We start from the raw sequence: 217,168 nt of genomic DNA, 5'->3' as shown, positions 1-217,168 counted from the left end.
TCCCTCTGCTCCCCCTTCCCTTCCCCTCAGCTAAGCCCCCTTTCCCTCTGCTCCTCCCCCTCCCCTCAGCACTGTGCTCATCAATCTATACTTTTATGACCCTATTTATTTTGCTCACGCGGTGTCCATCCCCTTGATTCTATTTATCGTGATGATGTGGTCTCGTTTTTGCCCGTCTGTCTCCCCCGATTAGACTGTGAGCCCGTCAGTGGGCAGGGAGGGGCCCTATCTGTTGCCGAATGGTATATTCCAAGCGCTTAGTCCAGTGCTCTGCACAGAGTAAGCGCTCAATAAATACTATTGAATAGGAATATGAATATAGAGCGCTCTTCCAAGCGCTTGGAAGGTACAATTCGGAAACGGATCGAGACAATCCCTACCCAACAACGGGCTCGAAGTCTAGAAGGGGGGCTGTGGTCCGTTGGATATGACGGGGGGAGAGAGTTCCAGGGCAGAGGCGGGGGATGGGCCGGAGGAGATAATAATAATAATAATGATGTCGGTATTGGTTAAGCGTTTACTATGTGCTAAGCACTGTTCTAAGGGGAATCAGGGTAGATATAGGGTAATCAGGTTGTCCCACATGAGGCTCACCGTCTTAATCCCCATTTTACAGATGAGGGAACTGAGGCCCAGAGAAGAAGAATAATGATGGCATTGGTTAAGCGCTTACTATGTGCAAAGCACTGTTCTAAGCGCTGGGGAAGATACAAGGTGATCAGGTTGTCCCACGAGGGGCTCACAGTCTTAATCCCCATTTCACAGTTGAGGGAACTGAGACCCAGAGAAGTGAAGTGACTTGCCCACAGTCACACAGCTGACAAGTGGCAGAGCCGGGATTCAAACCCTTGACTTCTGGCTCCCGAGCCCGTGCCCTTTCCACTGAGCCACGCTGCTTCTCTTATGGGCAGCATGAGATGGGCCGGGGGAGATAATAATAATCATAATGGTGGTATTTGTTAAACACTTACTATGTGCTAAGCACTGTTCTAAGCGCTGGGGTGGATACAGGGTAATCAGGTTGTCCCACATGGGGCTCACATTCTTAACCCCCATTTTACAGATGAGGGAACGGAGGCACAGAGAAGTTAAGGGACTTACCCAAGGTCACCCGGCAGACAAGTCGCAGAGGAGGGATTAGAGGATCAGCAATGAGAGAGGAGACATCGAGGTCCAGTGAGTAGGTTGGCGTTAGAGAAGGAAAATGAGCAAGCTCGGTCGCAGTAGGAAATCCATGAGGTAAGATATGAGGGGGCCAGGTGATTGCATGCTTCCAACCAACGGTAAGGACATTCTGCCAGACTGGGAGCCCCTTGTGGGCAGGAATAGTCCCTATTTGTTGCTCATCATACTTCCCAAGCGCTTAGTACAGTGCTCTACACACAGTAAATGCTTAATAAATACGACTGAATGAACTCTGATGCAGAGGTGGAAGGGCAACCACTAGAGGTTCTTGAGGAGTGGGAAATAGTGGACTGAATGTTCTTTTAGAAAAATCAATTTAATTGACGGAGCACTTCTACTCAGTAAAGAAGTAGAAGTATGCTACTTTTTTGCCCTAACTGAGAATTATTCTTCTCCCAGTTGGGCTTCTGACCCAAGCTCTCCATGCCTGGTTCTTGACTCTCCCGTCTGTAACCCCTTGCTCACGTCCTTGCTCCTCTTTAGAACTCCCTTTCTCTTCAAAAGCCCCAGACCCCAGATCTCCCCATTTTCAAAGCCCTCCTGAAATCCCACCGTCAGGTTAAAAGGTCATATCAATCCACAACCACCTTCAGAACTTATTTTAATCATGGAGTCTTATTAGCCGTGTGGATATTTCAATTTACATTGATTCATTCCTATCTATTCTCCCTTACTCCTATCAGTAATTGTAACAGTTTTTCTCTTCTCCTGCTATTCATTAATAACTGGTGCCTACTGGCCTTCTCCACTAAGGTGTAAGCTCTTTTAGGGCAGGAACCATGACTAGCTTTTTTGGACTCTCCCAAGCATTTAGAACAGTACCCTGCATCCAGGAAGCGCTCGGCCAACATGATTGATTGGCTGACCGATTGCCAGGCTGGAAAAGTGGTTTTCTCTGGAACTGATTTGGTTCTTCCATGCAAAAACATTTTCAAATTTAACACTTGATGGCAGAAATAGTTACATGGAAGGAGAGAGAAAGATGCACCTTCAGTCACATTTTTTCAAAGACCATTCATCCTCTCTTCTTTCTTGGTATTTTCCATGTACTTTTCATTTTTAATCAAACCATCTCAGTCGGATAAATGATAAAGAGAGGGCTTTCTGGTCCCTTCCTGGATCTGGAGAAAGAGGAGGAGTAAAAGATGGAGAAGGCTTCCAGTCTTCTCAGGACCAAACACCAGTGTATTTTTAATGTTAAAAAAAAACTGACAATAACTGCTCTCCAAACAGGTGTACAGCAAGTTTTATAAATATCTGTATTTTTCAGTTCATGTTTCTTTTAAACATTAGAAAAATGCTACATCGTCCACTGCTAAGTAGCTTGTGAAAAAAGAAGAAAAAACTAAGATTACTACTGATGAAATTATCTTAAAAATTATCTTCCTAAAGCATTACACTGACTGTAAGACCCTTGATTAGACTGTAAGCCCATCAAAGGGCAGGGACTGTCTCTATCTGTTACCGATTTGTACATCCAAGAGCTTAGTACAGTGCTCTGCACATAGTAAGCGCTCAAATACTATTGAATGAATCTTGAGTAACACTTTGTAGCCTAAAAATAATTATTAATTATCGATAGACATTTAAAAATTTTGGGAAGCAAGATGACCATTCAGTGGTCTTCAAAGTAATGTCCCTTTAAAGCATTCTTTGCCAGTACCCAGATTTTTGAGGTTTGCCTCAAAGAGTTTGGGTCCACATTGACATCAACTTTGGAAGTATGTTGTTTATAAAAAAAAATCAATTAAATTTTAAAAAACACTTACTGAAGTCTTTTTAATACTTACTGAAAACCTTTGAAAAACTGTAACTTATTTTAGTAGAACAATGAGTTTCGTCTTTATTTGTCATGGGTTACTTTATTGTTATTTTTCCTAATAATATTGTAATGGGTAATTTATTGTTATTTTTCATAATAATATGGTAATATAATAAAAAATTTTGTGGTTTCAGGACCTCCTGAAATAACAGATTCCATTTCCCTCCTTCCTCCATCTGTTCTCTGGTAAAGAGGCTGTTTGTAACAATAGGTTTCACACACTTGTTCTGATGAATTATTCAGCAAACACATGTGAAGATAGGGTCTACTATTATTTTGATCCTAGTTTTTAAGCTTCCGCAAACTTGACTGACATTTTTTCTTCACTTTTCTCACTCTGGCTAGTTGTTCTTTTGAGCCATCCTACTATCATAATTCTATTTGTTTGGAATTTTTACCCAGAGGAAATGCAATGATTTGCCTCCTCTTTTCTAGTCAGTTTTCTTATAATTACTCTCTAGTCTCTCCCAAAATCCCACCAAACATCTCATTCCTGCCTTTCTAACAGGGATTGGAGTTCAGAGTGCTCTCTATTCCTTTGGTTTGCTTTCCTCTACCACATTTCACAGACCCCAACTAAACCAATTTTCGTAAGCATCCCACTTCATCCATTTTAGCTTTCGAGTCAATCGATGGTTTTTATTAAGTGCTTATCATGTACGGGGCAATGCACTAAGCACTTGGGAGCATACAATGTGAAACAGTTGGTAGACATGTTCCCTGCCCACCAGGAGCTTCCAGTCCTGAAGGGGAGAATGTGGGGCAGAGGGTGGGGTAAATATCCATAATCTCAGGTTCATAATCTTAAAATTATGAAAATTCTCAGCTTTCTCAGTATTCTCTGTGGACAAAGTTCACCCATGTGTCCTGCAGCAAACACACTCTCATCCAAGCACTCACGCATACAGGACATGCATCGGTCTCAAGGCTCTTCTCACTGTCTTGCATGGCCTCCCGGCCCTGAGCCCACAATCTACCTCATCCACAAGGAGCTAGGGGCAAGAGGAGTAGCCCAGCCTTGCCAAACCTTGAATATTGCACCCAACCTGAGTGTCTTAATTCATTTACATTCAACCTGACTAATCTGGGCCCCAAAAATCCAAAATCTGTGATGTCAGACCAATTCTTACTCCCTGATTCCTCCCAAGAAAGGGCAGATTTAGATCAGGAGGAAGAAGCCTTAATCTGTTTACATGGTGGAGAAAGAGGTCACGGCTTGTAGAAAGGGAGTGAGTGGAAGGTCAGGACATTGACCCAAAATGCTGTCCAAGCCTCCAGTTGCCCGAGGCAGGCTGGATAGATTTTACCAGACAGGCCAGTGCCCTTACCAGCAATCTAAGTCTGAATGTAGTACAGACACACATAGCCATAAAGGGAGACTTCAGTGCTCAGTGTTTTGAAAAGTACTTCTGCAATGGAAATTTTTCACCAATTCAGACTGTACTCTGCACTCTTCCCCCTTTATTCCAAAATAAAATATTGGGGTTGGCAAGAATGGTTTAATTCTAGCAGGTCAGTTGCTGAAGAGGAATCCGCTTTTCTCAGTCCAAACTGAACCACATCTGCCCAAAATATGTGGTTCTTTAAAAATCCATTAAAATTCCTATGGTGTCGATTTGGGTTGACGAAACATGGGGTGGTGGGAGGAGCAGGGAGAAAAGCAAGGATCCTTATGAAAATCAACAGTTTTATTTTCAGGAAGGGCTGCTATGGAAAAAAAATCAAATCATGTGGTTTCAGTAATACCAACCTATTTTAAACTTCCAAATGCTAGAAGTCCAGTGTATGCTTACTGCCACAAGTTTGGTGGGCAGTTGTTTTCAGCATGGCATGGAGAATTTTAAATTAAATGCTCAGCAATATTCATACAAATGAAGATGCCCCAGCTCCATCCAATGACACAACTAGGACAATCTAATTGAATAACTCTCTAAATAAATAAATAAATGTCCATATAGCCCTCTAGTTATTTGAAAGATGCTTGATACTATGCTCATTGTTACTACATTTATGTGATACTGCGATTGAATCTGCCCTTGGAAACAATTCACAGAATCTAAAGCTCAATTATTCCAGCACTCCTATCAAGTTAAAAATCATACAAGCTCTGTTATTTTTCCCTTATATTAAAATATTGGATGGTTTAAAAAAGCCAGTGTGCCTTTCCCCACTTATCCCATTACCCTGGCTTCCCTTTGGCGTTTCCCTGGGTTTAGGAAGATTGGTCTTGGACTTCTTCCCAGCTCTCCAGCATAGAAGCACCTGGCGCCCCACCCTGTCGGGCTGAAGATGAGGGGACGAGGCCCTCGGCTCATCACCTGGACTTGGAAGGCTCCCTATTTCAGCTAGCCGGAACCATGAGGGAGGTGGTTCTGGGAAGGCAGTTTCACATCTGGTGGGAAAAGGTGGGACAGTGCCTCAAGTCCAGACCTCAAGAGAGCACTCTCAGATGCCTTCATATTGTGCAACCAAGCCAACATCAGAAAAATGAGGGAGGGCACTGACCTAACGGGAGGCCTTCAAACTCAGAAAAGTTCATCAGTATTCAGCGAGGCTGGCATGGGTCGGAGCTGAGGGTGCCCTTATCTGAGACATTCACCAAAGTCAATGGAGTAAATAAAGCAGGGCAGGGATGCATGCATAGTGGTCCTGGACCTGTTTGAAGGTTTCTATGCAGCCAAGCTGGAGGATGCAACAAGAGACTGTGATCTGGGGGTTAAAATAGGCTTTGGCACCTCCGGGAAACTATTCCAATGTAACAGACTTTGACACCTCATCCAAAGTCCTAGTAATGGTCATTCAAGAATTACTGCACGCAGATGACAGTGCCTTAGAGGTCCATACCCAAGAAAACAGGCAAACAGTTGTAAACCGCTTCAATGAATCAGCCAGGTGCTATGGGCTGATGGCAAATAAATCTAAAGACAACTGAGGTAATGTACAGCCTGCATGAGAGAAACCATCCACACAACCATAATTTCACATTGGTAACCCAGACTAAAAGCTGAACAACTCCAAAATGATAGACAAGGAAGTAGAAAATGGAATCACAAAGGCCAGCACACTCTCTGGGAGATTGCTAAACAGAGTGTGGTGGCAGCGGGGTATCAGGTTCCAGACCTAGCCCGAAGTCTGCAGAGCTGCAGTGTTGTCCAGCCACCTCTACAGCCGGGAGACCCAGAATCTGACCCCACAGAGGTGACCCATCCAGCTCCTTGAGCATTCCATCAGTAGCTTCTGTGCGGCGTATTCCGTATCGAATGGCAAGACGATATCATGACCTGGTAACTTCTGTAATGCAGTCAGTCCCATGGCATTGAAGCCAGGCTCACCTGAACAGGAGCTAACATGACACCAGCTGTGGAGCCTCCAGACCATCACCAGCCTAGGCCACTATGAGGGCTTTTGGCTAGAGGAGAGAGGAGTGGGGGCGGGCGGGGGGGGACACAAGACAGGACCCAGAAGCCTCTGATTTCACAACCTCTCTGCTTCCAGAGCAATCTGGGGGAGAGAGGGGGTGCATGTGGAGCTGGGGCAGGGGCAACCTAGGGCTGGCAGCAGGGTGAGGATCGGGTGCATTTCCAGGCCCTGGGCCTGGAGCTGTGGCACAAGCCCAGAATGAGAAGGGAGAAGGAAAGGCAATTCCAACTGAGACTTTTTCAGCAGCATCTGGAGCAGCTGCCCCTACTGTTAAACCCTTGTCCCCACTACTGTTGCTAAGTGAAATAAGAAGACTGATCTGTGCTCTGCCCCTACCCCAGGAATTCACACAGGGGCCCTGGCAGCAGGCCCAGACCCTGCCTCTTTCCTCTCCGGCTCTGGATAAACAGGGACTTGGGAAACAGGGCAGAGGGCTGACCTCTCAGGGAGGCAACAGGAAGGATGGAGCAGCCAACAGGCAAGCAGGCAGCAGGGGAGGAGGGGGAGGGGGGGAGGATAGGGGAGGGAAAGAGAGAGGAACAGAGAAAGAAAGGGAGTGAGGGAGAAAGGGCCTAGATAGGCCACAGAATGCTTGGCTGGGAAGAAGGAAGTATTTTTTTAAATCTGAGAGATTACTACAAATTCTTTATCTATATACACCAATCACAAGCACAGGAAAAGGAGAACACTATCTGGGGAGCCTTCCATCTTTTGAAATTAATCTCCAGGAAGAGAAAGGGAGAGGTTTCAAGGAGGAGGGAACCAGTTTGATTTTTGTTAAGATATCATGGGGAAAATGAAGGCCAAATTCAGCCAAGTGACAAAGAGATACCATGATTTTCAAAGCAAGCGGGGGACCGGCCCAGTTGGAATGCAGCCTCAGGACCCGCCCCCAATTCCAGTGTGGTGAGGCCTTGGCTAGTTGTTGGCTGGATGCTACCTCCCCTTCCCAGTAGTCCTCAGTAATTATGAAGCAATTACAGCTTGGAAGTACGAGACCAGGCTGTGACTAATTCCATCATCTTGAAGACTGGGAAAAAAAACACCAGCATTTGGTTAAACCATCATCAAATTTCCTTCTCCTTTCTCTTCTGTTAGTCACTAAATAAATGGTGCTCAGTCCTTAAGAACAGAGCTGTCAAATTGATATGCCAATGGCTGAAATGGGAAATATGCAGCGATACCTGAAGCACTTGCTAATCACAGAAGAGGGACTTTCCACAGACACTTAGAACACACAAAACACTCTTGAAACTGGACAAGACCTATTGTCTCTGTCTAGAGCATTTTAAGTGTTTAGACTCATTTTCAAAGGAGTAGAAATGAGCCCCCATTCTGACCAGCAGCTGAATGACACCACAATCTCAAAAAGAGTCACATTTAGACAAAATGAAGTACTGTTGTTTGGAGAAGGAAACTTTTTAATCTTCTTCATGTGTTAGCAATGCAGGGAGGGTGGAAGTCTTCTCTTATCTGTGTACAACTAAAGTAACTTGACACAACTGTTTCAAAAAACAGTAGAGCATTTCGATTTCCTCTCAGAGCCTTTGGAAATGACTACTGACCCTGTAGCAGAAGCTTCTGCTTTCAACATCCCATTCCCCTGACTCCTCGACTTTCTGCTCTTTGTGCTCTTGGTACTTACCAGTAATCATTATTAGGCACTTCATTTCCCCATCCTCCCCTTTTCTGCTTCTTTCTCCTCTTTTGTCATTCTCCCTCTCCATTCCTTTCCTGCTGGACCCCTCTCCTACCACCCGCCCCCCCCCAATGTGTTTCTGAATTAGCTGAATCAACCAATGATATTTATAAAGTGACTTTTTTGCCCATCTTTTCCTAATATGATTTCACTTAGTTCTTTGATTTTTTCTATCTTGTTCTTTCAGCATTAGTTCTTTGGTCATTTTCCTTTCATTCTGCTCTGCTATACCCCCAAACTTCTCCTTTAGGGTCCCTATATCATGAGCATCTTGAAGGCAAGGACAGTGTTCACCTACTCTACTGTACTCTGCCAAACACTTGGTACAGTACTCTGCCCAGAGTAAGCAATAAATACCACTGACTGATTCTTTTTGTCCTTTCTTCCATCACTGCCCTTTCCTCTGTCCACTCCCATCTCTCTCCCATGGCTCCGGTTTCTTTGGTGCTACGATCGCCTCTGTCTTCATGCTCCATCTCCAGCTGTTACTCTCCCTAGCTTTTCTTGACAGGGATGGAGAGAGAAAGGACAGAGAAGGAAGGGAGAGAGGGAGGGGGGGAAAGAGAGAGAGACCCAGCTAGAAACAAGTGTTAGACTCCTTTTCAAAGCCGATGGACAGACAGTATTTAGCCCAATTTTCCTGTAAAATCTTAATTTTGAGTAACCCAGAGTAGCTTGGTGCTTCAAGTGAATTATCAGGCCTCTGTTCTTTAGAAATATTTCATTTTAAAATAAAAAAATTTCTCACAAGGCAAGAAAGTGTGATGCTTGCAATTTCCTGATATCCTTTTCCTATTCCTTCCTCCTTCTGCCCTCCTCCCTCTTCTCCCCCACCCCCCACCGCCACTCCCCACCACCCCCTACCACCTCCCACCTTTGCCCCATTTTCCTTCCCAGGCAGAAGGGGGCAGCACTGAAGTGGCAATATTTTGGATGCGGGCTCGGCCTCCTGTCAGACTGAATGCAATGCACCGGACCGTAGATAATTTAACCTGACAGAACTTGCCTTTCTTCTTCCCTCATTACTAACCTTTTTTTTTCCCCTCTCCTACTTCGTTAGGACAGCTCTCCATGCTTACATCATCTACTTGGATTTAAATAGCTCTCCTGACCGAATTTGTCCTAGATACAGCCCCCCGGATTGGCCATCTCACCAGCCGACTTCTACCTACCAAAGGGAAGAAGTCGGTCCCTCCACCCAATGCCTGCACAGCCCTTCCTGTTGCTAGAGTCCGCAAGCTCCTTCCTCTGTCACCGCGGGAGGGGGAGATCCCGAAGAGCCGAGAGGTCTGTCCTGCGCCTGGCACTGCTCGCCAGCTGAGGCCCTGAGTTCCTATTGAAGTTAATCTCCTTCTGCCGGAAACGCAAACAGAAAAGCGAGTGGAAAATCTTCACGTTCTGTAGCTCACCATCGTGTCCATTAGCAAACCGAACTCGGGAGCTAATTGATGGAGGGATGCCCACTCCCAGGGAAAGGGGAACACTGCCGGTCATGGACAATGGATAGTTGATGTACGAGCTTGGGCTCGGTGCGAAAATGGGAGATTGGTGGGGCATCATAGCTTTTCTCCCTCATTTTCTGGATGCAGGAGACACGTTCCTGGGGCGGGGAAAGGTAGCGCAAATACCAAGATGAGCATCCTTTCGCAAGAGGGCTTCTTTGTTTTTTAATTTTTACCAATGAATTGGCGGCTACCAGTTAGCTGAGGTGGAATCACTTTAGAAAGACAGCAAATCTCAAATAAAGCCAACAGCCCCCCGACAGTAACACACCTATGTTCTTACCCACCAACCACAGTGTTCCAGATTTTCCAGAATAAATGTAAGAGCCACAGGAATCCAGGTTGGACCAGCCAAAGCTGACTGAACAACCCTAGTCATGCCATCACAGGATATAGGGAAATCGTAACTAGAAACACCGCCTGCAAGTGGTCAGTGTATATCACGATCAGGCAGGAAAAAAAGCACCTATTGATTTTCCTGTTCAGAAAAATGAGGACCCCCAAACCTCAGGCTTTACTTTTGAGATCAATCAACCAAACCAGCAATTGTATTTCAATCCATCGGTGGTATTTATTGAGCATGTGCTGTGTGCAGAGCCCTATAATAAGCATAGAGGAGAGTATAACAGAGTTGGTAGATATGTTCCCTGCCCACAATGAGCAAAACAGTCTAGAGAGATCTGTGGAGGACACCGAATGAAACCACCAGAATCCATAAAAACTGCTCTCCAAAGACACGTGTACAAATGTATCTCCAGAAAGCTAAGTGAAATTGAAGTAACTAAGAACAGAAAACACGAAGAAAGGAACTGATGACATCACGGGCCAGCACTCAGTGCAAGGCAAAGACAGCTTGTGAATGTGTCTGTCTCTGGTTTTGCCCCGCAGCCGAGCACATTCAGAGATGCAGAGATGGTGGCCCGCACTGGGGGCCTGTGACAAGGAGCAAGTGACTGTAGGGACTCAGAAAAAAAATCGGGGCAGCCCGACCAAGGACCAGGCCTCAGCTCCACTTGAGCTGTGGCCAAACCAACTCTGAATGCCTCTTTCCATTTGTTACTAGATAAAACCCAGGGACATACCACTGAAGCTTTTCCTCATCCATATGCTCATTTTTCCTTTCTCTTCTTTCCATCAACTATTTCAGTGTCTGTCTTCCCCACCAGACTGTAACTTCCTTGAAGTCAGGAATGGCATCTACTCCCTCCATTGTACTTCCCCAAGAGCTCAGTTTACTGCTCTGCACACACACAGATGCTCAATACATAATGTCGATTGGCTGATAGAGATTTAAAACCTGAACATGCTGCCATTCCATTTTTTATCTTGAACTTTGAATGTTTCCTAAATGGAATGAATTTTCCAGGTATTTCCATGCAAACTAGAGCTTTTATTTTGAATGTTTCCCTGACTCATGATCCTACTTTCTGTCTTTAAAAGGGCATCCACTCAGACATTTAAGAATATACAAGAATGGTCTGCAAAATACTGTGCCTGTCTGGTATTATTTCCCTTCTGGGAACTTGGAAAAATTGCAGTTGATCACAAAAAAGTAGAAGTTTTTGGTATCACCTTGATTGAAATTACTTTTTTGGCCCACATACCCCCAAATTCCCACACCATGCCCCCTACCCACACCCCCACCCCAGATTGGGGTTCAGAGGTACTTCCAGTAGAGACTGGAAAGGCTGAAAAAAAACCACCAGTTTGTGGATTGCATATGGAAACCTTGATATCGCGCTCTCAGCTGGATTGAAGTCTTCATTCTCTTTCAAGCTTTTAAGAAAAACAGGGTGAGATCAAGTACACATTAACCAAATTCATGGGCAGCAATGTGATCTAGAGGAAAAAGCACGGGCGTAGGAGTCAGGGACCCTGAGTACTACTACCTGCTTTGCCGGTTGCTTGCTGTGTGTTCTTAAGCAAGTCACTTATCTTTTCTGTTCCTCATCTATAAAATGAGAATGTTTCCATTCTTCCTCCTACTTATTCTGTACTCTGTACTCCTGTACTCCCTCCTATTTATTCTGAAAGTCCCATGTGGAAGAGAGACTGTGTCCAGCTGTTCTGTGTCTATGCTTGACACATAGTAAGTGCTTAACAAATACCATAAGGATAACAATTACCATAATAAAATGGTAATAATAATAACAATAATAAAAAGCAATGAGGAGAAATAGGGCCAGGAGGAGCAGGGCATGTAGGATCCCACAGTTGAATTCTTGTGTGAGATGAGAGCATAAAAATGTCTGATGCCAGGGTAAATAATGCCCTAGGGGCAAAAACCAGCAGCCCAGAGACAGGACTGGGAAAGCAGACTGGTGCCTGGGTGGCAGGAAAATACCCCGAAGCCAGAACATTTCCATAGGTAAATCTGAGATGACAATTTCATAAAGACCAGTACAGTTCGTGGTACTGATCTCTTTAAGTGCCCATATTTTACTAGCACCTGGGTCAACAGCCTCTTTCCCCAAACCATCCCCATAATCTATGATTAAAATGCACTACAATGAAAACTTTCTAAGTGAGCCTGGGTCCATGTAATGAAGCCGTTGCACCAGACCTCGAGCCTCCCTAGAGACTTAGAGTGACTGCTCCAGTTCTCCCCCCGGGGCCAAAAATAAAAGAGAGATTTGAGTGCTGGCCCAGTTAATGTTTTTAACGCACTATAAATCTGAGGCCAGGATGAACTGCTAGAATCATTCCTTGATTTAAATTCATCAACACGATTTAATCCAAATCGTAGAATCCTGTCCCAACAGCAGAGTTTCAAGTGACATTTCACTTTCTCCAATCCCTTTGGCCATTCTGAGCTTCGTTAAGCCACAATCAAGCCTTAAACTTTTGCATCTGCTCTTCTAGCTCCTGTCAGGGTGGCTTCAAGTCAGAAAACATTCCCAGAGACTTCCAGTGATTCAGATTATAAGGGGTGGCCCTAACTCGATGCAGGGGAATTAACTAGATGCCCTCTCGGCCCCGTGGGTGGATGACAATCCCCCTGTGAGTACCTGAAAAGCGCTCAATAAATACTATTGAGAGAAGGAAAGCGGAAAAGGTACTGTCAGCTCCTTTGCAAACTGTTATTACACGTTCTCACCCCTAGGCGGCGGACTTCCTTCACAATCAGCGGCTCGTTAAATAAACTGTGAGGCCTCACCCTGCAAGGAATTTGATGATCCGCTTAGATTTTCTTTCTCCTGTGGATGAGCACGTGATATACACAAATGTGGCAAGAGACCGAATAACCAGAGGAAACCATGTCCACTGAACTCTCCCTCAGGGTTTGCCTTCTCTCCGTTCCGACAGATGAGGAGAGGAAAAGGGCCAAATTAATGCCAGGGAAAATGATGCAAGGGTTTCAGAGGCGGGAGTAGCAAGGGTTAATAACGCAAGGGTCTCAGAGGCATAGTTATAGTTTCCATGGCAGGGAACACCTGTCTGACAACGCAACCCTTCCTGGATACACTACAGCTTAGGGATGGAAGAAACGGCCTGTCAACCAGTGGTGTTTAGTGAGTGTCTCCTGTGTGCACAGCACTATGCTAAACTTGTGCTTAGCACACATATAGGCATTTATGTGCATGCGTGCAGCTTTGAAATGGATGACTACCACAATGTGGGTTTTCCCTAATGAGGGTTTTGCAAGAACAATCAAAAGTAGTTATTGAGCGTTTTCTGTGTGCAGAGCACTGTACTATGTGGTTGGGAGAGTATGACGTATCAGGGTATAGGGGGAATACAGACATTAATATCAATAAATAAATTACGGATATGTACAAAAATGCTGTGGGGCTGTGGAAGGGGTGAATAAAGGGTGCCAATCCAAGTGTGAAGGCGACACAGAAGGGAGTGGGGAAGAGGAAATGAGAAGCAGTGGGAATCAGTGGAAAGAGCCCGGGCTTGGGAGTCAAAGGTCATGGGTTCTAATGCCGGCTCCGCCACTTGTCTGCTGTGTGACTTTGGGCCAGTCACTTAACTTCTCTGGGCCTCAGTTATCTCATCTGTAAAATGGGGATTGAGACTGTGAGCCCCACATGGGACAGGAACTGTGTCCAACCCGATCTGCTGGTGTCCACCTCAGCGCTTAGTACAGTGCTTGGCACATAGTTAAGCACTTAACAAATAAATTTTTTTTAAAATGAGGGCTTAGAGGGGAAAGGCCTCTGAACACAACTCCTAGTTTGTGCTGGGGCGGGGAGAGGCTGAATACAGGGAGGCCAGTGAGAAGGCTGACACAGTAGTCTAGCCGGGAGAAGAGTGGGGGTTTGAGCCAGGGTGGAAGAGGAGGTGAATCAGTCAAAAAAAGGTTTGACTTCTAACATGGGATGGCCAGGTGACCATCTATTTGGCAAGGTTCCTTGCCCCATTTCCCCCAAAAGCCCATCAAGGCAGGACACATCATTGCCCTGGATCTAAGGATTACAAACTCTTTCCCCTTCTAAAGCAGGGGCAGGTGAGGCCGTCGTGCCATGCTTTGCTCAAAACAGGAATCCGGAAACCCTCCGCCAGGTGGAGCCGCTCATTAGCACAGCCAAGGCCAAAGCGAACCAAGATCAAGTTTTTCCAGGGACAACCCAGAGCAGGCCGCTGTTAGTCAATTCTGCTACTTGGACAGAGTCAAACAGGAAAAAAACAATGCACTGTCTGACGTCACAATGATGGGTGCAGAAGTTTCGAAGAAAGGATCACAAGGTCCTTTGGGAGACTGCTGGAGTGTGGTGACAAAGGGGCAACTATCTTCATACCCAACAGAAGATGTACAAAGCCGAAAATGTGTCCGCTCTTCATTGTTCTGGGTCCCCTTCTATTTTCCATTGACTCCCATTCCCTTGGAGAACTCATTAGTTCCCATGGCTTCAAGTACCATATCTATATGGATGATTCCAAAATCTACATCTCTAGCCCTGATCTCTCTCCCTCTCTGCAGTCTCGCATTTCCTCCTGCCTTCAAAACATCTCTACTTGTATTTCCAGCCATCACCTCAAACTTAAGAAGTCCAAAACAGAACTTCTCTTCTTCTCACCAAAACCCTGTCCTCCCCATGACTGTTGATAGCAATTGGGCCCTTTAAGAGAACAGGGGGAGGAGAGCAAAGAACAGCAGAGAAAAACAGTTGGGCATAGAGGAGGAATAAGCCCAGGAATCTCAATGTGGGAGTAACCCACCTCCCTCCAATCCTGGCAGGCCAGAGTCTGGCTTGGCCAAAAGGAAAAGAGAAAGGATGTTGGGCCCCACACATGTGGGCCACCCAGACCACTGGACTGGGCTGCTTCCAGATTTCCACCCACGCAGAAGCCAGGTCTCAATCCAAAAGGGTCAGTTAATAACCACCTTGGGGTCAGTCTCCCAGGCCAAGTGGAGGCCCTCTGGCCCATTCTTGAGCTCCTAACCAGCCCCAAGCCTGGGCCTTTGGGGACAAGGTGACCACCAACCTCCAGAGGCAAGAGCTCCACTTTCAGAAAACTGTTCCAATTCCACTCTGCACCTGCCCAGGACCGGCAGGCACAGCAGGGGCTCAAAGCGACACTGGGGCCCCACACTCCTGGGCATCTGGAGGTCCAGTGGGACTGTCCCTCAGGCAGGTCTGGTTACCTCAGACTGGCTCCACCTCATGCAATCTCATGGAGGGTTAACCCAAAGGCTCTGGCATGACCAATGGGCACCTCTATCACATGGGATGAACAGCTGTGGAGGTCTCAGAAGTGAGTGAATCTTAAGCAAAGCTCATGGAGCCTCACCTGGTCTTGGAATTTTTGAAAAAAAAATTGACTCTTCTGAACTTTAAGAATGCCTGAAGCATGGAACTGCCATCTGAATTCCTCAGATCGCTTGTCAGTGACAGTTTAGGACCCATAGTACAGGACCTTGTACAGAACCTGCACTTACTCAACTGATAACCCTGAGCTAGCAGTGACCCTGGCACCAGTCCAGGGCCAATATTTACAAAAGGATGAACTATTCTTGCACAATGTCTCCAACGTGCAAGGAACAAACAGGCTTTTCTTCAACTCCAGGCTTGCATGTCTTCTTTTTCCAGCTCTGCTCTCCTGTACAAAAGTGCCCGCGATGGGCAGGGGCTCCTTCCATTTATTGCCGAGCTTCCCTTTGTCCATATGACAGTGTCTCGGAGCAGTGATGCAGTCACTGTATTGGCCCAAGTCCTGCCTGCTTTTGCTAATCTCATTTTTAAAAGTCTGGGACAGAATAATGGAGGGTATTTATTGGCCCTCTGCACCATTAATCCGGGCTTTTAGGCGCTCGCCGATTTATTTTCCTCCTGCTAGTTAAAGAAGAGCTCAAACCTGTCTCTTTCCTCCCCACCCCCCACCCCTGGTTCCAGGCTTCTTCTTCTCAAGGCCCCTGACAGTAGAGGATATGGTGCCAGGAGCCTTTGAGGCAGTGTAAAAGGAAGCACCTGGACTCTGGGAATGAATAGGCTGTGTGAAGGCAACTCTCCCACGCTGACGCATGAAACCGTCCTGTTCATGCCCAAGCCCCACCAATAAAGGCCACCTCTTTATTGACTTGGACCAGTTCCCCGGTGTGATCCAGAATCGGATGAATGGAAGGGTTTGAGGGAAGCCCCCTTGCCCAAAAACTCACTGGGACCAGCAAAGACTATTCTATATCACTCCAAGAGAGAGGGGCAGGCGAGGCAGACCCCCCGGACAAAGCCAGTTGCTGACCGATGCCGACCAGTGGCCACCGGCCCATTCATCCACAGCGTTCCCAAGCTCTCCTTCCCTCTGAGGTCTCTGAGGAGACCAAAGCCACTCTTGGATCAGATCCCGTTGTCTCAAAACACCCGGGTATCCTTTCTCCTAGTCTCAGCAGTGCTGGATTTTCAGCCTCTGCAAGCACCAGTTGTTTCCCTTGTTTAGCAGTGAGCAAGCCCTGGCGGGAAATTCCATTCCCAATCCGCTGGCCCGAGTGGCCATGTCTGTTGCCCGGCAGAACGCAACCAATTTAGGGCCAGTTTAGACTGCGTGAGCCTTTCCTTTCAGGCCAGGCAGGCCTCAAAAAAGAAAGTGTCATGCTCTCTCTCTCTCTCTCTCTCTCACACACACACACACACACACACACACACACACACACACACACACACACACACGGCCCCATGAGCAGGAGTCGGTGGCTGTTTGAAGTCTGTGGGCGTTTGAAAGCTGAGCCCCAAGCAGCCCCAACAGCTTGAGGCCAGGTAAAGGAGAAAGGTGTAGTCTTCTGGCAACCAAATGGGCAGGACCCTTATGTGACCTCACTTCATGGGCACTTTGTGGAATGGTCTACAGAAGTGAAACATGTACTTCCGTAAAATCTTTATATGGAATACTGGCAGGCACTTCTTTGGGTGCTTTGCCTATCAGCAGAAGCCTGCCTGTTGCTGGGGCCTGCAGAGCCTCTGTGTTCGACTGATCTCAGGCCCAGGGGCCTGAGTCTGCCTCATTGACAGGCCTGCTCCAGGGAGTCCTTCTGGTCTTGGGGAGGGGAAAAAGAAAGGGGCTACAAACCTCTGGGAGGAGGGGAGAATATCCAACTCTTTTCTTTCAGGCCCAATCTCTCGGGTGCTCGAGGTCTCTGAGTGCTCGAGCACTTACTCTGTGCAGGGCAGCATACTGAGTTCTTGGAAGAGTCCAGTTGAATAAGCAGAGACAATCCTTTCCCTCCAGGAGCTTACATTCTAGTAGGGGAGATGGAGACTAAAATAGTTACAGGACTAAGGAAGCAACAGAGTTGAGTTTCAAAATAAGCATATTAGGGAGTTGGGGGGAGGAAGTAGCTGGTGGGGGGTGGAGGGGAGGTGGGGGAGCAATATGAAGCCTTGTAGCATCTTTCCAAGCACTTATGTACATATTTAGCTACTCTATTGCTTCCTCCTAACTGTAATTTTAGTGTCTGTCTCTCCCACTCCACTTGAGGGCAGGGATCGTGTCCTGTAATTCCACATATCCTCTCATGTGCTGAATACATAGTAGGCATTCAATCAACACTAGTGATTGATAGAAGAAACATCCTCCCTGACCTCCGGGAACTTGCAATTTAATGGGCACAAAAGAAAAGCAAAAGTTGCTTACAGATAGTGAAAGCAGGAGGACAAACAAGGATAAAGCAGGAAGTAGGGCAGATCAATGATCACCACTGCCAGTCTAACGGGCTAGAGCTAGAGTATCTACCAACTCTGTTATATTGTACTCTCCCAAGCAGTCAGTACAGTGCTCTGCCCACAGCAAGCACTCAATAAATAGGATTGATTGATTGAGTGATTGAATAGGAGTGGGTCTGGGCACAGATTTTGAAAAGACTAAGGGGAAAGGTAAGATTACAGGCCAGCAATAAATCTGGTTTCAGCAACCACTTTCTCCCTGCTGAAAATCCATCTTGAACCCAGAGGAGAACTGGCAACAATAAGCTCTGCGTGGCTTGGCGGGGTTGGGATTTTATTACTGCTGCAGAATAGTGCAAAGTGAAGTCAGAGAGCAACCAACTACAGTAGGTGGGGAGAGAAATGGGAAATTGGAGACGGAATGCTAGCAACTTCAGACAAAGGGAAAAGAACGCAACTAAGTGATAAAACCATAAAGTAGAAACATTTGAGCCCTCAGTTTAAACGGCAAAATAAAATTTTTAAGAGTCCAAACAGCAGCCCGGCCGACCAGATGTCAGAGACGGGTAACACTTTCCTTTGGCTCCAGAGCTTGACTCAGCAGTCAGCCAGCCAGCCAGGCTCCAACTGCCACGAGGGCCGCAGCTCCAGCTTCTCTGGCTGCTGCTGGGCAGAGGCAGGAGAGCCGCTCACACGGTGCACTTCACTTAAAAAGTTAAATTTAGAAACACCAAATAAACCTCGATTTCACTCCGAGACCATTTTTCCTGAAGACCTGAAAGCGCTCAGCTCTGCTGCTCCTCGGGGAAGAGGGAGCCCCGCCCACTCCCCCCCCCCCCGCTGCCCAGCCTGCTGAAACGGGGCCACTTTGGCAGCTGTTGAACTTCAATCAATATTACTTGCTGAAGGCTCACTGTGTATTAAGCACCTGCGAAGAGGGGGAAGGAAGGAGGTGGGACAAGAGAGAGGTGTGAGACGAGTCAAAGGACAGAGAGGAACTTATTTGGGAAGTGGCATCAGAGGTCCCTTCCCATCCTCTTTCACCTTTCCTGTCCAGGATGATGATGTGCTTGTTGAACAGGAGCCATGTCCAAAGGTGAACCTGTGCTTGGAAAGAGTGAAGAGGACGGCAGGAGAAGGAGCAGGGTTGGGGGGAGGGGGGCGCGAGGTGGGGGGCAGGAGAGGAGGGTGAAGCAGGTCAGCTGTCAGACCACAGAAATTAGCTTGTTTGGGAAGCAGCATCAGAGGTCCCTTCCCACCCCTGGATCCATGGCAGGATGTGGCCGTTCCCTGGGTGAGGAGGTGAGGGTGCCGCTCCCTTGGCGGGTCTTGCGGGCACTAGGGCCTATGGGCAGCTCAGGCTGCACCCCTGCTCTCACGAGGTTCTTCTCCTGCAGCCAGGATGCATCCATCCCTCTTCTGGAGTGCGTACACATTTCGAAAATCAGGCTAAGAATGGCGGTAGGGCTCATGTGGAGGAAATTTGAGCAAAGATCCAAACAAGCCCACAGAAAAAGACAGTGAACACTAGCCCCAACACTTGAATACTTGGTTACTGCTTCAAAGCAATCCGATCCATCAGGAGGCTGCACCTGAGACCGGAGAGTTTATCCCTTGGAATCCCAGGCCCCTGCTGGACTGCAGCGGTGGGCCCTGTTGGGGCTGATAGTGAGGCTGAAGCTCCTACGTGAGAAGCAAGCTCTGGGATTCAGTGCCATTGGATTTGGACAATCAACAGCCAAGACACCTTCCTGGTTAGGGATGGTAGTCATTCAGCATTAACTGTGCTAAAAATCCTGGGGCAGATACAAGAGAATCAGATCAGACCCGATCTCTACCCCACATGGGACTCGCTGCCCAAGAGGGAGGAAGAGCAGGTGTCTTATCCTCATTTTACAGATGAGGAAAGAGACACCCAGAGAGGCTGACTTGCCCAAGGTCCCATGGCAGGCCAGTGGAAGAGCTGGGACTAGAATTTAGTTTTCCTGGGTCCCAGTCCCATGCTCTTTCCCCTAGCCCATGCTTTTGTACCAATAACTGGTTTTTGAGAGGCTGAAGGACAAGGGGGAAGAAGGAACAATGGAAGCAAAGACAATCCACGGCTAGCAAAATGATTCTCCTTCACTCCCGAGTGAGGGCATGTGGCTGCTGGGGCCACATTCCCACACTTAAGATGGAAGGTGATGGGTGGGAAATAGCAAGGACTGAAGTTACTCTCACCCTTTGGTTCCCATTAAAACTTTTGGCAACATCTGGACTATGCCACTGGACCCTAAAAAGCAGACAGCACCTTCATTTCTGAATAATCACATTTATAAGGTAAGCAAGGGCTAAGCATTGCATCAGCAAGATGAGGTTAGAAAGGAAGAGTTAAAAAATACATAATTGGCATCAACAAAAGATCCACCAATGCTTTTCCTTAATTAAGATCAAAACTGTTCCTCTCTGATGTAGGTTTAAATATGGGAAGAAAAACTATGCCCAGACCCACGCCAAACTGTTTATGAAATAGCCAGACCTGCTGGCTTGGCTCTATTTTAAATAGCAGATGGACAGGTGGGAGGGGCAGTGGAAACCAACAGGACTAAAAATCTGCACCCAAGGAGGAGAATGCCACTGGCCACAGTCTCTTGAAATGTCCAGCTATTGCTCTGTTTGTAAGGCTCAAAGAAGGTCCCCAATCGGCAAGTCTTACTGAGCTCCAGCACCTGTCCCACCCGTGATGGAGTGTGTGTATGTGTCACTCCCTTGCACGCTGGTAAAACTAAGTAAAAAACTTTCCATGGTAACCTTGGTGATCAGAGGTGGGGTCTGAACTCTACTATATGTCACTGAGGCTCTAGTCCAGAAAGGTCCTGGTTAAGAGGGCTCGCAACACACAAATCTCCATCCCCCATGCAACCAATCCTCCAGGGGCCACTCTAGGCCGGGATGAGTGGGGGATGGCTGGGAGGGCAGCAAACAGCACTATGGGGGCCCTGAGGCAGCGGGCCACAGCAATGGCCAACAGGGATGTAGGTAGGCACCTAAGGCTGCCCTCGCCCACCACCTTCCCAGGCCCCTCCGCCACTGCCACACTCACCGGCGCAGCAGCCTCACAGCCCCACAGGTGCCAGATAACTCCAGGGGCAGCCAACCTCAGTGGCGGCAGCCCAGATGAGCATGATGATGGCAGCATCAGTCGCCTCCCCTATTTCCTCATTCATTCATTCGTATTTATTGAGCACTTACTGTGTGTAGAGCATTGTACTAAGTCTTTGGGAAAGTACAATACAACAATAAACAGTGATATTCCCTTCCCACAACAATCCACCACTGCTGTGGTTGGCCATCCCCTGCCAGAGACGTCAGGGTCTTGACCTCTTCCCTTTGTACCGGTGGCTCAGGTTTTTCTGTCAGCCTCTCCTTTTCCTGCTGCTTGGCACCTGTTCTTGGACCTTTGCTCTTGGTCCTGCCCCACAGGGGCCCTGCTGAAGCCTTAGAAAGGTGGTCACTTTCATCAGCTCATCAAACCTAATAATAATCATCATCATCATAATACTTAATGTTGGTATTTGTTAAGCGCTTACTATGTGCCGAGCACTGTTCTAAGCGCTGGGGTAGACATAGGGGAATCAGGTTGTCCCACGTGGGGCTCACAGTCTTAATCCCCATTTTACAGATGAGGGAACTGAGGCACAGAGAAGTTAAGTGACTTGCCCACAGTCACACAGCCGACAAGTGGCAGAGCTGGGATTCGAACTCATGAGCCCTGACTCCAAAGCCCATGCTCTTTCCACAGAGCCACGCTGCTTCTCTACTTGTTCTATTTGTTAAGTGCTTACTATGTGCCAAGCACTGTTCTAAGCACTGAATTATATACAAGGTAATCAGGTTGGACACAGTCCCTGTCCCACATGGGGCTCACAGTCTCGAGCCCCATTTTACCAGTGAGGTAACTGAGAAACAGATGTGTTAAGTGATTTGCTCAAAGTCACACAGTGGACATGTGTCAGGGTGGGGATTAGAAACTAAATCCTACCTCTGACCTGGAATGCCCTCCCTACTCACCTCCGCCAAACTAACTCCCTTCCCCTCTTCAAAGCCCTACTGAGAGCTCACCTCCTCCAGGAGGCCTTCCCAGACTGAGCCCTCCCTTTCCCCCTGCTCCTCCTCCCCTCCCCATTGCCCCTACTCCCTCCCCCTGCTCTACCCCCTTCCCCTCCCCATATTTGTACATATTTATTGCTCTATTTATTTTATTGATGATGCGCATTTATCTATGGTCCTATTTATCTATTTTGATGGTATTGAAGCCTATCTACTTGTTTTATCTATCTCCCATTTCTAGACTGTGAGCCCCTTGTTGGTTAGGGATTGTCTCTGTTGCCGAATTGTACCTTCCAAGCGCTTAGTGCAGTGCTCTGCACACAGTAAGCCCTCAATAAATACGATTGATTGAATGAATGAATGAATCCTCCGACTTCCAGGCCTGTGCTCTTTCCATTAGGCCACACTGCGTTCCAACCTACCAAATGTGACGGTAACAGCTGGGAAAACAAACCTGGGATCTTGGCAAGATGCAATCCTGTAACCCTTCTGGGCCCACTCCCCACTCTCGGCTGCCTAACCCCGTCACACCCGTCCAGTCTTTTCGAGAGGAGTCCTATCCCAACCCGGATTTCAGTCTTCGTGTTTTCCCCTCCATTGGATCGTGCCACAGGTAGGCGACAAGCCACTAGGGGTCGCACCTCACTAGAAGTGTCTTAGTTTCTGACTGCCAGGCAGAATTTAAGACAGAAAAACACCAAATTCAAAAGAAGTTTGCCAGTCCCTGGGCTTTCCTTTCTCTCCCGTGTCTCCCCTAGTTCAGGGGCTACAATATTTTAATAAGCCAGACGCAATGCTAGGTTCCACAGCAGCCCGGCACAATTCACTTTCTGATGGGGTGATTTGTGCTCAGTTGCTGCCTTGGCAGATAATAATGTTGGTATTTGTTAAGCGCTTACTATGTGCAGAACACTGTTCTAAGCGCTGGGGTGGACATAGGGGAATCAGTCTTAATCCCCATTTTACAGATGAGGTAACTGAGGCCCAGAGAAGTTAAGTGACTTGCCCACAGTCACACAGCTGACAAGTGGCAGAGCTGGGATCGAACTCATGACCTCTGACTCCAAAGCCCATGCTCTTTCCACTGAGCCACGCTGCTTCTCTGAATCTTTCTGTCAATCTTCACTGCCCTATCCCTATCTCTGCTTGCCTCCTCCTTGCCCCACCTGACTCTGAACCACTGGTGCAGCTTTCCTCACCCTTCCTGCCCCCACGAACTCACCCCCACCCCCACGGTACCTTATATCCTCACCAGACTGGTCCAGCACCCATATCCACCCTACCTTTTCTTTTTAATGCAGTGGTCACTACTCCCTTTCCCCTTCCCTGAGACTGAAAGCCACATGTAGGTCACTGTCCAATCTCATCATTATCTTGTATCTATCCCAGTACTAAGCACATAGCATTTAAATATCCTAATTATTATCATTCCCCCCTCTCCCTTGTGTGGAACATCCCTTCCCCTCCTCTCCTCTGTCAGGACACAGTGGAATGGGAGATGCCAGGCAGAAGATCAGTTGCAAGACTGAGCTATATATTTCCAATTGGGTTTACTAAATCCTTTGAGTATCAATCCATTCCTTACACTGCCCCAGAAGTGACCTTCCGCCGGCTAGGGGGTAGAAATTTGGAGGGGGGCCCGGCCTGGACCATGGATCTGGGCATGAGAACATGTTGTGAATGGGGTCCACTGCTCCTCTTACCATTGGCCAGTGTGGGGCAAGGAATAGATTTCTCTGCAGCAGCTTAGGTCAACACCAACCTCATGCCTCCTCATCGATAGACAACAGTGGAAAAGAGATTAGCAACAATACCGGATCTGGAGACTGCATTTATGCCCAAGAGATAGAATCACCTTCACATCTGTTATCTTATTTGTCTGCTCACCCTCCTTGCGAGGCGGGGGGAGACTGTGATCTCACCATGTCCTTTGTCTAGATGGGCTGAAGAAGCACAGTACGGAGGCGGGATTCAGTGCCAGGGATTAGAACCCAGAGTTCCTGGCTCCTGCCTCATAGACCAGGGTACTGTCAACCTAACCAAATGCCTTGAAACTTAGCCACTACTCTCTGAGCCTGGCAGCCCAAGTTCCTCTGGAGAGCCACAGGTCTCCCAGGGCTGCTGAGGAAGAGGAACTCTGTGCGGGGGGAGGAGGCCTGTGGCCCAGGTCACCTACTCCCCTTAGGCCGGCCATATGGGCATTCTCTGGAAACTTCTTTGCCTGGCCAGGCAATGCTGGTACATGTGCCGGGGGAGGAGGGGTGCTAGGTCAGCCCAGAGGCCACGCCAGCTTTACCCTGGGGCTCGCCCATGGCTGATCCCCTGGCAGTTCTACCACACACACCCCCTTCCGGGCATCATCCTGCTCTACCCTGACCTGGAGCATGATTCTGGCGCTGCCCCATCTCATGTCAGCTGGCAGGGGCACAGGGGAAACAACTGGGACAGCAGCACAGGCCTTCAGTGGAGAACTTAGAAGATCGAGCCCTGGAATCCAAGGCTCTTTCCTGCCCCCATGGCCCTCCCCCTCAGCAAAGCGATGTAGGACCACGATTGGCCAATGGTCCACTCAGCTCAGCACCCGGCAGCCTCACTTCAGAGGGTAAGACTCTCTGCGGGGGCCAGACGGCCCTGGCCGGACAGTCCTGCGAACCCCAACCGGGTGCACAGTGAGGGTGGTGACAGCCCAGGGAGCTGCTTCGACTCGACTCGGACCCGCTTGGACAGGGCCTTACGGGGTCATGCTGAGCAGTGCCAGGTTACTCCTGGAGGATACTCCTGCATCATATGGTGCCAGCCATCACTCACTGGATCCTGCTTCTCTCCAGCCCACACTTCATTCTGCTGCCAGATCATTTTTCTGAAAAAACAGTTTAGGCCACATTTCCCAATTCCTCAAAAATCTCCAATGGTTTCCTCCCTATCCACCTCCATTTCAAACAGAAACTCCTCACCATAGGCTTATAGGCACTCAATCAGTTCTCTCCTTGCTCCCTCACCTCACTGATTTCCTACTACAACCCAGCCCGCACACTCCCCTCCTCTAACACCAACCTGCTCTCTGTACCTCTGACTCTTCTCTCCTGCAGCCGACCCCTTGCCCAGATTCTACTTTAAACCTGGAACTCCCTCTCATTTCATATCCAACAGTCCACTACTCACCCCATCTTCAAAACCCTCCTAAAATCACATCTCCTCCAAGAGGCCTTCCCAGGCATACTCTTTAAGCACTTGAATACTCACCCTTCCCCCACAATACTAATGTAAATATTTTTATATTCTACTATTTCCCCTATCTCTAATCTATTCTATTGTCTGTCTCCCCCTATATACTGTGAAGCTCCTCTTGGGCAGGGATCATATCTACCAGCTCTATTTTATCGTATTTTCCCAAGCACTCAGTACAGTGCTCTGCACACAGTAAATGCTCGATAAATACCACTGATTGATTGGTGCTAGAATTACTATTTCGTCCTCCAAAGTACCAGCTGGGAAGCCAATCGCCAGTGCCCTTGCCTTCATGCTTGGGGGACATGGAGGCCGGGCAAGCTTCTGTTTCTATTGGCAACATCTACTCCATTACTTCTCTCTGGGAAAGCTTCTCAGCATAGAGATATAAAACTCCTGGAAACTGGCACATCCAGAACCTAATTTCCCACACCAGCCTAGATGACGGAGAGTCTTTTGAGGTCTTGCTCAGGTTGTTGCAGGAGATGCCAAAGATCATCTTTTCCCTGTTCAACTGGCTTCCTCCCCTAGCACCATCCCAGGCTGGTGGCTGAAGGTGACAGGAGCTGCATATTGAGTTAGAGTTTCTGCTTCTTTAAAAGTAAAACTAGGGGGAGGCCCTCAGCCCACTCAGAATTGGGAAAATAGCAAAGAAAACGCTAAATACCACCAAAAGCCAAAGAATGCAACAGAGGCAAAGACTTCTCAAATTCAAATACTTTCCGCAGGAAACTACTGCAGCCTTGAAAAATAAAAACTTTTCGGGATACCCTGGATTTTCTGAATGGCAGAGTTGTTTCCAAAAGCCCGGATACATCCCAAGGAAAAGTGAGAATGAAGTCCAAGCTGGTTTGTAACTAACAAAGAGTCCAGGAGTAAAGTGAGCAGGAGAGTCAAAAATTTTCTAAGATGTGTGGGCTCCAGATGCTTAATTGAACAATGGTAACTTTTGCCAGAAGAGAAACAAAAATGAATCTCTATGTATCAATACTGTATCTATATGTAATGAGAGTGAGAGAGAGAGAGAATGAGTGAGAGGAGCAGTGGGCCTAGTAGAAAGAGAGAGCATAGGCCTGAGTGTCAGTAGAGCTGGGTTCTAATCCTAATATCATTGCTTGCCTGTTGTGTGACCTTGGGCAAGTCACTTAGCTTCTCTGTGTTTCAATCAATCAATAATATTTATTGAGCACTTACTGTGTGCAGAGCACTCTGTAAGTGCTTGGGAGAGTATACCACAACAGAGTTGGTAGACATATTCCCTGCCCACAAGAAACTTGCAGTATCAGTTTTCTTTTCTGTAAAATAGGGGCTAAATATCTGTTCTCCCTCTTCCTCAGACTATAAGCCCCACATGGGACAGGTACTGTGTCCAATCTGATTGTCTTGTATCTACCCGAGTGCTTAATACAGTGTTGACACGTAGTAAGCACTTAAATGCCACAATTATTATTCTGTTAAGCAAATAAAACATGAGCACATAAAGTCACGATATATTAAATTCCAGGGAAACTCAAGCAGACACTTCTAACCGCCAGTTCCATTGGTGGCTATAAGAAACAACAAAGTTCTTTGCTGGCCCAGTCCCAAGATCCAGAGCCAGGGATGGTGGGCAATCAGAAGGCACAGAACTAACCCAAAGCTCAGCAGTCACCACCACAGTCAAAATGTGGCTTAATGCCACTATTATTATTCTTATTATCATTATTATCATCTGAGAAGTGCTTTATTTTCCTCCAGCCCATGCCTGTTCAGGGCAGGTCCATCAATGGATCAATAATATTCTAGATCGCCCTCGTGTCCCTGGGTCCAGAGGCTGCCACCCTTTCCAGGGCAGCAGACTCTTGGTTTCCTGCCTGGTTTCAGGCCTGCACTCCCACTCCTGCCTGCCTGGCTGCATTTCTTCCTTCATACCCATCATTCTTCACAACCATTCTCCCGGGAGGGGGCTTCACTCTCCACCAGTCCAGCTCAACCTGGGATTATGCAACAGAGCTTCCCTACTCAATGTCCACTTCTTCCCTCTGGCTTCCCCACCTCACACTCCTGCAGGACGACAGGGGCTGGGTGTGGGGTGGGGAGGGAGTACGGGGGTCATTCTGGAGTACGGGGGTCATTCTGCCCAGTGACCACCGGCAGCACAGCTCAGCCACTGGTGCCACCCAGGAGGTGGGCAGGCGCTTTCCTGGTGAGTGAGCAGAGCCAAGAGGAAAGCTGCCCAGCCCCTGGTGCTGGCCCAGCTGGCCTGGCAAATGCAGTCATTGTTTTAAAGAAACCACTGCACTCACGGGAGGGTAATTCCCCAAACCTTAGCCATGTGGCCAGTTGAGACACCATCGATTAGGCTCCAGACCTCCAAAATCTCTTGAAAAGTGCCATTCGCTTATGCTGACTGCCCCAAGGGAAGCTTAGATTCTGGGGAAGGGAAGGAAGGGAGGGAAGACAGGAAACGGAAGGAAGGAAAGCAAAGGAAGGAATGAAAGGGGAGGAAGAGAAGCAAGGAAAGAAAGGAAGGGAAGGAAAGGAAGGAAGATTGCTGCTCCTAGGGGAAAAGCTGGGAGCCAGAAGGCCATTCACAGGTTAGGCAGAATCATGGGGACAATTTTCATTTTGATGCAGTCCGGGTCTACTTGGTAGGGAGGATTTTAAGGGAGCAGGAGGGAAGAAAGAAGAGGAAAGGGAGCGGGAAAAGGGAGCAAGAAGAGGGTGGGGAAATGGGAGGAAACCGGAGAGTGGAAGAGAAGGAGAAGGATGAGGAAGAAGGCGGCATCATCTCCTCTGGTGCCTTCAGAGGCCCCCGACCCCAGACCTCCAACCCTGCCCCAATCCCAGGCAGGTTGGGCTCTGGGCCAGGAGAATAAGAACCCTCACGTATCTGTGGATGGCCAGGAAAGTGGAGGCAAAGGCATCCTCCTCTTCCTCCTCCTCATCTTCCAACTCTACCCTCCTGCTGGCAGCTTCTAAGCTCCAAAGGGTGAGAAGGGTGGGTGGGGCAGGCAGGGTCTGCTGGCTAAAGCTACCAATCCTGCCTCAAGAGCTCTGGGGGCACGGCTAATGACTCCAGTCCCTGAGGGCCTATTCTATGGCGGGGAAGAGGGGCAACAACCTTCCCCCACCTCCAGGAGTGGGCATCGACCAGCAGAGTGCTTTTAGGGGTGGTGCAGGGGGCATGGTGGTCTTGCAGGAGCCTTGGGCTAGAGTACCTGTCTGGGAGGGGCGGGGAGGGAGGAAGCTGAATGGCCCATCCCTCTAGGGAAGGACAAACAGAAGGTAAGCAGGAAGAGACCAAAAAAGTCCAGAGATGGATGGATTTGATCTGTCTAATCCTGGCTGGGTCTATCGGCTGCACGGAAACCAGGGTCAAGGAGGTAATTAGCAGTGAGGCCGGAGATATCGGGGGGAAGAGTTCTGCCAGACCATAATTGTCGAGTGTGGTGGAACTGGTCATGCCCCGATTGTATCTCTGGCTGCTCTAAGAGCCTTTGACCAGCCACCACACCTGAGGTGGGTCATGTGGGCTTGGAATGTGTTTCCTGGATGAGTCAGAACTTTGGGGCGGAGAAGGGCTTGAGCCTCTGTGGAGCCTCTCGGAAGAGGAGACCCATGGGTGCAGGTCAGATTCCAGAGTGCTCAGCCAGGATACACCCTGGGGCTGCCTTGGTCATCGGCAGAGCGCAACTCCACACCCTCCCCGGGCCACAGTGCATCACACCAGTTGCGTGACACTACCCTGTGTCTCCGCCCTACACAACTGAAAGTCCGTGGGTGGAACCACTGGCCGGGGCAAAGGGGCAGGATTGGGTTGCCCCCTGCCCCCAAGCCCATCCCTTGGCCTTGACCTTAGCCACTCTGTCCGTCTGCCAGAACCTGGCCCCTACCTCCGCGTCCCATCCCTCTGGGGCCTGGGCAGCTCAAAGCGGGTCCTTAGAAAGTGGGAGGATGAAGAAGAGCTAGGAGTTGGGGTGACAGGGCTCTCCAGGGGTGGCAGGTTGGAGGCAGAAGGGGCTTTCTGGGTTCCGGCTCTTCAAACTTTTGTTTCTCTGATCCCCAGCTCCAGTGCTAAAAATTCCTCTCCATACTGGAGGAAGGTGAAAAAGAAACACCAAAGTAACTTTCTTCCTCTCATACACCAACTAAGCTCCTCCACCAGAGTAGGAGTTCCTTGAGGGCAGGGATCGGGTCACCTAACTACCCTACTCTCCCAAGCACTTAGTACAGCATTCTGCACAGAGCAGGCTCTCGGTAAATTCCACTGATCGGCTGACTCCAGGCATGAGATGGGGCAGCCTTGAGGAGGAGCCCAGCAGCCAGCGGAGGAGCGGGGTTGAGCAGCAGCAGCAGAAAGCTGGTAGCATACAGGAGCAGGACCACTCTACCCACCCTACCCCAGCTCACAATCTTTGCTTCTCTCAGGCCAACCTACTCACTGTTCCTCGTTCTTGCCTCTCCCATGGCCAACCTGCTGCACATGCCCTTCCCCTTTCCCCTCTGACAGACCCAGCTCTCCTATCTTCAAAAGCCTTCTGAAATCACACCTGGTCCATTTTCAGTTCCCCATTCTAGATCCTCCTCCCATCTTCCACGTCAGCACTTCTGTGCCACCTACATGCTTGCATACTCACAACCTCCCATAACAGTTCTGTAAATGCAGGAGAAGCCTTTGAAGAGTTTCCCTCTGAGTTTCATGGGGGAGAAAAACAAGATGACTTAGGCTGAGGAATATTATTATCATTGCTATTACTGATAGTAATAATTCATTCATTCATTCAATCTTATTTATTGAGTGCTTACTATGTGCAGAACACTGTACTAAGCTAGAGATAGAGATGATCCCTGCCCAATGACGGGCTCACAGTCTATAATAAACGTGGTATCTGCTAAGTGCTTACCAAGTGCCAAGCATGGTACTAAGCACTGATGCGGATACCTGACAGGTTGGGCACAGTCCTTGCCTCCCATGGACCTCACAATCGAAAGGGGAGGAAGGACAGGCGTCCAGAACCCACTTTATGGCTGAGGAAACCGAGGCACAGAGCAATAAAGTGAATTGACCAATGCTACATTACAGGCAAGTGCAGAACTAGGATTAGAACCCAGGTCCCTTGGCTCCCAGCATCATTGCCCGCTGAGCCTGACTCCGATTCTGAGCGTCAGAATACAGATTAACAACCAGTCCCACTGAGGAATTTAAAACTGTGCAAGGGAATTGATGAATTTAGCTGGGGGAGTCGATAACATTTGTCACAGCCAGCTAGTGACAGGGCTGAATTCAAACTCACAACTACAAGCATTCTTATCACTGAACCTGTCTGAATTCTCAGCAGCAGTCTGATTTCAAAGGAATTTTGCTTACAGGGCCTTTTTTCTGAATGGAACTGGAAAGTGTTGGGCACAGTGAAAAACATTCATTCTGGATTAAGATTTTTATCCAATCCCTGGGTGTGCCTACACTAATGATGATGATAATAATTATCAATGGCACCTGGCCCTTTGTTAAGGCAGTTGAAGAAAGGGGTAGATGAGCCCTGGGCACCTTGGAAAGCTGTACTGCAATTAACCGGCAAAAACAAACCACAGAGATGCCAGCACCCCTGAGTCTCCCTACTCCAGTCCATACTTCCATTCATTCAATAGTATTTATTGAGCACTTACTATGTGCAGAGCACTGTACTAAGCACTTGGAATGTACAAATCGGTAACAGAGACGGATCCCGCCCTTTGACGGGCTTACAAACTTCACCCTGCTCCCTGGATCGCTTTCCTAAAAAACCTTCTAGGCCACATCTCCCCACTCCTCAAGAACCTCCAGTGGTGGCCCGCCAATCTCCACAGCAATCAGAAACTCCTTATCATCAGCTTTAAAGCACCCAATCAATTTGCCCCCTCCTCCCTGGCTTCAATAATTACCTACTGCAACCCAGTCTGCACACTTTGTTCCTCTAATGCCAACTTATTCACTGTACCTCCATCTCATCTCCTCTCCACTGACCCCTTGCCCATGTCCTCCCTCTGGCCTGGTACTCCCTCCCCCTTCACCACTCTCCCCACCTTTAAAGCCTTATTAAAATCACATTACTTCCAAAAGACCATCCCAGATTAGGCCACCTTTCCCCACTACTTCCTCTCCCATCTACATGACCTGTGCACTTGGATCTAGCCCTTTTAAGCACTCAGCCTCACTTCCAAAGCACCTATGTACATATCCACAGTTTCTTTTTTTTAATGTCTGTCTCCCACTCTAGACTGAGAGCTCCCCGTGGACAGAGAATGTGTTCACCAACTCTATCATTTTGTCTCCCAATACTTAGTACAATGCTCTCCCCACCACAAGCACACAGTAAATACCACTGAATAATTAGCATTTATGCACAATCACAAACTAAAGCCTGTGTGTGATTCTAGTCCCTCAGACTGAAAGCTCCTAAATAACTAGAACAGCACTCTGGGAGTAAACGCTCAAGAAACACTACTGAGAGATTGACGGTTAAAAGAGATCCAGTGACAAAATGATCCCCCATTCAAGTACCATTTTAGAAAGAAGGTTCATGTCATATTTCACCAGGCCTTTCATGTATGCCAGTATATCCCAATCACTGAGTGACTAGACTCGTTCTCCAAGCCTGGAACACCAGGCTCTGTTCCCAAACTGGTCACTGTCACCTCATTTCTGCTCTCTGCTAAACTGGGCGAACATCACCTGGAGGCGAGGGGAGATGGGACCGGGACCTTCGCCCAGCCCTTGTAAGTCTCTTGGATGGGCAGTGGAAATGTCCGAGGTCATCACAACCACAATGGGCACACGTATATAACCCCACTGAAATGGCAGTGCATCAGGGTCAAACCCCACAAAAGGCCAGGTGTGCAGGCTCCCTGGAACAACACTTGGGCCAGGTGCAGCTGACTCACACCTATTAAATGCCAATCTCCCTCGCTCCACCACACTCCACCTCACTAGGGGGAGCGGGAGAGGAATTAATGAGTAAACTTGGAGAGGACTTTGAGCAGCTTGGACAAAGGGGCTTTGTTTTCTGGGGAGACCAAATATTTTCAGATGGCTAATGCGCCCAAGCAACTGTAACTGATTGGCCCATGTCTGTGAAGAGTTGAAATGGAAAACTGAAAAAAGCCAAAGAGAAAGGGAAAACCAGGGGGATATGAACTGGTGAGGAGAGAAAAACCAAAATCGGAGGAATCCATTTACGAGGAGGGGGCTTCTCAATTCTACTGGGAAACAAGCTACAGGAGGAGAGGAGAGATGGGACAGTTTCTCCATTGATCCTAGAATAATATAACCAAGAAAGGCAGAATTGGTGTTGCCCAAAATATTGAAAATTTGACTTCAGTGTAACTGGAGGTAGACCTCATTTGCTCCACCAGTATTAGACCTTCAGACACTGCATGATCAATTCACAATTTCCAAATTTGGTCCTTTAAAGACTCAGAGCTGTGATGCAGATGCAGAAAACTCGGTTTGGCAATTTCTAGGAAACCAGGGAAGGTTAGAGGGATGCAGATGCAGGCTTCTCAAGTCATTCAGCAGGCCTATAGATTGCCAAAGGGAAGCGGTATAGCCAACGATAAAAATCAAACTATTTCCAGGGGGGTGGGATAACTCAAAGACAAAAACTGCCACCCAGTTATGAACCAACTCAAAATTCCATTCTTTTAGATGGGAGCCACAGGATAAAATTCAAACCCTGAAAACAAAACATTCCAGTTTAGACAGTTTCCTAGCTTTTCAGATGGTCGATTTAAAACAATGTAAAAAATGAATTCTGAGACTAAGTTAAATAATTTTTCCACCTAATCTTCTGCTGCATTAAATACTGGCTGCACCAGGTAACCTCTCTCCCCATAGGCAGCAAAACCTCTATAGGGATGGCAGAGAGTGGGAAGGTAGAAGGGAAGAGGGATGGAAAGATGCGGGGAAGGATGGAGGAGAGGGGAAAGAAAAGTAGGAGGGAGAAGAAGAGTGGGACGGCCCACCACGGACAGAGACTGCAACGAGGCACTAAGCAGGCCATTGGGAGTCCTGTTCAGGTGCAGACTTTATGAGAGGGTTTAAGCCAAACACAAAAAGCCAGATGAGAAGACCCACTGCAACACTCGCCTTCCAAAGCTTTTGAAATTGGCTAAAGATACAAGTTCAATGAACGAGAAGACCCTTTACCGTGGAGAGATCTACCCTTGCCCTCTCCAAGCCCCTGGTTTGAGCTTATAAAACTTGGGCATCTATCAGCCAGTGAAGGATGTCATCATAATAAAACGCCTACACATCTGTCAAGCTGCCCAACCCTCGGAACTTCAAGGGGTCGAGGCCCCTTGTGACAACAAGGGGGGAGGAGGCAATACCCTGAAGCCGGGGAACCACTGTTCTCTGGTCACATAGAGAAGAAGCACATTGAGAAGCAGCGTGGCTCAGTGGAAAGAGCCTGGGCTTCGGAGTCAGAGGTCATGAGTTCGACTCCCGGCTCTGCCACTTGTCAGCTGTGTGACTGTGGGCGAGTCACTTAACTTCTCTGTGCCTCAGTTACCTCATCTGTAAAATGGGGATTAAGACTGTGAGCCCCACGTGGGACAACCTGATTCCCCTGTGTCTACCCCAGCGCTTAGAACAGTGCTCGGCACATAGTAAGCGCTTAACAAATACCAACATTATTACATACTGGGCCTGCCTCCGAATGAAGACATCACCCATTACACAGTCCATGAAGCATCTTCCCTCACCAGGGACTGCCTCTGAGCCAAACCATTACATATTCTACATGTCATCTTCATACAGAACCTGCCTCTGAACTACCACATGACATGTAAAACAGTACGTGTCACCTTCACACAAACACTGTTTCATTACACACAACACAGTCACTCGGTGGGAATTGCCTCTGAAGCACCAGCAGCAGTAGTTATGTGCTGGCACTGAACAGGACTAAGCACTTGGGAGGAAGAGCTGTGGATTTTTGCTAATCTACTGGGTGAACCAGGAAGCCGAGGAGTGTCTTGCAAATGTTGAGCTGAAACAGCTTCGGCTCTGGAAGAGAACGTATTGAAAGATAAAGACAGGTGGTGGCAGACAGAGAAAAATGAACGAACAATCAGTGGCATTTATGAGTGCTTACTTTGTGCAGAGCATTATAGTAAGCACTTGGGAATGTACTAGCTTTTATCATAGAAAATGCTTAATGGACCAATTCTTGTGCTTTATCAGTGAATGGGAAAAGCCCCAAGAGAAGGGAGCCCTCTCAGTCAGTCTGCGGTATTTATTGAGTGCTTACTGCAAGACAACTGAATTCAGCGTTTGGGAGAGTACAATAAGGCAGAGTTGGTAGACACATTCCCTGGCCACAAGCCGAGGCAGCATGGCCTAATGGATAGAGCACGGGCCTGGGAGTCAGAAGGACCTGGGTTCTAATATCGGCTCTGTCACTTGCCTGCTGTGTGACCCTGGGCAAGTCATTTAACATCTCTGTGCCTCAGTTACCTCATCTGTAAGATGGGGATTAAGAGTGTGAGCCCTATGTGGGACAGGGACTGTGTCGAACCCGATTAATTTATACCTACCCCAGGGCTTAGTACAGGGACTGGCATATAGTAAGAGCTTAACAGAGACCGTAAAAAAACCCCAAACCAAACCAAACAAGGCGCTTAGGGTCTAGTGAAGCCCACTCGTGCCAACCGCGGCGGCCACAACGCGGGGGTCCGTTCCCGCTGCCGGGACAACTGCGGAAACTGGGGATCGGGATCGGGATCGGGAACGGGACCGGGAACGGGACGGTGCGACGCTGCCACGGGCCGCAAGGGGCGCTAGGGGGCTGGAGCGGGGCACTCGGGACCGGCCGGGAGAGGAGGGCTCCCCCTGGAGGCCATAGAGAGAATACACCTCCCCCGCCCCGCACATCAACCGCCACCAGCCCCACAGGGTAAGGGCCGGGGTCAGGGCTCAGGGCTGGGGTCAGGGTTCAGGGCCGGGGTCAGGGCTCAGGGCCGGGGTCAGGGTTCAGGGCCGGGGTCAGGGCTCAGGGCCGGGGTCAGGGCTCAGGGCCGGGGTCAGGGCTCAGGGCCGGGGGGGACCTTCCGATGGAGAAACGGGTTCCTGGTGGCGGGGAGAGAGAGCGAGAGAGAGCAAGGAGAGAGCAAGGAGCAGAGGTGTGCCCATGTTTGTGCATCGGTGTGCACCCAGGCACTTGTTCTCTTGCTGATGCCCCTCAGCCCCTTGGGCTTGCGGGGCATGAGCCCAGCGCTCCCTTCCCCGCACACCCAGGAGACCCTGGCCCATCACTGACCACGGCCTGTGGGGGTAATTTCCAAGGTGAGGCCCCCCGGGATCCCGACGGCGGCAGTTCTGGTTACAGGCTTGTGGGACGGGGAGAAGAGTGTTGTTCTCTAGGGATGGAAGAGTCAGGAGAGTGCACGGTTTGGCTGGGATTGATGAGGAGTTCTGTTTCAGACCTGTTAAATTGGAGTTGTCAGCGGGGCGTCCAAGTCGCGATGCCCGACAGCAGGAGGAAATGCGACACTGCAGAGAAGGTGAGAAGTCAGGGCTGGAGAGGGGATTTGGGTACCCTGGCTAATCCCGGCTCCGCCATATATCTGCTATTGTGACCTTGGGCAAGGCGCTTCACTTCTCTGGGCCTCGGTTCCCTCGTCTGTAAACTGGGGATTAAGATGTGAGCCCCATGTGCATCAGAGACTGTGTCCAACCCAGTTATCTTGTATCTACCCCAGTGTTTAGCACATAGTGTGTTCTTAAATACCGCAATTATTATTAATTATTACCTTTCTTGAAGTTCATGAACGTTTCTTGGTTGGAAGGCCATTCAAGAATGGGGGATGGGTGTGAGCACTTCCCCCAGGAACTCACTCTTGGTTCCACCCCTCCTCCCCTACTCGTAGCTTTCATTAATTCATTCAATCGTATTTATTGAGCGCTTATTGTGTGCAGAGCACTGTATTAAGCACTCCGGAGAGTACAATACAATAAACACATTCCTTGCCCATAATGAGTTTACAGACTGACAACTGTCATAACCTCATAGTCTACTTGCTAAACTGGTCTGAGTCCAAGTCCCCATGACCTCCTTCTTGCCAAATCCAAAAACCTCTACTCCATTTTAATCCTCCTCAGTCTCTCAATCTCTCCCCTGCCTCAGATACAGTGGAACACCCCCTTCTCCTGGAAGCGTATCTAACCTTGGCTCACTGACACCATCCTCCTCCGGTTCTCTTCCTCTGCGGGAGTTCCACCATAGTGGATAGAGCCCAGGCCTGGGAGTCCGAAGGTCATGGATTCTAATCCCAGCTCTGCCACTTGTTTGCTGTGTGGCCTTGGGCAAGTCATTCTATTTCTCTGTGCCTTAGGTCCCTCATCTGTAAAATGGGGATTAAGACAGTGAGCCCCAGGTGAGACAGGGACTCTGTCTAACCCGATTTGCTTGCCTCAACCCCAGTGGCTGGCACATAAATGCTTACAAATACCCACCTCTCCCCCCAAAGGGAGCGGGGGACTCAGAAGTGCCCCAGAGCACTTATGCCCATATCCATAATTTATTTTAATGTCTGTCTCTCCATCTAGGCTGTAAGCCCCTTGGGCAGGGAAAGTCTACCAACTCTCCCAAGCTCTTAGAGTGCTCTGCTCACAGCACTTAATAAATATCATTGATGGACCAAAGTAGGAGCCCACCACCTGACACAGCCCCGGGCACCTCCAGACCAAGTGTTCACAATCACTTCTTCTGAAAGCTCAGTCAGTCAGGAGGTCTGTCGTATTTATTGAGCTCTTACTGTGTGCAGTAATAAGCACTTGGGAGAGTACAGTATAATAATATAACAGACATTCCTGCCCACAGTGAGCTTACGGTCAAGAGGGGGAGATGGGCATTAATATAAATAAAATTACAGATATATACATTGAGAAGCAGAGTGGTTTAGTCAACAGGCCACCAGCCTGGGAGTCAGAAGGGCATGGGTTCTAATACCAGTTCTGCCACTTGTCTCCTGTGTGACCTTGGGCAAGTCACTTCACTTCTCCATACCTCAGTTTCCTCCTCAGTAGAATAGTGCGAGCCCTATGTAGGACAGGGACTGTGTCCAACCTGATTAATTTGTACCTACCTCGATGCTTAAAACAGTACTTGGCACATAGTAAGTGCTTAACAAGTACCTTATTATTATTATAAGTGCTATGGGGCTGTGAGGGGCCATGGATAAAGGGAGTAAGTCAGGGCAACGCAGTAGGGAGTAGAAGAAAAGGAAAAGAGTGCTTAGTAAGAGAAGTCCTCTTGGAGGAGATGTACTTTCAGTAACGCTTTGAAGGCAGGGAAGAGTAATTGTCTGTCAGATACGAAGAAGGAAGGTATTCCAGGCCAGAGACAGGTGTGGGCGAGAGGTCAGCGGTGAGATAGATGAGATTGAGATAAAGTGAGAAGATTAGCAATAGAGGAGCAAAAGATATGGGCCAGGTTGTAGCCGGAGAGTAGCATGGTGAGGTAAGAGGGGCAAGGTGATTGAGCGCTTTAGAGTCGAAGGTAAGGAGGTTCTGTTTGATGTGGAGGTGGATGGGCAACCACTGGGGTTTCTTGAGGAGTGGGGAAACATGGCCTGAATGTTTGGGCAGAAAAATGATCTGGGCAACACAGGGAAATATGGACTGGAGTGGGGAGGGACAGGAGGCAGGGAGGTCACTAAGGAGGCTGATACAGTAATCAAGGCAGGATAGGATAAGTGCTTAGATTAACATGGTAGCAGTTTGGATGGAGAGGAAAGGGCAGATTTTAGTAATGTTGTGAAGGTTGAACCGGCAGGATATAGTGATGGATTGAATATGTGGGTTGAGTGAGAGAGAGGAGTCAAGGATAATGCCAAGGATATGGGCCTGTGAGACAAGAAGGATAGGGGTGCCATCTACAATGTTGGAAAAATCAGGGGAAGGACAGGATTTGAGTGGGAGGAAAAGGAGTTCTGTTTTAATAATAATAATAATGTTGGTACTTGTTAAGCGCTTACTATGTGCAGAGCACTGTTCTAAGCACTGGGGTAAACACAGGGGAATCAGGTCATCCCACATGGGGCTCACAGTCTTAATCCCCATTTTACAGATGAGGGAACTGAGGCACAGAGAAGTTAAGTGACTCGCCCACAGTCACACAGCTGACAAGTGGCAGAGCTGGGATTCGAACTCATGAGCCCTGACTCCAAAGCCCGTGCTCTTTCCACTGCGCCACGTAGACATGTTAAGTTTAAGGTGATAGCAGGACATCCAAGTTCTGGGTATCTCTCCTTCACCATTGATACCTCCTCCATCTTAGCTATGGATGGCATCTATTCCCCTCCATCTTGGAAAATCCTGATTCCTGTCCAGCTAGAACCTGTCCCTGGAAGGCTGCTCTCCCTTTCCTCCCCACCCCCAACCACCACTCCAAGGCAGGCAGGCATCACCAATGGCAGGACTGCAAAAATAAATTCAAACATAACAACTCCCCTCTGGACCATGAAACCAAGTTCAAAAGTAAGAAAAACAAAGTTCCTTACCAAGTTTCTTTCAGTCGGACAGCTTACCCAGCCCCACCTCACAGCTGCCAGTGGCTGCTACCTCCTCCTCAGTGGGATCCTGGTTCCTTCCTAATGATCTCCAGCTGTGCCAGCTCCCTGGGCCAGGGACCTTTAACCCCCCAACTGCCAAATCCACTTGTGGGAAGAGGGGATGGGAAAGCAAGAGGGGGAAGGAAGAGAAAGGAGAGGAAAGGAAAACAGGGGAAAAGGAAAGAGAAGGAAAGAGGGGGAGAGGAGGAAGGGAAATTCCTTGAGAGCAGGGATCAAGTCTTTCACTTTTTTTATGGGTCCCAGGTGCCTGTTCTGAATAAATTATTTGAATATTGCTGCAAATCCCCTCTACTTTTCTCCACCCGGCTCACTGTTCTCATTGGTGGTCTAGGGATAAGCCAGGGTAAAACTCGGCCAGTGGCCTGAATTTTGCTCCTTTTCTCCCCACCCACCAGGGACTTTGGGATCTTCTCTAGAGTCTCGGAGGTTACACCTTCTCTATGGTACCATGTCCTGGCTCTGTGCCAAGCGGAGGGTACCAGTGGGCAGAAATGGGGCAGGGGTGTGACAGGGCACGATTGCAACCCAGCCAAGTCGGAGTTGTAACCCCGAGGTCCCCACGCAGGTGAGGCTCTACTGTTGGGGAACTAAGTCAGCCTAGCCACCAGTGTCATCACGACAGATTCTTTGTAGCTCCGCCTCCAGCTGCTTTTAGTCCCCTCCAGGGTGGACAGTGATGTGTCTTTAAACTTCTCCGTGCCTCCGTTTCCTAATCTGTAAAATGGACAGTCAATACCTGTTCTCCCACCTGTGAGCTCGTGTGGGGCAGAGACTGTGTAGGATCTGAAGGTCTGGTATCCACCCCAGCACTTAGTACTGTGCTTGGCACATAGTAGTACTCAACAAATACTATTGCTATTATCACTATTATTACTATTCGCTTGCTTGCTTTCTGCCTGTTTCCCTCTTTCTGCCTCTGCCTCCTTCTCTCAGTCTCTCTCTCATTCATCCCTGACGACTTTTCCCCTATCCCTTTTGCTGAGAAAGAGGAGGTGGCTACAGACAGCCTTGCCAGGAGAGCAGGGGAGGGACAGCAGGGTTAAAGCACACAGATGGGTTCAAGACTGGGCTTGCCCCGTTGCCTGAATAGATGAGACATGTAATCTCTCCCTGCTTTGGCTTCTCCATCTGTAAAATGGGTGCAACAACATTTACTACCTTCCTAGCATACAGAGATGGTGTGAGGAGGGGTAAAGCCATGTCGGTAATGCACCTCAGAATCAATCAAAAGCATTTTCTAAGCACCTACTTTGTTCAGAGGACTATACTAAGAGCATGGGAAAGTACGATAGAGAGATCTGGGGGAAGTAGCACCCAGAAACCCACAATGATAGATAGCCTCATCAGGTGAGTTCTCTCATGTCACTGGTAGTTAAAAATGGGGATTTTGTGTGTATTGGCCCCTGACGTGCAGCTTGTGGGCGTTATCTGCACTTCTCCATGCTCCTCCAACCCCAGCGGACCCAGCCATTCCTGGAAACATTATTTCCTCTCAGCCAGGCTTGAGCGACTCCTTGCCACAGGAATATCTCAGTGCCAAGGGTGTGTGGACATTCTTCTGCAGTCTTTCCTGATTTGTGTGGACAGTGACCTGAAAGGCAAAGTCCCTCTTGCCTCCTCAGTAGAGAGATGAACCCTAGACCTTTGTGCTGAGAAGGGGTGAGGCTTGCAGGGCAGGCCAGGCTGGAAGCTAAGAAATGCCCATTTCAGTGGCACTGATGTGCATGCCACTATGCCACCAGTGTCCCACAGCCACCCCTGGACCTTCCCTTCACCCGCAATCTGGCATCAACAAGCTGGAGGGCCTGGAAGAGGGAACTGCATGGGTGGGGGGCAGTGACCGGCAGGAATCAGTAACTAAATCCAGGACCCAGGACTGACAGAGTTTGCCTGGCCTGAAGAGTTCACCTTGGAATGGCCAGGTTTCTGCCCAGCCTGAGAAGAGGCTGCTGTGATCTGGCCTTCCACTAAAGACCCTCACACGGATCACGAGACCTGAACCTGCTGCATTGCTTAGTGATCGTTTGTTTGTTCTGTCAGTGCTCTTTGCATAGTAAATGCTCAATAAATACCACTGACTGACTGACCAATCCACAGGGACTGAAGTCAGTTTGCCTCGATGGACACAGCAGAAGCTGCTCGGGGCTCGGAGTGCCCTGGGTTTGGGCAGTCCCATCCTATGAAGGTTCCACGAGTTGAAATAATTTTCAATGAATCTGCCTGTTCAGGTTTCTAAAAATAGTTTTACAACAGGGTGGAGCTGAGCCACAGGGTTAGCGTAGCTCTAAATAGACACAGGGGAAATATTTACGCCATCACCCCATAACCTGTGGTTTTGTGTTTGAGCTAAAATATGCCCAAGTTCATAGTTCACAGCTAGCGTGAGCTCTTGTTCCAGGGCAGAGGACTGACTGTAAGTAAACTCCTCCAAGGCCAGAACTGTGCCTTTTACTTCTAGTCTGTGTTCCCCAAACACGTAGTACAGTGTTCTTTCTGCCCAGAGCAGACACTCGGTAAATGATGTCAATGACTTCCCTACTTCAACGTTTGCAACCCCAGTCTTGGGGCAGTGACAGCTCACCATCATTCAAACGCACAGTGACTTTCAGCACAGGGTATCCTCCCCTTCTACTCCCTTCAACGTGGTCTCCTTCAGTTGTGTGTCTTTGTGATGGCCAAATCCAGCCCTGCGAGAAAGCTGGCTGCCTCCTTTGGGGTCTGGGCACAAGGCTGCACCCAGTGGGTTACAGCTAACTGTATGGCCAGGGGGTGGGAGGGGCAGGGAAATACTAGCCCTGGCATCACTCCAATTAAGTGTCAGGCCTAACCCTCAGGTGCCCCCCAAACAAGACTTCCTTTTGCAAAGTAGAGATCCATTATGCTTTATTTACATGCGTCACCATCTCGTTTACAAACTAGATTACAATTGAAAATGGAATACACGGGGTGGGGGTGGGGGTAGGGGAAGGGGGCAGTATCTACAAACACGAGGGCAGTCAGCCCTGTGACTCTACTTCATCTGGAGAGGGACGAGTCCCAAAAATCAAACTGGTTTCCAACCCTGTGAAGAAAGGTCATATATGGATCCATGGCAGCGACTGGTGGGGCAAGAGCCTGAGGAAGAATGCTATAAGATGACAATGACAGCTCGACGGAAAGAGGGTTTATAAACTTCCCCCAAAAGTGGGCCAACCTGGGCGCTCAGACTGGCCCAAGGTCACCCTGAGCGGCGGCCTGGCCGGGCCTGTGATCGGGTCTCCGTGTCCTCTCACAGCTGCTGGTCAGATTTCCTTGGAGGCCAAGCGGTCACCCGAGGCCTCCCAACCCCCCAACCTCCCCAGCGGCCAGCCTCCGGAGAAAGGGCCAGACAGCACCAAGGCAAGGCAGAAACTGCTCAGCTCTTGGGAGGGCAAGAATGGCTGCCAAAAACCAAGGCTGAGGATTTCAGATCCTTTAAATTTTTAGGAGTTGTTAGCAAGAAACTGAAAGAGATAAGACAGTTTTACAGATACTGTATACATAGCTTTTCCATTCATGCAACTTTTTTTAAAAAAAGTTTAACATGTGAAGCCAAAATGCACAATACATTTTTTTAATATTAACTAATTTATCTGGTCCTCCTTCACATCTGTTAACATTTCCAATGTACATAATGTACTAAGATGATTATGAGGAGACTGACTGCCAAGCAATGACATCATTTTAGAGAAATAAATGTCCTAACATACAGCTTTTTAAAGCAGTGGTACAAATATTTCTGGAGTTAGGCAAGGGCCTAAAAACCAATCGTTCATAAAAGCAAATAAACCACAAAATTAAATAAGAGGAAAAATATACAATCATTCAAACAGCATACATGTTATCCATTTTTATAAGTTTAAATTTTGTTTTTTTGAAATAGAACACTACACTCTTTCCTGTGTGCCTGCACTTCAATTTCACTGGATGACTTGATTTCAGAAACTCTTCATCTCTGCTCAGTTTTTCAGTTCTGGAGACGTTGTTTAGGACCTCCCTGCCATTGGTTGTTTCTGAGAATCAATTCCTTTGTTGTTTGTAAACACTCCTGTTCAGGCATATAGTGTTCCACAGCTATCCTCAGAGAAATTACAATTTAGAATTGTGATGAAAAAGAAAGGCTTTTGGGTAGGAGAGATCATGTCACATTCTGTTGTCTCCCTCTTCACATGCCCAAGAAGTTCCTGCCTATAGCAGTGGCTTGGTTATTCTATTACCATAGGATCTTAGCTCCAAGCAACCCCTGTGATTAAGATCACGCTCGGTAGAGGGTAGATGTGTTCCTACTCATGATCAATATGAAATCACTCCCTCCACCCATCCCCCATGAGTGGGACTATCAGCTTCTAGGAACAAGCCAGGACCAATCCTCTCCCTGAGGGCAGAGAGGGACAGCTGATACACACACACACACACACACACACACACACACACACACACACACACACTCTCTCTCTCTCTCTCTCTCTCTCTCTCTCTCTCTCTGCTTTTAACCGCCCCCCAACAAGCACAAAGCCAGCTCTGTACTGTATGTGGGCATTATTTTCCCCATTAGTAGGAGGAAGAGACTTTCAAAGTGGAAAAAAGGGTATTCGGCAAGGAAAAGGGACGTGGCATCAGAACCACGTCCAGCTGAGGATGGAACCCGCCCAGCTACGGAGCCTCGGCGCCATGCTAGGGACAGCAAAACACTCACATTAAAGCTCTTGTCTAACTTTGGTAAAAGGTAGGTGTCTGCATCTGGAGTCAAGTAGCTGGGGGGAGCTGTTTCCCAAAGAGTGCAATCAATCACCTAATTCCCCTGTTACACACCAGCCTCTGGTGGGGGCGGGGTGGGGGTAGGGGTGAGGAAGATTGGAAAGGAGGGGAGAATAGAGGGAAGGAAAGAGGAAGGTAGGGAGAGAAGATGGAGGATAAGGAGGAGGAAGGGAGGGAACGAAGTGGTGAGGAAGACCCCAAATCTGCTTTGGGTGGTTGTGATTGGAATTCAAAAATTACAGGTTAGGCCAGCTCGACTGAAGCACTGGGCTCTGGACACCAGCCTTAACAGCCACATGAGACTCATCCCGGCTGCACTCTACTTCCAAGCCTGAAGAAAGGTGACTGGGACCCTCTCTGGTGGTGGGGGTCTGTCCACCTGAGTGACCGATGAAAGGCACAGGATTCCCCCCACCTGGGGCCCGTGCAGCCTCCTCAGGTGCCTCTCCTCCCTCTGTCACCCTCACTAGCATGGCCCGGAGCCTGCGGTGGGCACCAAGGATCCAGGAGGCACTGATGACTCCCGAAGGATTCGGACCCCAGCCCCAAATCTCTGGCCCAGGGGGTCACCAAGGCCCCGGGAAGCCTGTTCTATGCCCGTTCTGAAGACCTTGCTTCAGGTGGTGTTACTGAGTGTTCTCTCCTCTCCTACACTGCAGCCCAGGCTCCATGTCCTCCCTCAGCCCTGGAGATTGAAAGCTCCTGGAAGGCAGGGGTGGGTCTACTTATTCTATTGTTCTTTCGAGTGCTTAATATAGTTTTATCCGCACATTAAGCCCTCAGTAAGTACCAATGATTGACTAACTGATTGGAGCATCCATGCTAGCCTGGGCTCAGGGCACAAGGAGCATAATGGATGGGGAAGGTTCTGTTCAGTGGGATTCCCAGGGCCGCCTTTTCCCCTTTCAAGCCTGAAGCCCCTCTCTCAGGAGAGGTTTCCTTCATCCAGGGGCAGTTTCTGGCCCAGCCGCACAGGTGAAAAAAGTGCAACTTTGTATCTTTGATTCAGGAGAGGGAATTTGAAATGTGAGCCTTTCCATTGGCCACTGGTCCTCCTCTGGAGACGGCCACCTCCACCCCTTCCCCCACCTGGCTGTCTCCTCCCACTCCAAGGCGCCCCACTTTTTCTGCTCTAACCTTCCCTGCCACCACCCAGGCCGCCTCCGCCACATGTGTTCCCTCTAGGCCCCGAGGCTCAGCGTTAGCTTCTTTCATCTAGGCAAGGGCTCTGGGGGAGGAGAGGGCCAGAGGGAGGAGGAGGAAGGCCAGAGGAAGGAGGAGGAAGGGGATAAAGGGAGGGGGCCAGAACAGGAAAAGTAAGGGAAGAAGGAAGCTGAGGGAAGTTCTCTTCTACTGATACCAGATCTTGCAGTGATTATATTTACCCAGGTGGCTAGCAAGAAATTGGATTTGGACTAGCACCTACTCTCTGGGCCAGGATCATGACAAAATAAGGTACACAAAGCAGATCGCTGCCATTGAGATGCCATTTGAATACTTTAAAAATGATTTACACACACACGCACACATACACACACACACACCTCATCCTTTCAGTGAAAGTGAGAAACTCTTAGCTGTTCAGGGAGTTGACATGCTACAATGCTACATGACCACAACTGCACAAGTTTGCAGATTCAGGAAAACGCACAATGCAGTGAACTGGGCCATCACTGAGATCGGGTAGCTGCTAACATCACAGATAGAATTTCTCCTACCCCGGGCCCACTCTCCCAATCTGTGGGGCCCTGGGGGGCTGGCAAGCCGGAAATGCCACGTCCTGACCACTGATGGCAGGTGCAGGGCGAGAGTGTATTTCCGCTGGTGGGGAGGGGAGAAGGAATCTCCCACAAACACACACACACATACACACACACACACACACAAACACACCCACCCTTCCCCTCCCCCAATGCCTCTTCCCCTCCCCCCACATAGGGTGAGCAGAGCATCAGTGAGGAGGGCATCCCCCCAACAATGACGCTTGGAGTTGATGGGAGTCTGTATTCCTAGAGTCCATGCATAATGATCCGTTCTGAGCTGTACATCATCAAAGCTATTTATATATTTATATGCAGAATGTTTTATGCAAAGAAAAAAGGGCTTCCCATAGCTCTGGAGAAGTGTGCAAACTCTGCGCGCGTCATTCCAAACTCTCATGTACCATTGTGGTTTCCTTTCACCTCCCCGCCGTGGCAAATCTAGTGGAATAGTCACACATTCCAGGTGGTACAGAAAAGCACCGAATCAGCACCATCATTTTTTTTTTATAGAACCAAATAAAATCCTTAAAGTCAGGCAAAACAAAATGGAAAACCCTAAACTACTGCACCTTGCACTTCCACGGTGTCGTTCTTCCAGTTAAGATCCAAGCTTATCCCCAGGTCACTTGGTTCTGCATATGCCCTTGTTCACTCCCGCTGGGAGGCTAGATTACTGCCATGAATTGGGACAAGAACCACTGGAAGCTGTTGAGAAAACTCAGAAGGAAGGACCGCCTCTGCAGTGACTGGGGTTTGCCCTCCTACCTTCCCTGATTGTTTGATTGCTAGTTGTGCTTTCAGCTCATCTACATCATGCACAGAGATGAACCTTCTTCCTCCTTCAGAACACAACTCCTCTGGACTCCTGGCTAGGAGTGGACAGTTTGGCTTGCATCTCTCCTTGAAACGAGGTAGTCTCCTCGTTTCCACTGAACAGACCAGCACTGTTCACCACACCGACTAGGGATACCGACCAGAGGCCCCGGCCGGGCCGACCTGAGCATCGGCCGGCCGAACCCCCGCACGGACCGACCTGAGCGTCGGCCGGCCGGGCCGACCTGAGCGTCGGCCAGTCTCCGGGCAGGTAGACCTTCCTCCAAAGAGCAGGCCCTCCCACAGAACCAGCGAATCAGCATACTTGGACGGCGGCAGCTTCATCTGTTTCTCCTGTGAGTAATGATGTGTCCAGTCGTGAACCGGTGCTTACCGAAAACATCTGTGCCACTGTTCAAGCTTCAGAAAAGGAATTTTCTAAAAGAAAGAAATGAAACTAGACATACAATTCTCCTTCGTCTATGCCCTTGGTTAGTCCTCGGAGTATGGCAGGCTCCAATGCTTGTGACGTCGGTAGTGGGAATGGCAACTGGCAGAAACTCCCCTCCGGGGACAGGAGAGTGAAAATATCAAACAGAAAAATACTGCACATGGGTGAGTGAGAGAAACCCAGAAAATCAAAACCAAAAAACTTAAAACATCCCATAAACCACTGATATATTAAAACACCACATACTCTTCAACAAACAACTACAGTTAGAGGCTACACAGTGTGTTCTCGAAAGGATGGCATTGAGTGCTGTCTTCATGCCCTGCCCTGGGGAGGGCAGGCGGGCGGGTGGGCGGGCAGATGTCGGGGGGGAGAGGGCACAAGGCCTTCCCGCAGGAGATGTTGCATACTTCAGAGTCCAGGTCCAAGGGGCACAGTTGTATCACTGTTTGGCTGGGGAGGGGAGGCCATGACCAGTCTCTGCTTGTTAGGGAAACGATGCGGGATTCACAAAGGTCGTTAAGCTGTAAACAGTCGCACTGTCCACTCGCTGAAAGCAGATTTGGCAAAGGGTTTTCTCTTGTCAGTTTCGGGGTCTGGGGAGAGAAGGAAGAAAAGCAAGAACTTTAGGACACTTTCAGGCTCTACGGGACTTCACCCTAAACCAATTTCTGGTGTTCCTCCCTGCATTGGGATTGATCAGTCCTCCCTCCAGGGAGGAGACCCTGGTCCACTGAACCTGTCTTAGAGGAGGAGCCCAACTTCATCCCATCCTCCCTTCTCCTTCCACCGGGGAGGAGTGGCCGGCCACCACCCATTCCCAAGGGGCTGGTGACAGCCTATTCTAGTGCCATCAAAAGGGGGTAGTCAGGCCCAAGGGCCCACTGGAAGTATGAGATCAGCAACCAGTCTACTCCTAGGAGGAGGGGAGGAAGGACACATCGGGGTAGTGTGGTCAGGGGAAGGGATCTTAAGGAAAGGCTGGGATTTTTCTGGAAAGGAGTTTCTTCTCGAGACCGGATTCCACTGTCCCTGTCCCCCATGATACGACCTTTTGACCTGTGCCTGAAATGGTCTCGTTTGGGGGCTAGGAAAAAGGTTTGCAGGCCTTTCCACATGGCCATATTGGTCACTGCTGAAAATGTGGGTCCTGAAAAGAAAAGGCCAAAGGCAGATGAAGACCTGCTTTAGTGGACACTCCTCCACCCATCCTGGAGTGCCGATGTGGGAACGGAGCAGGTACGTTCATTGAGCATTCATTCATCTTACCAACAGCCCACGAAACTCATGTAAATATTTTTATACTCTCTGTTTCCCCAGTCTTTAATCTATTTTAATATCTGTCTCCCCTTGTAGACTGTAAGATCCTTGTGGGCAGGATCACATCTACCAACTCTGTTGTATTGCATTTTCCCAAGTGCTTAGTACAGTGCTCTGCACATAGTAAACAGTCAAGAAATACCATTTATGTGTAGCAAGGGATGTCCTGCCTGGATGTGAGTGGACTGTTCCAGGATTGGATGAGTTGTGTGACATGCTGTGCGAAGAAGGTAAATGTGGTGATCAGCCAGGTGGTGACAGTGCTTAGCCCACTCCCCAAGTCTCTGGGTTAGGTCTACTAAGTCGATTTTCCCCCAAGCACTGAGTGCAGAGCTCTGCACAAAATATTCAGTAACTATTACTGATTGATTGACTGACTGATCAAAATGAAAGAGAGGAAAGAAAAATGGCTCCAGGCTCCACCCAGTTGTCTTCCCTTCCTCTCACCCTCTTAAGGATAGCTCCTGGCAGGAATCCTATGGCCAGGCCTCTGGTCAAACGGCAGGGACTGTCTCTATCTGTTGCCGACTTGTTCATCCCAAGCGCTTAGTACAGTGCTCTGCACATAGTAAGCGCTCAATAAATACTATTGAATGAATAGGACCCCTCATTGTCACACCAACCTGGGCCCCCCGCCCCTGGTCCTAGGATGAACAGTATCTGGGGGTCCTGAAGGTCTGGGTAAAAAAGAGGAGTGGCTTTTGATCTGAGCTCCACCCAGGGCTTTCAGGAAGCAGGCCACCAAAAACTTTCCATGAGCCCTCAAGGCAGGAGGCTTGATTAGCATCAGGATCAGTTGGGGAGATGAGGTCATCGATAGACCAGTGGGATTTCCTGAGTACTGACTGGGCAAGGCACTGTACTAAGAGCTAGGGAGAGCCATATAACAGAGTCAGTAGACGCATTCCCTGCCCACAAGGAATTTACAGTCTACAGGGTCTCCAGGTCCCTGAGAGGAAAGGAGTCTGTGACTGCGGCTCTCGGCACCACTACCTGCTGGGCTGGGCTGGCCACAACTCTGAGGTTCCCTGCTCCATCCTACCAACTACGGAACTTTCTGCAATTCCATCTGACCATCCGGTGGCAGGGACCTCAATTCTTGCAGGTCTTCCTCCAGGGAAGGTCAGTTGCTTTCTGGGTTGATTCCATCAGCTGCTTGCCCTGGGAGCCCCGCCCCCAACACCAAAAGAGCAGGCGGAGCTGCAAGCTTCCTGCAGGTCCTGCCCTGAAATTCTGCTTGGTCTGGCTCCCATCAGCAGACAGACAGTATTCTCCCCTTCTTTTAACTCCCTCAGTGCCAACTGTTTGGGAACTCACCATCCTCAAGGGCCAATCTTGTTGCACCAGTAGATTCTACTGGGGAATCTTAGCTCCCTGAACCATGGGGTTAATGAGCAGGAAAATAGTTATTTTTAGGAATTTGATTTTCCAAAAGATAACTATCACATATAAAGCAAGGCAGCCACTCAACATAAAAGAGTACATGCCAAGAGTGAATGTTTCGGGCTTTCACCCTTTCTCAGTGGGCATCAGTGAGAGCCAGTTCATCGGAGCTACTCAGTTTCAGCCTCAGCATATCAAGGTGGGGAAGGGAGGCACATCGGGAGAGGGGAGGGGTGTGGGTTATGCCTGGGACTAGGGAGACAGACCCAGTGCACTCATTTTAACAACAGCTTACAAACTCTACAGTCCTCCCAACAAAAGTTTTGGAGGACAAGAACACTGTAAAGGAAATGGGAGAGAAACTCCACTAACAACTCTTTTCCCTAGTCTATAGGAGGAAGGCGATTCAGTGCAGTCACACAAACAGTACAGATACTACAGATAAGACCCCAAGGAGGTTACAGATGCAACCTGAGTACACCTGGAATTGTCACAAAATACATCTCTCCATAGATCTATAGATAGATAGAGATATAAGTATATATAGAGAGAGACAGAGACCCACCAATTCACACCCATTCACTCTTAGTGGCCTTAACATTCAGCTTTAAAAACTGCAAACTTCAAGAAAAATTTTTGCCTCATTAAAATACCAAATCTCAGCACAACTCCAAGTATTGTGAAATTCCCAGGTCACCAAAATTGAATATTCATCCTTTTTTCGGTCCTTCCAGCCCCAGCCTGAGTCAAAAAAACATGTCTAAGTGTGAGCATGAACCCCACCAGACAGAGATTAGAACTCTTGGTGTAGACTGGCAAAGAGTTCACTCCTCTATATATATATAAATAATATCTAATAGATTCATCCCATGACATTATTGTTAAAGGAATAGAAGTTGATTGCTGAAAAACAATTCCATGCCAATAAGCCATCTCAGAATGAACACCAACCCTGCTCCAGTCCATTCACAAGGAAAACCTCACACGTGTTCCAGGCACACATTCTTTCCACCAAAATTAGACAAATGTTGTCACAAAAACACAACAATGGGGAGACCAAATGATCCCACCTGTTCGCGAAATATCATTCTGAGCTGTCACTGGGGAAAGCCTGCCCTCCCAAAACCCCGATGGCCCATTACTACTCCAGAATCTCGTGACGAACCTCAGCGGAAAACCCTGAACAAATTACCGAAACCCTAAACCAACCACTTGACCTGAAGAGCACCAGACTATTAATGTTCTAATGAGGAAGGTGTGCATTTTTATGGGTTTTTTTGTGGCAAGAGGAAAAGAGGCAACAGTGGCCAAGGCCTTAAGCAGGTGCGAAAATTGCCAAAAACCAATGGTAATAGTCAATAGTCAAAAATCAATAGTTCTGACCAGAATAAGACTCTGCCAGGATATAAGAGGGCAGTCCATGAGTGTTTACTCCCATCCAGAGACCAACAGTGACCCCAGCTCCCATGAGAAAAACAGCTGGTCTCCATAGAATTTCATGCCAGCAGCAGCTGCTTCCAAATGGTTGAGTGGGGGAAGTCAAGGAGGGAAGGCAGAGGAAGGATCTTATAACGAGAGGCATTTAATAAGGGGACAGAGAGCTGAAGAATGTTTCCTTCCTCTGTGCACCCACACCCTGACTTCACCTCCTGCTCCCAATGGGGACAGCTTCCTCCAGGCTGGCCCAGCAAGCCATGAGGCAGGGATGGCTCTCCCAGGCTCTGGGGGACTCTCTTGGGAGTGGCGGAAACACATGGCCTCTCTCCCAGGCCGGGCTCCGCTCCCTGAGCTGTGATCTCCCCATCACTTGGGGGGGAGTAGTGGGGAGGGAGCACAGAGGCGGGCAATCCTGACCCAGAGAAGCCTCCGGTTCAGGCAGGCTGCAGGCAATTGGGAGCAGCTGCTGCTGAAGAAATTGGGAAGTCGAGGAGGCTCACAGAAGATCATAAACCCAAGAGGCAAAACTGAAAAATGAGTCGAGCCTTTGGATGCCACAGGTTGACCCCGAAGGCTCTCAGTGATGGATAATTTGGCGGCCCCATATCAGTCTGGTTGGACACTCAGACAGATAGACACGCATGTCCACACACATAACACACCTCCCATCTGAAGTGTAATTTCTTGGTCCCAACGGCCCCAATGAAGTGTGAAGAATTGGCATTTTCTTGAATTTCTGTCCTTGCCAGGTCCATGGAAAACAATTTTTGACCAAATGAAAAGGCAATTTTTGGAAGAATGGAACACATTTGGGGATTCTTGCTCTTAATGAGAGTCTACTGGGATGGAAACAAACTCAACCACCCAACTAACTGTTTTGTTTTGAGTCCTTAAGAGACAACCCTAATGCTTTCTCATCATTTCTATTCTTTTCCCCATCTATTTGTACAAAAGGCTAAGCCTAGAGGGCCCCATACCTTCTCTTATTAAAGTAAACAATCGATCAATCAGTCATATTTATTGAGCGCTTACTATGTGCAGAGCATGGAACAAAGTGCTTGGGAGAGTAGAATATAACAGCGTTGGTAGACACGGGCCCAACAGAATGCCAAAGCATTCCATAAAGCTTGTCCTGAAATATTAGGATGCTGTATTCCCTGGGTGGCACCTCGAACAAGACCTCATATAAGCACATCTTGAGATAAATTCCCTCCCTGCACCCCGCATTTAGCGAAGTTGCAGCTTCAGGATGGAGAGGTCGGGGAATGAAGCCAGAAGGAGAGGCTAGGAGTAACCTGTCTTGTGGGCTGGGGCTGGGCCTCTTGATCACCCGGCTCCAGGAAAATGATCTTTGTCAAGGGGTCTGGGATACACATTATGTTTACACATGCTGGAGCTCAAAAAGGAGGGGAGTAGGGAGTAGACCAAAGGACTGTTAACCAATGGCCAGCCAGGGGTAGAGTATGGCCTGTGAATAAGGACTTTTCAATTTCAACTTTTTCCTAGGATTACAAACTCCTAGTGAGAAGCTCTTCTGATAGCTTCCAAACAGTGGATCCACATTTGCTGTGGGTATTTTCCCCATTCATTTGCTGCATGTGTGTGGCATGCCCTGACCCAACAAGTCTCTCACCGGCAAGGAAGAGGAAGGGAGGCACCGACAATCTCAGATCAAACCAATCCTAAACCAAATGCAGGATGACAACCGCTGGCCACATGCCTTGTGCACAAGCCTCTGGCCCCAGGCCCCCTGGGATTGGCTTGCATGGCGCCACTCTGGTCAAGAAAGAATGAGCTCTCTGAGGACTCCAACCTCAACTTGCTAATTTTGTAATCCTTTAAGATCTCCAACCCACCCTCACATCATTGGACAGTCTTGGCTGAACCTGAATCCAACTAATACACAGCTTCTCAGAGACTCCAGAATAAATTCCCGACACACAGAGCTACTCAGTTTCCAGGATTGCCTAGTTGGGGATGGAAGACAGTGACCCTCCCTTCCTCCTTTCCTCTCCCATCTCTCCCTCCCTTTGTTCCTCCTTTCCTCTCCCATCTCCCCCTCCCATCTCTCACTTCCTCTTCCACCTCTCCCTCCCTCTCCCCCTTCTCCTTCCCATCTCTCTGTCCCACCTTCCCTCCCTTCCTTTCTTCATTTGACTTTATCCTCCTGTAGCTCTGGGGCACTGACCTGCTCGCCCATTCTCCCTTTCCTCCAAGAGCCTTCAGCCCGGCACCCAGCTCTGGGAGGAGGCCTGCGCAGCACCAGTGAAGTTTCCCACATTCAGACTGACAACGTTCTGAGCGGAGATGAGGGAGTCAAAGTTAAAATCCAAGCCGTCTGCATCCATGAGTTCGCTGCGGATGATGGACTCCATGTCACACTCCAAGCTCCCATTGAAAATATCCAGGTCCAAATCGCTGGGGAATTTCTCGTGGCCCAGGACGGGGAGGGACACGCTAGAAGAATACAAAGAGGAGCCTGAGAGGGAGTCGGAAAGGGTTTGCATAGATTGGCTGACGGGGGACTGCGGCGGCTGCGGCGGCTGCTGCTGCTGTTGCGGCGGCTGCGTCTGCTGCTGCTGCTGCTGGTGCTTGCCCGACCCCAGGCCGCCGGCGCCACTGGCCAGTGCCCGGCCACCGCCCAGGGAGCCCTGGGCCGGGTGCTGGTGGTGGAGCAGGTTCTGGTGGACCAGGCCGCCCTGGCCGGGCGGGGCGGCGAAGGACATCATCGGGTCGCTCCGGAGCATGACGCTCCGGCGGGGGTTCTGGGCGGACACGGCCGTGCTGGCTTGTGACATCAACGGGTCCGACTGTGTCATCATGACGTCGCTGTGGCTCAGCGAGTCGGACGCCAGCAGGTCCTGCAGCGTCTGGGTGCCGTAATGAGACAGGGACGAGAAGGTGGCCGGCTTGTTCTCCTGGATGGTCTGCATGGGGGACTGGCGGAGGGAGTTGAGCGGGGAGGGACCGAAGGCCGCAGGGCCGAAGCCACCCGGCGGGGAGCCAAGCCCCGAGCCCTTGGGGCCATAGGGGAAGGTGGCGCTCCGCTGCAGGAGCCCCGCCGAGGGGGATGGCTGGGTGGAGGGCAGGGAGATGTCGTCCAGGAGGTCGTCCATGAGGTCGTCCGCCGCCAGCCCGTCATTCAGGTTCATGGTCCCCGCCATGTCAGTCAGCCGGGGCAGCTCCACCATGCACGGGGCACCCCCGGCCGGGGACATGGTTGGGGGGCTGCCGTACAGCATGGGTGAGGGAGGGCCGGCGTCATCCTGGGCCTCGTCCAGCTCCGCGCTCGCCAGGATGGGCGACAGGCGCCCGCTCACCGTGCTGGCGTTGGAGTTGGTCCGCGAGCGGAAGTCTGTCCACGCATCCAGCTCGTCGCTGCTGCGGGAGGTGGGGCTGCCTGGCCACTTGGCCAGCTGCGACCCCGGGCTGTCTTCCGCCCCCTCCTGGGCGGCCTGCAGGGTGGCCTTCTTCTTGGCCGCTCGCCCGCGGCTCTTGCTGTACTTGTTGCTGTTGTCCATCGAGACAGCCCGGCGCCTGGGGGCCTTCCCGCCCTTGCCACCGTCCGGGTCGATCATCCACCAGGAGCTTTTCCCGGTCCCCTCGTTCTGGACCCTGATGAACCGATTGTGCAGGGACAGGTTGTGCCGAATTGAGTTCTGGAGGAAGGGAAAAGAAACACACACTTTCAGATGAGAGTGCTCTCTGCAGCCCCATCTCCTCCACTACCCCCTTCCTGCTCCCCCCACGGGGTACCCCGGCATCACACAGGCAGTGGAACCCGACCGGCCTTGGGAGCTTGGGTTGTGCTCATTGTGGGCAGGTAATGTGTCTGTTAGATCGTTGCGTTGTACTCTCTCAAGCGCTTAGTAGAGTACTCTGCATACAGTAAATGCTCAATAAATACAGTTGACCGAGTAACTGATTGCTCCCAACCTCGGCGCTCAACCCCTCTGGCTCCCAAACCGACGGGAGGTCATTCCCCTGCTGCCTCCCCCCGCCCCCCGTCTGGCCTCACCCTCCCCGTCCCGGGAGAACCAAGCACGTGCATCCTTGGAGGACCCTGGGGCCCACTCACAGGACAGACTCCCATCGGCCCAACCACAGTCTCCTGCACAAACAGCTCCACACAGAGGGGATGAACTGGGCTGACTGGTATTACGGTTGTTACTCTAAAGCACCACATATGCCGGGGAGAAGCTTCTACTCAAACTGGAGGGTGTGAAAAAGATCGCAGAGTCTTTCCTGGAATCAGGAGGATGGAGGTGTTCGCCATACTGGCCCAGCCCTTAACAGTCTGAATTAAAAGGAGCAGCCTAACAGTAGTAATACTATTATGGCTACGACTACTACCACCACTGCTATTAATAGTAATAATATTTGTCAAGCACTTACTATGTGCCAAATGCCATATTTATTTAATAGTACTTATTCATGAATTCTAAAGTATTTATTGAGCGCTCACTATGTGCAGAGCACTGTACTACGACCTTGGAATGGACAGATAGATAGGGCAACAGATAGAGACAATCCCTGCCCAATGACAGGCTCACAGCCTAAACAGGGGAGACGGACAGCAAAGCAAAACAGAACAAAACAAAAACAAGACATCATCATCGAGATAAATAGACTCAAGGAGATACACACCGTATTAACAAAATAAATAGGGTAATAAATAATATATACAAATGAGCACAGTGCTGAGGGGAGGGGAAGGGGGAAAAGCAGAGGGTGGGGGAAGGAGAGGTGGGGGAGCAGAGGGAAAGGAGGGGCTCAGTCTGGGAAGGCCTCCTGGAGGAGGTGAGCTCTCAAGCACTGGGGTAGATACAAGATAGTTCGGTTGGACACAGTTCCTTTCCCACATGTGGCTCCTAGTTTAGCCTGTATAAACTCGTTGGGGGCAGGAAATGCGTGTCTCTTTATTGTTATATTATGCTCTCCCAAGCGCTTAGTACAGCGATCTGCACAGAGTGAACGCTCAATAAATATGATGGAATGAATATGAGGAAGGGAGAACAGGCACTGAGTCCCCCTTTTAGAGATGAGGAAACTGAGGCCCAGAGAAGTAAAGTGACCTACCCAGGGTCACACAGCAGGCAAGTGGCAGAGCTGGTATAATAATAATAATAATAATGTTGGTATTTGTTTAGCGCTTACTATGTGCAGAGCACTGTTCTAAGCGCTGGGGTAGATACAGGGGAATCAGGTTGTCCCACATGAGGCTCACAGTCTTAATCCCCATTTTACAGATGAGGTAACTGAGGCACCGAGAAATTAAGTGACTTGCCCAAAGTCACACAGCTGACAAGTGGCAAAGCCAGGATTTGAACCCATGACCTCTGACTCCCAAGCCTGGGCTCTTTCCACTGAGCCATGCTGCTTCAAGCATGTTTCAAGCGGTATGAAAACCCAGATCCTCTGACTTCCAAGCCCATGCTCTTTCCACTAGGCCATGTCGTTCCCCAATGTGCATGTGCCTAACGTGCGCGGGAAAGGGACAGGACATTGGCAGCAGCGACAGGCAGGGTTGGAGGTTCCCTCCCTCTCAGGCCTGCACCATGTTGGCTCTGGCTGACCAGCTGCCAGGCCTCTGTTGCTCCGAGTGCAAAATCACACCTCCTCATTTTCTCTATTTGTCTAGGCACTTGGATCTGTATCCCTTAAGCACTTGATATTCAATCTTCCGGATCAATCAATGGTAACTGAGGACTTACTGTACACAGAGCACTGAACTGAGCACTCAGAATACAACAGAGTTGGTTGGCTTGTAGGCGCTTAACAATCTAGAGGGATATGCATCTCACCCCCAGCCCCACAACACTTGTACATATCCATTTCCCCTCTCTGTAATTGATTTGAATGTCCCCCTCCCTCCACCTCTAGACTTGTAAGGTCCTTGAAGGCAGGGTTCACATCTACCAACTCTGTTGTATAGGATTCTCCCAAGCACCTGGTACAGTGATTGGCACACAGTAACCACTCAATAAATTGACTGGTATTAAATACAGACTCAAAGTTACCCAATTGTTTTGAAAATTGGCAACCGTCAACTCTCTATTTACAAAGACAAAACAAATACACGCGTTTCACCGGAATGTCTTGAGAAAATAGGAGTTAACAAGAGTCTACGGTAACAAACAACCCCGAACAAGTGCTCTCCCGTTGGAATGCACTGAAGAAGGGATTTTTGTTCTCGCTGAACAAAGAGCAGAAACACGTAGATCCTGGGGCACTTACACAACTACAGTAAGGAGGAGGGGCATTTATGGGGTGGAGGGGAGGGTATGAGAGCTCAGGGAAGGTTGGCTTCCCAAAAGTCCTACCCATTTCACTTTGATGAGCGGTCCCATTCCTGGTTAAGGTTCTGAAATTGCAATGAATCCGGGAAAGCTAAAGTGAAGAGGCCAAAACCGATCGCACGCTAGAACAGCTTCCCATTGCTGATGTCCCTACCCTGTCCTGCTCCCCACCACCTCTCCAGCTTCCTTCCAACCACAGTGTCCTGACTCTGCCCTGCCGGGGAAACTGGGTCGGCCGGAGAGGGCAGGCCGGGCTCTGGGCCTTTGATGGATCGAGAGGGCCTCAAGTCACATCAGAACAGACCTGAGCAATGGAAGGTTGGAATTCTGATGAACCTGGAGCCCGCTGGAGCCCATAGATCAAGACCTGCTTCTAAGTTCCCGCCAGAAAGGACACCCTCCAACCCCAGGGATCTAATGTTGACAGAGGAGGTCACAGAGGCTAAAGGCCATTCATTTCCTCTCCAAGAGCTCCCACACCAAATGCCCGAAGGGGCGGGCCTCTCTTTGCCCTGCAGGGTGCCGGCCAATCAGAAATCTTCACCCAGAAGAACAGAAAAGATCCCAGACACAATGTGATTTCAGTTTTGCAAAGTTCAAGCCATGGTACTGAGCTCCAAGGGCCCCTTTCTGAGTTTTCTGTTGTAGAGCAGGCTGGCACAGAGCCCTGGTGGGAAAGCCACCTCTGGTGGAAAGAACACACTATAGTGGGAGCTCTTTGTGGGCTGGAACTGAGGGTGGGGCTTCTGTTGGACTTTTCCAAACACTCAGGCTGGGGCACTGCAACTGATGGGAGCTCAGGAAAATATAGTTACTTCCTAAAAGGTGAGAACATTGTTTTCTGGCGACAGGGAGGGAGTCTGGCTCAGGGGCTGGAACTAGGAGGGAAGTTGGCTGGCTCTCTCCTAGCTCCATCCCTTGATTTAGTCTAGTCTAGGGCAAAAGGTCCACCATGGAACTTTTCAACCTCAATTTTCCATCACTCTCAAGGCCTCCATTCCAGGAAACACAGGCCACGGCCCTGCCAGGGGTTAGATACTCCAGCTCTTTTGTGGGTGTGTTTGGGGGGCGGCGCAGAGGAAGAAGCAGTGGGGAAGGAGGCAGAAGTTACCTGACTTCAGGAAAACCAGCTTCACATGTGCTGGTTCAGAGCTCAGACTTGAACAGGCAATCAGTCAATCAGTGGTATTTACTGAGCACTTACTGTGTGCAGAGGCCTGTATTGATGCTTGGTTAGGTACAAGAGAGTTGGTAGATCTGAGCCCTGTCCATAAGGAGCTTACAGTCTACATGGGCAGACAGTCAAGCTGGGGCAGCTTGGCTCTGGACGCTTCCACCAGAGACCAGGGAAGAGGCTGTGCTGCACCCAGCAACCATGACTTCCTGGAACCGATTCTGAAATAAAATCCACTGGAACTCTAGTGACATGGAAGAGGATTGATTTCCGCGTTCTTTTGTGGGGTTGCTGGGGACACAGTAAGTTTCCTTAGGCTTGTCACTAAGTGTGTTGAATCAAGCCACAGACAGGTTTTTCCAGTTTCTTTAACAAAATAGAAAACGCAACCAGGAGCCCCACATCTGCACAGCTCTCCCCCAGCAATGACCTCCTGTGTAGGTAGCCGATTAACTGTTTGTCCAGGTACCTGCGAAGCCCTAAGTGGTGGGTGCCTGCAATTGACAATGGGGAGAGGCAATCTTCACGGTGGGTACAGGGGAGCTGGCACCCCACTGAGCACAGGAATCCCAGGGCAGGGCCACAAGTCCATGGACAGAGGCACAGCAAGCAGGCACAGCCAGTGGGTTCAGAGTGTCCACCATTGTCCATGCCCGCAAAATGTCCCCACAGCTGTCCCATCTGGGAAAAGTTCTCAAACTTGAGTACCTTCCGGGTAGCCCTCCACCGGGCAGGAGTGAGAGAGGGCAACCCCACGACTTCCTCTTTGGAAGGAAGCCCAGGGGGACCCCTGCTTACTCTGCACCCCTTCCAGCCCCTTCAACACTCCGGCTACCTTCCGGGGCCGACCCTTCCCCCAGACACCAGCTGCATGGGCTTCCACGGCCTCACAGAGACGTTTTTGTCTGGAAGCAACATGTGGTATCAATTTATCATTCTCAACAACGCAACAAGGAATCCACTCTCTTTAAAAATAAAAAGGGAGTTGTGTAACTGAGCGCATAAAAGCCCCTGTTTAAAAAAGGGAGAGGGTGGAGGCGTGGTGGTGGGGGGGGAAGGGGTGGAGAGAAGAGAAGCAGTCTGAAGATTAGCAGGATGAGACACAGCTGCAAACTCCAGTCTGCACCACCCGCTGGTCTGACTGAGATCCATCCATCCGTCTGTCTGTCCATGTCAGGCCACTGGGGAATGGAGTTTCCACATGTCCCCATGCGTGCAGTGAGTATGTGCTTCCAGGTGTGGCACAGGGCTGGGTCAGATTCCCGGCAAATCAGACCCCAGCGCTGTATTGCCTGGCAACACCAATAGAATCGAGCGAGGCAGCAAAGTGCCACCCGCTAGCTGCAGACAGACAGACAGATGCTTGGAGAGCAGGGGTAAGGACCCCAGCCACAAGACTCCTTGCCGAGAGACTTCTGCTTTGTGCCACCCCCCCCCCCCCCCCGGCTATGTTCTGCCTTTGGCACTGAGGTTTGACCTGAGCACACCGCCAGCTGAAACTATTTCAGAAAAGTGATTCCCTTGCTCTGAAGCCAGCTGAGGCTCTGGACAGGTAAAGTACCAATCAGCCAATGAATCTATCAATCAATTAATTAATCAATCCATGGTATTTGTGAGCATTTACGGTGTGCACAGCCCTGTACTAAGTGTTTGAGAGAGTGAGACAGATTCAGTAGGCCTGATCCTCACCCTCAAGGAGCTTATGATCTAGTCGGGGAGACGGACATTATAATAAACTACAGCTAGGGGCCAGGGAGACTGACCAAGACATAGGAGGTCCCAGACAAAATTTTCACATTTAGCTTAGCAGTAGTAGTAATAGTATTTATTAAGTGTTTACTGTGCACAGAGCACTGTACTAAGCACTGGGAAAGAGAATTCATGTGGGAAGGAGGCCAGGGAGATGTTAAGAGGGGGAAGGAGAGTGAGAGAGGAAAGCCAAGTGAGAAGGGTTAGGCCCTGCATCAGGGCCTAAGGCCCAGGTTTCCACCATGCCTTCTCCCCACGACAGGTTAAAGTGTTGGCATGAATGTCGGGAGGGGTTGGAGTGCATGAGAAAGATAAACAGAGAAAACAACTCAGCCCTCACACACGGGGCAGCACAAAAACAGTTCTCCAAGCAGCCTGGCTCCCTGTATTGCCCAAAGCACTGGAAGGTCACAGAGCGCCACATCACAAGGAAAGTGACGCTCTGAAAGCCAATACTGTCGGGGTTTGGCTGGGGGCATCATATTTCCAGGCAGAAGCAAGATTTCCAGTTAATTTGCAGACAACAATCCCAGCCCACAAAAGCTCCTTTAATAACTAACATTTGTTTTATTTCTGTCTGTGGGGCCAGGCAAGTGGCAGTTTCTGTTCCTCCATAAGTAAATGAATCCTGGCAACTAGAATAATGAAATGGTTCTCACCAAAGAACAACAGGATCAGTGGACGCTTTGGAGGGAGGTTAAGGAAGGTGAGAAGGGTAGTCAAAAACACCCACAAAGGAAAGATTCTCTTCCAAGTTGAAGGGGGGGAGGAAGGGGGAGGGAAGGTAGGAGGAAGAGGGATAGGAGGAGGAGGAGGAGAAGAAGGAGGAGGAGGAGGAGAAGAAGGAGGAGGAGGAGGAGTAAGCAGGAGTGGTGGAGGAGGAGGGAGGGGAACAGGAAGTGGGGGGAGGGGACAAGGGGAGTGAAAAGAGAATAATAATAATAATGTTGGTATTTGTTAAGCACTTACTATGTGCAGAGCACTGTTCTAAGCACTGGGGTATACAAGGTAATCAGGTTGTCCCACATGAGGCTCACAATCTTCATCCCCATTTTACAGATGAGGTAACTGAGGCACAGAGAAGTGAAGTGATTTGCCCACAGCCACACAGCTGACAAGTGGCAGAGCTGGGATTCAAACCCATGACCTCTGGCTCCCAAGCCCATGCTCTTTCCACTGAGCCACACTGCTTCTCTGTGTGAAGCAGAGAAGAGTAAGGAGGGGAGGGAAAAGAAGAGGAGCGGGGAGAAAGCCCTCTGAAACACGATGAGAATAGTTATGACCACGACTGTTTGCAGTTCAGTTTTTCCTCATTTTTCTAATTTAGTAATTTCCCAACCTTTCCTCCAGCTGTTTCTGCTCTTGTGGGGAAGAGAGAACATTCCAGTTCCTCCCAGCCAAACCTGCACTTCCAACTTCCAACAGCCACAAGACACTGGAGGAGCAACAGTGCTCAACAGTTCATTTCTCCTATTTGCCCTCCCTTCTGCATCACCTATGTATTTGAGTCTGTATCCCTTAAGGACTTGCTATTCACCCCCCTCCACTCCCACAACACTTACATACATACCCTTAAGCTCGGTCATTCCCTGCTCTGTAATTTGTTTTTGTCTGTTCCCATCTAGACTAGAGGCTCCTTGTGGGCAGGGGTCATGTCTACTTTATTGTTTTGTATTTTCCTAAGCACTTAGAACTGTCTTTGGCACACAAAAGGCACTTGATAATATAACTGATTGATTGATTGCTCAGCCCCTGGCCTTATCCACCACCTCATGCATCCATCCATCTCTCCCTGCTTGTGCAAGCTGGGTACCGTTGGGTTTCTGCCTACACCAAGTGGCCTCATGACCCTGTGGAACAGGCCACTTTCACTGGGTCTGTTCTAGATGGTTTTCCTGCTCCCCCGTCCCAGTCCCTCTGGCTTCTGCTCCTTGCTCCCCTGCCCGCCACCCTCCAAACCTTGAGGCTCCACATCCCCATATACTCTTTATCCCCCACCCCTCCCAATCCCCCAACCCAACCTCCAACCCAGCCCCAGCCCCCCTCACCAAGTCATTTCAGGAAACCCTTGAGCTACACTCGAGCCCACACAATGCCCATTACAGTTCTCATCCCTGTCCTATCGCGAATCATTCTGTGGCCCAGAGCCTCACGGTGGGGTCCACAAAGGCTCATTCCTCAGAGACACAAAGCTCAGAGCTCAGGGCCTCTGACCCCGATTCTTCTGGAATGCTCTCTCCTCACCACCACAGTTGGGGATTCCCAACTGACTTGCTTTAAGCCAGGGTATCCGGAGGCCAAAGTTAATTACCAACAGATCCACCTGCCATCTTTAAAAGAAATCACTGAGGCCAGAGTTTTCCTCATTCATAGTCTCATCTGGGGTATGGGATTTTTTTTTTGTATGGGGGAAGAGGGGAGTAGAGTGAGTAGAGTGTCATCTACACACCAGGACCTGTCTGCTCACAGAGGACCGTCATGTGGAATGCTACAACATTTTCCTAGGACTTAATCTGGGCTCTGATACCCAACCTTAGGAGCAGCTCTGGGGGCTGTGAATCCAAAACCACCTTGGGGCAGGCCTGGCCAGTCCCAAACTGGGAGCCTATGGTGCAGCCAAAGCAGCACTGGGCCCTGCAAACGGAACCATCTCACCCACCCCCTATCAGCAGCCAAATCGGGTTGTCCACCTGACACACTGCACTCCCCAGTCAGTTCAGCCTCTCCATCTTGCCCATTGGAGTGGATGAAATGGAGCTGAGGAAGAGGAGGACTGGGGGAAGAGGAAACCCAGTACCTTGGTGCTTTGAGGTGTGTTTGGCCTCACTCTAGGATACTAGACTAGGCTTCAGTTCTATACGCATCATTTTCAAAACCTCAGCTAGCTTGAAAAATGGTTAAATTGGCTAAGAATGTGTACTAATGCTAAATTAGTGCCAGGGGCTTGGAGTAAAGCAAATTCAGAATCCATACCAGGTTGGTTATTTTCTCCAGCAAGACCAGCATTCTGTGCACAGTCGGTGCCCAGTCTAACACTCTGTCGATGATGAGGAGAATCAAGGGAAGGATGAGGTTGAGGAGGAAGAGAAGCACGAGGAGGAGGGGAGGGAGTAAAAGAGGGAGGAGGTGGATCAGGAGGAGGATGAGGACAAGAAGGAGGAAGAGAAAAAGAGGGGGAGGATAAAGAGAAAGAAGGGGTGAAGCAGGAGGAGGGTGAGAATGAGAACTAGATCAAGATGAAGACGAGAAAGGAAGTGGAGCAGGAAGATTTCAGAGGGAGATTGCTGACTGGCCATGAGTATAAGGTAGATGGGTGGGCTCCAGTCTGAGCTAGGGAGATGCCGGGCTGCATCCAAGAATGAGGCTATAGGCAAAGGCATACACCCAGGAAACACCCAGGTGCTCTAGAGACACCATCCTTGGGATCCTTCTGAGAAGATTATATTGCTTTATCCCTCTGCCCTCCCCTTCCTGCTCCGCCACTTCCTGGGGCTTTCCGCTGTCTCTTGTGGCCAAGGACAGGAATAGGCCTGGTGGGGAACAGTCCGACAGCCCCAGGCTCGATGGCCAGCTGGCCAGCCTGCCCACACCACGTGGGGCATCTAACGTCTAAACATTGACCATTGCGTCTTCCAAGGACAGTCCCCACGACTGTTCCCTCCCACCTGCCGTTGGACTGCAGAGTGTCAGTGGCCCACAGAGGCACTTCCACCATGGAGGGATGGTTTCTGTGCTATTTAAAACCCTAATTGGCTCATTCTAGCATCACGGGAACCTAGCTGACGTTCACGGGATGGGTGGGGAACTAGGCACTGAAGCACCCTCATGCTGACTCCCGATAAGCAGTGCTAGGCAGCGGATTTCACACCGACGGCAGTGAGAGACCTTTCAGTGGGGAGCAGGGCAGGGAGCGGAGGGTGGCAGCCCATGGGAACAGAATGGGTTGGTTCTCGAGGTTAGAAAGAGAGCGAGCGAGTGAGCTCAGGACATGGCCACAGAGGGCCTGAGAGGGTGGATTCAGCATCTTGAAAATCCAATGGCCGCAAAACCAGGGATGTCAATGACTCTGCTTTGCAGGGTCCCTGTCCATGCCACACTCTCTAGCTCAAACACTACCCACAGTCACGACCAACCTTTCCAACTCTCAAGCAAAGCAGCCTTCCTCCTCCCTTGAAGAAAAAAGCTGCTCTCAGCTCTTGGTAGGTCGGGACCCCCTCGCTGCCAGGGGCCAACTATCTGTTCTCTGGTGCCCCCCACCCCACCCTGGCCCCCACTACCATGGGCAAAGTCAGGCAGACATGTGTATGCTAACAGAGCTGGAAAGGGTAAAAACACCTTTTTTTTTTTTGGTTAAAGGGGAAGTTTGGAGAAAGACAGTGTCAATATTTACCAAAGGCATATGTAAACCGATTCAGAAGCAGTCCACCCCTCACACTTCCGATTCGGTTCATTTAATAATCTACTTAATGATACAGAAGGAAATGGAGAGGAAGAGAAGGAGGAAGGGAGGGGAAGAAAAAGGGGAGAAAAGGATGATGGGAGGGGATAAAGGGGGCCCAAGCCCCTGATGCCGACCCTTTGCTCTGAAGACCAGGAGTCACCCGGCAGGAGGGTTTCAGGCTCCAGGATTTATCCTAGAGAGTTGGAAGCAAAGGAGCCCTTAGCACTTGCCCGCATGTGGTATCAGAGACAACGGGCAGCAGGGTCCACTGGACTGCAACAAGACCTCCTCCGAGCCCTGGGCTGGTGTCTAAACCCCAGAAGAGGCCCAGGCCAGAGCAGCAGAACTCATTCCGACAAGTCAGATATCTGCCACCTGCACCGACGCCATCCCTGTGTCAGAGCCTGGGCGGCACAGCCGGGAGGCAGAGCCAGGAGTTGGGCTGGGCCATTTCGACTGGCTGCCATCCCTTGGGTCTCCAGTCCAGGCCAGCAAAACACAGGGCAAGAGAAAGAACACGAGTACTCCCTGCCGTCTGACCAACCGATCGACCGAACCTCTGGATGTTCAATCCAATCCCCAGAGATAACAAAGGAACAGGAATGTGCTGAGCAGCTGGCAGGCAGGCCCGTACGCCCACCACTCTTCTGGGGAGTCCGCCCAGGGTGTGGCAGGGGTTAGAAGATGGGAATCCCTCAGTGAAGACTGTTCTTTCCGAGTCCCTTGGCCAAGTGGGGCGGGGCCTTCTCACTGCTGAAGATACTCTGTTCACTCTGGTCTCCTTTGGCTCCCTCTCTGCCAAGTCGGAGCCTCCATTAAGGGCCTCTCTGAGCCAGGATGACCTATAAAAGCTAAGGGCCATTACTACTGCAAAAAAACCCAAAACAGCAAACGAACTGGGCCCAGGGTCCAGGGCGATGGAGGAAGTCGCAGGGGCAGAGGGGAGAGAGAGCCTTCATTTTCAGGATCGAGGGGAGTTTCTAGGATTAGGGGGCCAAAGCCCCGCAGCCTCAGGGATGGTGAAAATACAGCATGCGCAGCCTGTCTCCATTAAAACAAGCCAACAGGCTTCTCCCAGTCCCTGACACCACCCCATAGGCCTTTGCGGGAGGCAAGGCCGTTGAGTCACTAATGCTAAGTTAGGGACCAGAAGTGACGAAACATCGTTCGAGGAACCGGAGACGGTCTTTAATGCCACATTCTTACAAGGTTAACGAGTCAGCTGCTTCAATTTATAAACTGCTGCCACCATCATAACTCCCAACTCAACGACTCTGGGTGGTTCATCCATAATCGACTCTTCTTGTTCCTGTGACACATGAACAGAGAGGAAGGGGGAGAGAGGGAAGGAGGAAGACAGGGAGGGAGGAAGAAGAGAGCGGGAGATCCCAAAAGAGAGAAAGGGAGGGCAAGAAAAGGAATGGGACCCAGCTGGGCATTTGGGATCATCTGAACATTATCCCGCCATCTCTGGCAAAAGCTACATTAGGTTGCTGTCAACACCCAGCACTGCTGCTGTCAACAAAGAGGGGAAGAGAGAACATTCAGGCAGGCACTCTTCCTGGCTCCACATCTCTAGCCACTGCCACCTTTCCCCGTTGCCCTTCACAGGGCATATGAGAGAGCGGGTCTGGGCCTGGCTATGCCACCGGGAAGTGGTGCCTCTTCTTCCTCACCTCCCTCAACTATCTGTGGCAAAAGCTGCTTCTACCGACAGGGTTCCTACCCACAACCCACTCCCTAGCTCCGATGAAAAGTGGGTGACCAGATCTCAGAGCACCGCTGGGAGGAATTAATATTCATTACATGATAACAGGCCGTCTAGCCAAAGAGGAGGCTTGGGGGTTCTGAGGGAGGCAAATTTCTTCTCTCTCTTCACTCCACCGGCCTGTGTGCTGTCCTTAATTCTACCTTGGTCAGCCTGCTGTGAGAGCTTTCTCCTTACAGTCCAATTGTGCTGCTCTTTAGGTTAAAGCAAAGACAGAACTGTATGCAATTCTCTCCCTCCCCCTCCTCCTCCTCCTCCTCCTCCTCCTCCTCCTCCAACTCTTGTAATCGAGTAGGGACACAATGTTCCTTTCATTACTTGGAGTCTGGAACAGACCTGTGACAAGAAAAACAAAATGTGCAAATTCCATGCACACATGGAGAAATGCAGGGAGACACACACACGTAGATATGTGCGCACACACACAAAAACACATCCACCGCCCCCAAAAGATTTAAAACCCAAAATCCCTTTGCCAAATTATCTCCCACCCACCCCCAACCCCCAACAGGGGACTATCACTAGAAATCGGAATCCACTACTTTTAACCATTAATGTGGGCTAAACGGGTCCAGGACAATGACTCGGGCATCGGGTCCCATTCGAGGTCCTGCCAAAGGCACCCTTATACCAACTACTCTCAGGTAACCCCACATCCGGGCTTCTGGAACGGTTCTAGAATGTTGGCCTGGGCTGAGGAGAGCTGAACAGCCCAGCAGATCTTCCTCAAGGAGATCAGCAGTTCAGCAGGGTTCACCTTCGGGGAACTCAGCCCAGACCACACAACAGGCTAGACTAGGTGCTGGAACATTCACTGTACGTGGTGTTCTTTATGGTGACACGTTGTGGTCACATGTGCAAAAGCAGGTTGGGGGTGGGAAAACTGGCGAGTCAGCCCTGGGGTGACCCGGACCCCAAAACCACCCAGCAGGACATCCTGCCTGTGCTGCCTGGCTGCAGGCACCAGGAGCCAGGTCAAATCTGGCCCACAGCAGTAAGTTCTGGGCCATCATTTTGGAGAGTTACCGCATGGAGCGTGTGTGGGAAAAGTCAGGACTCTGAGCAACAGAGAGCCCGCTTTTTGTATTGCTATTTGAAGGCTGAGCACCACCAAAAGGGTGATAGTTGTTTCCTTTCAGAACTATTTAAAATGAAAAGGGCGTCACAGTCCACCTGCCAGAGCGTGAAGTTTCACAGTGCGCCGTGGTTACAACCTGCGGCTCCACTGCCACCAGGGCAAGGGGCCACGGGAGCACGGGGGCACGTTCTCCCGACAGTGTTTGTCCAATGGGTCCTGGCGCGGCCCACTATCAGGAGAAGCGGTCGTGCAAAAGTGTGCGGTGGCGATCATGGCCCACCTCTTTCAGTGCAAGTTTTCTTTTGTGAGGAGTTCACCGAGAATGGGACCCCCGCATCACCAGAGATCGGAGGGTCTCTGCCCATCTCCCAGGGCTGGTTCTTGGTGGAGGGTTCTACAAGCCATGACCCTCACTGGCTTTTCCGATTCATTCATTTAATAGTATTTATTGAGCGCTTACTATGTGCCAAGCACTGTACTAAGCACTTGGAATGTACAAATTGGTAACAGGAAGAGACAGTCCCTGCCCTTTGACGGGCTTACAGTCTAATCGGGGGAGACAGACAGACAAAAACAATAGCAATAAATAGATTCAAGGGGATGAACATCTCATTAAAACAATAGCAAATAAATAGAATCAAGATGCTGGCAGACACTGGCTTCCTTCCATTCTCTCTCCCTCAGTTCTAGCCAAAGGAGATGTGGTCCATAGGGATGGGTGAGGAGAAGCCTTGAGGGCAGGTCCCTCCTTCTTTCCCGCCTGCGGAGGGCAACATCAACACCATTGAGCCCACTTACTCTACCACCACACAGGGATGGTGACAGAGCAGAGAAACTCTAGGCTGGGCAGAAAAATGTCTGATCAGCAGCAGCTTGAAGTGATCCCACAGGCACCAAGCCAGGTCCAGGCAATCTTGGGATGGACCTGTGGGAATTTGGGGACCGGGGGACAGGGGGAACATGCTAAGTCTGACCAATCTCAGGGTACAGCTGTGGGAGCCGAGAGGGCTGGGGGAGCTGGTAGTTCCTGGAGGAAAGCCAGGTCTGGGCAATGTTGGGATGGATCCGCAGGGGGTCGTAAGAGCCTGGAGGGGGGCACTGGGGAGAGAGCCAGTCCTGGCCAATGCTGGGCTGGAGCTGCAGGAGGCCTTGGGAGGATTTGGGAGGTTGGAGTACTTGGGGGAGAGGCGGGTACAAACCAACCTCAGGCCCAGGGTGGGGAGGTGGGCTCTTCTCACCAACTCTCTCACCTCCTCTTCTACCAACTTCTCCATCCTCACCGCAGCAGACAGACCTCTCTGGCCCTGGCCTGCTGGCACCTACAGGGCACTTTCCACCCCTTTTTTAAATGGTATTTGTTAAGCACTTACTACACGCCAGGTACTGTGCTAAGCACTGGGATAGCTACAAGTTAATGAGATTGGACACGGTCCCTGTCCCACATAGGGCTCACAGTCTTAATCCCCATTTTATAGATGAGGAAACTGAGGCACAGAGAAGTGAAGTGACTTGCCCAAGATCACACAGTAGACAAGTAGCAGAGCAGAGATTAGAACCCACAGAGATTAGAACCCCCAGGCCCATGCTCTATTCACCGGGCCAAGCTGCTTCTCAGCCCCTCTCACCTCTCTGGGGCTGAGGGGTGGGAAGAGTGGAGGCAGGAGAGGAATGGGGGAGAGAGGACCCGCTGTTTTCAGCATGTTGGCTTCCAACTTCGGTTAGCAGAGCGGTCCCAATCCAAATGTGGTGGCGAGCAGGGATCTAAAGGCAGAAAAGTCACCCAGCAATTGCCTGGAAAGGTGCTTGAGTCTCGGGAGGGAATTTTCTTTTGTTATTGGCATAGTGGTGACAGAAATAAATGATCATGTGCCAAACAACTGAAGGTGCAAGGCATTGCCACTGCAATTCTGTGACTGTGTAACACTAAAAGTCTTCAGGTTATTGAGTTTTATGGTTTCTTGGTCATTCAAGTTCTGATCTTGATTCCCTGGGACTCTGCTAGCCAAGGAATGAAAACACTAAGATCTATTTTAGTCATTATAATTAAAATAATTGGACTATGGTTCTTAAAAATGATTTTCCCCAAACTACAGAGAGACTGTGGGTGTCTTCTGTTCCAATGTGAAATTAAAATGACTAATCCATCTGAAGGGAGCAGGTTGGCAGTCAGGGTGCATGTGCATATGTGTGTGCATGGACTGACAATGTGTGTGTGTGTGAGTGTGTGTGTGTGCCTGTGTGTGCAGGCTAACAGTCCATGAGTATGTGTATGTGTGTGAGTGGTTGACAGGGGTGTGTGGGTGGATTGACAGTGTGTGTGTGTGTGTGTGTGCGCGCGCGCGCCTGTGCGTGAAAGAGAGCAGGCTGACAGGGTGCTTGTGTGGGAGCAGAGACTTTCATGACGTTGTTCACACTGTTCGGAAGACAATCCTGTCCATCATAGCTCCAGAATTCATCACTACACCAAATTGCTTGGCTAATCTGAGCAATTCCTTTCTTTTTAGTTAAGATGCTTTATGGCACCCACACTGAATAGTCTTTTAGGGGCAGACATAAAAGCAACAGCAGGAGAAAAGAAACCCTTTTTCCAAGAAACTGAAGAAAAAAAGTGAAAAATAAAATTAAGACCAAACCCAACAAATCTGGTACAGAGCAGCAGCCACAGCAGCATCTCAAACATCTTATGTGACAACAACACTCCAGTTGAAAAGAAAACTCCTGGCTAGGGGTTGGGGGGTTGGGTGTGCTGCTGGAGGGGAGCAGAGGGGGCAAGCTAGCGAGCTTTGTAACGAGATCAAAGCTATTCCATGGTCAAATTCCAAGGAAGGCTGGGGTTTGGGAAATTGTGACACTGTGACATCTCAGGGTTTCCCACCTCCCTAACTCAACTCCTGAACATCCCCAGGCAGGACAAAGCAGGAGTAGGCCTGCATTGGCCTCAAGCTGCTTCTCCAAACTGGCAGTGTGGCCTAGTTGAAAGCACACAGGCCTGGGAGTCAGAGTACCTGAGTTCTAATATCACTCTACCACTTGCCTGCTGTGTGTCCTTGAGCAGGCCACTTCACTTCACCTCAATTTCCTTATCTGAGAAATGGGAATTCAATACCTTTTCTCTATCTCTCCCTTAGATCGTGAGCCCAATGTAGAACAGGGACAGTTTCCAACTTGACTATCTGGTATTTACACTAATAATAATAATAATGTTGGTATTTGTTAAGCGCTTACTATGTGCCGAGCACTGTTCTAAGCGCTGGGGTAGACACAGGGGAATCAGGTTGTCCCACGTGGGGCTCAGTCTTAATCCCCATTTTACAGATGAGGTAACTGAGGCACCGAGAAATTAAGTGACTTGCCCAAAGTTACACAGCTGACAAGTGGCCGAGCCGGGATTCGAAAGCACGACCTCTGACTCCAAAGCCTGTGCTCTTTCCACTGAGCCACGCTGCTTCTCTACTGTTTAGCACAGTGCTTGGCTCAGACTACACACTTAAATACTGTTAGTATTATTAATATTACTAGGATTATTATGCTACCAGTCAAGAGGCATATACCAATGAATCAGTCAATGGTATTTATTAAGTGCTTACTTTGTGCCAAGCACTGTACTAAGCACTTAGGGGAGTAAGATGCAACAGAGTTGGCAGATATCTTCCCTGCCCACAATGAGCTTACAGGCTAGAGGAAGCACTGAGGAAGGGGAATGCTGGGAGTTGAGTTTTGCTCCATCCTCCACCCGGAGCACTTATGTACATAGCCATAATTAATTTTATATTCATGTCTGTCTCCCCCTCTACAGTGTAAGCTCATTGCGGGCAGGGAACGTGTCTACCAACTGTACTCTACCAAGTGCTTAGTACAGTGCTCTGACACTCAATAAAACGTTCGATAAATACCACTGACTGACTGATTGATTCACTGACCTCAATCCTTCCTGAATCCAGAAGCCCAAAGTGCTGGGAAATCCCAGCTGAATGGTGAGGAAGAACGTTAAGCAGATGATGTGGGGCTGTTTCCTGAAGCTGGCTCTGAGTTAGACAGTATTGATCTGTAGAATGTCACCTACATGAGGGAGAAGAACCACTCCACCCTTCCTCCCCACAGGACATCTTTATTCAAGGAATTCACATGATCCTTGTGAGATAGACATGGGACACACCCGCTATAGAGAAGGGTAAAGTAATTGCAGCTCAAAAATAGAAAGGAGGAGGGGCTTTCCAAGGGAGGCCAATGGTTTAAGTAGGGGCATAAAGGGGAAGGTGGGGGGGGGGATAAAGAAAATGATAAGAAAGACTGAGCCAGAAGGTGACAGACACTGAGAGATGGACAGAGCAGCAGAATGAAAAATAAAGGGGGGCGGGGAGAGGGAGTGTGGGAGCAGGGGATGAAGAAAGGAAGAGAGACAGACATGCATAGACATGCAAGCTTGCAACTGTGTGCACGTGCACACATGCGCGCACCCACACCCACATTCACGCAGACACAACCTTAACATCAGCAGGGGGAGAAAGAAACAGCAGCTGCAGCAGGCATCAGCTGCCCAGAACATGGGCATTTCCACTCAGGGCCAAGCACTCAGCACCCAGCTCTGGGACCAGAGGTTCTCAGGTCGGGAGGCTCGATCTGCTGCCGTTCTGCTGCTCCACTCAAACCTGCCTGTCTCTCTGCTGCCTCCCCAACCAAAGGGGAGGCTTTGAAGGGCTTGATGACCTTCCTTTGAAGGGCAGAACCAAGGGGCAAACTGTAGCATACCTGATGCCTAACCCCTTTAGTTTGGAGGGCAAATACATCCATGTGTCAGAACCTGACTGACCACACCACAGCTGGACAAAGAAGGCACAAAAGCTAACCTCGGTGAGTTGCCAGCCACCACAGCCATGCAAGGCACCAAAATAAATGTGGACTCTCCCCGAATTCTATTTATGTCGATGTCAGGACCAGCAGCACAGGGTTGTTTCTGGCCCATCATTCCTGAATTCTGAACTCCTTCAGACCTGACCTGTACCTGTGGGACTGGATCCTCTCTCTCTACTCCACACTGCCACTAAGGATAAGAAAAACAAGTCCACCAAACTCTCAAAGAGGGCTGTTTCCATGTAGTAATAATAAAAAGAATACTAATAACAAAAATATGTGCATTTGTTAAGCTCTCACTACATGCCACTGTTTTTCAGTGGAAAGAGCACGGGTTTAAGAGTCAGAGGTCATGGGTTCTAATCCCGACTCCGCCACCTGTCAGCTGTGTGACTTTGGGCAAGTCACTTAACTTCTCGGTGCTTCAGTTGCCTCATCTGTAAAATGGGGATAAAGACTGTGAGCCTCACGTGGGACAACCTGATTACCCTGTATCTACTCCAGCGCTTAGAACAGTGCTCGGCACATAGTAAGAGCTGAACAAATACCAACATTATTATTATTATTACTAAGCACTAGGGTAGATACAAGGTAAGCAGAACAGACATAGTCCCTGTCCCCTCATGGAGCTCACAGTCAAGGAAAACTGGCATCTAATCCCCATTGTATATATAAGGAAATTGGGGAAAAAGAGAAGTTAAATGACTTGCCCAAAGTCACACATCAAACAAGCAGCAGAGGCAGGACTAGAACCCAAGCCCAGACCAGGCCCCTCCCCCTAGGCCACGCGGCACTAAACAACCAAGACCCTGAGGTGGGGGACTCAAAGTTCCCCACCCAAAAGCAAGAACCAGGGGCTGGATGGGAAGGCTGGAGCAGTCAGTACAGCGGCATCAGCCTCTTACTCAACTAGCACTTTCCATCGGTTTCTAGAAATGATATCGGTGGTGAGGCTCAAACCAGTGCTGGCTGAGCTCTCAGACTGAGGGACCCTCACACCTCCTGCTCCGGGTGACTGTTAGGGGCAGTCTAAGAGGGAAACCCTGAAGCACTTACTTATAGCAGCCAATATATCCTAGGCAGCTTCCTGATGGTCAAGACCTTGCTACCCATCGGCTGGAAAGGGAAACATCACTGCGAACTGGAAAAATACCCCACCTTTGGGGAAGGAACTATTTTACAGTTTTACAGTTTGGACTGGCCAGCACTTAACAAACTATGTGTTTGGCACATAGTAAGCACTTAACAAACACCACCACTATTACTACTATTATGAACTAACCTGACACTCAAGAGGAATCGAGAAGTTTGGGGCAACCGAGGAGACCAATCGATGTCCAGTCGATTTGATGTGACGCATGAGGATTGGATCAATCAGTGGTATTTGTTGAGCCCTGACTGTGTGCAGAGTACGAGGCTGGACTCTTGGGAAAGTACAAAAGAACAGAGTTGGAAGACCATTCCCTGTCCCTGTCCACTAGCATACAGACTTACTTAGTGTCTAAGGTATGGGGCTCTGCTTTCTGGGTAAGAGCGGTAGGCGCTGTCCGCACCGACAAACACAATCTTTCCATCAGGTGGACCCAAGGCCAGCCATTCCAGCCCAAGCAGCTCAGAAAAGGGAGTAGAAGGGGAGAAGGAGCAAGAGGGGCTGGGTAGCAAATGGGGGTGTAAGATATGCCTGCTATCAGCCCAGGCAATCTCAGGCAGGCCAGGGTGCGGGGACCAATTTCCTCCCCTGGTCCCAGCCCCATGGTTTGATGGTCCCAGGAGCTGGGAGTGGGGGGCCACAGGAGGGGCAGGACCCTGTGGGGCCCAGGGCAGGGGACGGGGTGCTGGCCTGCTCACCAGCCATCAGGGTGGTGTCAGGGAGAGCCACCCAAAAGCCACATCTGCCAGCCTGCCGCATTCCCAGCTAGACTCTAAGGTTTTTGAGGATGGGGAGTGAATCTTCTAAATTTTTTGTATTCTGCCAAGTGCTTAGATCAGGGGATCAGTCAGTGCTACTGATTGATTAATAGGTACCCACATGAGGCTACAAACCAAGCAAATGATCTAGAGAGGTGGTTGTTGCTTGTTAAGCACTTACTATGTGCCAAGTACTGTACCAAGCACTGGGGGGATACAAACAAATCGGGTTGGATACAGCTCTTGTCTCACATCGAGCTCCCAGTCTTAATCCCCATTTTACAGATGAGGGAATTGAGGCCGAGAGAAGTGAAGTGAGTTGCCCAGGGTCACACAGCAGACAGGTGGCAGAGCTGGGATTAGAACGCAGGTCCTAAGCACTAGGGTAGATTCAAGTTAATCAGGTTGGACGCGGTCCCTGTCCGACATGGGGCTCTTAATCCCCATCGTACAGATGAGATAACTGAAGCACGGAGAAGTGAAGCGACTTGCCCAAGGTCACAGAGCAGACCTGCGGTGGAGCCAAGATTAGAACCCATGCCCTTTTGACTCCCAGGCCCATGCTCTATTCACTAAGCCAGGCTGCTTCTCAAGCTTCTTCCAGGGACAGGCAGGCCATGAACACTGCAATCCTGGCAGGTGGCCCCAAAGCAATGTTCACCCCAAAACAGCTCTCTGAGGGGCAGGTGAGACACCCACTGCCAAAAAAGCACAGCTTAGGAGTGGGGGCAGCAGGAGGAGTCCAAGCAGGTTGGTAGGAGATCAGCTCCAGGGCCCTTGCAGCCCACCCTCAGATGATCCAGTTCCACCAGGCTCTGCCACTTGCCTGCTGCGTGACCTGGGGCAAGTTACTGAACTTTTCTAGGCTTCAGTTTCCTCATCTGTAAAACAGGGGTTCAACACTGGTTCTCCCTCCCCGTTATACTCTGAGTCCCATGTGGGACAGGGATGGTGTCCAACCTAATTATCTTGTATCTACTACAGTTCTTTGTACAGTGCTTGACACATAGTAAGCGCTTAAGAAAACACAATGAAGTTACTGTTGGGAAACCAGGACCTGGCTGGAGGTTAAAATGAAGTTTTGAATAAGAATTAGTTTGGGGACTCAGTTATCCTTGCTACTGGACTCAAGAGAACCTCTATAGGGTGGGGCAGTCCGCTTGAACCTAAGGCAAGATAGCCACGATGACCACCAGGTCAACCTCTCACTGAGCTGGGCACCGTGGAAAGCCCTTGGGTTATTTCTAAGATGTTTGAAAGTTCCCGAAAAGCAGGGCTAAGTACCCCGCCCCGCCCCAACCAGTGTGTGTGCCTACAGAAACAGAATCATGTTTGGTTTTCTTTTTGAACCTCTTTCCCAACCCAGTTTAATTTACAGTAAGTTTGAAAAGGTCAAACTTGTCACCGGTAATGGACTTACTTGAGCAATGTTTACAGAGAAGAACAACCAACAGGAATGCAAAACCCAATAATCCACAGTAGAATGCCACCCCGGGAAAATCTGAGTGCAGTCAAGCTTCCTACCCAGAGATAGGGTTGGTGCATCGAGTCCAGTTGGAAACAGGCCGAGCGCCTGTCCAGGAAGGAGCCCCTCTTGGGGCACAAGTACCGTGAGGGCCCAGAACAGAGTGGGGAGAGAGGTAAACTGGACGACTCAAACATCAAAGATTCCACTTCTCATGTTTTCACGGTTCTAAACAGCAAACAAGTCATACTTTGGCAGGGCTGAAGCTCACACAGGCATAAGGAAATCCAATGACCCCCTCGGCATCAAAGTAACCCCATATCCACCAGGCATTAGTGAGAAGCAGCGTGGCCTAGTGGATACAGCACCGGCTTAGGAGTCAGAAGGGCATGGGTTCTAATCCTGGCTCCGCCACTTGTCTGCTGGGAGTCAGAAGGGCATGGGTTCTAATCCCGGCTCCACCACTTGTCTGCTGTGTGACCTTGGGCAAGTCGCTTCACTTCTCTGGGCCTCAGTTCCCTCATCTGTAAAACAGGGATTAAGACTGGAAGCCAGATATGAGACAAGGGCTGTCTCCAACCATATGTGTCTCCAACCATATCCCCCCGTGCTTAGTAGAGTGCCTGGCTTATAGTAAGCGCTTAACAAATACCACAATTATTATCATTATCATCATCATTATCATCAATGGCACACAGGGATCAGCTCTTTTAGAACTGAGGAAACTGCAAACAGAACAAAAGGCATTCAGCAACTGCACTGTGGCAGCTCCTCAGAGTTGGCTTTTATGAGTTTCGCACAAAAGATTGCAACCTCCCACCAGTGAGAAGACTAGAATAAAGGCTGGTCTCTTGGAATACCTCTGGGGCTTCGGAGGAGACACCAAAATAGTAAGGGCCCAATAATGGCCCAGTTTCTGTGTTCCAAAATGTGTGCGCCCCAAACTCTCCTGCACCCAAGAGGCCTCCGAGATTCCTCAGGGAGATAAGGGTGGGGAATGAACATTTAATAGTTACTTCTCCATCACCCGGTACGGTGTCTTTCCAGAACCTAGTTGGCTTCAGAGGATTGTGCATTGAAGGAACTTTGCTAAAGTTGGCCTGCTTTAACAGTTTCTAGAAGAATTTTAACAGTTTTCAGAATGGCCACTTGGTACAAGGGAAATGTTTTCTGGCTGCCTCTGCCGTGAAAGGATGGCTCTTTGTGGGCTCCTACATCTCTCCCTTTTTGAACGGTCTGTGGTGGAGCTATCCCCACACCTTGGAAGGCTGGCCCAGGTGAGCCACCGTCCTCCTCTGTGGGACAGGTCTCAGGGGGACCCACTCCTCGGCTTCCCCCCGCCCCCGCCTGGCACCTAGTTCCCCACCCCGGGCCAGGGCTAGAAACACACTTTAAAATTGGATGCATCAGGCTGGCCAGAGAAGGAACAGGAAACCCAGTCTGTCCCTCCACCATCAGCCCCTGTCACTTCCCCCATGGAGTCTAAATGGGTGGCACTGCACTGGACCAGAGCCTGCAGAGCCAGAGGGAAGCCTCCAAAGCATGAGGACTCGGACCTCTTGGAGTGCAAAAGACAAGTCCCAGGGAATCAGATAGATAGATAGATAGCATTTACCTGCAGGAGACAGGAAAGCAAAGTTTATAAAAATTAGCCCAGAATCATTGCCATGCTGTCCTTGATTCTTCTCATGGCTGGTAATTTAATGTCAAATCTCAGGGTGGATGTTTTGTGGGGAGGTTTTTGCTTGCTTGATTCTTATGGTATTTGTTAAGTACTTACTCTGTGTCACACACCATTCTAAGTGCTGGGGAAGATACGAGTTAACCGGGCCAGATAGTCTCTGTCCCACAGTGGGCTCACATTCTAAGTAGGTGGGAGAACAGGTATTGAACCCCCATTTTGCATTTGAGGAAACTGAGGCACAGAAATCAAGTGACTTGTCCAAGGCCACATAGGAGGCAGGTGACAGAGCCGGGATTAGCATCCAGGACCTCTAGCTCCCAGGCCTGTGCTTTATCCATTAGCATGTTTCTCATGTTAGCATTAACATTGTTTCTCAGGGTTTGAAGAATACCCTGAAGTAGCAAGGAAGTGCCCAAGTGAATGGAGAATAATGGACTTGACCAGCAGGAGGAAACGATGAGAAAATAGACCCTAGGCCCACCTCCCGCCTCCCCTCCGAGAGGGTGCAGGAAGTAACGCTGCCTGGGCTCAGGGAGGCAGTGTGAGGTAGTGGAGGAACTGCAGCATTGGAAATTAGAGACCCAAGCTCTACTTCAGGCTCCCCCACTTGTCTACTGTGGGACCTTGGACAAGTCACTTCACCTCCCCATCTGTAAAATGGGGATCATAACACCTGACCCTGCCTCACACGGGCACTGTTGTGAGGGCTAAATTGAAATAAGTACTGTGAAGTGCTTTGGTAATAAAAGCACTAAATAGGCCCAGCATGGAGACCAAATATCAGCACAGGCACTGATTGGGAGACCTGGTCTTTTGTTTCAAACATGGACACCAAAGCTGGAGCTGGCCTGCAGCGACATGTCGGCCATAGACAAGATGAGCCTAGAAATGGAGGCAAGAGGGGGGCAGAGGGGGAAGGGAGGGAGAGCTACCTGAATGCCGGCTTCTGCCTGCTGTTCCAAGTGTTGGTTTTTTATCCCTGGAGTAACCGACACCAAACATGGGTGGAGAGGACTTTGCACACCCAACCTCAAATGGTCTTCTTGTGGATTCTAGTGGAGATCTTAGCATTCCTAGCTCAGGTACAGTAAAATCTTCCGTATCCCTCATTTGGCTAAAAGAAAAACTGTTTTAGGTTTTCCGACTGGTGACAGGATGGAGGTGCTCAGTGATGGAAAAAACAGCAGTAAGGACCAATGATTCTCGGGAGGAGAAAATGAAGGTGGGAGAGGGACAGAGGAAAAGAGGGATGGAACCTTGAACTACTGCAGCCAAATGGATTGATTTTATCTTTACCCCCTACTTCCAGACTCTGGACATTCAAACTTTTGGTCCTCTGGCCATTACTGATTTACAAGCAACATCAGATCAGTGAATTCCAATAGATGCTGTCCCAAAGACATCTGGGCAGGCTGGATTTGCATGATAGCATTTTCTTTAAAAAAGAAAAAATGTTACTTGTTAGGCACTCACTATGTGTCAGGCACGGTACTAAGTGCTGGGGTAGATTCAAGCTAATCAGGTTGGCACAGTCCATGACCCCAATGGGGCTCACAGTCTTAATCCCAATTTTATGGATGATGTAACTGAGGCACAGAGAAGTTAAGTGACTTGTCCAACATCCCACAGCAGACAGGTGGTGGAGCTGGGAGTAGGACCTAGGTCCTTCTGACTCCCAGGCCCCAACTCTACACTAGGCCACCCAGCTCCTCTGCTAATTGGGCCTCTTTTCCATTTTTTTCAAGATACTTTTGAGAGGATTTACTGTGGCCTAACCTCAAAAAAGAAGACAAGGATGCTGCATTTGCAGAGAATTTTTCCACTTGCGAATTGGACCAGCCCTTAAAGTGAATGGGTAAAGGGAAGACAGAGGATCAATCTCCTCATGGCTCAATCATGAATGACCTATGTAGCCACACACAGAGACATTCTCAGCAAGGATGAACAGTGATTTAATCCACAATCTGGAAGACCTGGGTTTTTACTAATGATGATGAAGTGTAAGGCTTTTTTTAAGAAATGCAAAATACTTCCAATAAATCTGTAGTTGATGTATAGTATCTGTAAGGGGATCCAGAACTGAGCCTTAATGGACTCCCACAGTCAGGGGGTTGGAGGACAGAGGAGGAGCCTTCAAAATCGACTGAAAATGAGAGGCTAGAGAGATAGGAGAAGACCCAGGAGAGGACCATGTCAGGAAAGTCAATGCTAGACAGTGTTTCCAGGAGAATGGGGAGACCCACGGGGTTGAAGGCAGGTGAGAGGTCATGGAGGATCAGGATGGAGTAGAGGCTGTCGGATTTGGCAAGAAAGGGATCCTTGGTGACCTATGAGAGGGCAGTTTCAGTGGAGTGAAGGGTGCAGAAGCTAGATTCAGGCGGGGGGGGGGGGTCAAACAGGGAATTGGAGGTGAAGAAGTAGAGACAACAGGGGTAGACCACTTGCACTTGGAGAGGACTGGTCTGAGGAAGACTGCTCAATAACTAAAGGAAGCCAGGTATTATACTGCGGTATTGTACCCCCCCAAGCGCTTAGTACAGTGCTCTGCACACAGTAGGCACTCAATAAATACAACTGATTGATAGATTCCAAGCTACTCCTATGTACTGATTAAAACACAGCTTCAATTGTTAGTGCTCAATTATTTCATAAACGTGAAAGACAAGTTTCAGCCTCCCCTCAGATGAACACAGGGCTGCCTGGGCCCCCGCGACTCTTGAGTTTCTTTAAAGTCTTTATGTGGGCTCCTCCCTACTGCGGTGTTCCCCTTGCAATGTTTTATCAGGTGAGCACCTTGTTACCACAGCCTGGCCCCTCCACCTTTCCAGATAAAAATAGAAAACTTAATCCCCACTCAGCCTGCCTTGGAGCTATGCCAGAACATCAGTATCTTTCCAGGGCAGAAACCCAGCCAGGCATCTTGCTTACTGTAGTTGGCACGAAAAAAAATCTTGCAAGAGAATGGAGAGAAGAAACTCCTCTCATATTCCTTGAGGGGACAAGGGGTCTTCTGCTTGGGAGCATTTTAAGAAAGGCCAAGCAATGAAAGCAGAGCTTGTGAGTGGTGAAATCCTTCCCCGCCCACCCCACCCCCAGCCTCCACCCCCCAATCTCTCCAGGATCCCCCCCCACCACCTTCTCAGGGTGACACCCTCCCTCTCTCCCCAATCCCTCCCCCTCACCCCCCAAACGAAACTGAAGATGAATAACTCTCATTCCTAATCCCACACTGCTCCCACTTTGCTTCCTGGTTCCCATGTGCACTGAAGTTGAAGTTTCTCCCCCGATTTGCTCGGAACCCAACTCCAGTTCAGGTTTTTGTTTGTTTGTTTTTATGGTATTTTTAAGCGCTTACTATGTCCCAGGCACTATACTAAGCACTGGGGCAGATACAAGCTAATCAGTTTAGACAAGTCTATGTCCCACACCAGGCTCACAATCCCCATTTTACAGACAAGGTAACTGAGGCCCAGAAGTTCATTCGGTCATATTTATTAAGCACTTACTGTGTGCAAAGCACCCTACTAAGTGCTTGGAATGTACAATTCAGCAACAGATAGAGACAATCCCTGCCCAACAACGGGGCTTACAGTCTAAAAGGGGGAGACAGCAAAACAAAACAAGTAGTCAGGCATCAATACCATCAAAATAGATAAATAGAATCATAAATATAATTAATTAAACAAATATAAGTGAAGTGACTTGCCCAAGGTCACACAACAGACAAGTGGTGGAGCTGGACTGAGAGCCCAGGTCCTTCTGACTCCCAGGCCCGCACTCTACCCACTACATTTCCATGAAAACTTTGCTGCTTGCCCCTACCTCCTGCCAAACTGTAGCAAACACTCATCAGGAGGCCAGTTCCCAGAGCAAACTCTTAGATTACCTGTTTGGGAGAGGGAAATGCTAACGTGGTTTTGTTCTCCAGGAGGAGAAACTCAGTCCTCCTTAGCTCTCCTTCCCCTCCCCCATGGCTATTGACCTGAATTTCCTTCCTTCCCACTCCTCCAGTCTATAGTGGAGATTACTCACTCCTAATGACACCACCACCTGCCAGACGGCGGGGACAGGCGGGGGATTAATTACACTAACGAGATACCCGGGGCAAACCAACGCCACTTTCCTGCTCCAGCTGCCAGTTGTCTCCCGGGCTCTGAATCCTGCAGGAACTACGACACAGGCGGGACACACTGCTCCACCTGGACAGCAAGGGAGTTATTCTGCCTTTCTGGGGAGAGGAGAGACACCCAGAGATGGGTAGTAGCAAGGGTAAGAGCTAGAGCGGAAAATGTCCCAGCAGGACTCCACCGGGAGAAATGCCCCCTGGCACTCGGCTGAGACCCAGATTTGGTGGCCTGTGTGGTCCAGCCTCCTTCAGGTGGGGAATCAGAAGCCATCCAGTGGGAGACAGGGAGCAGTAGCCCTTTTCTGCCTCCATCCTTCTGAGAAGAGAGAAACTACTGGTTCCTGAGGGACAGAAATAGAGAGGGAGAGGGAAAGGGAGACAGAAGGAGCAGTAGAGCCATGCTTGTGGCCAGTGGGCTCATTAAGGACCACCTGCCCTCAGTTGCTAATATCTACCCTAGTCAGCTGGATTCCCAATGAGGCCTGCCACATTTTCCATGATCACGGGTCAGAAAAGGAGCCTGCGTGGCGTGGCCTGGCCAGGCGGTGGCCTCAGCACCTTGGGCAGCCTCTAGGACCAGCTTCCTAGGGGTCAGTTTAGCATCCGGCACCAAGACAGCCAACTGGTTGACTCAGTCTGTTTCCGGCCCCTCAGCCCCACCACAGTGAACAGGAACAGGCTTTCCCCCTTCCCCTCGCGCACACACATGCACCTCAGAGGGACCACCCACCCCAAGCTAGCCTGCTGTGAGGGGACAGGGAGTAGGAGGGGAAGGGGGTGAGACCAAAGGGTTCTGCAGATTTCCTCCACAAAAGGCTCCGGGTGATGTCAACAGATTATGCCACAGAACCCAATTCATACTTAATGCTTCTTGCACCGGTGCCTTCCGGGTCAGCAACCGCACTGCCGGCAATGCCCCGCCAACCCCGGCGTTGGGCCTTGGTTTTCGGTCTGTCCGAGGCTCCGCTGTGGATGGCGGAGATGCGCTCTGGGGTACAGACGCAAGCACACAGGAGTGCCGGGTGGGCCAATTCCACCTCCTCAGGCCCACCCCTACGGATTCACCCCTATCTCATCTTCCCCAGTGCCATGTGCCACCTGGGCCAGCCCTGCCCAGAACCCGCCCTCGCCCCACCTGACCCTGGGTCCCCCCCGCATCCTCCCTCCCTCAGAAACGCTCGCCAGGGTTCTGCGGGCCCACCAGGAAGGACAACCAGCCTGGGACCAAGGGAGATCGAGCACTTCTCTGGGCCTGGGGCAAAGATTCAATCCATCAGTCCCCCCAGAGCGGGCCCTTCTCCAGGTGGCTGCAGGAGCGCCACCAAGAGTCCCGTCCAACCCTGGGCCTCGTTCTCTTGTTCTTGGCTTCCCATTGGCACGTTCCCCGGACATCAGGGAGCCTCCTGCTGTGGCTCCTGGAGGGCGGAGCTGCGCCCCAACCAGCTGGACCGGCTGCTCTGGCCAGGCCCCAGGCTGGCAGTGGCTGTCCGGTCCAGTCCGGTCGGGCAGGCTGGGTGTGCTCAGCCCGCGCGTGGAGTGGCGGTGCAGGATGACACACGGGGCAGGGGCGCGGTGCATCGCGGGCCAGGCAGGCACAGACACCAGGCCCAGATGGCCGCTCACCTCCCTGCTCGGGTGACTCACAGACTAACACAGGATGTGCCCAATTACCAGCCGCATTTTCCCCAAGGTGCTGCGTGAGGCCTAAACTGCAATTGCACAGAGAGACTGTCCTTCATCAAAGCCAATGCACCTAAGGGCCGCCACTCCAACAATGAAAATGCCAATGGTTTGTGTCAATATTTTGGGTTTGTGCTATTGTGACAACAGAATCTTCTACTGAGGGCTAGTGATATAGAGTTACCCTATCGAGTAACCAGTTTGGACTCGGATACCAAGTTACCTTACTGATGATACAAAGAAAAATATCTGAACATGATTTCTACTCCCTCACCCTTCCCCCTCCCAGATTGTGTGGTGGTGGCGGCGGCAGCAGCTGCTGTGTGCTTGGGGAAAAATGCAATCCAGAATTGTTATTACTCAAAACACAGGATTATTTCTTTCCAAGATAAATAATTGCTCAGTGCTCTTATAATCAGCCTCAGAAGTGTGGCTCCTGACATGAATTGTTTTGGCAACAGTAGCAAGATAAAAAGGAAGAGAAGGGCTCTGAGTTTCAGGGAGATATCTTTGGGTGAGCAAACAGGTAGGTTTCTCCTTCTGCCGTTTCTTTCCAAACTCTAAACCGTCTTGGGAAATGTGGGAAGCGGCATGGCCTATTGGACAAAGCGGGGGTCTGGGAATCAGAAGGACCTGGGTTCTAATACCGACGCTGTCACTTGCTTGCTGTGTGACCTTGGGCAAGTCACTTCACTTCTCTGTGCTTCAGTTACCTCATCTGTCAAAGGGGAATTAAGACTGACTAAAGTGATTAGCTTATATCTACTCCAGCACTTAGTAGAGTGCCTTGACAAATACCATTAATAATAATTACTGTATTTGTTGAGCACTTACTATGTGCTAGGCACTCTAGCTTGATGTGTGTGTGGTTTGTGTGGTAAGTGCATGCACGTGCACATGAGCCGGGTCCTCAAAGGTACACTACACAGCCACCCAACGAGTAACACAGTGTGGACTTTGGAACACCAGCCACTGGAGAGAGGACCAGGAAATAATTCACGGGACCTTTCTTCACACTCAGCCCTGCCAGTGACCATGGGATTTCCAGGCCCCAAACTCTCAGTGTCTGGACTGTGGGCTCACTGTGGGCAGGGAATGTGTCAACCAACTCTGTTATTGTGTACTTTCCCGAACGCTTAGTACAGTGCTCTGCACATAGTAAGCATTCAATAAATACCACTGATGATATATACCGAAGCCAATTCTTTCATGGCTGTCAGGTGTCTCTCCTGATAAGAAGTCCCCTGTCAGGTGGGGCCACTTGATCCAAGGGTCCAAGGTCACACAGCAGACCATGGGTCTGGAGTCGAAAGACAACACCCACCGCCCGCTCCAGATGGCAGAAATGCCCCACACCTGGGTTGGGGACAGTTAGCGCCAGGATCCCATTGATGGCTTTCTGCTGAGTTTCTCACACATAAATTAGCCAGGGTTGCAACTGCTGAGCCCTTGAAGAGAAAGGTCCACCCCCCAATCCCCACCTCAACGCCTCCCCAAAACGTATTTTGTGTTTTCCTGGGCATCAGTGAAACTCCAGATCTCCTGACTGATCAAGGTGGCGGCAGGTCGGACTGGAGGTCAACATGGTGACCCCGGGGTTCTCTGTGGCTCTCACAGGGTTAATTCTACTCACCCCAGCCACTTAACGAACTAACCTATAAGATAACTGTCCAGAGTAGAAATGGCCCCACGGTCAAGGTGAGGTTGGGACTGATTTGGTCAATAAAGCTTACCTTTGGATGCCACTGGTGCTTAAGTCCACGGAGCTCCCCACCCCACCCGCCGGTTTGATGGGGGACACTGAGGCAAGCCTGAGGCATGGCTCTGAAGCGCTGAGGTGAGCATGGACCCAACTGGCCTGGATCAGCCTGCGGGGCTTCATCTGCTAGAGGCCAGAGGGTCACTCATTATGACCCTGTCTCCCTTGTTTTGTTATCTGTCTCCCCTTTCTAGAGTATGAGCTCGTTGTTCGGTAGGGACTGTCTCTATCTGTTGCCGAACTGTACTTTACACGTGCTTAGTACATTGCTCTGCACACAGTAAGTGCTCAATAAATACGAATGAATGAATGAATGACCCAACCAGTGTTATTAACTAGTGCACGCTCATTCATTCATTCAAACGTATTTATTTAGCCTTTACTGTGGGCAGAGCACTGTACTAAGAGCTTGGAAAGTACAATTTGGCAACAAATAGGGACTCATGATATGCTGGGTGAGGCCACAGTAGCACGTGGTCATGTTAGCCTCTCTGGCCTCCAGCAGGCCTCTCTAGGACCAGGCTAGCGCTTGCTGCCAACCCTGGGAGGCATTGACGGACCTTAGGGTGGTTACTGCAGTGAGACCCTATTGACTCTATTGACTCTTGACTCTATTTATTGCCATTGTCCTTGTCTGTCTCCCCCGATTAGACTGTAAGCCCATCAAATGGCAGGGACTGTCTCTATCTGTTGCCAACTTGTTCATTCCAAGCGCTTAGTACAGTGCTCTGCACATAGTAAGCGCTCAATAAATACTATTGAATGAAAGACCCAAAAGGGCCGACCAATGGAGAGAAAGAGACCGGGCCATCGCCTCAATGGAGTCAAATTAACTTCATAACGGAGAAGGAAAAGACCTTTGAAGGGGTACTGGTCCAGGCATCTAAGGATAGGCTGGGGCAGGCAACTGGGACGGAAGGCTTTACAGGCAGGATGGTAGCCAGAAAGGTAGCTAGGCACACAATTGGGTCAGGTGAGTTTCAGCTGTCCCCTAAAGACTTTACTCTTTGTCCCTTGGTGGTTTCCCCAAGACTGAGCTTGTGTCCCTGGTGCCCACCCAGTTCCACTGTCCCGGGGGGGGGGGGGGGGGAATCCTCCTGATCTGCTGGGAGGACAGGAGGCAATTGTTTTCCTGGGTCACACCTTCTGACCGGCTTTCCCTCAATCTCCTCCACCCACCTTCTGCTTCCTCTCTCATTTCCGCCCCCCAGGCCTCCAGGCCCGCCCACTCCGGGTCCCACCACCCCAGGGCCACCACCCATCCTCCCTCACACTGGGGCCAGCAAGGCGGTTCTGAGCTTCCCTGATCAGAGCTCCTAAACCGGGGGAGGGCCCCAAGGGAGATGTGGGGGTTTTAGAGGGCTCCCCGTTCTACAGAGCTGGGCTCCGGGGCCTCCCGCCTTTCCCTACTCCCCTGTGTTGGGGCAGACCTTACCCCAGAGGAGAGCAGATGGAGTCTGTTTTTTAGTGTCAAGCACCGAGTAGAGTTCAGCTGGGGCTGAAGTTGGAAAATTACTGGACATTCACCTGTTTGGCGTCACCTGCCTAACACAGCCCATGCTCCAGTGGGCGGCCAGTGTTAATTGACTGACTGGCAAGAGGGGTGGGAAGGACCAATTACTCAAATGACAGCTTAAACAAAGGAGGCTCCCTTGAAAGATGGAAAGGCTCTGAGTCAGAGAAAAACTTGCCCTGGGAGGATACCAAGCGCCACCCTCCACTCTTTCCCAACACACCCACATTACCATTCACACTCTTCAAAAGGACCGGACACCCCAACCCTCTGTGCAAAGTCTCCCCTGGGAGTCATAGCACCCCATCCAGCGTGCTACAAATGTGAGTACAAAACCAAAAATGCAACTTGGGAACAATGAATGTTCCAGCACCATTTCGTTATTCACCCCAGAGCCTCCTGAGAGAGGGAAACTGTGGGAAGAACACCCTCTCCTCGGAGCCTAACGATGGACCGGGGTGGAGTGGGAGTTCAATAGGTCTAATGACAGATGGACAGTGTGTGTGCGCACACGTGCATGTTTTCACGCATGCACACACGCTTTTGTGTTTGTCTGGGGAGGGGGCCTTACTCACTCTTCCCTCCATTTTACCCCCACTTGCATATATGCAAGCACCTAATCATCTCCAAGCTATTATTTCAGCCACCATCCCTTCCTCGGCATTACACACCAAACCTGCTCATGAAGGGTGGGTGCCCACGCCCACCCTATGACTCATGTGCAAAATCTTAGAACCAATCCATCAATGGAATTTATTGGGCACCTTCTGGGTGTGTGGGAAAGGGAGACCAAGTAATAATGGTAATTACGATTTATCATGTGCAGGGCACTGGGCTAAGCACTAAGAAATGGATAGAGCACAGGCCTGGGAGTCAGGAGGTCATGCATTCTAATCCCAGCTCCACCACTTGTCTGCTGTGTGACCTTGAGCAAGTCACTTCACTTCTCCGGGCCTCAGTTACCTCATCTGTAAAATGGGGATTAAGACTGTGAGCCCCATGTGGGACAGGGACTGTGTCCAACCTGATTATCTTGCATCTACCCCAGTACTTAGAACAGTGCTTGACACATAGTAACCACTTAACAAAATCAATCAATATTATTATAATTATAAGGGTTCAATCAATCAATCAACTAAATGTATTTGAGTCCTTACTATGTGCAGAGCACTGTACTGAGCACTTGGGAGAGCACGATACATCAGAATTAGCAGCCAGGTTCCCTGCCCATGACGAGCTTACTGCCTAGAGCAAGAGACAGACATTAATATGAATAAACACCATTGATTAATTACCCAGAAACTCAAACAGCCCAGATTAACTTTAACTCAAAAAGAGTTGGCATTTGCAAGTCGTGCTATTTAAGGGTCAGCCAATTCTTTCTAGAAAGCATTAACAAGTCTCTAAAGGAAGAAGTGGCCTTCTCAATCTGAATTTAGGGCATCCCCCAAGGTGGCCTTGCTCAGTCTCAAATCAAGGTAACCCCCAACTTCCCTTCTCCTGGCCCCCATCCCCGCTCTCACCCTCATCCCCACCCAGCCAGGCAAAACTGCCTCTGTGATTTAGGAAGGCCAGGAGAGGAAGGGGTGGGCTCCTGGAGGAAGTCGTTTATCTGGAACATCTCCAGTTTTCAGGCAGAGATAGGAGGAGGGGAGATGTTGTTCGGGGGCTCCTCCTTTCCTGAATTGCAGTCAAATGTGAGCAGTCCTCTCCAAGCCATCTATAACCGCTCCTTGAGTTTACACGTGGTTTCTTCCAGAGATGGCCCCAGGACGGCTCCAGGGCAGCTCCAGGGTGGCCCCGGTGGGCTTGAGAGTGAGACTTCGGTGAAACCCCAGGGTGGCTCCAAGAGTGGCTCCAGGTGGCCCTGGTTTGTCTCCAGGGTGGTTCTGGGTATGCACCAGAGCAGCCCCAGCACCGTACGGGACAATGTAACAGTACTAACAAGAACAATAATTGTGGCATGTGTTGGGGGCTTATTTTATGCCCAGTGTTGTACAAGACACAAGATAATCATGGCTCTCCATGTGAGGGAAAAGCTCTCACAAGACATGACTCTTCGGCTCCCAATCCTTTTGCAGCCCTTCCCCACAACAGCAGGTCTTAGGGGTAATCCAGTCACGCAGCTTCCCGATTAGGCTCCGTCTGCTGAACCTGAGCCACTGACCTGTGCTGACCTCCGCCAGCACAGGTTCTCTGGTCCCCGTTGGATGAGCCGGGGATCCCAGCAAAGGCCAAGGACATGGCTGCCTTCACTGCCACCCGCTCCACTGCCCCCAGACACCCCTCAGGCTTAGTGACAAACCAAAATCAACTTTTTCCCTACCGACCTTTAACTCCTTCCCAATCACCCTCGGTCTGAAAAACCATTGGTTCCAGGATTCAGGGTGCTGAAAAAAAGTCCCAGAATGGTGACCCTGGGCATGACCGTCCTGAGACTGCTGCTCCCTCTTAACTTCTCCTCTGGACCAGGCCCCCTTCCCCACAGGTTGGTCCCTCACCATTGAAGGCGGCCCAGGGCTTTCCCTACCGCCCCGCTGGTGGCCAACAGCATCGACTACCGGCCACTGGCCTCAGGATCTCAACCCTCAGGATCCTCACTGGCAGCCGGAAGCTGGAGCCGATGCCATCCCATCACACTGCCCACTCCCATCACTGGGCACCGCTGTCTGGCTCTCACTGCTCTCACTCACTATGTGGTTTCCAACTGGGGGCATGTTATCTCAATCAATGGTATTTACTGATTACCCTATTTATTACCCTATTTATTACCAAAAATTACCCTATTTATTTTGTTAATGAATTGTACATCGCTTTGATTCTATTTAGTTGCCATTGTTTTTACGAGATGTTCTTCCCCTTGACTCTATTTATTGCCATTGTTCTTGTCTGTCCGTCTCCCCCGATTAGACTGTAAGCCCGTCAAACGGCAGGGACTGTCTCTATCTGTTGCCGACTTATTCATCCCAAGCGCTTAGTACAGTGCTCTGCACATAGTAAGCACTCAATAAATACTATTGAATGAATGAATGAATACTGAGTGCTTACTATGTGCAGAGCACTGTACTAAGCGTTTGGGAGAGTACAATATAACTGGATTAGCAGACACATTCCCTGCCTGTAACAGGCTTACAGTCTAGAGTCTCGCCCTTAGAAACCCCAGGAGACTTAAACAAAAAAAAGAGGCTGCCAACCGTAATCCCAGAGATATGCCATGGGCTCTGAAGACACCCCCTCGCCCCCGACAATGGATGATCCAGCCCAAATGGTACAGCCTCTGTGGGTTCACCACAGTTTCCACACCGGTGCCATCTTCTGACACCACCGCTGCCTCCCTGAACAAGGCGAGCTCCATCTAGGTTTGATTCCGCTGACAGAGAGCCTCCCCAACCTGCTGCAGAATGCCGAATTAAGATGCAACAGCAAGTCTCGGGGCAGCTAGCTGCACAGAAGGAAGCGCAGAGCTCAATGCTTTACTCCAGAAGACAGACGCCTGGCAGCGAAGAGACAGTGCTATACTCAGAAAAGAAAAACAGACTTTCCACTTTTGGGTGGGAGGGTAAAGTTTTCATTTCTCCCATTTCTCCAAAATCACAACCAGCACTCACAAGATATCTGAAGAATTCAGAATAAGAGAGGGAGAGGAAGGGAAAAGGAGAATTTCACCTAACTTTCCTCCTTCCCACCTGCAGTTTCCTCCAAAAAGCATTTTAGCTCTCCACACTTAGCAACAAAGATATTAAAAGCCTAGAGTATTCATGAGAAAAATGAAGTTGCTTATGAATATGTAACTCTCCAGGGCTCTGCACATTTGAAAGGGATTTCATCGCAGAATCCTGCTAGCAAGGGTCTAGTTGGGGTCGGAGTGGCACATCAGAACCCTCAGTCCCAGGACACAGGCACAGAGAAGTCGACCGCCCTTGTCCACTGCTCTCCAGCCAGACAAGGCCATTGCGCTCCAAAGTTTGTTCCAGGAGGCACTTGGAGCCCACCGAGCACTCAGAACACAGGAAGTCCCTGGAGAGCACCCCACTCTCTTCTCTCCCTCTGGTCCTTGACCTTGTAGTCTCAGGCTGATGGGGGAGGGGGCAGCAGCAGTCCTCAGAGGATACCTCCATGGGGTACCCTCCCCCACCCTGATTTTCACCTCCTGGGAGGTTTGCCAGGATCTGGTGTCCAGCCACTTTCCGAGCAGGAGCCCGGAGCCAGGGAGGGTTCCCCTCTCTGAGAGAGAGCTCCAGCAAGCAAGGGGCAAAGGAGCAGCGGCTGAGGGCAGCAGGGAAGACCCTGGCCTGAGATGAGGATCTCCAAGAGTTGGGGAGCAGGAGGGCATGTGGGAGCTCGGCTCGCTGCTTTTCCTTCAGCAAGCCAGACTTTCAGAAATGTGATTCCTGAAGATTAAACAATGGGGAGCGGGGGTGTGGAACAGGGAAAAGTCTAGTCTATTCTGCTGCTTGGTAGCAGCCACAGTGGAATGTGGGGGACGGGCTGAGATTATGGACTGAGATTATGGGCTGAAATGAGGATTTGGGATTAGGTGTTGATTTTAATTATCCAGGATCTCTACCCAACCTTCCCAACCTCCCTCCCCCAGTTTGCGTTACAAGTTGACTGTTCTCAGAAAGACCGCTCCCCACAAGCTCACAGAGTGTCTGTGAGGGGGCCGGACTGGCTGCTGGAGAGCGGACAGAGGAGGAGTCGGCCCTAGAAACACCCTATAGGCCACTGAAGAACAGAGAGATTGGGGCAACTCCCACCGCAGCCCTCCCCATTGGGAGCGACTCTGCGGGCAATGAGCGTTTCCCCAGAAAAGTCGCTCATCCTTCACAAACCTCCCAGTTTTCCTCCCATCAGTCTCTCAAGGGCCTTCTTGGGGCCCACCCACCCAGCCGACATTTTGCCGCCATGTCACACCTCCATCCCTGGGAAAGGCTACTTAATCTCCAATGTCCAGCAAGGCTCCAGTTACCTGGTTGCCCTCCACTCCGTCACATGGTCTCCCACCCCAGCAGCATGGTCTCCCAACCCAGCAGTGCTGTAATACCCCATCAGATCGATTTGGGTGGTCGAGCAGAGTTACTGGACCAGACAGAGTGTTTAATGGCAGCACAAGAACAGCATGGTGCTTTATGCTTTCTCTCCCTGGAAATGAATACAAATCGCTACCCTAATGACCAGGGCAATTCAGGTAAGGATAATAATAATAATTGTGGTATTTGTTAAGCGCTTACCATGTGCCAGGTACTGTAGTAAGTAAATCAGGTTGGACACAGTCCCTGTCCCACATCAAGCTCACAGTCTCAAGCTCCATTTTACAGTTGAGGTAACTGAAGCCCAGATAATTGAAGTGACTTGCCCAAGGTCACACAGCAGACATGTGGTAGATCCAGGATTAGAATCCATAACCTTCTGACTCCCAGGTCCATGCTCTATCCACTCTGCCATGCTGCTATTCTGTATGGTGGGCCACCCTGGAAGGGCACAGGTGAAGGGCCCTTCATCTTCACCCCAGGTCTACCATATATGAACCCCTGACCAACAATCACCACCCCAGATGCCCCAAAAAGCCCTTATGATGGATTCTTAAAATTGGGAACTGTACATACGGAAAAGCAATACATGAATGTGGAAATGTGTCAGACTGCACATTTGTCATGAATGCCATCCCACTGCCAGCTGAAGAATCCACAAGGAAACAAATCAAAATTCGATCGAGCAGAATGTAAAAGGAGGGAGTTTAAAGGGAATTATTTTAATTCATTCCAAACCTGACAAAAGTTTTCCACAGGAGGATACATCAATCAATCAATCAATCAATGATATTTATTGAGCACTGTGCTAAGCTCTTGGAAGACTACAATACAACTAGGTTGGTAGACACATTCCCTGCCCATAAAGAGCTTATAATCTAGAGGAGGAGACATGCATTGAAATAAATTGCAGACTAATATGCACATAAATGCTGTGCAGCTGAGAGTGGGGTGAATATCAAGCGCTCAGAGGGTATAGATCCAGGGTACATTTGAGTGGGGAAGGTGAACCTTCCTAGAGATTACCTCTTTAGGTCTTTCCAAAACCCTATCAAACTGATTCGTTCACGTGCTGCCACCTCTGAAATGTCGAGCTCTGCTGGCTAGGCAGCTATGCCTTCTCCCCTACTCAGCAGTAGCAGTGGTGGCAGTAGTAGTAGTACTGTGCTAAGCACTGGGGTAGAGAACAGATACCTGCTAATGCTTTGGATGAACCACAGGTCCCGGCTCCCGGCAGGCAATCTGCTGCCTGACCCTGGTCAGGCTGTTGGCCGTGCAGGTGGCACAGCAGGTTTCCTGAAGGCTTTGGGTTTCTCACCTACCAATCCATCATATTTACTTTGTGCAGAGCACTGTACTAAGCGCTTGGGAGAGTGCTATATAATAGAGTTGGTAGACATGTTCCCTGCCCACAACGAGTTTACAAACTAGAGGGAGGGACAAACGTAATATAAATTATGGATATGTACACAAGTATTGTGGGACTGAAGGAGGGGTGAATAAAGGGTACACATCCCAGTGCGAGGGCAGCACAGAAAGGAGTGGAAGAAGAGGAAATGAGGGCTTAGTCAGAGAAGGTCGCTTGGAGGAAATGGACCTTCAGTGAGGCTTTGAAGGTGGAGAAAGTCAAAAGAAGCAGCATGGCGTAGTAGATAGAGCATGGGCCTGGGAGTCAGAAGGCCGTGAGTTTTAATCCCCGCTTCAACACTTGTCTGCTGTGTGACCTCGGACAAGTCACTCACTTCCTTTTGCCTGCATTATCTCATCTGTAAAAGGGGGACTAAGACTGTAAACCCCATGTGGGACAGGGACTGTGCCCAATCTGATTAGCTTGTATGGATCCCAGCCCTTATTACAGTACCTGGCAGAGAGAAGCAGCGTGGCTTAGTGGAAAGAGCAAGGGCTTGGGAGTCAGAGGACATGGGTTCTAATCTCGGCTCTGCCACTTGTCTGTTGTGTGACTTTGGGCAGGCCACTTCACTTCTCTGTGCCTCAGTTACCTCCTCTGTAAAATGGGGATTAGGACTTCGAGCCCCACGTGGGACAACCTGATTACCTGTATCTATCCAAGTGCTTAGAACAGTACTTGGCACATAGTAAGCACCTAACAAGCGCTCACTAAGCCAATGGTGAGGAGTTTCTGTTTGATGAGGAGGTGGACGGCAAGCACTGGAGGTTCTTTGAGAAGTGGGGAAACATGGACTTGAACATTTTTGTAGAAAAGCAATCCGCGCAGTAGAGTGAAGCATGGACAGAAGTGGGGACAATATGCAACAGTCTACTTCTCACTTGGGTAGCCCAGTGGGAAGAACACAAGCGTGGGAGTTGGAAGACCTGGGTTCGAGTCCCAGCTCTGCCACTGGCCTGATGTGTGATCTTTGGGCAAGGTGCTAAACCTCCCTGGACCTCAGTTTCCTCATCTGTAAAATGGGGATAAGGTAGACTGTGAGTCCCACGTGGGACAGGGACTGAGTCCAATTTCATAACCTCGTATATATTCCAGTGCTGAGCACACAGTTAACTGTGCTCGATAAATACCATATTTATTAACTAGTGGGACAGCTCAGAGAAGGGGCCAAACTCTTGGCCGCTAACAGGGAAGGTGACTCGGGGCCAAGATCCCAAGGCCTCCAGGACTCTTTCTGGGGTTCCAGGACCTGGATCACTAAGACGGGCAAGGCTGACAGAAAGGCAGGCAGACCCCAGGACATATTGATTCTGTTGGCTGAGGGGCTCCTGGATGAATGTCAGGTTAGACTTTGTGGGAAGTCTTTGTGGGAAGGCCAGGGGGTAGAGAGTGAAGGAAGGAAAAGGGGAATCCATGGGTCAACTTTTTGATTCATTTTTTACTGGAAAAAGGAGATAGCTACCATCTTTCTGGGCTTTCACTCTTAAATTGTCTTCAACCCTCAATTTTTGTCCATTGTTTCTGGGCTAACAAAACTACTCACAGTTATGAGAGAGAGAGAGAGGAGAGAGAGAGCATGCATGTGTGTTTGTGTGTGTGTGTGTGTGTGTGTGTGTGTGAGAGAGAGAGAGAGAGAGAGAGAGAAACTGCAGGAATTTGAGTCAATTCCCTGTGGCGTTTTATTAGTGTGTATATTTTAACCCCACTCCTGATTGCTTGCCAACACGCACGGACTCAGAATGCCAGGACCCACCGTTTGCTGCTTCATTTTCACTGGAAAAAACCAGAGCTGCTGGAAAGAGGCTTCAAGAAATCATTAAAATGAAGGATTGGCCTATTGGAAAACTCAGGAAACAATTTTCACTTATTCACAAGACGGCACCTCTCTCTTCCTTAAAAAGGAAAGTCCGTGTGCACAGGCACCTAGAGACAAGCGCACAAGCCCAGGCATACGCACACACATACATACATGAGAACTCGTCTAGTCACTCAGTCACATAATCACTGGCCATCTACTAATCTAGATGGGTTTCCCAAAGGAAGGAAGACGGCCCTGGCCCATCCGAACTCTGCCGCTCCCTCTGCCGACTTCAAGCGGCTCCTCCCAGGCAGGCCCCACGCCGGCTTCTCTTGTTCAGCAAAGCCCACATTCAGGTGCGCCCACACAATCTATTTCTGTCCATGTTTATACTTCAGCCATTTCAGTAACCACTGTGTCTACATTTCTGAAATGCCTGTTTCTGCCCTGGTGAATGTCCACATGAAGCTACGGCAGAGTGTAGATTTAAAACTTCAGTTTCGCTTCTAGTGAAAAACCAGGCTTGCAGAAGGGCTTGCATGATTTCCTGAATGCTTCAAGGAAAACAACCCTTTGGCATTTAAGCAACTCCAGCTGACACGACAACTGAAACTCTGTAGCATTTTGCTAGTGTCCCTGTCTAGACCATAAACTCGGTGTGGTCAGGGAAAGGGAATGCCAACTGTTGTACGGTACCCTCCCAAGTGCCTGGTACAGTGCTCTGCACATAGTAAGTACTCAATAAATACCACTGTTTATTTGATGAAAGAGCGAGAGAGAGAAACTAAAAACAGAAAACCAAAAATGAGAAGCAGGAACAGAATTTCCACTTTGAAATAAAGTACTGTAGTGTGAACCGACGAGAGCAAAAGGAAGATCCTGGTAACTTTTTGAAATCCACTTTACTGGTAAGAATGAGAAGCAAAGCAAAACAAAACTAATGTCTATCGGCCTTTAACACTATGGAATCTTTATCAAGGGAGAATGGCTTCAGCATAACTTGTTAAGAGTTCAGAACAGCCTGAACTTAATCTCACTCATGAGACTCGAGTTTGAGTAGAATCTATCTTGACCTCTTTTGCATGGCTGCAGATTTTCCAGTGGCTTACTTGTTTATTAGGGAAAAAGGAAAAGGAAAACTGTGCGGGGAAGCCCTGGGGAGAGTCAAAGAGGGTGTCTCTTCACTCCTCCCAAGCCATCCTCTAGTTCTACCTCACTCTCGACTCTCCTGCCTCTATCGCCTTGCTGACATTGTTCTTCCAGACTCCCTTCCTCCCCCACACACCAGGCAGATCATAGGTCTCCCCACATTCAAAGCCCTCCTGAAATACCTCCTCCTCCAAAAAGCCTTCCTTTATTCATCTCTCAGCACCCTGAGCCATATTAACCCATCAGCCAATTCTAGCATTTATAAGCTTAACTGTACCCTTCCTCGGCCTTCATATGTGTATGCTTATTCAACTATTTCTTTTCACCACTCTAGCTGTACATATTTTTGTATGTGTCTCCACACATTTTTGTAAGCTCCCTGTGGGCAGGGAATGTGTCACCTCTTTATTCTGTACTTCCTGAATACCTAGTACAGTGCTCTGCACCAAGTGGGCACGCAATAAATAGTACCTCCACCACCACCACTTCTACTACTGCTTCTATTACTGGCACTAACATTCCCCTCATTGGTATACATGGCTCTCTCACTAGCATGAGGTGCTCTCGTTTCATTTTCATGTTTTAAGTCACTTGACCTCTCTGGGCCTCAGTTTTCTCATCTGTAAATGATTAAAAAATAATAACTGTGGTATTTGTTAAATGTTTATTACGTGTCAGGCACTGTACTTAAGCACAGGGGTAGAAATGAGATAATCAGGTCCCTCGTGGGGCTCACGGTCTAAACAGGAGGAAGAACAAGTACTGAAACCCCATTTGGCACATAAGGGGACTGAGGCACAGAAGTTAAGTGATTTTCCTAAGGTCACACAGCAGGTATATGGTGGAACTGGAAGCCAGATCTTCAGACTCCCAGGCTTGTGCTTTTTCCACTAGACCATGCTGCATCTCGACAGATAGGGATACAATACCTGCTCTCCCCACCTCTTGGACTGTGAATCCCATGTGGGACAGGGACTGGGTCTGATCTGATTATCTTCTATCCAACCCAGTACTTAGTACAATGCTTGGCACATAGTAAGCACTTAATAAGTACCATTCCCATTGTTATTACTATCATCACGGGAAGCTGCTGAGCTTCAGTCTTTTTTTTTTTTGCAGAGTCTGCTGCTGCCTGGCTTCAAAGCTTTATAATTCTGGCATCGCACTGCAGTCATACAAGGGAGAGGTGTAATTTTATAATAATAATAATGTTGGTATTTGTTAAGCGCTTACTATGTGCCTAGTACTGTTCTAAGCGCTGGGGCAGACACAGGGGAATCAGGTTGTCCCACGTGGGGCTCACAGTCTTAATCCTTGTTTTACAGATGAGGTAACTGAGGCACTGAGAAGTTAAGCGACTTGCCCAAAGTCACACAGCTGACAAATGGCCGAGCTGGAGCTCGAACCCATGACCTCTGACTCCAAAGCCCGTGCTCTTTCCACTGAGCCACACTGCTTCTGATCATTTTATGCAGATGAACATAGACACACACACACACACACAGAGGTACACATCATAAAACCCTAAGTGTGGATGCACACAGGGATGGGTCTCTGTCAGAAGGGATTCTCCCTGCAAACAAGAACTAAGGGTGAGAGGAGGTGGAAGGAGCCTGGGGACGAGGTCGTGAGCCGGCCGGACTGGCCAGATAGAGTAGGAATGAGAGCAGGGGAGAAAAAGAGCCAGGATGGATGGGGTCAGCAAGCCTGAATGCGGGTGAAGGCCGGGGGCAGGGAACTCTGGGGCCTGGAGAGGTCGGGGATGGTGCACGGTGGCAGACACACACCGTGCACCCCTCTGCTTCTACGTCAGTCAAGTCAGCCACCTGGGCGAGTTCGGGGACCCACACTTCCGAATGGGCCCCAGTGTCCACCCTCAAAATGGGCAGGGGAACACCCCCACCCGATCCGGTCCCACAGGGCCCTGCCTGCACCAGAGCTAGGCTGCTTAAAGACGGTGGGTTCCCTCAGGTGTACTCAGTTGCGCATGTGGCTGCAGCTGTGTGTGCATGTCACTGGGTGTGGATCCGGTCTGGGAGAGTGAGTATAGAAGAGTCATCAATCTCTCCCTCCCCCTCCTCCCCCGCTCCTGCAATCTGAGAGTCTCTGGTCTCTGAGGGTGACCAGAGTGTGAGGGCCAGTGAGGATGATGGGGCTCGCCAAAGGGGAAGGGAAGAGGGAGGTTAGAGAAAGGGATGGAATGGAGAGCAGAGCAAAGAAAACACGGAGAAGTTCCAAGACAGCATGGAGGAAGAAGTAAGGGAGAACCACAGAGAAAGGAGAATATAGAAAATATTCTTTTCATTCTGGGTTGGGGATGAGCCCAGGGTGAGTTGTGGAGGGTGGTGCCCAAATGATGGAGCAGTCATAATATTATTTATGGCTTTTATTGGGCGCTTACAGCATGCCAGGGGCACCCCGGGAGTTACAGCCTACACCCGGTCGCCTCCTACCCCGGAGGGCAGAGAGGGGCAGAGGGCAGGGCAGAGCTCAGGCCAGGGCTGAAACTCTGCTGGAGCCACCCTACTGGGAAACCCATCAGGCCCCCTGGGAATGCATGGGGGAGGAGGGGGGGTTGGGGCAAAGGAGGGGGTTTCTTTGGTGGCAAATCCAGGCCTTGCTCTTGCACCCTGCTCTCTGGGGGGTAAATTCCACCATCTACCCGTCAAGGAACTGCACCCATAATGGAAAAGATGGAAAAATCCACCTTTGGCCTTCACATGGTTTGCACCTGGCTAAGTGCCAATCCCTGTGGCCTATCTGATTTCCAACGTCCCCCTGCATTCTGGTTTTCCTAGGTCATCACTCTGTCCCACTGACCTCTGCTCCCACACCTCCCAGCTCCTTCGATGTCACGATGGCAGAGCCCTGGAAAATGAGGGGCCATTTCTTTCTCCTCTCTCAGGTCCCCAAGATGTCACAGTGCAACCGGCGGTGGAGCAGGGGATGCCCCAGTGAGATTGGGCGAAGCCCAGTTCAGTCCCGTGTGTGGTCGGGGGGGGCCCTGGGATGGCCCAGCCCTCACTCTTAGGTTCCCTTGGAATCCTAGGAGCTCACCCTGGGTGTGTGAGTGATTTCTATTAGGTGGATGGGAAGCAGCGTGGCCTAATCAAAAGAGCATGGGTCTGGGAGTCAGAGAACCTGGGTTTTAATTGTAGTTCTGCCACTGCCTCCTGTGAGGCCTTGGGCAAGTCACTTGATCTCTCTGTGCCTCAGTTTCTTCATCTGCAAAATGGGGATGAAATACCTGTTCTCCCTCCTATTTAGACTGTGAGCCCCAGCTGGGACAGGGACTGTGTCTGACCTGATTAACTGGTATCTACCCCAGCATTTAGAACGGTGCTTGACGCCATAGTGAGCGCTTGAAAAATACCGTAAACACAAAAGTGACGTCTCATCCCGGCAGCCACAACTCCGCTAAACTCCCAGGCGACTGCCACTCCACTGCGAGCCCACTACCTTCCCCTTACCGTTCACCTGTGGCTCACGGGTCATGCTCCACTAACCCTCCTGGAAGCCGGCAGGTGTGGCTGTCTTTCTATTTCTCCTTCAGGTTTAGACTCTTCCTCTTCACCTTTCAGCTTCCTTTAACTGCCCCTACCTACTCCTCCCTCCTCACTGCTCCTTTGTTTTGCTTCCCCTCCCCCCTTACCCACCACCTCCTCTCACCAACCCCTTTGTTCACCTGAACCAGACTGGCCTCGGCGACTTCCCTTCACCGCTTGCTGAAAGAGCGGAGAAGCTTCTCACTGCCCTCAGACACAAAGTTTCAAAGGCCTCGGCCACCCAGTTCTCCTCCTGGCAGGCTGGTCCCGAGAGCTACGTGCCAGTGATCTCACACCGTGCACTCTCACCTGAACTTTTTTATTGTTGGGTTTGCTCCTCTGAAAGTTTAGCTTCATTAACTCAGAAATTCAATCTCTGTATAAGCAGAAAATCCAAGCCTGCATCAACGTTCTCCCATGGCAACACAACACAGTTCATATTTCTTTAACTCCTAAAATGAGCTAGCAGTGTTCAGGGGTGTCTCTCTCTCTCTCTCTGACCACACAGGAGGAAATCCAGGAAGTCCCAGCCCCGGGGAATCCTGCTGGAAGGGCAGACGGGAGCCACCAGAGTCAAATCACTAATCCCAACCATTATGGCTGCAATTGATGGCATTCACTGAGCACGCACAAAGCTCCAAGCACTGTACTAGGTGCTGGGATAGCATCAAGAGAACCAATTTGGCCTAGTGATTGGTAAGGGAAATCCAGTCTGTTGCTTTTTATAATGATATGAATTATGTGCTTAATTTAATTATGTGTTCAAGCCCTATGCTAAGCACTAGGGTAGATATAAGGTAATCAATCAATCGTATTTACTGAGTGCTTACTGTGTCTCGAGCGCCATACTAAGCACTTAAGTAATCAGATAATTTAGATAATCAGATTGGAAAGAGTCCCTTTCTCATAGCGGGTACAAATCTAAGAGGTGGGGAGAGCAGATGACTTATCCCCATTGTGCTGATAAAATTGAGGAACAGAGAGGTTAAGAGACTTGCCCACGGTCCCACAGCTAAACAGTGGCCTCCCAATTCCCAGACCCATATTCTTCTCACTGGACCACAAGGCCTCCATCACTTAACAGGGCTGAGCAGTAATGCCAACCCACTCCCAAGTTCCCCCATTTCCAGTGACAGGCCCATGGGGCGCCAGAAGGACTGGGCCTGGGCTTAGGCGTGCAGCAGCAGCTGGCGTGGGCGGCGAGGGATGGGACTTAAATAGCAGCCGCGTTACCCCAGATGCAGGGCTGTTTCCAAAGCTCTGGTAGTAGACCAGGCGACCCAACCTCCTAAACTTTCCTAGCTCAAGAGCCTTCCCCACAACAAAGAACCGTTCCCTTTATTTGCTAAAAACTGAGGCTTTCCAGAGCAGCTAGAAAGAATTATTCCCGGCAGGGGTCTAACCGAGAGGGTTACGTGAAATGAACAAATCGCCTCTGAAAAGGGCTTAATTTTGAAAACAATCACTGGGTCATTTGGAAGTAAAAGTTCTCCGAACACCTTTCTTTGGTTCTAAAGGCACGAGCTTTCAGTTTGCGGCTTCACTGCACTGTCTGTTTTCTGCCACACGGATTATGCTGGGTAAACTTGCAGTTTTCACAGGGTATTTGATCCACTTAGATTCCCGGCAAAATAAACCAAGATCAGCTTTATGAAAACTCTCCTCTTCCTGGCATACTCCTGTTACTTGGATTTGCACTTCACACTAGTGCCTACAAACGTACTGCGGGATGCGTGCCGTGGGATGCGTGCTGCATGCTGCGTGTGGGGCGGTGTGTTTGTTGCAGGCGGCGGGAACTTAAAAACTAAGAAAGCCAGCAAGGCAAACAGACCTAGTTCCCGGCTCAGACATCAATGTCGGATTTGTGAAGGAAGGGAAGGGGGGGGAAGGAAGGGGTCACAGGGGCTGGGAATTTAATAGAGAAGCAGTGTGGCTTAGTGGAAAGAGCACAGGCTTGGGAGTCAGGGGACGTGGGTTCTAATCCCTCTTCCGCCACTTGTCTGCTGTGTGATTTTGGGCAAGTCATTTAAGTTCTCTGTGTTTCAGTTACCTCAACTGTAAAATGGGCATTCAAAGTGTGAGCCCCACGTGGGGCAACCTGATTACTCTGTATCCACCCTAGTGCTTAGAAGAGTGCTTGGCACACAGTAAGCGTTTAACAAATACCATACTAATTACTACTGTCATTTGCACAGGGCAGAGCGGGTGGAGAGGGACTCGCGGGCCCCGGCGGTCCCCCCCCCCCCGGCTCCGGACAAAGCCTTCCTCCTCGGCACCCGCTGGCTTTTGGGGGGTTGGCGTTTTGTCTCCTTCAAAGAACAAGGCGGCGGGGGAGAGAAGGGGGCGGGAGGAGGGCGAAAAACAACCCCTCCTCCCATTGTAGTCGGGCGCGCCCCACCCCTTCCCCAGTCCTGAGCCCGAGCGGATCAGGGGGACGGGGGGTCCTCTCGACTCGTGGTGGGCAGAGAATGCGTCTGCTACGCGGGTCTAGCGACCTCTGCCAAGCGCTCTGCACACCGTAGGCGCTCAATAAATCCGATTGATCGATTGCCGGGGCGGGGGCGGGGTGCTGCCGGGAAAGCGCTGGCGGCGGATGGGGTGTGGAGTGGGAGCGGCCGGTCCCCGCAGAGCGCTGCACTGAGCTGGACGGGCTGGCGAGCAGCGGAGGCCGGCCAGGACGGGCGGCCAATGGCGCCACGGGGCGGGGCCGGGGCCGGGGCCGGGGCCGGCGCCAGCCTAGGGAAAGACGGACGCACGGACAGGACAGGACAGGACAGGACAGGACAGGACACGACACCGGGGGCCCGCCCCGGCAGCCTTGCCCTGGGGAGGAAGGCGGCAGGACAAAAACCACGAGCACCGAGCAGCTGGAGGGGTGGAGCTAGGCCCGGACCTGGACCTGAGGGTTGGGGTCAGCGAGCGGGTGACCCGGCCTAGCCGCAGCCCCCCTCTCCGTTTGCAGACCCGAGGCTGCACAGCGCGGGGTCCCGCGCCTTTCGTTCTCTTTAAGACATGACGTCTGGAGAACCCAAGTCAAAGACAAGATCTTCAAGTTCGGGGTTGGTGTCCTTTTGTTTGTTTCTTCTGGGGTCTCATGATTAACACACGTAGCACTCAATAAATAATATTAATAATGTTGGCATTTGTTAAGCGCTTACTATGTGCAAAGCACTGTTCTACGCGCGGGGGGGGGGGTACAGGGTGATCAGGTTGTCCCACATGGGGCCCACAGTCTTAATCCCCATTTTGCAGATGAGGTAACTGAGGCACAGAGAAGTTGAGTGACTTGCCCAAAGTCACACAGCTGATAGGTGGTGGAACCGGGATTTGAACCCATGATCCCTGACTCCCTAGCCCGTGCTCTTTCCACGCCGCTGAATGAATGAATGAACAAAACGACTTGCCTTCGACTCCTTCCCTTTCTTCTCCCACATCCCAAAAGAAAGAAAACCCGGTGTTGTCTTTTAAACTTTTCCTCGGTCCCACCCTCTTACTAATTTTTCTATTCCCAATGCTACCTGCCGATTCTACTTCTGGCTGGCTGTTCAAGATAAGGTAGGAGTTAGGACGTGGCGATTAAGCAAAAAACACGCACCGAAAGGCAGAACGACAATTTCCTAAAACATTCTAAAAACATTTTAATTTTCGAAAGAATCATTTCAATGGCCCACACAGGCCTTCTCTGACCGGACCCTTAACGATCAATCATTGGTAATTACGGAGTGCACAGCAGAGAACGAAGCACTTAGCAAAGAAAGACGAGGAGGGTAAACACGATCTCTGCCTCGAAGGGCCTCACGATCTTGTGCGGGAGGCAGATATTAAAATAAATGGCAGGTAAGGTAAGGATAAATACAAAACTGCTGGAGGAGTGGGGTGAGCATCAAAGTGCTCAGGGGATGTTGTGGATGAACTTCAGTGCCTCTTTGAGAGGTGTGGGGGGGGACTTTGAAGGGGGGGAGATTATGGTATTTAAGTGCTTACTCTGTGCTGAGCACTGTGCAACATTCTGAAGAAGAGGATAATCACACTAGACACAGTGAAATGATTCTCAAGCCCTAATTATATATGCAATATTCCTTTTTTGATCAATTGGGGAAGGAAAGGGAAAAGTCTGCAGAAGGAAAAATGCATCCTCCCTTCCAATAGTTACTTAATGGGCAGCAAAGCTTGGAGTGACACAGAATTTATCAACTGGGTTAAGAAGGGTGCTCTTTCTAAACAAGACACCATTCAATCCTATTTTTTGAATACTTACTCCGTGCAGTGCATTGTTCTAAGCATTTGGGAGAGTACAATAATGAGTAATTATTACAATAGTACAATTAAATACAATATTACAATACTACAATAATAATGCCTATAATAGCATTTGGGAAGCAGCGTGGCTCAGTGGAAAGAGCCTGGGCTTTGGAGTCAGAGGTCATGGGTTCGATTCCCAGCTCTGCCACTTGTCAGCTGTGTGACTGTGGGCAAGTGACTTAACTTCTCTGTGCCTCAGTTACCTCATCTGTAAAATGGGGATTAACTATGAGCCTCACGTGGGACAACCTGATTACCCTGTATCTATCCCAGTGCTTAGAACAGTGCTCGGCACATAGTAAGCGCTTAATAAATACCAACGTTATTATTATTACAATAAGAGTTTGGCACAATCCCTACCCTGAGACATGTCCAGCAGCACCAAAATGTGGTCAGTCAGTCAATCCTATCTACTGACTGCTTATTGTGTGTAGACCACTGTGCTAAGTACTTGGGAGAGTACAATACAACTGTATAACACACATTTCCTGCCCACAATGCACTCATGGTCTAGAGGGCAAGAGAAACATCAATATAAATTAATAAATTTACAAATATGTACATAAGTACTATGGGGCCTGGTGGGGTTTTGGGGAGGGTGAGTAAAGGGAGCAAGTCAGAGCAACGCAGAAGGGAGTAGGAGATGAGGAAACGGGTGCTTAATCAGGGAAGACCTCTTGTAGGAGATGTGCCTTCATTAAGGCTTTGAAGGTGGGGAGAGTCATTGTTCGTCAGACATAAGGAGGGAGGGTGGGGCGTTCCAAGCCAGAGGCAGGACAGAGGTGAGAGGTCGGAAGCAAGATAGACCAAATCGAGGTACACTGAAAAGGTTAGCTTTAGAGGAGCAAAATTGTGAGGGCTGGGTTGTAGTAGGAGAGTGGTGAGGTGAGGTAGGAGGGAGCAAGGTGACTGAATGCTAAAAGCAAGGCCCAAAGACCTAGCTGTTTAATTACATTGAATTTTCTCTTCCTCATCACAGGAAGCAGTTGTAGGAAAATACGCTTCCCCCAGTCCTGAGGATCTTGAGATTAGGCATCATAAAGGGCAGCCATAGTTTGTCCATTTTTATCCTCCTCCAGTTCCTGTCCATTATTCATTCAATCATTATTTCCTTCCATCATATTTACTGAGCTCTTACTGTGTGCAGAGCACTATACTAAGGGCTTGAGAAAGTACAATGCAACAATTAACAGTCACATTATCGTCCCACAACAAGTTTACAGATGGGGTGGGGTGCGGAGGAGAGGTGGGGGAACCAGATACCAAAACAAATAAATAAAATTACAGATTGGTACTTAAGTGCTATGGGGCTGGGAGGAGGGAAGAGCTTCCTTAAGCAAGTCAAGGTGATGCAAAAGTAAGTGGGAAATGAGGAAAAGTGGGGTTTAGTGTGGGAAGGCCTCCTGGAAGAGGTGTGCCTTCAATAAGGCTTCGAAACGGAGAGAGCAATTATTGACGTGTTTCCTTCGCAGAAACTGACCAGTTCAGAAGGCCTCAAATCTACAACAAATGGTAAATTCTACTAAGAGGTTCAGCTACAGCGGACAAGCGTCATTACCAAAATCCTGGACCCACCTTTTTTGGTGGAAACACATAAACTCTAATGGGTGTGAGGAGCTGAAGCAAAATTTCTAGAAGGAGAGGTATCTGAGGGTGATCCTCCCATTGAATATTTTCCTCCCCACCCCAATCCCGCCACACCCCACCCCACCTGGCACATATCTTTGCACTCTACTACTTCCTCTTATCTGTAATTTAATTTAGTATCTGTCTCCCCGGCTTCATTGTAAATTCCTCAAGTTTAGGGATTGGTCCACTAATTCTATTATATTCCCCCAAGTGTTTAGCACAGTTCTCTGCAGGCGACTCAGTGGAAAGAGCCTGGGCTTGGGTGTCAGAGGTCATGGGTTCTAATTCCAACCACCACTTATCAGCTGTGTGACTTTGGGCAAGTCACTTCACTTCTCTGTGCCTCAGTTCCCTCATCTGTAAAATGGGGATTAAGACTCTGAGCCTCATGTGGGACAACCTGATTACCTAGTATCTACCCCAGTGCTTAGAACAGTGCTTGGCACACAGTAAGCGCTTAACAAATACCATCATCCTCATCATCAACTGCATACTGGAATGGCTCGATAAATACTACTGATTGATTATCCTGTAAAGTCCTGTAATGGCTCGTAAGTGGGGATCACGTCCACCAACTCCATTGTAATGTACTTTCCCTAGTGCTTAGTACAGTGCTCTGCACAGAGTAAGCACTCAATAAAGACGACTGAATGAATTACTCCTGAATTTAACAAATACAGTCGGTCCCGCCAGCCCACCAATTTGCACTGCACGTATTGGTTAAGGGGCTGGTAGGGAATTGGGGAACGTTTAAACCAACAACAACACATCTGTTTGGCCTCAGCCTGCCCGGCAGGGTTCAAAACACTGCCTTGTGCACATGCACGCAGTGTCGGAAGGGGTGAGAACTTCACAGTACAATTCTTTCCCTCAGCACAAGGTTTCGCAAGAATGCAGGTCCTGCCCTCTAGGAGAAGTGGGGAAATTGTATGCTTCGATGGCTGTTTTGAGTGTCTCCGGGGAGGGCAGTGTAAGTTTCCATCCCTCTGGGGCAGTGACTTCTTCATCAAGAAGATGTGGCAAAAAGGGGTGGCTGGGAAGGGTTAGGATGACTGTCAGTTACACGCACTGAGACGGCAACTGGGAAACATTAAACGCAAAGAGGCCGGGTGATGAGGACAGGAGTTAAAAGCCAACACCACTGCCAATTGACCCAGCCATTTTCAAAAACATCTTTATTCCCACAATAATTTCCTTTGTAGAAGTATGTTTACTGAGACCCTCCAAGATGCAGTTTTTAATTTCACGAGCGAGATCTTCTGCCTACAAGTCACATCACATGCCTCACTAACCCCTTGGCTCTGAATCCACAATTCACCTATTGCTTCATCTTGTTCCTCGTTCTATTTCCAGACTATTTTGTTATTCTCCTTTTACAACAACTGTTAGGACTTTAATTAGATGGAAAGAAAGAACAGAACCTGAGTTTTTGTTTCCTGCCCGAGCCCATATTTTACTTCAAGCAGCCAGAGGAGTTGGCTCTGAGGAAACACCAAGGCAAAGATTTCATGAGCTGCTTCCTGAATTCTTGACCGACCATGAACTTGAGGCCTCAGTTTAGCCCGGGTTCTGATTCTTTGGCCTTCTTGCAATGAGCAAGACTATTATTATTATTAATATGGATATCTATTAACTGCTTACTATGTGCCAAGCACTGTTCTAAGTACTAGGGTAGAAACAGGATAAATTAGACAGTGTGCTTGCCCCACATGGGGCTCCCAGTCTCAGAGAAAGGGAGAGAACAAGTAGCATATATCCCCATTTTATAGATGGGAAAACCGAGGCCCAGAAAGCTTGAGTGACTTGCCCAAGGACAGACAGCATGGCAGTGGTGGAACTGGGACTAGAACTAGAGAAGCATTTTGGCCTAGTGGAAAGATCACAGGCTTGGGAGTCAGAGGACCTGGGTTCATTCATTCAATTGTATTTCTAATCCCAGCTCTGCCACTTGTCTGCTGTGTGACCTTGGACAAATCACTTCACTTCTCTGTGCTTCAGTTCCCTCACCTGCAAAATGGGGATTAAGTCTGTGAGCCCTATGTGGGTCAGGGACTGCGTCCAACCTGATTACCTTGGATCTACCCCGGCTGTTAGTACAGTGCCTGGCATATACTAAGCACTTAGCAAATACCATTTAAGTTAAAAAAACAACAACAACAACGAAAAACCGAACTACAAACAAACCAGTGTCTTCTGACTGCTGCTGTTCAGGACTGCTGTTCCCCCCTGAAATGTATTAACTGGATAAACAGGGGAATAGCTTTCGGAAATCGAAACTCTCCCGGCCACTCATCGAGGGGCGCTGTGTGTACTGCAACCACTGTCGACTCCTTCTCTCCCGTCTTGGAAAGTTTTTGTGCCTTCGGCCCGGTTCGGGAGAAGGGTGGGGGTGGGGAATGACAGGGAAGAAGGGCTGGGGAGCCCAAGGCAGGGAAGGGGAGGGGACAGTGCACATTCCCCACGTGGGAGCCCAGCGCTGACCCTGAGGGAGAGGTCCTATTTCCAGAACGCAGTGTTCCGACTTGCTTGTAAACTGAATACTTTTCTGGCTTGAGCAGGGAGATTAAGCAGCATACATTGGCCCCTTTTCAAATGTATTTTCAGATTAGAATTCCAGGGCCTGGAGGAAAATTCACCCTGGAATATGCCTGACTCTGCCATCAAATAGTCCAGTCCAGCTATTCCTCCAACTTCCTTTCGGCCACTTGCACCAATTTTCCTTAGCCAGAACCTCCAGCTCCCGCCCCTCCCCCCACCTCTTCCCTAACTAAGAGAATGGATGGATTGGTAACTATGGCTTGTTTTCCCTTCCAGGTCACCGCCTCTCTGGAGAGAGGGCGAGGCAAGCAGGCTGCCTGATCTAAAAGTTAACCCTATTCCCTGTACAGAATCTACCTCTTTTTAGCTGGACATTTGGACCTTCGGAAAACATGACACATTTCTACAATGGATTTTAACTAAAGCTTAAACCACAACCAACTCTCTGGGGCTGAGTTACCTCATCTGTAAAAGGGGGATTGAGACTGTGAGCCCCATGTGGGACAGGGAGTGTGTCCAACCTTATTACCTTGTATCTACCCCAGCACTTAGAAGGGTGCCTGGCACATAGTAAGTACTTAAATAGCATTAAAAAAAAAAACCTCTTGACAGTCAGGAGGTGCCCAAATCTGCCCAGTTTTCCATCTTCCTGATCACTCATATTGTAACGCCTGACAGGCGGGGGGGGGGGGGGGGGGACAGGAATGAGTTTTGACTGTTTGTGCAGCTGATCAAGGATACCCACCCACTCTTGGTAGCGATGGACACACAAAGAAAAGAGGCTCCTATGGGCTCCCGCTTCTCCCGAATTGGTGAAAACCAGAAAAAGCTGACTCCAAGTAACTTTGAACCTCGAATTTACTTCACGGTTGCAGAACAGCTACTGCACAGACCCAAATAAGGTAGTAACACTAGTTTCAACAGTCTCGGGCAAGCTTAGGGAAGGAGTGAGGAAGACAGGGAAACAGTAAGCTTTCCCTTCCCCCTCATTCATTAATTCAATCGTATTTATTAAATGCTTACTGTGTGCAGAGCACTATATTAAGTGCTTAGCACTGTATTAAGTGCTTCCCCCCCCTTCGCCAAACTATGTCCCTTCTTTTCATCACAAAAGCCACCTCCTCCAGGAGGCACTCCATGATTGAAACACAAAGCCCTTCCAGGGCCCCCTGCCAATGAGTAGCCCTCAGACCACAGCACATATCACTAAGCAGAACCCATGCCCCTTGCTAGAGGCCAGCCAACCAGTCCCTAGGGAAAACAAGAGCAGAAAAGAAAGGTCCTGATTCCACTCTCAGACTCTCTGTCTCGGTCAAAAGCTTTGAGGAAACAGCTTTGAGGAAACAGGACCTCGTCCTTTGGTTCCCTGTTCTGTGCAAAGCAGCAACTGCCCAAATTATAGCCTGAGTTGAAAAAAGCTGTCAATTTTCTGCTCTTTATGGAAATTTTAGGTCCTCTAAACTGTAAACTCACTATGGTCAGGGAACATACCTACCACCCTGTTTTAGTATACCCTTCCAAGTGCTTAGTTAGCCCAGTGCTCTGCACACAGTAAGCACTCAACAAATACCACTGATTGATTCGTTCATTTATTTCACAAATCAAAACTCTGGCCCTAGTAGTAGTAGCAGGTCTATACCCCTTAAGCACTTGATAGTCACCCCACCCCAACCCTCACCCCATCTCCTCCAAGAGCCCGTCCTCGTTTTCCCTACTCCTCCTGGGTGCTTAACCTTGGCACTTGGATTTGTCCCCTTTATTCACTCCACCCTCAGACCTTCAGGACATATACATAAGCACTTGTCCAGATTTTAATGTCTGTCTCCCCTCTAGACTGTGAGCTCCTTAAGGGCAGGGAATGTGTCTATCAACTCTGTTTTACTATACTCTCCCAAGTGTTTAGTACAATGCTCTGCAAACGGTAAGGACTCAGCAACTACCACTGATTTACTGATTGATTAGGTATCTGTTCTTATACTGTCCCAATTCCCTCTCTGTAAATTCATTTTAATGTCTGTTTCCCCCTTTATACTGTAAGCTCCTTGTAGGCCAGGTTCATGTCTACTAACTCTGTGGCATTGTATTCTCCCAAGAGCTTACTCTGCTTTCTGTCTGCATGGATTGATAGTAGTATCATTTATAATTGCTACTACCCACCCCTCCCTCACCACCAAAGCCATATATTCATATCTTTAGTCTGTTGCTTTCCTCTGCTTGTAATTCATTTTAGTATGTCTCCCCCACTGTGCTCACTGAGGGCAGGGATGGTATCTAACTCCAGTGTATTCTCCTAGATACTTAGTACAGTGTTCTGCACAAAGTAAGCAGTCAATTAATACTATTGAGTGCCCACTGTACAAAGCACATGGGATGTCCACAATAAAGAAGTGACAAGTTCCCTGCCCGTAAAAAGCTTACACTCTGCTGCTGCTACTACTACTACTACTACTACTACTAATAATAATAATAGCACTTCATAAATGCTTACTACCTGCCAAGCACCACACTGAGCACTGGGTTAAGTACAAGTTAAACAGGTCAGACACAGTCCCTGTTCCCACATGAGGCTCATGGTCTAGAGAAGAGGGAGAACAATTATTGTTGAATCCCCACTTTACAGGTTAGGCACAGAGAAGTTAAATGATTTTCCCAAGCAGAAAAATCATTTTGCACAGCAGGCAAGTGGCAGAACTGGGATTAGAACCCAGGTCCTCTGACTCCCAGGCCCATGCTCTTTCCATTAGGCCACAATGCTTCACAACAGGGGAGATGAACCAAATTATTTACAACTAGAGTAGTCGACATTAAAAAAAATTAAGCGCATAGCGCACAGAACTGGAAATCAGGAGACCCGGGTTTCAGTCCCAGTTCCTCCACTGGCTGCCGTGGGACCTCGGGCAAGTCACTTTGAACCTTTCCGAGCCTCGGCTTCTCCTTCTGTAAAATGGGGGTGAGATAGAATTGAGCCCCGTATGTGGCAGGGATGCAGTCTGAGTTCATAACTTGGTGTCTGCCCCAGTGTTTAGCACACAGTACTGCTTAGAAATAAATTCCGTATACATATAAACATGAGATCTCAGAGAGAAGGTTTCAATAAATTGGAGGTCAATGTCCTTTCTTCCTGCTTTCAGCTCTTCTGGGGACTCACTGGCTAGGCTCTGCCTTGATGTTTTGGCCACTTAGTTTCAACAAATAACCCCTTTCCCTCTCCTAGCCACAATCTCCTCCTTCCTTCTATCCACTTTGGGAATGAGCACAACAAAACTTAATATAAAGTCAGGAGCTCAAAGTTAAAAGTCTTCAACCAGGTGCAATATTTACATCTCTAACTTTGCCTGAATTTGCATTTCAGATTTTATCTTAACATTGATGTTGTCTAAATGAAGTTTTACTAGGATTAAGTGCTGTAGTGAATATAATGCCCTTCCTAGCTCTCTTTCCCTGTCTTTCCCCTCCTCTAAGTCAGGCCTCAGTATGCTCTGGGCAACCTGGAGAGTGAAGTTCTGTTCACACAGGACAAATGTTAGGGCAGGGGTGCATCCACATCCTGGGAAGGCTTTGGCAGGGGTGCATCTGCACCCTGAGAATAGGCTTGGGCATGGGTGCTTCCAGGTGTATCCTGGGAACACGAGGGCAAGAGGTCACGGCTGGAGTCGGGAGCCCCAGGTTCTAGGCCCATTTCTGCCACTGGTCTGCTGTGCAACCTGGCCTCACTCTGGGCCTCAGTTTCCTCATGTGTAAAATGGGAATAAGGAATCTGTGCTTGCTCTCTCCCTATCTCTCCCCACCTCAGACTGAGGCCTTGGGGAACTCTGGGGGGGACTGTGTCCATTCTCATTATTCTATTATTGTGCCCAGTGCTTAAGCACAGAGCTTGGCACCTGGTACACGCTTAGTATATAAAATGATTCATTGTGGTTTGGTTTTGATTTTTTACGCTCCTGCATAGATCCTCAATTTATGCCAAATCTAGAGTAAACAACCCTGACATGCTTTTATGAATGAGAACTTTTCCATTTAAAAGAAAAGGGACAACATCAACAGTATTGTGCAGCTCCAGAGCCCTATCCCTGCTACCACACACAGTGGGCAAAGGGGGCAGCCCAAAAGCCAAACTTGGCTCCAGGGGGACCCTCCCTCAGGCTCCTCCCCCTCCTTCGCTTTCTCCAACAGCGAGCTACATAGAATACCACAGCCCACGTCGGCCTGGGGAAACGGCATGGAAATGAGTCTGCAAGTCTGTACTAGACTCCAGTAAAACTACACCCGATTGCAGAATAAAACACTGCACTCGAAGAACAAAGTGTGTGTCGCAGATTAATCACTTTCCAAGACTGGAGAGAAAAGATAGGATTGACAGATAAATCTTCTGGCAGCGTTGGTGCATGTACATCACCCGTCTTAGGACTGAATGTCCCAGCATTTTCAGAGGAAGTAAACAATGTGTGTGTGTGTGTGTGTGTGTGTGTGTGTGTGTGTGTGTGTGTGTGCATGCGCACACGCGCTGGGTCCCAGGCAGGCTGTGATAGCTGAAAGAGAATTCCAGACTTTCAGTTATGAAACTGTGCGTCAGAGGGTTCCCAAATGCAGGCTGCAGCCTCGAGCCCAGGCAAACTCAACAAAGGCCACCAGCTCGGCCCCGGCCCCACTCTTCTCTCCGCTCCCCTGGAGCCATCTGCACTTCTCTTCTTAACCCAAGGGGGAAACCGGAGGGAGGGGCAGAGCAGAGGAGCTGACACACTTCTGATCAGAGAGTTGAACTTCCTGCTCCAGAAGGTTTTTACTCTCACCCAAAACTACAGCACAATCACCCCACCGCTAGGAGGAGAAAATAGGTTTTGTCAGCTTCTTGGGCAAACCAGCCATGGGACTAGGCTGGGCCCACAGCTGCCAGATGAACACCCACGCTTACACTTTGGGAGATGGGGGCGGGAGGAGGGAAACATAGACACTAGAGATAAACACACACACACACACACACACACACACACACACACCCCCCACCCCCCTCCTCCCCAGACTTTGCTCTTTGCCTGGGCTCCCATCCCACCTCAGAACTCTGGTCCTCTGGAGGATCTGCTGGTCTCAGCCCCCAATCTGGCCCAGAGCCAGTGAGCAGGCAGCAGTGACCAGAGGCCCCGGGAAGTGGGGGCTCCCCAGCCTGGAGGCTCAGAGGACGGGGTCCATTAAGGAGGGAGGGGATGACCTATGGGAATCAGTAAGGCCATGAACTGGGCATTTTTAAATTCGGTTCAGACCTTGAAACGTTATGGGGCAACATAATAAACATTTCACTGGCAGCAACATTTCTTACTGAAAGTTGGATGTGATCTGCAAGACTTTCCCTGGTTTACCAGAACAAAATATTTCAGTCTTTTTCCTTCATTCCACCAGCTGCCTCCTCCTGCCTGCTGCTGAACCTCAGCCTCTTCCTCCTACATTTTATCTCCTTGCTTCTCTTGTGAACATAGGAATTACTTTGTTTCTGCTAGCTGAAAATAAGTTCTGGCTAAATCTTTTTTATTTTGATTATAAGTCTCAGAAAAGTGGGGACGTTTCTCATTTGTGATGCGGATGAGAAATACCCATCCGACTATGTTTCTCGTAACTACACCCCTGCACAGTTAGTTTCTTATTAAACGTTGACTGTGACAAAATAATTAATGAACTTGGGTGAAGTTTCCTATTTCTTCACTCTTCCTCTCTTACCCCAAACTGATGGGATCTCTGATTGTTACATTAAAACTGCAACTAAGCTCCAAATGCAGCAGGAAGGAAACCATTAATAACTCTGAACTCTGGAAGAAAAAGAGTTCTTTGCAAGAAAGGCACTATCAAAAAACAAAGCATTATTACTAATTCTCTCACTCTCTCAGGTCACAACTGCAAGTTGGCAATTTACCATGTTTTCTTCTGGCTCTAAGAGGAACAGGAGATCAAACTCAGAATTTCTTCCTTTCCAGATTTCACCTTCTTCTCATCCTTGGGGAGCGGGAGATGAGAAGGGAAGAGAGTGGGATTTCACTGTCCCTTCTGGGGGTACAGCCCTGTCTTTGCCAACTTCCTGATTAAGTTGTCTTGTTTTTCTCCATGTGTCTCCCCCGCTTAGACTTTAAGCCCGTCAATGGGCAGGATTGTCTCTGTTGCCGAATTGTACATTCCAAGTGCTTAGTACAGTGCTCTGCACATAGTAAGCACTCAATAAATACTATTGAATGAATGAATGAACTTCTGCCCTTCCTCCAGGAGTTTATGCAAGAGAGAGGAACATTGCTTTGCACTCAGTAGGCGCTCAATAAACACTACTGAAGGATGGGAGCAATGATGGAAAGAAGAGCTCACCTACAACCCAGCCATGCTGGTTGGTTCTGGACTCTGTGGCAACCCTCGCCTGCCACCTGGAAGTTCAACTCTAACATGGTGGGCAGGCACAGCTGGTTGCAGGGTTTGCAGGACAATCCCCCTGCCCACACACTGCAGTGAAACAACTGCCCACGGGTATCTTCTAGCTGCAGGTCACCCCTCTGCACGTCACCAGAGCCTCAAGAAACTGACTTCCTGTTCAGAGTCAGCCACAGGTGGGCCCCACTGGAGTCATCACAAGGCGAAAGGGCAGCAGACAAGTGACTGGGTGTGGAGGGGATGGGGGGAAGCGGGAGAGGAGATAGTTCCACCCACAGTTCTCCAGTCTGGCTCACAGTCAATCTATCAGTGGTATTTATTGAGTGCTTATTGGGTACCATACAATAGTCTAAGTAAAAACAATCCCTACCCACAAGAAGTTTATAATCTAACAGGCATTAACACAGATAAATATCCCCTTTTCCTTCTTCCTCCTAACTGGAAGTTTCTGTCTTCCCCACCAGAGTGCATGCTCTATAAGGGCAGGATCACATCTACTAATGCTACTGTACTCTCCCAAGAGCTCTGTACGGTGCTCTGATTGACTGCCCCTGTTCCTGTGCCCGCCCCATTCTGTCCACTCACCCCACCCTGCCACCCTGGCACGCAGACCCAATTTCAGAATGCTACGGGTGGGGACAGATCATGAAGCACCTGCTGAGAAGGCCTGAAATGACCTAGTGTTGACGGCCAACATGGTGTTCCTCGGACTATTTATATTCCCCAGCCACCAGTCACGTTTGGTAAGGCAGAGCACAAGGTTCTCTGTACTGGACCACAGGTTCATCAATAACAACAGGCAATAAGACTGGCTCTGAGATCTGAAACTGGTCCAAGATTTGGTCCAAGAGGGCATTTCCCCTGGGCCCACCCACCAGTCTGGGTCCAGTCCTAACTCTGCCTTGAGCTTTGGGGGCTTCTTGATCCTGTCATTCCCCACAACCACTTTGGATCGCTTATTCTTCTCTCACATGCTCCACATACCTCCAGGCTGACTCCAAGCAACTCCTGGTTCAAACCACAACCAGTATAGAAAAGGAGACAGAGAGAATGGGGGTGAGGGGGAGAGAGAGAGAGAGAGAGAACGAGAGAGTGAGAGAGGAAAAGACAGAGAGCTTAAAAAGACAAAGAAACAGACAGAAAGAGACAGTGTCTGGTGCTCCCTAATAAAAGCCAGCCCCACATCCCAGTGCCCAAGGTCCCCGCAGCTCTTCTGGGGCGAGCTCGACGGGCCATCTGCCCGTTCCACTCTCCCCCGGCCCCGTGGCCAACAGCCTGTCAAAGCTGTGGTTCCTCTGCTTGTGAACATTTCCAAGTCTGCCTCCTCCATTAGAGGCAGGGAAAGAGCCCTGCTTGCCTGTTGTACTTTCCCAAGCGCTGGGTACAGGGCATCACACTCGCCAGGCGCTCGGTAAGGCCGTTACCACCTTTCGGAGCAGAGAGTCCACTGCAACTCTGGGACCTTTCAGTTCATCGCTGCAGCTCAGGCGTCCATGCCTGTGAGGTCAAGGGTGAAGGAGGCCACATAGTTAGGGCTTGGGCCCCTGGGTTGAGATGGAGGAAACTGGGCATGCCCATGGCTGGTTTGGAAGCCCAGAGGACAGTGAAACCTCTAAACTAGCAGATTGAGTGGCACAAAAGAGGAATGGGAAGTTCACAGATCTCAGTTTACATGTCTTGTGTGATGATTTGAAACAGCCACATCTCTTCCTGTGAATTCCTGGAAACTTCAACATAAGTTAATTGGGACCAGCACAGAGCAGCGGAGCAAGTGGCGATAATCGGAAAGCGCTGCCCTCACCCAATGCCTCTTCTAGACAGCAGTCCACTTTACAAGAAGAATATTAGAAATGAGAGATAAAGATGCCCCTCCCCACTCCTGGCTGATTAAAGTTCTGAGCAGATGTCTGTGGCATGGCTGGGGGGTGGTTATGGGGTGATGGTGGGTGGTCGTGGGTCCAGGAATCAGGATGGCCATGCTGCATCTCTCTGGAGCAGGTGTGGCTGGTCAGGGAAACTAGGGCAGTTGGCCCAGGCTCAACCGTGGCCTGCCTGCCTGCCCCCAACCCAGCCAAGGGCCCGAGACTCTTTCCAGGCTACATTTTCTGCTCCATCCCTGCCCCCACACCATCGGTACCCAAGCTGGGGGGTGGGGGAGCATGCACCGGGGAGGACAGCTACAGCTCTCCCCATCTCCAGAGTTGTCTACTATCCTACCTCCTCCAGGAAGCCTTCCTTGATTAAATCACCACACCCTGGTCACATCAGTCCACAACACACCCTCAGTTAGCCCTTGTGTACCTAACTCCAGGCCTCTGCACTAGTGAACATATGGATATTTTTCTTTAAATTTCATCTCTACATTCAGTTACTTGTTGGTGCTTCGTCCTGACGTAGTGGAACTGCTTCCTGCTTTATCCTAGTTCTCACCTCCCCCCCACCCTCCACCCCCGCTTCACTATTTGCAAATATGCCTTGCCTCTTCTCCCCATTACACTATATGCCCTAGAGGTGGGGAACATCTTGCTCTTGCTGTAACATCCCAAGTGCTTAACATAATACTGAGCACTGAGGAGTTACTCAGTAAATACCAGTAATTGATGGCCTGACTTCCTCTTTCCTAATTTTAGGCCTTGGGCCCATGGATGAGTTCGGCATAGCCTAGCGGGAAGAACTCAGAACTAGAAGTCAGAGTCCTGGGTTCTAGTCTCAGCTCTGTCACTTGCCAGCTTCGCTACCTTGGACAAACCACTTAACATCTCTGGGCCTCAAGTTCCTCATCTGTAAAATAGGGATAAAAATACCAGTTCTTCCTCTTAGGCTGAGCCTCACGTGGGACAAGGGCTGTATTCAATCTGATTATTTTGGCACATAGTAAGCGCTTCACAGATACCATAATAACAATTATTACTGTTCTCATTTCCGGGGTCAACTAAACTCCGAAGTATGAACGCAAGTTCTCCCTGAGAGGCCAACTGTGGGTAATGTCCGCCCCCACCCCACCCCTCTTCTGCCACCAGGCAAACACCTGATTTCCCTGCTGGACAGATGCAGCCAGACTCCCTCAAATCTCCGTCAGGGCGAGCTCAGCCGGCTGGCCCGACTTGATAAAACGAAGCACAGTCATCGGAGCCGAGCAACGCCGCTCCCGGGATGGAGTGAGTTGGGCTGGTTTCAAGGCAGAATCAAGGAAAGCTGCTTGGTCTGGGAGAGCTGCTCGACCAGGATTTGGTTCGCTCTCACACTTACAAGCTTAGGGGAGCCTGGAATTAAGTACGCTGAAATGAAGGTCTGATAGAATCACAGCAGTGCCTGGTCTAAAGTACACCCACCCCATTTCTTCTGAAGGCTTGTTCACATGACTCCCACAGAGAAACGGGTTCCAAGAGGACACTGGAAAACCCTCCCTAGGGGAGCCAGACACCACTCCCTTGGGGGTGCGGAGCTGAGGGACGCCTCAGAAGGAAGAAAGAATAGACAGAGAAGATATCTGATAAGCAGCAGCACCGAGTAAACACTGGAATGGGAGTAAGAAGGACCGGGTTCTAATCCCAGCTCAGTCATTTCAATCAGTCAACTAACCAATCCTATTTATTGCACGCTTCATGTGTGCAGAGCACTGTTCTAAGTGCTTGGAAGACTACACTCTAACAGACTTGGCAGATACATTTCCTACCCACACCTGCTGGGTGACTGGGGACAAGTCGCTAACTTCTTTATGCCTCAGTTTCCTCAGCTGAAAAATGGACATAAGATACCCATTCTCCCTCCTCCTTAGACTGTGAGTCCTATGTGGGGTAATAATAATAATAATAACGTTGGTATTTGTTAAGTGCTTACTATGTGCAGAGCACTGTTCTAAGCGCTGGGGTAAACACAGGGGAATCAGGTTGTCCCACGTAGGGCTCACAGTCTTAATCCCCATTTTACAGATGAGGGAACTGAGGCACAGAGAAGTTAAGTGACTTGCCCACAGTCACACAGCTGACAAGTGGCAGAGCTGGGATTCGAACTCATGAGCCCTGACTCCAAAGCCCGTGCTCTTTCCACTGCGCCACGCTGCTTCATTGGGTAGTGACCGAGCCTACCCCAGTGCTTAGCACAGTGCTTGGCCCACTGTCTTTAAAAAATACTATGATTAGTCCTGTTTCAATATTTGTTTTTGAACAGGATCACAGGCTGCACATGTAAAGAGCAATGGAGAACTGAAACGACTACCCGGAGAATTCAAGATAGTGGGCAGGAAAACCCACTTCAGGTCCCAAACACCTGTAAGCGTCCTGCAACGCATTTTGGGGGCCAAATTCTCTGGCCCGTTGATCGCAGCCTCCCAATTCTTCCTTTTCCCTGGCAGGGTCCTGGACTCACAGGTTAAAAAGGGGTCGCAGTATCCCATTGCCAGGCTGATGCCCCAGTCTCCCAAACCGAGAACCGCCCCAAGGACCCGAGCGGCCGCCCCTCTCTCCAGCTTCCCCGGCCGGAACAGGAGGGCGTTATCGGGTGGCACCAGCCCGGTTCCTCCAAGGTTATCATCATCAGGGCATTCACGCTGCCGTCTGGCCCGGGACACTGCCAGGCTCCCACCCTTTCTCCAGAAAGGTCACGAGCTTGTCTGCGGATGACAGATAGGTCCAGGATTGCTCAGCGATCAAGGGTCAGTCCGCCCTATGGGGCAAGGCTTGTTTCCGGCCAACAGGGCTGGTTTCGGCCAGAAAGCAACTGTTCTGCTCCAAAAGCCTCCCGAAGGCCTGAAGTCGCCCAGGGCCATCGGCCTCTCGAGATCGGGGAGAACCCATGCAGCAACACATGGTGGGCAAAGGGGGCAGGTGGCAGGAAAAAGGCTCCTACTGCCATCTTCCCAGCTCGTGCAACTGAAGCTGTGGCCCACGGTGGCCCGACTAGCAACGGGAGGCACGGGCATGCCTCTAGGGAGGCGGCAGGGCCCCTGGTAGAGAACCAGAGTGGAGCCGGAACCAAAGACCCGCCTTCTAGTCCCAGCTCCCTGCCACTGGCCTGCCAAGTCACAATTCCCTTGAGCCTCAGGCTTCCTCCTCTGTAAAATGGGAATAAGATCCCTGCTCTCCCTCCCTCTGTGTCCGTGATCCCATGCGGGGCAGACACTGTGTCTCATCCAACGATCTTGTATCTCTACTAATACTACTACTAATAATAATTATGGCACTCATTAAGCACTATGTGCCAAGCACTGTTCTAAGCACTAGGGTAGATACAAGTTAATCAGGTTGGACAGGTTGGGGCTCCCGTTCTTAATCCCCATTTTACAGATGAGGTAACTGAGACCCAGAGAAGTAAAGTGATTTGCCCAAGGTCTCACAGCAGACACGTGGTGGAGGCGGGATTAGTAACCCAGGTCCTTCCAACTCCCAGGCCGGTGTTCCATCCACTGAGCCACGCTGCTTCTACTCCAGCACTTAGCTCGGTGCTTGGCACAGACAGCGCCTCCTACACCCTATGATTACATTACCTAATACAGCCCTGAATACCGAGTACCGAAGATCGAATACTGAGTCCCGACCCACATTGAGGGCCTTCCGTACCCCGGGTCTGGAGCCAGCCTTGGGGGTGGGCACAGGCAGGCAGACGGTGGCTCACCTCCCTGTGTCGACCACTCTGGCCCCCCTGAGGGAGGGATCTTTGTTGCCTTGGGAATCAGCCAGCTTAGAAGCTCAGCCTGCACGACCCCTCCCCCAGGGGCCTGCCCCACTGACCTAGATTTCAAGTTCTTCTCTTGACTTCTCAGCCCTTGGATCTGGGAGGACCAGGGAAGGGTCCATCGGTGCCGAAAAGAATCCACAAAATTGGCACACAACGCACCTGTGCCAGCGAGTATGGTCCAACCCGCTCCTGCGGCTGAAAAAACCCAGAGATGCCGGCCTGCCCGCTGCTCTGGAAGACCAGCTTCCTGAAACCCGGGTTACCTCAAGGGCTTCCTCCCGCGCCAAGGGTTAAGACAGGGATCGCACAATTCTTGGACCTCAAATCTGGTATCTGTCCACCATCCTCCCCCCGGACACGCCTGTGCTCTCCACAAGCAGGTGGGGAGGGGCAGGGAAGATCCCTCCGGACCTGCCCCCTGACATAGAGCCCCACAGGAAGGTGGCCGGCCAACGCTGGTATCGATGCTCTGGGTGCGACTCCAAGTCAAGGAGAGTGAGTCACCTCTGCAGTGTCATCAAAGGAATTTCCACACCCAGGGCTAGAAGCTGCGTCCACCTCTTTCTCCCTCAGGCAGCCCTGGCTGCCAGGCCTGTCCAGGGGGCCTCCGCACTACTGCCAGCTCAAGGGGCTCTCCAAATTCCCTGACATTCACCTTCCTGGGTCCTGTGTTGAGGGACCCACAGGTGGAGGAAGTCTGGGCCCGAGGCTGGTGAGAACAGGCTACTTGCTTACTCATCCCAGGGCACTGTTGCTATGCGGCGCGACACACCAGAAAAGGCTCATCTCGACCCACCCAAGTCATTTGTGTTTGAACCCTTACTCTCCAAATGGGGTATCGCTTCCCTCGAACCCCATACCGTCGGCCCACATGCGTGTCTCTATCGCTTGGCCCCGAAGCCCATCAACACATCCATCAGCCAGTCCAATGTGCTCTTCCTCCTCTTCACACAAACCCAGCATGATTAGCCTTTCCAGCTCACTCCTCTTCCCCACACAGATCCTGGATGGTCAGCCCGACCAGCTCATTCCTCCTCCTCCTCCTCCTCCTCCTTCTCCTCCTCACACAGACCTAGAACTGTCAACCTGTCTGGCAGACTACTCTTCCCACTCCTCATGCATACCCTAATTGGCGGGGCACTAAGTAATACTGAACTTTGAAAGAGGGGCCTCGGCCCTTACAACTAATGTATATGGGAACATTCACCCATAGTGAACTCTAGGCCCCAGAAGCCCAAAGGGAAAAGCATTAACCAAATTTTCCCCTCAAAGAGGGCTCAGATGCAAAAGACGGCCCCTGGGGTACTGTTCAGGCACTGGGGGAAAGACGTGGTTCATCTGAGCCAAACCCCTGCAGCACGGAGGCGAATCATTGGTCATCTGTGTGGCTAAGACAAGAGCAGGCTCGAGGCCTGAACCGGCCAGATAATCGCTATCTCAGTCGGCGGCTTTGCCAGCGACACCTGACCCTAACTCCCATAAAAGGAAGCAGCTGCACACGGTTTATAGAGTATCACCCTCGCTCTCAGAGGATGGGGAACGTGCCCATCTGGGGAACCTGATCTGAGAGAAATGATCAATCCTGCCCTTTTGCCTCAGACCCCAGAAGCATCTCTCCTATCCAAGCTCTGCAAACATATCTGACCTACTGTGGCCTGGCCACGCGGGCAGCTTGGGGCGGGTCCTCCACATCCGTGGCTGCCTCCTCCCTGGTGCTCCCGAATCCTCGGGCATCCTCCTCTCCTGATCACTTCCGCCGGGAGGGGTTCTGGCTGCATGCACGTGCTGTGCTGGGCTGTCGTTGAGGGAATGTAAACCCGGAAATGCACTCACACTTAGGCCTTTGCCAATACGGCCCCTGGGCTAATGCTAAGCCGTCTTTCTTTTCCTCACCCTCCCCACTCATTTTTCCCCACTCCCTTGGCCATTCGGGGTGGTAATGGAGCCCCACTCAGAAATAGCCACAGGCTCTAAGCCATAGAGCATCTGAAGAGGTTGGGCCTGTCAGCTTCTCTCCTGAGCAACGGGCCGGCACACCAGAGGCAAGGCAATGGAAAGGCTGGTTGGAAAAGGGACAAAAGTAGAGCTAGAGCTTCTCCCGGCCACACATCACACTTCACACTTTGCATGCTGTTTTCGATACTGCCAGCAGGGGGCAAAATAGACAGCTTTAAACCCAGCTGGGGTGGGGGGAGGGGGGCGCGGGGGCCTTCGGTGGGGCCGGACGCCATCACCTGCTCCTTCACTAGCACCAGCTCTGGTCACTTGACTCTACCGTCTTGGTGGTCCCCAGCCCAACCCCTTGCCTTCCATGGCCAATCTCTAGATGGCAGTTGAGCCTCCACTCATCACCTCCAGAACTTCACCTCCTGTTTCTTGGCCCTGTTCCCTGGGGTCCTTGGGCGTGGAGCCCTGGGGTGCCCTCATCCCCATTACCCAGCAGGGAAAGAAAAACACCTGGAGCTCCATGGAGCTACGGAGCCCCGGGTTCAATGCAGGAACGGCGGGCCGGGGCTACACCAGTAGCAGTAGCAGCAGCAGCAGCAGCAGCAGCAGCAGCAGCAAGGGTACTGACTGGGCACTATGTACGACATTAAGCACTTGGGAACATGCTGAAAGCAAGACCCATGCACCCTGTTCCCAAGCGGCTTAGGCTCTAGTGGGGGAGTCAAGTGGAAAGAGAAGTGGTGCGGCCTAGTGAAAAGAGCACAGGCCTGGCAGGCAGGGGACCCGGCTTTCAATCTTGGTTCCACCACTTGCCTACCGTGTGACCTTGGCCCTGTGCCTCAGTTTCCTCATCAGTCAAATGGGAATAAAACACCTGTTCTCCCCCACTTAGACTGAGAGCCCCATGTGAGAATGGGACTGTGTCCAACCTGATGATCTTGTATTTGCCCCAGCACTTAGTATGGTACGTACTGTAGGTGCCTAACAAAATACCACTATTACTAGTATGATGATAATTATTACCATTTTCAAACCGTGGGGGCAGGAGGAAGAGCGCCGGCCAGAGACGCCAGGAGCTACCCGGCTGCCCCTCAGGGCAGGGATCAGAGTAACTGAAGGAGCACAGTCCCAATGATGGGAGTCCACATACACTCTCAGTTACACACCCATTCACTCGCACACAACTCCTGCTGGGGGGAATTTCAGAATTTCCTGCCGCTGCTTCTGAAAGAGGAGAAGGGAGACTTTGACATGGGCAAGGGCAAGTGCGCTGGGATGTACTTTTGCCCAGGAAGACTGGGATTGATGGAGGGAAGAGGTGACGAAGACGATGAAAGGAGCGGGCGGCCTGCTCACCGACCAATCTGCTCTCCAGGCTGGTGTCGGGCTGGACCAGCCACCGAGGAGGCGGAGGAGTGAGGAGGCTAAGGACGCGGCCTTCTGAACAGGAGGAGAACCACACCTTGATTCCTCGTGTGAACGCCCTCAACCTCATCCTTTGAGTTTCTAGACACCCCCGACAAATCAAACCTGCTTTCGTATTTCAAAATCCAATGAGCATTATAGGGGATCTCTCCTAGATTTTCACCTTGACTGTTTTATTGGGCTAGGAAAATGAGGAGAAATCTCATGCGGGCTTGTCAACTCCCTATGCCGGCTGTGCTTTCGGGCCACCGGAAAGCTCCGACAAGGATCGGCCGGCTCCCCCCGGGGGCTGGGCCGGCCCCTGCTGGGGATAGCTGAAGACACCTGGGCCTAAGGCACGCCCAGAGAGAACAGTCAGGTGACGGAGTCTTCCTGGTTACCTTCACCCACAAGAGAGGCAAAGAGTGCCTCGGAGACCGGACCCTGTGAGAGCAAACAGTCCTGAAGACTGAAACCAAACTGAGCCGTTGGGAGCTCTACGCTCTGCTCTATGCTCCACGGCATTCAGCTGCAGTTGGAATGGTCTTTATGGACTCCTGCCTGGGCCACTGCACAGGCAAGCGCCAACAAGAAGTGATGATATCACTGCCTTACTGATGCTGGACGTCGCTCGCGGCACCAATGGCCAACAGCAAGAACCTAGAACAAAGTGCTGCCCAGGACCAGGCACCAGGTGTAAGGGACGTCACAGCACCATGTTCCCCTGGGAGCGTGGAGGTGGGGGCAGCTCCTAGGAGGCTCCCAGCCCATTCAAGCCGCCCGAGCCCAATCACAGACCAGTCCGGCTCCTCTACAAGTCAAGGACTCAGACCCTTGGCCACACCTGGCTGGGCCCCTCTCCTGGGGTCAAGCTGGGCTCCTCTCTCCCTCTGCCCCAGGAGCAGGTAGGTGTGGAGGAGATCCCCTGAGTTTGCCTTGGTACTTCCAATCCCGGCTGGACCTACGCCTAAGGCACCCATTGGCCCGACCCCTGTGGAACGGTCGGCTCAGGTGGCCGCCGGAGACTACTGGATTGGAAGCTGGTGTAGAGTCCAACCCCTTGCTCCCTCGTGGGACCAATCCCAGGCTGTGATGATCCAGAGGTGTCAGCCACTAGACAGAGCGCATGCCCACACTGTACAAGAAAGGCAACCGGCTTTCAGGTTCAGGGCTTGCAAAATGTCCCTGTGGCTCACCACATTTTGAAATTTTCAAGTGACTTATCACTGTGGGCCATTGCACTAGGCCACGGTCAAGGGGGCACTAAAGAGAGCGACGGAGAAGAGCCATGAGCAGACAACCCCTCAGGGCCCAGCCCCCTCCTGGTTCCCCAGAATAACCCTGGAGCAGAGGAATCCCCGATCGAGGCCCCCAGTGTAATGGACGGCCCACCGGAGGAACTGGGAGCTGAAGGCCGAATCCACTACGGGCTTTTTCCCGGCTCCTCAGATGGGACATTTTTCAAGACCTTCGAGGGAAGAGCTCGCCTCTGGAACACACGTCCACATTTCCCAAGTGGAAACAGCTTTAGCTTTCAAGTGGGAATTACAAAGAGTATAAAAGGTTCAGTTACATAATGTTCTTTCAGGGTGTCACTTTCCTAAAATAGAACCTTCCTAAAAATCTCCTAAAAATAATTCTACTGAGGCGGCACTTTAACTTCCACCAAGGAGACAGATGCGACAAAGAGGTGACAGGAGGCGCCCACTTGGTCGTCCTTTGGAAAGCGCCACGTGTCGGCTCATAGTGGGCAGGTGCGAGCGTCAAAGCTCCAGCATGTCCCTTTTTCGGGCCCAGGCCACGCTTGAGAAAGAGGAAAAGCGAGGATGGCATTGGGCTGGGGAGAAGGGGAAGGACGTGAGTTGAGAATCACTGACGGGTACTTCTGGAGGAAGTTACAAAACAAGCATTTTAGCAAGAGGGGTCAGGGCCCGAGACAATCTTCAGATGGCCTGGGCGGCCTCTCTCTGCTTGAGCTACCACTTGAGAGCAGAGGGAGAACAAGAGCTGGCACAACCTTGCCAGGGTGAGTGCAAACCGCGGCCGGCCTGGGATGACGATGATCTCACCCCATTTCTCTGGGGCAGCCGTGCAGCTGGGGAAGATGCAGACACCAAAGACGACCCGAACGACAGGCACGAGAGGGTGGGTTGGGGGGCTCCCATTCTGGGTCAGGACGGAACTGGCACGGTTTAAAACGGTCCGAAGGGTGCCTAGCAGATCGAGGGCAAGTGCCTTCGGCAAACCCACCTCGACTCACATCGGCCCCTCCTGGGAGCCCACCGCCAGAGAGGAAACCCCTCTGACCAGGCAGCGAGGAATGGGATCCAGCGGGAGCTGTCCGGAACAGGCGCACCGGAGCGTCTGGCGTGCCATCGATCCGTTCACGGAGGGAACACCTGCGCTGGGCCCAGCGGGGTCACCGACTGTGAGCAGCACGGCTGATGTGTAACCCCCTCCAGTGACTGACAGAAATACTATTACTCCTCTTCCAGGGCTTCTTACCCATCAAATGCAGGAGAGACTTGGCCACCAGAAGTGGGTCACAAAGCTCTCAACCTCCCCGCTCCTGGCCTCCCTGGCCTCCTCCCCTGTGGGTCCCAACAAGCCATGCAAGGCTGTTAGTCACAGGAATGCTAAAGACCCTGCCCCCCACTTTCAAAGGGCTCGCCTACCCATCAAAGGTAACAAGTTTGGTAGTTCTTGCACGTCCGCATCTTTTGATGACGGTCCCTCTCAGAGAAACTTTTGAACTAAATTATATCCCCAGAACCTCCAAGGATCAAAGTTTTCATGTGGTACATTAGCCTTGGTTTCCAGTTAGCGAAGCAGAGAAATGCAGTCAACAGAAGACTACAAATATAAATGGTCAGCAATCTGCCTCTCTATATTAGGCATACTTAACCCTCTGCCGCTTCAGCCTAGAGGATGTTTCATAACTCTTCAGAGAGATACATGAGCTAGCAGGAAGGAAAACTGAAACCAGAAGACAAAAGATTGGCCGTGGCAATTACTGTCACTCTAAACTGTGAAAATCCGGGGCTCGGCCAGGATCAATTTGGGAACATCACCTTCATCGATACAAGTCTGGTGTAAATCGAGGATACTATTGTGCGACTGACGACTGCACGCTCACTAGCCTGTACGGTGGAAGTTCCCAATGACTTCAAGCTACCCTTTTTACAAATCTCGACAAACACAACTCGACACTCTTTCCCCTAACTCTGCATTTGGAAGGAGAAAAAAAAATCCCTCATTAGTAGTAATGTTTCAAATAACAGAGATCAAGTCCAGAGCCGAAACGCACGCAAAAGGGTTTCTTATTTGAGAAGGCTCCTTGCTTATCGAACTCCCAGCTCATCTGTTTCTTACATGACCTAAGCTCTTTTCTCCACACCAAATATAAGGAGGCCGGGGACGGCAGACCTTCTGCAGTTCTTTTAACGACTAATACCAGTCCCTCAGAAACTGAGGGCCCATCCCACTCCAGCCTCCCCTCCTCTGCAACTGGCACTAACAGCCGGCAACTCGAAGCGTTTTGCGAAGATGTCAGACTTTATCCCATTCAAAATGTGTAGTGCCAACGTTAGCAGATGGCGAAGGAGTAGAGAGGCGGGCCGACTGGGGTCGCGGGAGCCCCCCCCCCCGTCCCCCGGGCCCCGGTCCGGCCCGACGGGGATCCTCGGCGGAGCCCCGACCGACAGCGGCCGCCGCGTCACCGGTGACGTCACCGGACCCGCCCCTCCCCCACCATGTGCCCCAAGCCCGGGGGGTGGGGGGATGGGGGAGTGGGGGGGGCGGGGCCCGGGTTTGGCTGGCCCCGCCCCCCGCTCCCGGCCCCTCCCGCACTAATAAGCATAATAATGTTGGTACTCGTTAAGCGCTAACTATGGGCCAAGCACTGTTCAAAGCGCTGGGGTAAATACAAGGTAATCAGGTTGTCCCACGGGGGGGCTCACAGTCTTCATCCCCATTTGACGGAGGAGGTAACTGAGGCACAGAGAATAAGAATAATAATAATGTTGGTATTTGTTAAGCGCTTACTATGTGCCAAGCGCTGGGGTAGATACAACGTCATCAGGTTGTCCCACGTAGGGCTCACAGTCTTTTTACACATGAGGTATAGGAGGCCCAGAGAAGTTAAGTGACTTGCCCAAAGTCACCCAGCTGACCGGCGGCGGGGTCGGAATTCGAACCCAAGACCTCTGACTCCCAAGCCCAGGTTCTCGCCCCTAAGCCACGCTGCTGCCCTAGCCATCCGGCGGCGGGCGGCTGCAGGGGCTGCAGGCCCCGGGGTGGGGGGTGGAGGGGCCGGGAAGGGCCGGGAGGAAGGGTGACTATGGGTCGGCCCGGCCGGGCCCGGCCCAGGGCGGCGCCGCACGGTAATTGGCACCGCGGAGCAGGAGTCCGCGGGAGGGGCCGTTCCCGGCTGGACTTGGGCCCTGTGCGCCCGGGCCCCAACCCCACTGCCCGCCCCCGACGTAAACCGGGGTCCGGCCGGACCAGCGGTTCCCCCGACCGGCGCCGCTGCCCGGACCCAGCACAACGCCCTAGACGGGGCACCGACCCAACACCGCCTCCTCCTCCTCCTCCTCCTCCACCCGCCCTGCCGCCCCGCACCTCCCCTCGGCTCGGACAGGGAGCCGAGCCCCCGCCCCCCCGGCCCGGCCCGGCCCGGCCCGGCCCGTCCCGGCCCGTCCCGTCCCGTCCCAGACACCGCGCGCCCGGGAGAGGCTGGCAAGGCCCCGCACGCCCCCCGGGCGCCCCCCGCGCGCCCCCCGGGCCGCACCTTCCAGCCTGCGGAGCTGTTGCTGTCGCCTTTATCCTTGAAGTAAGGCACGCTGCGCACCATCCAGTCGTAGATCTGGGAGAGGGTGAGGCGCTTGTCCGGGGAGCTCTCTATAGCGCGGGTGATGAGGTCGGCGTAGGACAGGTTCCCCCAGGCGTTCCTGCGGGACGAGCACTTCCTCGGCTGCCCGGACGCCCCCGTCCCGGTCCCGGTCCCGGTCCCCGCCGGCGGCTGCGGCGGCGGCGGCGGCTGTTGCTGCAACTGCTGGAGCGGCGCCGGCGTCTGCCCCGGGCCCAGCCCGGCCGTTGGGGGCGGCGGGGGCGGCCCGGGCCCGTCCTGCGCCCCGGAGGCCGCCAGCCGGGCCGCCCCGTCGGGGAGCAGCGCCAGGCCGCCGCCCGCGCCCCCGGAGCCCCCGCAGCCCCCGGGCCCGCCGGCCTCGTCGTCGTCGTCGTCCTCCTCCTCGGGGATCATGGAGCCGGCGGCGGCGGCGGCCTCCCCGGAGGGCTTGGCCGGGCTGGCCTGCAGCTCGGGCCTCTGCAGCGGCCACGTACACGAGCGCGGCCGGCTCTGGGGCTCGAAGTCCGGGTCCAGCTCCACGTCCAGCGGGGACGGCGGGGCCGGGGGGGACGGAGCCGCCGCCATCCTGCCCGCCGGCCCCAAGGGCTGCGGCGGTGGGGGACGGGACGCGGAGGGGGACGGAGGGACGCTCGGCCCCCACCGGATCGACAGGTCCCGGACGCCGCCGCCGCCGCTCTCCTCTCCCGTCCCGTCCGGTCCTCCTCCGCTTGGCTCCGACTAGCCCCTTAGCAAGCCCGGGGCGCGGGCATCCTCGGCCCAGTCCGAGCGTCCCGATTCCTCAGCGGCGGGGGCGGCGGCGAGGGGCAGGATGAGGTCCGGAGGGGGCAGCCCCTCCCCCAGCTGGGCCAGATGTGCAGGCTCTCCGGGGCCTCGCCGGGCCAAGGTGGGAGGGGGCACAGCGGGGGCGGGGCCGGGCGGGGCGGAGCACGGCCCCGGGGCGGGGGGAGGGGGGAGGGGGAAGGCGAGCGGAGGAGGAGGAGGAGGAGGAGGAGGAGGCGGCGGCGGGGGTGGGATGGCCCTTTAAAGTCGGGAGGGGTGCAGCTCCTCGCCCGTTCGCCCGCTCGCCCGTCCTGTGGGTCTGCCTGCCCGTGTGTCTCTGGGCTTCTGCCTGCGTGCGCGTTTGTTTATCTTTCGCTCCGCGCGGCCGCCAAAGCGCTCCGGTGGCAGGAGGAAAAGTCGGGGGCGTCCTCCGCTCTTCCTCCTCCCCCCGGGCCCGGGCCCCCGCCCCCCCACCGGCAGAGATCACGCCGGATCCGTCGGGTCGCCAGTCACCCGACCCTCGGCGCTTCTGCAGGTCGACGTCGGGCTCCGGAATTGGCTGGAGGACTTTTTATCTCCCCCCCCCCCGCCCTTTTCCGCGCCGGAGCCGAGGGAGGGTTAACGTGCATCCGATTTCATTCCAGCCCTCGTCGCTGCCGGGGCGAAGGGCGACGAGAGGGAGGGAGCGGAGAAGGAGGAGGAGGAGGAGGAGGGAATGGAGGAGGAGAAGGTGGTGGTGGTGGCGGCGACGACGGAGACGGCGTTTCGCAGCGCGCCGAGCGGCGCTAAGGAATCCACCCTGAGCTTGTGTCGGGAGGTTTTCGTGCCGTCCCCGCTGGTCCCCCGGGAAGGGAGCTCCAAGCCCCGGCTCCCACAGGCCGGGCACCTCCAAACTCTCCCCGAGGTCGCGAGGGGATCCAGGATCGACACGTTCATAACCTCCTGGCCGCCGCCGCCTCCGACGCTGCTCCTACTGCTGCCATCTTGACAGCCGTTTCCCTTCGCTCAGATCCTCCGGGAACCCTGGCAAAAGACGCGGAGAAAGAGACCGTCAAGGGGAGCGGAGGAGGGGGGGCGGGGGACGGAGGAGAGGGGGGAGAGGAGGACCGGCCGCCAGTGAGGCAGAGGCGGGCGGGCCGGGGCCGGGGCCGGGGCGGGGGCGGGGGGCGAGGGCCGGGGCGGCTGCACGCCTCCCGCGCCTCCTACCTCAGCGGCTTCCCTCCCGGGGGGCGGCGGAGAAGGCGAAGACCCGCAGGTCCTGCGAGCCGGGCGCGCCAGGGGTCGGCCTACCGAGGGCCGCCGGCTGCCGGCCGCTCCCCGCCCGCTCCCCGCCCGCCCAACTGCCCGCCGGCTGCCACCCTCCCCGACAACGCCGACAACGCCGCCTTCTTCTTCCACATTCCTCTTCCTACCAACCAGCGGCCGCGGCGGCAGCAACACAAAGTTATAGACACACGCAGGGGGGCCTCAACCTAAGCTGACAGCGGCCCGGCCCCGCCCCGGGGAGGGACCCGCCGACCGACAGACAGACCGACGGGGACGGGGACGGGGACGGGGGGAGGAGGGGAGAAGAGGGCGGGGCCGGCTCCTCCTCCCCGACCCCCTCCTCCCCCCGCCCCCACCCGCCCAATAACTTCAGGAAAGGCGCGGCCTTAGAAGGCTGAAGTCGGTCCTCGCCCCCGAGGAAGTCCAAATTTGCGGTCGGGTGGGTGGGTGGATGGATGAGGGGGGGGTAGGGGAGGCTCTGCGGAGGCCGGGCCCGCTCCGCCCCGACCCGTCCCCCCCGTCCCCCGCAGGTAGGCCCCGGGCCCGGACGCTGCGGGAAAGAAGCCTCTCCAGCCCCAAACTGGGCTCTGAGACCCACCGACGGCTCTCAGGTCACCAGGACGGGGAGGTGACCACGTCCCCGGGACCCCCTCCGAGCCCCCCGCCCGGCGAACGGAGTGCCGGCCCGCTACTTCAGCAGACTTGTGAGCCGGGACTCCCCGAGCCTGCCTAAAAAGCAAGGCCCGTCCACCCAAACCCTCACTAAACACAATGCTTCCCTCGGAGAAGTATCGTTTTTAAAAAAAAAAAAAAACCAACTAATTCAGGAGGAAATCATTTCTCAATCTTAAATGGACCTTAAGCTGATAATCAGCGGTGGTTGGATAATGGTTCTCTTTTAGTGAATGCACCTTAACTGGGCATTTGAACTATTTCAAAATAGCTGTTCGCCCAAAGGAATCTTTTACCGTTCATTACGTTATGAGACCGAAATTAGATGATAGTTCGGCATGCATCATCTACATGATACATGCGTGTTTTTTTTTAAAAAAAAGGGGGTTGCAGAATAGTTCATTCTTCATTTTCTTTAGCCTGGACAGGAAGTGGTTATGGACTTGGATCCCAGGGAAAGATTTGAGTTCCAGATGCCAGCCCATAGAGGGCTTTGGCCCCAGAGCTCTCTCTCAGTTGGACTACCATCCTCACTGACCGCAGCTCTGACCAGATTTGAGAGTTGGTAATCGGGACTGGAACGGCCCAGAACAGTGGCTTTCGGACCTCTTTTCTCTTTTCCCTCCCCCCACCCCCCGAAGCGTGTCCCCCTCTTCGACAATACTTGTTCCCCTTTTGCCCCCACACTCACCAGGAAAGGCTGGCACCTCTGATAGGGAGCATTTTCTGATAAGGCCCAGAATGCAATAACAGCAGAGGTTTGGCATCTCCTGTGCCCATTTTTAAGGAAGTTCACCACTCCTTTCTAGCAGGCAAACAGCCTCTTATAGAGGTTTTCCAGTCCTAACCAGGCTCTTCAGCAGCATGGCATAATGGATAGAACACAGGCCTGGGAGTCAAGAGGTCATGAGTTCTAATTCCCACTCTGCCACTTGTCTCTGTGTGACTGTGAGCAAGTCGCTTCACTTCTCTGTGCCTCAGTTACCTCATCTGTAAAAAATTGGGATTGAGAGTATGAGCCCGATATGGGACAGGGACTGTGTCCAACTCGATTTGCTTGTAATCACCCCAGTGCTTAGCACAGTGCTTGGCACATAGTAAGTGCTTAATACAACCATCAATTCTTATTATTTTTTTCAGTCGTCATGCCCATGATAGGCACTAACCATCCCCCACCGTTTCTGCTTCTCACCCCCTTCCTCCCTTCCCCCTAAAACACAGAAATGCTCCCACTGCAAATCACTGTTCTCAAAAGGGTGAAATGCAAACTGAAGAATGAGAGGCTGGAAGGAGGCTGATGGGCCCGGGGTGGGGGGAGGGAGGCAGGCACGGGAGAGAAGGAGTTGTTCTTTCTGAATGCCAATTCTGGTAGCTAGATTTGCTCAGTTCTAGAAGTTTGTCTAGTGGATTCTTTGCCTGAGAGTCAGAAGGTCTTGGGTTCCAATCCCATCTCTGCCCACTTGTCTGCTGGGTGACCTTGGGCAAGTCACCTCCCTTCTCTGGGCCTCAGTTACCTGATCTGTAAAATGGGGATTAAGACTGTGAGCCCCATGTGGGACAGGGACTGTCCCCAACCTGATTACCTTCTATCTGCCCCAGTGATTGGAACTGTGCTTGGCACATAGTAAGTGCTTCACAGATAGTATAATTATCATTCCCATGCTTGAGGAAAATACTTTTATGTCTCTGATCCCTATTAGAGTATTAGCTCCTTCTGAGCAGGGGACCGGCCTTGTGCTTCTGTTGTACTTTCCCAGGAGCTTGTGCTCAATAAATTCCACACCTACCACTACCGTGGAAAGATAAGTTTGATGTAGTAGATGGCTTACCTGGAAATGCTATGTGTCCTTTGTGTCTTTCACACCCACTTGTCCAGAGATCCAAGTTTGGAGACCAACAGTTTTTGAAGTCAAATAGTTTTGGGGGATAGAAATAGTCTGTAATAAGAGCAGGATTGGATCTTTACCTTCAAAGTAACTTCTCTGGGATCTATGCCTACAACAGAGTGGACTGAGCTCCAAGAACGGTAAGACGTCCAAACATTTCTTTAGCAAAACAGAATTCTCTGAGAATTAAATGGAGAAAAGACAGTCGTAGAGGCCCGTACAACCAAAACGGTGCGGTAGGAATTCGTTCAATCGTATGTATCGAGTGCTTACCGTGTGCAGGGCGCTCTACTCCGTGCTTATAACCAACCAGGACAAAAAGCTGAGAGTTTTTGCTTGTGTGCTTTCCGTTTTATAAATTTTACTGCGTTTCTAGGCGTATTTATTCAAGTGTAATATGCAGACTTTCCCCTTGTAATCGTGTGACGAGATTGGCACAGCAGGGGACCCACGGTGGGTATATTGGGCTGTGGGTCTCTTTAGCGATGGGGATCGGTCGCGTGTTCCTGTCCCGCCCCGCAGGAGGGAGGGAGCTTTTCTGAGGCCCGAGTTCGTCCCGGGCTCCACAGCGGCCCATGTGCACGGCAAAGGGGGATTCGTAGCGTGTAAACTTTAGGACTGCGCGTTCGCTGGGAGCCGAGCCGGGCCGGGCCGGGCCGAGCCGAGCCGGGCCGGGCCGGGCCGGGCCGGGCCGGGCGACAACGTGCGGCCTTGGACAAGCTTGGGCCGCGAGCGCCACCTCGGCGGCCGGAGCGTCGCCCAGGGCCGGGGTCCGGGTCCGGGTCCGGGTCCCGCCGCCGCCCGCGCCCAACTTCCCGCATTGGCCTGCCCTCCGGGCCCCCCCGCCCTCCGGGCCCCCCCCGCCGCCGCCCCGCCCTCCGGGCCCCCCCGCCGCCGCCCCGCCCTCCGGACCCCGGCCCGCAGGCTCCCCGGCGCCGGGCGGGAGGGCGGGCCGGAGGGCCGTCACTCAAATGACGTCACGCCCGCCCCCGAAACCAAGCTTGGTCGACGCTCACAAACAGATGATGTCATTGTATCCACGAGCGCGTGATCGGCGACCCCGCCACCGCGTCTTCATTGGGCAGGGCGCCTGCTCATCCCAGCCAGCCGGCTGACGATTGGCGGGGCCGCGGGGCCTCCCGCCCTCCTCCTCCTCCTCGTCCCCCTCCCCCTCCGCAACAAATAATAAACAATCGAGTAAAATGCGGCGGCGGCGGAGGAGGAAGAGGAGCCGGGGAAAGAAACGGGGGGATGGCGGGGAGAAAGAGTTGCTCCGGCGCGTCCCGCCCCGCCCCGCCCGAGGGTCCGGCGCGAAACGGCAGGGGGCAGCTTTAGGAGGCGGCCGCGGCGGCGCGAGCCCCGGCCGCCCGGGGTGGGGAAAGGTGGAGCCCGGCCGCGCGGGCGGGAGGGCGGGAGCCGCCAACACGTGCTGGAAGGAGGCGGGGGGCGCATGCTCCCTGCGGCCGGCCGCGGGGGGAGGGAGGGCGCGAGCGCGGCCGGGCTGGCGCGCGCTTATTTACCGGTGCACGTGGGGCTGGACGTGGAGTCGGCGGTTCCCCGAGCCCCCTCGCGGATGCGCCGTCTCCGCACCCCTGCGCCTCCTCCTCCTCGGCCGCCCGCCCGGTGCCACCGGCTCCCCCAAAACTTGTCCCGCCCAAGCGGAGGCCGGCTTCACGGCTGGGCAGGGAGGGAAGGAGCGCACGCCTCCCCGCGTCCAGCGGGCACCGGCAGGAAGGACCGAGGACGACGAGGTTGGGGAGCGGCGCGGTCCGGCCCCGGGACAAGACTCTCTTCTTCTTCCTCCACCTCCTCCGGCGCCGCGGCGGATCCCAGCAGCAGCAGCAGCAGCAGCAGCAGCAGCAGCAGCAGCAGCGGTCCCTGGGCGGGGGGGCTCGGGTTTGACCCACTGGACCCGCCTGCCCGGCGCGCGCGCGCGCCCCCCCCTCCCACCCCGCCTGCCCGGCGCGCGCCCCCCGTGGCCTGTCCCGCGGCCAGCAGGGGGCGCCAGAGCCCAGCGAGGGCAAGGCCTTCTGGAGCGACTCCTCCCGCCCCTCTTCCCGGGCCTCTCATGACGATGACGATAATAAATCATAAATAATGTCGGTATTTGTTAAGCGCTTACTATGTGCCAAGCACTGTTCTAAACCCTGGGCCAGATAGAAGGTCATCAGGATGGACACAGTTCCTGTCCCACATGGGGCTCACGGTCTACATCCCCATTTTACAAATGAGGTCACTGGGGCCCAGTGAAGTGACTTGCCCAAGGTCACACAGCTGATAATAATAGTAATGTTGGTATTTGTTAAGTGCTTACTATGTGCCGAGCACTGTTCTAAGTGCTGGGGGAGATACAGGGTAATCAGGTTGTCCCACTTGAGGCTCACGGTCTTAATCCCCATTTTACAGATGAGGTAACTGAGGCACCAAGAAGTCAAGTGACTTGCCCAAAGTCACACAGCTGACAGGTGGCGGAGCGGGGATTAGAACCCACGACCTCTGACTCCTAAACCCGAGCTCTTTCCACTGAGCCCCACTGTGATGATGGTATTTGTTAAGCACTTACTATGTGCCAAGCGCCAGGGTAGATACAGGTTCATCAGGTTGAACACAGTCCCTGCCCCCCACAGGACTCACCCTCTTATCCCCACTTAACAGAGGAGGTAACTGACATTCAGTGAAGTGACTTGCCCAAGGTCTCACAGCAAACAGTTGGCAGAGTGGGATTAGAACCCAGGTCCTTCTGACTCCCGAGCCCGTGCTGTAATAATGATAATAGAAGCAGCGTGACGCAGTGGAAAGAGCACGGGCTTTGGAGTCAGGGCTCATGAGTTCGAATCCCAGCTCTGCCACTTGTCAGCTGTGTGACTGTGGGCAAGTCGCTTAACTTCTCTGTGCCTCAGTTCCCTCATCTGTAAAATGAGGATTAAGCCTGTGAGCCCCACGAGGGACAACCTGATTCCCCTGTGTCTACCCCAGCGCTTAGAACAGTGCTCTGCACATAGTAAGCGCTTAACAAATACCAACATTATTATTATTATTAATAATTGTGATATTTGTTAAGCACTTAGTAAATGCCAGGTACTGTACTAAACACTGCATACAAGCAAACTGGGTTGGACCCAATCCCTCACCCACATGGTGTTCAATCATTCATTCAATAGTATTTGTTGAGCGCTTACTATGTGCAGAGCACTGTACTAAGCACTTGGAACGTACAATTTGGCAACAGATAGAGACAATCCCTGCCCAATAAGGGGCTCATAGTCACAATCTCATTCCCCATTTTACAGATTAGGTAACTGAGGCACAGAGAAGTGAAGTGATCTCCCCAAGATCACACAGCAGACAAGTGGGGGAGCAGAAATAGAACCCACGATCTTTTGACTCCCAGGCCCATGCTCTATCCATTATGCCATGATGCTTCTGTGCATAGTGCTTTGTTACCGGGTAAGAGGGAGAGAAGGGGTGGCAAAAAAACAGAATTGACTAATTTTAACCCACCATTTGCCTGGGGATTCTCTCTCTCCTCTGCTTCTCCCCCTCACCCATATTCAGTGTGCCGAGTCAAATCAATAAATGCTGTTTACTTCCATAATGATTACTGAATCTGCTCCATCCTCACCAACCCAATGGCCACCATGCTGTTCCAAACACTTGTCTTATCCCAGACTGTTTACCACATTAACTTCTTCCTTGGCCTTCCTGCCTCCAGTCTCTCCCCATCAACAATGAGTACTGCATTCTGCTACTGGGATCACTTTTCCAAAATGTTATCCTGAATACCTTTCCCCATTCAAAAATCCTCCAATGGTTATTCATTCCTCCCTGCATCAAGCAGAAGTTCCTGACTATAGAGCTTAAGAGACTCCATCAGTCCTAGCCTTCTTCCCAGTCACTCCTTTTGCTTACTCCACTCCAATTTGTACTGTTTGTTTCTCTTATGCAATCATTTATGCAATCATATTCTTGGTATATGTGCATATCAATCGGTAACTGATTTTCATGTCTGCCTCTCTCTAGTCTGTAAGGTCCTTGTGCTCAGGGATCATCTATCTATATATACGCTTGTGTACTCTTCCGAGTCTAGAGTACAGTGCTTTCTTTCTGCCGCTTCTCTGCTCCACTCTCCACCATATGTCTCCCTAACAAGTGCTACTTCAGAACTTCTGGGCCACCCAACTACCGGGGGTGCTCACAACTGCCCATAACACTTCCGTTCAACTTACCTACACTATTATGTAAGCACCAACTCCTGTGCATAGCCCCCTTTATTTCTTCCTCATCTCAAATTTATTTTTAGAGTCTCTTTCCCTGCTAGATTGTCAAGTTCTTGAATGTAGTAGTAACAGCATTTATTAAGCACTTAACTGTGTGCAGAGCACTGTACTGAGGAAGAGTTGACGGATGAGAGTTCGACAGGGGCCCTGGCCCTCAGGGGCTCACAATCTAAATAGGATGGGGTTGGGTTTCCCTCAGTGCTGCCATGTCAGCAATCTGCAGGGCCAGGGGAGCTCCCTTCCCTGGCCGTGGGCCACCCTTCCTCTGCCCATGGCTCAAAGTGGGCAAAATGTGGGTGTGGACTTTCCATTCACTTGTTCAATTGTACTTATTGAGCATTTACTATGTGCAGAGCACTCTACTAAGCACTTGGAACAATACAATACAGCAATAAACAGTCACATTTCCTGCCTACAAGGTTCTTAGAGTCTAGGGTCTACAGGCACCAATACAAATAAATAATTTACAGATATGTACCTAAGTGCTGTGGGGCTGGGGTGGGGGGGAGCAAAAAGAGCAAATCGGGAGGACATAGAAGGGATAAGAGATAGGGAAAAGTGGGCCTTAAGTTTGGAAAGGTCTCTTGGAGAAGTGCCTTATTGAAGGCGGGGAGAATAACTGTCTGTCAGATTTGAGGAGAGAGGGCGTTCTAGGTCAGATGCAGGGCGTGGGCTAGGGGTCGGCAGTGAGACAGGCAAGATGGAGGCACAGTGAGAAGGTTAGCAGCAGAGGAGCGAAATGTGCGGGCTGGTTTGTAGAAAGAGAGAAGCGAGGTGAGGTAGCAGGGGGCAAGGTGGTGGAGTGCTTTAAAGCCAATGGTGAGAAGTTTTTGTTTGATGCGGTCGTGGATGGGCAACCACTGGAGTTTTTCAAGGAGCAGGGTGACATGTCCTGAATGTTTTTGTAGAATAATGATCCGGGCAGCAGAATGAATTATGGACTGGAAGGAAGGCTGATGCAGTAATCTAGGCAGAATAGGATGAGTGACTGTATTAACGTAGTAGCAGTTTGGATAGAGAGGAAAGGGTGGGTTTTAGCAATGTTGTGAGGGTGGGACCAACAGGATTCGGTGATGGATTGAATATGTGGGTTGAATGACAGAGAGAAGAATCAAGGATAACGCCAAGGTTACAGGCTTGTGAGAAAGGAAGGATGGTGGTGCCGTCTACAGTGATGGGAAAGTCAGGGGGAGAACGGGAAGATAAGGAGCTCTGGGTGGGAAGATAAGGAGCTCTGTTTTGGACAAGTTAAGTTTGAGGTGACGGAAGGACATTCAAGTAGAGATGTCTTGAAGACAGGAGGAGATGCGAGACTGCAGAGAGGTCGAGATAACAGGGCTGCAGATGCAGCTCTCCACATCTGTATGTGGGTTCACAGGCTGCCCAGTGCAGCCAAGGCTGTGGTGGTGGGCTGGGTCGGGGGGGTGGTCGTGGTTGGAGGTGGGGGGATGCAGCTGGTGCTGCGGCTCTTAAAACAAATGGTTTGGCAGAGTCTGAGGGGGGCCATAGGTGTCCAACGATTGAAATGTGTGCAAATCCATGCAAAGCAAACAAATGAGCTAGTGGTCCAACTATTTGATTCAGTCCTACTCCCTGTGTTGGACAATTACTCTCCCCCTTTCAAAGCCTTACTGAAGGCCCATCTCCTCCGAGAGGCCTTCCCAGACTAAACCCTACTTTTCCTCATTTCCCACTCCCTTCTACATAGCCCTGACCTGCTCCTTTTGCTCTTCCCCTCTCTCCCCACCCCACAGCACTTATGTACATATATATCTGTAATTTATTTGCATTTATTTGTATTGATGTCTGTTTATTTGTATTGATGTCTGTCTTCACCCCTCTAGACTGTAAGCTCGTTGTGGGCCCGGATTGTCTCTCTTTATTGCTGCATTGTAATTTCACAAGCACTTAGTAGAGTGCTCTGCACATGGTAAGCACTCAATAAATATGATTAAATGAATAACTCAGGGTCTGAAGAAACAGTTGTGCACAAGCAGCTGAGGCCTCAGACCTGGTGTGTACAATGGGGACACTCCTGAATGCTGGTGCAGGGTATGTTGGGAATAATAATGTTGGTATTTGTTAAGCGCTTACTATGTGCCGAGCACTGTTTTAAGCGCCGGCATAGACACAGGGGAATCAGGTTGTCCCACGTGGGGCTCACAGTCTTAATCCCCATTTTACAGATGAGGTAACTGAGGCACTGAGAAGTTAAGTGACTTGCCCAAAGTCACACAGCTGACAAGTGGCAGAGCCGGGGTTCGAACCCATGACCTCTGACTCCTAAGCCCGTGCTCTAACACCCAGATTCTCCAAGAACCTGGTGTCCAAGTGACTAAGAATGAGTAGACTTATGGGCAAAGGACCAAGCCCAGCATCCTGGGCAAGAATGCCCCCTGCTGATTCAGGCACCTTGATCTCCCAATCCCCAAGGCTGATCTCATCTGGACTGAGCCGCAGTCTCTCAGTATGTCTGTCTCTCACTCTCTCTCACATACATGGTTGGCACCCTTCAACTATTTACCACTGCCTCTGGTTGAGGGACTGGGGGTACGGGTGGCCCCCTGACCATGGGGTGAGGTACTGGGCATGTGGAAGAGCCCTTTCCCAGCTACTCTTGAGAAGCAGTGTGGCCTTGTGGAAAGAGCATGAGCATGGGAGTCAGAGTATTTGAGTTCTAATCCTGGATCTGCCACTTGTCTGCTTCTGTGGCTTTAGGCACATTACTTAACTTCTGTGAGCCTCAGTTTCCTCATCTGTAAAATGGGGATTAAGACTGAGCCCCATGTGGCTCAGGAGCAGTATCCTGTATCAACAGTGGTTGACACGTAGTAAGCGCTTAATAAATACTCTTATTATGACTTTGCTGTGCTGTCCAGATCATTTTTCTACAAAAACATTCAGTCCATGTTTCCCCACTTCTCAAGAACCTCCAGTGGTTGCCCATCCACCTCCGCATCAAACAGGAACTCCTTGTTAACGACTTTAAAGTGCTCAATCACCTTGCCCCCTCCTATCGCACCTTCTTACTCTCCTACTTCAAGCCAGCCCACATGTTTCACTCCTCTATTGCTAATTTACTCGCTGTATCTCAGTCTCATCTATCTCATCACCGACCTCTCACCCACATCCTGCCTCTGGCCTAGAACATCCTCCCTCATCGTATCTGATAGACAATTACTCTCCTTCTCTTCAAAGCCTCAATAAAGGCATATCTCCTCCAAGAGGCCTTCCCTGACTATCAGCAAAAACTCTTCAAAAAGCTCCTCACTATTGGCTTCAAAGCTCTCCCTCACCTTGCCCCCTCCTACCTCACCTCTCTTCTCTCCTTCTCCAGCCTAGCCCGCACACTCTGCTCCTCTGCCGCTACTAACCTCCTCACTGGGCCTCGTTCTCGCCTTTTCCCACCGTGGAGCCCTGATCCACATCCTACCTCTGGCCTGGAATGCCTGGCCCCCTCACATCTGCCAAACTAGCACACTTACCCCCTACAAAGAAGCAGCGTGGCTCAGTGGAAAGAGCACGGGCTTTGGAGTCAGAGGTCATGGGTTCGAATCTCGGCTCGGCCACTTGTCAGCTGTGTGAATTTGGGCAAGTCACTTAACTTCTCGGTGCCTCAGTTACCTCATCTGTAAAATGGGGATTAAGATTGTGAGCCCCAAGTGGAACAACCTGATTCCCCTGTGTCTACCCCACCGCTTAGAACAGTGCTCGGCACATAGTAAGCGCTTAACAAATACCAACATTTATTTATGTACAAAGCTCTACTGAAAGCTCACTTCCTCCAGGAGGCCTTCCCAGACTAAGCCTCTCTTCTCCTCTGTTCCTCCTCCCCTCCTCATCGCCCCAACTTGCTCCCTCCACTCTATTCCCCCGCCCCACAGCACCTGTAATGTACATAGTTATTATTCTATTTATTTTATAAATTAAGTGTATATATCTATAATTCTGTTTATATTGATACTATTGGTGCCTGTTTACTTGTTTTGAAGTCTGTCTCCCCTCTTCTAGACTGTGAGCCCAGTATGGGGCAGGGATTGTCTCTATCTGTTGCTGAGTTGTACTTTCTAAATGCTTCGTAAAGTGCTCTGCATACAGTAAGCACTCAATAAATACAATTGAATGAATGACTTAGTCCTCTTTTCCTTTTCTTCCACTCCCTTCTGCATCATCCTGACTTGCTCCCTTTATTCACCGCCCCCAGCCCCACAGCACTTATGTATATATCTGCAATTTATTCATTTATATTAATGTCTGTTTTCCCCTTTAGACTGTAAGCTTCTGGTGGACAGGGAAAGTGCCTACTAACTCTGTTAATTGTACTTTCCCTAGCACTTGCTGTAGTGTACTTTCCAAGCGCTTAGTACAGCGCTTTGCACACAGTAAGTGCTCAGTAAATACGATTGAATGAATGAATGAATGAACTTAATGCAGCGTTCTGCACAGAGAAAGTGCACGATGAATACCACTCGAATCTCACCCGATCAAGCCTAGCTTTGCACAGTAGGACACTGGTTCTGTCAGTTGCCCTCCTCTGCCCCCTGGTGGTCATTCCGAGATAGGAGGCCCCGTCCGTGAGCCGACGCTGCCCCCTGGTGGTCACTATTCACATTCCCGGTCAGCAGCTCTTCAGGGCTCTTCAAGGTAGAGGGCTCTGTATTCGGCCACAGGACTCTGCCCCCTGGTGGCCCCTGGTGGCCACCTCCCACAATCAAAGGCAGCTTTCCAAGGCAGGGGGTTACCCGACTTTGCCCCCTGGTGGCCATTAGTCACGGTCTACTACAATTCTGAAGAAAATATATCCTTGGAATTCCTATGAATCGGAAACTACTCGACTGCATTTGATAGTAATAATATTACTACAATCCTACATTCATTCATTCAATCGCATTTATTGAACTTTTACTGTGTGCAGAGCACTGTACTAAGCGCTCTCGGCATGTCACTCCGTGGTTGCCTATCAAACTTCGCTTGAAGCAAAAACTCCTCATTATTGGCTTCAAAGCTCTCCATCCCTTTGCTCCCTCCTACCTCACCTCCCTTCTCTCCTTCTACAGCCCAGTCGGCACACTCCGCTCCTCTGGTGCCGCTAATCTCCTCACTGTGCCTCGTTTTCACCTGTCCTGCCTTCAGGCCCAAGTCCTACCTCTGGCCTGGAGTGCCCTCCTTCCTCACATCCGCCAAACTAACTCTCTTCTCCCCTTCAAAACTCTACTGAGTTCATCTCCTCCAGGAGGCCTTCCCAGACTGTGCCCCCTTTTTCCTCTGCTCCTCCTCCCCTCCCCATCACCCCAAATCCCTCCCTCTGCTCTACACCCTTCCCCGCCCCACAGCACTTGTATTTGTACATATTTATTATTCTATTTACTTTGATGGTATTGATGCCCGTCTACTTGTTTTGTTTTGTTGTCTGTCTCCCCCTTCTAGACCGTGAGCCCATTGTTGGGTAGGGATTGTCTCTATCTGTTGCCAAATTGTACTTTCCAAGCGCTTAGTACAGTGCTCTGCACATAGTAAGTGCTTAATAAATACGATTTATTGAATAAATGAATGAAAGTACAATACAACAATGAACAGCGACATTTTCTGACAACAACCAGCCTACAGTTTAGAGTAGGGAAGACAAGCATCAATACAAATAAATAAAATTACAGATATGTACAAAGTGCTGTGGAGCTGGGCGGTGGGAAGAGCAAAGGGAGCAAGTCGGGGTGACGTAGGAGGGAGTGGGAGAGGAGGAAAAGTGGGGCTTCATTTGGGAAGGCCTCTTGGAGGAGATGTGCCTTCAATAAGACTTTGAAGGGAAGGAGAGTCATTGCCTGGGGGGATTTGAGGAGGGAGGGCGTTCCAGGCCAGAGTCGGGTCGTGGGCTATGGGTCCGCGGCAAGACAGGTTGAGGTGGAGGTACGGTGAGAAGGTTAGCACTAGAGAAGCGAGCAAAGTGTGCGGAGAGAAGCAAGGAGGCTGATGCAGTAATCCAGGCGGGATAGGATGAGTTATTGTATTAACGTGGTAGCAGTTTGGATGGAGCGGAAAGGATAATCAAGCAAACCTTTCCAAGGCAGGGGGCTGTCAATGACCAGACACTGCCCTGCCCCCTGGTGGCCGTTATTCATGTTTTCACCCAACAATTCAGCGCTTTCCCAGACAAGGAGGTTGCAGTATTGAGCGCAAAAGTCTGCCCCCTGGTGGCCATTTTTTCATATTCTCATACGATCAAACCTAACTTTCCGGGGGAGGGACACGGTCAGGAACCCTATTCTGCCCTCTGGTGGCCACTATCTGCTTTGTCACACAATCAAGCATCGCTTTCTAAAGCAGAGGACTGTGAGTGGGGCGGACACTGCCCCCTTGTGGTCATTATTCACGTTTTTACACAGTCAAGCTGCTATTCATTCAGTAGTATTTATTGAGCGCTTACTATGTGCAGAGCACTGTACTAAGCGCTTGGGATGAACAAGTCGGCAACAGATAGAGACAGTCCCTGCCGTTTGACGGGCTTACAGTCTAATCGGGGGAGACGGACAGACAAGAACAATGGCAATAAATAGAGTCGAGGGGAAGAACATCTCGTAAAAACAATGGCAACTAAATAGAATCAAGGCGATGTACAATTCATTAACAAAATAAATAGGGTAACGAAAATATATACAGTTGAGCGGAGGAGTACAGTGCTGTGGGGATGGGAAGGGAGAGGTGAAGGAGCAGAGGGAAAAGGGGAAAAAGAGGGTTTAGCTGCAGAGAGGTAAAGGGGGGATGGCAGAGGGAGTAGAAGGAGAAGAGGAGCTCAGTCTGGGAAGGCCTCTTGGAGGAGGTGAGTTTTAAGTAGGGTTTTGAAGAGGGAAAGAGAATCAGTTTGGCGGAGGTGAGGAGGGAGGGCGTTCCAGGACCGCGGGAGGACGTGACCCAGGGGTCGACGGCGGGATAGGCGAGACCGAGGGACGGCGAGGAGGTGGGCGGCAGAGGAGCGGAGCGTGCGGGGTGGGTGGTACAAAGAGAGAAGGGAGGAGAGGTAGGAAGGGGCAAGGTGATGGAGAGCCTTGAAGCCTAGAGTGAGGAGTTTTTGTTTGGAGCGGAGGTCGATAGGCAACCACTGGAGTTGGCAGGAGGGTCGTCAGTTACCCGACTCTGCCCCTGGTGACCATAATATGGCTTAGTGAAAACAGCACACGCTTGGGAGACAGAGGCCGTGGATTCTAATTCCGTCTCTGCCGCTCGTCAGCTGTGTGACTGTGGGCAAATCACGACACTTCCTTGTGCCTCAGTTACCTCATCTGTAAAATGGGGATTAAGATTTATTTATATGAATATCTGTCTCCCCCTCTAGACTGTAAGCTCGTTGTGGGAAGGGAATGCGTCCGCTCATTGTTGTATTGTACTCTCCCAAGCGCTTAGTAAAGTGCTCTGCACACATTAAGCGTTCATAAATACGATTGAATGACTGAATCAAGCATAGCTTTGCAAAGGATGAGGTTGTCAGTGAATAGACTCTGCCCTCTGGTGGTCATTATGTATATTCTCACCCAACTATTCCGCGCTTGTTCAGACAAGGGACGGCTGTATTGAGGGGCAGAACTCTGCCCTCTGGTGGCCATTATTCACGTTCTCACACGATCAAACCGCTTTCCAAGGTCGGGAAGAATTCAGTTGGGGACTCTATTCTGCCCTCTGGTGGCCATTAGCTACTTTGTCACACAGTCAAGGTAGCTTTCCAAAGCGGAGGGCAGTGAGGGAGCAGTCACTGCCCCCTGGTGGCCGTTTTTCACGTTCTCACACGATCAAGAACAACCTTCCAAGGCAGGGGGTTGGTTCTGTCAAAGACCCTACTCTGCCCTCTAGTGGCCATGGTTCATATCCTCACACAATCAGTCGAAGCTTTCCAAGGCAGAAGGTTCTGTCGGTGAACCGACGCCCCCTTCTGGTGGCTCTTATCCGCGTTCTCTCTGAGCTTTTCAAGGTTCTGTATTAAGCGACAGCTCTCTGCCCGGTGGTGGTCCTTGTTCATGCTCTCACACGATCAAGCATAGCTTTCCAAGACAAGGGGTTCTGTCAGTCAAGTGCTTAGCACAGTGCTCTGCGCATAGTAGGCCCTCAATAAAAGCGACTGCCTGACCGATTGACCCGACGTTGCCCCCTTGTGGTCATTCTATATCTTCTCACGATCAATCGTAGCTTTCCAAGGTAGGCTGTGAGGAGACACTGCCCTCTGGTGGCCACGATTTATTATTATTATGGTATCTGTTAAGCGCTTAACTATGTGCCAGGCACTGTACTAAGCGCTGGGGTGGATTTACGTTCTCATACAACCAATTGCCCCTGTTCTCCCTCCCGCTTGAGACTGTGAGCCCCATGAGGGATAGGGATTATGTCCGAACTAATTGACCTGCACCTACCCCAGCGCTTAGAAAAGTGTTTGACACAGAGTGAGCGTTTAAGTACCAAAAAACGAAACAAAAAAATCAATCGTACCTTTCCCAGGCAGGAGTTTCTGTCCGTGATCTCCCTCTACAGGGTAATCAGGTTGTCCCACGTGACATTCACAGTCTTCATCCCCATTTTACAGATGAGGCAACTGAGGCACAGAGAAGTTAAGTGACTTGCCCACAGTCACACAGCTGACAAGTGGCAGAGACTGGATTCGAACCCATGACCTCTGACTCCCAAGTCTGTGCTCTTTCCACTGAGCCGCGCTGGGAGGGACACCCCCTCCCTTCCCTTTCAACTCCATCCCAGTTCAACCCATGCCCACGAGAGGGGAAAAGCCTGGATGGTATGACAACATGGGGGAACTATGTGCTGGGACTTTCTTCCAGCAGTTTCTTCCAATGTTTCACTTTTCAGGGAACATGTCTACGAACTCTGTTATAGTGTACTCATCCAAGGACTTAGTGCTGTGCTCTGCACACAGTAATCACTCAATAAATACCATTGATTGATTGAATGCCAGCTCAGTGATGCTTGGGAAAGGTGGTGGTGACTGGGGGCCCAGGTCAGTGGTGGTATAAGTGACCACTATAGGGGGAGAGAGGAAGGGGACTGCAAGAGTGAGCACTGGGGAGCTAAAGAGGAGGTGGCATGAGCAACTATGAGTGGGCGGGAGAAGGCAGTAAGAGTGATAACTCGTCCGGGGGAGGAAGGGAGGGAGAGGCAGGAGGGATCATCACTGTGGGGGAGTCAGTGGGCAGCAGGAGTTACCACTGGGGGAGGGGGATAGGCTCACCATTTACAACAGGAGTTCCATGCTGGCTGGGTCCTTCTGAGCCCAGGACATCTGTAACTTGGGGGACAGAACTCTTCCACAGCCAGTAGAAACTTTCATCCGGGATTCATTGGGAAGATTCCACTCCAGGCAGGATTGGGGTTGGGTTTTGCACAAAGAACAGCCCTTTAGCCAGCCTGGAGATGAATTCCTGGAGTCAGTATTCCAGACGATGGTCCGATGGCACATTACATGGGGCCTGCCCAATGCTTCATCCTCTCCCACATCTCGGCCCTTCTCCATCGAGGGACAAAGGACAAGAAGGACGATGGCAGTGTTGCTATTTTGCAAGCAGGAGAGCCCAAGGGACCAGGGGCCAGGCCCAGGTAGGAACTTCAGAACCTGGTCTGGGCTGAGCTCCACCAAGCCCCGTGCATGCGTTCAACCTGGCGGGGCCCTGGCTGAGCCCATCTGGCTCTTTCATGCCTTCTTGGAGTGGAGGTGTGGGGATGCAAAGGGGAGTGAGAAGGGAACAATGGAAAGGGGGTGTCACTGGCTAAACAACTGGGGGAAGAGCCCCACACAAACATTTTTCCTCTCCAAAGCACATCCACCAACAGGCACACAGGAAACTAACTCATGAGGGAAACTGGAAAGATTTTCCCCAGATTTATTCTGGGCTGAAACAAGCCTAAGCGATGCCAGCCAGAACACTGGTTTTCCTTCAGGGAACCCAATCAGCCATTGGATTCAATGAAGGTTGAGCCAATCTTGCTCAGGAAATGTCCTTAAGTGGTTTAGGGTCAAAATGCCTGGGGATGGAGTTCATTGCCTCCTGCAAGCAACTGTAGCTCAAGGTCACGGTCTAATAATGATAGAGGTATTTGAGTCCCTAGTACTTACTGTGTACTATACACTAAACACTGGGGTAGATACAGGATAATCAGTAGGACGTGGCACAGTCTAAGTACGAGGGAGTAGGGGTAGTGAATCCCCATTTTACCGATGAAGGGACTGAGGCACAAAGAAGTTAAGTGCCTTGCCCTAGATCCCAGAACAGGTAAGTGGTGGAGCAGTGAGCAAAACCCAGATCCTCTGACTCCCAAGCTTGTGCTCTTTCCACTAGGCCACACTGCTTGTCTGTCTACTCAGCCGTCCCCCGCATGGATCTGCCCGACTGCCTGGGGAAGGCTAAGTTAACCTTAACACTCTCCTCCTTAGCACAGTTAAATGCTTGCTCCTGTTAACAACCACAGGCAGTTTCAACTTGAAAGAAGAAAAAGGCCAAAGTAAAAATGCCAAAATATAGTTAAAAATATTTTAATTTATTAATCCCAGAAATCTGACCGTGTACAGTAAGAGGTTAATGGTCCAGAGAATAAAGTGCAAAATGAATCCAATCCGCTAATGATGGGGAAATACGATTTTCTTATTCTTCAGTGATGTTCTCCCCGACAAGCCACAGTCACTTCTTGCTTCTGTCCCCGTCGCTCCAATACTGTTCATTTTGCATTTCCGTGAGCCGAGAGATTGTGCGCTGAAATGCAAAGATCTCCTCTTCTCCAGTAAACATGGACAATCCTTCGGCTGAGCCCTAGGGGGAATCAATCTAACGCTGGTCAGAAACACAGCCCTGGAGCCCTGTCCAGGAAAGTCACAGAGCTTGCTTCTTTCTCCTCCCCAGAAAACTTGAAAAGACAATAAGAACCAGGGGGTGGGCCCCAGCCGGGGAGAAAGGGAGACACCTCAAAGACTAATGGCCTCATCCCTTTGGCCTGAAACCAAAACACTTCAAGTCTTGGAGCCACCCCCGAGGAGGATAGATTCCCGGGGGTGGGGGAGGGTGGGGGTGGGGTGGGGGGGGTGAGGGGTCAAGCCCAGCAGGGGGTGGGGAGTAGGCCCAGGCCAGGGCTCAACAGCAGTTCACTTGGATCTAACTACAGTGTGGCTACTGTACTGGGAGGACCCAGGGGCCAGATCCTGGGGAAGGCCCCTGAAGTCAGGGTGTAAGTGCACAGCAATAAAAGTGGGCTGCTCAAAAGTCCCCTACTCACCCTGCCCTTCCCCCATACACAGACTGTCTTTGGGGACCAGGCCTCTGTGGCCCAGGTTTATGTGGCCCAGGCTGGAGGGCTCTGCTGGGGGGACATGTGCAGCGATTGGGAGCTTTTGTCTGTGTGTGCAGAGAGGTAGACCTAGCCTCCATGCAGGGACTTTGCAAACATCCTCTGGCCTTCACATACAGTCTCTCGTCCACTTGATGGACACCAGCTCCAATCCCCATCCTCCTGCTCCGCCCCCAGGCCCCGCCCCTCAGCCCCTCCTGAGAGTCCCCAGCCCTCAACCAACCCCATCTTCCAACTCGCTCCAGATCTGCCCCTCAGCCCTCCTTTACTAAGAGCCAGAGATGAGTCTTTTCTGTGGAGGAGTCTTTAAAGTCTCATGGCTAAAAAACAGCCACACATCCACTCAAGGATGGTGGATTCCATGAGCAGATAAACATTTTTTCAGAGAGAATCAGCCCAATTCTGCCTCAGAGTTTGGGGGGACAAATGTCCACTCCCCACCAGCCAATGGGCAGCGGTAGTGTCCTTGCCAATCACCAGTATGTATTGAAAGTTCACTTTATACAAATCGCTTGACATAGTACAACAGAGACTTTAGACATAATGATAATCCCTGCCCTCAAGGAGATTCCAATCCACCTTCACAGGCAACCTCTGTCCCCTATGCCCTCATCAAGCAGTAGAACTGGTGGGCTTCCCGTGACCACAATCTTTTTTCCCAACTGACCAGTGCCTAATGATCAAACGCTCTCTCCAGCCCTGGTGAAAGAAATCTGGCATGGGTCGAGTCTCCCAGCATGAAAATGCACAGAGCCTGGCAGTGTTGGGGGTGGGGAGGGAGAAGGGGTGCTGCTAAGGGGAGGCCAGCCCATTCTGGGACTACAGCCACCTGGGGCCGGCTCTCCCTCTCCTCTGTGCAATCTCTTGTGTTTTACGGCAACCTAGATCCTCTGTCTGGGGATGATTTCAATGGGTGCAGTAGGGTTAGCCCTGTCAGTCAGACAAAGGACAAGAAATAGGCCTCACCAGCCTTAGGAGGGATGGAAGAAGCAGGAAATCAACAGTTAAGTGTTTTCTGCATTCCTCCATCAGAAACGCTGCTGCCTGATATCCAACCAAAACCCATTCTGTTTTTGATAATAAAAGGAAATTATGATAATGTCCCTTACCTGGCTCAAGCCCAAATCATCCATCAGTATTCTGCTTTGCTCCAAAGGACTGTCATGATGCTGATGCAGAAACAGGCTCGAGAGAGGAGTGGATGCAGAACAAATAATTCGCACCTGAAATGTGGGAGAGAAAAAAATTGCACAAAAGGCAAACAAAAAGTCTATTTCACTTTGTCACATGCCTCGCTACATCATAGTATTTTGGTCCCGATTTCCAAAGTGGCATTTCTTCAACCCTGTGGGAAGAGCAGAGAGGTGCTCAGGCTTATGCTCATGCTCCGGCTCTTAGGTGTGGCCATGCTTGTCCCTGCCCCCATCAATCAATCCGCTGATTTGATCAGGATTCCCACAGATCACCCCAGGTGGCTCTTGGGACAGAAAGCTTACACTCTGCTGGTACAGCTCCAGCCAGCAGGCCCCTGCCTGGGGACAGAGCCAAGCCCAGAATCCTAGTCTCCAGCCTGCAGGAGCCAGGATGGAGATAACAACAGCCATTCACTTCCCAGGCCTTTGGGCTGGCATTTCGGAATGATGTTTTGTTTATACTTTCACATGGTCCTGAAGACTCAGTTTCTGACCTGGTGTAATCTGTCAATTTCTCCTACAGGCTCAGCATCAGTCTGATAATTAGACCTTTTTACGGAAAAGATCGCAGGGAAGTAATTTGGCTCTAAACGTTGCTGAGAGGTACACCTTTTTAAATTCAAAAAGAGTTTAAAGCATCTGGTTGCCTTTGGACAGTCTGAAAATGAAAACAGGGTATCTTCTATCCTTTCCATATACTAAGTGGCTTATGTTTGTGTCTTGGTCAGCTCCCTGGAGGATCAGTTCCACCTGTAGGAGGGGATAAGGCCCTTGCTCACATTTCCCACAGCCCATTTGGTTGCCTCTGTGGAGTCCTGCAGAGTCCTATGGAGTCATGCCGAGCCTTGCGCTTGGCCAGGCCTGCTGGCCCGGGCCTGGCTGATATCTCAGTCTGGGGGTCGGGGAGAGGAGGTTCTGAGATTGGGACCTCAGCCTTCCCAATGACAACCTTACACCTGCTCAGTATCCTACAGTTTTCCAGGGATGTTGGGCATTCTGGCCAGGCACCAAGATGCCACTGAAGCTTTCAAGCCACAGAGGTCTTGGTGTTAGCCAAGGAGGCCAAAGCTAAGCTAGAGGTTGATGGCTCTGTCTCAGATTGGAACCTGACCAGAGCCTGTGGAAGGGTAGCATGATAAGTGGAAGTCAGGTCTACTTGCCGATGTGCCTTCAATTCTGGTATCAGTCTAACTCTTGCCCAGGAGGAGAAAGGGGGACAGTGACTGAATTATTTAAAATGAAATTTTTCTTTACCCTCACTACAAAATGTCCCTTCTGCCACAAAAAGAGTTGGGAAGTCTGAGAAAACCCACCCCACACTCAATTATTCTGGAACCATTGATGATTTTCTGCTCAGTTTGGCTAAAACACTCGCGCCATTGGGTAGCATTTTTGACATCTTGGGCTTTTCTTTTTAAGCAAAAGAAACCAGCCAGCCGGGCGTGTCAACCTTGCTCATCCCGCCAAGGTTGATTTCCCAGGGGGCAGGAGGGCTAAGGGTCCCCCTGTCGCCATGTAGTGACCTGTTCAGGGGAATAGCTGACAGGCCCACGGTGGCAGTGCTGGTGAGTGCAGAACAATCAATGGACGCTCCCATCACATCTGCCAGCCCAGAAGGGTCCTGGGTCTCCGCCCCAGAGAGTGCCCACCTGTGCCAAAGCTTAGCCCCTAACCTTGAAATCATAGAAGGTGTCTATCAGAGTGATGAAGCGCCGGGCCTGGGTCCTCTTTGCCAAGGTAAACTGAGGTATGTTGCGAACAAACACTGTGTCGAAGTTCTTGGACAACTCCAAATAGTCACTGGCTCCCAGGGGCTGGAACATGAAAACGTTCAAAGTCACAACAAATCCCCTCAACAGACCCATCCCTTGGCTTTGAGTGGGAGGATTTCTCTGAAGGAACTGACTTTGCTAACCCATCTGGAAAGTTTGATCAGTTCTGACACCTCTGGAACATTCAAATCCCGGTGCCTCAGAGAACAAAGGGGCCAGTCTGACTCAGTATCCACATTAAGCCAGACCGGCATGGCCATTTCCAAGCAGAGCAATTCATGCAGCACTCTCTATCAGTCAGTGGTATTTATTTAGTGCTTATTATGTGCAGAGCACTGTACCAAGCATTGGGAGAGTACAATAGAGTTGGTAGACACATTCTCTGCCAATGAGGAGCTTACACACATTAACGTAAATAAATTAGGTATATGCACATAAGTTCTGTGGGGCTGCGGGTGGGTGATTCAATCAATTAATCAATTAATGGTAATTACTGAACCCTTACTATATGCAGAGTAGTGTATTAAATGCCTGGTAGACCCTAGACCTCACTGCACCATGGGTTCTGGTAGAACTTTTAATGAGGTTCCCTGGATCCCAACGGAGCAGCCTAAGGAGTGTCCCGGGATGTTTTTCCAAATAAAACTAATGCAGTCATGATTCATAATTCACATCACATGACCTCAGTGATGAACTAGAAAGGAAGCAGTTAAGTGATTTAAAACTACATACGATTGAATCTGTTGCTTCAAAAGTCTTTTAGGTGAACCCAATTTTTTTGTTATAAAGGGCTGTTTTTATACATGCATACACACACACATATGTATCCATAATATATATGTACACACACATATATGGATGTCTGTGTGTGTGTATATTAACTTTTAAACAGAATATATTATATAAGGTGGTTTTTTCCCTGGGGGCTTTGTCCGATTTTCATAAGATTTGCACAACAATGAAACCAATTCAGAAAAAATGCTCCATCATGCTCCTTTACTGAGCGGCATTCAAATATGTAGCTTTAACAATCATAAGCAATAATAATAATATAGCACTACAATAATAGTACACTAATAATTGTATTTGTTAACTGTTTACTATGGGCCAAGCACTGGGGTAGATACAAGATCATCAGGTTGGACAATTTCCCAATTCCACAGAGGGGGCAGAGTCTAAGGGGGAGGGAGAACAGGGATGAATCCTCATTTTACAGATGAGGAAAACTGAGGCCCAGAATAGTTAAGTGCCTTGCCCAAGGTCACACAAGAGGCAAGTGGCAGAGCTAGGATTAAAACCCAGGTCCTCTGATTCCCAGGGCTGTGCTCTTTCCATGAGGCCATAAGGTTCCTCCCACCACCAGGAGACCAGCTCTAGGCTTGCTGGGCCCCAGAATGTCCAGACAGCAGGCCTCCTGGCCCAGGGCCCAGGATGCGGCAGCCTGTGGGTGGGCACTGGGTAGAGTCATGTTCCACGAATGAGGCTTTTAGAAAGATCTTCCATAGTGGAGGCATCCTCAAGTCTACCACTTGCCTCATGCAGGGTCTTCGGGGATTTATTTAACAGATGTTTCTGGGAGCTGAGTTGGGCAGACTGTGGGGAACCAACAGCCTCACTCTCCCACAGTCTGGAGAGACAGGGGTTAGAGAAAAACACAACAGTCTCTGCTGACTTTTGCACTCCCTTTATAAGCCAGTTGATTTTATTATATAATGAATGCAATGCCCTGTACTGAAAACAGACTTACAATTTTGAATTCAGAAAACCAGCCCTAAGAATAATTAAGGTGTTTATTTTGGAGGTGTTAAATGGCACTTCAGTTACTGTCACCCTTTATGGTATTTCATTCAAGACTCAAATAGTAGGGTCTAATGCCAATTCTTCTCATGAGAATGATGGCATTTCTCAGCCTGATGTTGGAGCAATGAAGAAGTTTAATAGTTTCTTATGTGGCTGGTTATCTGAAGTACATAATGGAACAGGTATAGTGAAAATCCTCATACTTGATAGTTCGTGCATAAGCCTCCTGTTTCTTCAACCCTTCTCGATTCCATTGAAAGCTGATGAAAACTTAGAAAGCTGGAAAAGTAGATTGAGTTTGCAAAGAGAAATTTACTATTGTTCACTCTGTGAGCACAAATGGGCTTGTTCACAGCTCAGTCTCCAGAGCAAACTTCCCAGAACAAAGAGCCCCCAGGTGCCACATTTGGAAGCCTGGGAGGGGAAGTGGAGCCACTGTAGATTTTTGTCCTTATCTGGGATGTCAGGAGTCAGGATTTTATCGGTGCGGCACTAACATGTGATGCATTAGCTCTGCCACGAGGCTGCCCCTTGCCCTGCCACAAGCGGTTAACTTTATTCTTCTTTGTTCCTCTGCCTGGTTAATGCATGCGTGGCTCCCATCAGCCCGACTCAAGGAGGACGGTGATTACCGTGAGCTCTCCGAAGAGCTCACCGTTCTACGGGCTACCCTTTTCCTGTTCCCATTAGAGATTCCTAGTTGTGATACACTGATAGCTCTTCATTTCACAAGAGTCTACAGCATCCTACTTGTTTACCCAGGAACGACCATTCCACATGTCTTAAGGAGAAGTAGCTTTTAATGGACAAAAAAATGCTTTCTATGAGTTGGAATGAAAGGTCTCTTTCAAAACAAAGTGAAAACAGGAAATTAATTGATGTCGAAACCTGGATTCACAAATGAAAAGACAGAATCAAAAGTATTGCTCAAGCTAAGGCATTATCAAAGCCGAGAGTGTCGCCAGTAGGTAACAGACAATTGCAGTTTACGGATGGCTGGGGGTCTGGGCAGTGTGGGGAAACCACACTCCCACCGCTGCTCAGGGCCCCCATCTCTCTAGGCCTCGGCCAGGGCCACCAGACAAACACTGACTGAAAAAATTATCTTGGGCCCTGAAGCAAGTTAGGACTGCATGCCTCAGAGTGCAAGGAATCAGCATTGCTAGAATGAGGATGAGGACAGGGTTAAAGATGAGGATGTCACTGTCTCCCAGGGACCTCAGGACCAAAAAACTATGTGAGGAAACCGATTCTCAGGACAGTGGTATGCATAGTGCCCCTTGCACGCCCTTGTTTCTGCCAGTCGTGTTCCTGCTGGGACATTACTAGATTGAGAGGAGACAAAGGGAAAGGGAGAGAAGAAGAAGACCTGGAGCCAAAAAGAGGCAGAATGATAAAATGAAGGGACAGGAAGAGGATTAAGAAAATGGAAGAGAAGAATAAAGAGAGGAACGAGATTACAGTAGTAGTAAAAGTAGTACTTATTAAGGACCTACTGTTGACAGAGCACTGTACTAAGTGCTCCAAGAGAACAGACGGGTGGGAACAAAAGAGGAGCATCAAGTGACAGAGGAAAAGGCACATTTACAGGAAACCCAGAAAGAAAATGAACCAGCCAAGAGAAAGGGAGAAAAAGTTCCTCCTCTCCAGAAGCTGGGTGAAGACGGCTTTCTCCAGGGATCCAATTAGCCACAGGGATTCAGAAGCCCGGAGGCTCTGGGGAGGATTCTCTATTATTTGGAACACCAAGAGAGGGCAGTATTTGCTAGGTGAAAACAGGAAGGAAGCCAAGGAGAAAGTCTGGAGGCAGGCAAAACAGATTTAGAGGTTTGTTAAAAAAAGAAACCAAGTCAGCTTTTGGACTCTTAGGTGCTTTTCTGGGGGGTTCCATATTTGGGGTCAGGGCTCATGAGTTCAAATCCCAGCTCTGCCACTTGTCAGCTGTGTGACTGTGGGCAAGTCACTTAACTTCTCTGTGCCTCAGTTCCCTCATCTGTAAAATGGGGATTAAGACTGTGAGCCCCACGTGGGACAACCTGATTCCCGTGTCTACCCCAGCGCTTAGAACAGTGCTTGGCACATAGTAAGCGCTTAACAAATACCAACATTATTATTATTATTAATGAACTTTTCCTTGGAACTAGATGGGCCAGTCGGGACACAACAACCTGGAGCAGGTTGGGCCAGGGATCAGGCAGTAAGACTAGGGACTACTTTCTATCCCTCTCCCACTCCCGTTTTTTCTCCTAGGAAACCATCCCAATGGGGAGGGGAGGGGTGATCCACCTCATCCTTCCCTTTAACTCTTCTTGTCGCTATCCACCTTGCACCTCTCCATCCCGAGCCTATCCAAATCTCTCTTGAACCTCATTACAATTTCAGCTTGGTCTTCTTTTTGTGGGAATTAATCCTATTTCAGCTTGTTATGCATAAAAATATTTCTTCTGCTTTGTTTTGAACCTGCCACTTTCCATCTCCAGTGGGGGTCCCTCATCCTGGTGATGAGGGTTTACTGAACTCCTGTCTCAGAAGCCTGTAACCTTGGCACCACTCTCCTACTACAACCCAACCCACACACTTCGCTCCTCTAATGCTTACCTCACTCACTGTGCCTTGAACTTATCCATCTTGTCTATCTCACCACCAACCCCTCACCCACGTCCTGCCTCTGGCCTGAAATGTCCTCCCTCCTCAAATCCAACAGACAATTACTCTCCCCCCATTCAAGGCCTTATTCAAGACATGGCTCCTCCAGGAGGCCTTCCCTAAGCCCTCCCCCCCCCCCACTCCCTTTTGCATCACCCTGACTTGCTCCCTTTGTTCTCCCCCCCCCCCCCCGCCCCCCACCGGCCTCACAGCACTTATCTACATATCTGTAATTTATTTATTTATACTAGTGTCTGTCACCCCACCAAGCCTATAAGCTTGTTGTGGGCAGGGAATGTGTCTGTCGATTGTGTTGTACTCTCCCAAGCACTTAGTACAGTGTACTGCACACAGTAAGTGCTCAATAAATATGCCTGAATGAGAGAATGAATGAATCCTTGACTCCTCTCTCATTCAACCCACATATTCAATCCTTCACTAAATCCTGTCAGTTCGACCTTCACAACTTCACTAAAATCCACCCTTTCCTGTCTATCCAAACTGCTACCACATTAATCCAATCACTTATCCTATCCCACCTTGATTACTCTATCAGCCTCCTCGCTGCCCTCCCAACTTCCTATCTCTCCCCACTGCAGTCCATACTTTGCTTTGCTGCCCAGATCCTTTTTCTACTCTTCCACACCATGTTTCCCCATTCCTCAAGAAACTCCAGTGGTTGCCCATCGACCTCCGCATCAAACAAAAACTCCTCTCCACTGGCTTCAAAGCCTTCAATCATCTTGCTGCCTCCTCCGTCACCTCGCTACTCTCCTATTACAACCCAGCCCACACCCTTTGCTCCTCTAACGCTAGTCTTCTCACTGTTCCTCGATCCCATTCATCTCACAACCGACCCCTCACTCATGTCCTGCCACTAGCCTGGAACACCCTCCTTCCTCAAATCCGACAATTACTTATTGCAGGCCCATCTCTTCCAGGAGCCCTTCCCTGACTAAGCCCCTGCCCTTTCCTCTTCTACCAATCCCTTCTGCATCGTCCTGACTTGCTCCCTTCATTCATCCCCTATCCCAGCCCCACAGCAGTTATGTACATATCTGTAATTTATTTATATTTATGTCTGTTTCCCCCACTAGACTTTAAGCTCATTGTGGGCAGGGTATGTGTCTGCTTACTGTTGTATTGTACTCTCAAGCACTTAGTACATTGCTCTGCACAAAGTAAACACTCAATAAATATGACTGAATGAATTACCCCCACCAAAGCTTTATTGAAGGCACATCTCCTCCAAGAGGCCTTCCCTGACTAAGCCCTCTTTTCCTTTCCTTCAACTCCCTTTTGCTTGCCCTGACTTGCTCCCTTCATTCATACCCCCTCCCAACCCCACAGAATTTATTTGCATATCTAATTTACTTATACTGATGTCTGTCTCCTCCTCTAGACTGTAAGCTCATTGTGGGCAGTGAATGTGTCTGTTATACTGTACTCTCCCAAGTGTTTAGTACAGTGTTATGCACACAGTAAGTGTTCAGTAAATATATTGAGTGCCTGACTCTCCACATCCTTTTCAACTTTTTGGTGTCCAGTCATGTCTTCTCTGAGCCTTCACCTTGCCAGACCAAAGACTCCTCATCTTTTCAGTCCATGTCCGAGAGAAGCTGTCCCATGTCCTAATTATGCTGGTCCCCTTTAGCTCTACTTTGCCCTGACTAAAATGCAGCAGCAGCAGAGCCAGCAGTACTGGAGTGATGGACAGATCAGGATTTTAAAAAGTGGCACAGCAATGTCTGTTTTATTTTTTTGTGTCCTTTCCAATGACACCCTCTGCTTGGTTGGCTCCTGTGTCCAGCGATTTCCTTCCTGAGTGGGGCCTGGCCTAAAGAGTTTTGATTATTTGTTCAGAGGCACATTATCATAACAAGAAGCAGCGTGACCTAGTGGACAGAGCAGGGGCCTGCGAGACGAAGGTCTGGGTTCTAATCCCAGCTCTGCCACTTGTCTGCTGTGTAACCTCTGTCAAGTTTTTTTACTCCTCAGGTCCTCAGTAACCTATCTGTAAAATGGGGATTAAGACTGGGAGCCCCATGTGGAACACTGACTGTGTTCAACCTGATTAGCTTTCTATCTACCCTAGCACTTAGTACAGTGGTGGCACGTAGTGCTTAATAAATACCATTTTAAAAAGTTCACCAGTCCCTTTCCCCTGCATTTTTCTTGGAATCTGCCCTAATCCACCCAGAGTCAGGCCACTGGGAGAGCTCAGCTGTGTCCACAAATGAGGAAAATTTACAGCTGCACCCCCTTGCTGGGTGATGACACCCCAAGGATCAGGTCAAGGGGGCCTGCAGCCACTCAGTTTCCTGGCTGTACCAGGTTCCCATCTGACCATGCACAGGCTTGTGGTCCCAGGCCCCATGACTCCCACAGCCAATGGAGTGCAGGCTCTCCTGACTGACTCCACACTGTTTCCCCTCTAGTAAATTACGTTCAGGTAAGTGTTCATTGATCCAAACTTTATTCTATATCAAGTGCTTAAGTAAGATTAACCTTAAGGTTCTATTTACCTGTGCTAAGTGCTGTGGCAGATACAAAATACTCAGATAGGGCCCACCCCGTCCCCACATGGGGCTCACATCTAAGAGGGAGGTACAACAGGGACTTTAGAAGCAGCAGCCGCAGCAACATCTCTCTGCTTCCTCAGAGAAAATGAGGTAGTTCACTACTGTGGCTCCAAAGTCCCTTGGGGGAGATAAGGAAGCTGGTGTGTCATCTTTAGCAGGTGCAAGGAGAGACTGCCTTTCTGTTCTCCAGAAGAGCCACTGGCCTGACTAAAGTCGCACCGTCCCCTGACCCCACCCTGCCCCCGGGGTCAGATCCCTGCTGAGGAAGTTGGGACTCCCACCAAGGGATGCAATCATGAGCATCGTAAGGTTTGCTTCTTGGGGAATTGTCAGCGCAATCTAGGGAAAGCCCTAGAGCCTTCAGGCTCCTATGTGGCTGTTTAGTCCCCTGCAGCAGTGTGGGCCCCCACGCAGCACCTCTAAGGCCCACCCCCCACCCACCCAGTGGACTGGAGGAGTTCATGCTCTGCCCAGAGCTTGGGACAATAGAAAGAGCTGAACAAATACAATTGTCATTATTATCCATTCTCTGCATGGCCAGATGGAAACACAAGGTGGATTTTCCCTGCCCTGGAGGAGTTTTTGCTTTCAGTTTTAGTGAATACTCCTTCCTGCTCTGGAGAAGCAGCTCACCTGGTCCCCTGCCACCCCACCACCCCCCAGTTTCCTGGCTCCCTAGCTCTCTGGCCTGCCTGCCTGGCCCCCCATTGCTTCCAGTGCAGATTGTGGTGGGACCATGTACCCAGGACTTAAACAAAACAGCATAAATAATTCTAGCAGCGTTTCCTCCAAATGTTTTCCGCCCTTAGCAGGTGAATCTTCACTCCAACCTCCAGAAAGCTCACGGTCTGTGGAGATGAGCCTCTCCTCTCTGGAGATTTTTGTGAATCCATCTGGGCTATTTCAGTCGCACTTTTCATTTGGACCCAGGTTGAGAGGAAATACCAAGGATGAAGACCCCCGAGAAAAGGCCAGTGAGTCTCCCCTGGACCGGGTACTCACTCTGTCGCAGAGCTCTTCAAATGTGCAGTCTGCCACAGTCCCACAAGCTCTATTCAGCCTCAGCTCTCTGCCGTGCACTTTCAGAATCCTTGGTCTGGTTACTATGGGAACATGAACAAAGACTCAATCTTGTCTGGATAATTACTATAAAATTCATCTCTTACAGATAGGAAATGCATAGCTTGATGAATAATAGCACATGATTCAACACATAAATTAGACAAAATGCTGATACAATGACTGCCACTTGAGTGTGGCATCAACCCATATACAGCAATGGAACTTATTAATTGGTCAGTGGAGATTGGCCATTGTGTTCTAAATGTATTCTCTTTCAAGAGAAATTAACTTACGTACAATCATTTTGTTTCTGAGCCAGCTCATCAAACAACTTATCCATGACAGCCTCCACATCAGCTTCACTTGTGCTACAGTGAAAAGAATAATAGAATATGAAATTAATAACACTTGAAGCCAACATCAAACAGCTGCCTGAGTCCGCTTAGCTTTTTGCCCATAAAAAGGGAGAACAGGATGTTATGCTCTAAATACAAACATTAGATTTAGAATACACTTAAAAGCAGAGAATATTAACTCTCAGGTAGATGATTCTGCCTTATTTGCATACACTGAAAGACTTCTGTGCTTCTGGCTGTTTCTAGTAATGAGGCAATACAGGCAGAGTAAATCCATTAATACCATGTGTACACAATGAGAAAAAAGGGCTCCTGGCTCCCTCTTGCATGCAAACTAAGAGCAAATAGACAAGGCAGTCAGGGATCCAGAGAAATGGCCTTTGAAATCTCCACTGAAAAGGTACAGAGTGAAATGAAATATTGAAGCTGCTTTTAGAAAAATTCAAGTCACCTGACTGGCCATGCTGATCAAACATTTCCAAAATTATATTATTAGCATGGAATATTGATCGGATTGATCTAAACATTATCAACATTATTGTTATTATGTTAATGATTATAATAATAATACTCTTTCAGAATGCTCAGAAGAGACAAATGAGAGGCCACATAGTTTCTCCCAGTTTTTCCTGGCTGAAAATCCAAGAAGACGACTTTCGGCTTACTGAAGTTTGAGTTAGTGCTCCTGGAAACTGACCCCTCACTAAAACCTTTATGCTCAAATTTGGAGGCCCTTTATGCTCAACTGATCTTAAGTGAATAAATGAGAGGCTGCTAACCCTTTTTCTCTCTCACTTTTTAAGGAGGAGAGGCTCGATTCTCTAGACTGCAAGCTTACTATGGGCAGGAAACCTGTCTACCAACTCCGTTATATGGTAAACTCCCAAGCACTTTGTACAGTGTTCTGCACCCAGTATGCACGCAATAAATACAACTGATTGATTCCCTCACACACGTGTGTATTCTATACCAAGGCCCCAAATCAACAGTGCGTTACATATGGAACTTTCAGATGATACCGCAACATCACTTCAAATTTGAACACATGGGCTTCCCAATGCGCTTTGTTTTTACACAGTAAATCTATTCTTGCAAGTTGTACACACCAATTCCACTTAACCCTAGGGCCCCTCCCAATATTGACTTTAATCATTTCCAGCTCCAGGTGGGAGTCTTCCAATCTCCTGAAACTAGAGTTCTACAAAGATGTACAAGATCATTCTCCCCTGCAGGGTTTCTACCACACTTGACCAATTCAAATCTTGAAAAAACAAACTCCTTTAAAATAAAAAAAGGAGTAAGGCTCTGAGAAAAGTTCAGCATATTTCATTTTCCTAATGATGATGGCTAGAAACAGTTTCTGAGAGAGTTATTCCTTAAAACATGCTTTGAAATGAATAGCTTTGTTTGCGTGAAAATGTAATTTGATTTAAAGAAAGCCCTGCAACAGTAATGATATTTAAGTGGAATAATGTTGAAATAAAGTGACAATGCAGACAGAGTGATTACAGAGTCTGCAAACAACTCTACAGGTATAGAGAAATCAAACAATACAGTACAAACGTTAATCACCAAGAGCAAGAGTCAAGTACGTGTTTTATGCTTAGGCAGATTTGCCCAGGTTCTTCTTAAGAATACGTTGGGAAATGACTTCACAAGAGAAAGGCCAATCCATTTGCTTTGGCAAAATTCCTGTGATTTTTAAGAAGCTTCATCTTATACTTTAGGAGGGTGATATTAATACTCAATTACATTTTTAAATCAGAGCTGTCTGATCTGTAACCTGTTTCTCTTGAAAGTTCTTAAGTTACAATTCTGCCCTTCTAAAATCCCACGACTTCCAAGGGACTTTCCCCAAGTTATTCTCCCGGTCACATCCTTCCAATAGCTGCCCTTAGACATAATGTGCTTACTGCTTTATTTATTCCATTGATTGATTCAATTCTTGCTTACTTTTATCGTTATGAGTTGTATCTGTGTTTTACCTCTTGTGCTTACTGTATATCTAAAATCTGTGTTTGCCAGTCTTCCCACATTGGTTCATTGAGGGCAGGAATTGTGTTTTGTTTTGCATGTACTCTTTGAAGTGTTTAATACAGGGATCTCCATTCAATCGATAATCACCAAATCAGTGACTGACTACACCTTTTATTGCATTCCTCCAAGTGATTGGAAAGGTACAAATGAAAAAAGAGACCTGGCTCCTGATCTCAGAGTTTACAGTCTATCAGGGAAGACTGACAGACATTCAAAAATAGTTAAAACTGGAAAAAGAAACATTACTACAGCTGCTGAAAGCAGAGGTATAGAAGGAAAACTCAATAAACAAATCACAGTATGGTACTATATGTCAAGATTCTGCAGTAATGCTAAAGCTAAGCCAATAAAAACAAGTGTCAAGGGCAGCTGTTAGGCAAGTATAATCTGGGAAGGTGAAGTTTAACTGGGGAAGGCTGCCTGAAGGAGGTGGAACCTGAGAAGATGCTCCTGAAGAAACAAGAAACTGGTCTTAAGGTTTCTTCTAGCTGACTTTGGACAAGTGGGTGATGGTTTCTGCTAGTTTTAAATAAGGAACCAAATAGTGTAACCTGCAATGGAAAGGCTCAACCTCTGCCCAAGTTAGACCTCTCCTCTCTTCTTGCAGCTCCTCCTCTAGCCTTTCTTTTCCCTTCTTCCTGTTCATTTCCTAATTTCTTTTTTCCCTCTGTGTTTATTGCTTCCTGTTTCCCACCAAGCCTTCTTTTCATTGTTTGTCTGAGTCATTTTCCTGCTGCTTGAGCTCTGTATATGCACCCTTAACAATTCTATCTCCTCTCCATACCAACCATCAGGAATGATACAGGACTAGATCTTCCCAGGGCCAGAGTTCCTCGAACACTCAGCTAGCTCCTGAGCTGGGCAGTCAATCAGTTCTCTCTACCCCACGCCCCAACTCTCCCCTCGTCCTTCCTTTTGTGATCATCCCTCTTTCCTCCTCCTACGTTCTCCTTTTGGATTCTCTTACTTTGTCTGCACAAATTGACTTCTTTCCCATTTGCCAGCCTCCTCCACTTTCTCTCAGGACTGGGCACTGCCTCTACATGGAAGGCCCTGAAACATCACTGCTTGGGCTCAGAAAGTCAACAATATAGACGGAAAAAGTAGGGATTCCAGCTAGCACGTTCCTAAACATTAGGGATTCTGGCTAGCATGTTCCTAAACATTAGGATGTACATAGAGGGTAACCATCACCGGTTCCTCCAAGTGTGCTGGCATTCCTGTCAGAGACAGAATTCCGCATTGATTGATCACCAGTTTGATCCAGGATTGGCATTCCTTATGCTGGAAAAGGTGAAATAATATTAGTATATATAAACATACACACAAACATACATATATATATATGTATATTGTACACTCATAACTAACATTCTAGATATATAATTATATATGTGTGTGTGTATACATAGTCATCCTTAGTTTTTAGTTTTTCAAGTTGATGCTCCTGCTGATGGAATCCTCTCCATGCTTGTGAGTGTAACTAAAGATATCAACGAGAGACTAACACTCCCTTAAAGACAGATCCTTGTTGCTCTTATGGGTTTCTTCTATACAGGGCCAGTCTACTGTTTTCCAGCCTACCTCTGGGAGTCCTGATCTTCATGAAGTCTCTGATGAAGGAAAGTGACCCCTCTCCTGATTGCTGCCCACCAGGCTGGTAAGTCTGCTGTGGGTCTCTGTCACTGTGTTGGAGACTGTGCTGCACTACCTCTAAATTGTTGGTTCTTCCTCCTGGATTTGTGTGCCCCTCTAGTTTCCCACTTAGGCGTCTCTTGGGGATCTTGCTGTCATCCATTCCTCTCACATGTTCCATCAAGTACAAGTGGTAATCCTTATGCCATGATATTTCTGGATCTGCCTCTTTCTCTGATCCTCATAACCACCACCTTGGTTCTCACTCTTGTCACTTCCCACCTGGATCACTGCATCAGTCTCTTCTCATTAGACTCCCTGCCTCTTTCCTCTCCAGGCTATTCTGTACACAGTTGTATGGATCCCTTCTAAAATTACAATTCTGCTATCAATTTCTCCCCATCTCAAACAGAAACTACTTACTGCCCATTAGATTCAAGACTCTCCACTAGATGTCTCCTTCTTACCTTTTCTCCCTCTCCCACCTCCACACTCTTTGGTCCCCCTCTCCGCCCACTGGCTAACCTTCTAACTGTACTTCACTCAACTTTCCTAACTTTGGTCCTGTGCTCACTCTCTTCCCCCGGCTTCAGACTCCCTCCTTCTTCCAATCTGCTAGTCTACTATGTACCCCACCTTCAAAGCCTTCCTGGAAAGCCACCTTCTCCAGGAAGCTTTCCTCAACTAATCCCACCTTGCCTAGTCATGTCATCCCATCAGTCGCCTTGAACACTCATGTATATAGTAGTTTATTCCATTTTTCTCACTTTTTGTTGTTACCAGTTGTATGTTTTTCCTCCTTTTCCCACTGTCCATTTACAAATTGTATCTGCCATTACTTTGTAAGCATTCTGAGGGTAGGGGCCATCATACACTTACTCTTTCTGTATGCTCCCCCGTGTCTAGTAGAGTGCTCTGTAGGGTAGGCACTCAGTTAACACAGATGAATGAATGGCTGATGAGACGTCCATGATCACAAGTTGTTCCCTCGTAAGAATGAGAGTACATCTATCTGGCATTTTCTACCCAGTTGCACTCATGAATACGTTCTATAACAGTTATTTCTCTTCAGAAGGAGAATGAATGCAGAAGTAAATTAAAAGCAGTAAATACAAACAGATCATCTGTCAAAATAAAACAACAGTCTTTTTTTTTTTTTTTGAAATGGCACATGGGAACATCCAACAGTAAATAAACCCTTGTCAGAGATTTTTGACAAATAATTAATTAGTTTAATTCAATAAGGATATTCTTATTACCACGATCTTTTACGAGAGGATATTCATTACTTTCTAGCCATCTGTCACTTCAGTTTGGCGAAACACCCCGCCCCCCCCCAAAACCTAATTAGGCACGATTCAAGCACGCACTTTAAATGGTAGGCAGGGGCTGAAAAAATGGTCTAAAGCAAATATCTGGGCAGTTTGCTATTCAAAATGGACAGAGTCCATGGAAAAGGAAAGTTGGAGTATTGTACTCACTGAATTTGCAGATCTTACTTATTTTCTTTGGATAAATGACGGAATGTGAAAGGAGAAAAGAGCCACTTACAGGTAGTACAGCTTTCCTGCTGCGGGAAGGATCCTCTTTCTGTAATCGATTCCAGAATCCAGTTGTACAGCCCTGCAGTACTCCTCCAGAAACAAAAATTGAAAATCCTTGAGTTAATTTTCAGTGCCAGATAGACTGACCTACCTATCATTCTTCCTTGTATTTATTTTGTGAGATTCACAGAATTTGGCCTTTCCTGATCAAGTAACCTCAGGGGGCTGTGCTTTTTATGAAAACATACAAACCAGAAACAGCAGTGCCTGGAACTTAGAGTGAATTCAATGCCAGATTGGAAAGATGGGTCCAGTACTCTGCACTTGGAACAGAATGGCTGCATTGTGGCCCCTGTTGGGATCCTTTGGTGACCTCTAATTTTACAGTTCTCCAGAGGGACTTAGGCAAACTAAGGCAGCTCAGGGGAGAGTCACTGACAGTTTCTAATACCTAGTCAACCTAGTCCTCTAGACTTTAAGCTCATCATGGGCAGGGAACATTTCTGCTAATTCTGTTGTACTGTGCTCTCCGATGTGCTTAGAACAGTGTTCTGCACATAGTAAGTGCTCAATAAATACAACTGATGATTGATTGGTAGTCTACACCCGAAATTGCACAGGGATCGAGGTGTAGCACGCCACCCACAAATGGCATTGCTGAGCAGCTCTGCCTCCACACTTGGATTAGGCAGATCCTTCCAAAGGCCCAGTGGGACAAATGGAGGCACTGAGCGTCAGATAGCCAAGGTCAGGAACTCTCACACAACTTCATCTAAGGGCCTCTTCACTATGGCAGAGGTCTTGAGAAGGTCCCGTTCCTCTACCTCTCCCCCCAGTCCCAAACCCCACTTTCGTGGCTCTATACAAGCTGGGTGATTAAAACATGTACCCTAATGGAACTGGGTGTACATTTTGGGAACCTAGTAAGTTTACTATTTGCCATTATTGAATTTATAAAATTTAGTATAAATTTTACGGCTGCCCCCAGCCAGTTGTGGAGGAAGAAGTTTCCAAATGCTTAGTACAGTGCTCTGCACACAGTAAGCGCTCAATAAATACAATTGAATGAATGAATGAATGCACTGCAGGACACGATCTGATTTGTCCCATGTCTTGATCTAGGTAGTTCTTCTATCATGAGGGTGTGTTCTTCTACCATGAGGGTGCTGTGATATTGCCAAAACTCAGGTTATGGGGAAAATAATGTTATAGTAACCATTGATTCCATGGGAATTAATGGGTTTGGGAATAGATGATGGGCATTTTTCAATACAAATCTTTATAATATGATATCCACCGTTAGCTGCATGCTTTACATCCTTGCCACTCATTACACTGTGTTCACTACTGTAAAATTGCAAAACCCCAAAAGTCCTGTGAAGAAGGCACAGGCTGGGAAGCCTAACAGCATCTCATTTTGACCAACACCACCTGCGTCCCACCGTTTCATTCTGCACCCATGTGCGGCTCGGATTCTACCAGAACAGACTCCGGTTGGGGAAAGAACATTCCCTAATTCTCTCAAGATGCCCTAGCCACATCAATGATGGAAACACATGTTCTAGCAGAGCTGGGTGAGCATTTCTAAAACCTAGAAAATTTCCATTTACCATAATTACATTTATAGAAGGTAGTATAAAAATGCTTTCCAATAATCTTCAGATTTCATCAAAAATATGGTCCAGAGAAGCTTCATGAGTTTTCCTTTCTTTCTCTGGGTAACTAAGTTCTCCATCACAGGAGTGATTAAACCCTAGAAAATTATTGCCTGCTCACATTCACTCATCACACCAACGAATGGCTAATCAGCAGTGAAAGAACTATAAACTGGAGGTTGGGATGGCCAGTACTTGGTCGCCAGGCCCGATACATACTGTGACTTATGTACCCCTGGCTGGCTGGGGGCTCTCTACTGCTTAGGGGTGAAAGTCAGCTTGACCCCCAACATCGGGAGTATAGGGCTTTGTGCCTTATCAATTCTCTAAACCCTGGAGATATTGGCAAGACCTGTGACCTTCTATGGCATCCGATTCAAATGCATAAAATTAATCAGCCACCCAAGGGAATTGATTTGGAACAGGTTTATGTATTTATGTATACAAAGGACAAATAAAATTAGCCAATCTGAAAATGCAATTAGGAAGCTTAAAGAGAGGGAGATAACGCACTCCTCTGAAGCAGAGACAGGAGCAAAATCTGACTTGGTAAGGGAAGACTGAAACTTTAAAGCCTAAGTCAGCCAACCTAGTGGTCAAGAAGCAAGTGGCTCGACAGGTGAACCAAAGCCTGGTGTGAAAAATTTTCATACCTCAAAAACCATTAGATATCTAACACATTAAAAAGCACATTTTACGGTTTAAAACTATTTTCCTTCTTCATGAATATTTTTTAAAGAGAGCTGAAGCTTCAATCTAGAAAGAAATCATCGATCCCATCCTCCTGTCACCCAGCAAGCAGGGTTTCACATCCCAATTTAAGTCCCCTAATGATCAACTACACCCCATTCTTCAAAAACAGCAGTGTGATGATCAATCAATCCACCAATCAATTGAATCAAGCACCCCAGGGCAAAGCACTGTACTAAGCCCTTGGAAGAATACAACAGAGAAGCAGTGTGGTCTAGTGTAAAGACCACAGACCTGGGAGTCAGAGGACCTGGGACCTAATCCTGGCCCCACCATCTGTCTGATGTGTAACCTTGGGTAAGTCACTTCACTTCTCTGTGGCTCAGTTACCTCATCTGTAAAGTGGGGATGAACACTGTGAGCCCCATATGGGACATGGGCTTTGTCCAACCTGATTAGCTTGTATCTACCCCAGCGCTTGTCCAAGGTCACACAGCAGACAAGTGGCAGTGGCAGGATTAGAATCCACGACCTTCTGACTCCCAGGCCCATGTTCTACCCACTACGCCATGCTGTTTCTCTGCACAATGTACAGTTCTTCTGCTTCTCTGCTGCCACCATATAGCGTGTCATCTCAAGGGGATCTTGGGTCAGTATACACCGTATCATGCACAAAGGGTGAGCCTTGAGGAAGTAGGATCTGGAGTCAAGAATCTTCCTCAGCCCTCACCACCCCCAAACATCATTTCAGTCACCTCTGACAACTGACGTGGCAAAGTCCTAAGTATAACTGGAAGTATGAACAAGGAGAGGTAACAAGATCCGATCAAGCAATCAATGGTGCCTAATGAGTGCAAAAGCAATGGGCTAAAAGAAGCAATACACATGTTGTCTACCCTCCAGGTGTTTCCATCTAAGGAAGTAGAACAAATATGTCAGGATGCAATAGCTGAATGAATAATTGAATATACATATAAATGCTCCCCATTCCTCAAGAGCTATATATCTCCAATGGTTGCCCATCCACCTTTGCATCAAACAGAAATTCTTTACAGTAGTCTTCAAAGAACTCAATCAGCTCACCCCTTCCTATCTTACCTCAATGATTTCCTACTACAACCCTGTCCACTCACCAACCTACTCACTGTACCTCAATTTTGTCTATCTCGACACAAAACCTTGCTCACATCTCTCCCTCCCATATGTATATGTATAAAGATGGAGGAATATATATATATACACACACACACACCACCACTCTCTCCATTTTCAAAACCCTCCTAAAATCCCATCTCCTCCAAGAGACCTTCCCCAACAAAGCCCTCACCCCTCTACTCCCCCTCCCTTCTGCATCACGTATGCACCTGGATCTGTACCCTTTAAGCATTTGATAATCACCCCATCCTCAGCCTCACAGCACTTATGTACACATCTGTAATTTACTTTGTCTGTCTCCCCTTCTAGGCTGAGAGTTCCTTGTGGACAGGGAACGTATCTGTCGACTCTGTTGCATCTTACTCTCAAGTGCTTAGTACAGTGCTTGGTACAGAGTAAGCGCTCAATAAATACTACTGATTGACAAGCATGAAATACACAAATACTAGGGGTGACTCTTGGGTTAATCCAAATGCAGGTTAGTGGGTTAACAAGGAAGGCTTCCTGGAGGAGGGGGAATATGTTAACACATCTACTGAAATTATAAAATATAGAGGTGAAATTCCGCAAAAATAAGTCTGTTTGACAAAATCTGGAATTCTGATGTCTGCAGAGGCACCAATGTATTTCCCATATCCTAGAAGACAGATGGAAATCTAGCAGTAATTCCCAACTCAGATCACCAATCCCCATAGCTGGAGATGGACAGCAGATCCCAGGCAGTTCTGCCACAGGTCAGCCAGTTATGCCCTTCCTGTGAGCAGAGGACTGCACTCAGCGCTTGGGAGAGTACAGTACAGCTGAGTTGGTAAACACATTCCCCGCCCAAAATAAGCTTCTCATTAAAAATTGGAGTGTCCTAACTGGCAGTCCCACATTCTTTCCACTAGACCATGCAACTTGAGCAAACTTGAGACTAGCAGCAGGACAGATGGGAGGAAGCAATGTCGACAGGAATAATTGGTGATAACCATCTAGCTGTGCAAGTCACATGAATGGCACCTTGTGAGGTCATTTCCCTTCCCAGGTTCAATCTGTTGTCATGCACTGGCTGCTGAGGTAAAGAACAAACAAGCAGCAAACCTGGAAGATGTGTTCCTGCTCCTCAAACAAGCTCTCTCACACACAGCTGTCTGCTGAGAGCCTCTGCTGCAGTCTTTCAAGCTGTCAGTCACTCAGGAGTCTTCCCACCCTGTGCCCTGGAGCACTCCCCAGAGGAGGACATGCAGGAAATAACTGCCAAAGGTTCAGAGGGAAAGACAGGGGCAATGGCCACATTTGCTCGCAGGGACAACCCCAATGGCAGCTTGGAAAGGCTCCACAGAATCGGCAGGGGTTTGAGTTGCATTTTTGATGCTATGCCATTGAGTTGGGTTGAAATCCACTCAGTTCAGGTCCGACCGTAGGGGATGATGTCTTGTGCTTGTTCTTGGCTGTGCAGGGGTTTGTCCAATAGGCAGGTGCTGGCCCACCTTCCAGGGGCCCCAGGCTCCTCCCTCCATGCCCACTGCACCTAGCTGCATTTTGGGAGCCAGCCAGAGGTCCCCGGATGGTAACAAGTAGGGAGATGAGAAATTCCAAAACCCAACTGTCAATCAAATGGATGGACAGCCCTGGGTTTTCTGAGAGAAGGATGGGAGGCTTCCCAAAGGGTCAGTACTGGGTGCCCTGTGACTACAACAATGCTGGATGTAGAGTTAACTTGACCAAAACAGCAGCGACCTACAAAGCCCATCACCATCTGTAAAACAGAGACCTAAGGGCAAGTCCTTTCCCCAGAGGAGACGCAGTGTGAGGATTTTAGACGTAACTGCAATTTTCTAATGTTTATATTATAATTCTCCACTATCATTCCCCTCCCTCTCCCCACACCACACACACACCCTTAGTTATTAAAGAATGCTAGCTGCATTGCATTAGACCATTAGTTGGCAAATCAAACTGCAGGAGTGACTTCATTCCCAATCGAGTAGTAGGGTAAACTCCCTAAATGAATTGTGGGCAGATGACCAAGTATCAGGATTAGCGAAACGAGAATTAAGGAATGCCTGTCAGTCATTGCATCCTCCTAGAAAAACGCTCTGCTTAGGAATTTTAACTAAACTGAATATGCCAGGGATTGAAGGGCGGGGGGTGGCGGGAGGGCAGAGAGAGGGAGGTGTAATGTCAGGAGGAATGGGGAAGGGGCATGGCTTGTTCCTAAGCACACATCACCCCACATATAGTAGTGGCCTGGTTTCTGGATCTCCTGAAAAGAGGCAGGTCCCATCCCCGCTTCAAGACATGCATGTACCAAATACCTGTTTCTCTAAACTCACTCAATATTTAACTAGTCCAGATAAAATGGGCAATATAAATATTAACAACTAATTGTCAACAGGTGACTATAAAAGATAATTTGCACCAAATAATTTTTTACTGCATTTCAATGTAGGTGAGTAAAATTGCACCTACTATATATAACAAAAGAAGAATTCTTGGACATTTTTCATCTGGAAAAACTTGGACCAACTATTGTTCTGTCTGCACTCAGTTTGTGTCTTCCTGCTCAGATGTTGTTGAAACAGCAGACTTCAAAGAAATAATGTCAATGAATCCTACCAGGCACTATACATGACCTCTAGGGTAATTAGCAATCATTCAAAAGCAACAAGACTAAAATGTTCTATTCTTTATTACTGTCAGCTCTTATCTTGATCAGCATTTTAATAAAGACGGTTCCTTTCTAAGACAGTTTCATGAATCAGTCATAATTACATTCTGACATGCAGTGAATAGTAAAGCAAAACTAAATATCACTTCATCAACCTTTCTAACCTTTCTGCAAGTATTAACTGTAAATAATTTTTACACAATCCTACAACAGAAAATCTGCATATTTCTTAGCTTTGTACATACTTTACCCCAATGAATTTCCTGTGACCTATACCTGAAAAACACAATCAGCCTTAATTATTCCATCTTGTGTGATGCTCAGGTGTTACCTCTCTGAGTTCAAATCAACTTCAAGTACAAAAGGCTACTTTATTCTACCTGACTGTGGAGTGGGAAAAACTAGTTAACTAACCAAAAACATTTCCAGGTCCTGTGGTTTGAACAGAGGTAGCATACCTGTTCTACTAAAAATAAAGAGAAAAACACAGAAACAAAAACCACTTGGGAGCAATGCAACACTTAGCCAAATAGATTCACTTATTGCTCATTTAAAAATGCTTCACTTATGACAAATGCAGTATCAAAATTATTAAAAATAGAATGTTAACCAGTCAGAGAAAATCCTAATCCTTAAGCACTTGAAAGAAAGAATTTTCAATATCATTTCTAAACCCAAGAAAAACTTTTTCAAGCCATTCATTAGAACTACAATATTGGAACCCATTCCGATATATAATTCTGATGCTGAGGATCACTGTATGTACTTAAAAAAAGGGGAAAAAAGAAACAATGTTAGAGATTACTGAATTTAAACTGATTGGGGCACTGCCACTAGAGTATATCATGCATTTTACAATCCTGAAATGGCTAATTTCAGCCTGTGTTTTCAGAAATGTAAATTACAGTAAGCAATATCAATTTTGAACGGCGGCATATGTTCCCAAGTCAATAACTGGAAATAGTTTGTATTTCAGCTGGCATTGTTCCAGATCTTTCAGATATAAAAGGCAAAATGTGATTCTTCCCCAAGAAGAGCTTTCCTCTTTCAAGGGAGGGTAAAGAATAAGTGGCCAGTTCTGGGCACTTCACTGGCCTCTCGATTCCCTGTCCCATCTGCTCTCTCAAACGAGACCACTAGAATCCAAGCTAGGAAGCCATTGTGTGGCACTTTGATCGGGCTCAGTACCATCTGGAAAGAGAAAATAGTGTAAAACTCAGCCAGGACACACTCTCATTTAACTTTTTCCAATTAATTTTGTTTATATTTTTAAATATCCCAGTTCCTGGCAGAGGCCCTCCCCCAAATGAAAAAAGATGGGAGGCAAAATGAACTTGCCTGGTCACATTTATTTTCATATTGTCTTCAAATGTACGAATTTACTGATCTGGAACACCCGACACAATTTAAGGTTTAAATGTTCTATTTCTCTTCCTTTCCTAAGCATTACTCTTTGCTTGAGGGAAGACTTGCAGGCCGGGGGGGGGGGGTGGGGTGAGGGGGGGGTCAGACAAAGGAGAGGTGGTGGGGGATGAGGTTGAAAAAAGTGTTGATTTAAGAAAATAGATTTCCCAGAATTAAAAAAAATGTGATTAAGATCTAAACAAAGGCTAGAGATGGCTTACTCTTCGCTCTGATGAGGTCCACTCCCTCATTACCAACAACTGAAAACTTCTGATGCATTCGGTTTCAAGAGACCCCCAAAGTCCCTGCTGTAAAGCTAAAGCAGAGTGGGGGGTGGGTCCATTCACTAGGGCTGTAGCCCAACCATTATGGAAGAAGTATAAAACGCTGCCTTTATGCCGCCAGGCCACAATGACTCTTCCAACATCAAAGCATTTTCACCACTAGGGTTTTTTCTTCCAAATTTATTCAAGCTAAGGGCAGAGAGACAACAATTCATACACGCTAATTACGCCTAATTATCTATTCCTTTTCTGACCAACTTCGGCCAGTGTTATTTGCTGTCTGGTTTTCTCACAACCTCCCCTTGCCCTGTCCGTCCAGCTCAACAGTAAAGTCTTTGAAGAAAACAGTTGTGGCTTCTCGGAATTTTCACAATACAGAGTTCAAGCAAATGCAATAATTATGCTATTAGTTTTGACACATTTATGCGTTAAATATGAAGACCTCTTGGTTAATTTGGCAAATTCTTCAGTCCTCTTCATGGCTAGAATCACTGCTAACACCCTCTCTTATAGCTGCTTCTCCTCCTGATTTCTTTTCATGATCTAAATGAAATGTTTATTGGATTAAAGTTCTTCTCTGCAGACCTTCACGGTGGCCCGTGACAAAGAGCTTAAAGGCTTTATTAATTGGCTTGGGCTTTTGGGGAGGGGGAAGAGAGGACCTTATTTCACATTACATCACAAGAAAAGAAAACTGACACGTGTAATTCAACTCATTTAGCCCACTGCTCAAAGAACTGACCATTACATATCTACAATATATTTTCATTAGACCTTTTTATCCTGTAACATACTTGCTTGGAACTAAACTGAAGGAATTAAAACACAAAAAGATCTTAAGACTCGTATAGTAGGCATTTTACTTGTTAGTAATCTAACTGCATTTAAACAGAATATAAGGGATTTTTATTCTATGTTATACATTTCCTTGGGAGAAGTGTTCTTTGGCTAAAAGTTGATTTATTTTTCTCAATTCACAATGGGAAGATTAATTAAACAATCAGAAATAGCCCACATACCCAAGATTTGTGTGTTAAAAGATGCACATCTATTTTCCCATACATTCTGCTTCCCAGAAAATACTTGGGAAGTCTACTATAATACATGCCAAAGGCATTTTTGATTCCATATTCATCATATGCTTCTCTACACTGTCTGCATGTAGGTGTCTATTAAGTGCAAAGATTCATTAGCTAACAAAGCCATTCAAATGAAGTTTTATATACTATAGCCAATAATATTTTTGAGGTATTTACAACAAATATGCAGACAACAATCAAGGGCGCTTTTAAATATGCCATTAACTCATTCACCAAATTTAACAATAGCATTTATAACTTTAGAAGTAGAAAAGCAACGCAGAGCTGTTTATCAAGCCAAACAATTACTCTGTGTTATATACTACAAGCTTACCAAAAAATAAATGATTGCTGCCCCAACTTGAAAAAAAGGCTTTTAACTTCTCTAGAGTTTGCCTGGCTACCTGCTAAAGCTTTATCTTTTGCTTCTCTTTAAGAGCAAAAGACAACGGACAGAAAAGACACCATACTGGCCGAGGATTAATTCCAGCTATTTCCACTCAGGTGGCCAGTGCAGGCCAGGGAGGCTGACACTGACCTCGAACGCTGGCGGTGATTATTTGCTCTACTGAAAGCTTCGGGGCTATCGGAGCATCGTAATGATCGAGCTGACAAATCAATTTCGCCAGTGAAATGAAAATCTGGGAGGGGGAAAATAGCAAATTATCAGCTTAACATCCAGCCAATGGATCCCAATGCAGGTGGCTGGACAAAGGGGGGGCATTCAGCCCCTGTCGCTGAGGGGCCGCAGCAGCTCTCCCTTGGGGCTGACCCAGGGCTCTCCAGGGGGATCATTCTCAACTTGCCACTTTCAAGCAGAGGGGGCTCCTTTGGAGGGGGAAAAAAACCCATGAGAATAAAAGGGGGAGAAGTGTTTTCGACAAGCAGAAATTGAGGACACAAAAGGACGATGGGAAGAAATAAAGTCATTCCAGAAACAAGGAACTGTTGAGCAGAAAAAGGCAGCCAACATGAAGCCAAGGCTGATTTTTGGTTTTTAAATTCAAAAAATGATTAACAGGGAGACAGAGAACTGGGGATTTATGCCACAAAGGGGACAAATAAAATTGGCTTGACTGAAATCTCACTTCCAGTCACAAGTGCTAGCATGTCTTTTTCCCCCAACTATTTCTCATCCAACTCACAGAGCCAGAAGAAAGAGCACAGTTTAACAACATCAGCTACAATGGCATCTAGTTTTATAACCATAATTTCAGATCACTACCAAGAAACAAATGCATTTTTCAAAATCCTTATAGAGATTCTTTGGTCCTGGCTACAAAAGAAACAAACAGCAAACTTAAGAGAAAGCCCATTTTGGGGAGAAATGCTGAACCAAATATTTCAAACAGCATCCTGCTCATTATTACAAAGGAGTCTAAGACTACAGGGGGAGAAAATAGTTTTGGATTTTCCTCTGTGTAAAGCCATACTGGTCAAGGTTAACAAGTTACCTCCATAAAAAATGAGATTAGTGTGAAAGGTTTTTATTTTTTACTGCAAAGTTTGACTAGAATCAGTCACCTTCAAAGCTTCCTATGGACCAATGCTGAATGGCTCAAAAACAGCTAAATACTCATCTGCACAAATGTGATGGCTCAAAGCTACTTCAACCCATATGACTTGGTACAAACACAAGCAGCACATTTTACAGGCTGCAGAAACAAGCAGTATCAGTATCAAAAGCAGTGGCATTATCGACTACATTTACCGGGTGCCTGCTTTGTGCACAGGCATAAGGAAGATATGGCATATAAGGAAGATATGAAAGAGGCAAAGGATGGTGAGCCCCGCCTGCCTTTCAGGAGTTGACAATCTAACAGAGAGATACAAAATAGTTTGAGAGAGGACAGATTGGAATGATAAGTTTGAATAAATTTTAAAAAATCAGTTAACTTAAAAGACAAACACAAATGCTGAGGTGGCTAATGGGGTGTCCCGGCTGTTACTACTGTTACTAGAAAGTGAGGGGGTTAATCAGGGAATGGCTTCTCATCAGGGCTTTAAAAGAGTGGGGAGGGGAGCAGAGTTACAGTGGAAGGGTACTCCAAGCCCACAGAAGTAATCATTAATAATAATAACTGTGCTATTTGTTAGGCACTATGTGCCTTCAGACCTCTGAGCTTGTTGTGGGCAGGGAATGTGTCTGTTTTTTGTTGTACTCTCCCAAGCACTTTGGACAGTGCTTGGCACCCAGTAAGCACTCAATAAATACAATGAATGAATTAATGTGCCAGGCACTGTACTAAGCGCTGGGGTGGATACAAGCAAATAGGGTTGGACACAGTCCCTGTCCCTCAAGGGGCTCACAATCTTAATCCCCATTTTACAGATGAAGTAACTAAGGCACAGACTTGACTTGCTCAAGGTCACAGAGAGGACACGTAGCAGACCTGAGAGTAGAAACCAGGACCTTTTGACTACCAGGTCTATGCTCTCTCCCCTAGGCCTGTCTGCTTCAAAGGGAAAGGCTTGACCAGTTGGTCAGTGGCCAGGGAGTTGAGAGTCATAAGGAGGGAGGGTCAGTTAGGAGTTCCTCCTCAGATTGGGTGAGCATACAACCAGTACATTCTGGCTAATTTAACTTCCAAAAGCCTGCCAACACTACATGCTATTTATCTGCACCTATAGACTTATTTAGGCCTTTTTATTGATTCATTTGTGCCAATTATTTACATTTTTTTCTTATTCGATTTAGGAATACTCAACTGTTGCCTAACATCTCCCCTGTTAGACTGCCATCCCTCAATGACAGGGATCATGTCTTATATACCCGGCAACCCTACAATCCAAGAGTGGGGTTCTTGAGTTTAAGTACTTAGTAGGGTGCTCGGCACAGAGTAAGTGCTCAATAAATACAATTGATTGGTTGACTGAGTGACTGCCGACCCCATGGTAAGGTAAACTCATGCTGTGGTACTCACCTATTCCAATGCCACACCTCGCGCCCGTGTACAACTGTCTCTTCCAACACCGCAATGTTCCGTACCCAGACAGGCTCATGTGGCCAGAAGAACATCCCCGACTCCCCTGATGATGTTCTCGCCAAAATTATAGCACAGAACTGAGTGTACTTTACATGCAATAAATCCTGTGTACACTGACCTCGACAGCCCAGTTGAAATTGGCAGTGTTTAGAAAGAATTCTCTCTTGTCAGAAAGCACTTCTTGGTTCCCTCCTATATATGGAAATCCAATTTAATGTTTGTTCTACAAGCAGATTCTGTGCTGCCATACATACAAAGCAAAATTACATTAAAAGCACTTCTGAATTTTCAAAGACACTTGCATAACATCACCATTCCTAGGGCAAATGCTCACCCTGAGAGGGATATGTTTCTACAGAACCTGAAGCACTTGATAACTCTACCTGAACCCATCCTCTCAGTACTCTGAGACTCCTCTCTCCCATCACATGAAGAGCCCTTGAAATCCCTCCTCTCCATGAAGCCCCACTAACCAACCCATTCTGATATGTAGCCATGAAGCCTATTTGCCCAAAAGCTTATATGGAAATAGAAGTGATCAATTTAATGTGCGAACTGGTTCACTGTTGGCCGGTGGATGCAAGTCTGAGGGGTTGTATAGGTTTGTTCACAGACATGTCACCTGTTCTAAATTTGGATTGGAAGCACCTTAAGGGGAGGGGCCGTGTGTAACCAACTTTGTCTGACCTATGCTATACTTGATGTGAGCAGTTCCTGAATGTTTCTGATGCTGATGATTCTCATTCTGTAATAGAAGGGTATCAAGGAAAGAAGGTTCAATTCCCTTTGGGCTCTCCTATTTCAGTGGCAATGTAAGTCAGGGCAGTAGGGCCTTAAATGTCCAGAGTACAGCACATACATATTCTTCAAGGGTAAAATTTGTAAAGCAGCAGCGGCCAAGGCGATTAGTGTAACAATCACATATACCACTTTGGTGATACACGCTGATTGTTTTAAATCCTGCTTTATGAGGGAAGGCATTTCCCTACGAGCAGGTCTTTATTTCCACTTTTTCTCTCCTGGAGAAGCGGTGGTTTTTAACTTAGGAAAAACTATTCCACTTGGGAAAAACTATTCAAATGTCCCAATTCCCTAAATTTAGTCTCAAAGAAACCAATGTGACTAAGAGAATTCTAATGCTGCCTTTTTTGATGGTATTTTTCCTAACACCCCCTCCAAAACAAAGAACCTAGCAGTGGCCCCTTTATTCTCCATTTGCATGGGCTCTCAAATCCAGTGAAGATGTAAAAGTCTGAAATTTGATTCTGTCTCAAGATACAGTCAAGCCAATGGAATGAAGATATAGTCTAGGCAGGCATTTCTCAGATAGGGGGAGGACCTGAGCAGTTCCAAGGGGGTGGTCACCCAATTGGAAAGGATCAGAATCCTTGGAGGTCTCTGTGTGTTTACTTGGGACTCTCAGTCCCAACCGCTCACAACTGTGCTTAAGCATCACATACTGCAGCAACTCCAAACCACCCTTACCACCTATGTATTTTAGCCCTACCCTGAGCACTTGTGTATAAACACATAATTTTGTTTGCATATTCAATAAGTTGTTTGGCTATTTCATCCTGACTTATCTGTACAACTTCCTGTTATATCCTTGTTCTTCCTTCTGCTTCCAGTATCTGTAAAATAATTTATGCGCTTAGTACAGTGCCTGGCACCTGGTAAGCACTTTACAAATACAACAATAATTACTATCATCATCATTATTACTTTGAAATCATTTATTACTTTGAAATCATTGGGCAAAATTTGGGTTGGGGACAGTTACCACAGAGCCTGATGCATGTGCTATTCCCACACACCCCAAGACTTTGGAAACTCCCTGTCTCCCTGCTGTAGACCTCAGGTCTCCCCAGACCTGCTTGCAGTCTCCACCCCGTAGACCTTGGGTCTCCCCACACTCCCACACTTGCTTGCAGTCTCCACCTTGTAGACCTTGGGTCTCTCCAAACCTGCTTGCAGTCTCTACCCTGTATACCTTGGGTCTCCCCAAGCTTGTTTGCTGTCTCTCCACCTCTACCGCCCGAAAACTTTGCGTCTCCCAGGCCTGCAGTGGGGGTGCTCCCACAGAGCACCTCTCTGAGCTGACACCAAGACAAATAGTCAACCCATTACAGCTGGCTCTGAGTTGAGAACCTGGGAGCAGCTGGGCTGGTCAGAAAGGCTGGGGATTGTGAGAAGAGAAACATAGTTGGGCTAGGGGGGAATTAGTGTGCTGAACATTGGCTGCTTGACTCGCCATCCTAGCCAAGATGTCTTAAGCTGAATTGGGACCGTGAGACCAGGCTAGGAGGCTTCCCTAGACCTGAGTCAGAACAGAAACCTAGAGGAAAGGCAGAGCGGCTCACATCTTTCACCTTCTGACCTCTTGGGAAAGTCACTACTAACTTTTGATCATTATAGGGGATGCTTATTTAGTTGCCAGGTTATTCCCACCCATTGCCTCTGCTTTCCCCTAGAGCTTTTTGTCTTCTGGCTATTTCACTATTCATTAATGGGAAAAATGTTATATTCAAATGAGTCCAGTTTGCTACTTGTGAGTAGTACTAACGAAAGGAAGTTAAACTATTTGCTCAAAATAAAATTTGGGTCTGTGGATTCTATTTGTCCATGTTATCCCTGGCCCTTCTGACCGTGGATAATGGAAAAATGGCTGAAATGGATTCTTTATGTCACAATAAGAAATGGGCCATATTTGATAATTATGTGCTGGAGAAACAAATTCTGACTCCCCAGTACCCCATGAAAAGCTGCCGAATCTCTCACTCCAATTGGATGCTCTGCATTCTGGGATCCTTCTGTCTCTTTTTGTATTTTGTACACTTTAATGCCTTCTAAGTCAGGCTTTTTGTGTCCTTTCCCTGAATATATTTTTTAATCTGCATATTGGGTTGCTTTGTATTTCTACTTTGGATAAAACCTTTGCAAATCCATCTTCTGCTAAAAGGAAAAGTAGCCGAGAACATAAAGCGCTCAAGTGACTGCAGGCTTTTTTTTAATGGCATTTCTTAAGCACTTTTTATATGCCAGGCACTGTACTAAGCGCTGAGGTAGATACGACCTAATCAGGTTGGACACAGTCCAAGTACCACATGGGGCTCACAGTATTAATCCCCATTTTACAGTTGAGGTAACAGAAGCTCAGAAAAATTTAGTGACTTGCACAAGGTCACAGAGCAGACAAGTGGCAGAGCCAGAATTAGAACTCAAGTCCTCTGACTCCCAAGTCTGTGCTCTAGCCACACTCATACTGCCATCAACCTCTTTGGGAAAATACCTACCACTCCACCCCCACCATTTCCACTGAGGCCTCAGAGAAATTAAAACAAATCTGGTAGTGTGAGTACCGAAAATAGATGTTTAGGCTCTCCTAGTTTAGCTGGAAAACTAATATTGGCATCTTCTGAGCAATCAAAATGCAATTTAAGAGAAACTAAAAAACTCTCCCTACAGAAAGTGTCCAGTTACCAGATCTTGCCCATTCTCTGCAGAGACAAGAATTTTCTAAAACGCTTAGACCAATGGAAAAAATGATACATCATCCATCCCAAGAAAGATAAACCTATGCTAAAAACGATCCTCTTTGTGACCAAATTAAAACTTGCTCTACTTAAAAAAGTAGGGAGGTGTAAATGTTGCCTGACAACTTAACTAAATGAAAATTTAAAAGATGGGAGGAAAAACCTTTTAGCCCCAGAACTTCGAACCATAGCATACGCATATAGCAGACAAACAAAAAAAAAAGTAGTCATCAATATTCCCTAAACAAGAGGCCAAACACATTTCTTTTACAGTGGTCTTGTGGAATAAGACTATTATCTTTTAATTCAACATGCATTAACAAGTTAGAATTCTTCCATAACAATTTAACTTTATAACAACTACTACATGCTAATTAAAAAGTTTTAGATATAGCAGAACATTATGAAAAAAGAGAATTGTAGGGCTTTATTTGACTCCATTCAAATACTGCTGGCTACCGTATTCTGGTCCTTTTTCACAAACACACATGTTCTTGTTTCCAGCTGAAGAGTTCATTTCTACCTCTAGCTCCACTTGTTTAAACCCTCTCACAAAGTGAAATCATCTTCTTCCAAGCAAGATCAAAGCAGCCTGCCAAAGCCCCTTGTTATCGACATGACACAGAAACAGTAGCGCAGTCAGCGAGTGACTTCCCTTACCTTCAGCACAGCGATGAACGGCACAAAGTTAGCCCTCTGAAGCCCGTTTTTATAGAGATCTGAAAGAGAAAATTGGTATTAGCTTTGCTACTTAGCCTCAACGATAATGCTAGCTTGTCTTTTAGCCCAGCAAATAAAGCTCTCTGCTGAATGAGGGATAAAGGAACCAAAGAAAAGAAAAGGGAGCTGAAATTGATTTCTATTCTGAGGGTGCACGTAATTCATTACATTCTTAATAAGAAAAAAAAAACAGTCCAAGAAATCCTATCGAAAGGCATTCAATCAAATTAGATTTAAATCTGTAATAAGAAGTCATGATGAATTTAGCAGACACGGTACATATTAAAACCAATCCCAAATCAGCACACGAAAGTAGACAGAAGCATTTTGCACATATTCCAATGTGCATGAATGTATTGGGAAACACGCTGATATTCCCTTGTTTTTTCAGTAAAAGTAGAGTGATACTTGAAGGAAAAACATGCATCTGTAGGACTGATTAAGCAGCCTTTCTATGAGGGTCACCAGGGGCTTCCTATTAGAGAAATTCCACCTCACTTTGCAGCAGACCGCCCAAAATCATGATGTAGCAGGAAATGGTCAGATATCCTAAATGTACATTTATTCCACCTCAGAAAAGAAGAAACCATTCTTCAGGACACAACAAAAAAATGGAGATGGGATGTCAGTTTTGCATCTAAGAATATTCTCCCGAGAAAGAGCTCTCCCAGGAAAAGCAGTGTTTCAGGAAAGGAGCAGGCTGCCATTCAAAGCAACGGATGGGTGGGAGATATATGAATCTCAAAGAATCAGGGTTTCTCTTATGACGGACATGAGATGAAAACATTTCTGTAAATGTAAGGACTGTTCAAGCAATCAATCGTGTTTATTGAGCACTGCACTAAGCACTTGGGAGTGTACAATAAAAGGGTCGGTAGACATGTTCTCTGCCCACAAGGAGCTTATAGTCTAGTGGGGGAGACAAGCATTAAAATAAATTGTGGATCAATCAATGGTACTTATTGAGTGCTTTCTATGTGCACTGTTTTAAGTGCTTGGGAGAGTACAATACTAGAGAAATTAGCAGACATGTTCCCTGTCCATAATGAGCCTACAGTCTAGATGGGGAGGTAAACATTAATATGAATAAGTAATTTGTAATAAATATTTACAGATATGTACATAAGTGCTGTGGATTTGGGGGTCGGGTAGATATCAAATGTGTGAGTGCTGTGAGGCTGAGGGTGGGGTGAATACCAAGTTGCCAAAGGTCACAGATCCAGATGCACAGTTGACACAAAAGGGAGAGGGAACTGGGGAAAAAGGAGCTTAATTGGGGAAGGCCTCTTGGAGATGTGACCTTAATAAGGCTTTGAAGGTGGGGAGAGTGGTGGTCTGGTACAAATGGAGCAGTAGCAAGTTCCAGGACAGAGGCAGAATGTGGGCAGGGGCTTGGCAGCGAGATAGACAAACCTAAGGTACAGCAAGTTGGCTGGTGTTAGAGTGAAGGTAGTTACAGGGAATGGGGCTGTTGTACTAGGAAATCAGTGAGTTAAGACAGGAGAGGCCAAGCTGAGTCAGTGTTTTGAAGCTAGTGGTAAGGAGTTTCTGTTTGGATGGGGTGGTGGATGGACAACCACTGGAAGTTCTTGAGGAGTGGAGAAACATGGCCCCAACGGTGTTTTTTTTTTGACTGATGATCCAGGCAGCAGAGTGAAATGAATTGTCCAATTTCATTTATTGTTCCATTTAACGAAAATATCACATCTAGCATTGCTTCCTGTGTGGCATGGATTGCATAGAGGCATTCTACAAGTTTATGTAGATTTACTTTGGAAGTCTAATATGGGCATTAAATGCAAACTTATTCTCTTTAGAAAAAAATTCAACATAATGTCATTACAGGGACAAGATTTACATGCACTCCTTGCTTAAATACTAGGAGTTGCAATTTCCCTACATCTTTTATCTTTATATTTCATTTATTTTTATTTAGGGATAATCCATCAAGAATGGTGGTGCTAGGCTTGGGAAGGCTACTGAGCTTGCAGGAATCTGAACCCGAGTGCTTCTTTTGCCAGTCCTGCAATGAACAGAGGTTTCTGCCATGTCAGGAGCTTGGAGCAGGAGCTGATATGGTGGGGCAGGAGCTGATATGGTGCAGCAGAAGCTTGGACAGATATTACTGTGGCACCAGCAAAGGGGTTTCTGAAACCCACCATTGCTCCAGACTGGGTCACAAACAGGGAGTTAGGCATGGCTGCAGAGGGCACTGCTGGGCATCTACTGGTCAAACCAAGCCTGGAATCAAACAAGCAATAATTGATCGATTAATTGACTGGCCAGGTTCTCACTGGCTTCGGTCCAGAAGGGGAATTTTCACCCTGTGGGCAGCCATTCAAGAGAAACAAAAATCCTAAATGGCATGGACCGGCTAAACAGCATTCAGAAGACTGAAATACAATCTGGGGCATAGCAGCTGATTTTTAGTACAGTCCTTGCAGATTCCACTCTAAGCCTAAAATTAACTCCCATCACCAGGAAATGTGATGGCAAGGCTTTAAAAAATGGCCTGTTTCATGCGGCTACCTTCCACAAGGACATGAAGCAGCCCGATTCCAGCTATACTTTGGATTAGGAGATGAGGCAAGACTCAAGCAGGTAAAGGTTCCACAATACCCATGGATTAGTGGAAAGAGCCCGGACCTGGGAGTCAGAGGACCTGAGTTCAAATCTTGGCTCCACCACATACCTGTTGTGTGATCTTGGGCAAGTCACTTAACTCTCTGTGTTTCAGTTTCCTCATCTGCAAAAAGGGGATTCAATACCCATTCTCCCTCCTACTTAGACTGTGAGCCCCATATAGGACTTGATTATCTGGTATCTACCCTAGCACTCACTACAGGGCTTGGCCCACAGTAAGCAAGCACTGAACAAATACCACAGTTGTTATTATTATTACTATTGCTACTACAACTATTTCTCCTGTTAGATGTTCACTTAGAAAAAAAGATAACTTTGCCAGTGGCTTTAGTAAGCAATCAAATTCTGCATTTTAATCCTTGGTCTTTATGAAATAAACCACATTAATTTAGTTTGAAAGCTCTTAGCTATTCTAAGATACTTAAAGAAAAGGTCAAATTCATTAAACTGAAGAGTTTTTTTTAACAATTCAAGTATTATGCTAATTATTTAGCTACCATGAAATTTTAAGATTACTTTTTTAGACCCTTCTTAAAAGCTAAAAAGCATTGTGGGCTTGGAGGCTTTCTAGATGAATCATGCCAGCCCTTTTCTGCTATTTACTAAATAAAGTACTACTGAAAAACATCATGAACTTCTTACAAAGGAAAATTTTAAGATCTCTAAACAGAGTTAAATGAGCACTCGGTCAAAGGAGATGGAGGGTTCGAATTTCAGGACATTCATTTTGTCGAGAATGGTGTAAGGACCTCTAAACTCTTCACAGTGAATAACCATAATAATACTTAGCAATGAAAGAATATGTGCGGAGAGGATTTTGAAAGTAATTTCAAAGATCGACATAAATGCCTTGGAAACTCTCATGGATATGCAGTATCACTATACCTTTCCTGATAGGAGCCAAAAAGCCCAAAGCAAAGGGGTCAGGGCTTCTTATTTCTGTTTGGTTTGAAAAAGAAATGGTTGCAGGTGGCATGATAATAGATGCCTCTGTTCTCACATATTAAATAAAAGCCAAACAACTTCAAGGCTTAGCAGAGTTGATTTGTCCTTAGGATGAAATCTGACCGCAAATAAAAATATTCAAATTCAAACATATATTTTTGCTGCTGTTGCTGTTTTTAATGGTATTTGTTAAGTGCTTACTATGTGCCAGCCAGTGTAGTAATAATAATAATAATTATGGCATTTGTTAAGCGCTTAGTATCTGCCAAGCACTCAGCGCTGGGTAGATACAAGCTAATCAGGCTGGACATAATCCACGTCCCACATGGGGCTCACGGTCTCGATCCCCATTTTACAGATGAGGTAACTGAGGTACAGAAAAGTTACGTGGCTTGCCCAAGGTCACACAGCACACAAGCAGCAGAGGCAGGTCCTCACACTCTCAGGCCTGTGCTTTTTCTACTAGGCTATGCTGTTTCTCTTGATGTCAAACTGTTTTGCTAACTTACCTGTTTCAGTTACTTGCAGTACACAGATTTCACAGGTTTTATAGTTTAATAAAATCATGTACACTGTGTTATTTAGTTTACTTTAAATACAATTGAATGAATTTACACAGGAATTGATAAGACTCTGGGCACAGCAAAAACCTCAACTTACCACAACAATTAGCCCAGTGCATGACATACAACAAGGTCTTAATGCTAAAATTAACCAAATAATGAACTGCTTCTCAATTAAATAACCAGGCGGAAATAAGGGCAGCAGGAAGGAGACTGAAGCCAAGAAATAAAAGACAAACATAACACGCAGGCAATCCTGGGAGTGTTAGGTGAGGAAACAAAAGGCAATAGAAGGGCAGCTAAGTGAGTCCAATACATATGAACCTTCTTCTGGACATGATGTGGACATCAACAACCCAATTATTAAAACCTATTGGGACACAACCACATTGATAACTTGCCTTCCCACCTTCCCCGCAAGGACTCCCAACCTCTGTGCAAGACTACTTAGGGCTAGCAGATCCCACTGCCTTCCGGAGCCTGCCTCATTTACCATCCCAGAGTTGCAGTGCAAGGGGAAATGGGTCAAACATTTTCCTTTAAAATTATTCTATACAAAAAGGATGTACTTTTTTATGCAAGTATTCATTCATTCATTCAATCATATTTATTGAGCCCTCACTATGTGCACAGCACTGTACTAAGTGCTTGGAATGTACAGTTTAGCAACAGAGACAATCCCTGCCCAACAACGGGCTCACAGTCTAAACTGGGGGGACAGTCAACAAAACAAGTAGTCAGGCATCAATACCATCAAGATAAACAGAATCATAGATATACATCATTAATAAAATAGAGTAATAAATAATATATACAAATATGCACAAGTGCTGTGGGGAGGAGAAGGGGGAAGAGCAGAGGGAGGGAGGAGAGGTATGGGGAGGGGAGGAGGGGCAGAGTATGAATACAGTAGCCTGCTTCTAGGCTTGAGTGCACACTTTCCCTGTCATAAACCCAGGTCTGGATGGCCAGAGCTCTAATTTCTGATGTTTCAGCATTAGGACAGTTTTTGGCCCTTATATTGAAACATCCTGCTAATTTGGTTTCTCCAATAATATCAAATATTAATATCCAACTAAATACTGGTACCCTCGCAACCTTCCATAGCACTTTTCTACAAATCTAACATACCCTATTACTTACACACTTATCCATTGTTGTTTTCCCTTCAATTGTTTAGGGAATGGACTAGCTTCACCTGGCTCATGTTTCAAAGGCTTCATTTAATTCAGTTCATCCATTACCAGTAGATTTTTCTGAATGTCATTTCTCTAATTCCAATCTCTAATGAGAGAATCCTTTAGAATTCCAAAATGGTAGCTCCAACAAATTCCTTAGTGTTGTTGGGCAGACAAAACCTAAAATAACTGAACTTTGGGAAACAAACAGATGTGCTTCTCTGGATTACCAGGAGACAATTACTTTCCAGGTCCTGGTGGACTAGGGTGCTTAAACAATGATGCCCACAATAGAACTTTCAAACAACCTTCCCCTCCTCTACTTATCAAGCAATCCATGGTATTTATGGGGTATTGCAATTTTCTGAAGATCCTCTTTTAAATTTTATCCACTTGCTTCCCAGACAAGTCAAACTCCTGCCTCAATTGCTTGCAGCCCAAGAAGTTTCTGCTGTTCTTTCCCATTACCAGCTGCCTTTAGTTCTGCATCTAACTCCGTCTTTATTCTTTATTCTGCAGTCTAGTCTGTATCCAGCTTACTCCTAGGACTTTGCTGAGTGTTTTCAATGAGAAGAAAATTGGTCTTGACATACTTTATTAACTAATAAGTTGTTTATTAATTGGACTTAATGACAGTCTTTCCATCTGGGATGCTGCTCTCTAATCAACTCCCTCTGCTTGAACACTTCCTTCTCACTTCAGGCACTTTCTTAATGCTTAATGATAAAGCATACTACCAGTACAGTGAAATTTTCTTTAAGTAGAGAGTTGCATGTGCATTCTACTTATGTTTTTATATGGAAATGCTATAGTGGCTCCCGGTCACTTACGGACCAGAGTTAAGGTTCACTCCCCTTTTAACAAGTCTCCTCCTGAAAGCCTCCATAATAATAACGGTATTGGTTAAGCGGTGTGAGCCAAGCACTGTACTAAGTGCTGCAGTAGATACAAGGTAATCAGGTTGGACACAGTCCCTGCCCCACATGGGACTCAGAGTCTATGTAGGGGGAGAACAGATTTTGTCTCCCCATTTACAGATGAGGAAACTGAGGCAAGTTTAGAAGTTAAATGACTTCCCCAAAGTCACACAGCAAGCAAGAGGCAGAGCCAAGATTAGACTCAGGTCCTCTGACTCCCAGGCCCATGATCTTCCAGGAGGCCTCGCTGCTTCCCATCCCCACCTTTCTTGCTTGTAAGCCTTTCTTGTTTGGAAGTGACGAGTTTGCACTTCCTAAGCTTCACCCACATGCTCTTAACACGCTACTCATACATCCCACTCTGCACCACCAGCAGAGCAAAGCAACATTTTAACAGCTTGCTCTCCACTCTCATCGGTAGCTATGGAGTTGCACACTTGTCATCTATTGTCCGACAATGTCTGGGCCACGTGTTTCAACATGAAAAGCTCCTAGAGAGCAGAGGAGGAAGGTTTGTTTTACTCTCTTGTCCAGGCTCCAGCCTGTGGAGCAGGTGCAAGCACCAGGCTATTCAGGGATTGGTCCGGAGAATGTGGGTCTCAGTCTCAGCAGAGATTCAATGTTCGAAGGGGCCCTCTCAGAGGAAACCTTTCCCGAAGAAAAACTGAAGTTGACTTGTTGGAAATTAGGGTCAATGAAGGCAGCTGGAGGCAAATCCGACTCCTGGAGCAACTCCCAGATCCCCATTCTTTCTATTTGAACACCTTCTCTCAGTGGAGCCATTTTGGTGACATGAGCTCTTGCCACCTCAGTTCTATTCTAAGCTCGGTTTTAGCAAGCCATGGGGAGCCGGCAGTGGCTGGAGAGGGTCTGGAGGTGCAGGCTGGTCAAGAGTGGCCTCTCCCTTTTGGAGAATGGAGCTGGAAGTAGGACAGTAGACAAGAGAAGGGTCTGGATGGGGATGGGGCACATGCCACTGTGGGGTTAAGGAGCTAACAGAAGTGTTCTGGGAGCAACATGGAACCCTCACGGAAGGTGGAATATAATGCCCTACTTGACTTTGGTCACTCCAACTGTAGCACTTTAGTCAGTGCATATGTATTTGACTGGACTCTATGGTTTTATCTCTGCTCTGTCACCTTCAGCATTTTGCCCTCTTGTGGGTCCAGTAAACTTGTCCTGGATTTTCTCTTCCCCAATTTGTTGGAAGTAGCTTAGGTCTTATTCTTCTTTTGTGGCCCCAAAGTGGGCTCTCAGGACCCAAAGCTGCTAGCTCCCTGCATGTGTCCAGAGCGGTGGAGTGCCAGTTTTGATGCTGTGGATGCGTGAGGGGGAAAAGTCTCTTTGATGCTGTCTAGGCAAGCAAGCAGCAGCACTGACAGCCCGAGAGGAAACTGGTTCTAAAAGCTGGGCTTCTCATCTAGCTGCCAAGTGTGGAGTCTGGGTGGGTGCAGACTCTGTCAACTAGGATTGTCAAGCTTTGGATAACTACAGTGAGAAAAGTAGTATCTAGTTCTCACTGGGGACTGCCAGTTTCCTGGGGTCCAAGGTCTGATACAGTCTTTCAGGATCCCAGGTCCTTGTCCACAGTGGACATATTTCACAGTCACATGTAGGTGCAGGGGAAAGTGGGAAAGGGAAGCTCAGGCTCCGAGAAGCTTCGATGGACCTGAACCTTGGAATGGCAGCAGCAGTTACTCAGGAGACGTCCTTGGCAGTCTCTGGCTTCTGGGAGGTGGGTGCTCTCAGCAGGCAGATGGCCGCTACTGCAATATCCTGGGGAGTGAGACCAATGAACCCGAGATCCCCCAGAGGGGCAGGGTATGGGGAGGAGAAGCAAATGTAAAACCTGTGGTAGCTTCCTGGATTATAGATGAGTGGGAGAAGGTTCCGGCCTCCTTCCCACCTCTGCGGACGGGTGCCGCCTTGGCCTTCCTTCATTGCCGCTCCTGCTGAAGGGGCCTGTGGCTTGGGAATGATGATGTATTCAGGGAGACCTGCAAGGGGAATGGAAAGGATCTGGAACAAGCTCCTCCTCTTGTTCCTGGTTTTTCTCAGGCCCCATGTTAACCACAGAGAGTTCCAGTTTTTAAAGAGTCTCGTTTCATTGGTGCAACCGATTTTTGTACAGTTATTTTGAAAAGATAAAACTGATCTGCCAACCACTTTAAGGAACCATGGATGCCACTCCTGAAACCTGGCCCTCAACACAATTCGAAATTTTGTCCTTTTGCTGGATCTGGTTTTTTTTATGCTCCACTTAGACACATTTTTCTAGCCAGAAAGAAGGCCTGTATTCTTTGGCTTCACGTGCAATATTTACTAGCGCTTGCAGAACGTCCACAGGTGCGAATGGAGAGGAAACAGATCCATTGGGATTTAACTGGTCAAATGCAACTCTTAAGTAAGAACATTTTCCAAAGGTACCCAGGAAGGTGTAAACATTACTGGATTTACCATCCTCAGAAGTTGAATAAGTGCAAAATCACTGATCTTTAAAAGCTGGTTAGTTTCAACCTAATTGGGTAAAATCAGCACGGTTTTTGTCTTTACCTTCCGGTGGCCTGTTGGATGTTGCCACAACGACGACCCCATTTTTGAACAGATTTTCAAAAAGCTGCTTCAGAATCATGGCATCAGCAATGTCAGTGACCTGGGGACAACAACACACTTGTTTTATCTCGATCTCGAGTCTACGCTAACAAATGTGCTAATGGTTTCATTTTTGTACGCCTGAATGTGAAATCCTGGGGAAGGATTCTAATTATTGTCAGGGAGAGAGGGGAGGGTAATTAATGAGGGAGGGAAGGAGTGTAGGGCAGCCTTTTAAAATAGGCTGCCTCTTTATGGCAGGCCTGTCATTTCTATCCAGATTGCGAACGATTCCATGTTAACTTCTATTATAAAACTACAGGTGGGCGCCGCAGAGCCGCCCTAAACATTTCGGAGGCCTAATTAATTAGAACCAACATAAAACAAGGAAAAGGGGGGTGGAAAACCCTGGCTGTTTTACATTTCTATTACCTTCCTGGCCAAAGGTCCCCAGAAAGGTGACTTTAAATGGTCATGGAACTTTAGAAATAAGGACAAGTAGCCAGGGAGACATAATCAGCTGCTGTTGAAAATAGAATGATATGACATAGATACTATTGTGCAATTGTTGCACAAAACAATTCAACAGATGGCCCATCACAGAAATAAGCAATTTCATTGTTCTTTTTAAGTGCCTTCTATTACTGTCCATGAATAATCAAAAGGCACTGCAGTCACTTCCAGCACAGCCACCCTCCTATAACCTCCACAAACACAAATATTCTCCCTAAAAAAAATAGTAATAATAATAAAAATCCACCACCCCACCCAACTGCAATCATGGAACCACAGTCAATACTTGAAAAAGACCAAACAAAATAAAAACTGTACAAAAGCAACTATAGATAAAATACAAAGTCCTAAAGGCATCCACTACTAAACGATACCTTAACTATTTCTTATACCAAAATATGGACCTAGATATAAAGGTAAGTCATTTAACAGGAGTATCCTTAATCACTAATACTACTACTAATAACAGTTGTGGTTATTTGCTAAGCGCTTACTATGTGCCAGGCACTGTACTAAAGCACTGGGGTGGCTACAAGCAAATTGGGTTGGACACAGTCCCTGTCCCACATGGGGGTCACAGTCTTAATCCTCATTTTACAGATAACTGAGGCACAGAGTAGTGAAGTGACTTGCCCAAGGTGACACAGCAGACAAGTGGCGGAGCCGATATTAGAACCCATGACCTCCTGACTTCCAGGTCCGTGCTCTGTCCACTATGCCATGCTGCTTCTCATCCTCTACCTCCTCTACATCCTCTGGACTGTAAGCTCATTGTGGACAGGGAACATGTCTACCAACTCTCTTGTATTGTACTCTCCCAAATGCTTAGTATAGTGTTCCACATACAGTATGTGTTCAATAAATACTATTGCTTGATTAAAAAGAGAACACACACATACTATTTGCACCTTTTTATATGATTGGCATGAGTCGCTCATCCTTAAATGTAATAACCAAGCTAATAATGTCTATATTACTTTAAAATACCCTGAAGTATTTTTTTTAGTTCTAAAATGACTCTAATGGAATTTTAGGGAATTTATTTGATAACCAAGTCGAGATTCTGCCTCCCCAAAGCACCTTCAAATATTCTCTAGTCCTCAGAACAGTTGTGATGTCAAGAGTAAGAACACTGAACTTCTGGGAGATTGAGCTGATTTAAAATAACAAAAGCATGACCAGAAACAAAAATGTGCCACAAACTCTACCAGAAAATTAAGATCTAGCATTGTAGGAAATTTAAAAAGTTGCTAACATGAGTGTTAAAAAGCAGTTTGGATAAACCCACTCACCCTCCTCCAGTTTGCATTTGTAATTTAAAAGCTCTTTCTCAATCAATCCACTTCAAGGATGAGGTTCGCTTGCACCTGAACTACAGAAAATTATTACTAATAATAATAATTGTAATAATAATACAAATAAATACTGTCGACCATTCCCTTCTCCTGAAGAAATTATCCAACTTCAGCTTCACTGACACTTTTCTGTCCTGGTTCTCCTCCTAAAAATAATAATGGTACTCCTATCTCTCTAGTCCCTCAGTCCTAACTGTGGGTGTCCCTCAAGGTTCAGTTCCGAGTCCCATTCTATTCTCCATCCATAGCCACTCCCTCAGAGAACTTTTTCTACTCACATAGCTTCAACTACCACCTCTATGCAGATGATTACCAAATCTACTCCTCCATCCCTCTTCTCTCTCCCTTTCTACAGTCTTGTATTTCTTCCTTTCAAGAAATCTCTACTTTGATGTCCTCCTGTCACTTCAAACTTAACATGTCTAAAACAACTAACATCTTCCCACCAAACTCTGTCCTACTCCTAACATTCCCATCACTGTAGTTGGCACCACCATCCTTCCTGTCTCACAAGCCCCATAACCTCGACATTATCCTTGACTTCTCTCCCTCATTCAACCCACATATTCAATCCATCACTAAATCCTGTTGGTTCTACCTTCACAACATCATGAAAATCCATATTTTCCTCTCCATCATTAATTCATTCAATCAATCGTATTTAATGAGTGCTTACTATGTGCAGAACTTTGTACTAAGTGCTTGGAATGTACTATTCGGCAACAGGTAGAGACAATCCCTGCCCAACAACGGGTTCACAGTCTAAAAGGGGGAGACAGACAACAAAACAAAACAAGGAGTCAGGCATCAGTACCATCATGATAAATAGAATCATAACTATATACATATTAAAAAAATAAAGTCATAAGTAATATATACACAAATATACACAAGGGCAGATCCTTACTGCTACCATGTTAACCCAAGTATTTTGATTACTGAATCAGCCTCATTGCTGACCTCTCTGTCTCCTGTCTCTCCCCACTCCAGTCCATACTTCACTCTGCTGTCCGGTTCATTTTTCTACAAAAAACATTCAGGCCCTGTTTCCCCACTCCTCAAGAACCTCCAGTGGTTGCCCATCCATCTCCACACCAAACAGAAAATCTTTACCACTGGCTTTAAAGCCCTCAATCACCTTGGCTCCTCCTACCTCACCTCATTACTCTCCTACTACAACCCAGTCCATATACTTTGGTCCTTTAAATGCTAACCTTCTCACTGTACTTCTATCATCTGTATCACTGTCAACCTCTTGCCCACCTCCTCCCTCTGGCCTTGAACGCCCTCCCTCTTCATATCTGTCAGACAATCATTCTTCCCCTCTTCAAAGCCTTATTGAGGCATATCTCCACCAAGATGGCTTCCCTGACTAAGCCCTTTTTTCCTCTTCTTCCACTCCCTTCTGCATCACCCTGGCTTGCTCCCTTTATTCATCCCTCCTCCCAGCCACACAGCATTTATCTACATATTTGTAATTTTATTAATTTATATTAATGTCTGTCTCCCCCTCTAGACTGTAAGCTCGTTGTGGGCAGGGAATGTCTTTGTTACACTGTACTCCTCCAAGCACTTAGTACAGTGCTCTGCACACAGTAAGCACTCAATAAACACGACTGACTGTCCAAAATAAATAAATAAAATGTGGGGTTAGGAGCGAGGGAGGACAAAGCAGTTAAGCCTATCACATCCAAATTTCCTTTTTCTCTGGATCAAAACCTAGATGTGATTTCTTTGTGTCGGAAGCTCCGGCTTCAAAATGCATTCATTCTGGAACATCTCCCCAAGGGTCCCTGAGTGATTAGGACATCAGGAACTTCACAAGGGCCCTTGAGAGCCCTCTGACATGCACAGCAAAGTGGAGCTGGCATTATTTCATCTGGAGTTCAGGATCACTGTCAAATTTAGTCTGGGCAAAAACACTCCCAGAGAAGGACCACTGGCATTTCTGATGAGAAGACGGAGTATGCTTGCCAGTGTTCAAAGTAATTGTGTTTGTAATTGGAAGGCTAATATGTATAGCTAGGTACTGACTTTTGAAAATGCAAGCTATAAATTGAAAATTACCCAATTAAATGAATGGAACTGTTCAGGTGATTACCCCGACGGCAAGGTGCCTTTTTAAAAAAAATTCAACAAAAACAAATCATACGACTTAGTAAACTTAAAGGGTGATGATAACATTTACCTTGGAGGTCAAGGACTAGATTTCAATTGAAGTGGATAGGCAAAAAATGAAGGCTGGTTATGGAACTCTAACTTGGTGTCCCCAGGTTTCAGAATTTTATGTTCTTTCCTTACCAACTACAAGAAATGAACATGAGCAGAGCATAACTAATTAACAAACCAAGAGTCACTGGGTGTGTCTGAGTGCCAATTTAGCCTCTTTTGATCTTGCACCCTCACTTGTACAGCTTTAGAAGGGAGACACAAATTTACAGTACAAAAGTGAGCAGAAGACAACTGCCAAGAGCATTCTGGTAGCTCAGCCAGCCTCAGAACCCAGCATAACCCAGCATTCATTAGGAGCAGAAACAAAAGAGAATGCTACAAATTATCAATAAGGATACTCTGCTAATGGAGAGAATGGAGAAATTTCATTAGCATTTAAGAGAAAAGATTTTTTTTATGACCTAGAGTTGCTTTCCATTATGACTCACTTAACTAAAAGAGAAAAAAAATATCTAATAGTTCATTTGCATGTGTAAGTGCTTGGGACTCAGTCATCCACTGATTGGTGCTGCACCATATAATGAATGACAAATATAAGCATGCATTACCAGTAATTAGTATTAGCGCAAAACTAAGGCCTAGTTTTTATTAGAGCTTTTTAATAGCTTTGCTAGTTTGCAAAAATTGTTTAAACTGTGCTTTTTAATGATATTGACTGTTTATCCAAAGTATCTCTGCATACTATTCTGCTCATCGGAAACCCTGGATTCTCCTTTCAGGACTGCTGCAGCACTTACATAACCAGGATGGCTTTCTCAAAGAATGAAAATTTCAGTTTAAAAATCATGAACTGGCTCTATCAACTTAAAAAAAACCCTGAGGCCAATGAGAATAGTCCAGCATGGGTGCTAAATTACTGGAGTAACACAAAGGCCAACAGTGACTTCCCTAGGAAATCCTGGCCCAAAAGGTGTTATTGTCTTGAAGGGTTTTTGGCCCCATCTGGCAGTATGGTTTTTCAAATAAAATCACAAATAGGTACTGGCCGATAAGTGGCCAAATTAAAATTCCATTCTTGGGATGGATCCCCAGTGGATTTTTGAGCAAGCTACTGTTCTCATTGACAGGATTTTATTACCACCCATCCTAATGCTGTTAAAAACGGTGGTCACTGCAGCCTTCATCGTCCCTGTTACCCAGCTATTTTCAACATTCTGGCTGGGCCAGCCCACCTCATGGAATGTCCCAAGTGGCTCTCCATTTTCATCCCTGATGACAGTCTCAACTGGCATTCCCCAACTTTTGGCTGTTTGACCTTCACCCACCACGGTGAGTTGTATGTAAGAGAAACTGCCAAGCAGAGGTCCCACTGTTAACTTCCCAGAATTTCCTGCAAGGCAGTCTACCATGGAATCCATAACAGAATGAGCGGTGGCAGCAGGCGCTGCTGCTGAGGCCTAAGGCCCCACTGACCTTCATTTAAGGGTAGGACCAGTGGACAAAGTTTGGGATGATGCCAACCAACATGAGATGGTTTGACACCTCACACTGTAGCACTGCCACCACTTCCCTGCTTGCCCTTAAAGATTAGCTAGGAATAAGTTCAAGAAAACCAGTGTGGGAGGGAGAGGCATGGCATTGGTAACAAGAGTTTTCAGTGATATGCTGCAGCTCTTAGATTCTCCATCAAACGTTACAAAGGTACACCATTACCCTAAACATGTAACTCATATAAAATTCAAACTGCTTAGTGTTCAGAGTATGCTATAGAGCTGTACCATACCCCTTTTTTCACTTTCAATCTATCAACCTGCACTTCATCAAATACAACTTGGATTGTCAAATAAAATTTAAACCTCACTCATTTGTTAGTGTCTCCATTAGTAGTCAAATAGATATATTCTATTTATAGTGCTCATAAACAAAATACTGTTTAGTCTGCAATAAGCACTGAATTCGGTCTCCAAACATGGTAAAGAGACATGCAGAGATCCAGAAATCAAGAGCTGGAAATGCCATTCTCGAAGGAGGACGCTTTCCTGCTGCTTATTAAGGAGGTTAACTGTTACCAAAACCCAGAAATCCCCTTGGGAAATGGTACCCCGCCCCTAAACCTCAGGGACACAAACTTCCATGATGATGTTTTGAGCTGGTGATGAAGCCAGATAACCTGATTTATCAGGTGCTCCCCCCATGCCCCTACTCCCAGCCCGACTTCACTGACTCTTCCCGGAGAGCAGCAAGGCCAAAAGTTGTGGGTAGCTCCCCATAACTCCTAGCTATCCCGAGAACTGCGTGCATTAGTTATCCTGACACCCCCAGCTCTCCAGGGACAGCAGCACAAGCTACAGCCTGGACAACCTGCTTGAAATGATCAAGGCCTGACAGATGGACACTCCTTAGCCGACAGTTACAGTCCTCAAATATTAAACCACAGAAACTTTCCAGCTCTCCTACAATCATCATTATTATAATTGTTACAATTTACGGCAGAATTCCACTGCTGTATTATCATTACTATTATTATTGTTTTTGTTAAACACTTACTATGTATCAAGTGCTGTTCTAAGCAATGGGATAGATACAAGGTAATTAGGTTCGACACACTCCCCTGTCCCACATGGGGCTCACAGTCTTAGAGAGAGGGGGATTTAATCCCCATTTTACAGATGCAGTAACTGAGGCACAGAGAAGTTCACTGACTTGCCCAGGTTCCACAGCAGACAAGTAGTAGAGCTGAGACTAGAACCCAAGTCCTTCTACTCCCAGGGCTATGTCCTTTCCACTGGGCCATGCTACTTCCCTAATTGAAGCACTGTCTTTCTCCCCAGCAACCCTGGGGTACCTTTTTCCTGACTTAGGGAGAATCGGAGAAGCAACCAAAACTAAATGTGAACTGGAACTGTTATAAAAGTGCAAAGGCAAACACTCTATCCATTTTCGGTACCTTCAGAGTGTGGAAAATGCTGCACACCTTTTGAGAAGGCACCACCATTTAGGAAGTAGCTGAAACCTCTCTTGAATTCAAATACATGATTAAAATTCAGGGGAGAGACTATGGTGAACTGACTGGAGGGTCCCTCATCCCACAGTGGCAGGGAGCCCTGAGCCCCCCAGGGGAGACCCGACAGGGGTGCCATTGGATGGGATTGGGAATTTGGGCTCCTGCCGCACCCTGGGGCTGCGAGAGCAGCATCAAAGGTTCCCTTCCTCTCTTGGCTCAGGGGTGCAGAAGCAGGAGTCAATCACCTTCTCTGACAACCCCCTGTCCGCAGTGGTCCAGGATTCCTGCTTTATTGGGGTTCTCAGGAGGATGCCCAGTGGTGTGGGGATTGTAACAGACTGGGCAGTGAGTCTCTCACTTGGGGTGGGTCAAGGGGCAAAAGGAATGGAAGGACAGGAAGAGGGAAGGGGAGAGAAGGAGCTCCTTCTGAAGACCAATCTGGAAGAAGTGGACAATTCATTTCTGACAGCTCCCGCTGGTGGTGGAGCCATGATTAAAACCCAGGTCCTTCGAGTCCCAGGCCAGTGCTGTATCCACTAGGCCATGCTACTTCTAGGTAATGAGTCCCCACTTTAAAGATGAGGGAACTGAGGCACAGAGCAGTTAAATGACTTGCCCAAGGTCACAAAGCAAACTAGAGACAGAGTGGGAATTAGAAGCCATGTCCTCTGACTTCCAGGCCTGGGTTCTTTCCACCAGGCTACTGACACACTCTAAAGGAGAGCTGATATCTACATGTTTTAACAGAATTTACGGAGCACCAATTAACTGTAATGCACTGAACCAAATGCTGACTGTATTAAGTCCTTATATAGATTCTTCTTTCATTTTTTTCCAAACCTCTCCAACGGTTTTTGGCAATATTTGTATTAACTTTCACTCAGAGAAATAATGAACAGTATTGTAATTATCAGGTCTACTTAATAACAAATCTGATGCAAGGAAAGTATAAATGCCAGAAAACAAGAAACCACAAAGTCAAAAGCTGAATCCAGATCTATCCTCTCTCATCCAGCACTTCATCCAAAATATCACGTTACTGCTCAAGAGAAGGAGTGTTTATTTAACATCGTACCTGAAACTCATCAAAACATAAGAGACAGGCTTCTTCACTGATTTCTGCAGCGATAGGAGCTATTGGATCATATGATTTAGCCATTAATCCTGGTTTCCTTTTAGGCAAACTCTGTTTAAGACGATGTATTCCTTAAATAAAATACACAGAGATCATGTAGCATGTAAAACAAATATATACAGAAGCAGAAGAGACTCTGAATGAAACTCCTAAAAACAAGTAAAATAAGATGAATCTTCATAACTGCCCTCTGCCTGACGGCCATTACTGAGGCACAAAAACAAAAGAGAGCATGAACAAAATCAAACAGTAGGTTAGGACCAGAATTCAAAGTCTCAGATCTCACCTCCTCAACTCGCCATACCATTCTGCCTCTCCCCCATGTCTCTGGGCTCAGCTGTCCAGACTTAGGGACTCTCTGAGTCAAAGCACAAGGCATACTACATCAGACATGACTGCTGCACTGATATCACTGGGGTTGAGAATCCAGAATCTCTTTAGATCAGGGCCCTCAAGTGACACCAGGATATACACCTTCAAAATAGAAATGTCCATTTTCTGGAAAGTCCATGTGTCGAGACTTGCATCCATATTGGACAGGGAAGGTTCGCTTTACTTCGCAGTGGATATACAGACTATATCCATGGGAGTTTTCTTCGATCAATTCTATAAAGTCAGTTACTGGCTATTAAGCCATAAACAAATTACATCCATCCTTCAGTTTCTTTGTTATTGAAATCCATTTAAGCTAAGATTCATTGCAGGAAAGGAAGACTTTTTAAATGATTAGAAAAGAAAAACATGTTTGCTTTGCAATTTTTTTTTACCAAAAGAGAACACCTTCAAGCACAACTTAGAAAGTGCACTTACGTTTGTGTACGTCTATCATAAAACCATGAAAATGGACTCTCTTCTTCTTTTCCACTTCTATGTGAGAATAAAACATGTCCATCACCATTGTCTTCCCTGTACCTTCAAATTAAAAAAAAATGCACTATTTAATTTAAGCAGTATGTACTGATTACTGGAATGATTGCTCATTAGCTTTAAAAGCTGATGAAACCAAACTTCTTTGTATTGAATGGCACAAACATTTTACATTCCTGGGAGGGGCCTGGTATGAAACTTAAGGTAAGAAGAAAAATCGAGGGTTCCTTTTTCCCTTGGAATCTGATCTCCCTAAATACAACTTTTGTGCTAATAACTATAATGAGATCATTTCCAGGTGAAACATTCCCCACAGGTATGTTTGTTCAGATGTTGGGAGAAGTAAGTGAAATGCATTATACCTCTGCCTTCTCTCTTTCTAAGCCATCTAGTAAAAGAAAACTACTTGAAAAACAATACAAGATAAAAAGAGAAGAAATTGGAGGCAGTGCCCATGTTTTCATAGCACATTTTGGTGAGAATGCTGCTAGGGAAGTCTAACGACATGAGCCTGCTGGATACAGCACACCATGGTTTTGGAAAAAACTATCACATGCATGCACACAATGCTACACTCTGCAATTGCTACTGTATGAGAATGCAATCTGTGTTTCTCCCCAGCCTTCCCCCACCTATTATAGAAGAGCTGAGAGTAATAGGTTATGGACAGTAGTTAATTGAAAGGTTTAGGAAAATGTATGGCATAGTAGATAGGTGCTGCCTTTCCAAATGGAAATATTTAATGCCCACAACATATCTGGCAATAACTGCAGAATTGCAAGCTCATAGAAATTTACGTGGGTTCATCGCTTAAAGAAATCATGGAAATCCCCATCCCGTCGTCGCGTTTTTAAGCTCCTGATGAAAACATAAGGACAAAGTTTCACTCACAAATCTCTTTGGGTTCATTAACTTCCTAGAGTCCAGTGACTATGACACACAAACAGAATTTGGACTGTGAGGCCCTCATGGGACAGGGACAGTGCCCGACCTGATTCACCTGTATCTTACCCCAGTGGTTAGAACGGTACTTGAGACATGCACAGTAAGCGCTTCAAAAATACCATAGATGAAATTTTAAGGGTGAACAAATATAATGCTTATATCCCATACACAATTTTTTCGAGTTCCCCAATCTCTCATCTGCTTGCTTAGGACTTCTGAGCTTGCTTTTCATCAGCTCAATCAGTGTTGGCAGGAGACAAGCTCTGGTAGAAAATGTCACCGATGTCTCCTGTCTCAACAACTTTCCCCAAAACCATCAGGTATGTGTTGACTTCCCTGGAATTTGAGCCTGGCACTTCTTGTCACCAAGGAGTATGGGCAGTCTGGCAAGTATTGGTTTGGGGTCAAACATCCAGGGTTTTTCTGGGAGCTTACATCTTCACGCATGCCTCCTGATAAGACTAGGTATCCACCAGATTGGCAACTGCTTACCAAAGGAACTGGGGCTAGCCTACCTACCTCCTCAATTCCTCTGTCCACGTGCCTGGAATAGGGGCCTGCCCAAGACCACTGGAGCAATGAGGACAGTGCCCCAGGGTCCCAAAGGCTGGGCAGAGGGCACATATGTGATGTGGGCCTAAGGATGGGATGAAGATCAAGTACTTAAGGAGTAAAGATCCAAGTGCATTGGCTACTCTACTGGCCAGTTGCTTTCGCACACTAAAAAATATCTTTGCTCCATTATCTCCCCACATATCTTCAAATCTCTCTACTCCTCAATAGCCTCCAGTGGTTACCATCCAACTCTACATCTAACAGAAACTCCTTATCATAGGCCTTAAGGCACTCAAACAGATCTCCCCCTCCTACCTTGCCTTGCTGATCTTCTACAATCAAACCAGCCCACACCCTTTGCTCCTCTAACACCAATCTACTGACCATACCTCAATCTTGTCTATGGTACCACTGACCCTTTGCGCACATTTTCTCTCTGGCATGGAACAATTTCAACTTCCATATCCAACAGACCACCACTCTGCCCACCTTCAAAGCAGGGATCGTGTCTACTAACTTTATTGTACCTTCAAAGCATGGATTATGTCTACCAACTCTAGTGCACTACACAGCGTGGCTCAGTGGAAAGAGCCCGGACTTGGGAGTCAGAGGTCATGGGTTTGAATCCCAGCTCTGCCACTTGTCAGCTGTGTGACTGTGGGCAAGTCACTTAACTTCTCTGGGCCTCAGTTACCTCATCTGCAAAATTGGGATGAAGACTGAGCCTCACGTGGGACAACCTGATTACCCTGTATCTACCCCAGCACTTAGAACAGTGCTTTGCACATAGTAAGCGCTTAACAAATACCAACATTATTATTATATACTCTCACATAGTGAGCACTCATTAAATCAATCAACTAAATCACTGAATGTAAAACTGCAGATGTGTAAATGACACGGATCTAAAAAAATGAAATTCCACTAAATTTGAATTTCTGATTAGTATGGCACTTATTCAACTCTTCTGATTTATTTTATTTTTTTTTAGTAACAACTTACCAACATCTCCATAGATATAAAGGCCCTTTGGAGGCTTGCTTCGGGCAAAAATCTGCAAATGAAGAACAGGATAGTAATTCGACACTCAAGGGGTCCTGCCAACAATTGCCCACCAGGACTATGCCAGTCCAATTGCAGCTTTGTTGAGGCTTGTGAGAGTGGCATGGGTTTGCACAAATGGACCACCAGCATTCCAACTTGCGGCTTCCGGCAGGTGCCCGGCCCAGAAGTCTTCACAACTGAACAAAGGTTCATCTCTCATTTATGACAGGAGCCTCTCTCCTCAGATAAGACGAAGAATGAATTCGATAAATGAAGAAGGCAAGGAATGGGAAAATCCACATAGCCAAATGGGTCCTGGCAAGAGCTCCCCAACAAGCTGGGTATCGCACGCTCCTTTTTCATGGCCTGTTTCCTGTTGCCCAGGTAAGCATTGTATTTTTTTGGCTTTCCTTTATATGTCATACTTACCACTCTACTCCCCAATCCCTTGACTTTTGAAACTTTCTTCTCTCTGACTCTTCTGCTGCCCTGCCACCCACCCCATGACTCTGAGTCTGCCCCTCCTGCCCCACCAACCCCCGACCTATGAAGTTGGCTCCAGATGATTAGTTTCTTTAAACCTTGCCTTGTTACCAACATCTTCGTCCCTGATGATCTGTTGCTGGGGCCACTTATCATTCCTGCCCCTCTGGGACCCTATTAAAATGAAACTTTTATTTCAAGACCTCCTCTGCACCACAGAGACTTCAGGGCCAAAAAAATAGGGTATATTTCACTGCTTTCCCTTTAGAGAGGCTAATACATCATGTTCTGAAAACAGGGCACATAATACTTTCTTGTGCACATTCTTTTACCAGTTGCACCTCAGGGGCTCCAGTATAGCTCCAGAGAGACAGGACTGGGGTGTTCTGGACTGGGAGAGCAGGACCTATGGCCAGACGCCTCATCCAGGGTGAAAGCAGCGGGCCTGCCCGAGGGTCGGACACATCATCCAAGTAGAGTGGTGGGCCTGCCCGAGGGCCGGAGAGTGGGGAGCGATGGGGATAGCGCTCCAGTGCATGTCCTCAAACACTGTTCAATTCAGGATCGAATTCCAAATGGGCTTTCTTGTTTTTTAAAAATTTCTTGGAATTACTCCAATTTACCACACAAACCTGTTTCTCTCCTCTTGTCTTTGTTTCCTTTACTAAATCTAGCACAAACCTTTTTCTATCCTTCACATCTCCCCCACTGGGGCAAAAGAATCCTCTCTCCTCAACTCTGCCAGCTGGAACAAAACTGCTGCCTTTCTCTAGACGATCAACGCTCCGTCTATTTCCAAATCTCATTTGAAAACATTTTTTTCCTCTCTTGCCAAAACCTCTTGAATATTTCTCTCTCTTTGCTATTTTATTCTATCAATCCTTCCAGGAACTGGGCAGTTACTCTATTTCCAATTTCTCGGAAAAAATAAAATGGTACTTTGAAGCAAATACATAATACGCAACAATTTCTCAAGTTTTTAACTAAGAAAGTTTGTGGGTCAACTTGACTACTTTCCGGGTGTGAAATTCTTCCCCAGACTCAGCTACCCTCCCTCCCTTAGCAAGTATTTTCCATTCACTGACCTCAAAGCACTCCAATGCACAGACTCTCCCACACTTTCGGGGAAGACGGGTTTCTGACCCAACCCCATTATAGTCTACATAATCTAGTTGGGGAGACAGCCAGACCCAAATCATTTGCAGAAGAAGCAGGAAGACACTGCTGGAGATGGCCCAAGCAAGAAAGATCAATGGCTGAATGAATCTGTCAAGTACAAGAGTGGCTGAAAACCCAACTGCTAAAGCTGGTGGCATGCACAAAAGCACCCAAGGTGGGGCTGGAACGACTACAAGCTGTCAGATTGCGAATCCCACCCTCAAAGCCATTCTTCGGAAATTGTTCTCTCCAGAAACCGTGTCTGACCCCATCTCAGGGGGCTGCTTTGCATCAGAAAGTGGAGCTGTCCTTCAGGCTGCAGCGAATGCTATCCTTGCTCAGCCCAGCCACTCCGACCCGTCGTCCTCACTGGAATGTCACCACTGGAGTGCCCTGGGTCTCCATCGATACCGACATCATCTTCTTAGCTCTACGTATTCCTCTGTGGTGCTTGGCCCCTCGACAACGGGGCTTGCTGGTGGTGGTCCTGGTTGAGTCCAGTCAGGCTGGGTGAGGCAGGCAGCTTCTCAGCCCCGCTTTTTCTGGCCCTAGGTCCCCCTGGGGCTGAGCAGTGCTGCCTGCCTGCCTCCCTGACCCCAGCATGCTACCAGAAGGCTTGCTGTCTCTTCATCAGCAACCAAATCTGTAGAGAAGGGGGGTGGGTGGGCAGATGGTCAGTCAGTTGGGGAGGGGAGGGAGAAGGGCGGTCAATCAATTGGGAGGGAGTGAAGACTCCGGCCCGAGGGTTCTCCATCTGGCATGCCCACCGACTCCTCCCTGCGTCACAGGCCAAAGGCAAGTCACTCCACTTCTAGCGGGCTCGCTTTTCCACAGTTCACCGTCTGACTGGACCTTGCTCTCAAAACTCCTGTCTCCGTTCCCTCTCTCATGCTGCTCTCCCCGCCTGGACTCCCTCCCCATTAAAATACCCCAGACTACAGCTCTACCTATCTTCAAAATCCTCCCCAAATCCCATCCTCTCTGGGAAGCCTTCCCTGATTTACTGCCATCACCCTGAAGTGAATCAACCCAGCAGTACCCCCAGCATTTATCTATCACTCATCTATTTATACCCATTCTCAGCAGTTGTGGATTTATGTATGTTCAATTGTACACACAACTAATTATTCATCTTGATTTCATAAGATTTCATCCTATTTTTGTTGAATTCCCTACCTGATGTTTGTTCTTCCTACAGGGTTCATGTCTGCAGTGTAGTCTCCCAAGCACTCCATACAGTGCCCTGCACTAAGCAGTTTATTAAGATCAGTGATAGATTAGTGCTACCCCTACTTGTAATTAATCTGAATATCTGCCTTTCCCTCTAGACCGTAAACTCCTTGGGGGCAGAGAATGGGTACTGTGCTTCTGATCTACTTCTCAGACACTAAGAACAGTGCAGGGCACTCAGTAGGTATGTGCTCAATCAATATCACTTCTGCCAGTTGGCAGCCAAAGTGGGGCTTAATGACCAATAGGATTTGGCCAGGCTTCCAAGACAGAGGGACTTTTCAGTATTATTGTGGTTATTATTATTATTATAATTACTATGATTGCTGTTAAGTACTTACTATGTTACAACCACTATTCTAAACATTGGGGTAGATTTAAAGTTCATATAGTTTAACATAGTCTGGAGGAGGACAGATATTTAATCTCCATTTCCACAGCTGACGAAAGTGAGACACAAAGAAGTTAAATTATCATCCCAAGATCACACAGCGAGCAACCAGAAGAGCCAGAATTAGAACCCAAGTCCTGTGACTCACTCTCAGGCCCATGTTCTGTCCACTAGGCCATGCTGCTTTCTTAGATTTATTCATGGAGGAATCAATCAATTGATCAATCAATGGTATTGAGTGTTTCCTGGGTGCCGACCAGTGTACAGACTGTGCAGAGCGCTTGGGAGACTACAATTCAATAGAACTGGTAGACCTGATCCCTGTCTTCAGTCTAGTGGGGAAGAGGGATGTTAAAATAAATAACAGATGGGTGAAGGAGCAGAGTATACAGGTATGTACATAAGTGCTTTAGGTGTGGGGTTGGGTTGAGTATCGAAGCGCCCAGGGGGTACAGAGAGGACAAAGAATTTGAAGAGAGTAGGGAGGGGAGATGAGAGGTCAGTCAGGGAAGGTTTCTTGGAGGAGATAAGATTTTAACAGGGCTCCAAAGATGGGGAACATGCTGGTCTGTCAGCTTTGAAGTGGGAGGGTGTTCCAGGAAGAAGGGAGGATTGTGAGCAAAGGGCCATCGGTGGACCAGCCAAGGTAGTGAGGAGGTTGGTGTTAGAGGAGCCAAGTGTGGGGGCTGGGTTGTAGTGCAAGGAGAGGGAGATCAGGTAGGAGGGGAGAGGGAGAGCTCACTGATCCAAACCAAGCCACTGAGCCTTTAGTCCTCTTGTGTCACTAAGCCCATCCATGGAAGACATGCCTTAGCTGGTGTCAGTTTAGCTCCCTGGGGAATCAGAGATGTTGCTAACAGTTCAGATACGGCTCAGAATCGACTTCATTATAAAATTGTTAGCTCCTGGGCCCCGCGTTCCAGGAGACCTACACAAGTATCCTCGCCCAGTCCAGGCAGCCTCGCCCAGAACAACAGTGTTTTTTCAACATTCCCGCTTTTGTCTCCTGGTTTCTGTCATCCTTTTTTTCTTATTTTCTCCTTCCCAAGGACATTTGGTCAAAGGTGACTATTGCCAAGGTTATAAATGACAATATTTTCTCTACCAACTTTAGTTTTCTGTCCCCAGAGTGCTCCAGGTGATTTTCACTGCAGAAGGAAAATGATAAAGGTGGAGCTGCTAAAATGGGCAAGCATGCAGCTCTCAAATTGTTTAAAATGCAGCAACACTATTTTTTTTTCCCTATTCCTCCTCTTTCTCTCCCCCCACCCCCGCCACCCCCCAATCCCCGGGCCCCAATCCATTATTATCTCCAAAAATGACAGAATCAGAGACAATGATTCCAGCTGGAACGCTGAGTATAATTACTTCTTTAAAAAGAACTGGCATTATATCACTCTCAACATAGGCCACTTCTTGATAAAAGTAGATCACTTCAGGTTTCCAAGAACATCTTTAAAAACTAAAAAGCTGAACTACACGTTAGCACCCATAAATTGCTGTTAAATGAAAATCCTTTTTAATACATTTAGCTAATTTGCAAAAGGCCTCTTGGTAGCCTAAAGTACACTAATTTGTTCAGTTTACTGGCATAATTAAGCCTAATTTAAGTATCTGAATAACCAACAAGCAGGGGTGGGAGTGTTGGGAATGGAGGAAAGGTAGTCTAAACCAAGCATACTAAACTGGTTGAGCACCAGTACTTCTGATGGTGACAAAGTTATTAAAAATGCAGTGATTTGGAAAATGCTTTGGTAAAACCTCCTTCAGCCTGGCTAAACTGCAACCTACTCTTGCCCACAATCAAAGTAACCAGACTGGGGGGCTCAAAGAAGGGCAGGAATATGACTGAAAAAGCTGAATGGATTGAAAGACAGAGGAAGAGGGAAGGGGAAAAAGAGACAGAATCTGATGGAGAGAGACACGGAGACCGAGAAAGAGATAGAGAGAATAAAAGGGAAAGGGGGACAAAGAAAAAAGACAGAAGGGGAAAACAGATGAGAAACGAGGGCCAGCAAAAGGGAAATGAGGAAGCAAACAGGTGCCGAGAAAAGGGGCCAGAGGCCGTATCCACAGCAGACACACTCACTAATACCAACGTCACCTCCGCTGCCCAGGTCCTTCTGCCAGTGAGGCACCCCAGGCTGTGATCTGAGTGACAGCAGCTTGGCGCCTCCCTGCCACACCACCTCTGCCACTTGAGCCCTGTCTCCCTGCTTCCTGCTGCCACCACCAGCAAAGCAGCAGGAATGGGAACACTGACACTGCTGGCAGAGGCCAGGGCGGGGCAGAGGAGACCCACGGGGGCATGCTGGCCCCGCCCAGAACACAGCCCAGAGAAGGAGTGGCGTGGCACTAACCACTAGCCTGAGAATCAATTCCTCCACTCAGCTTCTGGGTGTTGAAGGGTCAGGACCCAAACTAATTGGTTGTTGCCCATGGGAGACTTCATCAACATCACCATCAGTGGGCGGAAAGCTACTTCTCTCTGCTCTTGCCCCTTCTCTATCTGGGCACTACCCCCAAAGCATCTTTCCGATGATGTCTCCAAAGGGTGAGTGAGGTAAAGTAGCCAGAAGGGCAGGCAAGGCCCCTCGCCCCCAGCAGCACCTTAGGCCCGGGACACCGCATTCATTCATTCAATAGTATTTATTGAGCGCTTACTATGTGCAGAGCACTGTACTAAGCGCTAGGCATGTACAACTCGGCAACATATAGAGACGATACCTGCCCAGTGACGGGCTCACAGTCTAAACGGGCGAGACAGACAGCAAAGCAAAAGAGAACAAAACAAAAACAAGACAACAAGATCAAGATAAACAGAATCAAGGAGATATACACCTCATTAACACAGTAAATAGGGTAATAAATAAAATATACAAATGAGCACAGTGCTGAGGGGAGGGGGGAGGGGAAAGGGGGGCTCAGTCTGGGAAGGCCTCCCGGAGGAGGTGAGCTCTCAGCCACCTCATGTGTGGCTGAGCTAGGTGCCCACCCAGGATCGCCTCTAAGGTCGTCAGGCAGTTACTCCCCACGCAGGATGGAGGATGGGCTCCTTAGTCACCGGCACATCTATGGAACCTTGCTTTCTAAATGCTTGACGTACCAAAAAATAATGCCGTTCAAGCACTGGTGGAGAAACTCTTTATGTGATCTATTGGGTCAGAAGGCCCCTTTAACCACCTCCCTTTGCTAACGCCGCCCTTGACTTGTCCCCAGAACCTCACCTTGGAAAAGAAGGTTTGGGAACCAATACTGTATCCCTTAAGGCTTTCGTGTAACTTCTGCAAACTCTGCACAACTCTTCTCTGGTGCTCATCGTCCCGCAGTTCCTCAGCTCCTATCAGGAAATTGTAGTGCTCCAGAGGCCCATGACAGACAGCCAAAGCTTGAGAGTAGGCATCGCTGGGCTCTGGGGTGGTGGCTGCACGCTCCGCCTGCTGAAGAACATTTGCTGGGAAATCAGAAATGGAGAGCAAAATTTCTGAATTTTCTGAAGGAAAACTGATTTGGAAAAGTCCATGAAGAGCTGACAGTGCCCATGAGAAGATTGTAACCAATATGTTTGGACCCTTTAAGGAAATACTCTAATTGTCTACTAGATTGTCCCTCTGATTTAAGATTTTATTCTTCATATGTCCCTAAATATACTTTCAAATATTAATTGCAATAGAAGAGGGTCAGAAGAGCTCAAAGGGAAAAAAGAGTTAAACAGCTCATGGTATATTTGCACCAGGTACTGCATGCTTCCTCAGTCAACTGCTTTAAAATCCAGTTATGATCATGAACCCATCATAAATGATCTGGCAAATTTCAATTACCTGATCTCCCTGAATTTGCTCAAAACTTGAGCAGGTTCCCAGGAGAGCTGACAAATATGGTCTCTGGTTCCCACCCCAAACTCCCCTAATACCGCTGGGCAATCTTCAGTCATCTTCTGAGGGTTTTATAAGGGTTAAGCTCAGCGGTCAACATCATGCTGGATGATTCTGATTTGGACTCATCCCCACTATTGCCCGGCACACAGGAGGGGTGGTCTGAAGTTCTACAAGCTCCTCTCCGGGCAGAAGAGATGATTTCAAGAGATCCAGCAAAGTTCAGGCAGTTTCCTCCTCGGTTTTTTGCAGATTTCACCCTTCTCATCTCATTTCACTGCGCTGTTTGAAATGGAGTTCAGAGAGGACATCTCAACCATCTCCCCTGCATTCTTCCAGAGAGCAATTGCCATTCAATTTTTTTTTTCTTCCCTTCCTCAGAACTGGGTGATTACTTAGGACCCTATCATCTTGTGATTATCTGAACAATCCTCTTCCTCCACTTATATTTCATCCAAGGTATTTTAGCAAGTTAGCACTGCTCAGTCCTATCTTTCCCAGACTTTAAATTTAGCTCCCTGAAGATCTTGTCAAGCCTCACATTGTCATCTATGTCTTTGGGAGATTTTTGGCTTTTTCTCACAATTTTAATTCCCTTTTTTAAACTCAGCATGAATAAAACAAATCTAACCCAGCTCTAATTTCTCCAAGCACCTGACCATATATATGCTTACTAGGGTACGAGTTCCTTGGGCAGGGATCATGTCTCATACCTACTATACTCTCACACAGCAGGTGCTCAATAAGTGATAGTGATTGATTGATCTCCTGGTGTTTACATAAACCAGATGGGAATTAGCCAAAGCAATAAGGATGAAACAAAAAGGAGGCGCCCTTCATCTCACAGGAAAAGAAAATTTGTGTCAAAATGATCGCATGCTGAGTAAATGAAATCAATATTATATAAGGAAATTTAGATTTCTTGTTTAAAATGTTTACCCACTGCTGGAAGAAAAATGCACAATCAGGAAAAGCACTTTTAATATTTCTAAAGGGCTAAATTAAAATTTCAGCTGTAAACCTCATTACAGTAATTAGATTTTTTAAATGCATATTTATTAAATGTCTACTCAAATACCACATTCACAATTATTCATGAACTGGTATCTTGCTATATTGATGGGAAGACAGTGTAAACAGTGGTCACTGACCAGAAGTGCTGCTACAGTGGAAGAGCCATGGCCATGCTCAGGTCTTAGTCTGCTGCTCTGTGACTCTGTTGGATCTTAATCACATATGAGACCGATCAACCTCCTTTTATAAAATAACTGGCATCCAGTCCACCAATGATCCAGGGAGTCAGAAGTGACATCATTTGGTTCCCTGATTAGATTTTGTCCCCTGATGTACCAAGCTCCAACAAGAAAATCCCACTTCCTCTAGGAGGGCAAGGATAAGCCATCATATAGAAATACATCAAGGACAATACTCCACTGGCGAAAGACCTACAAAGGGTGCTTCTGACTTCAAGAGAATCAACAGGAACAGTGAGCAGGGCTGCTCACTGGTTGTCCTTCTCCTTCCCCAAAAGTGTCAGGATTCTAGACACTTTTAGATCGTAAGGCGGGAAATGTGGGCATGGAATGTGTCTGTTATAGTGTACTTTATAATTTATAGTACTTTATATTGTACTCCATTAATCCCAGAGAAGCAGCGTGGCTCAGTGGAAAGAGCCTGGGCTTGGGAGTCAGAGGTCATGGGTTCGAATCCCATCTCTGCCACTTCTCAGCTGGGTGACTGTGGGCAAATCACTTCACTTCTCTGTGCCTCAGTTCCCTCATCTGTAAAATGGGGGTGAAGATTGTGAGCCCCACGTGGGACAACCTGATTCCCCTGTGCCTACCCCAGCACTTAGAACAGTGCTCTGCACATAGTAAGCGCTTAACAAATACCAACATTATTATTATTACTTTCCCAAGCACTTAATACAGTGCACTGCAAAAAGTAAGCACTCAATAAATGCAATTGATTGATACCAGTGTTACAGTACACTCACAAGCACGGAGCAGAATACATGTGCTCAATACATACCACTGACTGACTGATACATCTCTCATCTGTCCAACTCCCATTTCAGCATTTCTGCACTAAGCACTTAATCATATTTATTGAGCACTTATTGTGTGCGGAACACTGTACTACATGCTTGGAAGAGTACAATATTACTGAGTTGGTAGACATGTTAACTGCGCACAAGGAGCTGAGAGCCTAGTGGGGGAGGCAGACATTAAAATTAATAATGGATATGTAGATACATACTGTGGAACTGAGGGTGGGGGGAATAAAGGGCAAGAGTGACACAAGGGGAAGAAGGAGTAGGGGAAATGAGGGCTTAGTCAGGGAATGCCTCTTGGAGATGTGATTTTAATAAGGCTTTGAAGGTGGGGAGAGTACTCATAACTCCCGTGAGTCACTTATGTACATACTTTCATAGTCTATTAGGCCCTCCTATCCGTAATTCACTTTGGTATCTGTTCTCCATTAAACTGTTAGCTCCTTGAGGGCAGAAACCATGTATACTAACTCCACGGCACATTCTCAAGAACTTATAAAATTCTCTGCCCACAACAGACAACCAAAAATTATTACCGATTGGATCCAGTACCAGAGTTTGAGTTCCTCAGGCCAGGCTAGATGGGTGATTGTATGCAGGGTGGCAGGTGCTGTGTGGGTGGTAACATGCAGGATGGCAGGCACTGGGTGGCCGGTTGCATATAGGGTGACAAGTGCTGGGCGAGTGCTGGTGTGCAGAGTGGCAGGCACTGGGTGGGCAGCAGAATGCAGGATGGCAGCATTAATGTGCAGGTGGTTGGTGCTGGGTGGGCGGGCTGTACCGTGCAGGGTGGGAAGCATTAGTGTGCAAGATAATTGGTAGCACGCAGCGTAGCAGACACTGGACAGGTAGAAGGGTACAGGGTGGCAGGCACTGGATAGTTAACGTACAGGTGGGCAGGGCTGGGCAGGTAACAATAATAATGATGGAATTTGTTAAGCCCTTACTATGTGCCAGGCACTGTTCTAAACACTGGGGTGGATATCAGCTAATCGGGTTGGACACAGTCCCTGTCCCACATGGGGTTCAAGGTCTTAAATCCCCATTTTACAGATGAGAAAACTGAGGCATAGAGGAAGTGAAATGACGTGCCCAAGGTCACACAGTAGACATGCAGCAGATCTGGGATTAGAACCCATGACCTAACTCCAGGAAACAGGGTGTTGGTGCTGTGTGTCTGGTAGTATGTGGGGGTTGTCCCATGCAAGGCGGCGAGTCCTGGGTGGAAGGAAGAGTGTACTGCCTGGTTCAAGGAAAGGGTAGGGTGGGGGAAAGGGGGGTAGAGAGAGGGTGACCTCTTTACTTGGAAATGGAATTCCTGCTGGGGTTTTTCTGGCTCGCCCCAACCTTCCATCAAGGCAGGGTAATAAAACAGCGTGGTTTAGTGGAAAGAGCCTGAGCTTGGGAGTCAGAGGTCATGAGTTCTAATGCCGCCTCTGCCACTTGTCAGCTGTGTTTTTGGGCAAGTCACTTAACTTCTTGGTGCCTCAGTTACCTCATCTGTAAAATGGGGAGTAAGATTGGGGACCACCTGATAATCTTGTATCTATCCCAGGGCTTAGGACAGTGCTTGGCATATAGTAAGGGCTTAACAAATACCATCATCATCATTATTATTATTTATTATTAAAGGCAGAGACAAGGGACCCCGGGCTGGAGGGAGAGATGAGGGGCAACAGATCGGGGACAAGGGGCAGAGAAAACACAGTTTGGGGGTTTTGCATTCACTTAAGTCGTGGCTCAGTGGAAAGAGCCCAGGCTTGGAAGTCAGAGGTCATGGGTTTGAATCCCAGCTCTGCCACTTGTCAGCTGTGTGACGGTGGGCAAGTCACTCACCTTCTCTGAGCCTCAGTTACCTCATCTGGAAAATGGGGATTAAGACTGTGAGCCTCACGTGGGACAACCTGATTACCCTGTATCTACCCCAGTGCTTAGAACAGTGCTCTGCACGTCGTATGTTAAGACAAATACCAACATTATTAAGTTAAATAGGATGGCATGGATTTTGGAGGCTCTGTCCCATGTCCCGGCAGGCCTAAAGCAGAACTGTGGCTCAGTGAAAAGAGCTTGGGCTTTGGAATCAGAAGTCATGAGTTCGACTCCCGGCTCTGCCACTTGTCAGCTGTGGGACTGTGGGCAGGTCACTTCACTTCTCTGTGCCTCAGTTACCTCATCTGTAAAATGGGGATTATCTGTGAGCCTCACGTGGGGCAAACTGATTACCCTGTATCTGCCCCAGCGCTTAGAAGAGTGCTCTGCACATAGTAAGCGCTTAATACCAACAAGTCCTTTCAGAATTCCTCTTGGGCAGTGGGAGTCGAGGGGAGGGCGGAGAGCTGGGCCGGCAGTGGTGGTGATAATAATAACAATGATGGTATTTGTTAAGCGCTTACTATGTGCCAAGCACTGTTCTACGTGCTGGGAACATACACGGTGATCAGGTTGTCCCACGTGGGGCTCGCAGCTTTAATCCCCACTTTAGAGATGAGGGAACTGCGGGCCAGAGAAGTGAAGCGACTTGCTCGGAGTCACCCGGCTGCCAAGTGGTGCAGCCAGGATTAGAACCCACAACCTCCTGACTTCCAGGCCCGTTCGCTATCCACTGAGCCCCGCTGCTTCTCGAGTGATGGGTCGGTTGAGGCCGCCCTGCCTTCGGGAGCCACCGGGCTGTCCCTTGTCCACTCCTGCCTCCGCCGCCACGGCAGAAGACGCTGGTGGGTCTGGGGCCGGGGCCGGGAGCTGCGAGGCTGCCCACGCCAGGTCCCTTCGGCCAGGCTGCAAGTTGGAGGGCCCATTTTGGATGGACCGGCCGGCCTCCCTCTCCCCCTCGGGCTGGAGCGCATCGTGGAGCGCAGGGCAGGGGAAGCATCCGGCTCCTGGGGTGCTTTGCCACTTGTCCCCGGGCTGCTGCGGCCTTCACGGGGGAAACGGAGTCAGCCAGGCTGGCCTGGTGGTTCGGTGGAAGGAGCCCGGGCCTGGGAGTCCGAGGTCGTGGGTTCCAATCCCGCCTCCGCCCCTTGTCCGCTGCGAGCCTTTGGGCAACTCACTTCACTTCTCTGGGCCTCAGTTCCCTCATCTGTCAAAGGGGGATGAAGACTGTGAGCCTCACGAGGGACAACCTGATGACCCTGTATCTCCCCCGGCGCTTAGAACAGTGCTCTACACATAGTAAGCGCTTCACAAATACCAACATTATTAATATTACTTCCCCATCTGACAGATGGGGGCGGGGGGGAGGTGATGACTGTGAGCCCCACGGGGGACAACCTGATAATAATGTTGGTATTTGTGAAGCGTTTCCTGTGTGCAGAGCGCTGTTCTAAGCGCTGGGGGAGATCCAGGGTCATCAAGTTGTCCCACGTGAGGCTCACAGTCTTCAACCCCATTTTGCAGATGCGGTAACTGAGGCCCAGAGTAGTGAAGTGATTTGCCCACGGTCACACAGCTAAGTGGCCGAGTCGGGATGACCTTGTATCCACCCCGGCGCTTGGAAGAGTGCTTGGCACAGGGTCAGCGCTTAACAAGTGCCAGTATTAGCATTACCCAGCAGAAGGGGCGCGGGGCCCGGGGGGCCGGCGGGGGTTTCGGGGAGAGAAGAGATGGAGGCGCGCGCGCGCGCGCGCGCACACACACACACACACACACACACACACACACACACACACACAACCCGGAGCCGGTCCTTCCCCAACGGACAAGCCGTTGTTGGCTCTCAGCCGGCGCTCCAGGAGCCCGGGGCCCCTGGGCCGCCTGACCTCCAGGCCGGCACTGACCTGTCCACAGGGACCTCCCGTTGGCGGCGATGGCGGTGTGGGCGAGGGCGAGGGCGAGGGCCGGGCCCCTGTGCGGCCAGGGGACGCGGCTGGCGCCGGCTCGGGGCCGGCCCAACCAGCGCAGAGTAACCAAGGGCGACGAGGCCGCCGCCATCTTGCGGCCGAGCTCAGCGCGGGGCTCCGTACGGGGAGAGGGGAGGGGCGGAGAGCTTTATTGCTAGTCTGGGGTGGGGAGCGCGGACACAGCCCCGTGCCCTGCACCTTGCGCCCCGCGCCCCGCCCCCAGCGCGCACCATCCAACCGGGAAGCCCGGGCCTGGGGGCGGCCGGGCCGGGCCGGGCCGGGCCGGGCAGGGCTGAGGCCCGCCGCGACTACAACTCCCGCCGTGCACCGCGCGCAGCCTCCGCCGGCGCTGCCACCGAGAGGGCCTTTGGCTGCGGCCTAGAGCGGCTCCTGCGGAGGATACTGGAGGCCGTGCCCGCCCACACCGTGGGGCCCAGTCAGTTCCCTGAGCCTCAGTCCCCTCATCTGGAAAATGGGGATTAACTGTCAGCCTCACGTGGGACAACCTGATGACCCTGGATCTCCCCCAGCGCCTAGAACGGTGCTCTGCACATAGGAAGCGCTTAACAAATACCAACATTAGTATTGCCCTCCTCTCCGGGCCGCACTGTGGCTCAGTGGAAAGAGCCCGGGCTTGGGAGTCCGAGGTCATGGGTTCCAATCCCGGCTCTGCCACTTGGTAGCTGTGTGACTGTGGGCAAGTCACTTCACTTCTCTGGGCCTCAGTGACCTCATCTGTAAAAATGGGGATTAACCGTGAGCCTCACGTGGGACAACCTGATGACCTTGTATCTACCCCAGCTCTTAGAACAGTGTAAGCGCTTAACAAATACTAACATTATTATTATTATTATTGGAGCACGGGCCTGGGAGGCGGAAGGTCATGAGTTCTAATCCCACTCCGCCCCCTTATCTCTGTCGCTTCAGTCACTTCACTTTTCTGTGCCTCAGTTACCTTGACTGTAAAATGAGGATTCAATCGTATCGCTTAAGCGCTTACTCTGGCGGGGCACTGTATTAAGCGCTTGGGAGAACACGATATATCAATAAACAGACACATTCCCGTCCAGAACGAGTTTATGGTCTATTCATTCATATTGACTGCCCAGAACGAGTTTACGGTCCATTTATTCATTCATTCGTATTGATTGAGTGCTTACCAGGTGCAGAGCACTGTACTAAGCGCTTGGAATTCATTCATTCAGTGGTATTTATTGAGCGCTTACCAGGTGCAGGGTACTGTACTAATTGCTCTGACAGTTTGGGAGGGAGGACGGATGTTCCTCTAGTGAGGGACTTGAGCCCCAGCTCCCACAAGATCAGAGAAAAGGGAAGCCGGACTGTTGCAGCCTGCAATCCGAATTCTCCAAACCGAAACCTCAGGGTCAGAATTGGCCCAAAAATGTACTGAGTCCATTCTGGGAAGATAGGATTTGAGGGTAGGAAATGCAAATCGAGGCTTTATCTGAGCATCAATTAGTAAACAGTAAATAGGGAAGCAGGTGGCCTAGTGGAAAGAGTATGGGCTTGGGAGTCCGAGGTCATGGGTAAGAATCCCGGCTTCCCACTTGGGCAAGTCACTAACTTCTCTCTGCCTCAGTTCCCTCATCTGTAAAATGGGGATGAAGACTGTGAGCCCCACATGAGACAGCCTGATTACCTTGTACCTACCCCAGCACTTAGAACAGTGCTTGGCACATAGTAAGCGCTTAACAAATACCATTATTATTATTATTAAATATTAAATCAGTAAAGAGAAATATTTACTAATTGATGCTCAGCTCCAATTCATGCAACATTCAAAACTTCCTCCAGCCTCCCTACTCCCCATTCTTCATCACAGTCACCATCATCATCGTCACCATCATTATCATCATCAATAATAGTATTTATTGGGCTCCTACTGTGAGCAGAGCTCTGTACTGAGTGCTGGGGAACATGCCCTCGAAGTTTAAGGCAGATCCTTGCCCTTGAGGAGCTTACACCTTAATGAGGGAGATAAGCACAATTGAATTACCAAATTTATAACAGGTAAAAGAATAAGAGCACAGATAAAAAGGATAAAAGTTAATAGATACATCATACATAACTATGATCTAATTTTTAATATATGTGCATATATATTATAAATACATATATTAATGGGCCTGTAGGTGGGATTGGTGACAATGAAGGGAAAGATTAATTGGGAAATATTTCTTGGACGTTTGAAAGGGAAGGAGGGATGAGGTTTAGTGGATGCAACTGTAAACCAATGATTTACTAGCTGGGGCTTAGCCTCCAGGAGCCTATAGCCACTTCACTGTGTTGATCCCAGTCTTACTCCCATATCGGGGCTACTCCCATTATGTTGTAGAAGTGTCCTTCCTCCCTCCCTGACTCCCTTCCCCAGAGAACAATATGACAGAGGAGGAGGAGGAGGAGGAGCAGAATCTTGTTACAACTTTGGAATATAAGGGATTTTTCTATCTCCAGAACTGGGGAATGGGATAGAAGAGAGAGGAAAAGAGAAAAGAAGGGGAGGGAGAGGAGGGAGGGACAGGGAAGGAAGTGACGGGATCACCAGGCTGCTCAGTACGATCTTGCCAAGCAGCACTTGCTCAAATGTCTCAGATGTTCTGGCTTAAATTGTTTCTATGTTTCACTGCCTCCCAATTATGAGCTCCTTGTAGATAGAGGCTGCTTTATCTATCTATCTACCAAAGCTCCATGACCCTTCCCCAAAGCCAAGTACTGGTGACAAGTTCCATAGGCCCTCAGGAAATGGCAGTGATGCTGATGAAAAGGATCATTCAGACCCCAAACCCTACATCGTTTTCCCTGGGTAATTCAGGTAAAACCAGTCAATTACCAGCAGGATGATTGCTTCTCGTTATGGTCATTAGAAATCACTCTAGGATAATTCGATCAGTGATTTTTTCCAAGAGAACTGCTTGTGAACATCGCTGTTACAAAGAATTTAATTT

General features: G+C 48.8%; 2 protein-coding genes and 1 long non-coding RNA gene across 4 annotated transcripts; 1 reads left to right on the top strand and 2 right to left on the bottom strand.

Annotated features, from left to right (window-relative positions):
* Nucleotides 1-41,509: 41,509 nt before the first annotated feature.
* FOXO3 (forkhead box O3) lies at nt 41,510-128,684 on the bottom strand. The gene is made up of 3 exons (XM_001511115.4): nt 127,699-128,684; nt 52,775-54,245; nt 41,510-47,042 (listed from the first exon to the last, which is right to left on the bottom strand). Exons 1-2 carry the CDS (start codon nt 128,338-128,340, stop codon nt 52,809-52,811), a joined length of 2,079 nt encoding a protein of 692 aa, XP_001511165.3. The 5' UTR covers nt 128,341-128,684; the 3' UTR covers nt 41,510-47,042; nt 52,775-52,808.
* Nucleotides 101,755-107,921, top strand: LOC114805749. The gene is made up of 2 exons (XR_003753771.2): nt 101,755-102,070; nt 107,757-107,921. It is a non-coding gene; the product is annotated as an uncharacterized LOC114805749 (long non-coding RNA).
* An 18,455-nt stretch (nt 128,685-147,139) lies between the features above and the next one.
* On the bottom strand, nt 147,140-214,415 carry AFG1L (AFG1 like ATPase). 2 transcript variants are annotated; one of them, XM_007668840.3, is made up of 13 exons: nt 214,140-214,415; nt 207,666-207,892; nt 201,135-201,186; nt 198,576-198,677; nt 197,706-197,836; nt 189,548-189,647; nt 180,689-180,747; nt 164,596-164,678; nt 159,314-159,384; nt 158,957-159,057; nt 150,828-150,968; nt 149,071-149,184; nt 147,140-147,429 (listed from the first exon to the last, which is right to left on the bottom strand). In XM_007668840.3, exons 1-13 carry the CDS (start codon nt 214,291-214,293, stop codon nt 147,301-147,303), a joined length of 1,464 nt encoding a protein of 487 aa, XP_007667030.1. In that variant the 5' UTR covers nt 214,294-214,415; the 3' UTR covers nt 147,140-147,300. The 2 variants fall into 2 exon arrangements, with proteins under 2 accessions (XP_007667030.1, XP_007667031.1); XM_007668841.3 differs by lacking the exons at nt 207,666-207,892; nt 214,140-214,415 and adding an exon at nt 203,036-203,439.
* Between the last annotated feature and the right edge of the window lie 2,753 nt (nt 214,416-217,168).

The sequence above is a fragment of the Ornithorhynchus anatinus genome, chromosome 19 (assembly GCF_004115215.2).
Source record: "Ornithorhynchus anatinus isolate Pmale09 chromosome 19, mOrnAna1.pri.v4, whole genome shotgun sequence".
Lineage (NCBI taxonomy): Eukaryota > Metazoa > Chordata > Mammalia > Monotremata > Ornithorhynchidae > Ornithorhynchus > Ornithorhynchus anatinus.
The sequence above is the reverse complement of the archived record's forward strand: the minus strand, read 5'-3'. Positions and strand labels throughout refer to the sequence as shown.

Excerpts from the sequence above, each read along its gene's own strand:
- FOXO3 (XM_001511115.4), bottom strand. The coding sequence starts at position 128,340 with ATGGCGGCGGCTCCGTCCCCCCCGGCCCCGCCGTCCCCGCTGGACGTG. Across the intron at positions 54,246-127,698 it reads ACAGCTCCGCAGGCTGGAAG|AACTCAATTCGGCACAACCT; the intron begins GTGCGGCCCGGG and ends CCCTTCCTCCAG.
- AFG1L (XM_007668840.3), bottom strand. The coding sequence starts at position 214,293 with ATGGCGGCGGCCTCGTCGCCCTTGGTTACTCTGCGCTGGTTGGGCCGG. Across the intron at positions 207,893-214,139 it reads CGGGAGGTCCCTGTGGACAG|CAAATGTTCTTCAGCAGGCG; the intron begins GTCAGTGCCGGC and ends CTGATTTCCCAG. Across the intron at positions 149,185-150,827 it reads ACACCTTCTATGATTTCAAG|GTGCGAATTATTTGTTCTGC; the intron begins GTTAGGGGCTAA and ends CCCACATTTCAG.